Below are 287042 nucleotides of genomic sequence, written 5' to 3'. Positions count from 1 at the left end.
GCGGCTGGGAACGATGGCTTTAAGTAACCATTTGAACGCACGGCGGAACGACAGAAATACCCGATACTTAGTTACAGGTGTCGCAAGTTAACCTGGACGCTGCGCACTCAACGCCACAGCTAACAGCTAACAGCCAACAGCTAACAGCTATCAGCCAACAGCTTACAGCCAACATCTAACAGCCAACAGCGGTCTCCACGCTGCTCTTGAGCCGCTCAGCGTGAACAAATGCCTCAGACGTTCCACCCATGAGTTGTTTGTGAGTACAGACATTTACGATACATCCCATGTGTTTTTTGTTGTGTGCACGCCGTCAACTGTCCGGGCGCTGCACCTCCACACTTTTGAGTTCCGCCTCTTGCATTCCGTCAACATTACGTTGTCAATTAACATGTAGAAAATCGATTTTTGACATTTTTGAATCGATTCAGAATCATCCACGTCCGAATCGTTATTCATCTAAGAATCGATTATTTTTCCCACCCCTAATATTTTAGGTTAAACAACACAGTTGTTTCACCCAAACTTCTGCTGACAACAGCTAATGTACATTTAACCATGTCCTAGCTAAATTTAATGTTTTATAGTGTAACACAAAAGCATGAGAAAGTTGAAATTAAGTTCTAAATAACCTCCATCTTGGAAGCATTCATTTTTGATTACACCCACTGGATGTAATCAAACATTAACCTTAGCTAGGGATTGGTTGAATGCTAACGTTAGCTCATTGGTTGACTCTGCGGTTTCTCTGTAGTCTGTCGAAAACCAAACAGGTTCTTGGGAGCGCCAGCACCAGCCTAAAACTAGCATGAGTTCGAGAGTTTAATGAGTTTTGGATGAATCTGATACACAAAGTGCTTGAGAAGTTTTAATTTGGACCAGAGAAAAAGAACTGAAGGGCATGTTTGGATCACCAAAGTCAGAAGGGTTAACCCTCTGGGGACCATGAATGTCTGAACAAGATTTCAGAACCCATTTAACAGAGAGGTTTACATCTGGTACATCTGAGTAGAAACCGGCAAACAGACATCCATCCCATCTTAAAATACAGACGTGACCCTGGTGTTCCCACAGGTAGCTAGAGCGCTGCTAATACTGACTCTGCCTCCATTTTGGGGCTAAATTACAAAATTGTAGGCTCAAAATTACACTGTGCAGCCCCGTCGGCGATGAAACACACCTTGATACCTCAAAAACTAATACCCTGCCACCTTTTCCATTATCCATTGCGCTCTTACAGAAGCTATCATCAAAAACGAATAGATAGCTACATTTGGTGCGTCTGTCCAATGCGAGTAACTCATTCCTGACCAAACTGGCACGAGAAGCAGGATCGTTGCAAGGTCGGGATGTGCGATGTGTTTTTTAACGTCCCGTTTTCACAATCCACCGTCTGCTGAGCACCCTCGGGGGATGGGGGAACACTTCTCCTGACGTGGCTCTGTGTGTGTTTCATCGCTGGGCGTTTGCCATGTTAGGATAGTTCCCTCGCTCCAGCATCTTTCACATGCCAGATCACTGAGGGGCCGGTCCGCCCGTCCGCTGAGTGGAAAAACCACTAGTGTGGCAGTCTGCAGCCACTCGGAAACCAACAGCGCCGGGCTAATGCTAATTAATTGGAATGCGTGCAGGCACATGGGTTATCTCTTTCATTTTTGCCCTCTTGCTCTCTCTCCACTCACACACGCGCACACACACCCTCTTGCCGCCCACAGCCCTTCGGAGTGTGAACCAAAATGGAAGTGATGTATTGTGGTCTCAACGCTGTGCAAAGCATCTCTGACTCACAGGGACAGAAATGAGCAGAGACACGGCCACTGCTCATGTAAGACACTGTCAGAGTGCGCGCGTGTGTGTGTGTGTGTCAGATACTGTGTGTAGGCTCATATCATATGCTCTGTGGAGGTCATGGAGACAGGCGGTGTGTTGCTGTTCAGACCTCTGCGTGTCAACTCGAGAGCTCTCCAGGGGCGGTAAGATGACGGACAGGAAACAGATTGCTGCATTACAATAGGTGTCAGCGTGCTCAGCTCAGAGAGTGTATTTTGTGATGATTTTGTAACTCACACCTTCACTGCAGTACAGGTTAGAGTCCCTCGCGACTCAAAAATGTGTTTAGTTTATTATAACTTCAGCTGAATGTTTGACCTTCGCTCTGCAAAATGCCGCAGATGCAGATTTTGACGCGAGTAACTCACACAGATTAATGGCTCCGTCACAACTTCCTCGTTTGACCCGGAATTTTTTACTTTTCAGTTCGATCCAAAGCAAAATCACCAGAACAAGGTACACTTGAGCATCTGTGTGTGACGTGCAAAGCCTTTTTTGCCAAGTTTGGTTCGTTAATGTAACAAAATCAAATGGGTTAGGTTTAGGAAAATATCACTGATGATTGATTTCACAAAGGATGCAAACCCCAGTCTCCTGGGTGAAGGTCCTTTCGTGTGAAAATGCTTCATATTTTACTCCGTGTGGAGCTGTTGCGCTGACCATCTAATATTTCTGTGGATGGGTTTACATTGGAGTTTAGATTGGAGTAGGGGACTCAGGGTATACCAGTATTGATGATGAGGCCACAGAAAATAGACAAACCAACGTAGAGTACAGGAAAAACACAGATTTAAACACACAAGGGCTTGTGGATAAATGTGACACAGGTGTACACAGAAAAAGGGTGGGAAAACAGACAAAGACAGGAAGTAAAACATGGCACACAAGGATGCACTTTTCAACATAAAACTGGAAATCAACTGAACTGAAACCACCAAATCCAAAAAACAAAAAAGCAGGCAGAGGAGACCTCAAGGAAAAATTAAAAAGAAATACTAAACCGAGGACAAAACGGAAGCTACGGAGAAAACACGATACACATGAGATCTGGGGAACGGACACAGGAACACGTTACACTGAAGGCACCGGATGGAAACAGACAAATATTGAGATTCACAAGAGCTAATGAACAATTGAAAGAAAAGTGCACACAGAAAAAGGGGCGGGAAAACAGACAATGACAGGAGGTGGATAGTAAAACAGTTTGTACTCATGTGGAGTGTAAATTTTTTAACATGAAACAAGAAAAGCAGCTGAACTAAAACCCTGAACCACGACACAAACACTGTTTCAAGGGATCCATCCCAGCTTCAATGCTGTCGCGCATACAAAATAAACCACAGAGCTCTCTGCATGGTGTGATCATGTGTCTTCCAATCATTCCTGTGCAAATCTATATCGCCACAATTTATGCCACTGCAGTATGTTTGCTGCATGATCGGACTTTTAAACCCTGCGGACCCACCGATGAGTCAGTCAATGTGAGCACAAGCTGTTCAGCCGAACATTGTTCAGACCCACAGACGTTTAGTTCATATTCCAGCAGAGATCCTGAAGCCTCCAAAGAGACCAGTTTGTCTTTGAGAAATGTTCCGTTCCGTTCTGGAAAGAGATGAGTTTCCCGAACTTGAAGCAATCTGCGTGCCTGCTTAAAACCAAAGATTTGACACAAAACCATCTTCGACACACTTCAGACATTTTGAAGAATCCCTCAAACAATGGGAATAATAATCGCGTAATGAGACCGCGTCTACAAATGCACGTGCTGAGATTCTCACGTGCCGCATTTCCCATGATGCCCGAGGGCCGAGCGGCATATGACAACAGGCAGAAGAGCTGACTTGGCCGCTCACGTCGCCTGCACTCTGTTATTCCTCTGTCTGCTCGCCTCCCTCCATCACCAATCATTCCTCCAAAGTGGAGCTGACACCTTGTTTGCATCTCCTGGACTCCTGAAACTGACAGCTGAGTCACGGAGTCAGGACTCTGTGGCCGGATAATGACTGCAGAAGCCAAATCAAGCGGACGCAGGAAATACAGTAGTTTGCGCTGGACTCAAACAGCAGGCTCGGTTAATCCTCGGCCCGGTCCAAAAGCAGCATGCGACTGCAGCTCAGGAGGAAAAGCGAGGAAGGAATTTGACCTGCTTAATTGTTAGACTGTGAAAGACTAAAAAAAGTATCGTCCATCCGGGTAGAAAATGTCTGCAAAACGTGCTAGTTTTTGGTCCAGTCCTTCCTTAGTTCATGATAGCACGTCATTAGACCTAATTCACACGCCGCTAAATGTTGTACTGTTGTGTTCCAGGTTGCACGTCCTATAAACATAATCTGACACATTTGATCAGCAACTGTAACTACTTCAAGGTAAAACAACATATTTGATGACCTGTTAGCTTCCCTTTAATGGCAGCTAAAGTTAGCATTCATCCACCAGCGTCCTAGCTAACGTTTACTGTTTGAACGTTTTACACGGCACGACAGGAAAGGCGTAAATTATTTATAAAATATCAACACTCACCTTGACATTTTCATTCACATCTGGAAGTCAAACACACCGTAATGTTAGCTAGGTAGACGTTGAATGCTAATGTTAGCTAATGGAAATACGGCCCCCTGTCCCTCCAGATTTTCACTATTTGTCATCTTTTGGTTGCTAATCAATCGGTTAGTGGACAATTTGGTATATTTCCGACGTTAACACAACTTGCAACCAGAAACAGTTCAGCGTTACATTATCCCAACATTGGAACTTCCCACCCAGAGCGTGACGTCAGAGGAAATGGCCGCCGTGTGAATATGATGTATGCACCTGACTTTCAAAGCAAAACTGTATTTGTAGTTTTCTAGCTTTCTAACTTACTTGCCTAGAAATGTAGTGTAGTAGAAGTATACAGTGGCATCAAATGGAAATGGTTAATTAAAGCACTTGAGTTAATGTAGGCACTTGGTGCAAATTGCTGTACTTGAACGGACGGCAAGATGTGACCAACCTGACTAACGAGAGTGTTTCTTCTGTGTGTGTGTGTGTGTGTTCAATAAAAACAGAAGGAGGACAGGTAGAACAGCAACAGAGAGAACTCCCAGATCAGAGCCCATCCGCTGAAACAGACACTTCATAAAAAATGTTTTGACACTGACATCTGTTCCGAGACGCCGCGCGTCAGCTGACGTCTCCTGATCTCACGCAGCTGTCGCCTCGCTCGCTACGTCGGCAACTCAGGACTCGAAGCTGAGACTCTGAGACTGAGGTGACATCGCGCGATCCAAAGTGTCCTGTACCTGCGAATCTGATCAGGTGTCTGAGCTGCTGTCTCTCACCCCACAGAGAGTCAGAGTGCATACACAATGTCAAGAATGAAAGTGCCGATCTTCATAACCCATAAAAGACCCTTTTAGAGGCACTTTATATGAAAGGTTTCCTCGTTGATGCATTGCATTAATTAGTTACTTGTAAAGCGCCTGTTGGACGGTGGAAAAAGCAGAATAAAAATATCTCGCTTTCTGATGTTTTAGCCTTTTTTCCAGACTCATGTTGTTGTCCTAAGGTCATATTTCAGTCCTCAGCACAGACACGAGAAACAGTAACTGACATGAAAGTAATCCACAGCTGTTCCCTCTCACTCGGACACCCACAACACAGAGGAAAGACCCCCGTGTCTCCCATTCCTCTCTATACACATGCACATAAACACTCCACCTCCACTCCTTTCCTCTCTGTCTGCGTGTCACCAGGAGCTCTTATTGCATAAGCAGCATCAGGTCATCTCACTGCCAAACCTTCTAGACAGAGGCACAGAGCGAGGGAGGACACGAGTGAGGGTGTGAAAGTGAGGTGAGAATGTGAGGGAGAAGACAGTTAAGTGTCCTTTATTACTGAGCGGAGGGAGGGTGAAGCGAGGGAGACGGCCAGCGTGACGATAGCACCTAGGGCTGACTCATCCAGCCTCCGCCGTCCACAAATTAATCTGTTAAACGATGAGAGGCTCGGGGTTGATTGACAGGCGGACGGGCGCGTTCAGGAAACAGAGGGAACGATGGGCATACAAAGAAATGCAATTCATTCATCTTGAATACTGGGATCATGTTTCTGCTCTGCAAAAAGACATATGATGATATAGAAGGGTTACCAAAGGAGATTTAAAGACTTAAAAGAGATCAACACCAATTTAGCAAATCATTTAGACTCTTTATTCACTTGCATTCAGAAAACACTGGTGTCACAGTTACACAAAAAAGCAAGATTTATCAGAAGAAAGCTGAAATCCCTGCAAAAAAAGAATCCAAAGTACAAAATCTGAAGTCCAAAAACTACAAGTCAAAACCCAAAGTCAAAGCGACAGAAAGGCAGGAAAAGAAAGTCCCAAAAAACTAAAGAGAAAGACAAAAACTGAAGACAAACCAGAAAGGGGAAACACACCGGAACACAGGGAACACATGATACTAGACGAACCTACAACGAGAGAGCAGACTTTAATAAAAAAAAACTAAACTTACGAGGGGAATAAGAGCAGGCAGAGAGACACTGGGAACAGGCCGGTGCTAACGAAGCTGATGTGAGACAGAGCACAGGAACAAAGGTGAGGATATAACTTCAAAATAAAACAGGTACCTTAACCTAATCTAAATCCTTTTCCGTCTTACACCTACATTCATTTTTTGGCCACTTGGGGGCAGCAGAACAAGCTGCAAACACAACACTGACATATTATCACCATTAAAGTTGGCACGCTGAATGTGTTTGCAACATGTTATTGTGAAAGCTGCTGTAATCGTTGTCGTCATTTAAGCTAACTTCCTGTTCGCTTTGCTAGCAGCGGCCCCCTGCCCTCCTCTCTAGTCAACACATGAACGCGGAGCAGGACCGCCTTCGCCTTTGCACCGGGGCAGCCACGGCCATCGGCATTATGTTACGGGTCATCCATCTGTCCATTAGTGCGTCCTCGTCTCGTGAACGCGATATCTCAGGAGCACCTTGAAGGGAATTTTCCGAATTTTGGCGGAAAATGTCCACTTGGATTGAAGGAAGTGCAGCGTTTTAAAGTGGTATATTGCTGGATCCGTGGTCCCAGAGACATCCAGATCGTTTTGCATTAAATACCAACTACAAACAACACAGGAAAGGACTTGAGTTTATTCATTCATTTAGTCTATAATGGAGACATGAAACCAGATAGAAATGGTACTGGATTGCCAGTCAGTCTTCATTGTCCTGGGACAGCCATGGTACCATCACCTGAAGCCATAAGACGTTAAAGCAAACCTTATCCAAAAATGATCTATTGCCAGTTTAAAGCAGCAATATATCATAAATTGCAGTGAATCTACTGTAAATTCTTGAGATTTCGGTGTCTTTCCCACATAATTCAGGCAGAAACACAAAAGTTGGAGGATGTTGGTGATAAAGCAGAACTTTGCGTCCCACCTGTTTCGAACACCTCCCCTGCTTGATAGCCGGTGGGAATAAAAACAGCATTTTGATTGACGCACCGAGGCGGATGTGGAAATAAACAAAGCTGATCACGATCCTAAAAACGATCCTGTGTAAACTATAGTTTGGCATCGACTGTCGGCTTTACAGTGTTTGAAGACTTTATGCTTCTTGGCTTTACAAACTGAACGCCCGCCAAAACAAGAGGAAGCCACACACAAGAAAGCTGGCTCGGATAGCTTTCAGAATCTGAGGTTTGAGGTCTTCGTCCTGGAAGTGATTCAGCAGCAAGCAGCCGGTCTGGAATTCAGATGACAAAAGATAAGCTCAGGTAGTGTTTCGAGTCCCTTACTGCCGGCGTGTGAGTTTTGGATGGGGGATAATTGTGGTTTTTGCTGAAGAGCTCCCATTTTCCTCCCGTCTGCTTGAATATTTTATGGTAATTACTCTGAGGTATTCATCAGTGGGAAGCCGAGAGAGAGAGTGAGAGAGAGAGAGAGGGAGCAACAGCCTGCAGCAGATAACAACACACCAGATCTCTTCCACCAAGCTCACCTGCGTGTGTGTGTGTGTGTGTGTGCAGGTCGGTGTGTGAAAGAGCGCTCAGGGTGTCCCCATAGACAGTGTGAATCTTTGTCTCCGCAAACCCCCTGCACCCCGGAGAAGAATAGGGTCGGACTGAGATTCAAGTTCACTGCCATCAAGGACACATCCACAGCTGTGATCACCACACACACACACACACACACACACACAGGCACACGCACTCAGCATGTCACGCGCTTTCAGTCCGCATTAAAAGGGAGTGGTCTTCGGGGAGAGACAATAGCAGCACATGCATATATTTGGACATGTAATGAGGGCACAGCCCACCAATTACGGAGGAGTGGTGTGTGTGTGTGTGTGTGTGTGTGTGTGTGTGTGCATAAGTGTGTGTGTGTGGACCACTAGTCCCGGCAGGGGATGGAGACGAAACCCAGCGGAGGGGAACCGACCCCATTCAGAGCTGGTAATCCAATTCTGAAAGCTGTCTTTCAGAGGAGGAGGAGGAGGTGTGTGTGTGTGTGTGTGTGTGTGTGTGTGTGTGTGTGTGTGTGTGTGTGTGTGTTCAGACCAGTTGTGGGTGGGTGGGGTTGGGGGGGGGGGGGGGAGTCGAAGTAGCTTAGAGTAGTTCTTTAATGTGAATGCAAAGCAGGGGAGGGGTCAGGTTTCTCCCCTTCTTGTAACCGTTCATTTGTTTTTTAAATCCATGACTCCCGCTCTCTCAGGGGCCACGGCGGAGGACAGTTAAGACCACCGTCTCTCCCCCCTCCACCTCCACCACCAGCACCACCACCACCACCAGCAGCAGCAGCAGCAGCTCTGTGTCCTTCGGTTCGATAACCCAATAATGAGTGCTTTTATCCGAGGCTCAAGTTTCAGGCTTTCGCTTTTTTTCGGGACCCTGAACTTAACAGAAGAAAAAGACTCAAAAAAGAGAAACTGTGTGTGCTGAAAGTGGATCTCCAGTCGGGGAGCTTAAGGACGAGTTGGGCGAAAAACACTCGAATATGAACTTTCTTCAACTAAACTTTTCCAGAAGAGCCACCCATGACCACAGGATCTGTCACCGTCCTTCATACGAAGGCTTTATTTGTTTCGTTAGCATGACTCACCGAATAAAGTCTCGCTGAAGATGTTAAATTGCTCAACGCGCAGTGGTGGAGAGTAATCAAGTACATTTACTCAACAGCGTTTTGGTGCACTTCTACTTTATTTAAGTATTTCCAATCCATCTAACTTTATACTTGTACTCAACTACATTTTAGACAGAAAACATGGAAGAAGCGATAAATACCCAACAGTGGGAAAAGGCAATTTTCCAGCTTCCCCCCTGGTGGTATCACTGCCATCGCGATCACAGTATTAACAAAATGGCTACCGCTAGCAGCCTGGCGACTATCCAAAGCAAAAAACAAAACAAAAACAACAGTCAGTGCTTTGAGATGAAGGCAGGTTTTGTGACTTTCCGATCTAGCAGGAAGGACGCCAGGTTTGAACCACCTCTCATCTCTTTGACTTTGACACAACGGATCAATTCAGCAACTTTTGAGTTGCCAGGTTGGGGGAAAAAAACCTCTTGTATTTTCTGAGCTGGTCTTGTTACAGTGCAAGAGGAATAAATGCGACGCCCCCAAAGTGCAGATCAGACCATCCCTGGACCGTTCGCTTCGACTCTCCACTGCACGCTTATTTTCATTCCAGACAATCTTTCTCTGGGACTTCCTGCCCCAACTTCCTCACGCGTGCCTTCGTACTGTAAACTCCAGTGATTAGCAACTTCCTGCAGCAAGAAGCGAACCAACCCTGAGAGGCTCGGGGACGTAAAATGAAAGTGAAATAGGATTTAAAAGCTTTAAAAAAGAGTGATTTTTTTTGGGGGGGGGGAGCTCATCCAGCAGCAACGACAACAATCATTTCAAAGAAAATGCGGGAGTTGCGATGTATTACTTGTCTTGCGTTTTGTCAAAGTCGTGGTGGGGAAATCCTTGGAAGAAGAAGGGGAAGGTGTCGGGAGAGAGAAAAGAGGGGATTTATTTACACTTTGATCCTCGCTGCCGTCGTCCTCTGATGATTTTTCTTTTTGACAGCGTTATGTTTTATTAAAACGGGGGTTTCAAGAGGAGCTGGGAAATACAGCAGGTACGGCTGTGAGAAGAAGAAGAAGAAGAAGGGAGAGAGAGAGGGGTTGAAAAGAGAGAGACAAAACCGGGGCTTGGTGATGAGCGGGGCCGAGGGGTCCCCTGTCAGGCCCACCGGGTCTCCACAGGCCGCTGAAGAATGGAGCGCTGCAACAGAGCGCCCGTTATTTTCTTTGTGCGCCCGGGAAACCGGAGATGCTCCTCCGCTCGGCTACTGAGTGACATCAGCCGCTTGGGGAGAAGACAACACACACACACACACGGACACACATGCACAAAAACCAAGCACATTGTGTAGAAGACACACACACAGACGCAGCAGCCTCAACCACCCACCACTCCCACACACACACACACACACACACACACATCCCAGATTCCTCTAAATGGCTAAATATTTGCATATGCTGCTGTTCCAATTATCGGCCTGTCTCCCTCTCCTCGCTCTTTTATCAGGTCTGTGCGAGGGTTTAATGAGAGTGAGACAGGCGCTGTCATCTCCCTGACACCGCCCGCTGTCTCTCCCTCATTACGCTATTACAGCGGCGAGGAACAAAAACAAAGAGTTCTGCGAGCCTGTGGGCGTTTGTTGAATCTATCAAAGTGCAACACACACGCGCGCGCGCGCGCACACAGACTGTACATAACATATAAACAGGATATATTTAGTCGTCAGACATGATGCAGCTGCGTGCATGAAAAGGAGGCACATTTTCCCAAATCGTAATAATGACACGAGGGCAGAAGGACGGTCGGGCAACTGTTTGGTTATTCGGGCTTTTTATTTACTTCAGGTCCGGGATCAAAATAATACTTAAATCCTAACTGGATTTGTTGCCCAAACTGAATTGTCAGCTACACGTAACAGGTTGAAATGTCAAACTGTATAATCTAATTTCAGGGGAGAGGAAAGTAATGTGGACTTTGTGTCACGAGCATGAATGAGATAGAATTTTCCGTGACACGAGTGCTTGCTCACGGGAAGAACATTTTATTGAAATTAGGCAGACAAGAGGAGGGTGTTATGCTATTGGCTATGTCTAATTCTTATACAGAAAATTAAAGGGGCAATATGTATTATTACACAATATGTATGTGAATAAACAGCAGTTTGGACGTTATGATGCCTGTGTGGTTTGTTGCAGAGATATCTACTGAAGGAAGTATGCTAACCAGCTAACCACGGCTAATTTGTTAAGTTTCATTATGATTGCCTTTGTTAATGATTATATCAGGCAGCAGTTCTGCGTGTGGTATATCCCAGCTGTGTTGCCGTAGGCTACCAGCTAGCTGTCCAAAATGGCGGACGCACTCACGCTTGCGCTACTTATCTCTGGAAGCTACCCTTATTGGGTAGTGACGCCCTTTATAATGTTAAATATTGTAGGGAAACAGATATAGGCTTGTTTAGTCTTAGCATTCTCCTGTTAGTAGCATGCCACAGAAGGTGATGCGCTGTCTTCTAGCATTGTTGGCTAACAGCTATCTCTCAAAAAAAGCCCTCAGTGTTGAGAATTTACAATATACCATGTTTTTTATCTTAGAGGAAAAGATGAGGGGCAATAGGCTTCATCCTGCATAGACGTGAACAAATGTATAAATACATGCAATAAAGTAAATAGTTTAGTAATTTAAATCTGAAAACAATCCAAAATGGTGGCCCGAACAACTAACTGACCGTACATCCCTCGAGCCAAAAACTGCCTTAATGGAGAGAATTCAGACTTCAGTCAGACTTCCAGTTGGGTGGATTTCTGCTGAAACAGAATGATGTGGGCTCATTACACTGACAGCACTAATTAAGAAAGATGGATGTGTCATTTGTCGCACACCAACAAAGCTGACACAAGAGCAGAAGTCAATCAGCCGCAGTCTGTTCACCCTCACAGAGCAGGTGGGAGCACCTGCGTGGGTGTCCGGTGGGTGTTCAGGCACTTAAAAACCTGAAAACGTTCAGTGGCACCTGCAGAACAGCTGACTTAATGAGAGGAACACACCACTTTGGTTTTGTGGTGCGCAACTAACGTTGTTAAGCAAGTAAGTTGGTGGGGAGGGGAAAAAAGGTTTTGGACACAGCTGGAATCTCTTGGAAACATGTATTTTTTTATGCTGACGCTGCTTGACTCATTAAAGCATTTCACAGCTGAAAAGCAAAGAGCCGAGCTGCCTGAATCAGCTCAGCCATGCGTTACTTCCCGAAGACTAATTAACTAAGAATAAGGAGAGATTTGGTCCAATTTAAATGGAAAACAAGCCAGCTTTGTGGAACAGACAAACTAAGACATTCGGGTTTATTTGCGAGGTCTAAGCTGAATGAAACTTCAGCATTCTTGGAGCGACCAAGGGCTGCTTCGGTCACCAGAGACTGTTTCTTCCTGTTATCCTGCTGTGTTTTTTCCCATCTCTTCTCTCGCCAAATACAAATAAGTTACTGTATACTACAGAGGATCTTGGCGCCTCGGTGGCTTGTTATGGCAGGAGAGAGGGAAGATAAATCCACTTTGTAATCCCAAAAGTTTACACAAACAAACTCGGTACTCTTCAGATGTTTATTCCTCCAGAAGCTCTGGGCTCTGCCAACAGCTGTGTCCTCCAGAGCTCGCCGGTGTCTGCCGGCTAACGCTATTAGGGTTGCTCATGGGTCCAAAAACACCAGCGTCTGTCCCTCTTCTCTGGTTTTGTAGTCCAATTCCCTGCACAGAGAGCCAGATTATTTGTCCGATAGTTGCGTTAAAAGTCCTTCAAAAGGCAGCAACAGCACAAACACCGCCAAGAGTTTATTTTGTGCTGTTAAGTCGGATTATTTAAAATGGGCTCTTGTGGGGATCGACTTGCCTCAAATGGCCATTCGAGGAATGTTTATTTTCGCTTTCTCAGCCCCTGAGGTCGCCGCTTCATCTGAACGTGTTTTCTTTTTACCCCAAACAGGATTTTTAAAAAATTCTTTATTTCAAACCACGGAGGATCAGGAGCAGCTTCTTAATTGGACATAAATGTTTAAAATTTGCATTGAATTAGATCCAAATCACACGCTGCCAACGCTATGGAATCACGGCATCTTTCCGCTCGTGCCTTTCGGATGATCGAAAAAGAAAAGTTCTCTCCCAAACTCCGGTCTGAGGCATTCCCTATGCTCTTTGAAGCTCGGGCACACCTACACACATCTTGCTTTTCTTGCTTGATGTTCGGAGCTGATGAATGTTTAAGGAAGGTATTCTACAACGGGCTGGTGATAACGCCCCAAACCCGACAGCTCCCAGACAAAGTGCACGCCAACACCAAGGCACAGATTTCAATTCGAATGAGCGCATGTCGGAATTTACAGTATTCGCACGTATGCACAAGTTTTTGCTAATTTCAAGCATTTCTGTTATGCACGCTGCACGGCCTCCAGTCACACACTCCCATGCGCGCACACCCCCGCGCGTTTGTCCGACTCGTCCGCCTGTTGAAAAAAAAACGAAACACACATTACCCAGGGAGGTTTCCACTCCTTCCCCCCCTCGCTCTGCGATATCGAGCGGGCTTCACTCTGCAGAGAACAAAGTGTTTGTTTTATTTTAGATCACAGCTCCTGTGTGGGCACGGGGGTCAGCGAGTGGTGCACTGCAGAGGGAAGCATGAGGCGCGCTTTGAGCTCGTGGTCATGCAAGTCTCGGTAAACAGCGGGGCCGTAGGTGGAGGCTTTCGGGTCCACAGCTGCCGGAGCCACCGCAGGCTAATGAAGGCGGGGGCTGTGCATGTTTTCCTCTTTCTTTTTTTTTAAAAATGCGCGTCTATACACGTGTGCGTCCACGAATGTTTGAGCTTTGCGGCAAATGAGTGTGTGAGCGTGGGACTGCGATGGCTGAATCAGAGGGCGCATCCGTCTAAAAGGCTTGATTCTGTTGGGGAAGTGCACGGTAGCGGCGGGGTCGGGGAGGACGTGTGTGCCGTCGCATGATTGTGCGTTCGCAGCAGGGGCGTGGGATCAGCAATCAGCGCCGGCATCTGACTTGAAAGCACATGATTATTTAATGCGTTTCCTCTGGTTTTTTGCTCTTTTCCCCACGCAACTCATCGCATCACTCTCCTTCAGCATCAGCTTTTCTTTAACCTTTCAGCTTTGGTTCAACGTTGCCGTCTGCGTATCCATCAACAGCCCTCCAATGTGCCAGACTGCTGTGTTGTTTTGCTGTTTTTCGCTTTGCTGCTTGAGTTTGTGGTTCTTTTTTGAGAAATATTACCATTTTGTGAAACATAGTGGGAAACTCACTGGTAGCTTCCTGAGGTGAAATGGTTCCCTGTTAAACCACTAATAGTTTAACTTCAAATAACTTAATTAAAACAAGTAAATAACATCACCTTTAATGCTGATGTTGTATGTAAACTTTTACTCATCCAGCAGTTGTGTTTTTTGTCTCTTCATCAAGTCAAAATTTCTGTTTGTCCATTACCTAGAAGACTAATAACAAAAATGATGTTTAGCGCTAATTGTTAGCATGTTAACACGCCAAACTAATGTGGTTACCATTGCAAACGTTAAACCTGATTCAAGGCACAATATGTTACACCGTGAAATGTCTAAAACTGATGCTATGACTTACAGGGAAACATTGAAAAACTACATGATCCTGGAAGTAACGAACTAACTGGCTAGCCACTCTTATTGTTTACTTTAGTAGCCCTGCCCACTCTCACACAATGAGGACAACAACTCCCATGATCCCACGCTACTTCACAATGTCATCAAACTCAGCCTTGTGTGTTAATGTTTTCGACTGAGACACCATTAAAGGGCAGAAATTACATTCTGTGCGTTTGACATGTTAGCATCGTCATTGTGAGCATGTACAGTAAGCACTAGCATTCTTTAAGCCATGTTCTAGGTCTCTACCGACTTCTGAGGGGAATGTTTAGCTCATTAGCTGCCAAATATGTTCACCAACTAGTCGCTAACTGCCTCTGTCAAATATATTTTGTTGAGTCATGTACCGAGGTCTACATTATCCCAAATGCTTCCAACCATGTTCAAGCCCAAATCCATTACTCTGAGGAAAGGCGCAGGAAGTGAGAAAAAAGATCTTACTAGCTACTCTGTTATTTATAATTATTCACGTTGCCAACTTTTAGCAGTGGTGGTCGATTAACAATGTAAACTCCCATGATCCCTTTCTCCTTCGCAGCGTAAAGAGACTTCAAACTCTACCTCTTGTTATTGTGTTGACTAAAAGACCCTTAAAAACCCTCGTATTGTGCAATGTTAGCATGTCCTGATAGTATTCTTTTACCTCCGTTTTTGATCTCCACCAGCTCCTGAGGGATATATTTAGCTCCTTAGCCGCCAAATGTTCCACTATGCTCACCAGCTTGTCGCTAACCGCCTCTGTCAGCTGTCTGCTTTTGAGCATGCAGTGCACAGTGGGCTGTGGGAGTTGTTTTACAGGGTGCCTGGGCTGGTCTGGTCGTCTGTCGAGTGTCCTACTCATTGAAAAGCTGCCAGTTTGAGGTGGTTAGGGCACCGGATGCCCTCCGGTTGCCTCCGCTTGGAGAGACTACAACCACCTCCGACTGGTCTTTAAGAGAAGACCAAGAATTTGCCCACTGAGATTATATTTCCCATCTGGTCCGGGAACATGTCAAGATGGACCAGTGGGAGAAAGGTCGAAGTGTCGCCTGCTACCACCACAACATGAAGCGGCAGGATGGATGTTTTTTTGCGAATGCTAAATTCTTGTTCGGGCAGCTTTGTCCTTTAGCTCGGAGGAACAACTGAAATAAATGCCACAACCCCGGCAGCTGCGACACGTTATGTTTCTTTAGCGGAAGAGAAGCCCGCTCTGCCCTCAGCCTTTCATCCAGCTGCTGCCTTTCAGCGATTCTCCATATCATTTTGAGCCTTTTTCTCACTTCTGGCCTTGTCATTTGCATACACAGACAGCTTTGAAGGTAGCCATTCCCCACAGACCCCCCCCCCCTGTGCTGTTGTTTAATTAAGGCTTTTGTGAAGCTGCATGTCTCTGCGCGTTACTTTTGTCAGTCAAGGCACGCGTATGCGAGAAGCTGCGTCTTCCTGCGACGGCTCTACGAGCGCTCCTCTGTGCCGAGTATTTGTTTATTTCATGTTTATGCAGAGCTGATTTAGCTCCTCTCTTCCTCCCTCGGGCTTGCCTCCACATCCCAAACACACACACACACACACTCGCCACAGAGGGAGGGGATGGGGACTAATTAAGTCGGTCACAGATATGAGACCTAACCTCCATCCTCTCACTGGCTCATGTGAACAGAAACAACAACAAGAAATGGCTGATGGCCGTCCATCCGTCTGTTCCCCCGGCTAAAAACTTGATCACAGTCCCGGCCGTCTGCCGCGGGTGATCAGAGCTGACAGAACGACGCACAAGAGTCAGGCGTTCCTCTCATCGCCACATCGCTTCACTCCTTCATCCGTCCACCCCCTCTCCGGACGTGTGTGAAAGGCTGCATTTATGTCCAGAGAGGGAGACGAGGAACATGAGGGCATGGGTGTGAAATTATAATCATGACGAGGAAGAAAAAAATTACGAATGTGACAAGTGGCTCAGTAATTAGGTGGAAGTTTTAGTATTATAAGCATTTTTTTTTTTTCTGAGGGCGGGGCAACTGTGGAGACAGAAATAACCTATCAGGGTGTCAAGAAACTGTACACGAACTTTATGAGAAATATGTGAATTCATTTTTTTCTCCCCAAGGCAAAAAGGGGCTTCATGTTAGAGTTGATTTCTGCTTCCGAAGCATTCATAATAATGTTTTTAAAAAACATGGCAAGCCCTAATATCATCATGTTCCTTATTTATACCTTTACCTGATGGAGAGCCAATTTAGACTACAAATGTACTTTTTGAATTTAAAGACAGCATTCTGAAGTGTTACTCGTCTGTGGAAAGCTAAAAAAATAGTTGAATTATTGTGCTTGGATGTTAAAGATGCCAAAAAAAATGGCAGTACTGTTAATACTGGCCAAGAAAGCATTGTTAAATCAACACGGGATTGATATCTGTGGTCCTTATATCAGATGTAACAGCTCTGTCACCACCACAGGAGTTCAGGAAAAGCGGTAGCTTCAGTTCAACACTCTAGACTTTTGCATCCCCTGCATACTGTTAGTGAAACACTCATCCATGTGTCGCAGCCAAAGTAAACACAACCAAAGCACAGCCATAGCTGCTCAACAGCATGGACCGGAGCTATATCATCCCTCGGCAATAGACTATATATAGTCATATTTACAGCCACAATCTGTCTTCGTTAGTCTCGGCAGCAGCCAGTTCTAATAACACAGTGTCATCTATGTTACTGCAAAGAAACAAGTGGTCAAAACTTTGGTATATGGTTAGCGTCAGTCGCATAAGACACCTGGGTTTGTGTGGGAAGTTAAGTGACAGTTCGTTTAAGAGCAAATATTGGTTGCTCCTCTACGAAAGTCAGATACGTTATATGATCATCCCTGGCCTTATTACATAAGGGATACGGGACTTCCTGGAAAAACTGGGCTGATTATTTTCAGGCAAGGTAGCCGAACGACTTTGATGTCAAGGTAATGCTTGGTTAAGGTTATGCCAAATGTAGATCCATTGAGTTCTGATGACAGTGTGCATGTCATCTCCTTCTCTTCCTGCCCTTGTGCACTTCCAAACAGGTGTGTTAATGCCTCGCACCATCACCTGAGCATCACTAGCCACACCTGCCCCCAGTTCTCTCATCAGCTCCTCACCTTCGACTCAAGTCATTAAGAGAGCCAGAGAGAGTTTCCAAGCGTGTTATAATTTGAGCTATTCAGTTCAATAACATTTGGAAAGTCTAGAGTAACTGCAAGACTAAATCATTTTATTTCTACTCAAGTTAGACCGCTAAAGCTAGGGCGCCATGTCTAATGCTGTATCTTGACTGGAGGAACAGAGAAAGCTATGGAGGCTTAAAGTCCAAAACATGCCGATCTGAGAAAACGTTAAAAGAAAAGAAAGAGACAAAGCAAGCTGTTTTGAGAAAGTATAAGGAGACGCGGAAGTGCATCGACGTAGAGAGGAGGGAGGGGATTGCTAACTGAAAAACAGACAGGAAGTTAGCTAAACAAACAACAGCGCTTACAACATTTTTCATGGCTGAAAAAGAAAGAAGATGGACAAACTTGAAGTAAAAGCAACATGGTAAGGATTTCTTCTTCTTGTTCTTTTGTTATACCTTCAGCTGAATCAGAAAGCTGATGTAAATATTCAGCATTTATTAGCTAAAAAGAAGTTTAGCTAGCCCTCTGAACTTGAAAAACTGTGGTCCTTTGGCTTCACCAATTGTTAAATCCGTGCCAGAGAGGCAAAGGAGGAACAGGGGAAGCTACAGGGGAAGCCAGGGGAAGCTAGCTTATACCGCAAAACATGCCAAGCGAAGAAAAAAGAAAAGAAAGAAAAGAAAGAGATGAACAGAGCTGCCTTGAAACAAAGAAAGGAGTTGTGTGTTAACGTAGCGAGGGGGTTTGCTAACTGAAAAACAGACAGGAAGTTAGCTAAAACAACGACAGCGCTTTCAGCATCTTCATTGCTGAAATAGAAAGAAGATCGACAAAAATAAAGTAGAACAACATGGTTAGGATTTCTTTCTCTTGTTCTTTTGTGATAAACATCGAGCTTATTTAGAAAGCTAACCGAAACATTAAGCATGTATTAGCCAACCCTCTTCCCTGGCTTTTCCTCTGAACTCGAAAAACTTCCTCGCCTTCACCAGTGCAGGTGTAACTCACTCAATTATATAATTTCTGCCGGAGCGAAACACATGCAAAACTATAAATTCCCTCTCTGTACAGGAGAGAGCGAGAGCGAGAACAAAAGGTAGATTCGATGTCAGAGCCCGTGCAGCAGATCGGTTATTCAGAGACGGGATGAGCGCACATTATCGGGGATGAGCTGCTCTAACAGCCCACCCAGCCAGCCTCCTGCGCTCCTGCATTGTTCCAACACGCTCTGACTCACAAAAGGGAGGGGAAAAAAAAAAAAGAGTAGAGACATCGAAACCTCTGTGCTGCGGTGCCTCCTTGCTCTCTGTGACTCACAAAGCTGGACTACATTTAGCCCGCAACATCCGTCGCCAACACAGCCTGACGAAAAGAGGCTGGAGCGCTGAGTGCATCTCGCCGCTGGTTGTTAAAGCTGTCAGTTCAAGCGCGTCTTGTAGCGGTGGTATAAATGCATCATTATGAAAAGACACTTTAGGAATTTGACACTTCTAAAAGGATCAGTGGCAGGTTTGGTTTGATTACAGCTTAAGAGATTGATTTTCTGTAATTTAGGGGATGATTGTGAGGGAAGTGTGTTTTAAAAAAACATCGATTTCAATTTTAGCCTTTATATTACTTAAAATTGCTGGACTACCATTTCTGCAAACTGTCTGACACAGTACCTGAAAGAATGGTCATCATCAATATGTGATCAAAGTTACCAAACTTCCCAAGGGTTTTGTGCGAGTCTATCGAGTCTCGAATGTTTCTGCTCTCCAGTCAAATCATCTCTTCATTCAAAAATCACACTCAAGTCCGAGTTTCGAGTCTACAGCTCAGCTTGTTTGATGCCTTCAGTCCAAGTCTTGAGTCTGGAAATGGTGAATTGAGTGAGTTCTATTTAATGTTCTTGAATTCAAGTTGGCAAGTCAGTCTCGACTGTATCAGAGAAAGTCATTCTGGACAGGTACAAGTCAAACGATAAGTCCTTATAAGCGACGATTCAAGTTATTCTGGTGTCAGAAGAAGACAGAAGTCTTAAACAATCAAATCTTTCTGAGATGTAATCAGACTCAAGACAAAGTCTCACGTCTACAACTCTGTCTGCTTGATATAAGTAATTTGAGACAGGTCCATCTCAGGCCTATCATAGTCTCAAATCTAGTTGTTAAGTCAAAGTGCTTGTATTTTGATTTTGAACGAGTCTCAACTCTACACCTCTATGAGTTTCAAGTCTATAAATGCAAGTCCAGGTCATTGAGAGCAAGTCAAAGCCAAGTCCATAGTCTTCACCAGCAAAGTCAAGATGTCTTAGGTCTTTCAGTCTTTCAGTCTTCGGTTATTGAAGGCAAGTCTGAGAGAAGTTACTAGCATTTACTGGATGCAAGTCCATCTCAAGTCAAAATGTGAGGCTTTCAAGTGCTTGACTAAGACTCAATTGGGGTTCAAACCTCAAGTTCAAGTCTGCAGAGGTTCAAGTCTTAAGTCCTTCGAGACGAGTTAACCTCAAGCCCATCAGAGCAAGTCTCATGTCACTAAGGACAGATCAGTGTTGCTAGTCTTAGTTTAGTTTAGTTTAGTGTGTTTATTTCGGTCTTGTAAGAAAAAAACAAATACAATAGACAAATATAAAAGTATAAATACAAAACAAAACAAAACATAACAAAACAAAAACAAAATAAATCAAAAACAAAAACAAATCAAAACAAAAACACAACAAGCAATACAATACACTTTGACCGAAAAGGTGTAGGCTGAAGCATCAGCTTATTTTGCCTACCCTTCTTAGTCTTCAAAACCAAGGTCACGATTGAAGGTCTCTCAGGTCTCCAAGTCTTCAGGGGGTTGAGAAAGTTTGCAAGTCAGCTTTCTTGATATAGTTCTCAAGTCCTGTCCACCATGATGCTCAGATCAGTCACTATTCTTAAAAAGCAAAGTCAGGAAGCAAGTCTTTAATGTCTCTGATTGGGACTTGAAAGTCAAAGTCTCGAGCTCACAGCTCAAGTCTAAAGCTAAGTTGTTCAGGTGAGGTCCAAGACAAGTCTGCAAATGGTAAATGGACTGTAGGACTAGGACTATTTGTATAGGACTTTTAACTTAAGGATGTCCGATTGTTGTAGTTTAATTAAGCTTTGCTCTTTGTCTTCATAAGCAAAGACGCAAGTCCTGCAGGTCTCAGAATGACACATTAATGTTCTGGCTCTCAGTGTTGATTCTATATAGAGGGTCGGATTAACTGACCTGAATCTAACTCAAGTCCATGTCTGCAGCTCTGCTTGTTTGGTCTGAGTCAGAAGTCCTACATGACAAGTTCATCTCGAGGTAAGATGCCAGGCGTTTATGTCTCTGGATGGAAATCTGAAGCTTTTTCTTCTAAACATAAACCTAGTCAGGTCTCAAGTCCTCATTTTTGTGATATAAATCTTTCTGAAGTCCAGATTGTTCGATATATTTATCCTCAGAGTGAGCAGATGAAAAAGGAAATGTGTCACTCCGGTCGACGTCAAGATAGAAACACTGTCAGCCGGCGTGTGATGTCCCTGGCATAAAGTCGTCTTATACAAACAGGCAGCACGACATCAACGATCATCCGTTTCTTTGCGGATTTTGCCAAAACTTTCTTTAAATTCAGTCCATTCCCTTTTTTCCAACAGCGGCCACATTCGCCCTGTGGCCCTTTTTAGAAACGGCCCTCAAGTGCAAACATTAACCCCGGTGTCATGATTTTTTTTCCCTCTGTAATTACAGCAAAGTGAGTCACAGTGCTGCAATACCTAAAGGCTGGAAATGCACTTTTCTGCTCCATGATGGATAGGTGCCTGACATTTTAGACCCAATCATAGTGTAATCAAGGCTAAGGCACTTCAGCTAACCCATAACATTCCACCGCCTTCAATTTACCCACAGTTCCACTTGAGCATTTTCAACAAATGAATAATCCTATAAATTGCTGCACAAGAACAGCATGTGCGCGACACACTAACGCGTGGTTATGGAATTAATGAAAGCCGTTCCAGTGGGGTTTTTATTCTTTGTTGCCTTGTTGACGTTTGAGGTCCCATTTCGGTTTTGTGTTGCAAGGGGCATGTGTTTGTTTGTGTCTGAGAGGCTCTCGTGTGCATGTGTAAAAGCTTGTTTATACATTACCGAGGGGTCTAATGCATTCGAGTGCATGATCCACGGCACAAAGCTCTGTGTGTGTGTTATATCACGGAGTTATGTGATCTTGTCAGAGTGCGTAGCCTGATATCTCCAATATGTCCCCACGCTACGCCATGGCTTTCTTGTTAGCTGTTTTTCTGCGTCGGGAGGGTTCAGTTTCTCTCTCATGCTTCACTCTATCGGCAAGTGTCATCATGTGCATTTGTGTAATAGAGGTATTTGTTGTGTCAGGGTAGAAAAAGTGTGTGTTTGACTGGATTTAGTTATTTAAGGTACCTTGTTGGATGGTTTTGAGACACCTCTTGTATGTAGCAGTAAGTCAGATGTGTTAGAACAGCGAAACACAAGTTCCAGTTATAATTACTACAGTGTTCACACAAAATGTAATTTAATTAACTTCAATGTAATTTTAGACACGTCTTAAACTTCAGTCACAGATGTCTAATGAACTTGTTGCGGTTCAAAACGAAAGCTGACGTCTAAATTTTACTTCATGCAGCAAAAAGTGTTGGATTCAAACCCAGAGCCTCAACCATGGAAGCCTACATGAGGTATGTTCTTTACTGGGAGAACTATTCATGAGCTTTATTAATTCAGTCATCCAACCTTGGAATATTAGCCTACCTTGGCTGAACAAAACACGGTATTTAATAGAGCTAAAGAATAGCTCTCTTGGTAAAATGCATGCCGTAATATCTTCATCATCGTTAAATTTCTTTTGGATATGTTTTTGCTCAGTGGGCCTCCTTTATGAGAATTATGGGCTTCTAGCTCTGGAAACTCCTGGAAAAACTATAAAAATGAATCATCGTCAAGTTAAAATGAAGTCAGATTAAGCAGCTGGATAGCTTATTTCTGGTCTGAAATATCTTTAGAAACACATTTCGCTGAGCTTTTTTGGTAATATAAGAGAAATATTCCAAAGAGCCGCACACGAGCAACGAGTTCCCAATCAGATGGCTGTGTGGTCGTTGGAGGGTGAAACCTGTAGTAAGTCAACAAGTAAAAAGACGCGTTTTGTGGACACATATGATATGAAATACTAGTTTTGCAGTCTCTCCACGGACATGTAAGGCTGTAGAGTACTTAGGCACCAGTTCAATCTCGCGCCAAAGTGTGTTTTAGATCAAAAACTGTGTGTGAGCGCCATGGTTCGCTTCTTGAAATGTACACGCGAGCACGTAGGTCGAGAATGATGTAGTAGAAAGAGGCAGCGAGTCGTATCGGCAGAATAAGTCAGGAGAAGATGGTTGTTGAGGTTATTATCTAAAAGCCTGCAGGTGTCAACAGAAGAAAGGTTAAAGAATGGAAAAGTCGGTAGGATTCATCCTCCGGAGACCGCGAATGTCACGACGATCCATCCAATAGGTGTTCAATATTTCTGTGGTTTTAAAGACCGACAGACCTCCATTACAGATCCTTCCCATGGCTATAAAGTCAATAACTAATTAGATGCTTCATTAAATATTAAATTCTTGTAGATTATCAACAAGTACAGACGTATACATATGTTCTTAAGCGATCACGTAACAGATCCGACTCATTAAGATCACAGCGGGAGAAAAAGCAGCATGGTTAACATTGTTATCGTAAGTGTAATTGTGGTAACGATGCTTATGATTAGAGCCGTGATTATGTTAAAGGTAAGGGGAGGAAACAGAGAGCAGGCAGATACACGAGAGGAAGGAGAGAGCAGAGCAGCCACATCAGGTCAGGATGACAGACGGTCGGAGGGAGACGTCTTGATTGCTTCAATCACAGTCACATCAAACACACCGCTTTGCATTTTGTTTTCGTCCCTGCGAGAAGCGATTTGTTCGTTCGGCTTGAGTCCGGCGGTCTGGACGGAGGTAATTCAGACGACTGATTGCAGGCTGAAATGTCGGGTTTGGGTCTTCAGGGAAATAGAAACTATTCACAATCAGAATCTTAACTGAGCGACTGTCGCTGCGTGTTGTGCGTCGGCGCTGACGAAGACTGTGTCTGAGTGCCCATTGAGCTAATATCCAGATAATTCACATCGGTGCATCTGAATAAATCTGCTTTGAAAAAGGGGAAATGGCAGAGACAAAAAAAGAAGCGCTCACTCGAAAATGAATTGAAATCAATCAGACTTTATTCGTCACGTTCACCGCCCCTCATTACAAAGCTTTGGGGCCCCTAGCTCTGATTGTCATTAGCCATTTGTTCAGAGCCCCAACCTAAAACTCCTCTACTCACTCACCAAAATGAAAGAAAAGTCGTCTCAGTTCACAGATGAGTCCATAAACAGAGGATGGAGATAAAAGATGAGCACGATCAAAGAGGCAATGAGGGAAGATACAGTCAGAGAATTGTCAAAGAATGCCACTTTCACCCTATGTCGACTGCAACAGAAAAAGAGAGAAGCCCGGTTTCTACTAAAATGAAAAATAAAAAAACATCGGCTTTGACGCCACTCTTTAAAAAAACAAAAGGGCAGCTAATGTGAAGATGAGATTTTTTTTTTTTTTTAGCATACTGTTCACGCAGCCCCCCCCTCCAGCTTTTTTTTTTCCAGAGAAGAGCCGCGGACACTTCAGACACGACAGCATGACCATTACTGAAACTCTCCCACAAGAAGCAGAACAGCCGGGGCGACGACTCGTACAATCAAAAGAGCACTTAGAGAGACTCACAGCCAGCGAGGAATGGATCATAAATGAACCGTTGAGGGGAAATAAAAGCGTGTTCTTCAGCCGGATCTCAGTCAGACACAGACGTGGGAGGGAAAAACATTTTGAAATACCTGTTTCAATAGTAGTATATTTAGCTTGTTTACCTTTATTAGCCTTAAAATGATTGGCAGAAACTTTGATTTTACCACAGTTTGATTTCACGCGTTTGAGCATCAGGTTATTTAACCCTTCATCGAGTATTGACAGTACCGTAACTGGTTAAAAATCAAGTTTTGTGCCAATGCTTGTGGAAACCCAAAGTGTTTAAAATTAAATAAAGCGGTTACGGAATATGTTATCGTACACAATCTGTAATATAAGCCAACACAAAGGTTACAACTCAGCTTTTTGTTATAAAATGTAAATTTTTCGTTGCAGTAACTGGGTATTTATGTCCATTTCCTCTTTGTTTCAATAGATTTTATTAAAAAACATCCCTCTTCAGGTGAGTGTTTGTTTAATCATTCAGACAGCCAATTACACGGCTGCCTTTGTCCTATTTGTCTTGGTTAATAATAAATGTCTGTGATCAGTGAGGAAAAATGGAGCCAGTAAAAAACAACATTTTGATATAAAATAATTGGAAATTAATAAAAAAGTGCATTTCTGAGTTTAAAACCTAATTTCCCAAAATATATTTATGATTGTATTTTTCACAGTGTGATTGATAAATTCGATTTTGAACACTTTGGGTCTCCGTAAATGCTCGATGAGCGACAGACAAACACACAGATTCAGTGTTTCCTTGTTCATGTACAGCAGGTTGAAGCAACTCAGGAGGCTCATTCAAAACGTTTTCACTACGAATGAGACTCCGTCTTTTATATGTAGCAGCTGAATTCAAACTAATTAAAAAAATAATAATTGAGCATAATCAGCAAACACATTTAAAGGATAAGAGTGGTCTGTATTTACAATATCATCAGCAACTCCCATTAAAAGACCAAAACCCAGAGATGGCTTGATGGCGACTTGAATGACTTTTTGAAAAAAGTTGAGAAATAAATATGCTTTTTTAAGAATATTCGTTTTTGTTCAATTAAATTTATGTCACTGATTAATAGTGATCATAATATAAATGTGATTCAGTCATATCTTTTGAACAGGTAACATACATTTTTGGATTACAGATCGGTCAAAGTCATCTCATGAGACAGGGGCTAGCTGGTTAGCATGCTAACGTCAATAGATATCGCCACATCAAAGTACCTAGACAGCTCTGACGTAACATCCAAACTGTTGGGAAAAAAAATAAACCAGAGCACTTGAAGCCCCAGGGTTGGGGATTTTGGGATAAGTTGACTGTAAGAAAAATATTTTAAAAAATACCAGCCTCATCCTTTAAAGTGAATTGAGCCAAAGATTTTTTACAGTGTATGTACCTTGAATAAATATTACACGTCTGAACACATTTCAAATACCTGTAAATAAATGAAAAGCGCTGTGCACCCCGTGCTTTCAAAGCTGAGGTTCCCCGGTAAGTTCAGATAAGCACACTTTGAATTAAAATATTCACAGTCACTCGCTTCATAAAACTGTTTATCCTCTCCTCCGGTGTGTTTTCCACCCGCTCCACTTGTCGTTTTCTTCCTGTCGGAGCAGGAGCGGCGGTTTGTGTGTTTTTCATTATCGCCAGCTTCAGCGAGACAGACTCCGACCACAAAAACCATTGTGTGGTTGAGCACTTAAGCACTGCTGAATGAAAGATTAATTTTAAAGTGACTGCACTTGTTCTGATGTGCGGTTTTTAGAAGTGTTCTTAGTAGCGTTGCATTATGTAAAACATGTATAGAATGAATTTTTTACATCACTGCAACACGCCTCGCTCCGACTCTGTCGCCTGAAGTGGTATACTGAACATAAAGGTCCACTAAGAACAGGTTTCATCCAGTGATTCATGAAAAATAACAGTTAAAAATACAGTAATGGGACCCTTCAAGTCCCGATAATAAATAATACATATTTTTTGATAAATCTTACACACATTACTTCCTTTTGTTGCCATGCCAACTTGGCTGGCCATGGAAAAGAATACAACATGAAGCAGAGAGAGCCACTTCCAGGCACTCTCTCTCTCTCACACACACACACACACACACACACACACACACACACACACACACACACAGACATCCTTCCTCCGCCCCTCAGTTACTTAGCAGTACCCCTGCTGATCACTGGAGGAATAAAAGAACATAAATGACACATTAAATATGAGCAGAATGCATTAAAAATGGATCACAGCTGAGATAAGTGACAACATTTTAAGACCCACGCCAAACCCAGTGGGCCCTCCGGCCTAGAGCCGCGAGGTGTAGAGCGTTTTGTCCTCCTGCGCTCGGAGGCTCTCGACGGTCCTCATATCCTTAATGAAAATGTACGAGTGTAACCCAAGAAGTTGGGCCATAGGAGGGCCGTAAGAGGAGATGATTAAATATTCAAACACTGCGACCCCCAGGCTTCAAGTCTTTCTCTTGCCGAGTTGTTTTCTGTTTGTGCCCCCCTCGTGTGTGGTGTGGGGTTGCTGGTAGGTTATTAAATCCACGCCTTTCATATAGGCATGGAGATCTTATTGCAATCAGAATAAAAACAAAAGCCCACATCAGGATCCTTCAGCGTAAAGTCTCTAGATCACAACGGGTGGTCCAAGGGAGAGGTGAAAGAGAGGCTGAAGAAAGAGAGGCTGAAGGAAGAGAGTCGTCAGCGCTGCTCTCGGGATGGAGAGCCTGACCAGAGGGGAGCAGCAGGGATGGGAGGATGGAGGATGGAGGGATGGATGGGGTCGAAGGCTGAGGGGACTTTGAGTGTGTGTTCAGTTCGCTGCATGAGTCAGAGCGATAATGGGTGGCCAAATTGAGAATCCAGCAGTCTTCGGGCTTACCCTCTAGATCTTCTGTCTGTCTGGCTTCTTAACCCCCTACTCCCACCCCTCCCTTTCCCTCCATTGCTTTAGGCTCTTGGGTTTGTAAAAGAAGAAGAGAAGAGTTGTTGATTGTGCTGTTGTATTAATGGTTGGAGGTTATCTCTATGTCTGTCTGGCCTCTTAGGAGGCTCTTTGGAAGCCTGACAGCTGATCCCTTTATGTCATTATGTCCCTCTCAAGGACTTTAAATGGCATATATTAGGGAGAGAGAGCTCGAGAAACGGAGAATGAAAGCAAGTAACGTGATACTTCTACCAGTGTGATACACACAAAGCCCACTCTGTGCTTCACAATAGACCCGATATCGCCACTTCCCTATTGAGTCCTGGTCGCACATAACAGATTTGCCTTCAAAGAATCACTTTCACCAAAAACCCTCTCCCATCCGCTGTGGTCGGGCGTGCAGAGGTGTGCAATTTAGCCGGGTCCTAGTGTGGATTTCTCCCGCCCTTGTGTCTGCCAACCCGGATACGGTTTCACAGACCAGAGAGGGGAGAGATTCAAGTTCAAGTCCAGATATGTCGTACCCTCTGTTCTTCCTTTAACTAGACTTTTTCCCCAAAGACGCCCTTGTTTCCAACACCCCCGAACAAACCTTTCTCTCAAGGGTCAGGATGGGTACAACAATGCAGTCTGTTGGGCACCCCGATGATATTCAAGTCTCTATTTTCAGTCTATGAGGCCTGGGTCTGTGAGGATTTAGGCTCTAACTTTATGGTCCGACCTTGAGTTTCTGCAGCAGGCTTTGTGGTGGTGGGTGTTTTAGATGCCGGGCCAGGGCCTGCAGGGGGCGGCTGGCTGCGTTGCACTTGAGGATGCCGAGGCAGGACTGTGCGTATGGGCTGCTGTAGGTTGTGTGCCTGCTGCGGAGCCCGAAGTTGGTAGCCTCGACGATAGCGCAAGGATTGGGAGCGTAGCAGCACCCTCGTGTACTGGACCTCCGGCATGATGAGCTTGAGGCAGAGCTCCTGGGCATGGCTCAAGAACCCACGGCTGAGATTTACTGGGAGGTCGTAGCCCACAATGTCGACTTTAGCGCTAGGCTGCCATGGCCGGAGATCCTTGTTTTTGATCTGAGCGGCTGACCGGAGAAGCGGCATCCGCCCTTCAAAGCAGCTTCTCATTAGCCTCTCCTGGGCTCGCCGGAGGAGGCGCACCTCCCTCGCCACACAGGCTGGACCAAGAGCTGCAAGCTGGCGCCACAATGAGGCGTTGAAGTGGTCGTAGAGACGTGCATCTAAAGAATTCCAAGCACGGATCTTTGCAGGAAGGCCCGGCGTCAGGCTCCGCTTCGAGCTTTGGCTCCGCATGTTGAGCTTCACATACAGAATGTCATCCAGATCCCAGGAGAGGAGATGGCGAAGGAGAACCAGAGACTCATCAAAGTACTCAGCAATCATCACCAGGGAGAAAGCTTGCTCCACCTCTGCAAGAAAGGCCCGCGCATACTGCACATCAGTTGCTGGCCGATCCTTGTCTCCGCCCAAGTCGAAAGCCAAGGTGTTGCGTGCATACATGGAGTCCTTCTCGCTTGGTCGGTAATAGTGCCAGGGCTCGTCTAAGAAGGCCTCCAGGGAGCCGTTGGGGACCCTCCTGAAGCTCTGGCAGTTCTGGTTGTAGTAACTGAACAAGGATTCAAACATGGAGCCGGGCTCTCTCAGGATCGTGATGTATATTGTGTTGTTGGGCATCAGGCGCTGCAGCTCTGCCCTGTTGAACCTCATGTGGTTAGTGATGATGTTGGGCGGTAGTGTGTGCGGATGGACAAAGTGGGAGGTGAAGGAGTGCGGGTAGCAGAACTGGTGGCCACAGGCCTGCACTGGCAACGCCACCGTGAGGTTGTTGCGCTCTGCGAAGCGGAAAAGCAGGTTCTGCATGGTGCTGCTGGCCGTTTTGTGGGTCTTGAGGAAGGCCACATTGGTGTGCTTGGGTTTCAGGCTCTGCGCAGGGTGGGCACGGAGGGCAGGACAACCGAGGTAGAAGGCCTCCATGGTCCTGGAGAAAGAAAAATAAAGTGTATTTGAAGCTCCATTAGCTCGAGAAAAACAGTGCCTACTCCAAATAATATGGTGCATTAGAGACATAATTGCACAGACACTGAACAGATAATGGAAGAAAGCGAGCACAGGACAGAGATAGTACAACAATAAAGTAAAAATCAGTGTGCGAGTGGGGAACTGAAATGCGAAGAGAGGGAGAAAGAGGACAGTGAAGTCCCACTGGTGAATATCAGAACAGAGAGTGTAAGATGATATAAGGTGTGACTGAATTGCTTGTTCTGCTTACAATGAAGTGCGATGAATCAACATCATCACACACTGACTTTCAGTAGACTCACAGTGTGGTAATATGAACTCAGTGTCTCAAAATCTGGATATCCTGATGAATATTTCACAGCTAATTTTGATTAAACACATTAAAATCATTCCTCGTGTGATATGTGTCATTACTTCTGTCTGATGCACCTATAACAAATGTTTCATTCAGGCTGGGTACACGTTTTTCTTCATTTTAAATAACATGCAACAAGAAACTGCTTTAACCTCAATTGTTAAAAAGAAAAAACGCTATTTAAAATCACAGAAAACGCTCGGTATTAGGTGCATACATGCTGAATACTCGGCAGAATTAGAGCATTAGTATTCGCTGCAGACTGAACTCGAGGGTCAGATATTAAGAAAGGTGTGGAAGTGTGAAAAGTAGAGAGATGAGGAAGCAATAACGCTCAACGAATGGAGGCAGTTACAAGCAAAACGTTGAGTTGAAAAGGGTACAGAGCTGTCAGAGATCTACGATCCCTCTACTTTTATAATTGGTCCTTCGACCAACTTGGCAGCAAGTCTCCATATTATAATGACTCAGTCCCTCTATTCATTTGTCTTGAAATGGAAAAGACAAGAGCCGCGTGTCAGATATTTCCTACTTATCAGCACCATATGGACCTGTATAGAGGGTATATGATGTGACGGAGCGCATGTTTTCATATGTGTGGGTGTGTTTCAATCACTCACCAGCTCAAGTGGCCCCCGTGGTGCAGCAGAAGACTGACAGTACTGATGGCAACGACCACCAGGAATATCTTCTTCTGCGACATCTCTCTCTGCTTCACTGGGACTGCGTGAGGAAGAGACAGAAGAGCGAGGTGAGTGGAGAACGTAAGGGCAGGGAACGCACGAGAGCGAGGTGGAGGTGGAACGAGAAAAATGGGAATGAGGTGGAAGGAGGATGACGATTAGGCAGGGAAGGGGGGGGGGGACAAAAGAGGGGGAGAAGAGATGAAAGGAAGCAGAAATGAGGAGTGGAAGGACGGGAAGACAAGGGAAGAAGAGACGCGGGCGCGGTGAGGAGGATTCATCCAGCAAATAATGGCCAGGATCCATTAGCGGGAGATGTGTAGCGAGGCCTGGCTTTTGTCACTCTATAATAACACAGTGAATGATACCTTCATTACCCTCCACAGCTGTAATAGTCACACTCACTGTCACACCCTCTTGGCTCAAACCACTGCACAGGTGGCTCTGCACATTCGGTCCGATATGTAACGAGGGAACGCGTCGCATATGTGAAAAAAAACCCAAGAGCACTTCGCGGCGAAGGGCACAAACTCCTCGTGTCACTTGACCCCGCGCCGCCGGCAAAACGCTACGACAGCAACGGAACCTGGGAAGGAGTCCAAACCTCTCTCGTCGGCATCTCACTTGCATAACAATGCCCCGACGTCTCTCTCTTTGATTACACTGTCCCGTCACCGTCTCGACGCGTGCCAAAAGTCGCGAGAGCCAGCTCGGGTTACTCAAAGCGGCTGGTATTTTTACCCCGCGCACGCCATTTGGTGGATGCTCTTATCCGAATTATGGTGGAGGAGCACGAGTGCATCGATTTTGAGCGTGGATGGCCACAGCGGGAAGCTGATGACCATGGCCGTGTCACCGCCACCCACTCCACTAAACGGGATTATTAAGGGTTTGCTGCACAGACAGGGGTTTCTGTATGGGAGCGAAAATAAGCGGTAAATCTGTCCAAACACACTGGTGCTTTGATGTAGATTCATGTAATATGCTTTCAAAGAAAAGAGAACCGTATCACTGATTTTCCTTCATTTTCATCATCTATTAATCTGTCATTTTATTGACTTGTCATTTTTTACTTTTCTTACAAAGGTATTGAAAAGATCCCTTTCTCAGTTTACCAAGGCCTTTAAATTCACTTGTTTTCTTTGACCCGAACCAAAACATTCAAAGAATATGTAACTGAGAAAAAAACAGTATATCCTCACATTTCAGAGGCTGAACCAGCAAATGTTTGCCATTTTTTGCTCAACCTGTTACCTTTCCTTGAAATTTAAGCTAAATTATTATAAAACGCCTATCATATTCTGGCCCCAAAGTAAATTCAAAGCTGTAGTTGAACTATTTGGAGTACAGGCATGGTTTTGAACTCTTCTGAAAGGTTACAGAAGTTACAGTAAGCCCTTATGGCATTGTTTATGTCCCTGCTGTAATTTATTAATGCAAAAAAAAAGTCTGCAGATGACCTGTGAGTACCAATATTGTCTGTAAAACACAATGTATCCAAACCATACAGTCTCTGATGTTCCAAATTCAAATAAGACAACAATATCGCTCGCAATGAACACTAAACACATATATTTCTGAGGGAATTATCAGGCGCCTGGCAAAAAAACCAGTAACGGACTCATCATAGTTCTTTATTTCCTTATTTAAACTTACTTTGTGCATCTTAAATAGTCAAAAACAAGTGATTTGGTGGAAAAAGAGACTAAACTAAGAGCAAATGACATAACACTACATTACCTTGAATAATTTCCAAATTTAGGTCTTGGAAAACCCATCTTAACTGTGCATTGCCAGTTTTGAATGCTCATTGGCTGCACAATGCGTCAATCATCCACTGGCTGGTATGTAGGTGGCTCAGGAGAGAGGGGAGGGAACAGAGGATGGGTCTGTTTTCTATACAAACGCTCATTGGCTGTTGTAGGCTCCAGGGTGGGCATATGTGCTCAAATTTGGTCAAATGAGGGATCAGAGGTCATATTACTGAATAATGGTATTATCGAGTGTAATGGAAGGACTTTTGGACGGATACAAGTGATCGCTGTTTGTTGCTTTTTCGTTACTATCTAATAATAAACAATCCGTCAATCATCTCAATAGTTGGACAAAATGTTGGCTGAAGATTTCAGCATAATATTCTTAATCAATCTTCTGTCAAAGAATATTTTATGTTATTGATTAAAAAGACACAATAAAAACAACTCAAAGAGTTCACAACAAAGAGTTAAGCTCCTGCAGAGACTTTGGCAACTCTGTTTTATGTGGAAAAACAAATCAACATATTTTTCCCCAATTAGTAATTAAGCATTCAGGGAAGAACTGACAGCTGACCTCATTGCAGAAGATTAAGAGAGAAATGCTGACGTTCATTTATTTTTTTTTCTCAATTCCAGCACATTCGAACAGCTGGGACTGTGCTGCTCCAGTGGTCGGGCTCAGTGGGAATGCAGGCGTAAAAAAAACACACACATGTGCAGACACACACAAATGCAACAAAAACACTAAGCCGACGCTGATACGGAGCAGCCTGTAATGCTCTCACACTAATTGTTGAGCAGATTGTTGCGGACACAGTTCGTTTTTTTTTTTTTTTTTTGGGGGGGGGGGGCGAGTTAATCTTTGTGTCCCTGCTGATGGCCAAATAATCTGACCGCGACTGCATCCGATGTGCTAAAGTGACCGAAAGTTATCAAATAAATGAGGCGGAGTAATTTGCTTCTTGAAGCTGGTGGAGTGGAAGTAGCAGCAGCAGAAAAAATGTGAATACTCAAGTACCTAAAACTGGTATCTGAGTAGAGTACTGGAGTAATTGTTCTTATCAATCTCCATTATTATCTCACCCTGCAAGCCCTTGAAAAAGACATGGCTGGCTCTAAGTGCAGGGCTCAGTTCATCTGTGCGTCCTGTTATATATAGATTGCTTCCCGCTACAAGTGCACGTCAGCTTTTAGAGAAAGATTCTGGCGAGATTTAGCACAAATCGAAGAACTTTTAAGGGCACCGACGAGCTTCCTTCTTACTCTTCAATAATAAATAAAATGATCTTTTAAAAAAAAAAAAAAAAAGCTCTTCTTCACACTCTCCCTGATTTGTCTAAGCAGCTTGAGATATCCGTGTTCGTGCGCTTTGTGCTGCCAGTATATCTCGTACGGCGTGAAAAACAACCTTCACTGACTTGAAAATTGCCTCCACCGGATAATCCATCGCATTAAGCATGACACCTTAATGTGGTTCTGCCACGGTGTGTGTTTTATTTCTCTTCCACGAGGCCCGAGTGGAGCGTTTTTTCATATCTGCGCCCTCATCGCATCCTCCTCCTCTTACGGTTAATCACCTGACAGGAGGACGGGAGGAGATTGAAGTCTCTCCCAGGGACGTGCTCGCTGGAAAGCATTTTATCTCAGCAACTTTTGTCAGATATCTTCATATTTAGCGAGAGATGGAGCAAGAGTTTTTTTTTTTTTTTTTTTTTACAAAGCAACAAAGAGAAGCCCTGAAGGTGTTTTTCAGACAGAAGTGAATATTAGAGTTGGTGTGATTGGGAACAAACAAAAAGGGAAAAATCAGTCGAGTTGGGGCAAATCTGTGCGGAAAAAACGCGCTTCAGGAGCTCCGGGGCTCTAATTCAAGAATGTAGGGAGACGGGAGAAATGAAGGGAGGGATGAAAATAGCTCGTCTGTCTGTATATTGGCTTGTTTGAAGCAAATAAACATGGCCCGTAACAACAATCAAGTCAGATTCGCATGAACAAAGGGAGATGAAAACGAGAGTTTACAGCCGTGTTAGCAGCTCCGCGAGGCTCCTCCGAGCTAAGTGCTAACATCAGCACGCTAGAGCTGCTCACAAACATGATGCCGACATAATGCTGCTACGTGCGAATAAGGTTTACATGATTATCATCTTAATTGAGCACTACTGGCGACATAGACTGCCAGAAGTTACGCATTTGGTTATGGTTAAAGGTGCAGTATGTAAGATTTTAGTCGAAAAACATTTAAAAAAAACTAACTACAACCATCAACAGAGTGTGGATATAATAACAGTGTTGAGGTTTTGATGAGTATTTATTGTGTTACAGAGATTTTTCCTAGAGTTAGCATGCTAACCAGCTAGCCCTGGCCTGCCCTGGGCCAATGATACCGCACTAGCGGTGTGAACACAGAGACTTCTCCGGCGCTCCGAGCTCCCACTAACTGAGCTAACTAGCTAATAGCAGCTACAACGAGCAGCAGTTAGCTGTTACCGTAGCGATCTGCTTCCACCTGAGTAAGGTTTGGTTGGATTTGCAAAAACAAAAAGCAAATTGTTATTTTTAGGGAAAGATGTAAATTCGGGGTGAAATGACTTGACGCTAAGGTCAAGAGAGTTTTGACTTCATGGTTACGATTAAACACTTTGGGGGTTTCTGTAGCTACTGTGGTCACAATGATTTTAAAACAAACAGCCACTGTATCTCCCCTGTTAAGGTCTGAAGTTTTTTTGACACATCCATCCACCCGGACCGCCTCCCTACGCTGACTTTTCAGCTTTGTGTTATAAAGACGCCACCTCACTCCCTTCGTCGAGCGTGTTAAATCACAACCGCCTCTCGTGGACTTTAAACATGAACTTCGCTGCTGAAAGGACAAAAAATGTAATTTAAAATTTTCTTTAACCAGCACAGGTTCATTCCTCCCCCCCAACATCCTTATATCCTTTAAAACACTTTGAACTTTTCTTTTTCTGTCACCTTTTTCCAGCTCGGTCAATTACATTTAGTTACACCGGCCTCTCTGACTCAAGATTAGGTCCCATTTGCATAGTTAAATGTCACCTGTTTTGGCAAAGCACAGATGTGGGATGCGGTGAAAATGCAGCGCGGCCGCCGCTCAGTGACACAACGCTGCAGAGATGCAGTGGCTGCTTCTTGTGGTAAGAGAAGCTGGTTCATAGCCCTGAGTGTGTGTGTGTGTGAGTGAGAGTGTGTGAGTGCGTGAGGGGATGGAAGTAGATCATGTGTCACGGGGAGTTAATAAGAAAGGGATTTAAGTGGCTTTCAGCAGACAGGCCCGACCTGTCCCCTTCATCCACCCTCATCTGATGCCATCTCCTCCTTTCCTCCTCCTCCTCCTCCTCCTCCACCTCCTCATCATCTCTCCTCCTCCTGCACCTACACTCCGGCCTCTTTAATTATAATGGTCTGATTAGGTTTCGCTTACCATCGCCTCAGATATGAAAGCATAATGAGAGGACAGTCCGACGCCTCCGTCGCTAGATAATGATTTCGAGAAAGGAGCCCGACAGGAGAAGAGATACCTTATCTTAACTCGCGTATTGATTTAATGATTAAGTGAGGGATAATCCACCAGGAGGTGTGTGTTTTAAAGGATTTCATCGCGTGGCGTGAAGGTGAAGAACCACCTGATGCGAAGCGTCCTCAGCGGAAGATTTTCAGGCTAATCCTTTAATGCAAACCGTAAAGTGGATTTTACATCTTGGTCACCGGCCAAAGATTTTTGAATGAAAGCATCCGCTGGTTCCGTTCTTGTGTGTTTTTGGACTCGGAGGTAAAAGTTAGTGGACCCCATCTGGTACGTGCACCTTAGTCTTAAGTGTTGAGATAAAAGCCGAGTCAATATTGCATTTTTCGAGGCTGATGCTGATATTTGAGAACACTGAAGACCTAATAATGAAGTGTCAAGCTTATATTTGGTTTGTTTTACATTAAAAAAGTAACTTCAACAATTTTCGCATCATATTCATTTTGCGGATTAAAGCGAGACCTGTCGCAAAAACAGAACGTTTTTGTACCTTTTAACACGTATCGTATCAGCATTTCTGCAATACAAATCGTACCATGTTCACGTTATATGTTCGTTAGCTGACGTACAGAGTTTTTCCTTCAAAACATGCTGTTGTATCTGTGATAATGAGCCAATATCAGCTGGTAATATCTAAACTTCTGACTGGCAGATGATTCGACTTTGCATTCTTACACATGAAGTGATTTTTTGGGAGGTTATGAATATATATACTGACTGATAGGAATGGTCAATAGTCAACTCTACAGTGCAAAATTACGCGAGGGATTTCATCCTCAGCATCCCATATTACCATCCTGTGGACAGCAGCTGTTTCAGATCAGGCTGTCAAACATATGAAGTCAGGCGTGATGAACTCTCATCCCAGAGCCATTAACCTTTTGTTTGAATCGGAGCCACAAGCTAACCTGTACGGCGATATCCAACCCGGAAGCCTTTGAGATTGGCGTGGCTTTTAAAGGGGAACATGTCACAGATTAAAAAGACCGATTAAACGCGAGGTAAACAAAACATTATCACGTCACCAGCCGCAAACCAAACATATCTTTTTATCGTGTCATCACGACATTATACAATTTATGCATGCGTCTAGTTTGATTATTTCCTGTCTAGTCATCCGTTATCACATTTTGTTTCTGTCGCTCACCGCTTGACATTTTGGATGCGAGCTCGCTGATAAGCCCTTTCTTGCCGGTGGCTGCTCGCTAACACGCTGTGCCTTCAGTTTTTTAGACGTGTGAAGGAATTCTCCTCACACCTGCCTTAAATTCCCCCCCGCAGGCGATCCAAACTTTACTTCCACTCTTCTCCCTGCACTTATTTCCCCTCTGACTCTCTGAGTCTTTCTGTCAGTTTGCCTCCGTCGCTTCCCCCGAGGACTTTATTTTTTTTTTCTAACATCGCTGCCGCCGCCGTGTGAAAATGTGGTATTTTCAAAATGTCAGCTGTTGTGAATCAACAATGACAAAACGGATGGAGAAAGTTTGCGAGGGAGTTTCGTCTCCGTCAGTCGCTGCTCCTGTGCAGAAACGCTGCAGTGAGACGGACGAACAGAGGATTAAGATTCACGCGATGCAGCACGAAACACGCACGGGAGGCAAACCCAGGCGACATGATACAAGATCATCAAAACACAACTATAGTTCTTACACAGATGTTCGCCGCACACACACTTTTCCCCCCGGCACACACACACACACACACACACACAGAGAACTTAATGAGCGTTTGGAGGTAGCTCCATGCTCCGTCCTCCGGGGCGAAAGCAGCTGCTTCCTGCTATGATCTTGTCATCTGTACTGATCCTCATATGATGACCTTTGACCTCTCCTTTGACCTCAGATGATCTGTGAAAAATGTCGCATACATTTAAGACTTTAAGCCCCCTTTTCTTTTTTCTAATCAAAATGTGATTACCGCGCCTGTCCTTGCCATTATAAAACGTGCGTAGCGAACCAGGCAGCATACCAAGCCATGACGAATGACGGCGTATGCACATGTGTCAGCTTGTCTCCCCCTTTTTTTTCTCTCTCTCTCTCTCTCACTCACACACACACACACACACACACACACACACACACACACACACACACTCATACACACAGCTGTTCAGGGCCCAGCCACCAGGGAGATGACCCATAGTCGGACCATCAGTAACGGGGTGACTGTTGCTGCGGGAGACCAAGGGCAAAAGCCCGACGCACCATCTCACACTGTGAATATATACACACTAACACACACAGTCAGCCCTCAGACCCGAGGGGTACATTAACGTCACGGTGCTGCCCTTCAACGGCACTGTGGAGAAAGCTAGTTTCTGTTAAGCCAGCAAGTACTATGGTGGATAAGATAACATAAGACAAAAAAACATGTTCCAGCTGCGATAGAAGAAATGTGCCAGTGCCTCTATTGGTATTTTTGTTGTTATGTTACGTTTGGGGACACCTTGAAATGTGAGCTACAATATACATCAGAACTACACAATACACTTTGGTCAACACTATTTCTCTAAATCTCTTTCTTACAGCTATTAAACTTCCACTCAGTGGCGCCACCGCGTGTTCGCACCACGTTTTGCATTGTCGTCACGTCACGTGACATCATGCCGCCATCAAGCACGTACAACGTGTGGCCGAAAATCTTATACTCCTGTTGCAAATAGAATAAATATATTCTAATAATTGCTATAATGTTTTTTGTTTTTTTTTACTTTAGATCAATATGAACAGGATCATGTAAACACTGTAACCACCGGTTTTCTAACCATACGACATGCGACGCGATGATGTCATAACGCACGTATAGCAAAAATCAGGTGGTAGACCCCTGCTTCAAAATGAATGAATGCCCCAGGTTTAGGCTCTTAACCACTCGCTCAGGTTAAGAAAGTAAAACTGCGTAAAAGAAGCGTAAATAATTTGTAATAAGCTGCTTTAATCGCTCTTTGTCTGATGAGGACAGGCTTGTAAAACCAGAAGTGAGTTTCGAAGACGCGTCGGCAGCGATCCAGCACCCATCCTGCTGAAACGTCCTTGAGCAGCACACCGGATCCCTCCCGGTCTGATGGCTGTTGACCCTGAGGTCTGACCTCCCGGTGCAGCCCAGCAGTTCTCCTGCCCTGCGGGGATCAATAGGTATCTCATCTGGTTATAACTATTTCCAAGGTGCAGCGGGTTTTCGGAGCGTGACGGGTAGGATTTCACAAGGTGACCTTGTTGGAGAAAGGGGAAAAAAAAAAAAGAAACAACAACTGGATGGGCGGCTGAACGGAGGCTGTGCAGGCAACAGCTGTACACATTAACATCTGCAGCTGCCATGAGTTACAGCTCAAGGACAAAGCCTTTATTCTCCTGATGGCTTGAGGATTTACTCAAGAGTGGGAAAGTGAAATGCTAAGACCTTTTTTAAAAACTATGAAACACACTGTGGAGAGCTACTGTATTAACCATGAGGAGTGTGTCAGAGGGGGGGGAGGATGAAAAAAAAAATGCGGTTAAGTTCTGAGAAATCCTCAAAGGATGTACTGAGCGATCTAAGAAATCTGCTCGTTCTCCAAGAAGGCTGTTTGCTTACGTCTGAGGCTTTATCTCTTAAAATCCTCAAAATCAATCTGAGATATAAGGCTGGAAATTATTTTTTCTACGGTCGTACCTCCTTCGACTTTATGCCATTTGGTAAAGCCACAGATCCTCCAGATATTTTTAAACCCATTTCAAAATAGGGGGCCAGATGGGTACATGAAGGCAATATCAGGAAGACATGTCAGCCGCAGTCGACCCGATAGAGGCTTCTCTCCGCTGCAGCAACATGAAAAACAGTCTGGATAACCTCCAGTGATGAGTTCAAAGCCCTGAACATTTTTCTGACTCAATCCAGCTGAGCTCTACATGAACACACTTTTATATTACCTTTTGTCTGAGCTCTTAGCGGTTAAACAGGGTGGGGCTTTGCGGGAAAACATGGCTCCAAAGACAGGTCTTTAATTTCCTCATAGAAATAAGGACAGACGCTACCACTGTTATATCCAGAGGACGTGAGTTACGCAGTTCAGGAGGAAACTGCTGGCTTTATTTTGAAAAAAGAGAGACAAGGAAAGTCAGAAATTGAATAAAAGGTCAGCATTATGAAATGAAAAGTAAGGATTATGCAATAAATGTTGGCTTTTAATCTCATAAAGTCCACTTTATATTTAATGTTTTACTTTCTATCAAATTATTTACTTCTAGATAATAATTCTGACTTTTTATCTCACATGTATCACTTTTTATTTAATCATTTTGACTGTTTCATCTCATATTTATGACTTTTTGTTTAATAATTACGACTTTCTGTCCCATAATGTTAAGTTTTTAAGTCATAATTATGATTTACAATGGGAATTATCATCGAGCTTATTTGTCTTTTTCTTGTTTTAACTGGTGGAAATGGGCTTTCCATAAATTAAATAAATCAAGGCTACTAAATGGCTAAAGTGTAGTGATATCAGTGTGTACACAATGTCTTTTATCACAATTAACTGTATTTTAGCTACATACATTTTCCCATACCAGCATTTTGCATTTTATTGTGATAGATCTGAAAAGCAAGCATATGTAATTTGTAAAAAAGATGCTCCTCTGATGTATGTGTGCCCATCTCTGATACAGTTTTAATCACTTAAATCTTAAATCCATTAATAATTACCCTAATTGGGAGAGTGAACGGCAGAGTTGGCGCTGCCCGGTCGATGTGAATCAGGCGCTTTCTTATTTTGTAGGAGCCTCGAGCCCGGACAACATCACAGCCTCTGCCTGCGCTCCGACTCTTTCTCTTATCGCCTTCTCCCCACAGTCTCCCTCCAACCCTCATTACTTTAATCTAGACTGCACCTCACTGGCTTCCACTCCTCCTCCTCCTCCTCCTCCTCCTCCTCTTCCTCCTCCTCGTCTCCACTGGGCTTTTTCTCTCTCCATCACTCTACCCTCTAACCCTTTATCTTAGCAGTAAAGGCAGCTATAGGGCTCTCCGGCAAGTGTCCCTACGGTGCTTTTCAAGCATCAGCCCCGCCCTGTTCCTGGACCTGCTAGAGACATACAGGGGGAGGGAGTCGAACCGAGTGCGTGTCTGCACTCCAAACATGTATGTTAATGTCGGTGTGCGCAGCTGCGCTCGCTCGCATGTGTGCGCCCTGTGCATGAGTGCGCCCGGGAGTGAGTCCGGATCATTACTTGTCTGCAGGGTAGACTCCCCGCGGACCCGCAGATACAGGCTTTATCTCACCCTAAATGACCCCCCAGAGAGAGTGATGAGAGAGCGGTGGAGGGGGGAGGACAGGGGGGAGGGCAGCAGGGAGAGAAAGATGAGATTTGACGAAAGACAAGCAGAGAACACGGGAGGAGGAAAACGAAGGAGGCTCGAGACTGATTGAGCTGGCACAATCAACATCGGGGCCTTGTACTTATTGATGAAAGCCTTTTAGGTAATTTCTTTATGGCACGCGCCCTTAAGCCAAATCCAGAGAGAGGAACGAGAGGGAGAGGCAGAAAAACATCAGCGAGACAATGTTCCCCCTTTTGGCGAGTACGTCTTCTTTTTCTTTTGCATATAAACGCCACCCCACAACAGCTGAACAAACCTCACCGGGACGCGCCGTGCTTCACCTCGACAACCCTCGGGTGATAATGTCTGATTGCTAGCGGCGGCCGAGGTGGAAGGTGTTCAGTTTTTAATAACGAGACTAAAGCTGCTGGCCAGGGTGTGAACTCCTCTCTCTCGCTCTCTTTTCAATTCTGCTATTTCCATGGCTTTCCGTGTCTACCGTCTGTGTTTGCCACCTTCAGTGTGGATGACAAGAGACACCTCACCAGTGGCCCTCGTGCCCAGGGGACACAAATCAAGTGAGAGGTCCTCCACAATGAGCTTCTGTGTCTTCTTTGATTAGCAGAAATAGTGGCAACAAATATAGAAAGGCTCCACTATGTCCATTAATTCATATTCAACAAAGAAAACAAGGAGAAAATAACAGCAAAGGCGAACAATCTAAACCCTAAAACTCCAACAAAGCAGGCAATTTTACCGCAAGACTCCAATTTTCCCCTTTTAGTCATCGTAACCTGTCGCCGGCGCTGCACAGCATGCAGTCTGCTGTTCCGTTACGCCTCGTCCTCCTCAGTGAGTGAGAGACGTACGGAGAAATGGAGAGGAGAAGACATTTCAGACGCCCCAGAGGGAAGAATTTCTGTTTCTTACGGAAAGTTTGAAAGGAAAAGGAGTTGTACAAATCGACTTGTGTGTCGGTCCCCATCGAGAGGCTGACAAAACGCAGGGAAGCGGCGTGAACAGACTCTCTGCAGGTCAGCGGTGGAAGACAATTAAATGAATGAAAAGGGATAAATATTACTTTATGCGACAGTTTAACGCAGGTTTACACTTTCTTTGACATTAAAATGCGGATGCTTTTTTACTTATTTTGTTCTTTAAATGTCACCAGAATGCAGGAAAATGCAAAAGATCCTGCTGTGACAATTCGAACAAAAGCACCCAAATGCAAGTCCCACAGAGACAGGCAGGTCTAAAAACAAAAGTTTTAACGAGCTGAAAATCCAAAATCCATTCAAACGTCAGGTGACAAAGACTGGCAACGAAAGGAAGGCAAAGGGAAATACAAAAATTGAGGTCAAACCAGAAAACCACAGGGAACAAATCAGGAACAGACAAGGACCGGGGGAACAGGCACAGGAGCGCAGGAGACGCAGGACCGACGCGAGGACGGAAAACAGACGAACCAACGACGAGGGAGGGAACAACACAGGCTTAAATACAAACTAAACTAATGAGGAAATGAGGCGCAGCGGGAAAGAAACTGGGTACAAGGTTGATTAGACACAGGCGTGTGGGAGGAACTGAGGCTGGGGAGGAGCACAGGAACACAGGATGGATACAGAACACACAAGAGGATACAGCTACAAAATAAAACAGGAAATCAACAAACCAAAAAAACAAAACCTAAGCCTAAGGTAGGCAAATATCAGCGGGACAGAGGACCATCCTCCGGGGGCCATAAATATCAACTGCGGTCCATCCAAACAATCGTACCTTTAAATTAGCTGGGCCGAACTAATGTGAAAGATGAAGGCTTCATTTTCTGCACGAGAAAACCCATTCCAACACAGAGGGACCTTTTGAAAAGTTGGCACGTCATTTTTTTTTTTTGAACAGCAGAAGCGACCACTTCAATTTTCTCCAGGCCTCGGTTACAAGTGAACACTCGAGAGGTTTCTAATTATTCCGGTAGGCCTTTTTCACGCTTTTGTCACTCACGCCTCAGTCGCCACCGCAAAAACAAAAAAGCAATTCCGATCACAAGCGCTCCATAATGCTCCGAAGGTTGCCGCTCCGCTCCTTCAGTTAGGATCGAGCAGCGAGCGTGTGCGTTCGGGGGGGGTGCACTCTTTCAAAATATCACTCCCTCCTCTTTATTTATCTGCATTCATATTCTGCTCAGGGAACTCAATGTGCTTTTGAAACTCAGCTGTTCATTTACATAAGGCGTAGGCTTCCTCCTTGCCAAATTAATTTGATGTTCCGAGGCGAAGCCCCCGAAGCACCTCCACCAGACGAAGCAGCGGCTTCCTGCTGCTCCAACAGGCCCGACTTGCGGGGTTCACGTTGACTGAGCTAACCAACGGTGTCATACACTCTTTCGCTTTTGTTGCTCCTTTTTTTTTTTTTTTTAACAGAACTTCAATTGCACTTTCACAAAGCCCCCCTCCTGCCGCCGCTCTCTACTGAATCTCTGCGCCAATTACTAGCGTGGAGCATGAGGGAGCTGAGCCATCCGGCAGGTTCATTTGGACCACAGCCTACTTTTGTGTTCCTGCTTTTATTGGATGACAGTTTATTCTGCTGCAGTGTGCTGCTTATTTTTTTTATCCCCCCCCCCCTCCCTCACTAAAGATAAAAGCAAAAGGCTCCACTTTATCAGCATGACAAATGAGCAAGATTTATGAAGCCAAACACGCCAGCTTCTCTCAGAGTTACTGTATATTTTCACCCCTCCACCAAAACACCCCACCGGGAGCATCTTAACACAGAGGGCTTTGATTCTGCCAGCACCGGAGCAGAAATCCCCCCCAAAAAAGGAGCTGCCTGCAATTAAGCAAAGACGCTGTCACAGCTGGAGACGGCAGCAACATTAAAGGCTGCCCGGCACATCGGAGGAATATGTACGAGCTCGTATAAAAGGCTTGTCGGCTTTCATCAGCCAGTCATGAATGCTACTGAGGTGGACAGGCCGACAGGGTGGTCTGTGGTGATTAGTTTAAACAGGAAAAAATACCGGATACAGAGACGTGTAAGGCTGTGGATGAGGCGAGCGCTTAATCACAGAGAAGTTACGGATGCACTAATCCCCCCCAAAATCATCAGAATTTCTGCTCGGGACACGTCATCTTAAAATGCAAACCTAAACAGCAGAACTTCCCTCCTGCCTGTGTGTCTTTCATACGCTACACTGCACACTTCAGAGCATTCTTAGCTCCAGGTTAGGAAAGTTGGCACTGGCTCCATCCTGGCACCTTCCGTAGCGGGCTAACCCCCGACACTACCCTGATGTTTGCTGACGGCTTCGCCCCGACTTTGTGGGGTTATTCCTTAAAAACATCAACTATATACACGGAGCTAAATGCTGCCAGTTAACAGAGCAGACTTGTCGGCTGTAGTTGCGTGTTCCCACGGACATTTACGGCGCGTTCCATTTATGTCAGGAGTCAGAAATCAGAGCAGCACAACAAGTCGGTTGTTCTTGCCAGGTTTGACATCGTTACCCAGACCAGCACATTACGTGGTGTCACTGGATAAGTTGGACAGTAGCGTGTGCAAAACTGATTTCACGAGACACAAATGCGACAGAGGTGCCAATAAAGAATAACTTTGCAGCTGTCAGCTGGTTGGTGAGGTGCGTCCAACTTTCTGAGTCAGAAATTCTGACTTCCCCTGAAGGCACCATTGGCCCAGGGCTGGTAGGAATACAGCGGGAATTGTACAGCTTTAGGTAGGTCAAAAGGACTATATTGTCCAAGGGTCGGTATAGCCCTGAGTACTAGGTTTTCCATTTATTATCAGTTTTATAGTTTATATTTCTGTACCGGAGCGTCCCAGCCAAGAAATCTCACGCAACTGTATATGTAGCGTGTCAATAATTTAATCTTGGGCTAAACTGCACTGCATGAAAAATGACCTGGGAGCTAGACTGCATTGCTGGCTCAACTTTTGTCTGATGCAGCCGCTGAATTCATATGTTATACAGGATTATGTTGCACATGGTGTGAACGCTTTCGTCAGCGCAGCGGCAAAAAATCCCGAGCTACTATATATATACATTAAAGTGCTATTAGCAATTACATGCTCGTGTGTGACATTTATAGTTAGCCGCACTGTATTTTCAGCTCGTTGCAAGTCACTTAGCTGTTAGAGGTGCGTTCAGAGATGCTAAATGAATCTTATTATATAATGGTAATATCATGCACAGCTAAAAATGATCAGCTGTGAACAAGTGTTCTGGTTTTTTAGGATTCAGTAGGCACGCTTTTGGCAATTTCTGTGTTCTTGAACAATATTATTGGATTTATTATTTAGTGGTTTGCCCAAAACAAATCTCCGCCTCTCTTAGACCCATCCTGCCCCTGGCTATATAAATTATTCTGAAACACAACTCAAGCCCTCTCTCCCTTTGTTCCTTCTTCAAGAAATTTGTCGACGGATGATTTCCCTCTGATTTTCTTCCTCTCTTCTGTCTTTCTCTTTCCTGTTAAGGCCACCTGGTTTTACTTTGCTTGTTTTCAAATCACATGATTGCTCCACCTGGAGTCCTCAGCGCCAGATTTTTTTCAATCCCAGGCTTTTTGATGCTTCATTTAGACTTTTTAGCTGTCCTGATTGGGAGATCGTGCGCTGGTTTCTACTTAGAAAATAAATGTCTGCATTCATGGTGTGTTTAGTTGCTTTGTGTGGGGGGAAAAAGCATCGATCACATTGCAAAACAGTTCTCAAATCGGGGCAGTGGCACATTCAATAGTTCTGATTGTGAAAACGGATGCCATTACCCCCGAAGCAGGACCCTAACCTGTGCAGGCCTTGCATAAACATTGCTGCATTCACAAACACAATATAGGCAAATGAACCGATAAGCGTCTGTGCAAGCAGCAATAAGCACAATCGATACATACTGGATCAATACAACATCGCTCTGATAGTGGCAATCCCTACAAGCAATTAAACGCCGATTGAGAAGGCAGCGTCCTCGTTCAGACCCAATTATGACTGGGTCAAACTGGCTTAATTGGGTGTCTAGTTTGTTGATTAGCGCCGTAGCAGGCAAATCACCCCGTTTATCGCGCCGATAGAAGCGAAGGTCCCCGGTTAATTCTGGTCGGCGTCTGCGGTGATAATTGGGAAATTAAAAAGCAAACAAGCCGTGATATTGTGGTGGTTTCTGGAAAAAAAACTTTAGGAGTAATTAGCGAGCGGAGCGGGCTGGAGAGGATGTCCGGTTCTGATTAAGACCCGGCAAATGAAGGTGTTTCACTCCAGGAGTGGAAGTGAGTGTTTATCTAAGACGAGGAGAGAACATTTAAGGAGGGAATATGAGACCTGGAGGCAAAAAAAGCACACAAACATTAAGCTGCTGTTGTGTTAGTTTAAGCTGTTGCTGGTAGTAATAATGTGCATTCGGAGGTGTGACTGGCTGCGTGGCAAAGATGGCAAAATACTGTCATGTTAGCAGTTAATTTCATTCTATATAACTTCACTTTAAGATAAAATAATTGTTAAGCTTCCTGACTTTGAATTAAGCTGTGTGGTCAGTGCAGGCCGCGCGTGTGTCCTGTACTGGCCGGCTGCCACTGGTAAAGAGTCCCCCTGCTATGAATGTGACAGGCGACAAGGCTTGTTGTGAACATGTCACTCAGATCCATGTGGCTGAAATGGCTTCCAGGCTCGGCTCTGGCGCTCAGCGTAGCAGAGAGGTCAACGGAGAACTGCTGAGCCCCCAACGGGAGGGTCTCATTCTGGTTCTGTCGCTTCCGGACCCGCAGCAGAACGGAGTCGGAGCGACGGATTCCGAATTCCAGATTCTCCACAGAGTGTCAGTCCTGCTTCTCGCGCCGGACGATGCCTCCAGATAGCTGCCCGCTGAATAATGAACCACAATGGAACAATAAACACGCTGTTCTCACAAGTTCTCCTCATTCTAAAAATGTCAGAAGCAGATGGCACGCTGCCTGCGGCGAAACTTGGGTGTCGAGCTAAGAAAGAGGGCAAGAATGGAGTTTAAAAAAAAGGGAGGGAATAAAAAGGCGATGTCAGATAAAAAAAAAAAATAAGTCAGGGAGTATTTTTTTTTCCGGCAGGAGCGGGAAGAGGTGCACGAAAATAAAATATAAACCTGCACCGAAGATATGACTGTCTTTGCTTATATTTTCAGATTATGCTGAAGCGAATATTTTTTACTGTATCGCTGCATCGCTGAACACAGGAAACGGGGCGCACACACAGCGATGAAAGCAACGGAGAAGGTGGAGGAACTGATTCCAGCCGGCAGATGATCACACAGATGAGAGGAAAAGAGAAAACGTGTCGAACTGAGAGGAAATATGTGGACAGAAGGTCGTTCAGAAAACACCAGACAGAGAAATAGGGGCCACACTTAAAACATCGCACAAATGCGGCAAATAATCAAACGTAATGCTTTGCCGTCTTCTTCTACTTCAATGAATTGACCAGTCGATCGTAATCTAGCATCGCGGGCTTTGGTTTTAGCGTCACCTGGCTGTAGTAAAAGCAGTTCCCAGTAGCTACGTAGACTTTTCTAAGCTGCAAACGTTCAAATCAACAGGACCTGGCAACCAACTCCTACATTAGCTTGATTAACAAACACACGTTAGCTTAATCTGCCAACATTAAAATCAACTTATGTCTGTTACCAACAACAGAGCACCAGAATGCACAATAAGAAAGGAGACGTCACGTAGGCTACATTACGTGGGGCTGTATGAGATATGAGATTGATATAGTATGGATTGTGATTTCTTCTTTTTTTTACCTTCTTCAAAAAGGAAACAGCTAAAAAGTGTAAAGAATGAATCAAACACTGTGTTTATCTGCTGTAACATCAACTGCAAATGTTTGCATGACCGACTCGCTTGGCTACTAGCTTGAAAGATTCACAAGTCAGCTGGATGTGGCAACCAACTCCAACATTAGCTTGATTAGCTAATTAACTGCTGCCGAACACACGATAAAAAAAGAGCTCATGTAAGTGATGTTAAATACGTTACCTAGATATTGTTACCAAGTTTTGTTTAGGTCTAGGCACAAAAACTGCTACTTCCCAGCGTATATCATTGTGTATTCAATAGCAAATCATGTACGTAACGTACGTAGCATAGAAGTAACAGTTAACGAAGAATAGGAGAAAAGGTTGGAATATATTAATATATATTGCTTCCTGTGCCGAGCAAAAAGCCTATTTGGTCTCAAACTACGATGCCATTCTTAAATACCTCACAACTGTCGGAGGAAACGGGAACACAAAGCTGCATTGAACGTTGCGATCTTTTCTAATTAGGTAGAGTTAACGTCTTGTGGCCACAACCACAGTCGTTCAAACAGATTGCCCCGCGGTGGGATCAATAAAGTTGTCTGGATCCGACTCTGAATATCTCTTAAAATCAGTCATTTCAGCGGACAAATTCAACATTCACCAGCCAGTAATGAGATGCCTTTTTTTTTTTTTTCTACTTCTGCCTGTAATCCTCGACCCATTATTTTGAAGGAGAACATAAGAAGAAGCAGAATCGCGCATCAAAGGGCCACAACTCGAGAAAAGGCTGCACATCACTCTAAACCACTCGTCATGCGGCTGTCTGGCATGCCGGTCTTTTGTCTCTGCCTCTTATGTTAAAGATTTCTCTCTGTTTGACATCAATGTATAGTCGCGTCTTTGAAGGAAGCCACATTCTCAGCTACTGACTCTAAAACATGTCTTTTTTTTCTCTGTCTCCTGAAATTGAAGCCGCGGTGGAAAAAAAACAACTCTGTCCACGCGAACATGCCACAAGTGTGTTTTCCCTTTAAAATGTTAATCTTCCTCGAGACCACCGCAGCAGAACGCACATGCCGCCTGTCGCAGGGATCAAACATGTGACCTTTCGCGGACAAGAGAGTCTATCTAACCACTGACCCGGCTTGTAGCACCATTATAAAGAGCAGTGAAGCAGACAGAGGGACCCACAAACAGGAAAGGAAAAAAAAGGAATATTAAGTGGAGGGCAGCCAGACCGGGCAAGTGAGGCGGCAGTAACGGTGCTCGCCCTCCCGCCGCTGAGGGAAGCTGTTTAAGACTGTAATCAGATTTCACGCGCCGCTCGAGCATCTCGACCAAACACCCGGACTCCTTTGCGGTTAGCCGGCTGAACTGATAGTGATGTGTGTTACAGGAAAAGTAAAAAAGTGTTGTTGAGGGAAAGAGTGTGTGTATGTGTGTGATGTTTGAGCGTGATGCGGCCTGCTTTTATGTGCGTAATTTGTGTGGGTCCCGCGTACATGGTGTGTGTTTGTACACGCAGTGTGTGGGTATGCCAACTCGTATCTCCGGCTGCTTGCACACCTGTATTTACTGTTTCCGTGCCACGCTTCCTCTGGCGTCTGTCTTCTATCTTTGTGAGGACCGAGGTATTTAAGAGCTTGACAACGAGGATATTTTTGGACAAAGCGGACATTTTTTCGGCCGGTCCTCGTTAAAGGGCCGGATCGAGGCTTGATCTCGAACTTGGTTCTGAGATAACGCACATCCCGGTGAAGATGGAGACCAGAGCAGGCTGGCACAATCTGTGCAAATATTGGATTTTAAAGGCGGATTGCTCCGCGTCAACATTTATTATCCTGGGAAGAAAGGAAACATCCGTGAGCCTCGAGAAATACCTTTAAAGACAAAACGACAACTCAACTTTTCTCCTCGATTATTCATACTGTCACTGTCACTGTGTGACCACATCACAGACTAATGTATGGCGTGCTGACATTTATAAATCTTTGAGTCGTAGATCGGGGTTAGACATGCGCTGTATGTTTTCATCTGCTTCTGTTCGTTTGTTTGGTTGGGTTCTCAGCACGATTGCACAGAAACTACTTAAAAGATTTCCACGAAACTCGGATTGAAGGTGGGTCCCGGAACAGAATAGACCACGATAACTTTTGGTGCAGATCCGGATGGAGGGACGGATCATGGAATTTTCCACTCACTCTCTTAAAAATAGCAAAATAAGGTGGGTTTTTTTACATCACTTCCTGGTGTTGTAAAAAAAGCCTGTAGTCATACTTTTAGGGCTAGGGATTGCATTCGAATCAATGAGTGTCCCCACAAGTGCAGAAGTACAAACGCGTGTGCTTGTTCCTGTGTTGTGCTCTCTGGGGTCGTGCTTTTAGGACGCAGCCAGCTTCTCTGTAACAGACCGATAACAGAGACCCTCCGGCCAGAGAGCGGATTAATTAAGGGGCCAGACAAGGTCCCCCAGGCGAGGCCGCCCTCTGCACCCCCCTCCACCCAACACACACATACACACAGACACTTGTGTGAATAAATAAAGCCCATGTACAGCAACCAGACCTCATAAACTCGCAAACTTTGACGTATACACATAAGTAAAGGTAACACACACATGCACACACAGCAAAACCATCACTGCTTTGCATGTCGCAGGCATCGTACCGCCCTCAACTTGTATCATGGAAGATCAGCAATTCTCAGACTGAACGACACCACTAAATCGTCGGCAAAGCAGTGAGACGATCCAACGACAAGAAGACTATTAAAACATACCTGTACAATAAACAACAAAGCAGTAACACAACATCAAACGGGCAAAGTCGTGAGACCTTTGTCTTCATCGCCAGGTGACCGTTGCTTTTAACATCGGGTTTTGGGCAACAAAGCTACTTGGTTAGGTTGAGGAAAAGTTGGCGTTTTGGGTTTTAATAACCAAATATCTACTTCAGTTAAAGGTCCTATTTGTAAGAAAAGTGTCCTTCCCAGCTTTGGGATGGTGGACAAACCGGCCTATAATCCCAAAGCATCAGGACTTTGCAGGTTACGGAGGTTCATTGAAATAGGTCAACGCTTCCTTTTGGTTTCACACGTGGCACAAACACCAGACTTTCTCAGGTAACACTTCATTATACAGGTCCTGACATTACACGGTACGCAGTTCGTAATTAACCAGCATATATTCAAAAATGTCTTTAAAAAAACGACTGAATTGCCACGAATGATTCCCTCAAAAACCTCACTAACGTTCTCCAGCTAACATTAGGCAGTAGGAAACACAAACCCTCCCCACAAACTAGCAACTACCAAGACTCTTGATCGCTGATGATCACGAATACCACGTCATTCCAACATCGTTATACTACTGGCTGACAAATCTTGTCAGAAGCTGGAACCATCTGTCAGAATTCCCACTAAGAGACAAACAAAACAATCATACAAATAAAAAAAAATGTGTGGAAGACATGGGTCAGTCATGTGCCATATGGTGAGACTGGTGTAAAACAATCATGAGGTTTAAAGTCCTCCTTTAACCAACATCGGCAGGGTGTGTAAGGGCGTTTTCACACCTGCCTTGTTTAATTCGTTTGAATCGAACCCTGGAGCGTTTACCCCCTTGGTGCAGTCCGTTTTGGAAGGTGTGAACACATCAATCGCACTCGGGTGCGGACCAAAACAACCGGACCGAGACCTTGTGGAAGAGGTGGTCTCGGTCCGGTTCCAAACAAACTCTGGTACAGTTCGTTTGTGGTGAGAACATGATCCAACTCGATCCGACACAACTGCAGGAAGCATCAGTGCTTAACCCCAAATTTCCACTGGATACGTGTCCGCTGCGTTACGACCCGATCAGGTGTTTTGCTCCGCCGTCCGGTAACCCCCGGTTGAGTTTTGAGTCGGACACGGTGCAGTACAGTAGGCAGCTGGCGTCTCGAGGCCGAGGAGTTTCCGTGATAATCACATGATCACTTGCGACCGCAGTTATAGGTCTGTGTCATAAAAACATGAACACCGAAGGATCAGCAGAAGAGCTTGTGTTTGTCTCTTTTTTGAGATTTGTGTGTTGCTGTAAACACGGAGTGTTTTATTTTGAAAAGTAACCGGATGTCATATTGTTGTTGTTTCAGTGCTTGACTTCCTGTCTGCTTGGTGCTAAATTCAGCTGAATCGCTGCTTCGTTTTCAAAATTTAGACCAATTAGAGAGCAGTTTCCTCGCACATCACACATTTTGGTCCACTCGTAAATGCTGCTGTGTGAACACAAACCAAACTCGAGGTAATATGCAACATTGTAACAAGTTGGTCCCCGATTCGGACAGGAGAAAACAAACTATAGGTGTGAAAACGCCCTAAGACTCTGGAGGGAACATCTTTAGCACTTTAACGAGGCTTTTAATCGTTTGCCTTGGCGGGTCAACACCATCATTAAGTTGTGGCCATTTTGGGATGAAAAATGTGTGTGGAAACTGAGAGGAAATTAAAAGTAAAACAGAGCAACAATCTAATTCAGAGGCATGAATCAATTGTTTGTGCAGCCCTTAATCATAGTTGTAGCCCTTGAAAACAAACGACGCAGGTACCTTAAAATAAACTGCTCTGGTGCTCAAATTACACCTAAAAATCTTGTCTTCGGGCGAAATAGACACCGAAATGGATTCGAAATCTAATCCTCTGCTTGTATTTACAAATCTAAAGTATTAACTGTCATGTTTTTGCTGAAATCCTGAAGAAGGAAGTGTAAAAAATGTCAGTATTAATGCCAAATTCGTCTAAAGATTACAATGCCCGACAAAGAATAGCAACACACTTGTCAGCACCGTTCAGTCCTTGAAGATGTCCTGTGTTAATCCTTGTCCAAGTGCTTCAGCTTTCACCTTGCAGGCTATTGAATCAGAGGTAATATGATCCAGTGTAATAAAAAGATGCTCAGCTTGAGGACTTTCTGCAGAGGTATACAAGGTTTGCTCAGGAGAAGGCAAACAGAACCAGACAATAACAGAACTACTGCTGTACGGTACTCCTCTTAAAAGGCAGTGGTGTCGTGCAGAACTATCTTATCAAGCCCCTCATTGATGCAGGTGCTGAAAAGTGATATTCACTCCGGAGTATCTGGTTTCTAGAATATCTTGTGCGACGGATTCTATAGATAACGTATCGAATGGCTCGTTGTTCCGGACCCTGGAGTTGATAGCCGACACAGTGTGTCCTTACTGACCGCTCTCAGTTGTTCTCCCGGATGATAACGCTTTGTTTGATGTGGGTACCTTTCGCCGTATGAGCCTTGTCTTTTCCGAGGGGGTTTTGTGTTTCCTCAGGGTTCATGGGAACGGCAGCGCGAAGAGGGCGATGTTTTTTGGATGCAAATACAACGCCCCAATCTTTCTCAATCAACACCAGGAAGCCTTTTACCTCACTTCAGGTTTAAGGCGGGGAAACAGTTGAGGTAAAAAAAAAAAAAAAACCCAATCTGTGAAAGATTAGGAACCGCATTTTAAACGGTAAACACAACATTGGGTATGTCATGTCTCTAATCCTGTTTAAAGCAATAATCTGATTACGGGAACGGTTATATAAAACTGTAATCTAATTTTTTTCATCAGAATAAGAGGGAAAAGAATAAATTGATAGGCACCAACGGAAACAACAAGGTCCATTCTAACGCTTTTCCAGAGCTTTTCCAGCTCTCTCCAACAGACGTAGTTGCCTGGTTGATGTGATATTGTAAATGTGTAGATTTCAGTTTCCACAGAGCGATAGAACGCTCCATGCGCTACTAAATTGGCACTTGTGAAGAGGTTGTTCTCAGCTGGTGTTTCCAACATCGAGAATCAAGTTTAAGCCTCTTTCATTTTTAGATCCACTCGTGTCTAAATGGTCGTATGAGAGGTTGACCATCTAGGGGCTCCGTTTTCACTGATTTCTTGAATTGAACTTTGTCCGTTACGGTGGCCATAACTCCCATGAACGAAGATCTGCTGAAAACTCATCTGACTATCCTTCAGTTACTACCATGAACGTCTTATCCATGCCTTACTCTACCTAAAGAAATGAGCGAAAAATGTGGAAAAGCGCTGTATAACCCTAACCCCAACCCGTCTCTTTATCTGGATGCACACCAAAATTTAATGGGGTCTATTCTGGGATGAAACCGATCCTCCATCTAAGTTTTGTGGAAAGCTGTTAAGTCGTTTTTGTGTAATTCTGCTGACAAACCAACCAACAAAAAAACAGACACAGACACAAAACATTTACTCTTTAGTGGAGAGGCAATAAAGCGCACGACTTTATGTAGTATATCTATCTGTAACAGAAAGTACAAGTTACAACCTGTTACACTACTACTGTATTTTTATTCATGTATCAACCCATATTTTGATCATATTTAGCTTTGTTTTTTTTAGTTGCTTGTATCAAACACGCAGCTTTAACCCGTCATAAAACATCAAGTCTCTATAAAAGAAATTCATCAATTTTACATAGTTAGCAATTTAGAAATTTATTTTTACATTTATTCTTATGCTGCTGTCATTATTAAAAAAACAGATTCATCACAGTGTTTTAATTAGTGAGAATGTTGACTCAGCATTTAATCTTTAGTTATCCTGTTCTTCAATTTTTTGATTGATCAATTAAAATCAATACAGCTATAAATAATGCTATAAGTATATATATCAGCATCCATACAGTTTATCAAGACTGAAACCAAACCTCTAACAACATACCTAAACTGACTGTTGAAGCTGTTAAAGAACATTTATAGAAATGTTACTAGAGTAAAGATAATCACAGTTTTAATGATGAATCAGAGTCGAGCTTTGAACCTTGTCTGAGTGGAGAACCGGCCACAGGGAAGTTTTGCCCGACCGCAACAACAAACCAAACCGAGATGCTCTCAGTATTAATAATAAATAATGCATTTCGTGTTATGCGGAACAGCAGGGCCATCCAGATACAGGACTTTGGTCCCATAATCTTCCTGCCCAGACCATTTTAATCCAGGAGCTGCTGGAATCTGTCTGTCTGACATCTACAAGTAGATGAAAACATTCGCAGCAAGGGCAGCTCCTCTGGAGCCGGGCCCAGACCCCGGCAAAACCCTCATCCATCTGTCTTCATCTGGCACTGCCGGCCACAGTCAGAACCACGGCTAACACGCAATAGAAGCCTTTCTATTTTCATCTTGACGACTGATAGAGTGCTTCAGAATTCATTTGAAAAAATTGTTGAAGCCTTTGCCTCCTTGTGAGCAAGTCCTACTGACGAGAGAGGTCAGTTTGAACTTCACATGCTCCCTCCGTCACCTCTGACCTCGCCTCTCATCTGGAAATGCGGCTGACATCTTTGCGTGTGCGTGCATGAGCGCGCCTGCACATCGAAATCAATTTGGTCCCCCGCGGCACAGCGATGAGAAAATGCACCTTTGTGCTAATGCATCAAAGTGGTTGAAAGTTGGCAACTGTTCGCTGTTTGTTTGTGTGTGTGTGTGTGTGTGTGTGTGTGCGCGCTTACATGCCTCAGTAAGGAGGGCCACTCAAGGGCGGCATTAACCCAACAGGAGATCAAGTGGATGGTGTTTGTGATTGTGTGTGTGTGTTTGTGTGTGTGTGTGTGTGTTCTCTGCAGGCTCGCCAGGGTCAAACAGAGAGGTATGTTAACATGGAGCATTAATCTGGCCTGGGCTCGCATCCACATGTTGCAGTATAAATGCACGCATGCACACACACACACACACACACACACACACACACACACACACACATAAATTCCCCTCAGTTCTCTGCGGCGAGCCGAGATGCCCACAAGTAAATTTTTAATCACAAGCGCTCTAATCACTCAGGCCATCTTAAACACCAGTCACGACCTCTGCTAACACACATCGTGGCCGACCTCGCGTGTCCTCCTTCCAGCCTTCGCCACTGTCGCGACCGAGACTTTCGTCTTAGTTTGCTTTGCAGGTTAAATAATAGCTCAAGGTGAATTAATTGACTCTGCGTCCGTCATCCAGACATTTCAAACAATGCTTCCTCCAGGAGCGCAGGAAATGTATAATAGAGGTCCAGTGTGTAGGATTTAGAGAGGTTTAAGAATGAATAGAAATGGAATTTAATAATCAGAATTACGCTTTCATTAATGTATAATCATCTGAAACTGAACCTTTTTTGCAGCCACTGTAGACGAGGGGTATTCTGTTGGTAGCGACATTGGTATCAAGACCAGCTTTTAAAGATCTCGGTCTAACGTTTGTTTTCTCATACAAAGAAGACTCTGGACATTATTTCAAGACCAATCAGGACCTCAGCTGCAGAGATATCACCGTATTATATAACCGCTTGATACCTTCTGTACCCACGATAGTGATGAAAAGAGGAATTGCCCAGCTGACGCTCATAAAAAAACTGAAAAAAAGAGTATTGAATAAAGGCTGCAAAGTTGATTTCGGCTCCTTCGTGTTTGCGTCTCCCACACATAAAATCATCCCTGCGGTGCTTTTTGATTATTTCATCAAGACGTGAATAAAGGGGATTAAATATAAATTAGGATATAAATGTGTCTTCCGGGGGTGTTTTTCATGCGACTGTGGAGAGCCTGTCGTTTCGCAGGTTCCACATGTTTTCTGTAAATGAGTCATGGGGCGTGGGACTCAGACCGGTCATGATGGCCTGGGTTTAAGGTGGTCTAGATAACAACACTGTCGGTCGGTTACACTCTGTGACCTCACTGCTACGTGCCACTAAATCCTGTACACTGGATCTTAACTGTAAAATGCAATCGTAGCAAAACCAAAACCAGCTCCAAACATTGTCTAAATTTAGAGGATCAAATGAGCTGCTCTCTCTCTTTTGGACAGAACAAGACGTCTCTTCGGGCTCTGGAAAGTAATGGTCTAGCACAACTTTTTGCCGTTTAGTAAATTAAACAATTGGCAGGGCTATTTGAGTGGCACAGTTCAGACACAACGCAACTCAAAGTGCTTTACAGGGGCATAAAAATAACATTAAAATAAATTTCAAAATTGCATTTGAACTACATTAGTTAGTCATTTAATTAGTCAAATAATCACATCAAGAGTTGTCAGCTGCAGCCCAGCGACCCGCCAAAATAAGATTGGGACTAGCTTGGAACAAAGAAAATTAATATTTTTATTTAATAGATGATGAGAAATATTCATTATTTAATCATCTTTTGATCTAAGAAGTCACTTGTTTTGTTTTATCTGTCTTTTACATACTCTACGTGGAGTGATCTACTTCTGGATGAGATGTTGTTGCTCAAAGGCACTTGGGCATCACCCTTACTGGCTGTCCTAAATCCCAAACATTCAGCGTCATGGAAACATCTGCAAACTGCCTGACAGCTTTGGACAAATGGAGGTATTTATGTCACATACCAACGTTTCTGAGTCATTTTGCTTCCGGGGGAAAGAGCAGTTAACGGCTCTACTTTTTTTGGCCCGGGGCCTGAAAAACTACAGCATCTTCAGGGACAGTGTACGGCAAGCAGCCACGGAGCTGTATATCAAAGTCTAATATTGTATAAATAAACTACTTTCACAGAGCGGCGGCCTTTAAAGGGCGCCCTCCGTCTAAAAAGACTTGTGATGAGGTTTAACACAACGACGCAGTGAATCCTAGTCAGCACCACACACTTTATCATATTGACTGTTTTTAAGAGGCTTGTGTTGGTATGTGTGTGTGTGTGTGTGTGTGTGTGCGTGCCACTGTTCTCCCCTCCTCACCTCCATTGTTATTCCCTGCTTCGCTATTCTCCAAACAGAGCGCACATTCATCATTCGGTCTTGTGCCTTCTCTTGTGGACATGCCGGGGGAAAAAAAGGGAACCTTTTCAGGTCTGTGCTTGTAAATGACCTGCCGCAAAAGGGTTTATTAAGTCACCTCCCCTCCCTTCTTCTAACCTACTTCCTGAAGTCACGGAGGAGGAGAGAGACGGACACGGAGAGAGGAGACAGGACAGGAATGTACACATATATGGAGGGGAAAAAGCACCAGGTTCTCACATGGCACATGATCTTGCGTTTGTGAGGCCGGTCGGATGCACTGCCAACTACTCGAAAACTGAGGACGGCTAATGGTGGTGAAGCGGGCAACAGCTCAGGTGGACATTCCTGCAGCGAGCAATGCCAAGCACACGCCCCTCCGAACCTGCTACACATGAGGCATTTTGCTGCTCGACGAAAACTGCACGTTTCAGTAGCCTGTTACTGTGTACAGCTCCGGGTGCATCTGTGCCATAATCGTGCTGTTTAATCAGATACTTGTTATGCAACACCTGGCAGGTGGATGGAATATCTTGGCAAAAGGACTGGCGCTGCCAAACACAGATTTTTAATAAATTCTGAGAGGAAAATGTGAGAAAAAGAAGCCATTTGTGTGCACGGAAAAAGTCTCCATACTCTCAATTTAACTTGTGAAGGCTGGGAGCCGAAAGAAAAGTTTATAATTTTGTTCTGTGTAGCTACAAAGGTAGGAGGTAAAAGACTGACCTCTGGCTAGCTGAGTTGAGACAGAATGCTAGCTTTAGCTTAAGCTATTTTACCGACTTTTTCTGACCTGTTTCCTGTAACTGACAATCAATGTTTAAGCTTCAGCATCCTGTAATCAGCAACTGAGTTTATGAAACCACAACGTGTAAGGGAGTAGCTAAGTCAATCCAGAATGCTAGCTAGATAGCTTTAGTTTAAGCTAATTTACCTTTTTTTAATTTACCCTTTGTTTCCTGTAAATATAAATCAACTTTTATGCTCCAACGTCTTCATAATTGTACCACAAGTAGCTAAATCACGCTGTAAAAAAGGAACACCAGTTAAACTAGCCACCCTAAAAGTTAACTAGCGTAGCTCAGTCGCCATTTAAATTGTCCAAAGTTTGGAGAAGCCTACTGTCACCTGTCTGGTTTTATCTCTGCGGCATTAATTTGATACTATACAACTTTTATCGCAGTTGAAGTAAACAAACTTTGAGAGACTTTGGAGTCCAAGTCTTTCTACTTCAACTTACAAAACAAGTCTGTAAAATCAAAAGTGTCTAGTAGCTAGCTGACTTTAGCTAACCTTGTTTATCATTTTCTTCCCGACCGGTTTGATTTCTGTATAAATGAGAAACAGTTTTTATGCTCTAACGTCTTAGTAACTGACTTTGCTATACAATAAATGTAGAGTAGAAATCGAGCCGTAAATAGTGAATTAGTCCGGCTTAAAGCGAAGCTCAGATGCCATTCAAGATTGTCGAAAACATGTGGGTAGCTTATTTTGCAGCTATCTTTTAGGCATTCAATCGAAATTTTACAACTTTTATTGCTGTTATACCCATTTAAACTTAAAACCTTATTATCTCACCTTAACATTTCTGCAATAAAGCAATTGTCTGCCTTTGTCTGGAAGAATTTAGTACTAAATTTGTAACTGAGAATTAAAAAACGGTCACCAATCTGTAATCAAATCATAACCATAAAATGAAAGACTGGATGGGAACCAGATACATCTACGTGAAAGTTTCATTTCCCTAACTTTTATATGCGCGTGTGAGTGTGTGTGCCGACTGATTATTTTGCTGAAAGGCGAAAAGATGCAGTTTATGGCACCACGAAGCGAAGAAAGGGTCTTATTATTCCAACTTTGTTGGAATAACAGCTTCTATTTCTTTCTTCATCTCCTTGTGCTATTTTTTTTTGCATCTCTTCTTCTTCTTCATCATCATCATCCATCACTTCAGTGCTGTCAGACTCACAAACACAAACCTTGACCACATGTCATTGATCTCGAAACACCGAACTTCAGCCAACTTTGCAATCAACTAATGGCGAGGCAATCAAATCTGCCTTATGTTGAATATCGAGCAAGGGGGCTGTGCAGCTCCATCTGTTAATAATAATAATAATAATAATAATAATAATAATAATAATAATAATAATAATAATGATAAAGCTCCAGCTATAAATAGTGTGTCGTTAATTGTTGTTGCACAAAACGATCCTCACGCGGTGGTAAATCTGGTTTTAATTAATTTGCCGGCATGTGAGGTGTTCACATTCATAATCTGACCGAGCGAAGGCGGAATCAATCATTCAATCATCCCCGACGAGCCTGGGGGCGCTCAAGGAGACCATCACGATAAACACCCCCCCACCTCGCCACCTCTCTCCCCCCCTGCCCTCATCCTCCTCCGACGCTTCTCCCAGGACATAAACAACCACAAAAACCTCCTCAAGGGAAGAGATGGAGGGAGGGGAGGAGGAGGTGGAGGTCTCGTCTCGAAATGTGGGCCAGATCAGATTAGGATTTTTTTTTGGGGGGGGGGTGAAATCACTCCGCCAAGTGTCACCCCATTCATCCAGGAGAAATCCGCCGCTTTTTCTTCTTGCTGGGTGCGTAATTGAGCGGAGGCACAACAAACACGTTTTTCTTTTTCTTTTTTAGCATCACGGCACGCCAGACACGTCTACTACTACTCTACTATGGGGGATTAAAGGCGCCATGTAGGACAGGGATGCTGGGAATTACACAATGGGAACACACCGTCACCCACCTTTGTCATCGCGGAGCCGGGGATGTGATGTGACGGTCGCGGCGCTGATTTCTCTCCCCCCCCGCCGGTGGTCGTGGCTCCGTGTCCCGGCCAGCCGGCTGCGTGCCCCCGCTCTGCTCTGCTCTGCTCTGCTTTCCTCCTCCTCTCCTTCTTCTTCTTCTTCTTTTGCCTCTTTTCCTCTTTTTTTAAATGTTTTTTTTTTTTTTCAGGACAGCCTCCACTCCACCACCACCTCCGCCACCACCTCCACCTCCTCCTCCTTCCTCGCCTAACAGTTGGCTCTCCTTCGCCGGGTTCTGTGGTTGTTCAGGTGTCGCAGTCAGTGAGGCGGCGGAGCGGCTGTCTGTCTGTCATCACGGGCTCCTCGCGACTCATGTGCAACAAAACGGGAGACGGTCCTCTCTCTCTCTCTCTCTCTCTCCCTCTCTCTCTCTCTCCAGCCAATGCGCGCGCGTCTGTGCCTGTGATGCGTGCCGGCCCGGCTGCAGTACCGCTTCTGTCCCGCGTTCATCATCATCATCATCATCATCATCTGGCCGATTTCCGTAACGCTTCGCAACGAGGCGCGCGCAGAAAAATAACCGTTAGTAGTTACTGAGGAACGAATCAGGAACGACACCATTAGAGAAGATTAAATTGATTCCCAAACAAATGAGGATGACGTGCCTCGCGTAAAAAAGTCCAAGTGTGCACATGATGCAAAGGTGCCAAGAGGAAAGTTTATCGGCATGGCACAATTCAGGCAGAAGGTGACTCAAATTGCTTTGAGCATTAAAAACAAGTGGGAAGACGACAAGAAACGAAACATTAAAACAAGTTAAGAAAAAGGAAAATACCCCTAAACAGAAGAGGTTAAAGAATAAAAAGAAGTACCTGTGTACCTTATTGTGAAAATATTACCCTTATTTCCTCTTCACTGTGCTTGGAAATATAAAAGCATCTGTCATGCAAATAAAGTTCATTTGAATTTGAACTAGAGCGTGATACCTCTAAGTATGTAAATGCAGTCACCAGTCAGGGGTGCATTTAGTGATTAGTGTGCCCTACAGGCAAAAGCTATCGGCCCCCCTCATGCATTATTCTCACCCTTTTTCCTAACAGAGGATGTTATTGGTAGTAATGAGGACAGGGGCGTAGCAACACAAATCCGGGCCCTGTAGCCTTCTTATGCTGTCTTTCCATCAGCGTTTTGAACAAGTCGAGTCAAACTAAGACAGTTTCCTCTTCCATTACTAGTTCCCGCTCCTGCCACTTTAAGAACCCCTGACTACCCAGGCTGCTCTGATTGGCCAGCTCACACACGACTGAGCCAGCACTGCTCACCGTGTCTCAGATCAGCGTTGTTCTGTTTTCAGCTACAAGTTAGCTTCACATTTACTGCGAACATAGGCATACATGTAGGTATATGTGTGACATGGTGACGTGGCGTGATGTCACAAAGTCATGGAATCAAAGGTGGGGCTGCCGACGTGGCGTTTCAGGAGCAGTGTTTCTGTGGGAGAGAGGAGCTCCTGTGTTCTCCAGTCTTCAGTGTAAATTGGGAGGTTTGTCTCTGGGCCTCATTCATTCTAGTACCTTTGTTGGCCCTCCTCACATGAGGGCCCTGTGTACTCACCCCCTGCCGATTGTAAATGGATGCATGTGTTTCCTGCTGTTCCCCAGCTCAAGTGTTTATTTGCTTATCAATGGAGGTACTTGTCAAGCCTGTGAAAACCAATAAGTCCTCCAAAATAGACAATGAAAGAGACGGGAGCTAAAACAGGAATACGGTGCTTCTGCGTCGGACAGTATGAGAAAACTGGTCTCAGTTCAACATCTTTATAAATAAAACCCTGATTTTATCCTGGCAGCACTGCGGCCGTCCCCCCTGTGGATCCTTCAACGACGTCAGTCGACTTCCTGCTTTGCTCCCAAAGGACAAGAATCTGTTTTGGATATTATTTTTCTAAAATATCTTTCCGACTTAATGTGAGTGCACTTCAGATTTCGTTCCCCTACCTCTTTAATGTGTCCGGGGTGGGCTTAAAGGTTTAAGACACAAGCCCAGTATTTATCTCTTTCCCCTCGTTTCCAGTCATTTCTAAGCTACACGAGACGAACTTTCAAAGTGGCATATTTTTGTTTTGCCCTAGTTTCCCTATGCTCACATTTAAATGTATGTATATAGTAGAATCATTTTGCCTTTCTTGACATTATTCATGAGGTGAATCACGGTGAGTTGCTGCCACCCAACAGATTTAAATAAACTTGATTGAACTTCCCGGCCGTTGACGCTGACCTTATTGTGATCTCCCATTAAATCCCATTATATTTTGATGTCCTCTCTGTAATTGCTGGATGTTTTTTTTTTTTTCCCATCGGGGCCGAGGATGCTTGCTGGATCACGACGAACAGATTGTTTGAGTAATGATCCCGACTCCAGGGTGTGTAATGATTAAACGAGGTATTGTGTGTTTCGCTCGTCACACCGCGGCATATTCGCCTCCTCCATATGGGTCATTATTCCGGGGAGAAACAGCGGTGTTTGATTAGGCAACTTCTGTCTCTTCTTCCTATTGATCCTGGCTGTGATGATCTGTAGAGTCTGTCCATAGCTTGTTAAACACCCCAGCTGGCATTATAATTAATAGTTTTCCACAATAATGCACAACGCCACTGTGCAGAATGGCCGATATTTGTTTAGCTGGCTGTTTTCTGATTGATCGGACGCTTTCCTTTTGTTTTTCCTCTGCTGCTGCCCTTTTTTTTTGTGGCCTCTGATTGATTTAATTGGAAAACCAGGGAGATGTTTCTAAGAATGAAGTACATGATTTAATCTTCCTGTAAGGAGCAAGCGATCTTTTCTTTTTCACTTAAAAAATACATTACTAGACTCGTATTTATCTCAAAAGCAATCTGGGTTTGAAGACGGCTCTTAATCAGTCACTCCCTGCTCCTGAAAAATAGGAATAGTAATATGTTAAGATCCACAATCCCTCTCTGCCCATCCCGATAATTACTTTTATTGACATCATCCACACAGGAATCGGGCCAAAATGAAATGAGAGGATCCTTTTTGCTTCACTATACGCAGGAATTTGATTTGAAAAAGCTTTTTTTGTGCTCCGCGACCGGTTAATATAATAAAAGCCACGGCAAATCTTCATCACTTTCAGCGTGTCTGAATGCTGCTGACCTGTCTTCTGTACTTTATCTAAAGACGGAAAAGAAGTGAAACCAGGACAAAGTCACACACCGTGAATTTTTACAAACATGGCCCCTTGCTCCCTGTACAGCCTGCAGAGGCGGGGGGGCACCGCTGCTAGACGCCGTCCCCCTGACACGCTTGGCTTCATCTTCCATTTGAGCTGTCAGGGCGCAATCAGCAGACATGGAGAGCGCTCTGGCAGGGCTGTGACATTACTCTGACCTCTGCGGGGTCCCTCACACCACTAACAGGGCCCCGCCACTCCTCCTCTCGGGAGCTGAATAAAGCCAGCGTCACGAGGTTGTGGACGGTGTTGTCGGTTAAGAACAGCCAGGGTCAGCGGTGTGATTCCCTGCAGGGTTTGTGTGGCACAGTGAATATACACGCTATGTGCTTTCAACTCTCGCTATCATTGAATTGTTTTGCCCTCTGCAACCTGTCAGGTTCCTGCAAAGAAATGTTTGCTATGTACGACATGGACTTTTTTGATTCACTTGAAAAAAGACACATTAGCTATCAATGGCTTTTGTGTTTTCGGTGCAATATGTCAGCATTCACTCCCCAAATAAACTGAAACTGTCAAAAAATGTGAAGAGATAACAGTTTTTGCATCTTAGACATCTCATTTTGCAGAGATGTCTACTGACGTTAGCATACTGACCAGCTAGCCCTGGCCTGTCGCGGTCCAGTGTTCCTGTCCGAGCAGTGTTAACATTTCCTGTCCTGTGGTGCTCTGAGCCTTTAATCTGGACTTCTAGATGCAAGGCTAACTGAGCTAACGAGCTAACGACAGTGATACAGCTGGCCAACTCTTACACATTGCACTTTCAACATCATTCTTTAGAGAAGCAGACCTACAACTAGCGATTGAGACCATAAACTTACTAGGAAACTGTTCAACGAGGTCTTAATTCAAGTGCGTAGTAGGGTCATTTTCTCATAAGCTTACATACAGTCAGACCGGTAATCAGAATGAATGCACGTTGCCAATGTCAATATTTTACACAGTCAATGCTCTTGTCTGTGTTGGCTTTAAATGTGCAATATGTCAGAATTTTAGTTTAATATGTTAGCATGATGACCAGCTAGCCCCTAGCCAGTTTGTACCTCAAAAGATAATTGTTCCATAGTAAACAACAACAACAACAACAACAACAACAACACTCCCCTGGCGCTCCAAGCTCTCATTGCGTGCTGTGAGCGTGCTGTGATAGCTAATAGCAGCGACAGCTAGCAGTAGTTAGCAGCACTAAGCAGTTATTCTGGTGATATGCTGTTGTTTGGAGAATGAATTTGACACATTGCACTGGTAAAGCTGTGGGTCAAAGGTCATTCACGCCACTTAGTCGTCTTTGTTGCGTTTGCTGAAGCTGCCGGGAATCGGAAATTGAAATAAGTGCAACGATATGAGAGTAATAATCCAATCTTAACCTCTACATCTGGCTTAGATAGGATGTTGTTGAAGCTGGCTTTCACATGAACACTTTCTGACAGAGAACGAGCTACGTCTTGGTCTGGCTGCGTTTTCTATTCGCGCTCGATTGTTTTAGGTGTTTTTATTCCCAGCTCTGAACACGGCGCTCACTTTGCTTCCCCCCCCGAAACAAGAGCTGCTTCGCCTTCTTGAAGTTTTTTAATAAGAAAGTATAACAGACTCCAGGCTGGTACTAATGGGTTGGAGGATAGTGGCTCATTTAGTACAGATAAAACCTCTACTGTTCCACACAGGGCTGTCAACACTTCCTGTCAGCACCGCCGCACACTGCCCGCCACACACACACACGCACGCACGCACACACACACACACACACACACACACACACACACACACACTTCTCTTTGTCAAGTTTTTTCTTTTGCTGTCTTCTCTCATTTTCCTCCACCCTCCTCTTTCCCATTTTCTCCCTCCCTCCTTCTTCCTCCTCTTAAATCTGCTGTGGACAGTGTTCATGTACTACTGATTAGGTTTCACTCTGCGTTCTCGCCCTGTACTCTCTCTCTCTCTCGTGTGTGTGTGTGTGTTTCTGTACGTATATGTGTGTTAATGAAATCCCGCCCCCCCCGGGCTCAGGTGTCACAGCGGTCCTCCCTTCAGTCCTTTGAACGGAGAGCTCGGCGTCGAGGCTCAACACAGGGGCAAAGGTTTTTCGACAGTTTCCCATGTACCGAATAAAATTAACCGCTGCTGTGTGGGCAATGTCTGTGCGAGGAGGAAAAAAGGCTCGCACAAAAGGCTCTGCCGATGTGTGTTTGAGCCTGGCTCGCAGTGGCTCAGCCCTCGTAAAGCCCGTGGTCATATTACTGAGCACGGGGTCAGAGGTCAGAGCCAATGAGCCACCAGATACAGAAGGAGCTGTGTTCTAGCTGAGCTGCCACTCGGCTTTCTTCTGTGTAAAACATCGGCCTCTCTGTGTTGTTTTGACAAACCGACGGCCGTGTTTCTGGATCAGCACACACCGAAGACGGTGGCGAATATGTGTCAGTCTACGTACTTATCATCCCAAATTAAGTCGGTGGAGGTTTTCGATTTAGAAGCTTTTTATTTTAGACTTTGTGACCCAGATTTTACGCCACATCACGGTCATCCGCCATCTCCTGTGGCTTATCTCTGCAATCGGAAAAGATGCCAAGATGAGGTATGACAGGGATGTATAGAAAAAACACACAGACACAGACACACACACACAGACACACACACACAATTCTCCTCTGAGCCTCTAAAAACCTGAGATGCAGTCATCAGCTTAGTGGTGGTCTCTCCCGTAGCTTTAATCTCCAGATCGACTTTGTAACGATAATCTATAAACATTATGAAATTGAATTGGAGGCCACCACATACAGCGGGAAGCAATCATCATTACTGCCTACAACCTTTGTGGCGGTTTATCCATACGCTGCAATCTTATCGGGCCCAGATAACCCCCCCTCATCCTGCTGGCTGAATCTGAAAAAAACTATAGCCTACTATCTCTGCATTCCTATCATCATATTCACGTTTTGGCCCATTTCTAAACCTATTTTTACGTTATCGATCACCATTTTATGACTTGTTTTCCCAACCTGAAGGCAGCCACTTCACATCAGAGTCATGATGTTCGTGGTTTTTCAGGTATTTTATTTTATGGATTAGCCGCAAAAATACATTCTCATCTGGTTATTTGGAATCATTAACAGTTACTAAAATGCTTGTTTCGCACTATATCATAACATATAATGATAGGCAGTGTTGTAAAAAGTACCCAGAGGTCATACTTGGGTAAAAGTGAAAGTCACCCGTATGATTAATACTTGAGTAGAAGGCTTAAAGTATCTCATATTAAATGTATTTGAATATTTTCTGGCAATATGTGCACATTTATATTCCTAGCGAATAGTGAGCAGCATATCAACAGAGGAACCGCTAACAGCTGCTAACCAGTAGCAAAGAACTCAGTTGTATCCTGTCTTCCAACACTTCCAACTCCATCACGCTGAGCACTGGATCTCCTCAAGGCTGTGTACTCAGTCCATTGTTGTTTATACCGCTAACACACGACTGTGCATCGAGACACGAGGGGAACCAGATCATCAAGTTCGCGGATGACACCACGGTGGTGGGACTCATTCATAGAAATGATGAATCATGTACAGAGAAGAAGTTAAACACCTAGAGGGCTGGTGCAGAAAAAATAATCTGGTGCTCAGTGCGGACAAAACAAAGGAGATGGTTATCGACTTCCGGTGGTCACAGCCTGAGCACGCTCCTCTCAGCATCAGTGGCTGCACAGTGGAGAGAGTGGAGAACATCAAGTTCCTCAGAGTGCAGATCTCGCAGGACCTTAGCTGGAATAGAAACACCTCAGGGATCACGAAACGGGCCCAGCAGAGACTGTATTTCCTGAGGAAGCTGAAACGAGCCTCTCTCCTCATCAGCATCCTCAGGACTTCCTACAGTGATTTGATGGAGAGCGTTCTGACGTATTGTATCTCGACATGGTACTCCAGCTGCCGTATGTCAGACAAAAAAGCCCTGCAGAGAATAGTGAGAGGAGCTGAGAGGGTCATCGGAGTTTCCCTCCACTCTGTCCAAGAACTGTTCCAAAGCCGCTGCAGGAGCAGAGCACTGAACATCATCAGGGACGCCTCCCACCCTCTCCACACATTCTTTGAACTGCTGCCATCAGGAAAACAGTTCCGGAGTCAAAAAGGCCGAACTAACAGACATAACAACAGCTTCCTTCCACAAGCTGTTAAATTGATGAACTGCTGATCTGGAGCATGTGCACTGATGCACTTCACGAGCCCTTAGTCATAGTTTTAGTTTTAAATTATTATATTTATATATTGTGCGTTATTTATTGTGTCTTCTGTTATTGATCCTGGAGAAACGTAAACTCTTTTTTGTTGTGCTGCTTTGTTGGTACAACAAAATGACAATAAAGCTTTGATTGATCGATTGATTGACATCATTAAAACATGCAGTTTTCAATGGTCAGCATCACAAAAGTCACAATATCACAACATACACATCAAACTGCGTCACCACACACGTTTAACCTTCATCAACGCACAACAAGCTAAAACTTGGGAGAGCTTTGGTTTGCTTTTGGCCAGCACTTTACCTCATTAGGTGATTTTATATCTTAAGTTTGTTTGATTTCAGCTGATAATGTGTTCCAGAGTTGACGGCCTTTCCCGGAGAAAGCGTGATTGTCCGAATTTAGATCTACGATTGTGGTATTTTACAGTTGCCACTCACCAAACCCCTGGTTACCCTGTTACTGTCTTATCTTTGGCTGTATCTGGGGCTAGATTACTGATATCTCTGACATTGATTTGAGTAGATTGCATCTTTTTAGTATCTGACAGTTAAATGTACCAGTTATTTGCAGATGAGGATTGTATATACTCACAAAAAACATATGGTCATCTTATGAAATGTGGTGCATTGTTAAAAATGCAACACAGAAATTAGGCAAAATTGGTTCCATAACCATTGAAATCCCAAAAGTAGCCTACGTCACAGGAGGAGGCATCTGCTGCAGGCCTACATTTAAGCTATTTTCTTATGTTTTACGTGTTGATAATAATGCTTATGTATTTTCAAATGTGTGTTGCAGTATTCCATATTCATATTTGTCATTTTAAACTAATTTAAACCGATATAGGCGAGCAAAAAGACGAGAGAGAGCCGGTTATCTCCTCCATCAGTCTGAACAGAAGACTGCAGTGGCGGGGAGTCGGCACGCGGCGGCGGCAACGTGCGTTGTGCGTCACCGTGACGTCACAAACATGGCGGCGCCCTTTAGCACGTACAGTCGCTTTGCTTCCGTTTCTCGAAAAGTGGGAAGTTGCTTATTTAGCTCAGTTTTGGTCGCACAGGCGGCGACGTGCGGCGACAAAATGGACTCGGAGAGGCCGACGAAGGTTTGACGACGACTTTTATCCCGTTTTGGGCTCGTGTTTCGCTGCGTCACCGCTTCTTTTTAGCCGTGTCAAAACAAAAACATGCCTTATTCTGGTGTAACGTTACCTGCTGCGGTGCGTGACAGCTAACTAAAATGCAGCGCAGTTCCATAAGGAGTAAAGCTAACATGCTGCAGTTGTAAACAGGTTAGCGGCCATACATGTTATATTATCTGACAGCTACAGGTGTTTTATGTCCGTGTTCTTCCTCCACAGCTGGAGTTTGCGGTGCAGATGACATGTGAGAGCTGCGCGGATAAAGTCAGAGCTGCTCTGGAGGGTAAACCAGGTATTAAACGCATGTAACAGCAAGTTAACAGCCTCTGAGGCTGTTCCTTGTGCACTAACAGTGATGTGATGACTGTCACCTGCAACTGACAGCTCTGTGTAACGGTCTGGAGTTGTAGTTGACACAGCTGAGGACCGTGACTCAGCAGATTAAGCTCTTATCTGACCTTTCTACATGCATTCCAGTGCTCAGTACACATGTTAGTATATAATGTTTCAGTATAGGGGCATGTTTTGGCTATTTATACAACACATTACAGCACTAGTAAATTGTATATAGCAACATATAACATGTACAGACTTTACTGGGTCTGTCAATTCTATCAGTTTTTTCAGACACCAGTTGAATGCTAAGCAAGTGTAAACTCCAGGTTTCAAGTTAGTACACAGCCGGATGAACATAAGGAAATGTGGAGTATGTCTAAGAGGAGATCATACAATGCAACATGTCGAATTGAATTGATAAATGATGAATCCGTTTTGGGGGATTTAAACGGAACAACTCCTTTTTAAAGGGCCACTATGAAGTCAGAATTGTAATATTCACAGTATTAATGAGGTAATAATACAAACTCAGAAAAGACTGAATGAACAACCCATCCTCAGGATCCGCCATATATAAACAAAGTAAACCAGTCTGAAAATGTGATGTCCTTTAAAGGTCAGTTTGTTTTTTTCAGTCATGAAAACAAAGAGAGACTTGTTTAAGCTTGAAAAACAGTCAATAACTCACTCAGCCTTTCCTTTCACTGAAATGCACTTCTTTCTTTTGAAATACTATTCTTTTTTATTATTATTTTCACCGGACGTGCCTGTTCTTACATGTTTTTTTATATATTGTTTTTTTTATGTGTTGTTCTACTTTTTAAAAAAACTATTTATCAAGCTCTATTTGCACTGAAATGACTGCGCTTAATTTCGTTGTACTTGTTACAATGACAATAAAGAATTCAATTCAATTCAGTGAAGATCTTTCTACTCTGATTAAATTTCATCCCCCAAAGTGCTACAAGATCAACATAGTGCACCTTTAAAGATGCAATGTATAGTTTTTCTTGTATTGGAAATATGTCAAATGTGTCGACAGGCCTCACTATAAATAAAGATATTCATATGCATTGATAACAAACATCTTTACTAGCAATCAGTTTTCCCTGCCTTTTTAAAGGAGAAATGAGAAGCTGGTAGCAGGAGTGTGTATAATGTAGCTCATGTGCTCGCATGTGCGTCCTCATGCGCATACTCAAAACAAACCAGACAGGGACCCACTCTACTGGTGTTCACAAACTCATTTATAGGGTTTCTATAAGTAAACACGGTTAAATAAAATAACTTTCTTAGAAAGTTGTTTCTCTCTCTAGTACCATATTTCTTTCCAGGAAAATGAAATTATTAAGAGAAGTGACTTGTAAAATTGACAGACAGGCACAGAAACGACTTACAAGTGTGAGGAAATAAACGTGTTCAGTTTTGAAAGTGGACACGGGGGTAAGACGGATAAAGTTTGTAATTTCACTTGATGGAAAAGATCAGACCAGACCTGTTGAAACAGCAGCCCATGGGTCTACTGTGGCCCTTTAACGACCTCATTAAGGCCCTTTCATCATTTTGTAAGCGGGCAAATCAGCTCATTCATTAGTTATGTCTATTGCTGAGCACAAGAGTATTATTATTTCATCAAGGTTTTGATCCAGACTTTTTAAGCAAAGGGAATTTGCAAGATTCAAACTGCCTACTGCTAAGATTAGAAAGGTGCAATATATTTTGTATACTTTTGTATATATGTTGTCCAGTGATTCCGTTTCAATTTTGAAAACTAATAACCAAGCAGAGAAAAAATAAATAACACATTCTGAGCTTTACAGGTCAGACACAGGGAATGTAAAAGTCCGACAGCTTGACACTTTTTTCAGTTTTATTCCAGTCTCTTTTCCGTCACGTGTCTCTGTGTCTTTATGTATCCATCTGATGATCATTTCCATCGTTGTTAATGTGTCTGCAGGAGTCAAGTCTGTCAGTATTGACGTTGGTAAGGAGGAGGTGTTGGTGGAATCTGCTCTGACCAGCGCAGAGGTGCAGGCTCTGATAGAGAGCACGGGACGCAGGGCCGTGCTGAAAGGCATCGGAGGATCGGAGCAAGGTGAGTTCATGTTTACATCTTGTGTGTTAGTTCGGGATATGCAATAATTTAACAGATAATTCCACATTCGTGTGTCTTTTAATAAAAGTTCCTAACCACAAATTCATTCCCACCTGAGGGTTAGGAAGGCTCAGATGTAGTGAGTAAAATGCGATTATTTAATACAATTTGGCTCTTTAGTCTACACGCCGTGGTCCACACAACAACAACGTGCAGCACTTCCTCTTCTTTTCTTTGTTTATGTAAAAATGGAAGCCAATTTTGAAGGAGCATGCTGGCACCCACTGTGCCTAAATGGTGCACTTGTTAAGCTGTTGAAAGCAATTTGGCTTCCTATCATCTGCTCAAGTCATCGGCTATAATTCTAACCAATACTGATATTCAACCGCTAATTGAATTTCCCAATATTGGGCTGATAATAAACCATCCTGATGTTTATCAAGCACCACTACTGTTAGTGTTCAGCTTTGATACATCCATGTTTGCTTGCCGGCCCTTGTCTTCACTGCCTTCACAAACAAGATTCAGAAGACTTAAGAAAACACCCATGGAGTGGCTTTGCATGCACAGGTTGCTTATGCAGGTTGTTATGTGACTGTTCGCCTTGCACCTAAAAAAACTGTTAATATCTAAACCTTTATTTGCATCTAAAAACTGTAAGCAAAACGCACACCATGAGCATCATGCCTTAAGAATGCAATGGTTCAGAGTGTCTAGTGATGCGTCCTGGTGTGATCAGCTTCAATCTGGGCGTATTACTGCCACCTGCAGATCAGGGGATTAGTGTGAAACCATTTTACAGGAATGTGTATGTCACTCATATAAAAACAGATCCACAGTGTTACTAGAGGTCAAAAACTCCACAGGGAACATTTAAGCGCAATACATTATGATAATTTAGCCTTTAGCAGTTGGATACATTGGCTGGCTAAACCTGTTAATGGTGCTGTCATTGATCTCCCTGCAGAGCAGAGATTAATATATGAGACTTAAATGCAGCTTCAATTGTTGAGGCTTTGCTGCTGCTCACACGCATCATTAAAACACATCCTGGACAAACATATCACAGATCAAACGCTGTAAATAGAAGCGCGATTGCACCTTTTTTGCACCCCGATCACGTTGCAGCAGCATGTTTTTTTGCACAGCCAACCTCTGTGGTTATGGCTGATTATACCCCTCCACAACGTATCAGACGAGGATTTTAAGCCTGTGTTCTCGCTGATATAAAAATAGCTGCATGTGTGTGTTTCTGTGCAGTTTCCCTCAGATAGAATCCCACACGAGCTGAGAGGTATAATCTGATCACCTGAGACAAATCTGTAATGCATGTATGATGTGTGAAGAATCTCACTTGTGGTGTTTTTTTGTGACAGATCTGGGTTCAGCAGTGGCCATGATGGCCGGTGTGGGAAAGATCCAGGGGGTGGTGCGTTTCCTGCAGCTGTCCGAAGGCCGCTGCTTGATTGATGGGACCGTAGATGGGTTGGAGCCTGGAAAGCATGGCCTCCATGTCCACACACTGGGCGACCTGACACTGGACTGCCTCAGGTAGGGCTTTCGTCTCAGTGCGTCGGCCTTTTCGAAGGTTTGCACAATTTATGACAGGGATTTATTTTGTTTGAGCTCCAGGTGCGGTGATGTTTACAGCATTTCAAATTGAACTACCCGTGCGCTGATACGAGATCCAAAATGATATATTATATAAAGCGGGCGAAGCCTCTGGTGGGAAAGTATTTTTCCTCGCTGTCCAGTTCTCATCGATCCCCAACACGACACTCCAAAGCCATATTTCAATAACAAGTGTCCGGAACTTTTAGTCCAAGGTTTGTGGCTGCAGATTAAAATTTGTGACAGAGAACTTCCCCAGTAGGAGGGAAAATAATTTCAGGAAAACTTAATTTAGATGCTGGTCCCTGGGCTAGACGTTACTGTAGAGGCTCCTAGTCCCTGTGGAAAGTTAAAGTGTCTCTTATGAATAAATCAATTAAACAATAAATTAATAATTATTCAAATATTTTCTTGTATATTCTTAAATTACTGATATTAACTCCAGCCAGAAGCACTCCCATGCGGACGTAGTAACCAGTGGTGGATAAATCACAGACATCACTGAGGAAAAATCATAAAATAAAGCAGGAAAGATGGTAAACTCATACAAAAGGTTCTGGTTGAGTTGAGAGGAGTATGCTTTGAGTAGTTTGAGTTGAATGTGTGCTGTTACAGCCTCCAGCCCGTGTGTTTCGAGATGGTGATGTAGGCTTTTTATTTGAGGAGAATGAGTTTCAGTGTAGAGGCTGCGGATGACACTCAACATTGTTTTCCAGAGGAATCATGTATAATGCGGTACCCGTGAGCCTCGGTTTCTATTGTTGCGGAGACAGAGTCAGTCAGAGGGTTCAGTCGTAGAGCTGCAATTATTATTTCAACTGGAAACAAAAACTCCTGACTCCCTAGAATCTAAAACTTTTTGAACCTGATGAGCTTCTGCTTTCCGTCAGCGGCTCTCGTAACCGAAGTCTGTTCAGTCCAACAACTGTTTGTCACGACGGAGACAGGTCCTCAGAGTCGAATGATATTGCGAAATATAAAGAAATAGGAAATTTAGAAGCAATGTAACATGTGTCAACCCATCATCTTTTGTATTGTTGAGCTTTAAATTAAATTTCTTCTCTCTGACAGTTGTGGCGAGCACTTTAACCCCTTCGGAAGACAACACGGTGGACCAGGGGACTCTGAAAGGGTACAGTCATATCCTTTCTGTAAAACCTTATAAAACTATATTAGGGGCTCAAGGAGCAAAACATAAAGTAAATAGTGGATCCTCTGATCATAAATCCCGTAAGTCCCTCCTGAGATTTAATAAAACTTCAACACAAGCCAAATAAAAGATGTGACACCCCTCTCAGACGGCCAAATCGGTCCCACAGGAGCCATCCTGGGCTGTTCCATTCAAGGTGCTACATTTTCAGTCGAGTGTGTGAAAGAGCTTCAGGTTAAGCTTCTGTGTTACATCCTCCTTGTGTATTTACTTCTAAGGTGTCAGTGTTATTTACTCACTGTGTGTCATGTGGAGATTATGTGTTATTCTTCTCACGTGCAGTAATGTCGTCGTTGCAGCACGTAGGTGATCTGGGGAATATTGTTGCCGGACCAGACGGCAGAGCCTCATTTCGACTAGAGGACAGTCAGCTAAAGGTAACACACACACAGAGACACACGAACACACATACACAGCCTTAGTTTGCATTGAAAGTAAGGCTGGTAGATACAGTGTATTAAGCTTCAATGTTTTGGGAAGCAAAAATGTCAAACCTTGACATCCAAGCTTTTGATTTCCTGTTTATTGACACCTTGACGCCCACGCTGCAGGTATGGGATGTGATTGGCCGATCGCTGGTGGTGGATTCAGGGGAGGACGACCTGGGTCGAGGCGGTCACCCTCTCTCCAAACAGACTGGAAACTCTGGGGAAAGGTGGGTCAACAGCACTGGTAACACACAACAATTATTAATTAACGGTAAATTAGTAGTCAACTGTTATTATTTTAGTGTTACAATGAAATGGTTTAGAAACCATTTATTAGACTAGTATGAAGGTTTCTAAACATCAGTTGCAACTTCTTTTCTTTCTCTCGTCAGGATGTGCTTGTATAAAAGTTGAAATATTCGATTTTGATTTCCTTCACTGTTACAAACACTCCATCATTTTTGCTTCCTCTACAGACTGGCATGTGGGATCATCGCCCGATCTGCAGGTCTTTTCAAGAACCCCAAACAGATTTGTGCCTGCGACGGGGTGACGATCTGGGAGGAGAGGGACAGGCCGATAGCGGGGAAAGGTCGGAGCAAGGCCAGCACAGAGACACCGACAGCAAACCTCTGAACTTCAGTCCCAAACACTGACCGCATCTGTCACCTGTGTTTGAGAGTTCGAACAGAAAGAACACCTTGAAGAGAAACGCACTGGCATTTGTTGACAGAGGGTGAAGCGAGGAAGACAAAGCACTGAGGAAGATGATTCCAGACAGCTGGAGAGACGACCAAAGAAGAGTGGCCTTATTTTCTCGAAAATACTCCTGTGTGATTAAAATCAAATTCTCTTACAGCCACGGTTGGCGTCCTCTGAGGATCTTAAAAGCACTAAAGCAGATTAAAATGGCCTGGGAGTTTGTAAAGGTCACCGCCGATTAGCTAGATGTCCGTTAATGCTGTTATATGTTTGTATAACGTATAACCGCCTCTGACAAGACTGTCTCATCGCTGTCTCAATGGATGTGCTTTAAGATTTGAAGTTTCCATTTTGGCTGTATACTGGCTGGCATAAATAAGCTTCAAATTGCTATTAAAGCATCTAGATAAATTGCACAAGCCTTGATAAACAGTAGTAGTGAAAACATCCTGCTACTTGAAATTAGAGATTATGATCTGCTAAAAAAAAAACCATAAAAATAAATACAAAAATAAATCCTATATTTTTCAGTTTTTGAGGAAGATCAATGAACATATAGGATTTAAACATGCTGTGATGCTAAGGCCCACTCCACGGGATGTGTTTCTTTTAGGTCTGGGCAAGACGTCGATATTCGATTATGATATGATATTATGACTATAATTTGTTTTCGATTTTGGATATGAATATATTGTGAAAAGGCAGTAGTGTTGTCTCTTCCTGGTTTTAAAGGCTGCATTACAGTAAAGTCGTGAACATTTCGGAACTTACCAAACTGTTCGAGGTGTTGTAATGCTTTCCTTTACCCACTTATTCACTATATGACCACCACTGATGATTAACAGTAATCTCACTGTGTCAATATCGAGGCATTTGGTATAAAATATCATGATGTTCCTAGCATTTATGCAGAGCTTTTGAAAAAATGTCAAAATATCGAGATATGTATCGTATCTCACGATAAAGCCTAAAAACATTGCAATATTATTTCAAGACAATATCACCCAGCCTTAGTCTCAATTTAAGTCAGTTGTAACACCAAGTGTTTCGACACCAAAAAGAGTTAAAGAGGCAGCAGAAAAGTCAAAATGGAAAGCTAAAAGCAAAGGATAAATGGCTTCCAGGAGGAATTCCATTACTTAAAGGGGCACAATGTACTTGTTCTTGACTAAATAGTCTGGGATAACTGGACTATGGTTGTCAAAAGAATTTAGATTTTTTTCCACACCATGTGTTAAAAATGTCTAGTATCTGCAGTCAGAAGTGCTGAAAGACTAAGATACATCTATATAAAGAAATTACCTTCACCAAGGTCCAACAGTCCCTTTTTGTACTCATAGATACCAGGAACCTAAATACTTGATACACCCAACTCTGTCCCTTTATCCAAATCTGCACCAAAATATAATCTGGTCTATTTTGGGCAGAGACTCATCCTCCATCCAAACTTTGTTGAAATCCGTTCAGTAGTTTTTGTATAATCCTGCTGACAAACCTAACCAACAGACGCAGGTGGAAAAATTACCTCCTAGGAGGAGGTAACTGTCGGCTTCAGTCAGACTGAACAAAACCTGCATCAGCTTGTTCATTTGAAATCCATAAGGTGGTGTGAGTGACTTGGGTAAGAGAGATTCGAAGGAGCCTGGGAGGGAGAGTCAAATTCCATCCAGAATGAAAGGGCAACAGGGGGTAAATGTTTGAGGGTGGGGGGTGTCTTGGAGGATTGTGTGCTCAGCTGTTTTTCAACATGGAGTTTAAGTGTACAGTTCCTTTATAGTTGCTGCAACCAATTTTAGAGCCATATATTACAGGAAACTGACAGTTCTGTGCCTGCTTCACGTCCTCCGTTGTCTTCTTTAGATATAGAACATGATGACTGAAGTCTTGTATGATGATGTACAAATGCTGACACTTGTTAATTTTTCTTAATGTATCATTTAATTGTTGATGGGGAAATGATCAGTATTGGGATATTTGTGTGTTTTGCTTTGATAATCAAAACTGAGCATCCGTCTTGTTCCTGTGGTGCCTGAATAAGATTATTGAAATTGTCCCCAAGTGTTCAGTCGCTGTCCTTTTTCCCTTCATGTCTTTGGGCTGCAACTAATGATTGTTATCGATTGATACGTGAGAATTTTTGGATAAAAACTTGAGTCTTGAAAATGTCTTTATTTCCCATACACTAAAGTAACGTTTTAAAAGGCGCAGTATGTATTAATGGGCCACTTGTTGAATTCATACTCCAAACAAATAGGGTGCAGCATATGACCAGAGTAACTGTTAACTGTTGCTAGCTGTAGGTGCTGTAGCTAGTTAGTGAGTTTAATTAGTCGTGCAGTTAGTGGTCCTATCATAGATACTAGAACAAAAGATTTGGAGTAATAAGTGGCAAACTTTAAGGCCGACTGGACTGGAGACGTCTTCGATGTAATGTCAGAACTGTTATTTCTTCAACTTTGGTTGTTGACTTTAACGCATTACACTAAAAATCTTGCATATTGCACCTTTTAAACAGCCTTATTTTGTCTGAAGTTACCTTCAAATGTATTTAATTTATAGTGATGCAAATCAAAGAAAAAGCAGCAAATCTCGCCCACTCTTGGGCTGCAATTTATGATTGTCATTGATTGATATGTGGGATATTTTGGATAAAAACTTGAGTCTTGAAAATATCTTTATTTTCCATACACTAAAGAAACATTTTCAAAGGTGCAGTATGTAATAATTGGCCACTGGTTGAATTCATACTCCAACAAATAAAAGGTAGCATATTTTCCAGAGTTAGTGCCAACTGTAGCTTCCGTTAGCTAGTTAGCTTTGTTAGCTTTGTTAGCCATGCAGTTAATGGTCCTATCGTAGATACTAGCATGGATTCTTTGGACCACTTTAAGGCCTGGGTGCCTTTGACATAACTTTATTCACATTCTGTTGTTTATTCTTCTATTGATTTAAATTTTACTTTTTTCAAAATGATACTTTTTGAAAAAAGTATCTTACTTACGTATAATACTTTAATCAAAATGTATTTAGTTTGTAGAAATACAAATCTAAAAATGTCTGAAAATGATTTAAAATTGATTTTAGTTAATTCTTTTTACGTTTTGAGCTAATATTCAATGTGATAGCCGGCCACTTGTTGAATTCAAATGGGAAACAAATAGGGGCCACTAAATTACAAGAGACAATGCTACCTGCTGCTGATTGTAGCTGCTGTACGCTAATTAGCTTAGTTAGCCATGCAGTTAGTGGTCCTATCATCCAAACACAAAATGGGCCGCGTATTAACACAGTAACTGCTAACTGGAGCTACCTTAAGCTAGTAAGCTCATTTAGCAGTGCAGGCAGTGGTCCTATCATCCAAGCACAAAGGGGGCAGCCTTTTCATAGAGTACCTGCGAACTGTAGCTACCTTAAGCTAGTTAGCTGTGCAGTTAGTGGTCCTATCATCGAAACCCATAAGGGGCAGCATGTTAACGGTAACCGCTATTTGTAACTACCTTAAGCTAGTTAGCTCAGTTAGTCATGCAGTTAGTGGTCTATTTTAGATCGAACATTATCAGGCCCATGTGGGAATATTTTAAATAAAATTCCTACATGCTGCATCTTCAGAGACTTCCCTTTGTTCAGTCGGATCTTTAGTCCAAAATATATTTAGTTTATGTTGAAATAAATGAGTAAAAATCAGGAAATCCTCACATGAAAATACGTTTTTCATGTTTTTCTTCCCCCAACACTGTTTGAATGTATGCACTGTGTGAACATTCATTAGCAGTCACTTTGCACTTGATCCGTCCTCTGTGGTTCAGTCATATTTTCTTCATAGCAACACATAATGAGCTCTTTATCCGAGCTCGCATCCTTGTCCCCTTGGAGACAGTCCTCGTTCCCTGTGTGCTGGTCTCTGGCTCCAATAAACGAAACAGGCTTTTATGTATAGATTTATATATTTTATTAGCCTGGCTTTGTGTGCTTGAGTCATTTGATTGTGAGGACTCAGCATCATCCTGTGGGTGCAGCAGCAGCAGCAGCAGCAGCCCTCCCCCTCTGCAGCCTCTCCAGCAGTATGCCCGACATGCAAACGGAAGCAGGCGCTACCATTTTGAAACACAGCACCGCCTAGGTAAGATGGTAGATCCTTTTATTTAATCGACTTTTTATCTTTTCCCCGCAGTGTTACCCGCATCCGAGCCGCACGGGAGGTAATTAAATCGTCTCTTAAGCTGTGGTGTTTGTGACGGGTGTGTGTGTGTGTGTGTGTGTGTGGCGGCGACGGACTCTTGTTTTTTTTTTTTTAATACCGCCGCGTTGTTGCACAGGAATCACTCGGTGTTACACTGTATTCAGTCCTGTGCTTGTTGCATTGTATCGATCTGCTATCGGGAGCCAGTCGTTGTGTTTATAATCCGTGTTGCGTGTTACAGAGCACAATACGTGTTTTTTACGTGCTCCTCCGTGTCTTGTTTTATTTGCTTTGGACACCAGAAGCGACAAAAAAACCCACCAAAGCATCCCGCCTCGCCGTTCATGTCCTTTGAAACAATGCGCTGTTTTCCTTAACAACTTCACTTGTATCTTTTTTATTTTTTTTTAATCGTCTTGTTTCTTTCGCCTTTAAAATGACCCGAGCTGTTAAAAAATGTGTTGACTCAGCGTCGTGCTGCGTCATCAGAAAAAACCCACCAGCCCCCCCCCCCCTTCCTCTCCTCCTCCTGGTTATAAGCCTCACATGAACCCAGTGTCCATGCAGCAGCTGTATGTAACAGAGGAGGGGGGCATACAGTCACCACTGGACCTGCATCTCTGTTCAAGGTGTTGTCTGTGAGCAGCAGCAGCAGTTGTTGTAAGAGGTGATGATCAAGTCAGTGTTAGCAGCTGGGCTGGAGCCCGAAACCAAAAAAATAGAAATGTCCTCCTCTGGTGTCTTGTTCCTCTTTGCCCTTTGATTTACAGCCAGCTGTAAATGGTTGTTCAGTAGGAGGGGAAAAAGGTGTTGGCCGACCTGTAGGGACACACCGCAGTTTGATCTCTACATTTGGGAGCTTGTGAGGAAGGAGGATTGGAGTGTGAAAGTTTGTATTGTCATCAGTTACTTTGGGTGCGAAGCGCTTCCTTATTTGAGTTATCGATAAATCCGCTGATTCCCAATTAATCGTTCGGTCGAAGGAAATGTGGAAAGCGCTCATCAAAATGTACCAGAAGTGAAGGGAACGTTTTCAAAACGCTGCTTTTGTCCAACAGAAATGCAGAGACTCTTAATTTACCATCAGTAGGCAAGGAAAAGCGGCAAATCCTTTCAACATTCAGGTTGAATTCAAAGCTCTTATTGTCATATGCAGTTAGAGAAATACGTTTCCCTGTACAGTAGAAATGTTTCCATTGCCGTCCACTCTGAATGCCATTTTACAAATAAAAAAATAAAAAAATAAAAAAAGCTTCTAGCAATAAAAGTTACAAACATCAAGTACAAAAATCTAAACGGTAAGAATAATAAAATAAGAATATATACATTAGGTGTACAATGGTAATCGATAGATAGATAGAATTACTTTAATGATCCCAGAGAGGGAAATTATTTTGTTACAGCAGTAGTGGGTCCGCAAATAAAACACTTTGTTTTACACTTTCAGCCATGTAAAACACTTTAATATGCAAGTAAACACGACTGAAATCGTTAAGCACTTATCAAAACTGTCAACAATTGGGCTGCCACAACATCACTGAGATCGCAGTGTGGCCAAGTGTGTTATCCAAATCGCAGCAGTCGCGCTGCAGAGATGTCCTGCCTGTCAAATTTTGTTCTCAAGGTGTAAGAAAACATGTTTTTAAGTGAAAATGAAAGTTGTGATGCTAGAACTGTAATTCCCATCACAACACGTCAAAAATAATCATAAAATGATTTTTCTTTTTCACCATCTTGCGCAGCCTAGTTGTAAATGAATGTTCTCTCCATTAACTAATCGATAAATCGACACAGCTCTGCATACATCTATGTATGAGTGTGACTCATCGGTGCATGTGTAATCGCACGCTCTGCGAATGAGAATGAGATCCTTTAAACTGCCTTCGCACCACAAAATACATTGAAGATACGCACAGTGGCTGTCCTTCGTGGACATGATGTGTTTCACCTAATCTGTTTATCAGACCTGAGTGGTAAGCTCACAGGCAAATGTGAGGTCTGTGTGGTATTTGAATATTAATCTGGCTCCTCACTCATGTGCTGACTGAGGGTTTTTTTTTTTTTTTTTGTGACCAAGAGTGAATGTATGACAGTACAGGGAGTCGGCTTCAATTAAATAGTCCACAAAACATTTATGCAGCTTTACTGCGAAGCAGCGTTGCAGCCTTCTCCTAAAAAACTAAATTAGATGGGCAGTTCTGAAAACACCAAAAAACACAAACATTAAATGGCTCCTTACAGCTTGTCTGGCTTAATCCAAGTCCCTCTGTAATCCACAAGAACCTGAATTGATTTGGAAAGACACTCTTTAAACCCTTTTTTCTAAGATGAAATCTTTACTGAAGCTGCTAAATTAAAAGCGTTAGTGTACGTCTGAAGTGGGCGTCTGAGTTTAAGGACACAGATTTTGGGAGATTTACGGAGACTTGGATTGAGTTAGGATTTGTTGTTGTTTTCTACGATTTAAAACAAGTCCCCAGCTACGTCAGTTGATCAGGAGAATGCTGGACGAGGAACCACAACCTGACCTTCCATAGACGTGTGTGCGAGAAGTTTATGACTTCTGAACTGCCCCTTTTAATCTTTTATCTGCCTTGTCTCTGGATAATTAACGGATGTTTCACATTGAAGAAATGCCTTTTAAGTGTTGTTTTTTCATGTCAGCAGCTGCCCCTCCCTCACAGCTCTGAACAGACACTAAATAGCTGGGTCAGCTATGTCCCTGTCTACTGCAGTCCACCCCTGTACTCAGACAGTTACACTCCAGTGCTTCCTTCTCTTCATCTGAACTAGGATAGAGCCAGACATGTGGTTTATGCTCACTCAGTAGTTGTTATATCCGTGGCAGCCAGTAGTTGTAGGTGTGTAGTTAATCCCCTCTCTTCTCTCTAACTATAGTACATCACTTCTCTGTTTCTCTGCAGCGCCATGGACAAGAGCCACACAGTGAAGCTCTTTGTGGGCAACCTGGCTTTGGACACCACCCAGGAAGAGCTGTCAGCCATCTTTGAACCTTACGGCCAGGTGGTCAGCTGCAGCGTGCTGCGACAGTTTGCCTTTGTCCACCTGCAGGGCGAGGGTGCCGCCGAGCGCGCCATCCGGGAGCTCAATGGACGGGAGTTTCGTGGACGGAATTTGGTGGTGGAGGAGTCGAGGGGAAGGCCGCTGCACTCCACGAAAGTGTTTGTGGGTAATCTAAGCGGGATGTGCACCACTGAAGACCTACAGCAGCTGTTCCAGACGTTTGGAAAAGTTCTTGAGTGTGACAAAGTCAAAGGTGAGTGAAGTCCCTTCTAATATTTTAATTATTTTAAAATGTTCCCAGTCACATCTCTCTCAAGTTGTGCTTGAACTGTGGCACTAGCAATGAGGGAAGTCATGTCGTAGTGCTGGTTAGAGATTCATCTTTGTTTTAAAGATTGACAAGGTTGTTTTCTTTGTCGCAACATTCACATTTTCGTAGAAGCAATAAGTAAGTGCCTGTGGCAAAGCCACTGTGATCCTAACTGTTGTTCCTGCGCTCAATGACAGCCAGGCATTCCTCTTCCGCAGGCTATGCCTTCGTCCACATGGAAAACAAGGAAGATGCTCTCCAGGCTATTGAGGCCCTACATGGCACCTCATTTAAGGGCCGCCCCCTGTCAGTAGAGCTGTCCAAGGTCCAGCCCAGCAAGCAGGCACCTACAGGAAAAATCCCCTGTGTTAACTGTGGAAAGCAGGGCCACTATGCTGGAGAATGCCCTGTGGGGAAACCTTCTCTGGAGCAGTACCAGAGTCAGGCAGCGGTCCTGGCAGCAGCTGCTGCTGCAGCAGCCGGCCTGCCACTACAAGTCCAACAAAGTGTGCACAATTCAGTCTACAACACCTCCACCTTTGATCCCACATATGCAGCTCTCACTGGGATTACCACAGGCACACGCACTGATGGAAACCCGGTGAATCCAGCTGTTTACGGTGCCCTTGCCAGCCAGGTGTATGGTGCCAATGTTGCCAATCAGCTTTATGGAACGATGGCCAATCAGGCAGCTCTAACATCAGGCGCCACCCAAATGTACAGCTCGATGACCCCCAACATCTACGGCCAGATGGCTGCAACCCCAGCGGCTGCTGCTGCGGCCGCTGCTGCTGCTGCCTACGGTACCCAAGTTTACACCCCAACTGTGGGCAACCCCCAAGTCTATCTGGCTGCTGCTCCAGGATTAGATATGTCATCAGCTGCCGTCAACCCCGCCTACACTGTATCTCCAGCAATTTATGGTGCTGCCACACCAGCCTACGCACATATAAGCGCCATGGGAGCAGCGGACCCTACTACAGCCATCTTTGAGGCAGCAAGACAGGCTCATTACTTTGCCCAAGGCCAGCAGGTTGTGGCCGAGCAGCAGTCAGTTGCTGCTGCTGCAGTAGCAGCAGCTGCTGCGGCCAAGTCTGGTGAGAGGGACCGTAGTCCCCTACGGAGGTCGGTACCTCTGCTACCAGACCCAGTGATGAAGCCTTTCATGTACCAGAGAGCCAAACCGCGCCGACCCCTGCTCCCCACACCAGCTGGTCGAGCGGCAGAAGAGGCAGTGGAGGCTGCAGAGGACCCCATGGCCAGGTAGGACCACTGAAACATTCCCATGAGTCATGCAGCAAGTCATGCTTTTACAACCTTAGAGGCATATTTCTCATGGCTGATTAATGCTTTCTTGCTTCTTTCACACCTATTGTTGGCTTTATTCCTGTTTTGTTTCTCCCACTGTGTTGTCAAGTGCCACAATAAACACCTATACTGTCCCTCTTCCTACCAAAACCTTCCTCTCCCCGCCTAAACCCATCCCTCTCTATTCCTCTTCCTCACTTCCCTTAGGTACTATGCGGAGTACTACCAGCAGCTGCAGCAGTACCCCCAGTTCCAGTATGCCTACCCACCACCGAACACAATGACAGCCATCCCTGGCATGCCGGGAGTGTCGGCAGTCCCTGCTGTACCCACGATGTCCGCACAGCCAGTTGCCACGCTGGATGCCCTCAGGCCAGTGGTCCCCACAGCTGCGGCAGTGGCAGCCGCCATAGCTGCGCCCAGGGTGTATGAGCCGCCGTTGCCGCCGCCCACGCGCAAGGAGGCCATCCTCCGCCGCCCCGAACTCTCCCTTCACACGCCTGAGCCCCCCTTCCGATAGTCGCACACAATTCTCTGTCCCCCACCCCACCCTTCCCTCTTTGCCCCTCAACCCCCACCCCACCATCTCCTCTTTCACCCCAAACTTGAACACCTTACAGCAGCTGTACGTGTGTGTATGTGAGTTTGCGTGTGGCTGGGGGCTCAAATGTGTGTGGCGGAGTTTGAAACTGGGGTTTCCTCGGTTTATTAACCTTTCTTTATGAGGGACTTGATCAGCGAACCTTGGTCCTGTTTGCACACACGCAGTGCAGCCACGAAAGGGAGTCTCCCATCTGTTGTACGGGCATTCTTTGTGCTTCTCAGTTTTACTTTTTTATTGTGCCAGTCTCACACTTGTGCCAGTATTAGACTGATCCAGTCAGTCGTTTCATATGCCTTTATTTCCGCAACCCAGTTATGATTTTCTATGGCCAAATTGACGATAAAAGACATTGGTTTTTCAACGACCATCCTCCTTAGGCCTAGATGATCAGTTAGGGCAGCTAATTTGAAACCTTTTTTGCCTTATGTTGATGATTTCTAACCAGATGGGAAGTCAGTGAAACACATATTGTGTACTGGCTGCATTGCATCGTGCCCAACAGAACCAAGGTTGACGTGTTTTGGAGGGGGGTGGCTGTTTGTCTTGAATGCGATGTGGATGTAGTGTGTGTGAACGAGTGCAAGAGAGCGATATGTGCGGGCTCCTGACCTTGCAGCACACAAAACGCAGCCGCTAAGACTGCGCCTTGCAGAAAAAAAAAAAAGTAAAGCACACATAATACGTACTGTATTGTATGTTTGGATCTCTCCTCGACCCTTTTCCTCTGAACTTAATTACTGGAAGACACTGCCTTCACCCCTCTTTCGCTTTCTAAATACAGCTGCCTACCTCTAACAACAGTTAATTTCAGTGTAGAGTCTATTCTATTCCACACCTTTCACTCAGTTATTTTCCTGCTTCTCATGAGAGTACAGCAGTTTAGGAATGGAGAGGGTGGATTTCAGTGACAATGACTTTTGTAGATATTCTGAATTAAGTTCTGCTATGTGTTCAGAGGCCTTTTAAAAAAAAAAAAAAAAAATGGTTTGTGTTCTGTTTGTTTTACTGTAGTTTACATGTAATAAGAGTCAACCTGGGGTGTAATGAATTGTAAATGGTTAAAACAAACCCATGTGTGACTACTGAATGAGCTGTTTACAAAGGATCTTTACACTGCATCCTAATAGGAATCATGATATGTGATAAAGCTCAATTATGTGCCTATAAGCTTTGAGTGAAGTGCATTAAGTGGAGGGATCTCCCATTTTTTTAAGTGCTTTTGACTTTTTAATCATTTCAAGGGGAACTTGGTATCCGGAACGAGCATTGGAGCTTTCTTGCGGACTCTCTTGTGTTAGATTTGTTTCATATGGTAAGGTTTTCAAAAAGCCACAAACTGAACCTCAAGGGTTCGCGACTATCCGCAGGTTTTTAAGTAGGAACGACGGCGATAGCACCAATGAAATGAGAGATGGGGCAGTGTCTTTCAGTTGCCCCGACTATCTTACTTTTTTCCGAATTCCAGACCTGCTTCAGATTGTGATTGCAAAGAAGTTTTAGCGTTTGTTGCAATCTTGTTGTTGGATCTGGTAGGTGGAGTTTGCTGCATCAAGATAACAAAGGCGGGTGCTTTTTGGACATTCATGAGCTTATCCTGTGTGGCAAATTCCACCGTTCAGCTCTATAGTCGCTTCAAACAAGTTTTTTTGCAACTACTATTTGACAGCGGTCTGATGCACACACACGGACATACCCTCTGAAATCACCTTACTGCCTCGCTGTCCCCCCTCCTCCCCCTCCCTTGTGTGGTTTTTAGTGGTTAAGTGACTTTTGCATCTCACGGTGTAATCTTTCTGTGTTGTGTATATACAAACACATACCAGTTGCATCCTTTGTAGAATTATGTGGTTTGCGAAATGTCTTGTTTGCCATGTTGAGACCGTATTTTTTAGAGAGGTATTTTAATTTTGCCCTTTTTTTTTTTTTTTATAGGAAAAGACAAAAGAGGAAAAAAACAAAACAAAACATCAGCATGCTTTTTATTGAGAATATGTATACTATAATCATTATTATAATAAAGAATGTTTGGCTGACTACTGTGGTAAAAGAAAGCAAAGGGTTTGGACATTTCCCCTTCTTGTTTATGTTGTTCTTCTCCACTATCTGTTTCTCTTGTGTAAAATGACCACCAGACCCATTTGACTGGGGACCCAGGGGGAGACAGGTGTAGATGCTGGCCCAGCTTTGCTCTCTTTGGTCAGGGTAAGTGCGGGTTGGTGCTCCTTTCTCTCTCCAGTCTCTCAAACTGGGTGCAAACCAAAAAGTCTTTTGAAGGGGTTTGCACTTGACCAAAAGCACCTTAGTATTTCATTCTGGCAAGAAAGGCTCAGTCCTTTTTTATTAAAAAAAAAAAAAAAAAAAATTGATTCTCATGCGGAAAATAACTCTCACTGTGAAATCATGTTGAGAGCTGGGGAGAGGCACACAGATAGAATGGCCTGGGTGCATTTTGATCTGTGGAGCAGTCCTGTTCCTGGGGTTGATGGGTGTGCGTCTGGTCTGGTCTGGTCTCCTCCCTGCTGCACCAAATTCTCCACCCCTCCGTGTGTCTCTGTGTCCACTCTACTCTCAGACCTGCATGTGTGATAATCTGTAACTCTGCCGCATTCAAAAAAAAAAAAAAAAAAAAAGCCCCGCGACAGTCCAGCTCTGAACTAACTATCTCAACTGAATTAGGTCACTGTGCCAACCTGGAACGGCCAGCGTGCAGCCGTGCGTGAGCGTGGCAACGTGAGCCCATGGGGAGGACTTTTAGCGCGACGCCACCGCAGTGGGAACTTGTTCTCTCTCTCTTCACCACCAAGGTAAATCAAAAAACGAAACAAAAAAACAAAAAGCACTGACCTCCCTTCTCCTCCCACCTGCCGCCCCTCCTTTGACTGTGCCTTGTCCAAACACTACCCCACCCTTCCTCCTTTCCTCCGCCATCACCACCTCCCCTCCCTCTCCCCGCTCCGTAACTCCCCCTCCTCTGCTGCAATGGCAGTGCCATCGGTGGGGGTGGCGTACGGGGTGGGGGGTGGCTAGTACCCCCCTTCCAGAAGGGGTGGGGTGGGCTAAGACCCCCTTTCGCAAGACTGAGTCCTGTCTCGCATCAGCACACAAGGCGACTGACTGTGCCCTCTCTGTCCGCTGTTGTCTAGTGTATAAAAAGAAGTATGATAGAGCGTGTGCGTGTTTTTGTATGTTAAACAGAGAGAGCATGGATGTATAAAGAACTTTATGGGTGGTGTTTGGTGAGGCTTGGCACATGCGGACACGCCCTCCCCCCTCCCCTGCCCGCTAGTCAACTCCTCTCCACCGCCGTATTCGCCGCCCTAACCCACCTTCCTTCCACCCCTCCCTCCCTTCCTTCCACCCCTCCCTCTTCCCCCCTCCTCCTCCTTCTCCTCCTCAACCCCACCTGACTGTCCCTGTGCGCCTCTCCTCTCCGCCGTCCACACACACACAGCGCTTTTTCCGCCGCCACCGCCGTCGCCACTTTGGATCTGGGTTCGTGGCTCTGGCTCGGACTCAACTTCCCAGAACCACCCACCTGACCCAACCTCCCCACCCTCCTTTGTTACCATAGAGGCCTGGGCGTGCCAATGGACAGTGTATGTGTGGTGGCCTGCCGCCGGACTCAATAACATGACACAGAGAGACTTCAATGTTGGACAAGTCGCTTTGCTAAACCTGTTGAATGCTGCGTTTGCTCCACAAGGCTGTGGGAAGGATCTTTATTCCTGTTTCCCAAAAGAACTTAGCTCCATTACATCTTAAGCGATCAATCCAACAATTTTCTTACCTCTGGGTCCCTCACAGCCTGTGTGCCAATCAGAAACATCCTATAAGATAGGCCTAGGTATGAGGCCAGTCTGACCTGTAGATTCTCACCAATCTCAGGGTTCCTATAGGACTTTTCTGGTACGGCAGCTCTTTTTTTTTTCTCCTCTAATACTGGGATCAGCTGGACTGGCTGGATATGTGCTCTGAGTGACTTGTATGTGTTCTTACCTGTCAAGATTGCGCTGAGATAGAGAGCCTCTCTCACACACACACAGACACACACGATCCCACACGTTCAGTATGTCAAAAACGTGTTGTCTCCGGCGTTTGCTCTGACAGCTGCCAGACGGAGTCGAGACAAAGAGGGCGTTGCCTAACAAAGGACAGGAAGGAAGGAAAGGGAGGAAGAAGAAGGAGAGGAGTGAATAGATGAGTTGATTATAAGGTGAGTTGGTAGTGGCAGGATCCTCTTTGTTCAAAGCTGCTCCCTAACCTCACCTTCCTGATCTTGGAGGACCCTTTTGTTAATTGCCATAATAGATAGCCAGAATCTTATTTAAAAAAAAAAAAAAAAGTATTTTAACACTGGACATTTTATTGTCTATCGTATATCCCGATAGTGCAGCTTTACCTCTTAAGTATCACTTTCTTGGATACACTTGAGTCTTTGCAAAAATGTAGAATTCACCGAAAACAGTGTATGCTCCCTTTTAAATTACTGAAAATGTACGCAGGAAAAATAATGCAGTTTCAAGACATTTTTTAAGTCATAATTTCCCTAAAAACAAAGCAGCTTTTGGGTTAGTAGACGGCACAGAATCCTTCCCGGCCTCCATGATCAGGGTGCCTGGTGCTCCAATTTTACTTTCCTCCAGCCACCGCATACCCCCCCCCCTCCCACTCTCCCAACTCCTCACTAAAGGCTTCTTCGGGGTGCTTGCGAGTCTCTGGGCTTCCCGTGCTTGGGTGAATGCAACCACGCATCTTTTTTTTTTTTTTTCTTGTAAAACAAAGACAAAAACTTGCTCTGAATTCACAGTCGCACCGTACTGACAAAGCCAAAAGCTCGCTGCAGCCTCCTCCCCTATTACTTCCACTTCCTCACCCACTCTCCCCCCCTCCCTCCCCTGCCTTCTGTGGTTTTGGACAGCTGAAGAACTGTAATCCAGATGCTTTTTTTTTTTTTTTTTGTGCGCGCATCCCTGTATTGTGTTGTCTTGACGGGATTCCCCACAGGTTACATCTGTTCTCCCGTCAGCTGAGAAGTGTGTGTGTGTGCACCTGGAGCACACTCTGGTTTGGTGGTTTGAGCACAACCCATAGACCATATTGCCTTTTGAGTTTTTGCAGTAATAAGATTCAGTAACCGACGACGACTATTCTAGCGCAGACGTAAATTACATGAATTGGACTCTTCTGCCGCTCATCCTTTCATCAGATTAGCGGTAGAGTCGTACCTCAGCCATTACCTCATCCACAGGGGGTGAAGACGGCATGGACACAAGCGAGTTTAATGCAGTTCAATACACAACTTTATCACTGAAGAAGTTTGAGTATTGATTCAAAAATGTGCATTTTTTTTTATGCTTCAAAGTACAGTGGTGGTGTGTTGGCTCGCATTACATTGTCAGGTGTTCATATTATTTTGTCCACCCCTAGTCAGTCGATGTGTAAAAACCACCAGAGGGCCAAATCTGTCTTTTTTTCTTTTTTTTTTTTTTTTTACATGGTCCATTTTATTATCAAATATCTACAATGTCGCATTATGTTTACAGTGATCAAGCACGTCCAATTCCCTCAGCTCAGACGTAGCACAGTCATGTACCCAATGGTAACCACAAATAGTCCCACAGTAGCTAAGCGTCTACAAGTAGGTTAATGGACCAAGCAGAGAGTAGTTACATGTAAATGCCTGATTAATTATAATATAAATCATTCTAGTTTCCAAAGACCCATCAAGGGTGACTGAAAGAAGTGTCACCTCGAGAGGATAGTAATCCCCGATCTGCTGATTTCCAGGAAATTTGTTCTAGCACAAAGCTGAATAGGATTGAGGGAAAGTTGGGGGGGGGGGGTTAGTTGATGAATGTTAGATGAAATCTTTGCATCGACATGTTTACTGTGAATGACAAATCCTGATATATAATCATGAACTATACTGTAAGGTTGTGTATGCATATATATATATATGCCTTCTGATCTGTATTTCTAGACGTTCCGAGGCATTTTTCAGTCTGCATGCAAATCATGAATAAATTAATTTTCTTTCTCATTAAAAGTGCCTGAATCTCTTTTATTCTAATTGAAATGATGTACTTAGGCGACCAATACTGAATGCTATGAATATTTATTGAGAAACTTTTTAATATCTTGTGGTTTATGATAGAAAATAGTAGATTCTGTGTGTATGTGCAATGCGGAATAAGGTGGCCTGAGTTGCTGTCAGTCTTGGCAGCCCAGAGGAACTTTGCCTGGAGAGCCGTTCAGATTGTCGGCTCTCTAAAATCACTTACTTGACCGCTTTTTAATGTTATTTGTTGACAAACAGATTCAGTTGTTTGATACTGTTTCATGGCAGAGGTAGGCCGGGTCTGCCATTGAGAGTCACTAACAGCAACAGGTGCACTGCACAGGCCATAAAAACCTCTCTGGTGCGAGGGGGCGTAATTGACGTCCCTCCTCGCCACTCACAAGCCCCGTTAACCCTGCGAGCGGGGCACTACCCCGCCCTTTACACCTTTTTAGGGTCAGAACCCGATACCCAAGCTGTCAGTTCCCATACTTATTGGGGTGCGGTCACGTGTGCCACTTTTGACCAGGAAAGGAGCACCGGCCAGCAGGGTCTTCTGGTAGTGGGAGCACCACCTCCGCACAGGCACCTCGCACCAGTGGAGTCTGGTCTCAGCAGCCCCTAACTCTCTCTCCCCCCCCGAAAGCGAGGAGGCTCTTGCCCTCACGGCGTCTTCGTCGTTTGTGTTGCTGATTATTTTTTTCTTACTATAAGCTGAGGGGGACTTGAGAAGTCCTGAAAGAGGCGGCACGATGACAGCTGTCGAAACCCAAATGACATACAGCAACTCCTACACGATCAGCCATGAACAAGCGTATATGATCCAGGAGGACGACTGGGACAGGGACCTGCTGCTGGACCCCGCCTGGGAGAAGCAGCAGAGGAAGGTAAGTTTTGGATGTAGGGACGCTTGTGCCGCCGTGCGTAATTACGCACAGATCTACCCATGCCCTCGCACTCTCAACGAGAGACTTTTCACGCTTTTTAACATGACACATTGTGTGCTTTCGAAATCGCTGACCTCCCCTTGGTGTAAAGTTTAAAACAGGCTAACAGTGTAACTGGGCATCTGCGCCTTAGCTGTCCTCGCACCTGGCACTTCAGTCCTGCTGGAAGCTGTGTGGGCAGATATTTTAGGCCGTGGAACTTTCTCAGTGTTGTCTTTCAGTTACCCCTGATTGCCTTGCGAAGGCTGTCTAAATATAATACCACCCTCCTCAGTCGTTTGCCAACATTTGAATAACGGAAATACACATTAGTTTAACACATTATTTAACAACAGTTTTAACAACATTAGGATCATTTATGTATTATCTATTTCTTTTTTTGAAGGATAAGGATAGAGGAACTAACCCGAGATACAGACTTTTTTTATTTAAATAAATTTATCAGCTATTTTCGGCCGAGAAATGTATGTCTATGTGTAATTTACGTTTGTATTTAAGCATCACGACGAATTACTAAAGAATTCAATAGTCTTAACATACTAGAAAAGCAAAAACGTACTCCTAAAATAAGACTATTTTAGCCGAGCTAACGTTATCAGCCTCGCTAAGCTAGCTAGGGGGCGGGGCGGGGCGGGGCGGGGCGCCAGCCGTTGCCTTGGTGACAAGCTGCGTGGACGACGAGCTCGACAGGTGCTGTTAATGAGCTGTCAACTGACGCAGATGACGTCTTCCATCGAAAAACTGCGACAGAAACAACTTTTACAAAGGTTAATATAGTTTTATCATTAGGCTAAATGTTTACCCTACAAACCATAAATGTTTTAGTGAAGTGGAAAGTTATTAATCATTTTTGCTAAGTTAGCTAAAAGATAGCTAGTCAAACAATTTGCTCCGTGGCCGCCATGTTGGATGACCGTTTTCAGAGAACACAGTTGCCGTCCTCCACTGCAAAAATCCTGAAGTTCAAGCTGAAAATGGCTCTCAGGTAGATAATGAAGTATTTCGTAGAAGTACCATTGAGTTATAACTTTTTCTGTTTATCAAACTTTCTGACATTAAGGTTAGAAAAGTTTGATTTTAAGCTTGGGCTAGGTTAGCTAACATGATATCCAAGTCACAGTACTAGCTAACTAGCTAGCAATGACAAATTCAAGCATCTTTTTCCAACTTTTCTATAAATTTGAAACAAAAAAGTATTCAGTTTGCTGCACAATAACAGTATGTAAGTGTTGTGCAAAAATATGAAAATTTGAATAGCGCAATAACATTTGTACAAGATCTCTTAAGGTACAATAATGTCAATTCAGATTTATATGGAATCTACCTTTTAACGTTACATCTACTCATAGAAACAACCTCAGTCACTTCCTGTTACCATCAATTGTTGGGCTAGAGTCACAACTAGGAAAAATCATTGTTCTCATGAAACCTGTCATATTTTTTTATCCAGTTGAAACCAGAAGAGTCTTTTCAGAAGTATGGAAATGTATTTGAGCAGCTGTAAGGGTTGTCACAAGACTCAAAATTGATGGCAAAATACATGCATTGCATGTCTTAAACAGAAGAAAGGTCAAATTTACCATTTAATTTGTTTCTTAGTGCAATTTAACAGTTAATTGCCGTGTGCCATTTTCTCCTGCTTTTCAAAACATCTTTAGTTATTGGTCAGGCGATGCAGACAGTACTGTATTGAGGCAAGTTTAGCAAAAAGTAAGATGTTATTCTTCATGTTAATTTATAGTAATTTACAAGTTCCCTAGCAAATACCGCAATCTCAATTTGTAAAATGTCATTAGTTAACATAATCAGATTCATATTATTGTATATTAAATTGATATACGTCCATGCCATACATGTCAAGATAAATGAATGCACCCAGACCCATTTATATCCTTTTTACTTCTTTGTGTTTGATTTTTGTGCTTGTGCCGTCACAAGACAATTCCACCACAGGGATAATCCTGTCTAATCCACTCTAATCTACTTTAACCTAATCTAATCTAACCTAGTAACGCCTAATCCGCACTGTTGTGGTGCATTACAGCATAGAGAAGCACAACAGCAGCATTTTTGACGGGCATGTTCAGATGGTACTTTGCTGTGAATCTGCAGAATTGTTCTGTCAGTGCAAAATGTTCCCCCGACCTATAGAGCCAGAGCACTGTGACAGGCTGAGAGACCTCAACAGATGGTAACAGAGAGAGAGAGAGAGGGAGATGGCAAGGCTGGTAGATATACACCCCGGGTTAGTTTCACAGACCTACAAATAAACATCTTCCTAAAAATACTTTTCAACTTGCTCGTCTTCGACTTCCCTCCCTCCCTGCCCCCTTGCCTCGTTTTCCTGTCTGTCTTTTCTCCAGTCATGTGGAGCACTTCCTCTTGCTACCATTCTTGAAAATATAATTTCTCTCGCTTTTTCTGTGGCATACTAAATCTTGCTTGTTTGTCTATTAGAGGAGTAACTTTTGTTTTTTTACCTAATGCCCCTGTCAATCTTTTGAATGTAAGATGATATAGTAGGCCTTGAAAAACCTCTCCCAGCAAAGTGAGCCCCTCTCTTTGGTCTTCATTTATCAACCCCCCTGGGGAGTAGGTCATGGTACTCCAATGCTCTCCTCGGCATGTAAAATCTAGCTTAAGGAGCTGATATCAGCCCATAAATATAGCCAGTGCATCATTTTGCAATGTAATGAATATGAAAGGAAATCCTCGCGCCACCTGTTCTGCCCTCTGTCCTTGAAATTTCAGTGGAAAAAGCTGCTCACCACTTGACGCAGTAGTAAAGTGTTTGTCAACACACAGTGATGCCGAATCTGATACTGGACATTAGAAATAGTGTGTGCCTGGGCCTGTGTGTGTGTGTGTGTGTGTGTGTCTGAATTGTACAGCACTGGTTTATATTTATCACGAAGCAGCTCTTGTAGATTGCTTGCTTAATGATTCACGACTTGGTTTGATGCAGGGATTTTATTTGATAGGAGTTGGCGAAAATAGTGTTAGATATTGCATCTAGCAAAGGGTGTCAGATGGAATGAGATCCGAATGGACAGAGTGATGAGATTTGGCTTCATCTTGTCTCTGGCGATATTCTTCCCTCAAAGCAGCTGTAATCCTTGAAATACAAAGGCATTCGTGGTCAGGCTGATAGAAGACATGAGGCAAACAGGCTGGTTAGGGGCAGAAGTAGATCTTTCCATAAACTCTCAAAAACTATTGATGTCTTCTTCACCCAGATGTGGTTCTGACAGCTTAGAGCATGTCTTCAAAAAGTAGTGAGCTTCAAGAGGGCGATCAATAGCTGTTTAAAGATTAACTCTCACTGCAGAGGACTGAAAAACACCATCTGTAAAAAGAAAAAAGGAGTGCTATGTTTATAGTTGAAATCATTGAATCTATGTTTTGCTGTTTGGCTAATACAGTGAAATATTAGAAATGATAAATACAAAATCTCCATACAAAGCACACCACATCTTCTGTTTCACATAGTTTAAGAGTTCAGCTGCCAACTGACTAAGTGAATGACTGGCTGACTGACGAGGCTTATGCGAGCAGTAACCTATAAATACCCATTACATAGGGTTATCAACAGCCTTATTGGCTAAGCTGACTTGTTAGCCACATGCTAATTGCTTAGTATCTACTTCATATCCCCCAACACGGGGCTTCTCCCGTGTTTAAACTGATGTTTGTCGAAGGAATTGTAAAGGTTGTGTCAAGTTTATCACATCAATTAAAAAGTTTTTTTGTGGGAAATTTAAGAAATGAAAAAAAAAAAAACACTGTCAATTCTTAAATTTAAATGAGAATGTTGTCCTGATACAATAGAAAGCAGATATAAAATAGTAAATTATCACCCAGTCTCATGTGTAAGTATCAAACAAATTGAATAATCATGACAACAAATGTGACTAATGCATCGGTCTTAGGGAAGATTAAGAGGTAATTTTTACACAAGGCCTGATGATGATAAACATGTATTTGCAGGGTTAACAGTAACTGTGCTTGAAAGGCTTTTGCTTTACTCTATTTTTTACACCTTCTAAATTAGATTTGCATCAAATCTTCGATATCTCCACCATTTTTTTTTCCCCTCTTTTCCTCAGGGTGCAAAATGAATGAAGTGTCAGAAAGACTGATTATCGTTGGAGTCAAGTGCTATAAAGTTATATGCAGTAATGGGATATTTATCCACTCACCCTAATGTAATGTCCCTATGTGTGGGCGATGAGAGATCGGGTGCCACGTAATCAAATCTATTCTTGTCTAATCTCATTTTGCAGTTTAACAAAGCCTGTCGTGCAGCAGCCAGACGGGGTCATTGATCTCACCTACTACCTGATGTTTTGTGAGGCAATGCTAAACCAAAACATGGCGAGTGTAGAACATTTTTATAAATGTCCAAATGTGAAGCTAAATGCTATTGTACGTGTTCTTGATGTCCTCACCTAAACATGTTAAAAATGTTCTTGAGCTAGACATCGAGCTAACAGTAAAACTGTAAATGCTGAAATCACCTCACCAGTGATGATGAATTTGCCATTTGTTTGCTTCACTGTTGCATAATAATGTAGCATATAAGTCGTACTCTTATCTGAGATGTGATGTATTCATCCAGGTCTCAGGTTTCTTTTTAGAGGTTGAAATAACATGATTTTACTGTAACATAATGAACTTTTCAATGAGTGCATGGGAAAGCTCAGAGGCACCGTGTTCTCTCAATTTGAATTTGCACCACTAGTAAAGAAATAGCAGGAACTGATTTGCATTTCATCGTATTAAACCCAGGCCACAGTGCAAAATCCCACGATGCACCTTGGAGAGGGAGGGGCGCATCTTAGATTCCCTCCCATGATTCACTCTGTCAGGGTCATGTGATCCCAGTGTAGGAACAGTCACCCAGTCGAGCTGATCTCTGGACCTCTCAGCATATTTTAACCAACGAGACCAGTGGAGCACACAGAGACTTCTCTGAGGGGCTAAAATGAGACCACCAAGCAAAGAAAAGTGTAAAATTATTATTCAGATAATATTAATATTTAATATGTAAGAGTATAGTGGCGCTGCAATGATATATAGATTAGTTGTCAGTATTTTTTATTAGCCAAACTATTTAGATAACTAATAAATCAAATTGAGTCATTTTATAAAGAAAAAAGTAAAGATTCTCTTTTTTCAGCTTTTTAAATGTAGATATTTTCTGGTGTCTTCACGCCTCTATGACAGTTACTTCAACAGGATGGAAAAGATAGAGATATATCCTTTCCTGACTTCTCATTTTTTAAATTGCCAATACTTGAGAGTTTTACAACTTCTTGCCTCTATAGAAATTCAAACTAAGCAATTCAAGAGAGGAAAATTAGTCTTTGAATTGAGTACTTGCAAGTACAACTGCAGGGGTTAATCGATTTGCATCAACTGTTAAATTAATGAACAATTATTTAAGTCCAAATTGTCTGATTTCAGTCTCTTGAATGTGAATATTCTCTGGTTTCTCTCTTTCTCTCTCTTTGACAGTTAACTGAACATTTTTGTGTTGGAGACAGAACAAGAAATTTTTAGGACATCATTGTTTCTGACCTTTTTTGTAGACAAAACAACTGCTCAGTTCATCAAGAGAATAAAGAAAATACCCATTAGTTCCAAATTTAATGCCAGGCATTTGTTTTTTAATATGTGCAGTTGCAAAAATTAAGAAGAAAGTGGAAAAATTGAAATTGGTTGCCATTTGACATGAACACTCAAACCCAAGACAAAAAGGGCAGGAATGGAGTCCTCCTTTGTTCCATTGTTTGAGAATATAGGTGACTCATCTTATACTTAATTCATGAGAAATTATTTAATTATGACACATTTTAGTGTCTATCATTAAATCACTCTGCAGTAAGTAGGACGTTAAAAACGAAACTGCTGAACTTTTAAAGTTTATTCCAGGTGAATTAAAATAATAGCATTTAGAACTGCAGTGTATCTGTGTTGTGCGATACATGTGAAGAGTAGGTGTACGAGGGTTACACGTAAGTGGAGAGGTGAGAGAACTTGCAGTCAGATCAAATAGCAGTTGCTATTCCAGAAGCTGTGTCCATGTAGGGAGGCTTCTATAAACTGCTTTAGTGCAGGCGCAGGAGCCCTGGGAGGCTGTAGGAAGGGCTGAGGAGTATATAAGTGCCTGCATATGTGTGACATATTCTTCATACGCTGTATTTTGTTAGCATCAAAGTGTGCAGAGTTGAGTTCCGTGGGCGAGTTGTTCTGAGGATTGGGACACAGTTTGGAGACGGGAAAGTTCTTGCAGAGTGTAGTAATGGCGAATGAAGACACATGATACAACCGCGGTGTCAGAATCCAGGGGGGAAAGTAGAAATGATGATTGATGGGCTGTGAGAGCAGCCATCTTGATCTGATCAGGGCAGCCCTGTGAGTCTGTAAATAGAATAAAAGGTTGGATTAGATAGAGAAAATTGCATGGTTGACAGTGGTGTTACTTCCATTACAGTTTTGTGTTAGTAAAAAGTAAAAAGTAAAAAAAAGTAAAAATGAAAACGTTGCCTACAAATAAATGTGCAAGTTTTAGCTGCTATCATTCATCAGGCTTGGTGCCAGTGTTGAAAATGGAGACTAGTGTTTATGAGGAAGCAGAAAGCCACAAGCTGTGACCTCAGTAGAAAATGACCCATGCAGGATACACGGCCAAACACCTACAGAATGTCCCCTCAGGTCCTAACGGTGTCTGACTCAATTGCTGAATTTATGTCGACCGTTCCTGTAGTAATGACACGAACTGTCTTTGGGAAACTAAACTCATAATGTTGGGTCTGAATGCTAGCTGTGTGCGGGGGATATTTATAGGCAGGTGGTAGCAGAAGTTACAGTCGTCAGTTGGAAGTCTGCTGAGATGATGGGTCTCTTATAATAGGACTGAGGTCACTGAGATATCATTATGTTCTTTATAATGGCTTAAAAAGATGCAGCTGCAGAGTATTCTCTCAAAGCATCGCTAGCATAAGTACAGAACGTTAGTAGAGTGGCACAGTGTTTGACTTTATCGAACCTTGAGATGTAACTTTATGCATTTTACATCTTGGTTAATAGGAGCACTTAAATGTTCTGCTATTCTGTGCGGATTTTTTTGCCATCATTAAACTGAAAATTTTGTTAAAGGTTGAGGCTTTACATCCAGAGTGAGAGATGATTGATAGCCGTCGCCTCAGACGTGCTATAGGTGAGGATAGCTTTCTGCTAGTGGATGCTAAATTAGGACTTCCTGAATGACGAGGCACACGGCCGCAATTACATGTGGTCAGTCTGATGTCACTTCAGTTTTAGTGCAAATATATAAATGAAATCGGAGGTGTTTGATCATCCGACTAGAGCAGCAGATAACCTTTTTGTGGTTCTCTAATGGTGGCAGAAGTAGAATCTCAAGGTCAACAGTGACTTGCTCTTTTGGTGAAATGAATACTGGGAAATGTAGCTGGGTTGTGTGTTACTAAAGACATCAGGTTCACACATTGGCCCTCATGGTCAAGGCTCCTGTTGGGATGGAATTAGCTGACTCCAGATCTGCCTGGACAATTTTGCCTCTTATTTCAGAGAAAGAACTTGCCTTCTGAAATTAGACACAACCCTCCTCCTCCTCCTCCTGCCCCCCAACCCGTCCTCCGTCTCAGGCCAGCCGCACGGCCATAAATCCTCCACAACCACTTACACCAATTTATGTCTGTCGTGTCAGTCTCCACAGCCCAGAGCCTCATTAAACGACAAAAGACTCTGCATTCTGCCGCCGCCGCCAACCGTGAACCTGTACGTTCACCTTTATTCGCCACCATCGATCACGCAGTCAGTCAATTCGTCTGTTCACTCGTCTAACAAGAGAGAAGGTGATAGCCGCAGTAGACTGAACAATGAAAGATAAGGATGCTGCTGTGTGTTTGTGTGTGATTGCGTGTGTGCAGTGCAAGTAGACATTCCGGTTATTGCATTCAACCTCGCTGACAATTTACAGTCACAGTGGCATGAAAAATAACTTTGCCTTGCCGACTAGCTTTCCCTGTCTTTAGACATTATATCAAAAATGTTGAGTTTTTTTAAATCATCAAAAACTCAACTACTTTTTTTTCCTTGATGAAGTTGGCATATTTTAGCCATGCGTGCATTGTGGCTCCAGAGATTGCATTGTCCCTTATTTTCAGATATTCATGATTCCAGATGACTTTGGTGATCCCCTGACTTTTTCTGTAGCACAACAAGTTCAGTTATTCTGAAAAATAAAAAACTTTGAAATGGATTGATGATGGGTCCCCTGACCTTTTCTCTTGCACCATCACGATTTTGACATTTGCCGTTTTGAGCGAAATGTCTGAGCCACTATTGGATGGCTTCTCATGAAATTAAGTCCAGACATATCCTGGCAAATTCTCAGGATGAATTGTAATAAATTCTGTTATCATCTGACATTTCTGTCAGTGCCATCAGGTCATAATTTGAATTAATCAAGTTCTTTGTTTTATGAACACACAGTACCTGCTAAAGTAATGGCATTCATATCAGCACGCTAAGCTAAGATGGAAAACAAGGCAAATATGATGCCTGCTAAACATGAGCATATTACCAACCTGACATTTTTAAGCACCACTGTGCCTCTGTATGATTTTTTTTTTCTAATTGATCCCCCCCCATCTAGTCTCTCCGTATTGTGCTGTGATTGGCTGTCACTCATCGTTATGCCAGAGGGCTTTCGTTCATGACTTCAAAGACAGGTCTAAAATACAACAGCTAGTGTCCTCTTAACACCACTTTTTGACTGTGATGTTTATTTCTATAGAAAGCCTTCTGGTACAAACTCCTTAGAAAGCCACGTGATGTATAAAGAATGTCAAAGCTGATGTGGGCAGTTGGTTGAGTTGCATTAATGAGCGGGGTTCTACCAAACAGAATGTTGGCTTATTATTTTTAGAAGTAGTTGACTTTTTACTTATTTTTCTAGTTTAGTTTAGTTTTTATAGTTCAGTTTGGTTAGGTTAAGAGTAACAAACTACTCAGTCATGTTTAGGAAAAGATAATGGTATGGGTTAAACGGAACCATTGAGCCGAGCTCAGGTGCAAATGGACCCTTTCACTCTTACAGAGCAGTACTAGCCAGTCGTAGCAAAAGTAGGGCAGGAGTAATCAAAACTGTCTTTGGGAAAACAAATAATGCCCAGTGTAGTCCCACGGAGCTGTCCTGTTAGCTATTCAGTGACCAAGCAAGTCCAACAACCGTATGAAGAATCATCCCTCCTGTCATGTGCAACTATAACCTCTCTAACACCACCAGACAATTTAAAATCATCTACCCCCCCACAACATCCTTTGTGAACTGAAATGACATCAAATGAAAGAAACAAAATGGCACTTAATTCCCAGTGACATTGACAAGTAGATCGTTGTTTTCTCTAAATAATTGCCTTCACTGCCCTGTCTTTCCTGTTCATTTTTCTTCTTGGCGTCGATAAATCCACAAATCTGACACCGCGTTCCTGCTCTGCGGTTCCTGTCAGCATTTCTGATGCTTCTGAACAGTGAACACCTGCGCGCACACACGCACAGACACACACACACGCACACACACACACACACACACACACACTGCTGGAGGAGCTTATTATGAAGTTTTGGCCGGTATTTCTGGCAGGCATCATCATTCTGGTAGCACACCAACCTGCAGCCGTGTGGCAGCGGAACACAATGTAAGGCAGCATAATGGAGCGGAGCAGGACACAATGTTTCCCCGCGCTGAGCCGAAGCAATTAATATGACGACGCAGACAGATGGTTGTGTCAAAACAAGTGATTGACTGAACCAGGTTAGCCATCCGTTCCCCGGTGTTGTTCAGCTGTGGACAGAAAATAAGTGGAGTATCTGGGTTGTAGATGATGTGCAGGCACAGGTCGTTTTGTTTCTGTGTAACCTTGTTTCTCGCAGCACATTGACTTCTTCGTGTGCCTGCCTGTGTGATGTGAATCGAAATCGGGTGTCTTCATAGAGCTGCTGGCATTGAAATGCTGCAGGCGTTTTTGTTTTAGCGCCGGGATATCTGATGTGTAAACACAGCGAGGCATACATTACAGACAGAAGCTTAATATTCTGTTCTGTTTGTACAAAACGTATCCTTAAATCTTTAAAACATTAGCTTTGTTCTCGCTTCGTTTGTGGGTTGAGGGCTGTTGTCTTTCATCACCTGCTCCACCTGTTCTCCCACCAGCTAAAATCCCCTGTGCCTACAGTATATCTCACTGGCATCTGGCACAGGGTGGATACACACTCACACACATACTTTGACTAGAAGAGGCGTCCTAGGCCTTTTATCCTCTAAACACAGACATAAATCCATGGGTTTGGACTCGGGCCTTGTGTTGGAGGCCAGCGTTGGCCCTGTTGTCAGCAGGGTCTCCGGGATATTAGCCTGTTAATCCTTCACAGAGACGAGGTGGAAGGCGAGGCTGATAAATTGATGTTGGGGAGTGATTCAGTTACAGTTCTATCTGCTGAAAATGTAACATAAAACTGCTGTTCACTTAATATTCAGTAAGCGTTTAATTTGGTACGAGAAAGCTTCCTTTTATATCATGTGAATATAGACAGCAATTTGGTTGACTTTCACTTTGCCAGATCTCCTGCAGCATAATTCCTTTGATGATGCCTCAGATTGGTGCAAACTGAGTCATCCGTGTAGATCAGTCAGGTTAGTTTGATGCAATGCTTGTGCAGTACTGTAGTTTTAATTTAGCTGATGACCTTTTGGATGAGCTTCTTCCTTTTAATAGGGAAGTGGATCTCTTTCTGTGTAGCGTCTCAAGTTTTTGCACCATTTTAAATGTGCACCTGTTTGCAGGGACTGTACTTCTGCAACTAAAGCTTGTTTCCATATTCTGTTAACCTGGATTACTTGTTTGGTGTATAACATGTCAGGAAACTGTGAACAAATGTTGATCAGTGTTTCCCCGAAGCCCAATCTTCAACATCTTGTTTTGTCCACAACCCAAAGATATTCCGTTTCCTGTCATAAAGTAAAGAAACCAGAGAAGATTGACTTTAGGAAGCTGGAAAATCATTCTTAAAAAATGCCCAAACCAACTGATTAATCCATTATCAAAGTACCTGGTGATTAATATAACAGTTGAAAACAAATTGATAAATTCATGCAGCTATCGTTGTGAGTACACCAACCAAAAACTAATTTTCCTCTTCTAGGTTGTTTTTAATTTGATTTTTCAGAGGCACAAAAAGGTAAAGCTACTAAATATTTCCAATATCCCCCTGAAATGTCAGGAAAGAAAAATAATGTCCAACACAGAAAGGTCTTTTCTCAATCTTCCTGTCTTTGTTATCATCTGGCAAACGACTTTTTGAAAACCACAGTGTCTTCATGTCAACAATCTCCTTGTAAGATAAAGGTTCAATTTTGACTGATACTGGCCTTAATGTGTAAAATTATAATAATTTGAGCTTGTAAGACCACAGATTTAGTCTGTTGTTCCATCTGAAAATAATGAAGACTAATAGAATTGGATGTGACGTCATTGAATCTATTTCCAGAGTATCACAGGAAGTTGGTCGGGAGTTACCCACACAGTTCTTTGCCATGTGTGTAATAGTTGTTTAGACGCTATGAGGGGATTAGAGGTGAGTCTGTGGGGCAGCAGAGTTCAGGTTGGCCCGTTAGAGGTGTGTGATGGGGTGGGCGGGGGTATACTCTTGGCTCTTATGTCATTTTCCCAAATCGTCCATGTGGCACCCAAGTTCAGGGTTCCAGGTCTGATTGAGGTGGGTATTTAAAGCCCACAAGGGGAAGAAGAGAAGGAGTTGGGAGGAGAGGGGAGGGGATCCTAAATGTCCACTCCACCTGTTGTGTGTTGTAACTCCTCTCCCCTGTCCCTCCATGATGGTCCTGTCACTTTATCGGCTGTTAAAACTCAGTGGAGGAACTCGGGGTGATTGTTGTTTACAAGAGACCCCTGACGCGAGAAAGTGAAGTCAGTACGAGAAACAAACATGATTTATGAGTGATACCAATGATGTTGTTGGGTTGGTTTGACTGCAGAAAACAGTTTGCAATTTTATACTTGAACATTTAAGAACATTTCTTTCATGTCACATCAGTACAGACAAAATGTACTGATGTACTAGACATGTTCCTTACAACTAATTTCCCAGGCATTTAAATTATTTTGAATTAGTGAGTGAGTTTAAAAGTAAAAAAACACTCAGTAAACAGTAGAGCTGATTTCACTGATATTGGCCTATCATAGATATATCATCATTGGTGTATATGTTGTCCAGTATGAGCCTATATGGAAACCTATCTTTGTCACATGTAATTGAAAACCACATTTGAGGGTTCACTGCACAAAATGAGAGTATTTCAGTCAATTTATGGATCATTTTCGAATGTTTAATTTCGTAATATCGCCATTGGTTGGGCTGGTAAATAGTCAAAATTCAGCACAATTGAATCTATATGGTTAAACTTTTTCCCCCAAACTATTGCCTATATTATAAGAGCAATTTTAAACTGTTAATTAATTCTTTAATAAGAAAACTATATTTGGAATGCTTACATTATACATTATCCAACCAAATATGACAACGGCTCATGAAATGAAAGTTTATAAATACTTAGAACTTAGAACAATATTAACGTTAAAAAAAGTGCATGATTATCACCACATTTCAGTACAAATTATTGGTATTTTGAATTTGTATAATTACAAAAGAATTATACGTTTAACCAACAAGTACTTGTAGTGTCTTCTAGCGAGGGTAGCCTAAACGTTGACTAAATGTGATCATCACTAAAATGTACCCATACCGAGTTGTGTTTTTTTGATATGTATATATTATATTATGAATGTGTTACTCTTGAACTCTCATGTATATCGCCTTTGTATGTTTATAGAAAAAAGTGACCAGGATGGGTCGAACAGTATGAAATTCAACACTACAAATTTCTACCCCTACCTACCTACTGCTTTTGTCATCTAAAAAGTCACACACACAGCCAACTTTTCAGTTGCCTGCTGTTTTTCTGTTTGTTGCCACTTGCTCTGACATGACAAGTGTTGATGGGAGTGTTGTTTGTCCACTCAGAGCTGATAGGGCGGCTGTTCGAATCTGTCACAAGTGTTATGGTTGAGGACTTGCGTAAGTGCTGCTGTCAAAGTGTTGGTTTTCCAAACAGTTCTGATGTGTGCAAATCTAGAAAAATGTTAACACGTCAGCGAAGCTCAAAAGTGTTTTTTTTTTCTCATATGGAACGGACTTGGCATCTGTGATTGAGTATTGTTGACACATCCATTTTGAAAAAAAGCCTTACATCTATCAATGTTAGATTTCTTGTAATATGTTTGATATGTTTTAAGTTTTTAATGATGTGAGGAGCACTGCAGTGGAGCAGTTTCCCGCCGTCAGCCCTGACGGATGAGCGAATTATGCTCTTTTCCTCCGCTCTGTTATCTGCTGACAGATGAACACAGCCTGCTACATTTCTTACGCTGCCTGTTAACTCTCACTTCATAGTGTCCTGCTGTGACTTTCAGAGGGGTTTCCTGTCAGCTGACATTGAAACGACGCTAAAAGAATGAGGTAATTTGCAGAATCATATATACAGTTTGAAAAGGAAAGTGTCTGTGGAGGATGGTTGTATTATTTACAGCATAACTACGTCCTGCTAGCTTTTAGAAACATGAAAAAGATGGATAATTGTGCATAAGAGAGCCATAGAAACGTCTGTTTTCATTTAGGATTTGGATATCTCATTTTGGAGCGAAATTGCTTAAAAATCCAATAACTGAGATGGGCAGGCATTGCAGTAAAGGGTAGCTGGAGCCCTTTGTGTTTTGTGTCTGTGTTTTTAATAACGACTGACCTGTGGTTTGTTGACAGTGGGAGCTGCAGTCTTGTTCAATGTGGGGGACGGGTGCACATTTCCATCTCTGTGCAAGCACTTATTACTTACTGACAGGTGGACTGAGGTGGCTGTGGTCCAAAATCATGCTGCTATTAATATAAGTGGCCTCAGGTTTTGGCTTTTTTAGCATAATTATTTGATTATTTAGAATCTTTGCATATACTGGGTTGAAAGTAGGTTTATATGCATTATATGCATTATTTATGCTTGTTGCAGTAATTGTAAAAAACATGCCTTGTTTTTCCACTATCATCCAATCTGCCTTTTGAAAGCATTCATCTTTGTAATTGGATTTGGTCTATGTTTAATTGCGTGTGTCCTCGCGCATCACAAACACAGTGACCTTATAGCAGCGGCACATAAAGACACTCTGCTCTTTTGTTTACGAGCGCACGTGAGCTGGCTGTGATTTGTTTATGTGGCATGTGTGTGCGAGACGGTTCAGGACGTGACTTGTGAACAGGTGTGTGACAAAGGTAGCTGTAGTAGACAGGTGTGAATGGAGTCAGTCATGTCAACCTTGCAGCCACTAGACTATTTTTACAGTGGCAGTGACACATAAATACCTGCGTTATATTGAGATGAGGCACACATACTGTATATATACTGGATGTTTGCAGGCTGCAGGCTATTTGAAGAACAGAGAAAACAAAACTGTAGATTTGTATCAGGTGATATTCTGTTTAAGGTCTAGAAAGTGCATAGATTTGATATTTGGAACCAGTATACATTTAGAGTAACACTCTCAGGTAATCTACTTGAGTATTTCCTTTTTTCTGCTACCATGTGCTTCCGCTCTATGACAGTCTGATATTCTTAGACCAATGCTGCATTTTTAGGGCCAATATTAGGGAGGGGCTATAAAAAATCTGATATCGATACGTTGGCTGAGAAACACTCATTTTTTGCAATAATCCCTCAAATGTTGTTACCAAAAATGATATTTTTGTTTTACAATGAACTTTACTGCTTAAACTACTTCAGTGCACTGAAACGGTAAACTCCGCCGGGAATTTAATGATTAATATCCCAAATCACCCCCCCAAAAAGTAATTATATATGCCCATACGAGACTATAGCGATTTATATTGTTCCTCTCTACCTAAAAGAATGAGTTTACTGGCTCCATCACAAAAAAACTGAAGAACAAGAAGAGGAGAATGCAATAGAACGCCTCTCTGTGTAACTTAAGTACCACGGCATGACTTTTATTAAAACGAACTGCACTGAAAAAAATGGGGTTATGGTCTTAATGTTTAAAGCTGCAATAAAAGTGTCCCGTCATAGTCTATCATGGGCTCACAAGATCCTCTGAGATACTTAATTCAGATGATATAGGCTTCATAAAACAAACGACTATAGATTTTTTTTAAAGTGAATTTGTGCCCTCTGTGCTTCAGAGATGGCCCTTTTTGTTTTTTATAAGCTTATTGTCTTCTGTATCATGGACCTCGTACAATAGCTTTGTGTCACCCGGTAATAAAAAGCACCAAATCTTGAAACACGAGTGCATAAAGCTTCTACAGAGATAACAAGGAGCTGTGGATGGATATGTGCAGGCAGTAAGCCAGATCAGTATGCAAGTTTTCATTCCAGACAAACACTTCACCAGCATATTTCCCTAATTAGATCATCCATCCCTGATTGAAGGTGCTAATTAGGCAAATCAGCTGCTGAAGACTCCTGCAATTAAATCAGCACACTCCTTTAAGACTGGTCACCAGTGAGAGGAAATTGCAAGAAAGAGGTTAGGTGTAAATTAAAACCGTCCTGCAGGTTTACGTAATTATCCAGAAGTGTAAGGCCTGATGTTTAATTTCTGGGTCAAAGGACGGTCTGAGAAACTGAGCCCTGTACGTGTAAAGAGCACCTTGACATAGCGCACACTCCGGGCTAATAATCAGGTCAGACACAGATGAACTGTGTGTGTGTGTAATGTGTTGGACCGGCACCACAGAGGGCGGCTGGTACATTACTTTTAACATAGCAGCATGACAGTGCCGGTCAACGGCAGGAGGCCATTTTGTATCCACACCCTGTGATGATACTTATGTTTCAGGTGAACGCAGTGTATTTCCAGCTCAGACAGAAGCAGTGTAGTCCTTAATTCATTGATAAAGAATGATTTATAATATAATTGACAAAAAAATTAGACGAATGTTTATGAAAGCTTTACCTCACATATTTCTATTAAGGATTGTAGTTTCTGTTTTATGACTTAATGTTCATCTTAAAGTTGTTTTTTGCTTTTTTTAAATTTTTTTTTTGGCTAAATGATCATCAGTGATTCCAAAGCAGCAACTTTTTAGTTCGTAGAAGATTAATTCATTGATTCAACCTTGATTTGATCATTGAGGGCAAGCCCTGATTTTCAGTGATGTGAGAGTATAGTTGAAAAGGAATCAAAAAAGCAGTTTTGTCAAATAATTATGCATTTATTTAACAATGATTTAATCAAGAAATGAAACTCTTACTGTTAGCCCTTATTTTGTGTTATTTCTGTTCCCCCTAATTTCATTTTGAAGACCACAGTGAATTGTATTTGACACATCTTGATCTTTCGGCTGTGCTCTAGAACTGCAACAATTACTGTAACTGATTCCTTTTCAACTATTGAATTAGTCACCGGCAACTTTAAGAAGTAAGGTCCAAATTCTCTGATTCAAGAAGTTAATATATTCAGGTTTCTTTCCTCCTCAGTATCATTCAACTAAATTTCTTTGGGTTGTAGACAATTGTAGACATTTGAGGATGTCATCGTAGGCCTTTGGAAACACTGATCAGCATTTTTCACCAGTTTCTGACATCTTATCGACCAAATAACGAATCGATTACTCGTTGATAATTGACAGATTAATGGACACTTGAAAGGGCTCGTTGCAGCCCTACTATATTCATTCTGACAGTGAATAACAATCAGGCCACAAGGCAACATCTGCGTCAGATTACTCTCATATTATCTTCCACTTTAAGATATTAGGTTCTGCTCTGACCAAACTACAGGAGGGCTCCGCTGAGATGAAATATGAGGTGCAGTTATTAAACGGGTCTGTTCAGAAATCGTTTCTTGCTCATGGCCTCCCCTCTGAGGCCAGCAGTGGGAACTCCAGGCTGAACTGTGGTTGCGTCAGCTCTCTGATGAACAGCCGAGCGAGCTGACATTATTAAGAGCTCCGAGCCTGTTTGACTGGGAAAGAGGGATGCGTGTGTCGGAACATGCCTGTATGTGCGTGTCAGCTGTATTGAGGGTCAGCAACCCTGATTCCACTTGTGGGGGGGGGGAGCGTAGTTAAGACAGGCATTCAGCTGGGCCGCCATGACCTCATTTTACAAGAAGGACCTGTAAAAAAAGGCCGAGCTGAGCCAGGCCAGACCAACAGGTGTGGACAGACAGAGGAGAGGGGGGAGGAGGGAGGAGGGAGGGGAACGCTGCCAGGTTGGAGGGTGACTTCATGCAGTTGAGCTCTGTAGACAACCATTAAAACAAACCCGAGGGATGAGATAATAGAGCATTACGCGCAGGGAAACAGAAATAATAGCTTAAGCCATCGCAGGTATGACGGATAATTGTTTTTTCATCCTGCGGTGCTCATTTAAGCTTTTCGGATTTAATGAATTCTGCTTCATGTCGGCTTTATTAGGTTAAGTGACTGCTTGATTTCAATTACCGCCCAGTTTAGTTTTCTAACAGCCCTCCTTTGATGTTGGCGACGTTTTCACCCCTCTCGTCTTTCCCACACTTTCTTCAGTTATTATGTTATATGCCGTCATATTCTTCAATCCATTCCTTCCTCCTCCTCTTCTGTCCGTCTTGGACTCTTACAGTTTACCTCAGGAATCCTGCCTTCTCAGCTGTTCCTTGGTGTCCCATAGCAACCCGATTTAGCCCTCCTCCAACCTCCCTCAACTTTTCAGTCCCCCCCCCCCCTCCCTTCTACCCAATTTAGCCCCCACCCACCCGCCCCCTCCTCCCAGCTCTATTCGGCTCCTCTGTCCTCCTTCCTATACCTTCCCCTCGTCTCCTCTCTGGCTTGGCCCGGTGGCCTGTGTGTGCTGGATTAGGAGCCTGTCTAAATTTGGTCATGCATGGCAAAGGAGACGAGCACCTGCTGGGACCCTGGCTGGTTGGACAGGCGGCCTCTTCTCCCCTCCAGACCCTTACATCAAATTACACCACAGCCTGGGCATTCCTGTCACTCCTCTCGCTTCTCCACTTGGCCGCCTGTCTTTTTCTCTTTCTTCACAAGTCTCTCTCTTTGGCATTTAAGTTCAGAAAATGTGTTTAAATCAAATTATGTACCACAATCGGGACAAGGTATTATGCTGTCCAAATTCTTTGCAAATGTTGTTTGCTTTCCATCCGCCACTGCCAGTTGTTAAAGTATTAGGATTCTGCTAAAGTCAAAGTACCAATATTACAATATAAGAATATTGTCACAAATAAAAGTTGGGCATTTTATTTAAGTGTCCGTAGCAAAATTAACTTGAGCAGTAAAAGTTCTATGTCTATAAAATACTTACTTACAGAAAGTAATTACATGCATCATAAGGTAGTGGAATATTAAATACAAAGTGTGTCCATAGGATGTAGTCAATAGAAAGAGAAAGTGTAAAATGGCAACGAACAAGCAAAGTAAAAATGATACTTATTGCACTCCTCTGTTCTCCAAGTGTTGGTATCAAAGGGTGAAACAAGGTTACATGATGAAAAACTCCCTGTAGCTCTTCAGTTATTGTAGATACATGGCAGCTTTTCTTTGCTTAATAGAAAGATAGATAGATAGATTAATGCAGCGTCTTGAATGTGAAATATATTCTGGTTTAATTAAGCCTGAATACAAACAAAAAAGAAGCCCAGAAGACTTAGCCCCAAAGTAACAATGCACCTTTAAATCTTTCAAGTAATACCCCTTGCTTAACCAGCCTGGGTTGAAACTTTCTGATGAAATCAAATTATTTCTGTGTTCGGCAGCTGAAATAAAGATTGAGTGGACCTATTAGCCTTTACAAACTGATAATAAAACCATCAAGGGCCAGAATGAGGTTGTTGAAGGCGAACACAGCTGCCTCTTGAATCGCTCTGGCCTTTTAATATGTCAAAGTTGTTGAAAAATGAGGCATCTTTAACTTCTTTGTGTTTTTTGTCCAACTAACGACTCAAAGCCGCAAAAATATTCCATTTTTCCCCACATGAAAGAGATACAAAATTGAGAAATGGAACATGGTTATATCTGGGGTCTGATCAGCTTTCTATGAATCTATGAATCAACTTGACAAATAATAATTCCCGGTTTGAGTGCGTGCGAAGATGTGTAGTGTTCCTTGAGAGTGTGCCCTCTGTTTCTGTGTTTTCTGTCTTCTCACACGCATCTGTGTGGTTTCTCTCTTCCTTCCTTCCTTCCTTTCCTTCCCTCCCTCCGTCACCATCTCCTCTCTGTCTCTGCCGCTTCGCCTCTCTGTCCACCCATGTAGAGCTCCAGTCATGCTTGAGTGCGAGGCGATAGACATGAATACAAGCTTACACCCACGTACTGTACAAGGACATGTACATTTTGATTTCTAGATTGTTTAATGCGCTCCGCTGAAATGGAAAATTTATGCTCTCACCCTCTGTTTCATTGCTAATTTATACATCTCCCCCTCTCTCTCTCTCTCTCTCTGCGTCTGTCTATCTCCTCACTCCGCCTACACCATCATCTGTAGTTAGTTATTCAGCTCATGTACTTATTCTGCTTCTACACCCACACATCCTCCAAACCCTGGCAAAGTTTTGGCTCTACAGTTGCAGCCTGAACAGACACTCGCACTCACGGATCTGAACGCGCACATTTGAAGCTAAACGCCATGAAAGCCTCTCAAAATGCCATTCAGCGATTGATTGAATGGCCTGATGGAGCCAATTGAGTTGTCCCCGACGTGCACGGCCGGTGCCATTAGGCAATTTTCCAGACAGACCGAAAGCAAGCACTCAACCGCTGAGAGCCATTTACATCACTGTCTGCTCTCAGCCCATTACGCACAGCAGCGTCACCAAATGAGCAGTTTGGTTTCATAAACCAGAGATCAGGCTTTTGAAAGACGCAGCAATGCTGCACTTGAATGACCAACTCTAGCTTAAAGCATGGGGAGTATATGCAATTCAGTGGTTTAAATTATGTTTTAATTCTACTGTCTAATGTCAACAATGTTCAAACCCAGAGAAATCCAAGTTTACTCAAGCTTCCAGGATAGGGAAGTTGGCCATCCAGATCAAACTTAAAGCAAATCAAGGTTTAAAACATTCCCTTATCTGTGAACATTGTGACTGAGTCACATCAGCAACCTAACTATAATGATCATCAGCTAACATTAGCTTTGTGGATTACTGCTACAGTCAGGTTCTTAAATAGGAGTCGAGATGAAATCCACTTTTCAATCCCAAAAGTATTCTCTGAGCTCTCCTCCCGTCAGTAAACTGCTTTGCACTCGGTGCTCTAGCCAAGTTTGAGTAGCTGAGCAGCGGCTCAAATGCCTCTAATCCCTTTCTTTTTTTGAGAGAGAGCCCCCTAGTGGAAGAAATTACGTACTGTTTGGATGGTGCAGATGTAAACGCACAGTACAAAACGTATTGTTTGTCTGTCAAATACCTAATTAGTACAATGGCAATAGAGAAAATGACAAAATAATTTGGGAGGAAGTCATGATTGACAGCATTAATGAGATCCAGTAATCTGATGTCTCCCAGGCAGAACACCAAGCGTAGAAGCATGTTTGGTCACATGCTTTTGATTTAATGAAGGTAAACACGGTGGATGGTCGAGTGAAGTGGCACTGCAGCTCTGAAATCAGAGGCTGCTGTTCTGTTAACAGATCTATCCCGCTGCCTGCGTATCGCTGCAGGGATTTAATGAACTGAAGCTGAAGCTTTTCATACAGAGTGAAGCAGCACTCTCTTTTTTTTATGAGATCAATCCAGACAGCTTCACTAGCATTCCTGCTTTAGACCACATTGAAATGTATTTTTAATGCTGCTACAAATCTTTCTGCTAGGTGATGAGGGTTTGATTAAAAGTGTTCTTTAACTCGTGATGTTTCATCACAAACTGGTGAACTGAGAGGCACGATTTCCACCAAAATACCAACAACTCTGTTCATTTGAATACACTTCCCACCTGTTTCTGCCTCTCCTTCCACCTGTGCACCCAAAAAACCCAAACAGACGGGTAAAATGAATTTCAAGGTCATGAGTGCTGCTGGTGTTTTTTTATTTCAACTCCAGAAGTAAGCTGATGACCTGAGGTGATACAGAGGTGTGTTGGAGTCAGAGTCAGTCTGAGGAGAAAGGGAGAGGGCTGACGAGAGGTCTATTATTAGCCCTTACTAATAGCCCATTGAGTAATTAAATGAGAAAACCAAACTCCCCCCATGAGAAATGTTTGAAATGCTTCTCTCTCACCAAAATAACCCGTGTTAGCTATTGCACACAAATGGCAACCAACGGGCCAAGTGACTTTCAGAGCGCTTCAACATAATTAATATCGCTGCCATTAACACAAATGATTTTCAAGTAAACACATTAGAGGAGCACTCAAAGTTAATTTCAGTTTATTACTGATAAATGTGTTTTGTTTTTTTGATTAATTAGTTGTCAAGGCTTCAAAATGATGAAACATGGTTAAAAATGTCGATCCAATGTTCCGATTGGCAAATTTTGAACGAGTGTAAGGATATGACATTTAAAGTGATATAAAACAGGGGAAAGTGCCAAATTGAGAAGCGAGAAATGTGTTTGTCACTCTGCAGGGCTCCAGACTAACTTTACACTGATGGCAAATACATTTTCTATCAATCAGCTATTCCATTTCTCAAGTTATTGTTTCTGAATTACATACAATGAATGTCAAACTCCGGACAGTATCCTATATCTGATGTGAATACCTGTTGTAAGGCTGTTACAGTATTATTGTATTGGTCCAGTAATTCCTACAAGCATTGAATAATTTATAAACTAAATAATAAAACGTATACAATACACATGAAATATACAAATAAACCAGATGACAGTTTCATTTTGTCTCAGGGTTGTTGAGTCAACAGTGGCCATCACATTGACATAAATGTGTCACTGTCTCACCGCCAGCAGCTGCAGCGATAGCAAGGTCACAGATTGGAGTGGACAGTTCAGGCCTTGCTAAGCAGTTTCGACCCCGCTCTGCAAAAGGAAACATCAAGCTGTGTTATAAGTCTGTGTGTGTCTGCGTGTGCGTGGCAGGTAAAGTGATGGTGCCTGCTGTCGGTGTGTGTGAATGTATTTGTCACCCAGTCAGATAGGTGACATACAGTGTAACCTCTCCTCTGTCCCATCTCCCTCAGACCTTCACAGCTTGGTGTAACTCCCACTTGAGGAAGGCCGGGACACAGATTGAGAACATTGAAGAGGATTTCAGAAATGGCCTCAAACTCATGCTGCTGCTGGAGGTCATATCAGGTGCATTTACACTGGAGGACACACACACAACCAGACAAACTGAGCGTGTATAGAATTATTCATTCACCACTTGTATTTGAGCCAATATTTTAACCAGAAGTCCTCTCGGATATTTTAACGATTAACTCATTGGCTTTACTTCAGAGATTCAGAGTCTCACCTTGAACCAGCTCCAGGTGATATACAGTCAATTTTGATCCTGTGATTGGGAAAGAAAAAACCGTTTTAAAGTAAAATTGAAGGTGAAAATAGAGTACAAAATACTACACAAAGGGATTAATATATTACTCAGAGGAAAGATAAGCAAACAACACAGATATGATCCAGGTTGTTGTAAAAGACATAAATGTTTTACCCACTGATTAAACTAGGTTAGGGTTAGATCATTTTCTTAGTTAACTAATTAGTTATTTGGCTTTTCAAAATGTCAGAATAATTGTAGATAAAGTCACTAACTTTCAGAGCTGAAGGTGACGTTTTAAAATGTTTTTGTCCGACCAACAGTACAAAGACGTGCAGATGCTGATGACAGACCTACACAATGTATTTATTTTGAACATAGTCAACTAATTTGATTTGCGTATCGCCTGTGGTAAACTTTATCCTTGTCTTTCAGGTGAGAGGCTGCCCAAACCCGACAAAGGCAAGATGCGTTTCCACAAGATTGCCAACGTGAACAAAGCTCTGGACTTCATCTGCAGCAAGGGCGTGAAACTGGTGTCTATTGGTGCTGAGGGTGAGAGTCCTGCTTTGACTTACAACTTCCTGCTCTGTTATTATCCTCCCTCTGCTACCTATTGTCGTCTTTTTTTTTAATTAATATTCCAAGGTCACATAGTATTTGCATTTCTTGGAACTATTTCTGGGCACCAGATGGCTGGTGAAGTTCACAGCGTCAGGAGAATTCAGATGAGTTGGCAGTGACAGGAAAGTACACTCCAGATCACCCAACTGGCAACAAATACGAGGAAATGGCTGCAATGTATTTGTTTTAATGTATGCTAAAACATTTTAATTTATATGCATGATTGAAGCTGTATTAAAAGCACTTTTTATGCTTTTTTTTGTTAATTTAAATTTACAATGGATACATAATTCAAATGATGCTCAACTGTAGGGTTAGACTGACTTGTTGGGATAAATAACTGAGTGGTTGCTTGTGCAACATTCACAGCACTTCAAAAGCAGTTACCATGTTTTGGTGTGACTTTAATTCTCCTCACCCTAATCGCTGTCAAGGATCCTCTACAGTGTTCAGGCCACGTGAAATTCAGTTTGTTCAAATCAAACTTGTTCCAGTAGCAGACACAGAGGTTGTAACCTTTAGAGCGTCACGATTGAGAGGCCTGCTTTGAGGCTGTTGTTATCATGTGTTAATGCATGTGTATTTGTGTTTACAGAAATTGTTGACGGTAATGTGAAAATGACTCTCGGTATGATCTGGACCATCATCCTGCGCTTCGCCATCCAGGACATCTCTGTGGAAGGTGTGTTTGTGTGTGTGTGTGTGTGTTTACATGAAATTAGTATATTAGTTTATCATTTGAATGTACGACAAGAAATATACACTGGTTATGAATCGGTCCAAATTTAATACTGATCCCAGTGTATCACGTATATAAGCAATGAGACCATCAGCAAGAAGATTGGCTGTTCCTACAGTTATTATAGTTATTGTTGATGCCTGTCACCAGGCCAAATCAGACTTATTTGGGTCGGATAAGTCAAGAAAGTCATACTAATCTTTATGGCTGAGTGCTGAGGATGAATTTAAGAGTCTCACAGACTGAGGAAACAAGCTGCTCTAGGAGAGGCGGCGGTGCCACCGAGTGACAAAATCAACACATAATCAAAGTTCAGTGTAGCAGCTTTAAAACCAACTTAAAGTGACATGTTTTTGTGTTAAATGGTCAAAGGAATAACCAATAGTTTTATTACTAGTCAGGCTAGTTTCCCCCGTTTTTCAGTCTTTATGCTAAGCTAAGCTAACAGGTAGCTATTTGTAGCTCCATGTTTTATAGACCGATGAGAGTGGCAACAATCTTCTCATTTAACTCTGGGCAGGAAAGAAACAGAAAGGTCGAAATATCCCTTTAAATGTTAGAATGACAATTAACAACATCATTTACAACAACATAAGACAATATTTGACAAACCGTATTGAAGCTGCCTGACTCCAGTCATCACTCCTGTCATATGAGCACAACAAACTGTTTCAAATCTGTCTTTGTTGTGTCAATCACAATCGTACACACACATAAAGCGAAACAGAATCAGTTTCCAACTTGATATTTGTGCGGAACTCACACTGAATACTTTGTCTGTCTTCAAGTGGCATAAAAGTCAAGAAATTTCTCACATCACAGAGTAGTCGTCACACAAAAACACATTCAATTATACATGCGCTGCACACTTCAGTCACATGTGTTAGCACCGTGTCAGTCACGTTTATTATAGTTCAATACAACTAAAACTATGTGAATCTTTTTCTGTTAACTGAAGAAAATCTTTGTCAGTCAACAAGCATGAGCAGGCCTTGGTGTTTAAGTTTAAGACTAGGATGTCCACATAAATAAACAATAACCAACAAACCGACTGGAAACGTACTGTAACTAAACTGAATTGAAGATGGAAAAACAAAACTATAACTCTGTTCTCCTGTCAGATTTCTCTGATGTATATTTGCTGCACTGTGTGATTAGTTGCAGTTAAACTTCCTCTAGGCTTCATCCAGTCGATCAAATCTCCCTGAACTTTATCTGCACCTCATGTCGTTTCATCAAACCTCCATCTCATCAGGCAGGTCGACTCCCAATAAATAGCTGTTTATAAAGACGCAGACCTTGTTCACCCAGTCCTTCCTCACACCTCTGACCCTCACCTCTCAAGTCATCTTCTTTTAACTCTCCTTTTATTGCTCCGGCTCTTCAATATCATCCGCTGTCATAGCTGAACTTCCTTTGCCCGTCGACCTCCTTCTAACCTCTTATAAAGTTTCACGGGAGCAGAACATTTTTTTCACCACCGGATGCACTTAAAAAGTCAAGTTTGTTTACTATAAACAGAGCTGTGAATCGGCTCCACACACACAATTATCTACTCGTTTTCCTACCATACCATCTCTTTTGGGGGTTTCTTTACATGATTTATCCACTTCGGTCCACGTGTCAGAATCGGTTATTCTGAAAGGACTTTTCCTTTTCATTCTAATAATGCATGAATAAAATGATGTGCTTTCTTTCATCTGTGCTACAATGCTGATCGTCTCCCTCCTTTACTTGTTTTCAGAGACCTCTGCTAAGGAAGGTCTGCTGCTGTGGTGCCAGAGGAAGACTGCCCCCTACAGGAATGTGAACGTGCAGAACTTCCACATCAGGTGGGTGTGGAAAAAAAAACAAAAAAAAAACACAGAAAACATTCAGTTGTTCACCAGGTTTTTTTCCCCATTCCTTTGCAAATCTTCGTGTTCCCCTTTAACATCCTCCTCATCCTGTTCGTTACTCACCTTTTTGCTTTTTTCTTGCCCTCATTTCCCCTCTTCTTCTTCTTCTTCCTCTTCTTCTTCTTCTTCCTCCTTTGTCTCATGAATCTTCACACCTCCCACTCTGGTTTCCCCCTCTTCTCGTGGCTCAGTTGGAAGGACGGCCTGGCTCTGTGTGCCCTCATCCACAGACACAGACCTGACCTCATTGACTACTCCAAACTGAGAAAGGTGCCCCGTCCCTCCGTCCTGTTATTTCCTTTCTTCCACCTCTGATGTTCTCTCTTTTTGTACTGAATTATGATCAGGCTTCTTGATCTGTCCAAGGAACTTATGTCTTTTATTTCAGTTTGAAGTTTTCAAGTGATAATCTGTGAAAATGCTCTATTATGCTCTGCTTTGAACAGTGTGCCTATCAACTCGCTTTACAACCCAGTGACAACTATAGTGTTTTACAACCATAGTGTAGCATTGTCAAATTCTTTCTGAGGAAAGCTCATATTTGCAGCACTATTAAGTAATATACCCGTGTGGGATTTGAAAAGTAGATGTCAGCACCAGTTCTTCTTCTGCTTAATTTACAAAAATAGAAGTCAAGTAAGTGTTCCCTTTCATAGTAGTCCAAAAAGGAGAGCTTACAAATCCTCCGTCCAAAAACTTTTTGACAGGTGTTTGATGAAGAACAACGTAGGAAGGAAACAAAAAATGAGATCCACGCACTTGTTTGCCTGCCAACGCCAACACTGCATTCTAAAACTGATTTAATACTGTATGAATCCCATCTCTGTTTCCTTCCTCTCTTCATCACACCGGCTGTTATTAAGAGTCTCGTTTTCTTCTCTTTGTGGTTTTACGGTCATACATGTACGTGTCTGACATTAACCGTGTCTCCCCCGCAGGACGACCCCATTGGTAACCTGAACACTGCCTTCGAGGTGGCTGAAAAGTTCCTGGACATCCCCAAGATGCTCGATGCTGAAGGTGAAACGAAACCCTGAAACAACAGAGTGTAAAAGCTCTGCAGGGAACACGGCGATTATTTCCACTGCAGCACAGAACAATACATGATGGCAGATGGTGCAAGGACAAGAGGTCCTTCTTACTTCAAATTCAACCATCTGCATTAAAAAATGAATGCATTTTAAATCACTTTAAAAGCGTCTGTTGAAGCACTGATGGTTCTGACCTCCAGGAATGTGTTTCTTTGTAGGCAGAATGGCTAAAATGACTCATAAACACAAAAGTATATCATCATGCTTTTAACTTTGTGCTGGCTAGTCATTTTCTTTTCCATTGAAGAACATTTTAAGTTGAAAGACATAGATATATTTTTAAAAAATCCAACTTGAAAAAGCTGCTGTACAAGATATGGAGCCTTGAATGATAAATCACAAGGGATGGTTGTTTATAATATTTAATCTTTTCCACCCACAGATATTGTGAACACACCCAAACCTGATGAGAAAGCCATCATGACCTACGTCTCCTGCTTCTACCACGCCTTTGCCGGTGCTGAACAGGTCCGATGCTGTCTTGTTTTAATGTCGTATTAATGTTTTAATAATTTGAACGAGCCTTTATGTGTAACAGTCAGCATGTTATCACCTTTTAGTTGTTTAGAGCAGCTTATACATGAAACACCATCAACATGATGTTACAGCAGCCCCTAATGAATAAATGTGAGATACCCAACAGATAATAAATGTTTATAAATTGTAATCCCCCCCTTCAGGCTGAGACAGCTGCCAACCGTATCTGCAAGGTGCTGGCCGTCAACCAGGAGAATGAGAAGCTGATGGAGGAGTACGAGAAGCTGGCCAGTGAGGTGAGAAACCGCTGCAACCAAATACTCCCACACTCAGTCTGTCCCGCATTGATCATCCTCCCCCGCAACAACACTTTAATGTTTAAACTCGCTGTTTTCGCTCTAAACTTTCTGATCCTCCGGCTGACTTCACATGACACAGCTCCAAAATCAATGCAGGGAAATCAATAGTATGATGATAAGAAAAGCGAAAGTGTTGCAGTCACTGAAAAATAGCTGAGAGCAATAAACATTTAGAGCGCACAGAACTGACGACAATACAGAGGACTAGTGCAAATGTATAGCAGAATAATGCATAAAAGCATGTTTAACTGTACAACACGTTTCCATTACAAGGCATGATAATGACCAATGGCCGTCACAAGTTTCCAGAGACTCCATATATTTCTTAAATATTAACTTAAAAACATACTAGAACAGTATTTGTAAAGCTGTTTTTTGGATCCACATATCACTAAGAGATATTGATAGAAGGTAAACTAAGATAGGAAATATTGAATAAAAAAGTCAAATAAAATTCAAGTGTAATGTTTTTTTGGTGGTGTAGAGAAATGGTGAGGAAGCAAAGAGACTAGGGAATAGGTGAACTTTATCAAATGGGAATTTCTTAAAAGCCTCATACAGATGAAACGAATATAATGTGATCTGTATTGTTTTGAGGCAACGCTGTGTGAAACCGTTTGCAGCAGTACTGATACTGTGTAAAGTGATTTTTCCAAATAAAAATGGGAGGAAAAAAAGATTTACACATGACAGAGCTTCTGCAAATTTGGGTTTAAGGAAACCAGATTCTATACAGGATATAATAGAAACACGGAGGACATTAAATCTTTCCGTTTCTCTTCCTTCTGTAGCTGCTGGAATGGATCCGTCGCACCATCCCCTGGCTGGAGAACCGCGCGGCCGAGCAGACCATGCGCGCCATGCAGCAGAAGCTGGAGGATTTCCGTGACTACCGCCGCATCCACAAGCCGCCTCGCGTGCAGGAGAAGTGCCAGCTGGAGATCAACTTCAACACCCTGCAGACCAAGCTGAGGCTCAGCAACAGGCCCGCCTTCATGCCCTCCGAGGGCAAGATGGTGTCGGTGAGCAGGACGGGTTTTTACCGTGGCTTATTATTCTTGCTGCACAGCATCACTGTAGATTTTCAGGCTTTGACATCAGCTGGAGGATTACTTCCCCCTACGGTTGTTTTTTCATCCCTTAAAGCTTGTCAAATCCTTTCAACCCACCTGCTTTGTGATCCAACGAAAAATAAGACAGTTCGCATAACTACAGAGCCAGTGTGCACAAAACAGCAGCAGTTTGTAATGAACAAAGGTGGAAAGGATTGAAAAGTATCAGCCGGAAGAAAGAAAAACTTGAAGAGCACAGAATATTTTACAGACTTTAAATGATGGGTTTGAAATGCAAATAGGAGCAGAACTTAATTTGCAAACAATGAAGACTAATTTCAAATTTCTCCAAAATTAACATGGTTATTGAAATGTTCTCAAGGCATACATTCATTATTCACATTCTGAACACTCAGTTCTCTCAAACAAGTGTCGATAAAAATGTGTGAGAGGTCTCGTTCTCTTGTCCTCCTCCAGGATATTGCCAACGCCTGGAAGGGTCTGGAGCAGGTGGAGAAGGGCTACGAGGAGTGGCTGCTGACCGAGATCCGCCGCCTGGAGAGACTTGACCACTTGGCTGAGAAGTTCAAGCAGAAGTGCGCCATGCACGAGTCCTGGACCGGAGGTAGGGACGACAGAAAGGTGTGAAGAACACCAGGATCACTCAGAGTTTGAGTGTTCCCTCTGGTTTCCCCTCAGACAGCCAGAAAAACACAAGCCAGAAGGACTGAGGTGTGATGGACAAACACAGAATCACTTCTGCTTTCCTTTGACAAAGGGTTGCTAAGAAATAACTCATAAGAGGGATAAATATACGATATTAAGATGACAAGAATAAGGACATAGATCTGTAAGGATTCTCTGGTGGCTCAGTTTAAGGTGCATGTATGTTTTTTTTGCAGTTCAAGGTTAAGGCTGCTGTAAACGTTGTCATTGTTTTAGCAGTAAACAGGAGGATCCTGCTGTTTGTGTGTTCACGAGCAGACTTTATGAAGTTCCCTGTCCTGATTGGATAAAGTGGGCAGGGATACAAGAACTGTTCAGGAGAAGGAGAGACATTACTTACTGACCAGACACTCTACAACAGTGATTCCTGTTGGAATATAGAGCTATTTAACACAAAAAATATCACACACAGCAGAAATGAATCCCCAATTTTAATGACACGTAGCCATAAACTATCTGTGGGGATGATAAAATCCTACAGTGAGTGAGAGAAAATGTCGAACTCTAGTGGAGGGAAGACAAAGAGATCAGAGGACAAACTGAAGTGAGAGCTGTTGGAAGTAAAAAAGGTTGTAGTCCGTGAAGATCAGGTAGTGAAACCATCGTTGTGTTTCAGGTAAGGAGGACCTGCTGTCCCAGAAGGACTACGAGTCGGCCTCCCTGATGGAGATCAGAGCCCTGATGAGGAAGCACGAGGCGTTCGAGAGCGACCTCGCCGCTCACCAGGACAGAGTTGAGCAGATCGCTGCCATCGCCCAGGAGCTGAAGTAAGACGCCATGACAGTACAAAGTACAAAGTGGTTTTATTTTGTGTGTGTGTGTGGGTGTGAGTGATGGGGAAACAAGGACAAAGCTGCAAGCAGGAGAAATGGGAGGAATGAAGAATACTATGATGTCAGATTGATCCTTACTTAGGAGGGACAGGAGAGGAGAAAGTGAGCGACAGAACGATGGTTGTGAGAGCACAGCGAACACAGTGAAGAACAAAAGAGGCAACAGATGAGTGGACCGCGTATTAATGAGAGGAATAAGATGAAAGGACCTCTGATCTCACCACTTCCTTATTCCTCACCACTCCTCAGGCTGCTGCTTTCCACGGATAGCTTAAAGATGATCCCTTTGATGCTATATACAGTATGATACCAGCTGAAAATGCATGCGTGCCGCCCATAATTTCAATCATTCATTACTTCAAACGCAGATATTACATACGCAAAAGCAAAATGTTCTCAGATGACCCTCAAAATGCAGAACAGAGTGAAAATCACGAGCGTGTGATGCCAACAAATATTCTAATGTAGATTCAGGATATTTTGGGGAAATGTGAGTATAAGTTTAGGAAAAGTTGGTCAGAGAGAGAGGAATTTAACTCTGGTATTTAGTTTTTATAGATGTGTAACTGTGCCGTCATCTCCTCCAGTGAGCTGGACTACCACGATGCTGCCACAGTCAACGCCCGCTGCCAGGGCATCTGTGACCAGTGGGACAACCTGGGCACCCTGACCCAGAAGAGGAGGGACTCACTGGAGGTGAAACACTTTTAAATCACGATGACAGTCACAGGTTGCAGTGGCAGTTATTGTTTAGGTAATATGAATCCTGAACCCTCTCTGTGTGTTCCAGCGTGTGGAGAAACTGTGGGAGACTATTGACCAGCTGTACCTGGAGTTTGCCAAGAGGGCGGCACCCTTCAACAACTGGATGGACGGAGCCATGGAGGACCTGCAGGACATGTTCATTGTCCACAGCATTGAGGAGATCCAGGTAAACACAGCTCTGTATAATGTTACGTGTATCACCTTGATAAAGCACGGAAGACTTGATCAGTCGTTTTTTTTTTAGTTTAAGATGTAATCTGCAGCTTTTAGAGACACAGCAACAAACAAAAGTGAGTTACATCATTCTTTTTTGTAATTGCTTTTGTGAATTATAAAGACAGGGTTGAGCCACAAGGTAAGTAGATCAATAACTAAATTGAACATTTAGATAAAAATCTAAAAACATCAAATAAGAGCACTGGAGTTCACAATGGAGATAGAAAAGACAAAACAGAAATTCATGACAGATTATCCGAGTTACCAGCATCTGTCAGAGCAAGATAATTAACCAATACTGTTATCGTATAATCACATTTACAGCAGCGGTTCTCGTGCAGCTCCTCTCTTGCATATCTCTGAAAAGGTCACCACATCTTGCAGCTTTTTCCAGACGAGCCTTGAAGTGTGTACTTGATATTTTCTGACCTCATCTAATATAAGACATCCCTGATCTCCTGGGCGTGAGATGGAGGAGTCGCATCTTTCAAGAGATCTTGTCGCATGAAGTCAATCCATAGAAAAGATTATCTAATTTATATTCCTACAAATTGTGTCTTGGCAGTTCTTCACTTAAACCTTAATGTCTGTACCGACCAAAATCTCTGAGCGTCAGTAATAAAGAGGAGAGATGTCAGTGTTTCCTCAGGCGCATACTGTACTTTATTAACCATGCCAGAGAATTTGTTTCCGACTTGGGAGGTGAATCAGCTGAACATAAATGCACTGTTTTGGCCGACCTTTTGGTCCTTTCAAATCCAGATATTGTGCGAAACACACAAACACATCTTTTAAACCCACCTGGAATACATTCTATAAATAGGAAACGCTGGTAAAAGGTCTGAAATGTTGCCCTGCATCCATGTTTAAATCAGTCAAACAGGCTTTTGTCACATTTGTAAAAACTCTTCGTCAAGCACTGCATCTCACCGTTCTGAGTGTCCGTTCTCCTTCAGAGTCTGATCACCGCTCACGACCAGTTCAAGGCCACTCTGCCCGAGGCCGACAAGGAGCGCATGGCCACCATGGGCATCCACAACGAGATCCTGAAGATCGCCCAGACCTACGGCATCAAGCTGTCCGGAATCAACCCTTACACCACCCTCTCCCCCCAGGACATCAGCACTAAGTGGGACACTGTGAGTCAAATCAAACGTACCCAAGAAGAGATACAAGATAAAGGTTTCCCCATTATTATAGATAATCTATCAGGAACTCGGCCTCAGCTGGGGTCTATTTCTGGTTCTGGTTTGTGTAAACAGGAAATGTCAGCCTAACTCAGAGTGTGTGCTGCTTTTGGTCATCTGGCTAATAATACGTACAGTACATACACAGCGACAGTTCAGAAATAGTTCAGTACATTTAGGTTAGAGTGACACTGAATACTGTCAGCTGTGAGCTCTCAGGTCAAATCAAAATAACTGCAGAACACCAATGTGTGTCATTCTGCAGGACTGCGCGGGGAAAAAAGATTTGTTACCATGGAAATCATTAAATAATAATAAAGCTGGACCGAAACAACTGCAAATGTCTCAAAACCTCTTCTGGCTTCCATGCTGGTTCACTGAATTCACTGAAGGAAACAGTGTGATGCTCATATTCAGCTGTAAATTGTGACTAAAATGTTGAATTTGTAAAAAGAGTTGAAAGGACAGATGCTTCAAGTAAACGAGGAGCACACAAATCATTCACATTAAAACATACTGACAGAAAAGGTCTAATTCCTTTTGTTGTTGAAAATACACTCCTGTTGACTTTGCGTTTGATTTCTCCACCTGCAGGTGAAGCACCTTGTTCCCCTCAGAGACCAAATGCTCCAGGAGGAGGTGGCCAGACAGCAGGCCAACGAGAGACTGAGGCGCCAGTTCGCTGCACAGGCCAACATCATCGGACCCTGGATTCAAACCAAGATGGAGGTAAAGTGTCGCCGCAACACTGCAGCAAACTGACGGAGCTAGAAGACTGCAGTTTTACTCGTCTCCCTCTCCCTGCAGCTGCCAAAATATAATTAAGCTGTTTATTTAAGAGCATGAAGAACGTTGACAACTTTTGACATTTCAGTGTCAACAGTTTTACGATGATGTAAAGGCAATTAAAAAGCTCTTTCAGCTTCTGCTCATACATGTCGGTCGCGATTGCTCATTTAAAACTGAAGGAACAGATGAGAAACTAACGAGCAGCACATTTAAAAATGGATTGATCTGTAGACACGCTCATCTATTATACAAGAGCAAATAAAAAAATAAAGTTTTGAATGACGCGTCCGGTCTCCCGCCCGCAGGAGATCAGCCACGTGTCCGTGGACATCGCCGGCTCCCTGGAGGAACAGATGAACAGCCTGAAGCAGTACGAGCAGAACATCATCAACTACAAATCCAACATCGACAAGCTGGAGGGAGACCACCAGCTCAGCCAGGAGTCCCTCATCTTCGACAACAAGCACACCAACTACACCATGGAGGTACGGTGCTCGACACTTCAGTGGACTCCCCCCCGCCACCTCTCGTCCTCTTTGCTGAACGTTTATTTTCTTCTCCGCCGCAGCACGTCCGCGTGGGCTGGGAGCAGCTGCTCACCACCATCGCCAGAACCATCAACGAGGTGGAGAACCAGATCCTGACCCGCGACGCCAAGGGCATCAGCCAGGAGCAGCTCAACGAGTTCAGAGCCTCCTTCAACCACTTCGACAGGGTGAGGCATTCGCTGACCCTGACTATAAATCTGTGTGTGGCACAGATCTGAACGTTAACGAGGATTACTTGTTAACTTTTGAATGTAGAGAATTTCGCTAATGTCTTAAAAGATACAGAAACTACAGGAGAGATCTCTATTTTTATCAGGATCAATGACATGTTTTCACACGACTTATTCTAGGACTGGTGAGAAATTAAACCGTGCTTTTTTTAATGATCTTTCAAGGAGCTTGTCTGTTTTGTTCCAATAATTAACACAAAAATTGTGTTTCCCTTTGCAGAAGAGAAACGGCATGATGGACCCAGACGACTTCCGTGCCTGCCTCATCTCCATGGGTTACGATCTGGTGCGTAAACATGCTCATTGTCAGGAGGAATTCACTCCCACGTTGTAACTGATAAAAAAAAAGATCAGAGTTTTACCTCCATTCTCTAATAACCGTGATGATTGTTCACTCACTGCTGCTGGACTGATTTAATCCTCCTCTGTCTGACAGGGTGAGGTGGAGTTTGCTCGCATCATGACCCTGGTCGACCCCAACAACACAGGCGTGGTGACCTTCCAGGCTTTCATCGACTTCATGACCCGCGAGACCGCCGAGACCGACACTGCAGAACAGGTCATGGCCTCCTTCAAGATTCTGGCCTCAGACAAGGTGAGCAGACGCGTGCAGCATCGAGGTTTGCTTGTTATCTGATGTCACCTTTAGACCTAACAGAAGTGGCGGTATGAAGGATCCCAGATCAGAGGTCTTACCTTTGTAACTTTGATCAATTTGTCTGTTATAACATTTTACCCGCACAAGTAACTGCAACGAAACCTGGATCTGTTTTAAGAACAGAGCAGAAATGGACATTTGGAACAGCAGAGCAATTCTACTGATCCATTAAAATATATATATGTACTGTCACGTCACGGTAAGACTTGGAGTCTGTGTCGGGTTCTGGTAGGCTTAATTTCCAAGCTAAATGACAAATCTCCTCTATAACTCTCACCCTGCCTCCATCTCTCTCCTCCAGAATTACATCACAGTGGACGAGCTGCGCAGGGAGCTGCCACCCGAGCAGGCCGAGTACTGCATCAGCCGCATGACCAGGTTCGTCGGATCCGACTGTCCCAGCGGCGCCCTGGACTACATCTCCTTCTCCAGCGCCCTCTACGGAGAGAGCGACTTATAAACCGCTTCTCCTCCACCCATCCCTTCTTCCCAGCTCCCGCTGTCTCTCCTGTGTGGAGAGGGCGACCTAAACCCCTTCCACTGTCCTTCTATATTCTTTGTTCTTATCATTTTTTCCTCTTTCAAATCTTAACTTTATTCCCCTTCTCCCCCTCCCATCCCCAAAAAACAAAAACACTGCCCCAGAGAGGCTGAGAGTGGACGGCTTTGTTCAAATCTTAGAGCTGTTTGGACGGGTCGGCTCGTCCCTCATTTCTGCCAGAGTGCCTTTTAAAAAAAATAAATAAATAAAACCAGGAATGTGCCGGGTATTGCACTGAAGTTATGTAAGCAGCATACATATTAACATACCTGCCTTAAGGAGACGGTAAACAGAAGGAGGTAATGAGGGCGAGAGGGAAAAAAAAAAATCTGGAGTTATTTTGAGCAAAGCCTCCTGCTCTCCGCCTCTCTCTCTCTCTCTCTCTCAGATGACATATTTTTTTTGTAGAAGGGTAATTAAAGAAGAGAACGTGATAAAATGCTGGTTGGTCAGTTGGCTTGGTTGGTTGAGTATTTGTGCAGATGCATGCTAATGTTGAAGTTTAGAAACGCTGTCTTTGTGAGTCCCCGACTCTCACTTAATCATAACAAAAAAAACACAAAAGCCAATCAGGTGCTATGATGTTCCGCAAAAAAGAAATGAATAAAAGAAACCACAACACTGTGAAGCTGATCAGATGTAACCTGAAGATCTTAAAGCCTTAAGCTCAGGAAGGAAACGGAGGGTGAACGACTGGAGCACCTAAACTATGAATACTAAGATGAAGACAGCAGAGGGCAGAGAGGGCGACTCAAAGCAAAGCACTGTGGGTAAATATAGACGAAGTGAGGGCCGTGGCTGGACTTAAAGAGCGAAGACGGAAAGACAAACTGCTCCGGCCAGAGAGAACGATAACCCACACGCCTCTCGCATAAATTCAACGTGGTGAATTTTCGAGAGGGGTGTCGAGCAGCAAGAGACAACAGGGCTTCAGGAAAGTCAAAGAAGAAGAAGCGATACTGAGCGTGGGACCGTAGCAGGCCTACGTCAGTCAGGAAGCAAATAGGGTGTTGGTCCCATTGACAGGTCGGCCGTGATTATCAGTGCGAGTGGACTCGATGTTTTCAGTTTCATCTGTGCTCCGTTCTCCTCCCATCATTCATTCTGTCCGTCATCACCAATCATGCCACAATAAACCCATCTCACACAGTTAAAGTTTAAAAACCACAACTTGGAATAAAAAAGGAAAACTATATTACTAAACAGAAGTTGTTTGTGTTTTTTTTATTATCTTACGAGACAAACATGATCTGCTTTAGTATACAAGTAGGAGTTATGTGCGATGGATTAATGGGTAAAAAAAAAAAGAATAAAAGCAAAGGTAACGTCTCAGCTGTACAGACTGCAAACTGTCCGACCTTTACGCCGCCGAGCTGAGGTCACATGTCGGGCTCGCTGTAGGGGTCCCAGCAGAGGTGGGACGGGAAGCTCAGCTCTCTCTCCTGGGCGTAGCGTATCCAGCGCTCCTCGTCGCCCTGGTGCGTCAGATACCTGCTGCCCATCCTCTGCTCAAACTCCCTAAGGTCACACCACAGCTGGAAGTCCTGCGGGAGGGAAAACGTGCAGTGACGGAAACTAGATCAGTTGTTTTCCAAGAAATTACTCAAATATGAAGCTTTGATGAGGGTTTGCAAGCTAAGAAGAAAGTTTGGGAACCACTGAACACCTATATCTTTCAGTTTGTTTTCAGTGTGATCAGTTGGTTCACTGATTTTTTTTTTTTGTTAATTATGATATAAAAGACAACATGCATTATTTTTGACTTCACGCCACCTTATAATGTCATATGAAGTTTTACCTTCAGAAAAATACATCAAAATATGCAGCGAAATTTGATAGAAAACATGTCATATGTTCGCAAAAGTGGCAATCCAATATTTTAGCTATAATCTGTGGGTTCAGATCCATTTTCCAGTATAATCCTGCTGGTGTCTGACCTGCAGCCAGGGGTGTCCTAATGCTTTGCCCACGCTGAACCTCCGTCTGACCGACACCTGCAGCAGGTTGTTGATGAGACTCACAGCTGGAGAGGAAAAGACAGATGAGGAAGAGAGGATTTAAAAGTGGTCCGATAGAGACACCCAGTGGCCAACGGGAGACGCCACAACAAACTGTACAGATGGTTTAATTTGATGTGAAGGATGGAACACGCTGAGAAAAATACATGTGTGATATAGGAAAATGGATGTTAGGTGTAAAAAATACATAAGTCATCATTCTTGAATGAAACTAGTTATTCATTAGTTGCCCTGAATAAATTTGAGGATGCATTTTTGTTATATTGTAATAAAGCTGGCAGCAGGAATCATCTTTAACTCTCCATGATGATGCGTTCAAGGACACTGACATCTGAATTCTCATTATGGACATGCATGACAAAATTCAGTCGGTTGGTACTGCTGGTGTATCTTTGCCGACCGTGCAACACTTCATTTCTCTCAACAACAACTCATGTTCCAAATCTTCGGTTGTAAATGCAACACGAATCCAGCTAATTTGGTCATTTAAAGGAAGAGTTCACCCAAAAATGTAAGGTGGGTAAAGTTTTGTAGTCCACAAAACATTTCTGGAGCTTCACAGCAGCTCATGCTTTTATTTTAGCAGCTATAGTGAAGATTTCAGTTTCAATCTGAGATCTCAGGGCTTCCAGAGACTGTAGGAGCCTAACGAGTCCCCATCTACTTCAATTGTTTAGGAAAATGCTGCAATAATGTTTTGTTGTAAAACTGCGAAAAACTTGCGAAACTTTCCCTGACTTTCCATCAGCATGAAGATGAGTAAATAATGCCTGGATTTTCATTTTTAGGTGAACTGTCCCTTTAAGTCATTTTGATCGTTATTTGTGGGCAACAGGAGAGCATTTTCTTAGTGTACGATTTGGTTGTCCCTGAATGCACCACCAGAAAAATAAAAGCTGGTACTCACCCTCCAGTGAGATGGAGGCCCAGGGTTGTCGCGGGTACATGAAGGCAGCGTTGGTGATCTGCTGCTTGATGTCCTCGTCCTCGTTGAAGGGGAACGTGCCGCTCAGGCTCACGTACATGATGACCCCGACCGACCACATGTCCAGAGAGCGGTTGTAGCCGCTGCTGCTGATCACCTCCGGCGCCAGGTAGGCCGGCGTGCCCACGACGGAGCGCCGGAAAGACTTCTCACCGATGATGCGGGCGAAGCCGAAGTCGCACAGCTTCACCTGCGACGCAACACAAAGAGCGGATTTAACGTGGCCGACGCCGGACATTAAACGCATCATGTAACACTTTCACAAGCCCCACCTGAGGGAAGGGGTCCGCTGAGGCCAGCAGCACGTTCTCAGGTTTCAGGTCACAGTGAGCGATGTGTTTGAAGTGCAGGTACCGCAGAGCCTCGAGGATCTGCAGAGGGCAAACACACAAGGACAACTGGTTAGAATTCAATATTTCTGAGCTTTATTTATGCAGGTAACAGTTTCACACAGTGGTCCACAGACGGCCAAGTATGACTTTTGTGATCCACCCGAGTGCTTAGAAGTTTCAGTTTTTCTAAGCTGTGATCAGTTTTACCAAAGATGATGTTCCTATGTCAGACTGTTTCATCTGAACAGGTTTAAGAGTGGAACATTTAAGTCGTGTTTTCACTTCACAAACCATCTCAGGACCCCTCAGATTTATCTTTTCACACCTTTGTGGAAAAATCTGCCTAATCAATGACGCCAAACGTGATCTTTACCTGCGTGACCAGGAAGCGGGTGGTGCGTTCAGGGAGTCGTCCGGTCTCGCTGGACAGAATCATCTCCAGCATGTCGCCGTGGAGCTTCTCCATGACGACGAAGACGTGCTCCACCGTCTCGAACATCCCCTCCAGCAGGACCACGCCGAGGTGGGACAGACTCTGGACCACACACACACACACACACACACACACACACACACACACACACACACACATAGATAGATAGATAGATTAGATAGATTAGATGTTGAAGAACATGAAAGTATAATGAACACCGTGCTGGTAACAAAAACAATCGGTACCTGCAGGATGGCCACCTCGTTCCTCAGCTGTCTCTCCTGTCTGGTGGGGAAACGCGTCTTGTCGATGACCTTGATGGCGACTGGCCGACCTGACTTCCTGTGAGTACCTGAAGAAGAAGAAATGACTTGCATAACTACATGCTGACGGTGAAAAAACTAAAAAAGACAGTTTCCACATGTTTCAGTCTTCAGTCAGACGTCTGCAGGTTACAGATGTTGTGTGGATGCTTCATTTCACAGTTGGGCTGCAGCTAATAATTATTTCATCATCGATCGATCTGCTGATTGTTTTTAGGATGAATCGATCAATTTTTTAGCTCAAGAAATATCAGCCAATAAACCAACAGTCAAACTCAAAGAAATGCAGCGAATCCTCACATTTAAGAAGCAATGTTGAACTTTTTGGATCAGATTCTAACAAAAATAACTCACTTCAGAACACTTTTCTCTGTTTTTTTTCTTTAAATTCGACTAAATATTCTTCGCTGGTGGTTCAATGTGGATAAACTGACCTTTGTACACGACTCCAAACTGTCCCGAGCCCAAAACCTCATCTGTGAAGATCTGATACACTGAGCTGATGTCCTGAAAACACACATCAACACACATTAACAGTGTACAACACACTATAGAGGCGTGATAATCATGTCTTCAGATTCAGCAGTATCTATATCTGATCCTTACCATGCTGTCTCTGTGTGAGTCTTTTCCTGTAATCAGAAGAATAAGCACTTATTGTCCAACAAATATTCCCTGCCTCATCCTGTCTGTCTCATCAAAAGTAAATAAAAAAACTGTTATATAACCCTGATTACAACATCTTTCACTCAATACATTTATAAAAATAAATCTAAATTAATTAGCTTCAGTTTGGATTCATGGCTCCACCGCCCACATCCATGTTTTGTGAGAAATAAGTTATTAATAGAAAAACAACTAATTATCTATCTGAGTTCCCAGCTCACCCTGCTTCTCCTCGCCTTGTCCTCCGCTGCCCTGGACGGGCATCAGAGCCTGGCGGACGGCGCTCTCCCAGGACGGCCCGTCCTCTCCGGCCACCACGCAGTACACCAGCGAGGCCGTCACCACCTCGAAAGAGTGGCTGCTGTTGCCCGGCGACAAGGGCACGGAGAGCTGGGCGGGGCCTCGGACCTGCAGCACCTCGGACAGAGCGATCTCCTGAGGGGAAGAGGCGGGGATACAGAGAGTTTCATCACTTTTATAGAAAGTCACAGAAAAGTGGACACGTCTGTGTTAGCCGGTGAGGAGCTCTACCCTGTAGTACTTGGTGCTGCTCTCGTTCTGGTACAGAGTGATGCTCTTCCAGTCCAGGATCCAGTAGTGACGCTTCCTCTGAGAACACACACATCAGTAACAATCAGGTGCTTAAAGGTGCAATATGTCAGACTTTCAGTTGAAACATCAGATTTTGTATCATGACGTCTACGTATCGTGCTGCAGAGATGTCTCTGGAAGTTAGCATGCTAACTGGCTAGCCATGGCCCAAAGTTCCTGTCTTTGCAGTGTCAACACTTCTCTGGTGCTTCAAGCTCCCAGTCCAGACCGCTACATGCACTGCTAACAGAGCTAACAGTGGCTACAGTTAGCAGCAGTTAGCTGATACTCTGGCGATATGCTACCCACTATTTTCCTTTTTTGATGCGACTTCCACAGCTGGTAATTCTTACATATTGCACCTTTATCATGTCTCTAAATGGCTTGTCTTGTCCAATTTTCTAAATATTAGACCTTATAAGTCATTAAATAGTGTAACATTTCTCTAGTTCTGATCGTTCACTGTTAATTTTATCATATAGACTGAACTTATGAAAGAAAGAACATTTTATTGACAGTTAATATTTTAAATTATACAGTAAAGAATAACCAATATAGGCTACTTCTTTGTCATTGGTGGAGAAAGCCACCAGACTCCCTTGAAAAATCACTCAATTTCAAGACTTGCTGCGTTTGAAGAACCTGTATAATCTTCGTGAAATGCTCTCTTCGACAAATTCTTAACTATTTGGTGCTACTTGTTAATTCGGCTAACGTTACACATGAACATATTTATTTCTTTGTATAAAAAGAATATTAGTTTGATGGATGAACGTCTATATCTGCACATAAAAGGGGAGAGTGAGGTTCGATCACGAGACACATGTTAATGCAGCAGTATTATTAATTAAAAAAAACAACAAATAGAATAACAAAACACTGTCAGGGATCATTTTACTGCACAGTGAAGACTTTGACTTTGAGAAAACTTAAATAAGATTTATAAAGCAGATTTATAAAAGTGCTTTTTAATGGATTTTTAGGGGCTCTGCAATGTGATTACAGAGCTGAGCTGCTTTTAGCCACATTTTAATCTGTGTGTGTGTGTGTGTGTGTGTGTGTGTGTGTGTGTGTGTGTGTCTCTCACCAGCGCGTCAGTGTTGGTGTGATGCAGCAGCCATCCCTCTCTCAGGACTCCACCGGCCCTCCTCTTAGTGTGATGCACCGTCTGGACGAGCCTCATCAGAGGGATGTAGCTGCTGAAACACGGACTGATGGAGGGACAGAGGACAAAAGGACGCGAGAAAGAAAGAAAATCGGTCTGATTCGGGGATAAAAACTGAATTAATCTTCTAAATGCCTCTAGGTGGCAGTGCGGCCCAAAGCTCACTGACTGCAAAACACGTCATGCAAATGAATTCATCGACGGGTGACAGGAAAGATGAGTGTGTGTAGATGAGTGCGTGTCAAACTTCTGACACATCAGGAAATTGTGGGTACCAGCTCTTAAGAAGGATGACATCACCCGCATAAATTACCAGGCCTCTGACCTCATCGGCTCTCGCTGCTGCTCTTCGTCTTTGGTCTCGGCCATCGAGTCTCCGTCAGTGGACATCTCATCGTCGGAGAGGTCTAGTGTTGTCATAATGGTGAGCACTGAATCATTGTCCCCGGGGTCCGGTGGGCAGCTGGGAGCCACCACTGGGGATTCTGGGAAAATGACATCATGTGCAATGACTATCACGACCTGCAACTATTAACTTTCAGTTAACTGATCAGCTGTTAAGTCTATAAGAGGGCCAAGAGGAAGAATAAGGCTCAATTTGTCCCACCAGACATTTCAAGCAATTTTTTAATTTAAATGTTTTCTTTATTTTTTCTTTAAATGTATTTTACTTTTATAGTTTTTATCCAAATTTTTATGATGTTTGATTCAGTTTGCCATTTTATTTTTTTATGTGAGGTTAAAAAAAAACAAAAAAAAACAAACGTTAAATGTTTATTTTGATCCACCAAGAGAATTTGAGTTTGGGGTTCCCCTCGTCAATAAACTGACAATGAATGAATCAATCAATCAATCTAAATTGAGGTCATGAAATTGCTCGATTTGTTGAAGTAATTATCTGTATTTATTCACTTTGTAATAATATAAAAACAGAAAAGTAGCAAATGTTCAGTGTTAATTTGATAAATTACTGAAGCTAAAAATGTAGCTAGCTGTTAAAATGTTGTTGTTTTAATACCTAAGAGGAACATTTTTACATTTTCTTTCACTCACTTGATAACAAATATGAATAACAATATGAGTTAAGAATATGTTGTTTGTGATTATTTAGTTATTATTTTTAAAGTGTTCTGTTTGTTTAGCTACATGCTAGCAGCTCTGGTACACTGTACTCAGGCGCAGAGCTGCTTTGTTTAAAATGCTAACGTCAGGATGCTAACATGCTCACAATGAAAATGCATACATGTTGATGTTTAGCAGGTATAATGTTTCTTATGTTTATGACTGTTGAAAAAAAATATTGCCGCAGTAACTGTTCCAAGTTTCACAACATTTCCTTTTGTTTTTTTCAACTTCAGGGCTTCTGTAGGTAGCATGATTCAAAGTTCATTTACTTGACTGACTTCCATGAACAACGTTTCATTCTGCCCACTGTTCTCAGATTATGAAAAATAATTAATTATAAGGAAACCACATATTCAAAGAGCAATTTTCCCCCACAAGAAAATATAACAAAACGGTACTTCACGGAGGCTCTGAGATGCTAGTGAGAAAAAATGTCCTAGTGATTGATTTTCTGATCTTTCTTTTAATCTCTTTTGTACTTATGACTTGTTGTTCTTGACTTATCATTATTTTTACTGCTTGTTTTATTTTATTTTTACATGTTCGCAATCAAAATGTATCAATCAATCAGTCTGGTAATATGGGACCTACATTAAATCATGACCCTGCAGCTAAAAATGCTATCTTGCAAAATCATTTCAAATATCCTCCTGCTTTCATCACATTTCGCTGAGTCATCACCCCGCTCGTATGAACGTGATGTCGAATCTAAAAGTAGTCCTGAGTCAATCAGATGCAGTTAACATGGAGGGTGAATCAGCTTTGACTCAGCACAGGGTTACAGGAAAATCAGAGCGGTGGGGCCTTTTTCAAAGAACTAACAGAGTCACAAGCCCAGAATACAAACGCAGACCTCCAGAGACCGATGCTCACCTTCCCCGTTGACGCCTCTCCTCTCTCCTGGACAGTCTCTGGGGACGAGCTGCTCACAGCGGCGGTGGCAGTTAAACCTGCAGTCTGACAAAGCCAGCAGAGGCGAGAGGCAGCGGATTGAAACACAGAGACAAAGGAAGGATTCAGATGTAAAGGGTGATTTAATACATAAAAAAAAGGAAACAATGGTGCCAGAATTGACTTTTAAATGCGATTTTGTTCTCTCTTTGGGCTCAGAATACGTTTCTGAACCTCTCATCGACAAGCGGCTCATCAAAGTCAAGGTGCTGCTGGAACAAAGCTTCTAAAAACGTCCGCAGCGGAGGAACGCGCTTTAATATATTACATGAGTCATCGCTGCAAAATAGTTTTGAGAAGAAGGTGCTTACAAAACGTTTACGCTTCAAAAAAGCTGAATTTGAGGCTGACATTTTTCCTCTTCACCATGGAAACAGTTTGACCAAAAGGATTTAACTCATCCCTTGGGTCGCTCAGTTGTCATCAAAATTGGATACCATCTTTATGACAAATGAGGAAGAATGTGCGATGTGGTTAAAAGCTCCAGAATAAGCCAGTTAGAGGACTATTCTCCCGGAAATCACGTCTTCATGAGCTGTTGTTGTAACACTGTATTCTATATGTTCAACTGATACTGGACTTTTTTCGGGCTGATAGCAATGTTTGAGAGTTTAAAAAAAGTTTATACTTATAAATAATTAATAATACACTGATTTGCTTTTAAGAGTGAGTCTTGTATGCAACACTCCAGATGTTATTAAATTCTGATTCAAGCAAAAAAGGAAAAAGATCCAGCAGTGCAGGGATTTCTTTAAAACATTCTTTAGAAGATTTCCACTTCAAATATCTAAAAATGACTTGACCTTTGTTATTGACTTTGCTGAGTTGTGCTGTTTTATTATCTTTAATGAGTCCAATATTGTTTAAACCAAGAGAAATCACGTTCAATTTCATTTGGTCGCCTGTTGCTGCAACTTCAGGGTAAAGCGAAGGAAGGTGACGAATGTGACAAAATGTAGCGGGAATAAAACTTTGATAAATCACCTCCTGCGTGAACCTTCTGCTCGCGTCACATGGCTACATTTCATCGGCGACTGTAGTTGTTTAACAATGAAGACGACAACTCCCATGATCCTTTGCTCCTGTATGCATCAGACTACTGAAGTTGTTTTGTTTTGGTTCCACTAGTGGAATAAATCACACGCTGTCCCTTGTACCCTTCTTTTCCAGTCTTTATGCTAAGCTAAGTGGCTAGTGGCTAACTGTCTGCTGTTGCTAGCTACATATTTATCATAGTCATGTGAGGTATCAATCTGCTCACCTAGCAATGGGTAATAAAGCAAACAGCATATAAGTGTTGAACTTTTCCTTTAAGGATACTGATAATATCTTTTATCTGATATGACATATAGGCGATCCTAATATCAGCAGTTATATTATTTAATCATTAGATCATACATTTCTGTTGGTGGAACTCAAATGCTTTAACACCCGACCAGCAGGCAGTTCTCCGGCCGTCTCACCTGAGCACTGCAGTCCCTGTCTGAAGATCCCTTTGAGCAGCCGGTGGCAGTACTGGCAGATGGTGGGTTTGGTGTAGGTGTGGATGTGGAAGGTGTGAGGCACCTGGACCATGCTTCTGTCGTCGCAACCGATCCCCAGCCAGACCGGGGGCTCTGCCCAGGAAGGAGGCCTGGAAGAGGGCTTGGTCATGCTGATCTAGAGGTGAGATGGGAAGTGTCAACATGTTATCAGTGGAGGAAAATGTAACCTGGCCTTCCTTTTTGTTGTGCAGACGACAATGTCACTCACCTCTTCCAGACTTCCTCCTCCGGCCTGATTGGACAGGGAGTGTGTGCGGGGTCGTCGGGGAGGAAACAGCGAGAAGCTGGTGCTGACCTGACGCCGCGCTCGACTGCAGTTGTTGGGCAACTGGAAAGCACAGCGTTTGTGAAAGTCTAATCCACAACCTGAGAGAGGAAGAGGAGGAGGAGGAGACGACGGCTGTCAACGGCTGCACATTTATAATTTGGCATCAGATGCTGGTTTATAAAACAACAAACACTTCACCTTCGCATTTTAACCCCTGGCGGACGAGGCCCCACAGCATTTCCCCACAGTGGTTGCAGAAAGTGGGGGTCCGGTACGACTGGACCACCAGGGAGTGTGGGCGGATCCTCATCTTAGTCACCGACGCTGATCCTGAGTCAGATAGAGACACGATAAAGAGATGACATACAGTCTGATAACACCACTTTGGCTTTTTGTAGTTGGAGTGAAAACCCTGATTGGAATATTTTTGATCGGGGGTGCAAACTCAAACTTGACAATATATTTTGCCATAAAAAATATCAACACAATGAGATTTTTTTAATATCAGTAATCGTGATGTAAAGAATAAGTGGGTAGAGACAGATCAGAGCAAATATTCTTAAGTAAATTTGTGATGTTTCCCTCCCTTTGCTTCCCCCTGCTCTGCGCTCCACTGACCTGAGATGATGACCTCGATGAGGTCGCCGTGCTGCAGCTCGTCGTGGTCTGCGAGGCGCAGCAGCAGCTGCTCCGAGGCGGGCTGGTGTCTGAACAGCAGAATCTTCTCGCCGATGCCGACCACACAGCAGTCCGGAGCCTGAACACACACACACACACACACACACACACACACACACACACACACACACAAGTCTTCATCCGTTCAGCGCAAATACAAAGATTGAACATGTGAATGCAGAGAATATTTACTTATTTAGATCTTTCAACACTTTGTCCATGTCAGTTTCTTTGCATAACACTGAGGAACTCTTTTCAGAAGTTAGAATCCCCATGCAGGCTTTATTGGAAATATGTGATGCTTCGTTATATCTTTATTTCAAGACTGTAAACAGAGTCTGATCCAACAGAGAAAATGTTCAACCTACAGACAGCAGGTGTTCAAAAACTAAAATGATCAGTCGTCGCTTCAACTTCAGGCGACATAAAGTTTGCTGCAGGGAACGAAACATGACAAACGTAAAAGGCCCCGAACCAAATCAAGGTTGGATGTTTTCACATTCAGCAGCGCTGGAAGAAAAGTTCAACCTCTACAGCGAACAGAGACGTTCGTACGAGTCAAACGCACCCCTCTCAACCATCAGAAGCCGCGACCTAGATACGCAGTCAAAATGGAAGCCTGTCTTTTTGTGCTCGGCTGATCGTGAGACCAAAGGCGATACGATCTGAAGTGCTGCAGATGTCGAAGATAACCAATCAGTCAGAATTCTTTCAATTTTTTTTTTTACCTTCGTTATGTTCACGTGTGAGGCGACGAAATACAAAAACTGCAGCGTGATGTGCAGCCAGCAGAGAGACGGTCCTGTAGATACAGATCTGTATCATGTCACAGCATAAACAAGTGTATTTTTAGAAATCTTTGATGTGGTAATGCAACACAATGTAATGTACTGTATATATATTTACAACAAGATACTTGAGAAGAATTTTTTTTTTATAACAAGAACAACGTTTTTCTTGTTATACTGGTGAAAGACCTTGCTCTAACTACAAACTTTCGGTTTTATAACATCATGTTGATATGTTTTTTCTATTTCCGGCAGCAACAATCCTCCATATGAAGTACTGCAGTTATGAAGTGCGTCAACACTCCTCTTGTTGAAGGTTAAAGACGCAGGAACAGCATAAGAATCTGCTCGACCAACAACACAAGGTTATTTTTACTTTTAACTCTGACAGAGACACGTTATACATAAAATTATACTACTTAAATTATACTAATTCTATAAAATGCTTTCATTTCCGTTTCAAGTTGTGAAGTTATAAGTTATTATCTGTGTCACACACACATATAAATACAGTGCATGTGACATATTTGCGAGGCAGGCTCATGCTGTCAGGTTGGTGTACAGGTGATTGAACTAAAATGAACGAGTGAAACACACACACACACACACACACACACACACACACACACACACAGAAACAGACACACACTCAGATGCAAAGACACACTCTTCAGACGCTGCTGACCTGCTGCCTGGAAACTCAACAGAAGATCAAAGTATAAAAGGAAGAGTGTGTGTGCGTGTGTCGCGTCGCAGGGAGGCTGTGGTCGGAAAGTTTGCTGTGCTCTTGTCGACCACACAGCCTCCGAGTGAGGTGGTGTGCAGAAGCTGAGGCCGACACCTGCGATTCATCTTTATTTAACCTCAACTACAGTTTCAGTGCAGCGTCAAACTACGACGAGTTGATTAAAGTCTGCTCTGATGAAAAACACTTTTATTAGCTCAGCCTCTCATCCACACCCTCAGAAATGAAGGTGAAGTTCAGCAATGGGAGATATGAGTTTGAAGATGCTTCTGTGGAGTCAGTGCAACATTTTAGATGTAGATCGTAGATTTTTTTAGAGTCTGGTTGTGACGCACAAACTAAAATAAAACAGCCACCCAACTGTCCCCCGGCTGGTTTAAAAGCTCACATTTGACCTGCTTTAACTGTTTAACTGGGTAAAACGCTAAACGGGATCCACTAGAGCCAGACACCGCTGCGACATCCTTCACACCCTGCGCCCGGCCAACAAATGCAGAAACACTGTGTGGTTTCTCAAAGGAGCCACACAGTAACCTACACGATCCTCCTCCACGAGCACGGTGACCTTTCAGAGTCCACTTCCTGAGAAACGCTGTCTCTGAGACGTCAACTGAACATTTTCCATGTGGGACTGTGTGAAGGGTTCGAGCTCACAGATCATCTCTCATTACTAATAATGCTCTCTTTGCTCAGTCTGGCTCTTTGTAGCTGCTGCAGACCTCCACAGCAGCAGCGTTGTGTTCGAGTGCAGTGACCAAGTACATCCTGATCAAGCCGTTACATTGTTTTACAAACAGGTATTACATGCAGGTGTTGGATGTCAACAGGCTTTGAGCAGTTTTTACCAGCGCTGAATGTTACTTTTTAAAAACTGTGTGGTTTATTTTAACCGTACTACCTGCCAGATGTAAAGAGTGTACAACAGCAGAAGAAGAAGCAGAAGCAGAAGAAGAGGGCCAAATAACAAAGACAAAGAAGAAGTACAGGAAAAAGAAAGGGATGCAGTAGAAGAAGAGGAAGAAGAATAGGAAGAAGGAGAAGAGGAGGAGGAAGTAGAACAAGATGAAGAGGAAGAAATACAACAAGTAGAAGTGAAGGAAGAAGAGAAGAAGAAGAAGGAAGATGGGGACTCAGGAGAGAGATTTGACCAAGATCGATACATCAGGGGCAGAATATTCTGAATATTTGTCAGACACCAAAAACACTACACATCCTACGATTCCCATAATGCAACTCAACAGCATCTTTAATCACACCTCCAGTGTGCAATATAAACCAAATATACACCGACTCATTGTATTAAAACCTCTGAAATGTCCCTTTAAGAGTCGTCTGCGCTCATGGCCCGTGTGACACCCTCCAGATGTTGAGGACAGCGGCGTGACTCGAGGCCGCCGCGGTCAGGTCACCTCATTACCTTGCGCTCTATGATGTCCACCGCCAGCCTCTTGGCATGGCGGTAGCTGAGGTTGCCGGCGGGGACTCGGACCTCCTCCCTGAACAGGCCGAGCTGGAACTGGACCAGCGCCGGCGCCGAGAGACTGGTGGGACTGGAGGGCGCCACTGCGGACATGGAGGATGGTCCTGGAGCGAGACGGGGTTAGCGTCATGGATTATTATCTAAAATATTATAATTATGAAGAACAGATTGTTTTTGTTTGTCTTAGTTTGACAGTTTAGGGTACATTTGTGATTCTTTCTAGCAAAATAAAACACATTAGCGTCAACTGCAGTTAGCTAACTAAAAATAAATACATCTAGAGAGCTAACGGCTGCTAGCTTGTGTTAGCAACATTAAGGTTAGCTAGCAAGTGTCCTCTTGGCGCGCCTGAACATGAATATAATCTAAATAACAGAAAACTTTGTTTTGCATGTTTTCATTGTGCAACTTTATCTATATGAAATTTATCGACAGGATTGTCTCTACAAATGAAAAAAACCCTGACATAGACTACATAATGGCAAAAATGAAGAAAATGGTGGTATCTCAGAAACTACAAGGAGCACAAATGTAAAAAAATAACTTTATATTTTAAACATTTAATAAACAAATTTTCAGTGTGTTAATTTTCAAGTTGTACCAAAAGTCTACATTTCAGACCGATCAGAACAAATGTTGTTGCCTTTTATCATAACATAATAAAGTCTCTAGGCACAAATGACTTCCTTCCTACCACCAAAATAAAAACGCTGAAACATCCTCTTGAGATGCTCAGTGGAAGTTATCTTACTTTCTAATCCCGAATCATTCAAGCTCCGATCTTCCTCTCCAGTCACAGTATCGTAATCTCATCGATGTGACAGCTGACTGCGTCTCTGTGTCTCAACATGAACTCTGGTGGGTCTGGTTTCCTTTTTTTGTCTGTTTTGCGGGGCGTTGTTGAGACAGGAAGTGACAGGAGAGAAAAAAAACACACACTTAACCTCTGTAAGAACGGTGACACGGCAGCACATGGTTAACACCTTCGGGCCCTGGCTGTGAACACACACACACACACACACACGCACGCACGCACACACACACACACACACACTTTGAAATGCTCAAAAGATGGAGGAAAACGTAGGAGACAGAATCAGGTTTGAAAAGTGGAATTTGTGTTTATTGAACGCTTTGATAAAATACACATCAGGTTGGCCCCTTCACAATAAGATCCATCAGCAGTACAGGAGCTGAAATCGTACATAAACAAGAACCCCGTCGTACCCACAACACTTAGAATCAATGCGCTGATCCCCGTGAATATTTGGATGTCAGAAACAAAGATCGGATTTCATCTTTCAAACTTTGGATCGACAACTTCAAGACGAACACCGAACAACCGGAGCCGTTTACAGTTTTTCTCTCAGCTGATTTATTGAGCGAAACAGCGCGTACACTTAGTCTGAGACGCTTCCCGGCGGTGTGCAGGTGCCTGATTAATACAGTAAATGATCGATTAGTATTGGTGATACAGTACGGTGTGTAGAGGAAGCCACCTTCAACTACAAATTAGTGTTTCACTAACGTCTGTACACTACGCGGTGTCGACTGAGAGTGTGTGATTAAAGGAGTTCCCCATCGTTATGTGTGTGTGAACAAGTGACATACAGTAAATACATAAAGGTCGTATACGGATAATTCTGTACATTATTTGCTGCGAACGACACTTAAAGCACTTTAAACGTCTCTCTGAACACTTACTTTACCCTTTCGTCCCATCATGCACGTGTTTCTTTGTCACCGTCCATCACTAACCTGCGCCGCCTTGCACACTCAGCACAATCACAAGCTGATAATAGTTAGCACTTTTTTTCAGACTCGGCAGTGTGACTTCAAGAAGGTGAAACCTCAGGTTATTTAGGGCACATGGCGACAGTGTGCACGCACCGTCGTTGACAAAATGCCTCCACGGCAAAAATAACCTGCGTTTTCTTGAAATCAAACTCAGATTGTCAGGAGTTCTTGTTTTTGGCCTTCTTGTGTTAGAAGATTTACGAGTAAGATTGAGGAACTTACCAAAAAAAAAAGCCAAAAAAAAAAAGAAAGGGGAACTTCTTGACAATCTGAACACATTTGAGCCCAGTTTCCACGTCACATGTACATTCTGTGGACTGTTCTCTTGGTATCGGTCGTATTTTGGTGGAGTTTAGCTCCCGGCTTGCAGACAGCACAGCAACAAAACAAAGAATCCAGCGCGAGTGCCACCGGACCGCACAATCGACATGAAATGTAACATTCAAAGAATCAGTTTTTCAGTACCTTCAACGTAAAAGCTCTGAGCCAAAACATGAAAGAAAGAAAGAAAGAAAGAAAAAAAAAGCATCAGCACAACAAACTTCATCGAGGACGGACGGTCGCCGACTGATGGCGTCCATCCGGATCAGCATTGATATCACTGAGAGTGTTTTGTACAAAATGATACATATTCAGCAAACGAGGGAAAAAACAACTCACAGCAGGAATTAATAAAAGTAAACATGTCGTAGCCGACGCACTGCGTCCGCTTTGAACCAACAAGAAAAGGTAGTTACCCATATATTTTTAATCGAGGGTTGATTATGCCTTTAACATCCTGGTTTGATGATTGTAAACAAATTAGATTTAAATATTTTTCACAGCATTTTCTTTCAATATTACTCGGACTTGTTTGGTCAAAAGTCTGGAAATTCAAAGTGTTTTTATGATAGAAGTGGGAAAAGTGACCTCACAGTATGATTACAGTGATCAATTAGGCGTCCTGTTGCAGCACGCAGGAGGTTTATCTGTTGATTGACTTTCAAATGAACTTCCCGGCCCTCTGTCATTTCCCCGCGAGGCCCCGACAAACTCATTTGAAAACTGGATGTCTCCTGTAATTGACCTGTTTGAGGACTTAGTGGAAACCTCAAGATCTGCTCTCAGAGTGCATTATTACAGCAGATTTAAGCGATTGAGGTTCTGAATTTATCAGCATTTTAACAACATGTCGATGTTTTCCTTCTCTTCCAGTCTTCACCCCTTCACATCAGCAGTGTTTCCTCCGACTGAAACCCTCTTTAACCCAATAAAGTGTAAACAAAGAGAAAAAAACAAACAGATCAATGTGCACTATATACAAAGAATGAAATATCAAATAATTTAAAACTCTATATACATAAAAAAAAAGAAAGAAAAAAAAACAAGAAGGCAAAAAGTGAGGTTTAAATGGTTAGTGCTAATGGTTTTTTGAGAATCCCCAAAGATTGCTTGTGTCATCTGTTCGTACCTCTGATAAAATCGAAGCGGATTGTACCATTTTTTTTTTTTACCGTCATGCTACTGGTGATATATACAGAGTGCAACGCTTCTCTTGGAAACTGAAACCGGAGTATTGAGCCTACCTAAGGTTGAGTGTCTGCACGTGAGGGTGTGGATCGAAGAGAACGGACTCACCACGATGTGGATACGACGCTTTGCTACGGTGCTATGAGTCAACAAACACGAGGCGTTCAGGTGCAGACATTCCACTTTCTAGTAAGCAGCATGCTGATTAATGAGTATCTAAATATTCTCTTTCTCTGATCGCGGGCGGCGGTTTGTACAGCGAAGCAGCAACGACTGTGTCGCACAGGGAGACTGACTTTTAGTGCGTTTCTTTTTTCTCTTCAGTTCTTTAAAAAATATGCTGCAGGTGCAAAGTGTTTGATCTGGCGTCGAGCTTTAGGTGTGTTTGTTGGATCAAACCGAGCTGCAAACAGCCTCTCCTCGTCGGGCCGCTCTGTCTCCGCTGAGTCCCGCCGCTCTGTCTCTGTCTAGCCAATCAGGGAGCTGCGTCTGGATAGGTCGACGTTACTGGCGCTCAGTCCCCTGCAGTCGGAGAATCCGGAGCTGGTGTCCTGAAAACAGAGCAGCTGATGTTAAAGCTACTTCTACTAACAGTTTCAGTTTAATCCTCGGTGTGTGTAAAACAGTCGTACCTGTGTGGTCTCCTCGGTGCTCTTGTTGAGGAAGTTGAGGGAACTCGCTCTCTTCATTCTGAGCAGAACAATCAAACAATGAGCATGAATCACTGAAAACTCATCACATTAATCAATCAGTATATTCACACAGGGCTCCGATCTACTGAGTGCGACTACACATTTTTTTTGGTCACACCGGTGTGAGACATTCAGCAGGTAGATTGAAAAAAAATGTAAAGAAATATTCATGTTATGGAAATTTCTTTTGCATGCGCTGTGATTTAAACCAAGATAAACATTTTTCTGCCGATGTATTCCTGTTATTAACAATCATTTACATACCATGTCAAGAAATTACTTACATTAGAAATTACCACCAGTGTATCCACTGTAAAAAGTTATTCTGGAGCCCTGTAGTATCAAAAAGTATTTTTCCTTTCCATAAAATACAAATTCAGGTAGAATAGAACCAGTGTTGTTAAATTGCCTAGAGCCTCCATAAGGACGCAGTAACTCCTAAGATGTTGCTTAATTGTTTATTGATCTCTTTGTTCATGGAAAGTTTTATTCTAATGATAGTTTCATGGCTAATCTTGAATAAAGTAGAATTTGGGTAATAAAGAAAAAAGTTAACTTGGCTTTTCCAGAGATTTCAGCCTCATTCACCAGCCTTTAAAAGCAGATGGAGAAGGTCCAAGCAGAACGAAAGAAAGTTCTGTCATACTACTTTTTTGCAGGGTCAGCGATGAACCTTAAAGCTCGTTATGAATTCAGTTAAATGTCTTTGGGTTCAGGACTGATGGTCGGACAAATAATGCAATCTGCAGATGTTGCCGTGAGCTTTGGGAACCTTTTCTACTCTGACCGATGACACATGACTGAGTCATCTCACCCTGGGTTGCGGGGCTCCTGTGGTCCGCTGCCCTGCAGCTTCTTCACCAGCATCTCGCTGCTCCTTCTCAGGGCGTCACGAATCTTCCCAAAGGAGCCGCTGCGGCGCAGAGAGCCGTTACCGTCCTGAGGAGAGGAAACAGAAAACTGAGTCAGCATTTAATGAAGACATTAACTATCTCTTGCTGAGGCTCTTCAGACTACAAAGGCTGTTCTCCCCGTTCATGCTGGTGCCCCACTGGAGGGCATTCACTATTACTCATTATTCATATCAATTTATCTGCCTTGTATGCAAGGTCGTGTTGACCTTCAAATAATGAACTTGTTATTATAGAATTGGTTTGAGGTACGAGTGAAAAGTGTCTGAACTGACCCCGTTCCACTCAGCAGAGTCGTCGCCCTCGCTCTCTCCCCGCTGTCCTCCCGGCCCGTTGACTCCCTCCCTGCTGTGTCGTCTGTCGCCCCCACCCGCTCCTCCGTCCTTCAGCAGCTCCACCACCTTACTCTGGTTAATGGCATCAATGCCCTGAGAGAGGACACAAAGAGAGGAAGAAAAACATGTTTGAGGACGAGTGATTTAAAGGTTTGTTTACTACGACGTACACACATTTAGCTCCATGATCTCAGTTTGCCATCGTTTATGGGCTCATCAATCACAGCTGTTGAACTAATCAGGCAGCTTAACTGACCGAGCTGCTGAAAAGGACTCGGTCGACTAATCTAACAGCCGTAACTCAACCGCTCCCGTCTGTGGAGTACCTGCTTCCGGGACTTGCTGGCGCACTCCTCCAGCGTTTCTGCTGCCTCCAGTTTGCCCTGGCGACGGTACAACGCTCCCAGACTTTTGAGGGTCGTGTTCACTGTGGGGCTGCAAACAAAACCCAGCAGAGACGGGAGTGTTATTTCGTTTTATTCTGCACGGCTTGGCCGAGTCACAGCCAGGGTTAAACAAATACATCAGTTTGCAGAGCCCGCTGCTTTTATTAGAATTGCACGTTTGCCAGTGTGTGTTTTCTAAAGTCAAACTGAGGTGAGAACAAACAGTGAACACACTCTGATGACACACTTGGCTTTTACTGACACTTGGTTTGAATATTTTTCTGACATATAGTCCTTCTTCTTCTTGGTACGGGTATTAGAGTGCAGCCATTGACTTGATTTGTTGACTCTTACATTCCAACTGTTCTTTCCTGTTATCTCCAGAGGCTGTGCTTCAACTTAAAGCTCTATTTTTACATGAAACAAATAAACAAATCTGCACTGAGCACTAATTTACACTAACAGCTAATAAAGCCACCTGAACAATGTAGATACAGATCTGTAACACTGTCTAAAAGTCCACATTTTCAGGATGTTCCTCTTAGACACTTTTGGATTTTATTAGCAAAAACGTTTATTTTAAAAATATCCTCAGACAGGAAACAGGATGCGAGGAGTGCTGCTCGGGTGTGGAAGTACATTTCCTTTTGGTGCTCTGCATTTTAGGGATTGTATTCATTAAGATTCTTAAAAAACATCCTTATCTGGTTCCTGAGTACTACATGTTTTCCAGTGTATTCACATTAGCGACTCACCTGTCCACCTTGCAGGCCTTGTACCAGCTCCCGTACTCGACATACGGGCCGGAGTCCTTGCGCTTACCCTGAGAGAGAGAGAGAGAGACGGCACAGAGAACAGAGAGAGGGAGATTAAGATGAAACGAGGCAGAGGGGCAGCAGGGGGCGAGTATGACATATTACTCTATTACAAACAGCCTATTAACAGAGTCCCGGTCCTCATTTGTATCGTCTGCTGCCCTCCATCATTCTTATTCTCGCCGTCCGGTCCATTTGCTTAATAAGCTGCCTGCCATACATGGACAGAACTGAAAGTTCAAACTGAATGACTGACCTTGCTCTCCTCTCTCTCCTCTGCGTGCATCCAGATCGGTTTGTTGTCGTCTGCGAAAGGAGGATGAAAAAAAACAACATATGAATGCTGTTTGATATTTACAAGAAGACTAAAAAGAATCTGCTGCAGAAACCAAAACTGGCCAGAGACATATTCCCTCCATCGTAAACACATGATTTTTATTAAAAAACACATGGCCGCCTTTAATTAAACTACCGCGGCGCCAAATTCCTGCCGAGGCCCTCTCTCTCTCTCTCTCCCCCTCTCCCTCGTGCTGGGCATGTGAGGGTTTGATGGGCTTAGCGGCGGCAGGAGAGAAACATCGACATTAAGCCGCTTCGCGCGCTTCAATAGCACAAAATAATCCTCTGACCTGCTGAGAGTAATGAGGGCCGACGGCAGGGATCAAAAAAATACCCAAAACGCTGAAACATGTCAGGGAGAAATGGGTCGGCTCCTGGACGGTTTCCGTTCTTGCCGCCAAGATTAAGGATCCTCGGCAATATTTAAAAGGTCAGTCGTACAGGCAGACAAAAAATGTTAGCTCCGCTTACTGTTGACGGATCCGAACTCCTTCTCGTGCGCCCTGGTCAGGATCTCTTTGTACAGAGCCTCGGCGTCTTTGAACTTCCCCTGCTTCAGGTAGCACGTCGCCTGTGGAGAAGTCGTGACGAGGTAAGAATACAGGAGAGCAGAAAACGAGTCGGACGCAGTTTTATTACTGTGCGTCAAAAGTTGGAGCCTCATAAATGCCCCCACCAGGTTATTTTTGGTCTTGGCCACGTTGGGGTCGTCGGCGCCCAGCTTGGACTCGTAGATCTCCAGAGCTCGTCTGTAGTAGTACTCCACCTCGTCGTACTTGCCCTGGTTCTGACACAGCAGGGCCAAGTTGTTCAGCTGCTTGGCCACGTCTGGGTGGTACTTCCCCAACACCTGGAGACAAAATGACGCACATGCGTTCGATCATAATCACTTGGAGGCAACAAAAAACTCAAACTAAACCACATTTTCCATTCAGAGTCGTTGGTTTTTACCTTCTCCCTGATCTCCAGCGCTCTCTTGCAGAGCGGTTCGGCCTCCTTGTATTTGCCCCTCTTCCCGTACAGAACGGCCAGGTTGTTGAGGGTGGCGGCCACAGCTGGGTGATCCTTCCCCAGAGTCTTCTCTCTGATGGCCAGCGCGTCATTCAGAAGGTGAGCTGCTTCTTTGTACTTGTTCTGGTCCCTGGCGGCCCAAACACAAAGACAACGCTTTGTTTAAGAGGTTTTTTTGTTTTTTTTTCCCAGCTTTAAATGTTTAAAACAGCCTCTTCTCCCTTCCCTACCTGTACACCAGGGCCAGGATGTTGAGCATGGTGGCTACGTCGGGGTGGTCGTGTCCGGACGTCTTCTCCAGGTCCTCCAGGGCTTGTTTGCACAGCGGCACGGCCACCTCGTACCTCCCCTGCGAGGCGTACTGGATCACCAGGTTGTGGAGCGTCCTGAGGCGGGCCGGGATCTCGTAGCCGCCCTGCTGGGCTGCCACCTCTCCGCTCGGCTGGGCTGTGGGACAGACGGGAGGAAATTAAAACGCCTAGCTGTCAGTCTGTGATGGGAACACTGATCATTCAGCAGATGGTGTTTTCGTCTCCGACTCCATGTCTCCGTAAGCCTCGCCGTCTTGGACAGCTAGCGTTTGCTGCCATTTTCGCAAACTATCCCACAACACAACCTACGTTATTGGCTCGTCAGAATCCAAGATGGCGAGTGTAGATGGCTGGACAGCCATAGAGAGCGAAAGACTTTCCTAGACTGTCAAACACAAGGTCGAACCAGATGTCAAGAGACTAATGAACGAGCTAAAAATGCTAATCAAAACAGAACGAGTGTTAATTTTACGCATTATGGCTCAATGTGCAGCTGAGAGTCCCAGCAGAGCATTTAACAGTATTCAGTTATTAATATTTAAAGAGACCAAGATGCAAAGGAGAGCTCTTTGCTAATGGGGAGGAGAGCTAACACGCAGCATGAGTGACCTTTTCTATCTGCGGTGTGATTTCACACGGATCCAAATCTTTTGTTTATACGGTGAATTAGCATCGGCCCGACCACAGCTCCTGCTTCAAAAACGTCCAGCGTCCTATATCAACTATATCAGGGCTGAGTTGGGGGTATTTTATACAAAGAGCTGTTTGTTTGAACACTGAGAACAACTCGTGCCTCAGTGTTTAAATTACTCTGAAGGGTTCAGGCTGAGGCCTCAACGCTGCTGCTCCTGAAAGACTGCTTTGAGCTCCGGGTGGTTTTATTTTGACACGTCGTAAATGTCATAAATACAGCATTCATTCTGCTGTACACACAGGCGCTGCAGGGGACACTCTGGAGTTTGCTTACTACTATAAAACTACAACTGCTATAAACAACAATACAGAATGATAAAACAGACTTGTTTACATGGAAACTATTTTAAAGTCAGTTACAGACGAGGGAGGAAAGAATCCTTTTTATCCCATCAAAATACATTTCATCTGAAGATATGTTAATAAATCGATCCATTGCTTGAGTCACTTTTCAGGCTAACTCCCACCCCCCAAAATACTATCTGGTTCTAGGCTTTGCTTCCTTTCTTTGTCTTTTAGGACAATAAACGTCTCAGGATTGTGGACTCTTGGTCAAACTAAACAATTGTGGTGAGTTTGTTTTTTTGTGACATTCTGTAAACCAAACTACAAAACTGAAAATAAGAATGACTGTTAATCGCAGCGTTACTTCAACTGCGTGTGTGTGTTTAGCATCATGCTATCATCTCCTGTCTGATGTCTAAGGGCTGCTGCTGATGTCATACCTGGTCCCTGGTCATCATCGTTGGGGAACAGGTCGTCCAGACTGTCCTTTGAAGTGTCTCCTCCGCTTCCCCCGCTGCCGCCACCCCCGGCGCTCTGGCTCTTCTCCTCCGAGGGCGACACGTCGTCGTCGAACTTCTTGATCTGGTTCATGAACTCCAGGTGCTTCTTCTCCTCCTCCAGCTGGGCGACGCTCTGCTCGCTGCGCTGCAGCTTGTGCTGCGTCCCCGCCAGCTCGTCCCGCAGCCACTGGTTCTCCTGGCAGAGGCGGCGCACCTGAGCGCGCAGCTTCTGCTTCTCCGACTCGACGGCGCTCAGGTGGCTCGACAGGGCGATGATCACCTGGGGGAGGAAAACTTTTTTTACAGCTGGAACCTGGAACATTTTCTGCATAGGTGCACCCAATGATACATTTTAATTCAACTTCTTAAAAAATGCAGCAAATCACTGGGATTCAACTGGGGGACATTTTTCTGTCTGACGCCCCAGAGCAACCAATAAAAATGTTTGGTCGTCTCACCTGTGCCTCTCCCAGGCCCAGCTCGATGGCCTCCAGGCTCTTGCGGAGCAGCCCCGACTTCTCCTGGGCGACGGGCGGCTGAGTGCAGTCCAGCAGCGAGTTGAGGAGCTGGGCGTGCTCGCCGCGCAGCGTCTCCAGGCCCTGCATGACGGCCTTGGTGTTGAGGACGATCTCATCCTGGCTCAGTCGCTCCAGGGTTTCATCGCGTGGGTACACCATGGTGGACATTGCCTGGTTTCATACACACTGCAGGGACAGGAAAAGAAACACAAAGATGGTACTTTTGGTGCGGGATGGGAGGCGTTTTCGCTGAGTGTGTGTGGACTTTGTCCTCGACATTCTACTCGATCACATCCTTTATCAGCTGGTCACTGAGGTCAAGCGGAGGGGGAGAGGACAAAGAGACAGAACAGATGAGATAAGAAAGGAAAGATGACAGGGAGGTGGAGCAGGACAGAAAGAGGAGAGAATGGAAATATGATACAATGCAGTTGAGAAGGGAAATAAAGATACTCGATGAGAAGAAGGTCAACAAACTGAGCTACAGGAGGAGAAAAGAACAGAAGGAACATAAAGATGAAATAAGAACCCTCCAGGGAAACATTCGTACCCAATTTCCCTGCTGAGTGTATAGAAAGTAAAGTAAAGTATGTGCTATAAACCTAAACGAAAGGCAAAAAATTGGAAACATCAGCAGGGGGGCGGTGTTAACGTTCCTGAGACACATTCACTGCATGGAAGCACATTCAAATTCAATAACAGGGTTTAAAAAGATGAACTGAGGACATGAAATATTCAGTGGAGTGTAGCTGGAGACTTTCTAAGTAAGTTGCTGCTGCACAAAGCTTTCCCCCGGAGCTCCCTTTGCTCCGTCTCTCTCCACAGCGAGACAATAGTTTCCCATTTCCTCATTGCATAACGCACTCCTTGAGCCGTTAGACGAGATGTAAAATGATAACGGGGTGTATGTGAGAGAGAGGGGGGGGAAGGTATATGTATAGTTAAAGCCCATTCAGATTACTCCGGGAGGATTACTCGGCGCTTGAAGGTGACGCAGCAGCTGGCAGTGAGCGGTAAAGCCAATTAAAGTGAGACACTGTTCCACGACAGATCCGGTGTTTTAAAGGAGAGACTGATTCAGAGCCGACGGAATCAAATATCACAGAGACCAGACGAACTTACACTCATTTAGAAAAAATACTTCATAACTGTAAAATGTCCTACTTACATATCTTGGTCACAATTCTCTAATGACAAGATATAAAGGATTTGAATCAAAACATCTTCATGATTCATGTTCAAGCTGAACAAATGACTGAAGACCAAATATTTCATTGTCCCTTTATATAACTCTAATTTCTAAGACTTTTTTTTCTTTACACCGGTGGGTGCATCAGTAACACATCTCAATTTCATTTCTGAACACATTATGTAACTGACTGCAAACGGGAAGAGTACACTACCTTCGTACTGATTGTTTGATCAGAGCCGAAACTGATGAACTGCAGATTTTTTTTTTTTATTTAACGAATCATCTTTCACCTTTTCGATTTATCATTTAGCCTTTTAAAAGTCCAAAAAGTGACGTCTACCACTGTCCTAACAGTCGAGAGGCAAAAACATCTTTAATTTACAAGAATCCTTGAGAGCAATTTCTGCCACCTTCTAGGAAAATCAACAACTTTTTAAAGTAAACTGAGTTCAGACTAGAGCTGTGTCATCTATTTAAATAAACAACAACTATGTTATTAAGATTAATCCACATTTAATCAATTTCTTTACATAATAAAATAATCTAAATTCTCTGATTTTAGCTTCTTAAATATGATTATTTACTGGTTTCTTTACCCTCTTTGACTGCACACTGAATATATTTGGGTTGTGGACAAAACATCATATCTGAGGTCATCATCCTGACCTCAGGGTGACATTTTCTAGACCAAATATCTAATCCAGAAGATAATCGACAATAAAAATCATTAGTTGCGGCCCTATTTGGATTATTGATGCCTGCAGAGGATGTTTATTCTAAGCAGCAGTCATTAGTCATGTGATTAGTCATCATGAGTAATGAGAGGTTCACTGGTCATTTCTTCAGCCGTACCACGCAGATGGATTTAGTATTTATTCCTTATGATCCTTTAGGAAAACACATAACAAAAAGGTATCTTTTTGTTAAGTAAACAATATAAAGAAAGTTCCATGTTAGTATAGAAACATGTGTGTCCCAGTTGCAGACAGATCCAGGACAAGGAAATCTAGTCTAAATATTGACCAGCTGTAAATGAGCCCTTTGCAGCAGCAGCAGCAGCAGCAGGACAGAGGAGCCGATTGTGCAACATCGTGACTTTCTCTCTGTCCCTGCTTTGATGCTGGAGGCGCACCTGTTCTCCTCTCCTCCCCCCTCTCCTCCCCTCCTCTCTCCCCTCTCGGTCTAGCTCCCCCCCGCCCTCCCATCCGCCTCATACGCTGACTGCAATGCACCAATATTCACATTTCCCTTCGTGTGCACCGTCCGCAAACGCAGCCAAGTGAAACCGCAAAACGCCAAAAAACACTGGCATCCCGAAAAAAATCACGTCATCGCTTCTTCCTCTTCTTCTTCGCGCATCTTAAATCGGGCTGTTTTTGTAAAGGCACAAATTGTGCCGGTAGGACGTTTCGAGGCCTGCGGGCCGGGAGGGGCGGCAGCGCTTAGTGCTTGGCAGGAGATCAATCAAGGTGACCCAGATGGAGAGCAGGGTTCGGAAAGGACAAACCGATGAAAGATAATTCGTTTAATGGCTGTCATTTACTGCGAATGTGTTCAAATGTCCGGATCTGACATGCAAAGTGTTTGTAAACAGAGCAGGCCCGAGCCCCACGGTGTTACACAATACACACAGATGCACGTTATTGTGATGAACAATATGAGGCGTTATTATTTACCAAATGCAGAGATAATAATATAAACAGGAGCATTTTTAATCTGTTTAATGGCTAAAAACGCCGGCGTGCGGTAACTGCAGATGACACATTTACGGACCTCGCCGAGGATGTAGCGTTTAATTTGACAGCTTGCTAATAATAACACATCTATTTTAACCATACAACTGCGACTTCATGCTTATTTTGATATTATTCATCTGCATTATTTACCTTCATCGAAGACAAGTGCGACGCTTTCTGTCCCTCGAACAAAGCAGCAGGACAATGTTGTGATGCTCCAGACTGACCAGTGTCAAACACGCGCGTGCACAACTAACTGCTTCCGGATGGGTTTTTCAAAATAAGACGCAAAGTGCGGCGATACAGACTGTAAAACACAACAATACAGGATAAAAATAAACTATTCAATGAAATAAGATCATACCACGTCTAAAAGGGTGATTTAACAAAGCAATTGATGCTCAACTCGGCTAGAAATTACTACTAACAGTTAAGTTAGCGTTAGCTCCAACCTTACTTTGAAGGACACGGGGCGCTGTGAAGTACCGTTAGCTGACCTAGCTCACCTGTCTCTCATTACACGCTTCTTCTCACGTTATTTGGCCAACACAGCGCACACAGAAATAGCTCCCACGCCACTCAGTTTAGTTTAACACGATTACAATCACAGCGCGAGTCTGTAAGTTAGCTAAAAGCCACTTTAGGTGAGCTCCCAACAGCATCTACATTCATCAGAACTTACCCAGACTGTCAGTTGACGATGGAGGACAGCAGGAAGTCTCTTAAACGTGTCCACGGTGTTTGGTCGTCACTGACCGCTCATGCTCACAACAAACTTCCGCTCAGTTAAAAATAATGTGGAGTAGTCGATGCGCTTCAAATGTGACAGCCGGGAGACGAAAGATGGCTGTCCTCCCAGAATCACCAACCAAAGATGAAGTAAAATATCGAGATGATTCACGTTTGACAGGAAGTTGTCTTGCGCATGCGCGGAGTCGAAGTGCCTATCCTAGCATTTTCTAACTACGTCTAGAATTTCTAAAATGAGACTTTTTAAATATTTGAAACCTTTCATCTTGAAGATTATTGTCTTTAGGCTATTCTAAGTTAAATTAACAGGAATACAATGATCTTTGCTATCATTAAATGCTATCACAGCCCCCTTGAGGCTTTAACAGCATGCTTGTGTGTGTAGGTAAATTTTTTTTTTTAAATATATGACAGGACAGTGGGACTCAGACTGAAAGTAAAGGAATGTAATAAGTTATTAATATGGGTGCCTCTCGAATTCATACTCCAAACAAACAGGGGGCTGCACATCACCAGAGCAACTGCTAACTGATGCTAACTATGGCAGCGGTTAGCTAATAAAATTGAGTTAACCGAGCAGCTAGCGGCCATTTTAACTGACTCTGCCCGGACTGGGAGCACTGGGGGAGTGCTGGTTTTGTTCACTATCAAACTTTCCCCTCTTGAGACACAAAATGGATGGGGGCTAGCTGGATAGAATGCTAACTTTACTAAACATCTGTGCGAGGCAGTACAAAAACGTCTTTGAGGTAATGTCAGCACTGTTATTTCTTCACTTTCTGTTGCTAATTTAACTTCATTTTTGAATGTTCTTTACTAAAACTTTTACATACTGCACCTTTAAAAGATAGGTGACATGATATTATCACTATTACAGACTATCTAACCTTGTTTTAAACGTACTGTAAGCATTTGAAATGGAGGGACCGCTAAAAAGTTAAACAGGTTTTTCCACAGATCAGGATGTATGTGGAAGTGAGTTCTCTTGCTTTGCTCATACTCTTTGTGCTTCGATCTCTGGTCAGCAGAGGCCCCATTCAAAGACTGTGAGGGGACCCACTGTGTGCCACTGACCTGCTTCATGTACATCATGTGCCCTATTTATTTACAGTCACAGACTTTCACTATTTTAACAGCTTATCCCCAATAAAAAGCACTTTAGGGTTTCTGATTCTCTTTAAAGTAAAACCAATGTATTATTGTTGTGCATGATAAGTCAAAGCTCTGTGGTTGTTTATTAACTTCTCCTGGCAACCCCATTTGTTTTGTGATTTTCTGAGGTTATATCTTTTGTTTATCCTACTATGAAAAAAGCTAGCTATAAAATTACTTTTATATATTGCAACCACCAGTTTTGGCCACATGTGAATTTTTTTTTTAGTTCTGACTTTAAAGTCAGAATTCTGAGAAAAAAGTCAGAATTCTGACTTTAATCTCAGAATTCTGACTTTAAAGTCAGAACTAAAAAAAAAATTCACATGTGGCCCTAATCCTCTTCCGTAGTATACAGAAGCTTTTCACACACACAGAACATACATAAATATCTATGAATAAACAAGAGACTGAGTTACAAATCAGGAATATTTTTATTTTAAAAAACAAATGAAACAATAAACACTTCCACTTTTCATCCCACATCTGCTTGATTTGACAAACGTAATCATGAAAAAGCAGTACTACAAAACATGTCAAATCAAGAAAAACAAAAAAACAAACTAGAATACAATATAACAAGTACTATCTGATATGTACAAGCATTGAAGTTTATTATAATTATTGTTATAGGCAAAAGGCAAAAAAGCTGAAGACTGCTGCTGAAGAAACGATGGCATGTGCAAAAATACTCTCCACGAGTCCACAAGCTTAGGGACGCTCTGCTCTGAGCAGGAGCTCGTCAGGCAGAAATCTACTGCTTTCGTAGGCAAATCTTGTTCCCGTGAGGACAGACAGCAAAAATGTACAAGCTGTGAGGCAATGGGGACAATATCATTGAAGCTAAGCTTGTGGAAGCCTGGTGAAGACTGTCATCATCAGAGGGACACACAGTATATCTGGACAGTGGAGAGAAAAGACACTGCTGATCACTGACGGAGATTATTGACGGACCAAACAGCTCCTAATCTCTAACCACGACTAGTCAAGGACAGAGGAACCATTGTTACACCGGCACGAACACACACACACACACACACACACACACACACACACACAGGTACAGATACAGGTAAAAACACAGGAAGAAGGTTCAAGACTTACAGAGAGACCAACCAGCGTTTTCAAAGAGACTCTAGAAAAACATGTAAACGGTAAGAATGAGCGGGAAAGATGTCTTAAAGACGAGAAAAAAGCTGCAGAACGTGGCTGTTCAATTAAAAAAAAAAAAAAAAAAAAAAAAAAAGCATTCATTTCCTCCGAACACTGAAATGATGACTACATGACAAGGATCACTTTGTTGTTAATGTGTTATCAGCAAATCCCCCCCCAAAAAACACCACAAATCTATCTGAATATAATCACAAGTTCTTCACATTGTAGTTTTGGCAGTGATTTTGTTTTTAATGCCTCTCTTTTCCGAGTATTTCCGAGTCAGCTGACCTTTCTTCACCTGCGAGCAAAAGAGGCGTCGATACACTACGACTCCGTACAAATTCAGGAAAAAGTAGTTTAGATTCACATCGTTGCAATAATTAGGCTAACAACACTACAAGGCAGAGAGCATTTTGAGTTAGTAGAGGTCGTCTCTAACAGCAGACACAAGATCACGGACCCTCCTTACTTAGTTCAATAAAAAGAAAAAAAAATAATCAGGCATTTCATTCCAAAATGTTACGTAACCGTCAGAGAAAATTCTTTTTGAAATCTAAATTTACTTATCTGATTTAAAAAGTGGTACCCATTCATAATAAAGCATACTTTACCTAAACATTTTCTCAGCTGTCACTAATGACGCCATTAAAGGTTAAAGGTGCAATGTGGAAGAATTTGAATGAAAAATATTATAAATATTTGTATGTTGTTGCCAAAGCACCCTCTGAAGTTATAGAATGCTACACAGCTAGCCGCTTTGTTATGATTGTAAACAACACCGATGCTCCCCTCGGTGCTCCGACACTCCCCGAGTCAGCCAATAGATGTGCTGGCTGCGCAGCTAACTGAGCTAACTAGCGCTAAAGTTAGCAGCACTTGTCGGTTTGTCTGACAGGTGGAAAATGTCAACATATTGAAGAGATCAGCAAGACGCTCTTCAGTTTTGGGTTGCCAGGTTCTGTTTAAGGATCCTTTTGGTTTATCTACAGTCTACAATCCTACTAAATTATACTACAGATCTTCTTTATAAGTTGTTTTACTTATAAACACAAACAAGTACAGGCCTAACAACTTAATGTAATGCAGAAAAACCCTTTTTATAATTACCTACCAACAGTATTTTTTTATGTTTTGGCCACATGGGGGCAGTAGAAACAAACTGTGAGGACAACACTCACATATGATAATTTTATAAAATTATTATTGTGTGCAATTTAGCAAAAACTTGCTGTTGTAAAGCTACATTATTGTTCATTTTGAGTCACGTTTGTGGCCACCTATGTCCAATATGCACCCTCTTTTTAGCTCAGGGAGGTAAACATCTGTCTCTTTAGCTGATAAAAGCTCCACAAAGTTCACCAGCTGGTTGCTAACTTTCTTTGTCTTCCATTTGGTGCAGGGAAGGTTGTGTACAGTTGGTATTGTGGAGCTCTTCTGGTTAAAATCGTCTGGAAAAGAGGCTGATGAAAGTCACAAGGTTGAAACAAAAGAGTTAAGTTGCACGCTCATTAACCAAAACAATGAGCTGAAAGAAACTAAAACGCTCAACGGCTTGAAAGATACTGAAGAGTTGAGTAATATCGCACTTCTTTGTGGTACATGAAGACACTGTGTAATAACAATGGGATTCTCCATTGAAACTTGGCCTTACAACCTGGCAACCCAAACATTTTTTAATATAGTCTTAAACAATATATTAATATTAAGGGTTTTACATTGTAGAAATTCAGATTTCCACGTATTCTTTTATTATAAACCAGTTCTATATGCTGTACAAATGTAAAAGTATCAAAACGCTGCTCCATAGAGAAATGTACACAGGCTGAATTCAGAAACAGTGAAATAGGCTGTTGGGTGGAGTCTGTTCAGGCTTGTGACAGCTGACCAATGGGATTTTCAGGATATGTGGTCTTAAAGAGACAGGAGCTAGAAAACAGAGGGTGAATAGTAGTGTTGCAGCAATAGACAGTATGAGGAAAATAATTGTTTTTTTCAGCATGTAAACATTTGTCCAGTAAACACCCAATCTGACAACGAGCACGATGAGGAACTTTTAATGAAGTCATTAGCGGCCAATTAAGAACATTCTCTAAGTATGAGTTAATCTGAAGCGGTACCAGGATTTTTCCTTGCAAAGGTCTTAAGATTCAGTTCTGTTTCAAAACAGCAAATTGTGCCAATAAAATACATTTTTAAGAGCGAGTGTAGGTATTTTGGAATGAAATGATGAAGCAACCTCAACGTGAAACTACAGTACATCAACGCTCACTGATATTCAGTGACCCGTCAGTCAGTCCGTCTGTCGAGCCCTTCGCCGTTCGTCAGCAACACAAGTGAGAAACTTCAGTTTTCGCGGTGATGAGCTTCCACCGGCTGTTTGTCTTGGTGTTGTGTGTCAGATATCTCAAATATGACGTCTGTTTTAGGCCAAATAACACCAATTTATTCAATTACAGTGACACATAACGTTTCATGTGCCTTAAGACTCAGTCGAGCCGGTGACATACGAGCTGTTAGCCGCCGCTCGCTGTGAAAACCTCGCGTCACGGGTGCTGTCCGACAGAAAGACGAGGCCGAGACGTGCTGCTGACACCACAACTGTAACACTGAAATATCGAAAAATTCCCTAATCTACTTTCAAAAAGAGACTTCAAATCAAGACGTTGGCATTAACACTATTAAAAAAAAAAAAGAAAAAATCTTGCTAATACTTGACTGGAGATGGAGAGCGTTACGATGTAGGCGACACAAGGCAGAGCTCCACGGCTTTTTAGAACCATTATCACGAAACCGCTGTTGCAGATACATTCCTGGATTTGCACAGAATCAAATCACTTGAATTTGAAAAAAAAGCAGATTTTGTTGAAGGTTTTGTTTGGTTTTCAAAGTGTAGTTTAGTGGTGGGGGGAAAAAAATAAAAAATAAAGCTGCGTTCGCCTTGTGCCGAGCTACAACGTAAACAAGACAACCACTGCAGCTTTTGCAGCCCTAATCTGATGATCGATGATAACGACCATATCATCAACACATAGTGCCAACACACACACACACCACACACACACACCACACACCACACACACACACACGCATGCCCTCTGTCACATAGTAGAAAAAGTATTCCTCCTATTTTTGTTTTTGACAACATTACAATTATTTCACCACACACACACACACGCGCACACACACGTGTTACCAGTTACTGTACACTCACTAATCACCTCACGACATCGTAGAGAAAGCGAGAAGCAGACCTGTGCCAAAGTAACGGCAATGACTCCTGCTCCTCCTGATAAAATGAAGGTTGTTCAGGAGAAGAGAAAAAAACAGAGGCGCTTTAAAAAGTTTGATTTTTAAACAGGTCCGCTGTTTTTCACCGAATAGGGGCAAACGGCATTGTGCTTTTATTGCAGGTGATTAAAGGAACAGTTCACCCTGAAAGTGAAAATTCAGGTAGTGTCGTCATCAGCTAAACATTTCTGTTTCAATTTTTTGGCTCCTCACGGGTCGTCTGGAAATGTCTCCTAAAGCCCAGAGATCCCAAACTGATCCCCACTTCCGGAGGGCTGTGCACAGGGGCTGTTAGCAGTAAAGGTTAGAGCCTTAAAAAAAAAAAGGGTCTGAATAATGTCTATTGAAATCAATTTGAATCTCATTTGTTCACTTGGATCACGCCAGACGAGCTGTATGAAGCCATGTTGTGTTTCTTTTCAGCAGCTTTTCTACGTTTTCAAACAAGTCCCCATCTACTGCTGTTGTTCAGGAGAACGCTGCAACGCCGTTTCTCCAGAAATGTTTTGTGGACTGCGAAACTTCACCTGACTTTCCATCAAAATGTTGTTAAGTGCATAATGACTTTAATTTCCATTTTTTGGACGAATTAATCCTTCAACTCCTGCTTTTTTGTATAGACAAAAAGCAGTGTTCACGTGGGGAAAGTTTTAGTCTGTTTTAAATATGCATTTTGTTGTTACATGTCGCACATTCGGTCGGCTCCGCTTTTTCATCTATTTTTCACCGGCCGCACTCTGCAAACGCACCGCTGTGTATTCATAAGTGCATAGCAAATGAGAAGAAAACTGCACGTTAACATCAGCTCCCGCCCTGAAATCCTGGAACTCTTCACAAAAAAGGTACACTACGCATCACATGACAGCTTTAAAGGGAAGGCTTTTTTTTTTTCTTCTTTTTTTAAACTATTTTTCACTAGAGCACAATTTTAAAAAAAAGACACTTCCCCTTTTTTAGATATCATTTTGTTTCTTGTTTTTTTTTTTTACTTTTCTGAAAGGAAACGTTTGGCATTGACATCCAAATGACTTTGTTTTGGTACAGACAAAATATTTTTAAAATCATATGGAAGCCCTTGAAAAATTAAAGTAAAGAAAGAATGAGTTTTTAGTGAAGGGGCTTCTGCGAACATGTGGAGGAAATTCGTCACATGCAGACCTTTTCTTTTTTTTTTTGTGAGCAGAGGAGACGTTTTCTTTGTGTTTTCACTGGCTCATGCAAAACACTGAAGCCCTGTCGCGTTGTTTTATTTTTGTTATTTCGAGTTTTTTTTTTTTTTTCCCTGGCACATGAGTGGTGTAATCTGTTAGTTCGGAGCATGCACGTGTGGATTGGGGGGGGGGGAGGATTGTGACATTGAGGGGGTTTTCGGGCTTGAAATTGGTGAGTCGTCGCATGCTGTTGCATTCCATAGAACGGAAACGTAAATGGCAGTTGGCTAATAAACTTGTGCTGTAAGCCCCTTGTGGACGCACACGCACTCACACATACTGTACATTCACGTGTGCATGCACACTCGCCACACAGACACACACAAACACACACACACCAAAAGGGGCGTTAAAGTGACGAGTAACGGCGCTGCACCCCAACACCTCCCTCCTCTTCATCTCCCTCCTGAAAGAGAAACAAACCGACTTTAGCCAAACTGAAGAAAGAAATGAGTCCAGCCCGTCTTCTCTCAGCCCTGCAGGTGCTGAGGGGCGGGGTCTTTGCGCAAACGCGTGACGGGATCGAGGAAAGACGAAGGTCAAGTCAGGGTCAGAGGAGTCGGCGGGTGCCCGGCCCTAGGAGGGAGGCTTGCTGTAGCCAAAAAGTCCGACAGGTAGGTATTTGACGTGAGTCGGCCACTGAGCGGCCAGCTGGAAGAACTTCACGTCGTTCCACTCCACGCCGTCTATGGACACTGGAGGGAGACACAAACACTCTGAATCACAGGGTGACGGTGGGAGATAAACACCTAAACCAACATGTGTAGGAAAATGGAGGCGAAGGAAAGTCCCGATCGCTGAAGGTTACCTTTCAGGATGGTCTGCTGCTGCTTGGCGGAGCAGATGAGTCGGCTGATGCCTTCGATGACCTGGCTCTTCGAGTCCACGTCCCTCTCCTTTGGCTTCTTTCCCAAGAAGATGGTGGGAACTGAATACAGGCAGAGAGGCACATTGTAAAAGCTGTGTGTGTGTGTGTGTGTGCGAAGAAAACAACCAGTTAGTTTTTCTCTCAGGGCGTCTGTATGATCTCTGTATTGATTGATTTAATTGTTTTCCTCCCTGACCGCCGCTGAATGCAGTCTGTAAAACTGCTTACAAACTCTTAACGCTGTTTATTTGCTGTAGTTTCTCTCCATGTATCCCAGAACGTGAAATGAAAGACTCTTCTCACGTGATAATCCTCTCTCACCTTTCTTGTTCTTCTCCTTGGTGACCACGGTCATGGCCATGGTGCTGACCTGGGCCTGCGGCTCGGTGCCGCCCCCGCCTGGTAGCCTGCTGACCTGCAGCGAGCGGAAGGCGCTCTTCAGCGTGTTCTTGCAGCCCGTGTCGCGCCGCTCGCCCTCCCGCCTCTTCTCGGCCAGCGAGGCCAGCCAGTAGTCCACCTGCAGGCCGATGGCGTCCACGCCGTGAGACATACTGGGGCTCCTGTGGGGCAGGAAGTGTTGGTGAACACCAAAACAAAAGCACGAGGATCGCTCTGAGCAGCCCTCCTTTTATTTATCCAGAGAAATGTTTTTAGCAGCCTTCCTTTTATTTATCCAGAGAAATGTTTTTAGTCAGCCTCTGCAGCACCTGATCTGAAACATTTGTAATTTGCACCGAATAAATTCTGCAGAGGCGGAAATGGACGGATCACAGCTGCAGTCTGTCTGGCTCTTCAGAGAGAGAACGCAGCAAAAGAAATCATCTGAATCAAAGACATGAAAACACGACTGAAGTATCAAAGACTCCCACGCTTCTTTAGAACTGGTTCCCAGTCAAGCTAAATTGGTGCAGGGAGCAAATATGCAGCGCAGTATTTAAAGTAACAGCCACATTTTGGTACTTTACAGAAACATGTATTGTGTTAAAGGGATAGTTTGGGTTTTATGAGGTACTAACATGACAGAACAGTGGAGCTGCTGCACTACAGAGGCCCTGATTGGTTAGTTTAATGGGATCATTTGCTGACCTTCATGTTAGTTTGGATTCGCTAAAGGCAAACAATTACAAACTAACCAATCGAGGCAACTCAGACCACCAACTCGTGTGTTTTGCCAGGTGAGAAGTCTGTGGCTTTGGAGGGAGCAATTTACTGGCTTCAGTTCCCCGCCTGACAGGAAAAAGCAATGAAAATATACTGACATTGATTTTCTTTTTTAAGAAGCTCTGTAAGTGCCTCCGACATTGATCTATAGAAGTTCATGTTTATTAATGAATCTCTAATTTTTTTTATGCAAAAAGCGAGCCTGCAGTCGACCTGGATCAGCCACAATACGCTGGAGAACACGGCAGGTCCACATCGTATGAGAAGAGAAGCAGGAAGAAGAGAAAGACAGGATGTCAGTCTTACCCTTGTACCGTCAGCACGCTGCCCATGGAGGGGGAGGAGGGGGGCGTGGCCGCTTCTTTAATCATCCCTGTGGGTGAGCCGTGGGAGGGGGGAGACGTGGAGGGGACGGCCAAGCTCACCGCCACGCCCTCGTCCATGTCGCCTTGACGACCGGAACAAAAAAAAAAAAAAACATGATCATGTCGTCAACAGCCAAATCAATTTAAATTCAGCGTAAGGTGTTCAAGCCATTTCCTCACCTGTTGGCGACTGACCAGACTCGATAAGACCGACCTTCACCACCTGGAGAATAAGAGGTGATGTGAGCTAAAATGATCAGCAGCAATCTATGTGTCAGACTTCTTTTGGCAGCTTACTGCGGGAGTAAAAATCTTACCCCTATGAAAGGAATAAACTTCTGGTAGGAGTCTTCATCTCGCCTGCAAACGGAGAGAAAAGAACAAGAGAACAGTTGAGGAAACATGAAACAGAGTGGATGAAGCCCGGCTCGTGTTTCGCTTCCGTACTCACGTCCTGTGTTTGCAGGTGAGCATGGCCTCGGCGATGGGCAGCTGGTGTGTGACCGTGGCGCCGCTGATGTACTGGGCGATCCTTGCCGCTACATCCAACTGGTCTGGAAGAGACAGAAATTACACAACATTCACTCACAAATTCTTACAAACGCCCCCCCCCCGCAGAGATTGTTTATCCTCGGCGTGACGTACCCGTCTGCGGCGGCTCGGAGCGGCTGAACACGTCCCGCCACGCTCCGTCGAGGAAAGAGGAGCTGTAGCGATTGTCGAGGGCGCCGAGGTGCTTGGCGACCGGGTGGGAGCCTGATGGAGGAGAAGAGGACGGGATTCTGATTAGAAGTGCAACAATAAAACCACAAATTCAAAACAGCACGTCACCCCTCGAAGATAAAAAATAGCTTTTTATGAGGTGTAACTGTATCTCATCTTATCGGAAAAAACATTCGATGCTCGCCAGCGTTCCCGGCTGTAAAACCATGCCGCAGCGTGACTCTGCAAGAAACAGGAGCTTTCACTGAAAACTTGAGCAGGGCTGTCTTTACCCAGAGGCACCACCAGGAAGCGCATGTGATTGAGCCAGTCGGACGTCTTGTTGGCGAGCTGGGTGACGAAGAACTGCAGGATGGCTCCCAGGTAGCTCTGGCTGCCCACCGCCGCCACCTTCACTGCTCTGGGCATGGACGAGTTACAGTTACAGCTGCAGGGACACAGAATTAGAGAGAGAGAGAGAGAGAGTCATGTTATCGAGTCTGGAACTTCATCACACTGTCTCATCCATCACAGCCATCGACGAACACCTACGGTAAACGGTGGACACGAGAAAACAAATGATACTGCGTACTGATCCGCCACCAGTCCCTCAACAAAGAAATTCAACTTTTAGGACGTTTAAAAGTGGGACATTTAAAGAGTTCGCTATATGAAATAATGGAAACTGTCGAGGTGATGTATCTGTAATCACTGACAGGGACAGAGATACATTTTTTTAGCCTTAGCCTCAAAAAAAGTACGTCAGAAAATGGTGAAAATGTCAAATGTGACGTCTTTAAATTCCTGGTTTTGTCTACGGAATTAATCAACTACGGAAGCCAAGAACAGGCAAACTTGCGATTATCTTTTTTTTTTAGATGCCGTTATCGAGATTACAAATGAATTATTTCATTATCTTGCTTTCACAATGGTAATGTCTTGAGATAATGAAATAATTAACTTCCGAGCTGGGATAACGGCATTAAATAAAAGATGATAGCGAGCACAGTCTCTTCTCGGCTTCCGTACTTGGTTTGACAAAACAAGGGATTTAGAGATGGAGAGAAAAGGGTGAAACAAAGGACAGAAAACAGACAAAGAGTCCTCCTGCAATCTCAAGGATGCTAACTCCTCTCTTGTGTGTGTGTGTCTCGGTGTGCGTTTGCTGTGTGATAAACGCTCACAATTTCTGGATGCGGGTGAGCACGGCCGACAGCACCGCCTGGATTTCGGCCGCCGAACACGTGCAGACCACCGGGTACCTCTGCACCTGGAGCTGCTCTGCAACGTACTGCAAACACACACAGAGTATAAACGTTTGAGGAAAAACACCAACACACATACTAACACACAAACAAACACACACACACACACACACACACACACACACACACACACACATACACACACACACACACTCAGTCTTACCTGCCCCTGCCAATCGGTGCCGTTGACCAAGATGAGGCTCTCTGGGAGCGCCGAGTCTGACAACAAGATCTGGTTCAGCTGGTCGTACACCACCTTCCTCAGCAGCTACACACACACAGACACACACACACACACACACACGCTGAGTACATAAACCCCCCTACAGTCATACATTTACTGTGCAGATGACTCATCAGCACATACATAATTCATCCCTGAGCTCGGGGCGAGTCATAGATTATCAGGATCCCTTCTTTACTTTGTGAAGAGACAAGGGGAGTGGGCGGAGGAGGACGGAGCACAAAGGCAGCGACAGTGTAAATCCCTCCGTGGGAACACTGACGCACGACGTGACGATTTTATTCTCGTGTGCCGGGTTAAAATGACGCTGGAGCCGAACGTACCGGCGTGCTGTGTCCCAGCTCCGGGGATCTCTCCGAGTCGGAGCTGTTGGTCCGCTCGCTCAGAGGTTTGGACAGCTGTCGCTCCTTCATGGGAGTGCTGACGCGCTTCTGTCTGGGTGTGTGGCCTCCGTCCAACCTGGGGGGGGAGAAAAAGCAGGCATCAAGTGACATCATGCATCTCCAAAATATTCAGTTTGAAAAGCAGACACTGGACCAGACGGCATTTCTGTCTTCTGGACGCACACGTGAACCTGTGATCATTCGTTCTTGCTGACAAAAAGCAGTGAACCCAAAAGTCACCTATACAAATAGTTCTTAAGTAAAAGTGTTAAAGAATCAGTATTTTTTAATCAATTGTGGATAAAATAAATACTTTTCTTTTTGAAAAGCCATGTTGCTAATGCCGTCTTTGCATCAGCAGCGCCAACAGTAATACCGCAGGGAAACTCTGTGTGGGAGGAAAGTCGAGAAGTCGTCCGTTTCCACTTGAATTTGTTTGTGTTTTTGTCTATTTGCATGTTTTTCCTGAAGCGGCAGCGCCTTGAGCTCTCAGGGCCACCGTAGTTGAGGCTTCCCAGCTGCTGGGTCGATTGTTTTTCATGAGGAAATGACACGACGTTCGAGGAGTGAAAGATAAAGTAAAGAGTGACGGTGATCTCTGGAAACGCGACTATATTAAAGGGGCACTACGTAGTTTTGGAGATAAATTCAAACTCTGAATTTTAATATTCAAAATATCAATGAGGTAATAATACAAAATCAGAGATATTTATTTAATAAACAAGGTCCCCAGAACACTGTTTGAGGCTAGAAAGGTGGCAGGGTCCGCCACAAATAAACAAAGTAAAACAGTATGAAACTGTGTTTGTTAATAAAGATCTTTCTCTTCTCATTAAAACTACAGACTGCTCCTTTAAAAGTGTTCCTTCATAATGGTTTCGGCTGATTGGTTACCTCGGCGATGGCATGGCCTGCGTTTCACTCTTGCTGCTCTTCAGGGGCGTCCGGGGTTTCTCTGCCACGGACACCATGATGCTGGGGCCCACCTCAGCAAACAGCTCCTGGTCTGTCAGCTCCTACACACACACACACACATACACACATTAAAACACATACAAAAAGACAGACTGTCGGCGTCAGACAAAGATACGGGCAATCTTAAAGGCATCATCTCCGACACTCCATCACTTCTTGTTTCTCCGTCTCTCTCAGTCCGTCTCACTTACGGCGCAGATGGCAGCGAATCCCCACTCGGAGGGAAATTAACGATGGATCCCAACGCACCATTAATACTCTCTCCATCACACCACACATTACAAGAGTCGTACCAGTGTGTCGGTCTCAGACAGCGCCTCCTCCAGGTTGCGGCTGCGGGAGATTTTCATCTTCTCTAGAGGAGGCTGCTCTCCCTGCTGGAAAGATGAGGGAGCGAGAGTGACTCTACAGGCTGATAACAAAAAACATCCTTATTAATCTAAAATAACAGCAGCTCTGTGTGCAAATTATATGCAAAATTTCCCAAATCTGAAATGAAAGCAGATTCGACTAAAACATCTTTTCAGGAAGTGTGCCGACACTCGTCTCGGGCGCTGAGAGGCTCACTTCAGTGTTACTACGAGAGGAGGAGACATCCAGTGAAATCCATTCAGCCCGACCGCATTAAACACACTTCTGACTGAGCAGATGGCGGCCGTCAAAGAGGAGCTATTAGATTTCCGCTCCATCGAGGAAACGTTTTGTCAAATCTTATATTCACACGCCGCTTCACCCCCCTGCTGGGCGATTTTCACGGCCGTCACATTCTGGATATTCAACACATCAGCGAGGAGTCGCATGTTGTTTTCGCAGACTCTCACACTATTTCATGTCACTGTGTGTGTTTTGTTCCAATGTGTGAGTATTATTTTATCCTGACACATGTAAACTGTGAGTGTGAAGCTCTGTGGGAAATGTTTTTTTTTAATAAGATTTAAAAAAAAAGCACAAAAAAAATGCTAAGTAAGCCAATAATATTTATTCTAACACATAAACATATGTGAACCAATCAAATAAATTAATAGTAAACATGTAAACAATACTGTTTTCTTGGGTTTTGTTATAGATTTATAGTTTTTTAATAAAAAATAATAAACATGTAAACAAACATATTTTTATTCATTTTTATGGGTTTGCTAAATATTCATTATAATTTTTTAAATTTAAAATATAATAATGAATGTTCAAATCTATTATAATATTATTAAAGGTTTGTCTACATATTCAATATAATTATACAAAAATATATTAAGTGTGAAAAACCCCATAAAATAATTATGTATGTATTTATTGTTATTTCTATTTAAAAAATAATAATATACCCATCAAACCCATAAAGACTAACACTAAAAATGTAAACGAAGCTATCTTTATGGTTTTGTTTACATATTTAATTAATTTCATATTGATCTTTACGATTTGTTTACATAAACAGATATTATAATTACATTTTTTTTGTTTTATTCGCATTATACTTGCCTATAATATGCACAAACATTATATACAGATGATAAAGGAGGAACAACGGAGGAAACTGTTTTGATTATACTGTTGTTGATGAAAAACTAAATAAAATTAAGTTTAAAAAAAACTGTCAGAGATTTGGTTGAGTTTAAGGGTTAAAATCAATAATTAATAATTCACCTTAATGGTTTATCACACTCATAAAATGCATATGATGAGCAGATTCCTTCTCAGACAGGGATGAAGAGGAATCATTATCCAGTAACTCACTGGAATCTTGTGTAACAGAAATATGTTTTCTCCTTTTCTTCACTGTTGGAACCCCTTAGGTTTATTATTCATGTGATCATAAACATAACATAAAGTAGAAATGATGGCCATAACACAGATTTAAATTCATTTATAGAGAATCTTTCTGCTTTTATGTAGTCGTGGGTGTGTTGGCCCTGTAACACCTGTTCATGTGAGGTCTTGTTGTAAAGTCAGACGCCCTTTGGGGACAATGAAGTTTTACTGCTCTCAGCTCCCGCTGAGATAGAAAAATGATCCGAAACAAAGCACCACAGTCGTTCAGGTTTCCTTGAGCACCCCGCAGCTCACATAAGTGAAATTTCTTTGAGTCACTTACCGGACTGAAAGGGTCTCGACCCAAACTGCCTTTGCTGTTCAGGCTGCCGATCTCCGTCTGCGAGCTGGACTGGGACATCCCCTCAAAGAACGGCCTGGAGACACGGACACAAAACCAGAAAACTTTACTGACGCAGCAGCCGTTAGAACTGAAGTTGTGGTTTGTAATTGATGGATTCCAGGTTAGCTGACCCGGTTCTGGCTAATGTAAACCTCAAATAATCCTCAGTATGTATATGTGAGAGCACTGAGCTGGTTTCACCAACAGAGGGGGCTCTGGAGTGTCAGTGGAGACCAGTGAGTCCTAACAGTGTGTACGCAGGTACTGCAGGTGTGAAGCAGGCAGCACCGACATGTTCAGATAGACGTGAGTATCTTTGAATTTTTCATGGAACATCATTAGCTTCCACAGTCTGGTATCTAGCTCCTGGGAGTCATCATGACATTTCACCCACAAAATGTACAGTACAAACTAGATATAATCTCAGCCTGCGCTGTTACCTCAGCTTAGGTTTGGGCGTGCTGAGGATGCTGTCGGTCTCCTCCATCTCCGGCCCGCTGTCGCTGGGGTTGTACATCTCCAGACTGTCGTACAGCTCGTCCAGGTCCTCCTCCACCTCCTGGATCTGCTCCCTGGACACGTGCTCCAGGCCGAACCCAACCTGGACGACACACACACACATACAGGCGAGACAAGTGACCAACAGACACGTGCACAGAGTGAAAACACACTTCGGTCACGCAGCCATCCTTATCTGATCTTCTCGTAACAGAGGAGAGATATGATGATGTCAGCAGCGGTAATAATAAACAGCAATCTGAGATTTCACTCGCAGTGAAAGTAAAAGTGAAAGAAGACGGATGTTTACGTCTCGCAGTGACCTGTTTAACAAGAGATCCTAATCATCAGAGTCCCTGTTCCAATATGATACTGTAGCCATGTCACACTTGTATCTTTGTCTGATAGCACTTTATATCAGGGAACACATATTAACCATTAACAAGTTGCTTATTAGCATGCATGTTTGTAGCTCATTCGCTCTATGAGTCATCTTTAAGCGTTTGTTCTTCACTGATTCAACTGTGGAAACTGTTTGGATTCAAATGAATGTGCACCTCCCTCCGGCAGCCCCCTAATGTCCGCAGAAGATTGCTGTTTACATGATCGTGCAAGAGCAGCCGGCAGCCAGTACATGGAACATGGCGGCAACACTGCTACTATGTCTGATCTGATTATCTAAACCTTTTAATTTAGACACGTTATGCTCATTTTCACTCTTTTAGACTCCTCCTCCTGAATACACAGTGTCCTCTGATTGGTCCGCTCACACACGCCCGAGCCAGCATTGCTCACAACAACAACAGCGCAGCCGTGCTGAATAAATTCGTACGTGCCAAACTAGCATTATGAAACTGTGTGACAAGGTGACGTAGTGTGATGTCACAAAGTCACAGGGTTAAAGGCGGGACTACTGACGAGGTGTTTCAGGAGCCGTGTTTTCTGTGGGAGAGAGGAGCTTCTGTTGGTATTACGTTGACCTTATTCACTTTCAAGATCCTTTGCATGCACAATAGCCTATACAAAACACTGTGAGACAGGAAAAGAAGAGAATTATGCATAATAGCTCTCCTTTTAGCTAAGCGGGAAAACAGTAAATCAGATCAAGGTTGACTGTGGAATCTTTCAAGCCACATTTCCAAAAGTGGGATTAGTTGGGTTTAAAGCATTTACCGTCATCTGCTCGCATTTCTTTCTTATTTTAAACAGCACCGGCTGATCTCAGGTACTAATCATTGTTGTAATAAACTGGAATTATCCGTCTAGTAGCGTCAGTAGTAGAAGAAGTTAAAAAAAGTTAGAAGTAAGCAAGTTTTTGATACTTCAGTGCTAAATCCTGAGGGCACAAACTCGTGTACATCGATAAACAGTTTGTTTTTTATGTTATAGCAGCATAAAACCGGATAATAGAAATAAAACGGATGCGAAAAGATAAAAAAATAGATATAACTAATAAACAAAACATGATGCAGCAAAAAGCAAAGGCTTTAGGAAACATGTAGTGCCTCAGGGCTGCAAAATAACAGATATGTAGGCACACATTTTGGTTGGTTGGTAAACCACACAAACATCTACACGTTCACACAAGAGAAACACACACCTAAACACACACCCAAACAGACTCAGAGCGAGATCAAAACACACACATTTAAGCACCGACACATTAAATACGGACACATTTCTGTTCTATTTTAATCGACAGTGTTGTTTTTGTTTGAGCCGCCATCTGAATCTCGGCTATTCTGACACATTTCTCCCACACACACGCACGCACACACACACACGCACGCACACACACACACGCACACACACACACACACACACACACACACACACACACCTCCATGTCTTCAAAGGCTAAACTGAAATACATGTTTACTTTCGCAAAAGCACTCTCAACCGAGCACAAGCAGAAGTGGGGATGTGGGATATAGAGTGATATCAGGAAGGCAAAAGGGCCAAAAATCAAGGGAACAGCACCCACCTCATCTGTGACTTTAAACCTTTTCAGCAAGGCGACAAACTTCTGCTTGATGTTGGGTTGCTGCGGGGAGAGAAAATGAGAAAAAGGGAATGAGGACAGCGCGAGATATTCAGAAGATGGATGTTTGGGGATGTATGGCGTAGAAAAGCGATGACAGGAGCGGGATAGAGCGGTAATTTCCGAGCCCACTTTTCACGCTCGGTGGTTCAAAACAGCAGCAGTTAATGGATACAGCGGCAGGACATATTTCTGCGTGTCACATCAAGAAAAAAAGTGTTATCTATGCAGATGTTCGTGTGCTGGCTGCGCCTTGTGTTATCAAGCTGGAATGTGCGAGAGCGCTATCGAGGTTATCAAGTCGACGTCTCGCGTGGCAGATGTTCAGTGCACAAAGGGATGTTTGTTTATTTAACAAGATGAATTATTTGGGAATAGAGACGAGGAGACGTTATTAAAAGTGACTCAGCAGCTCAGGGCTCGAAAATTACAATCTTTTTCTCAACGTGACATTTGAAAAAGACTTGAAATATGAGTGTTAGCTAGACTCTTTTATTATTATCATTAAAGCAGCGGCTCTTTCAGCTGCATAATAATAACAATTTTTTTCTCACACTTTTTAAGACAATAGCAAAACTTACTTTAAATCTGCATCAGCTTATTTTAATTTCATTTAGGGCTAGTGGAAACAGGCTGTGAACATTAACCGCAACATTAGCATTCACTAAGAGTGGTGTTTCTGGCCACCAAATGAGTGCATGTCCAATATTCACTCTCTTTTTGCTCCATTTTTGGTCTCCACCATCTCCTGAAGGAAAATATTTTTGGCTCCTTAGCATCTTAATGCAGCGCCGTGTCCACCAGCTGGTCGCCAGCCGTGTCGGTCTGTTGTTTGGTGTTGCGCAATAACGGGATTTAAGTAAAGTTGCAGTAACACAGCTAAAAAAAAAAGCAACAGCTGGATTCTAACGCTCAAACAAATGGCGCTAAAACTTCAGTCCTCTACACATCTTAAAGGAAATGTTCACCCAAAAATGAACATTTAGACATCAACTCCATCCAATGCTGACGGACGATGACGATTGAAAACATTAAACAGTTTTAAAACATGCGTGAGCTCTGTTTATTTTCATGCTTTTTTAAAGGGGACTCCGGTGTAGAGTTAGCATCCTGTTTTTTTACCTTGACTTCACATGAAGCACTTTTCTGTAAACTGTGATGAACAGCGTCCTCTTATCAAAAGGAAACCCAACAACCTTGTTCGGAAGAAAACGTTAGTATAATTTGATAAATCCGAGTGTTTGTGGTGACATTCAGCTTTAAGCAAAGCTTTCATCCGCAACAGAAGTGGACGTCTGAGTGGCTGCAGAGAGCTGGAGTGTTTTTGGAGGTTGTGTCCCAATTTGCTGCTCGACAGTGGAGAGGGTCGACTTCATGCTGGACTCTGGGGATGTAAATGTTTCTCAATGTGTATGTCTGCAGTACAGGATGGGCGTCTGACGTAATTGCTTTCGAGTACGAGTTCTTCAACTGCAGCAGTGAAGAAATTCTGGTTCCTGTGTGTGTGTGTGTGTGTGTGTGTGTGTGTGTGTGTGTGTGCGTGACAGAGAGACAGCATGTGTGTTGTCCACAGGTGGTGGTGTTAGGGAGCAGCAGTGACAGTCTCATGGAGACCTCCACAGGAGTGCTCAATTAATGACCTGCTGGGACAAACTCCTGCTGCTACAACACACACACACACACACACACACAGACACACACAAACAGACACATTGCTTCCCTTCTGTCAAATAGCAGGTCCATTGTAATTTTCAGGGCTGCCCACAATTTTGTGTTAATCTGTGTTCCTGCTGAGTGTTTATGTGTGTGTTTGTGTATAAATACATAATGTCCGTGTGTGCGTGTGTGAGGAAGTGGTTAGTGTCATTGGAAGCGATTACGGTGAATTGTCTCAATGTTTTCTCCCCGGTAAATTGGCCTGAATAACATGTATTGAGAATGAGAGCGAGAAAATGGATTTATAGAAAACCAACAACAGGCGAGGGAGGGAGGGGAGGGAGGGAGGGAGGAGCAAATGATGTGGAGAGAGGTGGACAGGTTGAATGAGGTGAGGCTAGAGGCAGATGAGGGGGAGTCGGGTCGAATCAAAATCTATTTGAAAGGACTTTTTCGCCAAACAGGTTTGCAGCAAATTGCTCTGCAGACAAATACGAGAGAGGTGCTTTTCTCACCCTGGTGATGGCGGCGTTGGAGGGGAGCTTACGCCTCGGCTTCTTCTTCCTCACCTCATCCTCTTCGTCAAAGAGATACTGAAAGAGCCGAAGAAGAGGTCTGTGAGTCATTTCTTAGGATGTACAGCTTTGGTAGAAAACAGGAGTCGCTGACAGAGAAACACTCAAATACAGAGCGAAGAACTGTTAGTTTTGATCTTTTCATGAGATACAACAATAAGAAGAACGGCAGCCTTATCTGTTGATGTCATGATTTTGGACATTGTCAGACATGTTGGACATCAGTTAAGTTCAAAACAAGCTGTTCAAAAGAGGGGTGTTGGCTGGTAAATAAAAGCTCAATCAAACAAAATTGCCGCCGGCACTGTGCTTTGTTAGGGCCGACAACTGGAAGAGAAACCTGGTCTGGCTCCATGATCAGATTCAATGCTTCAAATTATTTGATAACGTGAGGGGTTCAAAAATCCACTTTTAAGCCTCCTGAATTGAGGTTAACGTTAGCTAGTATGCCACTGTTGACAGAAACTTAAAATCCCACCACTGATTCTGTCCAGACTCGTTTTAACCTTCAGCTTCTACTCTTTTCTTCTCACTGCATGGCGTTACTACGGCAAGTTGTTGCGCCACGCTGATCTCAGTTTTGTTTATGTCTGCTTCCCCGTGAGATCAAGTGAGCGGGATCACGTGGGAGCCCAGCTCCAGTCCATAGAGCCATGAAGCCAGAGCGCTTTATTCAAAATGTATTAGTATTGGTGTCCAAATTTTAGTAAGCTTTTAGTTTCTGTCCTCTCCAATTGGGAACAAGCTCCTCGAATACCTGAACTCTGCTAAAACTGTCTGCTCATTTAAATCAGAGCATACAACATTTGAATAAATTAGATACAAAACCTCTTTATAATCTGCAAATATCTATGTGCTTGTTTTTGTTATTATCTTTAAAAAGGGAATTTCTTAGGTTTAAGCTATTCATCTGCCAACTTTGCTTTGTTTTACTGTCTTTTTAAATGCTTAACTAGGTGGAACAAACTTTAACACCACGACTGTCAGCTGAATATTAATGAAAAGAAACCTGGCCTTTTGCTTTAGGGATTTTTGTTCCTGTACTGAAAATCAAACCGAACTGCGACTTCTGTGTCTCAGCAACAACCCTGACAAGCAGCAGAGCAGATCGGATGAACGGTTCTTAAGATATGCGGAGATATACAGGCGGATAGTTTGGTCACATTGTTCTGCTGAGGTCTCGGATTATGGAGACATTTGATGCAACAAAGTCAAACGGGTCAAGAAGCATGAGCGGTCCTGCGTGTTGTAACAAGCTGATTGTTTACTCAGATTATATAAACCGCTCTGTTGAGAGGGGAAAGAAGAAAACTGCAGCCGATGCGGTAGTTTGATATTTACATCGGTGAGTTATAAAGCATCAAACGTCTCGTGTTCCTCATTCAGGAGAAGAAAATCAATTTCCTTTACATTAAACTGAACACCAGCTGTGTCAGATCGGCTCCCCATCCTCTTTATTCTGCCTCGTGTCGCTGCTCCAGTCGTGCCGTAGCTTCAGCCTCGCACCATCTCCCCCCCCACCCCACCGCTCAGCATCCCTCCATTCAGCCCTTTCAATCCGGCCTCCAAAGCCTTGTTGCTCCCGTCTTATCTCCCCCCGCTGTCTGTTTTGGTCCTTTTCACTCTCTCTTCCAATCTCTCGCACCGATGGGCGCCGATTCCCCTCACATCCCTCGCATCCCCCCCAAAACACCATCACCGTCGCTCTTTCCACAGTAAAACGCCCTCTGCCTGGTGTGTTTGGGAACTTCTTCCCTGTTCTATCAACTTCTGGAAAAGAAATGAATAGTAAGGCAACCAGGTGGCCATACAGAGACTCCATTAACTGTGAATCAGGTGGAAACTGATTTCTAAAGATGATTTTTCTGCACTTGAACAACTTGTTTTACAGCAATAAGGTAAATTATTTGCTCAGACCAACAGATTCTAGTAAAACAGACAGGATGTGATTCATTTTACTAGGACTGGACCAATTATCAGATTTCCATATTCAGAATCTGTGTTGGGGGGTTTTTGGTCTTATTTCTGGCTCCGCTGTGACATAAATATAACACAGAGGTCAGAAAGAAGTGAGATGGCTCACTCTTTGGCAACTTCATTTGTCAGCTTCAGAGAAAACAACGTGTCTAATTCAGGATATTATCAATAAAGACTCTTCTGGATTTACTCTGATGAGGTATACGATCTGCTGCTTTCTACTGTTCCCCGTTTTTGTGACACATTCTTGATGAAAAACTGGACATGCAAGGGAAGAAAAAAAACAGAAAGTCAAATGTGTCTCCCGGCAATGTGAAAAGAGTCAACTACTTGTTTTTAGAACCTGTGTACACGCTAACTTTGGTGTAAAAGTGATAGAACTTGTTTGTCTCTTTTATCCTACTGTTTAAAGAGTCCTTGGGTCTCCTGAAAAGCACTATATAAATTATGATGATGATGACTGTGATTATTATTATTGTGGTTATAACAACTTGTAACAGCAGTTCTCAAATAAATGGAGAAGAGAAAAACGTACAAAATTTGCAAAAAGTAGCAGAAAATAGAAACAAACATCAAGTATCTTAAAATTGTACTGAAGTACAATGCAATTTATTTCATTACTAGTTTTTCTAAATTTGGGCAAACATCAGCAATCAGTCTCTTTGGCTGCTATTAATCTGTACTAATCTGTATTAATCTAACAAAACAAAATATGTAAGTAGTGTGGGATCATGGGAGTTGCTGTCTTCATTGTTAAACAACCACTGTTGTCTACGTGACTGCTTACGAACGGGGTAATGTTTCCAAGTTTTAGTTCCGTTTGTCGACTTCCTTCCTCACTTTCTGACTCTTTCTGTGAAGTTACAGCGACGGGAGACAAAATTAAATGCCTCCTTTCCTTGAATGAAATTACATATTTCTCTGTATAGCAGATTAGTGTAACCCTAACCCTTGGGACAAATGTGACAGCATTGTTCATTTGTCTCCCAAAGTTGCCGTATTGTCTTACAAGCGGCGAGAGCAACCACGAGATTAATCAACAGCTAGAATTACTGTTTGTCCAAACCCACCTGTCCATGAATGGGGTCGTCGCTGCCTTCCTGTTCTGATGAGTAGCTCTCCTCCTCCTCTTCAGAGTAATTGTCGATGTCTGGGGAGCGATCTGGAAGCACAGAGGACGTATAAGGAATGAGGACATATTAAAAGAGAAGACGGACGGTCGCAGACAGGTGCGGTTGGACGACGGGCTCACCGGACATCTTTGCTTTGGGTCCCTCGTGGTCGATCGGCTGGCTGGACAGGGAGTAGACTCTGATCTCGGCGACGGGCACCGAGGCATCTTTCAGCTGGCTGTGGAGCCCCAGGACCTGAGCACCCTCACTGGGGTGCTGCATCACCTGGACGCAGACAAAAAAACAGACATGAGAGAGTGAGTGGCTTTAAATTTAAAAAAATGGGTTTGGATCAGAGAATTTCTGCCGCATTTTTGCCAAAATTATGCAAGTCTGGGGGCAGGACACGTCAAATATTATGCGTTTGTCCAAATGGTGCCTTCAGGAGATTTATCATTCAGGTAGGAATGTGTGTGTGATGATGGAATACGCAATACAAACAGTATTATGTGCATTTCATGATCTTTCTCTACTTATATATGTTCTTACTGAGGATACAAAGCAGCATTCTACATTATTGGCTGACTGATTTTTAAATAAGATGCAAATTTAAATCCATATTTTCACTTTTTTTTTTTATGTGAAAGTTTGAATGTTGTTTGTTGTAAGTTGGTGATTGTTCCTATATGTGTGAAACTTTCTATGCTGCCGTCTTGGAAAAGAGATTCTGAATCTCAACAGGAATGTTCCTGGTAAAATAAAGGTAAATAAAATAAATAAAACATATATTTAAATGTTCTATTCATGTTTCTTGACTATTGCATTTCTTGCTTTTGATTTCATTTTCATTTTCTCTCACTATGTTGATGTTGTGCACCAAAGACACCGAGACAAATGTGAAACTAGAATCACAGCATCGCCGTCGTTTGCCTCCGCGCACCAGTCAAGTTGCTGCTGCAGAGCTGTTACATTATGATGTCACAGTGCATTTCACATGTGACCTGATCATATGTGTTACGGCCTAGAAAAGTGTTTTGTGAGGTCACAGTGAGCTTTGACCACCATAATCCAAATCAGTTCACCCTCGAGTTATTGTGAACAATGAGCTGGACAGCCCGGAAAACATGTCTCGGGGTTTCATATCAAATCCTGACAGGCTCCAGAAAACAACCCTTTTCTTTACTGACACGCATCTGAACAATAAAATGGCAGCGCGCAAACGCAAACAAGACAATTATCGGAGGAAAGAAGAGTCAGATGCATCAACTTCCCACAGAAGCTGCAAACACTGGATATGATTTATAATAGAGGGAGAGAGACAGGTTCAACAGCAGCGAGAGGAGAAACGAGCACAAACGTGAAGCAGACGCTGGGAGGTGGATGATAATAGAACGATGGGGAATAAAAGGAGGATGAAGACGACAAACAAAAATAGCAGTCGAGGATTAAATAACCAGATGCTGTCACCACGACGACGACGACGGAGAAAACACGAACATGTGAGGCAGCAAATATAAATCCTTTGTGCAGCAAACAGCAGCACCACGTCTCCTGTGTGTGTGTGTGTGTGTTTGTCAGAGTGACATCCAGCCGCTCTCAGCAGTCTGGTCACACTCGCAGAGTTAATGAAGTCTGAGCAGCTTATTACGGAGACAGCCTCGGCCACACATTCGACGAGACACATCGCTGCTATACACCCGTCTCGCTCGGCATCGAGCTCGGCCGACCCGCCTCGGATTGCTGATTCAAACCGTTTTCCAGTCAGAAAGGCAATTATGCAAATGTGACGAGGCAAACATCACGAGGGTGCGACATTAACATTAATGAGGAAACACTGGCTGCTTATTTGACTTCAGTCTCCACTGAGTTACTGCGGGCTCCTCTCCTGACGCTGCTTTTTAAAATCCATTTAAAAAAAAAGAGCTCACGGACGTCAAACACGGCCTTGAGTGATGTCGTGCATCACTGCCGAGCAACGTGCAGGAAATGTGATCCAAGACATAATGTTATCTTTCAGGTAATTACAGTTTTTACATGTGTGTATTTTCACTTTCTGCACGTCGATAGCCGCTCTGAGGCGGCTGTGAGTGAGCAAGAGGGAAACTGAGGCAGAGGGAGGGTGAAGTTAAATTAAAGAGACTACATGACGTCTAATAAAAATACAATACATGAGGCACGTAACTCAGTAAATCACCGTGATGTAAATTCGGACAAAAGAACAGGTGCTCGGCCTCACAACCTTCTACTGTCGCACATCCAGTGGAGGCAGAGTGAAGGACAACGCCTCCCTGATGTGACGTAATCTGACATGATGCCAGGTGAAGAAAAAATAGAGGGTTTATAGGAAATGTTCTCCAAACTGCCAAGTTTACCCTCTAAATTTGTGCCCTTCTGACTTGTTAAACATATAAATCCTGCTTGAACATTTAAAAAAGGCCATTTTCAGACATGGTTTAACATAATCTGAATGACTCTTTTGGTAAAACCATTAATTGTGGAAGTCATTTCTAAGCAGGCATTTTGCTGGCTCCGGCTCTAATTTGAGGATTTGCTGCTTGTTTTTAATCACATGAGACAGCAGATTAATTATATTTTGGGTTTTGGACTGATTTTCAGGAAAAAAAGGGGGCCTCTGTGTTGTTTTGGAGTTTTGGATATTTAAATCTTTACAATATTATCAAGGTAAAATACTTAATTTTTCCATAAGTGAATAAATGAGATGTTCTCAGAGGAAAATAAGAACACTGTTTGAAGCTAGAAAGGTGGCAGGGTCCGCCACATATAAACAAAGTAATATAGTATAAACATTTGTTGTTCTTTAAGGTCAGTTTGTTTATTCAGTCAGGAAAACAAAGAGTCTGTATATTTAGTTTATTCAGGCAGAAAAACAGATCTTCCTTTTCTGATCTTCCAATTAATCGTTTTTCCACAAAAACTACATAGTGCACCTTTAAAGGACAGATGTTTGGGCTCTGGGAAGTTGTGATGGACATTGTTCACCGTTTGTTTCAAAGGTTCTCTGTGTTGCACTGGATTCGTTTATGTTAGCGGACTCCATTTCTAAACTAACGCTGGCTACTGTTGCTCCCCGTTAGCAGAGCAGAGAGAGGCACCGAGACGAGGCGTTCGTGAACGCGCATAAAGTCACGGAAAAGCCAACCTCAGTCGTCCACTGGCTTTGTAGAGGCAACCAAGAGAGATGGGAAGAGCACATTTTTCAAGTCGCGTTAAAATGTGGCCACTAAATAATAATAACTACACGTAAACATTGTTACATAGAGCCCATTTAAACAATTCATCCAGAAAATAACCATTAAAACTGATGATGAAAACACTCATGCCTTGAGCAACTGACTCAAGAACATTCTGGGAAATAAGGACGAGTTTAATGTAAAACTGTCGAGTAACAACTCTTGCGTCTCTGCTTTACGATGTTTTATATATTCAGAAGGATCGGAGCGCTTCAGAAGTTTTTTTTAAGGGTAAGGCATTTTGGAATTTTCAAACAGGTTCAAGAGTTCATCCTGACAATACCTGCTGGGTCAGTGCAAACTACCCGTCATATTAAACAAGCGCCGCGCCATCAAAATGACATTTCAGATAGGAACGTATGAGCTGGAAACCTGAGCGCTTCCCCTATAGGGTATTATTTTTCTGACACACACACACACGCACACGCGGAGCTGAGGGCAGAATAAACCGGCAGAGTTCAGATGGCGGAGACTTTCTCCCGTGTCTGTGAAGGAAATGAGTTTGAACCTTTCGTGCGTTTGAGTCTGTGTTTGTGTCCTTTGACCTCTGGAAAGCACTCTGCTGTCTGCTGGAAGAGCTTCATGAATAATATTTGACTTTATTTTACATGCAGAAGAGAGCCAGCGGGGATCACAGAGACCGGAGCAACGCGCTATTTTAGATGAAAAAATTGGCTGTTTGGCTGTCGTTTCCAATCTATTATCTTATTCTGCTGCTGCATTTGGTTTAATTTGCTCTTGACAAAGTGAGGAGAGCGTAAACATCCCGGAGAACGAACCTGCCTCTTGATTAAGTCTGTATTTATAGCGTTTTTCTCTCCATAAACTCTGCATAGTGTGCCGGTGTGGTCAAGTTCTCACAGACGCGGCCTGAAAACTCGCCGGGCGTTCGTAGGTAGAGGATGTCCACATGCGCACACGCGACGACAGACACGGCCATCGGTCACAGCCCTCGTATAAAGGTTTTTATATCGTGCAAGATGGAGAACGCGAGGAGCTTTTGGCAGGAGAGGCTAATGTTTAATTGGGAATTTGATTTATGGCGACATTTATGGCGGCGGGAGACGAGAACGCCGGGCCAAAGATCAAAATCCCGGTTTGATTTTAAAGTGCACTTCGCTCCAATTGAATTTAGATGAAGGTTAAATGAAGGTTAGCAAAGATTATGAACGATAAAGGAGGAACAGGGGAGCAGACCACCCGCTCTATTCTGGTTTATATTAGGTTAGAAATCACTTTGGGAGCGACGCGGCAGGCAGAGGCCGCCGTGTTTAGGGAAATGAGCCCCGTGGCCGGTCGTTTGTTGGGTCAACAGCTCAGATCAGCCGGGACGTTTGTCTGGCTGCGGAGGGGCGAGACTCAGCTGACTCGACATCTCAACAGCTGACGTGCTCGACCTCCATCTGCTGCTGTCGGAGGAGCTCTGTGCCGAAAATACACAAAAAAAGGGAACCAAGCGGGATTCAAGTGACGTGCGCATGCGTATATTCTTCCCCCGCCGGCCCTGCGACCACAAATCATCCACTCATTTGGAAAATAGTTGAGGTGCAACAGTGGGCAAGTGTTTTATGGTTGTTTTGTTGTTGTTACAGCAAAATTAAATACCAGGATGTTTACAGCATAACAGTGTTTGAACCCATTCTCAAATTTCACACGTCGAGAAAGGTACATTTGCAGCTTGGAGAGGACACCATAACACAATAACGATACACGATAAAAACCTTGATTATTATAACCGTGTAACTGCAAATATTATTTATTTTAAATGTCATACAGTATACACCTGTGTTTAATCATTCAAATAAACACCAATAAATTCACAGATTTGATGATTCTTGAAAAATATAAAATAATGACGTTAACTTTCTGTACAACTGTCTCTTTTTTTCCACCTCATCTGGGTTGTTTGGCTTCGCGCACCAGTCAAGCTGCCGTTCCTGACACAATATCATGATGTCACAGTGCGTTTAACCTCTGACCATATGTCCAAGCTTCACCATTTTATCCTGTGAGACATTTGTCAAAAATGCCAAAGTAATTACTGTATGACCTCATGAGTTCTAGCCGAAAATGTGTTTTGCGAGGTCACAGCAGCCTTGACCTCTGACCTCTGGCCACCAAAATCCAATCAGCTCAACCTCGAGTCGTAGCAGATATATGTACCAAATGTGACGATGTTCCCTCAAGGCGTTCCTGAGTAATGGCGTTCACGAGAATGGGACAGGCGGACAGACGGACAAACAACCTGATATCATAATGCCTCCTTGCACAGCTGGCGTGGAGGAACAAAAATAATGTTCCTGTCAAAATGATATTCATGCCTCTTTTGCTGCCTAAATGTGATAAAGGCAACGCTTTAAAAGGCATTCTGGGAAAAGACTAATACAAACTAAAGCAGAGGAGCACTTGACATCACACAATGACCTCTGTAAGACTCACCTCGGCCATGTTGATGAGGCCCAGGGCCAGGGTCTTGTAGCCCAGGATGGTCCGGTTCTTGTACCGCTTCCGTCGCTGCAGCATGATCTGAAGCTTGTTGGCGTCCCTTTTCAAGAAGTGCGGGTACTGCAGGTACACATAAACACACAAGTTAACTCACATGCACGTGCACATAAACACCTGACCCGCTGAACGGGTTCAGGTGACCGGTAAAGCGATGACGCGTTTTCTTTTCCCGGGTCATGATAATTGGGCTGATCTAACTGGCTCGTTGCATAAGGACTTCACACTCGCTGACCTGTCTCTGGTTTCCTGAGGTGTCCAACCTCTTAGTCAAATCCCAGCTATGACATAACCCGTCATTAAGGATCTGCACCGGTGGCACTATAAATGGAACAAAAGCGACTCCAGGAACAATGTTCAAAGCCACGATATCGCACCGCTGCTCCGTTTCTCTTCTGCAGTGCTGCAGTTGTAGAAAGTTTAATGTATAATGTATAATGTCTGGCTCGGTGCGCTCGCTAACATCCGGAGAGAGAAACTCCCTGACCTTTCAGCAGCATTTAGAAACATGGAAATTGGAAAAGGATAATTTAGAGCAGGAGAAGCCCCGCTGGGAATCACATTAACCGCGCTCCGCCCGAACGAATGCTGAGGGAGTGGATGTAACGCGCTGCACGTGTGATGATGCGTGCTGGAGGTCTGATGTTTATTACATGTAGCATCTCTGCGTCTCTTGAGCGACGAAGGACCATTTCTTCAGCAAACGAGTAGCCATTCTTTCATGCATGTTTTAAAGAAAAGGCGTTCTCCTAACCCTCAGTGTGAAGTGTGCTGATGAAAAACCTTCTTTGGAGAGTGATGTAGCCCAAACACTTCGCCCTACCACTCTATCCCAACAAGAACTGGGACACAAAGGAAGGGTAGAGCGCAAACAGTGTGCTGGGTTTGGGCCTTTGTTCGAGGAGCTAATTAGCCAATATTAGCATGCTAGCACGTCATGCAGATGCTATACATTGTGAACATTATACATGTTTAACATCATGTTAGCATTGTCATTGAGCGCATGTTAGCATGGTGATGTTAGCATTTGCCTCTAAACACTGCTCAAAGAGCGGCTAGCATGGCAGCAGACTCTTCCTTGAGTCTGAATTCGGTCTGTAAGGTAAAGTACATCAACAAAAACTAATTGTTACATTAAAGGCTTAGATTAAATACAATATTTGGTAAAAGAAATTCATTCGTGGCTGCCAAGAACTGCCTGAAAAGACAAGTGATCGCAAACGACGCCTGAAAATTTGTGGTTTGTTTTGAAATTGGATTATCTTGCAGGAAAACAGTGGAGATTACGCTTCTTTTCTGCAGATTTCTTCCAGTTTCAAGACAAACAAAACCATTTCAAATCACTCTGCCTGTTCACTCTCTTTACAAAGACTGAGGAAGGGACGCTGCACAAAAAAAGCAGGTACACGACAAACTGCACCAAACTCAAAATAGCTCAGCCGACATCAAAACTGTCTGCATCATTTATCTGCTGTGACATTCCTACTTTTAGAGCTTGAGAATACGTGTTTGTGTGATGCCAGTACAACTATGTACAAGGAAGATATTGCAGCAGAAACAAACCCAACAAAAAGTACAGGAGCAAAGCTTTTGGTTTGCTTTTTTGACGGACAGGCGCCTGACCTCGCCGACCCCTTGTCTTTACCTGCAGGGAGAAGGTGAGCTGCAGGTCGGTCTCCGTCAGCCCCGCCGAGGACAGCAGGATCTCGTTGGAGCGCAGGATCCGCTTGGAGCCCTGAGGAGGCGACGGAAGGAGAGACACAAAAGGAGAGAACGTCGTGAGTGAAAGATGGAAAGATTACCGTTAGCGTGCCCCGGCCGACTCCAGCGGGGACAAAACAATGAACTCTCATCTACCGCATGCAGCGAGGGAAGCGTGGGAGCGAAGGAGGTGGGGGGGAAGTTGACTGATAGGAGTGAGGACTGTGGAAGAGGCAGCAGCAGCTTGGAAGACGAACTGAAACGGCTCAAAGTGCGTTATGTGCCAGAAAAGGCGGAGAATTTATTGGTTTACTTAGATTGGAAAACAAGATGGAGATAGTGACGAGAGAAAACAAGCCAAGGAGCAGAAACTGGGAGCGGAGCCACGGCATTAAAGAGGAATTGAACCATCTTAAATTGTACTCTGTCAAAGATTTTGTTGGTTTCCCTCAATTAGGGACAAGATGGAGATGTCTGAGCGCGCAGAGCGCCGGCCTGCACGTGGCAAACACTGACGCACTCTTAAATTCACATCGATCTTTTTCATCCCGGTCACCAACTGGACTTTTCATACAGAGAAACTTTAAAAGAGGCTCCTGTGGAGGAGCTGCAGAAGGGGTTTTTAGGAGGAAGTGAGTCCCGATCCAATAACCTGACTCGACAAAACGATGAACAAAAACTTGGGGGGGGGGAAAAAGCTAAATATGTGGTTTATTCTGCAACATTTCAACATCTTCTGGTTTCGAGTCTTTAAGTGCCAAAATCCAATTTTGCTGATTTAAGCTGAAGAAATAATTGCTGCATTAAAGCCAAGCTTTACAAACTGTTCACTTAAAAAGACTTTCTGTGAATCAGACGCTGCAAACATTCATTCAGTAAAGATGAAAAAACGTATTTTCTGTCTTCATGCAGTCGAGACAAAAATCTACTCTCAACTGAATTTCTTTTTCTGGCTCGGGAGGATTTTTTTTTCAGCCAATGCAGATTATATATTGATAAATTATGACCCGTTTCTACCAATGATTCAACACCTGAGGGTAAGAAAGGCTAAGAAGTAGTGAGCAAAGATGGAGGATTTACTAGCTCTAACAAGAGTTTTGTCTTCCTCTGAAACTATATAAAAAACGTCCACACTGGCGGTTACATGTTTTGGTGTCGATGTTGTGCTTATTCAGTCCATGAACGCAATTTGGCTTTAAATCATTGGCTCGTTTTATGAGGTGGGCTGCTTATATAAATTTGCCGGTTACGATAATTTATCATGCATCCATAATTCTGGCCGGAGTTGTGATGATGAAAAACATGACGATTTCTGCTTTTATTGTGCTATTTCGTTTGTTTCGTAACTTCATTTCACTTCTTCACATGACTTTGGATTAAGGTTGATCTCCATGTGTATGTTTCGATGAATTACTGTAAAACAGAGTAAATTTTTTGGAACAATTCAGAACATTTTCTTCCCAACACGCTGCAGCTGTTGGTCAAGTTTTCCCTCTGTGTTGTCTGACGCGACTCGTACCTGCAGTTTGACGGCGATGACCACAGAGGTGAGGTCTTTATCTAGCTCCTTCAGCATGATCAGCTTCTTCAGAGTCAGGTTGAACAACCTGTAAGGAAGAACAAAGAGGACTTTGATTAGAAGTTATTGCACACAGACATAAAATACTACGAGATGCGATGTTTTATGATATAATGACTAAGTGTGTACAGGCTATAAAGTATCTGAACGAGTACAACAACTAATCTAAAGACGATATACGGCCTCATATCGAGATAATGATATAAAATGTCATCTTGTCATGGGCTCAAAACTCTCTCGTAACCCCGGGTGACGTGCCATCAACTCTCATCTCCACTTCCTGATTCTCCAGTGGACCAGCGAGCTAAAAGAAGCTAAACAAAATGAGTGACATCCGAAGAGGCTTTTAGCGCAGCTTTGTGTTTTATCTGATGACAAGCTGTTACAAAAAGATTCAACTTGGCCGATGACGGGACTGAAAATGGTTTGCTATTTTTGTCAAATGCGTCCAACAGAAGCCAACGCTTACGTCAGCGCGCACACACACACATCACACCGGATGCTGATTTGACAGCCGCATAACAAGCAAGAGCGATTCGAACCCCGGCGACACATTTCTCACAGCTCAGCACTCGAGTACAGCACCGTAAACACACGTAAAGAAAGGTTTGAATTGTTCCGAACCACGAAGAGGCATAAAAGGCGAGAAGAACTTAGAGAAACTGATATGGAAACAGAGAAAAGACACAGACACACACCCGAACAGCAGCTGTGCAGCCAGAGGTCAGTCTGTTCAATAATTCATCTTCAGGGCTTCAGAGACAGAAAGTAAAGCACTAAAATAGACCTGTTGGGGCTGCCGGGGGGCGAGTCATAAAGATAGAAAGGGAAACAAAGGAAAAGCACAAAGGCAGAATATAATGTCGAAGAATGAAACAGACAGACAGGCTGACGAAGCACCAGAGAGAGAGAGAGAGAGAAGGAGATGGAGGAGAAAAATGACAAATAAGGAACGGAGATGTAAAGACAGCCATGAACACAGAGAGGAGGAAACAATCGAGCAGTCAGACAATGAAGACGGAGAGATCTGAGGTCTGTGGATGACAGACGCTGACGAGATGTGCTGATAAAAAGATGAAAAAAGGAAAAACCGTCTGACATCGTGAAGATAAAAAAGAAAAAGTGCCTGTTTTCCATGAGGAGAGGAAAACGCAGGATGATGCTGTGATGCTTGCTCAACTATCTTTTAAATTGGGTTAATCATGTAGGATGTCTGTGTAGTAATTCTGGTATTTCGTGTACAAGATCTTAAAAAATGTAAAAAGCCTAAAGTCGGTACCAACAGAAGCTCCTCTCTTCCACAGAAACAACTGCGCCTGAAACGCCTCGTCGGTAGTCCCGCCTTTAATTCAGTGACTGTGTGACATCACACTGCGTCGCCATGTCACACAAGTGTACAATTATATACCGATATTCACGGTTGAACTGAAGATAACTGGAAGCTGAAAACACAGAGGCCCGGTTAGCTGGCTCGGGCGTGTGTGTTCTGACCAATCAGGGCAGAGTAGGTATTTAGGAGGCGGACCTTAAAGAGACAGGAGCTAAAACCGCTAAAGCATGTAAACCTAATCTAGTAATAATCCTGAAAATGAGCATTATGTGTCTCCTGTGATCAATTAGCAAGTTAGCTCAGTTAGCCATGCAGCTAGCGGTACTGACTGGGAGCTTGGGGACCAGGGGAGTGTTAGCACAGGACACTTGGAACAGGAAAGGTCAGGGCTAGCTGGTTAGCATGCTAACTTCATTAGATATGTCTGTAATGCAACACACACGACGTGTTTTTTGTTTTTTTTTGTTTTCTACTTATATTCTTACATGTTGCATCTAGAAACGATTTGCTGCCTTTCTTTATCGTTTATGACAGTAAATATAGATTTGTTGAGTTTTGAACTGTTGATTGCACCAAAAAAAGCAATCTGTAGATGTAAATTTGGGCTCTGAGTAACTTCTATGAGCATTTTTCCCCATTTTTTGATAATACGACACCAAGAAATTAATTGATTACCTGAGGAGGTAATCAGCAGGTTAAATCGACAGGGAAATAATCATTAGTCGCAGCTTTATATAACAAAAAGGACCCACTTCCACCAGTACACTGACTCTTGTGGAGGTAGGACCTCCAGTCACATAATAAAATCAATTCAACATGAGTCAGTGGAAAACAATAGCAGAAAAAAGCAACACAATCAATACCAATCACAATCACCGTGGCTCTACACAGATCAATAGTCCAGGCATCTAGAAACAAGTGCTGGAACAGGAGCGGTCGAAACTTCTAATGCAACCTTTAACGACAACTACAAAGATTAAAGGCAGACAGAGTGGACAGAGAAACTGCGTCCCCTCTCATCTCACCTGGGCCTTCCTCCAAATCCAGCCCACTTCCTGCCTTTCATCTCTTCCCCTCAGCGCTCACATCCCGACACTGAAAACCGCACAAGTGGCCCGGATGGGCTGACGCAACCGCCGTTAGCACACACGGCCTTTCTCCTCCTCGCTCCCGGCGGCTTTCCGCGCCAGATCAAAGTGTCCAGTAGTGGCTGAAGCTATGAATAAAAACAAATCAACGTGTTTTGTTTTTTTTCTCCCCCCTCTGATAGAAAAAAACAGCTCGAGTGCAGCTTCTGCTTCCACCTGCTGGATCTGGAGTGGAGCGAATCAGGGTGGAGAGGAGGCACAAGAGGGGCCGGGTGCCAGGGGTCGATTAGGGAGGAGGCTGAAGCACCTGAGGCAAAGCCATTAGGGAGGCAAAGAGGGGAAAATGGGTGAGGGGGGAAGGGACAATCTGTGTGCCCATCTATCTTTAAACGGTCGTAGATGAATGTCGTGGCTGGTAGAGACTGGTTGTTTTAAGAGAAATTGTTTTAACCGAGAGGCTGAAAGAGGAGAATGTTGAAAAACTAAACTTTTATTCAATGGTCAAAAAATGTTGCAGATCAATTCGTTTCCCGCCTTGAATCACACCAAAAATCGAAACACCCGATTGCCCGGATTGTTCTTGGTTCTGTTCTGTCCCTCTGGGTTACATGGATCCCTTTAAACTGTAACGCGGCGTTCAGGGGGGAGGAATCTAAAAAAGACAGATGTCAGTCATTGAACACCATCGTTCTGTACCTCCTCTGAAGCCCTTTCCCTTCCACAGCGCGATCAATCACGGAGCCGACGAGACGGTAAATGTTTATGACACCGCCGGGGCCTCCATCATCGGACATCAAAAGCTGGGTTATGGCTCGCGGAGGGTCCTAAAGCTCCTCGATCGAAAGATTAAGATGGATCACACTCAAATAAGACGTTGCACCGATGACGTTCGCGCTTCGGTTCTTCAAACCTGAAGAGGAGCGTCTTGGTTTATTGCAGTAATGAGCAGAACTTGAGTCTCTTAATCAATCGCTCGATCGCATGATGCAACATCTGGACAAAATCCAAATTTCCCTTGAGATAAAGTTTCAGTAAATGCCCAGGGCGGACTGCTTTGTTGCTCGGTAAATGGGTCTAACTACCAGAGGGATTTCTGCATTACAGCGTCTGTGCTCCACCGAAACACAAGCCTTCCGATAAGCATCGGGCTGAATTTAGGTTTTATTTGTCAATCAACTGATGAGTGTATCAGTAGAAAATTAGTTGCCAATAATCGAGTCATCATTTGAAGCAAGAATTTCAAACATTTGCCGTTTCCAGCTTCTTAAATGTGAGAATTTGCTGCTATGATGTTGAAGTCGAAGACGTCTTTTTTGGCCTCTGGGTACGAAATTAATCAATATATCACAAAACCATAGATAATGAAAATAAACAGCTTTTAAAACACAGGAAGCAGCTGATAACAGAAGAACAATTATCCACACAATGATTAATATGTGAAAATAAATGGGAAGAGGAATGCTTCTGTTTTTATTAATTTCCAACACTTCTCTCACAGGGAAATTGCCACTACACCTCGCTGGTGCCCCCTGCACTCTTTACTTAACTACTGTAAATCCCTCTGGACAAGACAATCATCCAAATGCTTTTAAAAACACACACACACACACACACACACACACACACACACACACACACACACACACAGCTCCTGCCTCGACTGCCACACAGCTACAGTTCTTCACTGTCACCATATCTGACGAAGGGGGAATCACATGGTAAAGGTCAAAACAGTCCGCCCGCCACGAACGCTTCCTCTCCGGTGCAGTTCTCACTTTTCCGCTCCGTCTCCTCGACGGCCTGTCACTACGATTTAACAGTCGCTGCACGTTATTAACAATCTGACAAAAGGACAGACAAGAGCGGAGGGAGACACACCAGCGTGTGATATGACGAGGAGCTTGTGCAGAGATCAGTAAGACAACACCTTCGGTTGCACAGTAAAAAGAAGGGGGAAGAAATGGGAGCGCAGCATCGTCTAATTCTCACTAAAACTAATTATAGGCTGCGCTTCACAAATGGAAAAATAACAACAAACCAATTTGTCTTTGAGGGAGTCGAGCTGAGCCAGGGGCTGGATTAATTCCCAATTGGATCCAAATCTCTTGGAGGCAAATCTGTTGATAATTGGCTTTCTGGCTCGACAAAATGACAAATGTCAAACAGGCGGCCATGTTTTTGTAAATATATTAACTTCAACAGTTCTATTAGAAGCAACGGTGTCTCGATTCTGTTTTCATCTTCCTCGACTTTTCTTTTCTCTCTTCACTGCAAAGCCAGAGGACAAACATTTAAAGCACTCTGCAAATAAAGGTGAGCTCTGAGTGTATATTCAAGAAGAGGAAGTGTATGTATAACTGGGTGAACAGGAAAACACGGATATAAGCCAACCTGCAACTAACTACTATTTCCAGAATCAAATCATTTTCCTACAGTCACGCCTTTCTAAAGAACAATCCAAAGCCTTAAAATACTCAGTTACCTCGTTTACCATCACATAACAGGAAGAAAAGCAGACAATCCTCACAGCTGAGGAGCACAAATTAAAAACCAGGCATCATTAAAGGATAAGACAGCTGTTCCTATTCTTTATATTTCATATTGTCAACAATGTCCCGTGAAAAGACCAAAATCAACCATGTTTTAATCCGTCTCCCTCAGGTTTCTGACGTACTTGGTGCTTCTCTGACTCTCTTTACAATTCAAGGCATAGATCTACACAAAAACCTTAAAAGTACTTCCCTAAACTGTACTGAGCCACTGTAGTTTTTCGCAAACATTCCTCCAGCAGAGGTAAAGAGTGCATCTGTTGGAGACTATCTTCAGTGGCAGATCAATACACATTTGGCAATCTAATGATTATCTCCAGCAGCAGGATGGTTTTAGATAATTAATCTGATTATTTTATCTCTCGTTCTGTAAAAAACATCAAAACATACTGAAAACGCCTGATCCTATTATCCAAGGCTATGCCATCAAATCTCAACAAAACAGTCCAAAAACCCCCAAAATATTCAATGTACTATAACGTGAGAAGAAGATAAGTGGCAACACCTCACTTTTTTTTATTTTTTTCTGGCATAGACACCTTTATTAAGCAGTAGACAGATAGGAAATATGGGAGAGAGAGGGGGGGATGTGACATGCAGCAAAGGACCTCCGGCCGGAATCGGCTGCGTATGTGGCATGCGCTCTAACCACTCGACCACCTGCGCGCCAACATCGCACATTTTTAAACCTAGAACGGACAAATACTGACTACAAAGTTGCATCACAACATGGCATCACAGTCACTGTGATGCTGCCCAGTGCAACTCAAGAATGAATCTTTAAGGCACAGAGCAGATCGGACTTTGACTACATAAACGTTTCTTGCTTGCAAGATCAATTTAGAGGTACTTTTGGACTTTAAATTGCATTTGTTGACAAAAAAAGGAAACTGAAGCAGACCTCAGCCTTTAAGACCTGGACTTAAAAGCAGCTCTAGGTAGAGCGGCTGTTCGATCGAGCAGGGTGGGGTGTTCACTTCAGGAACTTGTGTTCGGTTAAGGTGCAAAGTAGTAATTACTCAAAAGTGGATGTCTAAAACTTCCTGACAGTCATTTTGTGGCCGCCCCGCCCTTCTGACACATGCTGAGGTTTCAACAAACTGTAAGAAGTAACAGAAGATGCTGTTCAAGAGGGATCCTCCTTCCTTTTATTGGCTCAAACCACACAATGTCAGAGGGGCAGCTTTTCCAGCCACAGCTGCGCTCGACATCACATGATCAATAAAACACAGAAAGGCACGCACTGATTGTTCCCGCTGTTTTAAACTGCACTATCGACAGCGTCTGGACCGACCGGGGCTGCGGCCGCCACAAGTGAACGTTAAAGTCAAAAGTGGAAGTGCCTCCGGTTGCACTTCCTCTAATGGCTGCTGGCTCTAAAACACATTCCCCTACTGGGACAAACGCACAACTCGTCAACACATTGTCCCTTGCAACACACTAGTTTCAGTTCTTCAATGTGTTTCTTGGCAATTGTACAAACTCGCGTTCCAACGAAGAGCAGATTTGGGTTGTGCAGCGCTTGGGTTGGGTGTGTTTGATTGATACGCGTCTCAACCCAACCCAGTGGCTAAATTTTTCTTTTCTTCTTCTATGGCTTCAAATAGCTGGCAAGATGACTACAACGGGCAAACCAAGGTCCCAGTCCTGCGGTCATTGGATATTACGTTTTAAAAGACAAGAGAGACTTCTGTCTGCAGGGAGAGAGGCAGTGTGTTTGTGTTCTGAGTGCATCAATTTGTCATAGAAAGCCTTCGTGGTTCCACAAGACGAACTGTCAAACTTCCAGTCTGACTCACCACCACTAAACAAGTCTTTAATGCCGCTGGGTTGATAAGCGCCTTGTGTTTTCCAAGCAGTCGCTGCCATTTCTTTTGTTTATCCGTTAAAGGTAAAGAAGCATGGGTGGGTGAAAGGAGGGAACTGGCGGAGGCAGAGAGCGGTTCAATATTGTCTGTGGGAAGACTGACCTCTGGCATTCTGGAAAGGCCAGTCTCTGAATAAGCGCGTCTGTCAGAGTAGTCACACAAACACACAAATCAAGCCATGAAACGCAATCAAATATCAAACTTCTTGAAGGAAAAGTTGATGCTGAAGCAAAAAGGTAGCAGATAACATAACTGTTGTGATATATTTTGAATGATATTTGGTCTAAAAAGGAAAGAATATAGCTTTCGATTTCTAAGAGTCGTAAGTAACCTCTTCAGATTGCTTGCTTGGTCTGAACCCCACAACCTTCAGTTTACAGTAACGAGCAATGTGAAGAGATTTGCTCTCCTGAATTAAGGCTGCTCCAAAGGAAATGTTGGTGTGTTGAATGAAGGGTAAACAGAAAATATAAAAACTAAGGACACTAAGAAACTTGATATATGTCATTGGTTGCAGCTCTGTTCTCTGTTAATCAACAGATTCATCTGCAATGAAAATGATCAATAATCGCGGTCCTTCAAACATTCACGGTCTCCAGAGGATGAATCTTCCCAACTTTGGTTTACCTCTTGACTTTTATGTAAGTGCCAGTACCTCAAAGTTTTATAATTTGTAACTCATCAAAGCTCATCACCATTTCCCAGAACCCCAAATCACATCCTCAGATTGCTTCTATCGTCCAAACGAAGGCCCGAAACCCAAAGACTCTTCGGTTTATTGTCATGAATCACAAATAAAAGCAGCGTATCCTCAAAATGAAGTACGTGTTTGACAATTTTGCTCAAAAGGTATTCAAATGATTGATTGAATATCAAAATATCTGTCAATTGTCTTTGGACCAACAAATTGTTTTGGCTCCAATTCCCAGATGGAGCATCCTGATACCTCTGACGATCCCACAACTTTTCCTCGAGCACCGTGAGGTCAACATTTGTGCTTTTCAAAAGGAACATCTCAACAACTACAGGTTGGAATTTGTTCCATGTCGTTCATATTCCCCTCAGGATCAACTGTGAACACTTTGGTGACCCCGTTATCGGATCAAATTTTGAATTCTTCCAACACATGGAAAATGAATTACATCCCTATAATTTGTGCTGAGCGGCAGTTAACAATTACATGCTCTCACTTGGAGCTGAAAATGTGTTGCAAAGCAGAAAGAAAAGCAGCAAATCCTCCAGAAAACCAGAAAAATTCCTGGCATTTTTTGGCTCGGAGAATAACTCGAGTGATTACGATGATTATGCCGAGTGAGCTAATCCATTAACTGTCGAATCACTTCAGCGCCAGAGTAGTTCGAAACTACAGCGGGAGGCCTGCCAGCCGACACAAAGACTGTCGTGATTTCCACACGACGGGAATGAATATGGATGAGGAGTTTAAAGGCGGAAAAATGTCAGGATGTTCTCAAAAGGGATTTTAAACAAATGAGTGTGTGAGGCTGCGAGTGTGTGTGTGTGTGTCTACATGTTTGACCGCCTGTGGCTTTAAGAAGAAGCTGCCTATGGTTCCCTTGACGACGGGCCGTCATGGGAGGCGTGACCTTGCCGTGTCATACAAGCAAAAACAACATGTTAAGTACACAGTAGAGAGGGAAAACAGGCCTTGGTCGACCTTCACGCCGTGTTCTCATTTATTTTCTTCCCGAGGCCTCCTTACCTCCCTCCCTCCCCAACACCTCCCTTCAACACCTTCCTTTCTCTTACTCCTCTCTTGTCCTTTTCCCTCCTCTTCCTGTCATCAGTGCCTTGTCGCCTCCCTTATTTAAGGTTGTCTGTCGCCCCTCCCTTACGCAACGGTAACTTAACTCCTTCCCCCCGTGGCGCCCGCTGCGCCCCACCTCCTCCCTTAAGTAATGCGGCGTCCCATCCTCCCTTCGGTAATTGTGATCAATGGCAGCGCCGGTGCTGCCGCTGACAGAAAGAGTAAGAGCCTCACCCTCCTTCTTTATTAGCTTCTGCTTTCTCCGCTCTTCCAAACTCATTATCATTCCATAACATGGATTAGTCCGTCACTGTGACACACACACGCTCCTCATTTTTGAAACACACACACACCCTGTGAGATCCAATATCTTCAACAACAATCTGAATCCACACAGATGTCATAAATGCGTCTGGTACATTTAGGGCCAATGAACTTGAAATGATCAAAAAATCTAAATTAAAAAGGAAAGAAAAGAAATTCAAGCTGGGAATTTTAACATTTACAATATCAACAAACTCAGAATTTTATTTTTTTTTTTTCCATTAACTGAATAAACAAGCTGTAACCATCTCATTTCCATCTCGGTTTTACATTTTAAGACATTGTTTTTTGTCATTTTGGCACACTTGCTGTTCTCTACGGAAGAGGATTAGGGCCACATGTGAATTTTTTTTGTAGTTCTGACTTCAAAGTCAGAATTCTGACTTTAAAGTCAGAATTCTGAGATTAAAGTCAGAATTCTGACTTTTTTCTCAGAATTCTGAGATTAAAGTCAGAATTCTGAGAAAAAAGTCAGAATTCTGAGATTAAAGTCAGAATTCTGACTTTTTTCTCAGAATTCTGAGATTAAAGTCAGAATTCTGACTTTTTTCTCAGAATTCTGAGATTAAAGTCAGAATTCTGACTTTTTTCTCAGAATTCTGAGATTAAAGTCAGAACTCAAAATTTTTTTACATGTGCAGACTTCTGACTTTATTCTCAGAATTCTGAGAAAAAAGTCAGAATTCTGACTTTAAAGTCAGAATTCTGACTTTAATCTCAGAATTCTGACTTTTTTCTCAGAATTCTGACTTTAAAGTCAGAACTACAAAAAAAATTCATGTGTGGCCCTAATCCTCTTCCGTAGTCCTCTTACAATCCCTTTTTTTTTTTTTTTTTTTACCATTTTTGTCTTCTTTGCAAGGAGAGCCTGTATGTTTTTAACAGTCGGTTTGTTGGGTGGTTTGTCAGCAGGATTACACAAAAACTACTCAACAGATTCCAACAACTCTTGGATGGAGGATGGGTCACGGCCCAGAGAAGCCCCCATTAGCTTCTGGTGCGGGTGTGGATAAAGGGACGGATCAGGCATTATGTTCCATCTGGTGTTTTTAACTTGAATCTTTTGTCATTTCTCAGGAATGGCATAGATATCTATGAGTGAGTACAAAAGGGAACTTTAAGGCCTTGGCAGAGGTATGCGCTCTACTGACTGCCATTCTACACAATTATTTAAAAAAGGAGCAACATACTATTATTCTGTTTCTAAGGCTGCGAGGAAGCTCCAGCATTTACTATTTAATTCCTAAAGTTGTAAAAAAAAAATTGCTTTCACAGAAACTTTAAAAGGCAGCGCACACGCAGGCAAATTTACACAAAACACACAAACAGAAAGATGCATAACTGGCTCGGCAAACAATTGCACCTGCTGGCCCGGGCCGACAGTTACACAAACACACACGGGGATGTGTGTTTGTGTGTAAGCACTAAAGTCGGCCAGACCATTTTCACCCCCCCTTCATCCAATTACTTGCCACCCTTCAGGAGTCACTTTGATCCCGGTAGATTTTATTGGCGGGCTTAGCTGGCTTCACACGGACACACACTCGTACGCGCAAACACACACACACACACACAAATTCTCCACAACACGGACAAAAAGGACAAAGTTTTCACAGTATTCAAAACCCCTGAAATCCTGATGACCCAACACAAAATTTGGACTTTGATCGTTGTTTGTGTTTGAGTGTGTGTGTGTGTGTGTGTGTGTGTGTGTGTGTGTGTGTGTGTGTGTGTGTGTGTGTGTGTGTGTGTGTTTTCCAAGTGAAGAGGTGGGAGCCAATGGCTTAAAGCCTCACATGGGGGGGGGGGGGGGGGGTGTTGATCCCAAGGTCCTCAATAAGCTTATCATCAGTCACCAAGCACTCAAGTACACACACACACACAAATTAACTTGCGCACGAAATCCAGAGCACACATATGCAGGCGCGGGCAAACATTGTGTAGAGTCAGAGAGGGAGAAGGAGAAGAAAGAATGGAAGGAAGAGAGCGAGTCAATAATATCTCGTAGTGTGGATGCTCGGAGGAAGCAAAAATAACAAGCATTTGGTTCCTCACTAACAACATTCTTAAAATAGCTGCAGGCTGAGTGGAGACAGCCTGTAAAGATGTCAACACTTTGGCGCAGCAACAGCGGCGCCGAATCATTTTTTTTTTTTTCATCCTCTTGCTTTCATATTATAATGCAAACAGAAAAATCCATCTGAAGGAACACATCTCCGGCTCTCGTTGCTGCACGACGGGAGGAGCGACGGCGCAGCGCGAGAAACAAAAATCGGCGAGGTGAAGCACGAGCGATGCGGCTCGGTTGGAGAAACCTCGGAGTGCGTGGCTGCTATTTCTATATTCGCAATTGACCCGGGTAGTAAAGAGAGGAGGGCGAGTGTGTTGTACTTTAAAGCAACACTTTAGACTCATTAAAGCCTACAGATGTCAAAGTCATTAAAATGCTACAGATGGTTTAGAGCTGCGGTCGTCTTCTGCTGTGGCCAAACAGACGCCGACAGTGTCAGGGTTGATTTTACTCCACTGCGCACAGAAACTAAAGATGCTGGCTGAGAGAAACAGAGCAGAGTCGCAACTGATGATTATATTCATCATTAACGAGTGTTTTAATTACATAGCTTTAACTGTTGGACTAAGATCTAAGAGATAATTAGCATCAAAATGCAGCAAATGTTTGACATTTGTGCTACGCGAAATAACTTAAAACAGTTGATGGATCAAGATCCATCCATGCTCTGTACACATTTTAAAATGGGACTATACACTGTGACTAACGCTGGATGGAAACTGGAGCAGAAGGATGCAAGACAGCTACTGAGAAACATTCGGCCAATATGGAACAATAGAGCATGGCACCACACTGCAGACGCTGGGAAGATAATTGTACATATGACGCAATTCATTGGCTGAACACCATTTTCAAGGTCACATTACCTCCGACAACATTTTCACCACACTCCCCAGATTGTGCAGAGATGGAGACCTGCCTCCATGAGCCACCACAGAGCTGAACACCTGAGCTTGCCTTTTTTTTTTTTTTTTTTTTTTTAACCAAACCCCCCCCTCACCCTACCATCTATATAGGAGCACAACCTGCCCCGCAGAGCAGAATGAGTCATAAAAGCTCTGCAGTCTGCTCTGCTTCTCATCCATGACCCACTGACAGCTCCGTGACAGCCAATGAGCTGCTGGACGGCGCGGAGAGGGGCGGGACAAGGCGTGGCATGGAGGTTGGGTTGCCAAGGCATCAATCATCGAGGAGAGAAATTGTGTTAAGTCTAGGGATGGCTAGAGCACCGTGTATGTGTACGCGTAGGTGTGTATATATGGGCTATACCCCCTCTAGCCTGGCCTGATGCATGTTTAGCATGCCGGTCACATCGGCAGGCAGACTCCACCGAGGCGGAGGCTTCCTCCCTCCTCAGAGGTGCAGCAGACTACGGCTCCGGTAACATCAGAATGAATAGGCAATATGGCAAAGCAGTCTGGCAAACACCATTAGTGAGGGAAAACAAGACAGAGTGTGGCTGTGTTGATGCATGAAGGAGTATAAATGTGTGTGTGAAAGAGGGAGAGAGAGAGAGAATGGATGCACTGAAATGCAGTAATGTTGTATGTCCTTGTAGTGAGCGTGAGTTCAAAGTAGGGTTTTGAATTTTATTCGAAACATGATCGAAATGATACTTCTGATTTCGACAAGCGAACTCATATGCGGTATGGAATTCCGCTGAGCGTCTCTGCCGCGCTTTGGTGTCGTTTATCTCCGTAGATTTGTCTCAGTTTCCCTCCTCTGCTGTCCGTCTGTGTCCAAGTTTGACACACTCAGAGGGACTTCGTGGTGCATTCAGGTGCACGTCTTAAACTCTCTCAAGGATACGTATGCAACAGGGACGTCATGGTGCGCTCTCTTTCAAGTTGACGTAGCGGTATTAACTTTTGACTTTTACTGCGTCGACACAAACGAGAACATAAGATACAAAAAAAACACGATGTGATGAAACTTTGCAAACTGCCCACACAAGCTCTCTCAGTATTCAAAGATGAGTTACATGAAGCGACAGATAGAACCTGCTTTCAGCCGTCATCATTATCACCATCCAACTCAATCATACATCATTGCGCACCAAATGTTAAATACAAGATTTCTCATCAGCTGACTCATTTAACCTTGTAGCGTAACAATCCGGCTGATCCGTGGGATGGAATATCGAGATGAGTGTGGCGCTGTGACTTGGGTTCGCTGGTCAGATGACGGACTTGGTCTGCCGCTCTAAAAGAAATCTTGTTCATCTATAAGCCAAAGCAAATATGGGCTCCGAGTGGGAGGAATTGGGTTGAACGCGGTCTGACTCACAGAGTAAGAGATGATGTGGTTTCATTTGATGAGCAATTGGTTTGCAGAGGGAGCCACAGCTGCACCTGCATAGCAGTGCTTTGGATTTTTTCTTTTTATTTATTTATATAGTCATTTTAAGGAGGCATGCCAGCTAAAATCAACTGCTGAATTATGAAGCGCTCACTCTAAACCAAATCTGCAGTCTTAACAGTAAGCCACAGCTCCTCAATTTATCCCCAGCACATTGTTTTACCTTGAACCCATTTATCATTCACAGCTTTGTAAGGACATTTTGTAAAAGGGTCTGTGCTTTATTTCTATTAGACCTACACAGTCTAGGTCAGCATCTAACATCTGCATGTAACAGTTATTTCTATCATCTATTAATCGGTCAATTACATTCACCATTAATTGGCTGTTTAGTCTATAGGTTGTGAGAGAATTGTTAAAAGCGTCCAAAGTGACATCTTAAAGCTTCCTCATTCCTCCGACCGGCAGTCCAAAAGCTAAAGACTCTTCGTTTACGATCATAAATAACGAATAAGAGCAGCAAATCCTCAGATTTAAGAAACTGAAAGCAGCAAATGTTTCAGTTTATTGCTTGAAAAATGCCTGAGACCCTTCATCAATAATACTTTCAGTCATCCAGGTCGCGCTGAATCTAAGTGCTGCATCGTAAGCAACCGGACTTATTTCAGTTTTTCAAGAAACCGAAACAAGTCCAGTTGCCTATGATAGAGCACTTAGACTGAATATATTAACTACTAACAACAGCTGGTGACTAATCATTGCAGCTCAAGGTCAGGGAAGATTTGATGGTTTGATTTTTTTAAAGTGCATTTTATGTAAATACATTACCGTTAACCTTGATTTTGGTTCGTTCTTGACATTTGAAAAGGCAGTTTGGAAAACTTCACTGGTCGGATCTTTTACAGCTTTCAACCACATCGCCTGGGTCTTGTCTGCATTTTTCTTATTCAGACAAGTGAGCTCCAAAAAAGCTTGAAAAAACAAAAGGTGTAATATGTAAGAGTTGGCAGCCAAATTCAAGTGTGTCAAATTCATACTTTCAAGGAAATAGGGGGCAGCATATCACCAGAGTACCTGCTAACTGCTGGGGACTGTAGCTGCCGTTAGCGTGTTGGCTCTGTTAACCGTGCAGCTAGCGATCTGGACTGGGAGCTCAGGCTGGTGCTAGCTGTTTAGCATGCTAACTCCAGTAGTTATTTCTGCAGAATACATCAACGACTGAACCGCATAACATTAAAACTCTCACTTCACCATATTCTGTTGATAATTGTAGTTAATTTTTCAATGTTTTGACCAAAAAAACGTTACATACAGCAGCTTTAACTTTTGTCTCATAGCCAATTAGGAGCCTGCACACCACCGCCACATTTAGCTCAGCGAGGTACGAGCCTGCAGAAGTGTTTATTGGGATTTAATGTAAAATAATTAATTTCTTATGGAATAGTTAAGCAGAGTAATTCTGATTTGTGTGCACGACCGTGCAGCTTCTACATATAGTAAAGCACCAACTGTGCTGATATCAGTATTCTGATGCTGCCTCTCTCTCAGTGGCGGCACTTTCTCATCAGAGTCGTCGGGGGAAACCTCTGGATGATGTGCTGTGAGTCAATACATACACACACACACACACACACACACATAGCACGCTGCAACCTCCCGGCATATAATCATCCCCCCGGTTACAGTCGGTACAGGCTGGTTCCCCATTCGAATCTTATCACCGTTTGTCCAGACGGAGCGCAGCATCCGGCCCCTCGTGCCTGAACACAGGGCGGGGGGGCGAACAAACATGTAACACAGAGGAAGGTAATTGTGGGCTGATCAATATGCGTGAATGCTTCACTACTCGCTCCGACCGAGAAGGGACGGAGGGAGGCGGAAACACAGAGGGAGCGGATAAGAAAAGGGGGAAGGAAGAGCGGCGGGAGAGCGGGGCGACGGGACGCTAATCCAGTAGCTTTTAATATACTGCGTATTGATCCGCGCCGCATCAGTCCGGCAGGTTTAAGGAGCCAGAGACGCTCTGCCAGGTGGGTCGCGGAAAAATTGTAAATGCACGGTATTGATGTGCAATCACTCACTTTTAGCTGCTGTTAATACAGATATTTTACATTCACTGCAATAACATGCGCCGGTAGATTGGACATAAGGAACGCTTGGTGCTGACTCCATCTGCATCAGTCTGTAGCTCGATCACTCCCCTGTGAACTCGTACGGAAGCTTCTCTCAGAGGCGGTTTGACTGACGTGAACGCCTCAAAAGTCAAGAAATGAATCGTCCCCTTAAAACAAACAAGATTTCTGTTTCTGAATGTGCTCTTCAGGGCTTTCCTGTCCCTCTGATCGCCTGCCCTCCTTTCCTCGCGGCGCGGCGATAATAGCTCTACGCCTCACCTTGGCATACAAGGTGAGTCTGCCTTTCATCAGCTAATGGCTTCCAGAGACGTCTTCCTAATCTTTCTGTCCTCGTCTGCTTTTTTTTTTTTTTGGTCGTTTTAGGTTTTTTTTCCCCCCCCCCTCATACATGGGGAGCCTTTCATGGCAATCTAGGAGAAGCGCTTTGTAAGTTGGAGGCTATAATTAAATGAACTGCGAGACACGAGTGCAGCACGAGGGGCCGCCGGGGCCACGCTGGGCGATAAAAGAGACGTTTGAGTTTTTCTGCCCGAATATTCTGTCGAGGAAGATTAGATGTGAAATGAAGCCGAGCCGTCAATCCAGCCGGTCTCTATTCCTCGTCTGTGACATTTCCCTTTTCCACGGTGTGTGTGGTTGTGTATGTGTGTGTATGTGTGTGTGCCGGCATTTGCAAACGGAATCTATTGATAATTTCCCTGACACGAGCCCGACACTGTGCTGTAAACGTCTAAATAGACTTAGAAAATCAATTCTGAAGGTGCATCAGAGGCTCTTGCAACAGGGTCGCGTTCACCTCGACACTGCGTCAGGGCCCGCTGAAGTGTGTTTCTTCTGTGTATGTGTGTGTGTGAATATGCTTCAGGCTCATCGTCTCCCGCCTCGCCCCGTTTCTTATCTCCCCCAGTAACACAAGCTGTCGACCACTGTCGGCCAACAAAAAGCAGCGTCTCCCTCCTTCTGCCTCTCATCTCTTGCCCGCTCCCTTTCCCTTCTCTTGAGGTCTTTGTCCGCTTCTCCTCCGGGCGATGCGCGATTCTCCATCCTCTCCGTCTGCCACATCTGATAGCGCGTCCGTCCCATCGCGCTGCTGCTCCTCCTTACGCTCCCGTTCTCCCTCCAACGCAGCACCGAGCCGCAGGATTCGTCTAATTGGTGCGCTTGTCGCTAATTTTATTTCATTTCTTGAAACATTTTTTTCAGTTCGATCCCCATCCACTGCCTCCTTCTATCTTTCTCCGGCACAGGATTTGGATTGATTTTGTGTTATTCCAGTCCAGCCTGTCCTTTATGTGTCCCGTCTCTCTCCTTTCACATCCGTCTCCACTTAATGACGCTCGTCAGGGCCTCTCTGCGAACAGTCTTCCGGCTTCTTTATACACGATTCAATAATAACCGGCACCATTAATACGATAACAATATCTTCTTTGTTGCTAACTAATATAGAGATGGTTTGACCTGCGGCACAGTGAGTGAAAACAGCAGCAGCACGAGGAGAGTTAAAAGAACAACTGTGGCGTCTTCGTGGTCTGAAAAAGGCCGGACGTCCCCCGGTTTCAGTTCCAGCTCAGGACTTTTGTCGCACGTCGACCATCGTTTTGCTCTCTCCCCACACACACACACACACACTTCCTGTCCGTCTGTACAGTCAAGAAGAGAATAAAGCCACAAATCTGGAGAATTTGTCTAAAAAAAAAAAGAGAGACATAAATCGCTACGAAAGGGTTTTACAGGTGTTGCAGGACAACATTCCCCATAGCGTCACCCACCATCGTATTTCTAACGGCTGAGGCAACTTTTCAGACCGTCAATTAGCAACTTTATTGATCAAAATGCGTCGGGATCGGTCCGATTCCACTCAGGGTCGGGCGCCAACGATTACTGATCGAGATCTTCCCCGTCCGAGGTTCTAAACCTGCGAGCAAACCCCCTTAAAAAAAACAAAAACGCACCGAATCACGATGTAAAAGCTGCCGACTATAAGCGAGGCACATCTTATCTAAAAACCATAAAAAGAAACTCACATTGTTAAAAGTGCTGTGCCCCGTTTTTTGTTTTTATTTTCTTCATTAAGGACCCAGCGCTTTGCACGCCTCTGGCATCAAATGTGCGAAGAGGCTCGAGGCTGCCAAATATCAGCACAATCAGCTTACGAGATCGCCGAGACTTCTGACCTCTGTGCAGCTAAGCATGCTTTTTGGCTGGCACACACACACACACACACACACACACACACAAACAAAACACACACACTCTCTCTCTCACACATCCTTCTGCTCTTCCTCTTTGGCCCGCCTGCACCGATGTCGACTTCTGCTGCGATTCCTCTCCCACGCACGCTCGCATGTGTGTTTGCATTGATGAATAAGCACATGAGTCCGCCAGCACATGTGTGTGTGCGCGTGTGTGTACGTGTCACGCTGAGTGTGTGTGGGAGAAAGAGTTAGAGTGGGCGAGCGTAAATTGGCATAAGTAGGTTACAGGTAATGCATAACATGGCGTGTGTGTGTGTGTGTGTGACTCGTGGACAATATGTCCTATATGCATCAGTGAGCCTGCAGTATGTGGCTTTCCCGTACAGCTATAAAGGCGGTTAGTGTGTTTTATGTGCTGTGACTCATATTAAATGTGAAGGCCGAGCAGCAGTGATTCCTCCATAGCGGCAGAAGAAAATATATAAATGAATGTGTGTATGTGAGGACCTATTGCTCACCACAGTGCTCATCAGGACTGAATCCTGGCACGGCTCTTCGCTGTGTGCTCTTGCCCACAGCAGGGGAGCTATTTGAGCGTGTGACTGCACGTAGGTGGGTGGGCACTTCATTTTTTTTTTTTATTTTGATGTTGTTATACTGAGCTATCTAGTGAGCGTATTGGTACGTGGGCGGCGGCTGCCTCGTTTTAGAAGGCGATGAGAGTTAAAATGCAACGTGTGTGAGCGAGCGTGTTTGTGCGCTCGCGAGCCATTAATCAAATCCCTGGAGAAACTCAAAAAAAAAAAGAAATTGAGGGGAGGTAAACAACAATCGGGGGCGGGAAAAAAAAAGCGTTTTTCCCGGACAGATCGGTGGTTTCGGCGCCGAGGAACTGCAGCGGGAAAAAACCTCAAACGGCATTCTCAGGGCGCAACGACACAAGAGAGAGGGTGAGACGGGAAGGCAGCGGAGGGCAAACAGGTGAGAGAGAGAGAGAGTGAAAGGCGAACATTACAGAGGTGTGTTGGCAAGAAAAGGCAAGTCACTCGTGAGGCTGAATAAATAAAGAAATATATACGAGTGTGTGTGTGTGTTGCTGCGTGTTTCCCTCGGGCTAGTGTTGCCATCTGCACACTGACATGTAGCTCTGCTCTACATCTGGACTGGAGGAGAAATGCATTAAAAAAAAAAAAAAAAAAAAAAAAAAAACAGGCTCGGTGATCACACGCTACAAACGCACAACCACACAGTCACACACTTATCAGTCCGTTACGTAACCCTTTGAACAAACGGCTCGCGGGGGAAAAAAAAAAACACGAGGGTGAGAGTGTTTCACTCAGCAGTGGTGATAAGTAGCACCCTGTGGCAGGAAGTCGATCTGTGACACAAAGAGGGGGATCAAGACGCAGGTTGATGCAGATCATATGGTGCCTTCAAGACAAAAGCAAAACGCACAACAGAAACGTAACGATGCTCGATGGCACTACGTTTGATTTTTTTTTTACGAACTTGATGCCAAAGATCAAATCAGGGGAAAGCAGGGACTTCCAACACCATTGTTTCTGTATTTCCAGCCAAAAGTACCTACATCTCACACCACACTGTGATTTCCACTTCAAAAACAGCAACAGTGACACAACTGTAGGGCAGAAACAATCAACGGATATGTTCCATTTCAGACTTTCAGGGACTTTCGTGGGATGGCTGTGTAACGATCATGTTCTCATTTGTCTTTGGCGAGAAAATCCCCAGACTCCCTCATATGAAAATGCTAAACTTTGAGACGAACCTGTTCGATCGGCTAACCTCACACCTTTAACCTTCGCGTATGGGTTCGTTCCAGCGATGTAGGTGTGAAGTGGCATTTATAACAAGACGCCTGTTGAGATGCATTTAGCAGCAGGTGTGAATTGGTGGGTTTTGAAGCCGACCGCTTGCGATTACATCGCTCAGAACGGATGCTAAAAACAAATGTGAAAAGTCTCCATGGCACCTCGTGGTGTAACGTCGCTTTACTTACACTTTTATACATTTAACTCCAGTATCATCAGTCAGATTCCCACCCATAGAGTCTGCACAGGTTGACTAGAAAATGCTTTAGACATGTGGATCTTATAACATATTTGGTTACCACATCTAGAAAAGGTTTTGTTGGACGAATTTGAGCCATTATCTTATTGTTCCCAGAGACTGCTGTCCACCCAAGTCATTCGTTCCAGTGCTGTCCGCAGATACCCAAATATTGAATAGAGTTTTGACTAGACCTTGAACCAACTTTTATACATGTGTGCGAAGGCACTGAGTGTGGACAAAAAGCGCAATCAGCATGCGAAACACACTTTCCTTCAGGTCCTGAGTCCAAGAATATAAAGGGTGATTGCTGCCTCGAAGCTGACGAATACCCGCTTGAAATGAGAGTTTTATTAAATCAAGGAAAAGTAGAATGCGGCAAGCACAAAACCACAGAGTCAGAATGAGAAAACACGCCGATAAGGTCTTAGAGGAAGTTGGTTATCACATATCCTTTCAATTTACAAAAGTACGACACCGTCACAATGGCAGCAATGATATTATGTTCAGCCTGAACAAAAGCGACCTCGGACCATCCATACGCTTCTTTTGTGCCACTTTTATCGAGCGTGGGAGGGCACCACACCGAAAACAAGACACCGAAACAACGCGGCTCCCTTGTGTCTGTATGCAGAATTCCCCCCCCCCCCCCAAGAACGAGCATGCGTTGAAGGATTTTCTTTGTGTCGCTAACATGCGTCAACTCCTACACGCAGCAAATTAAGTAGTCATATTGTCCCTCGTGAAAGCAGGAATAGTACACATCGCACCTTTCAGACGACTTCCTGGAATGTATTTTGGGCAGCAGCGTGCGACGAAAATAACCACAACACCTCAAGGCTGAACACAAAGGAGACAAAATGACACTTTTTAAAACCCTTTTGTTCTCTATCTAGTTGCTAAATTTAAAAAAAGGCCAGTGTGAGCTTTAAATTTCAATAAAAATGGCACACCGACGTGCCAGTGCTCTGCTTACCTTTCATTCCCACCCCCCCCCTCTGCTCGGGCCTTTTCATCACATCTCTATTCGCGCCTGACGCGGTCAAGAACGCCGCTCTAATTGCAAAGACTTGGAGCCAAAACGGCGCTCACAATTAAGATACAACGGCATTCGCAATTTGCATTCACCGAAGCGTGGAGCTGCTGCAAAATGACGAAGCAGGGACTGAAAATAGAGTTCATCACAGTCGCGCTGGTACCAAAGTATTGACCGTGGGCGGATCTGCAGCCGCTCAGAGAGCCGTGATGGCACCTCGGCTAGCTCCAGGAAACAATGGCTGCAGAGGTGAGGGGGCGCTTGGTGGCGGATCCATCACAGCTGGTCATGAGGGGAGAGATGTGACTGTGGGGCAGAGGCGTAATGGTGGCAGTGGGAGGAACGGGGCCGGCGGGGGACGGTGGATCAGAGGGTTGAGTTATAGACGAGTCTGGGACAGAACCCGGGACAAAAGAGCTTAGAGCCAGCGTCAACTGTGCGGCGTGAGCTCAGTGGGGAGAGAGGGGGATAAAGGGGAGACAAATGGGGAAGGTGAAATGACAAGAAGAAGGGGGGAAAGAAGCAGGAGAGATGAATAAAGCGGAGGGGGGGGAGGTAGAAGGAAGCATGTGGCAGAGTCTAATTCCTCCATCGGATCACATCTCGCACTCGCATCGCCGCCTCGTGCCACAGCTGCTCCCCTACCCGTTCACCTGATCACTCCGGCTTTGATGTCCTCCCCTTTTTTTCCCTAACAAAGCCTCCCCCCCTTCCTCTCACCTTCATCCACCCATTTTCAATCCTTTCTTCCCCCTGCTCTCATCTCGCCCTCCCTTCTTCTCCTTGACTCCTCACAGCGGAGGGCCCCCTCGTCTCGTCACCCTCCGCCCGTCTCGTTTCATGATTCATGCACGATGTGCGCGTTTTTGTCTCCCGGTTTTTTACCTTCGCTTGACATTCCGTCTGAAGGGCCATTTTGTTATCGCTCCATTATTCAGCGCGACACGGCCTTTGATTCTGCCCTGAGAGACCGCTTTAGACGGATTTCCCATTTGCTCTCATGTCGTTTTACAGATACGTTAGCCGGCGTACGTTAAGCGTAATTGAGCAGGTTCACAGACAAAAGGCAGCGCATCGGCTGCTGTTTATGCAAAGATGCTGCGTAAATAATTAATAACGCGCAACTAGGTGTCCTGGTGAAGGGGTTCAGTATCTTGCCCAAGGACACTCTGACATGCAGACCAGGGGAATCGAACCAGCGACCTTCCGATAACAAGACGCTGACTCTACCCCTGAGCACAGGGGTCAAGATTACATTTGCTATCAACATTATATTGTCAAGTTTAGGCCTTCTACAGGTGGCTAATGTTTCCTTACAGGTGAAACATGGATAGCTAAGCTGGTTGGCTTAAGTTTGCAACCTAGCCAAGTTAGCGAAGTTGTTAGCTGCCTAATTTGAGACCTCCCACTTTATTTCTAATGTTTACAATATCTTCTTCCAAGGAACAGGCTTTTATCTGAAGATTAAAAGAGAGGAGAAATAGATGCTTTTAGACATAAACTGCTGTCGACAACCATGTTTAAGATGTCCCCATTTGTCCGACCGGCACAATTAGACAGATTAAACCTTTAACGCTCAACCAAAGGCTCAAATTGCGTTGACCGCTTCTCAAACCAAGACACTTTAAAATCGATGACAACCTCTGAGACGGTCTGGAACCAGGCTAGCGTCACCCTTCGCTCCCTCATTTTCTTTGCTCTGCTGCCCTGAAGACTTCTGAACCCTCGCTCTCCCTCCTTTCCCCATTTCGTTCCTCCTCTCGTCTTCCTCCTCCTCCTCCTTTCTCTGCTCGGCCTCTGCAGAGAGAGCAACAGTCACCCGGCTGTCATGAGCTGACACTTGGCCCCCTGAAGCAAGAGCACCCTGTCAGGACGCATACACACATACAGTATGCGCGTTAGTCGATGCGAGGCGCGAGGTGAGGCGAGACGGTTTTGCACTCGGCGCAGGGGGGGGGGGAGACAAGCACCATTTAAATGCAAGGTCAGCCAGGACGCCGATGTGAGGGCTGCCAAACACATAAAGAAAACGACTCCGCTTAAAAAAAAGAGAGAAAAAAAAAAGGCAGCAGTGAACAACGCAGCGAGGACAAACAACCGACGCGCACACAAACCAATGCACACACACACGCACACACACACACACACACACTCAACCGCTATTTGCCATAATGTGCAGGTGAGACGGGCCAGAATCGAGTGCCGCGGTGAGGACACTTAAAAGCAGCAATCAATGTGGGAACAGACACGGGGAAAAAATAACATTTACCGCAGGAGCAAGGTGAGGCAAGACACCGCTGCGGTGAAAATCACACCATGCACGCGTCGTGAACACACACAAATATATGTTCTTTTTTTTTCATGACATTAAGAGCACGAACACACGGGGTTAAAACACAAAAACACTCCTATGTGGCGGGAGATCTAGTCGAGGCCAGACGAGAGGATCAAGTACACATACCGGTGGCGGTACAAAATAACACGCCTGCCCCCGTTTGATGACAGGTCGCGGCCAAGCTGCAGATTCAAGAGCAGCGAAAGGTGATGAAAACACCGCTGCTTGAGATCTCTACTATTCTTTCCTTCGAGAAGGTGGCTGTGGACGGCAGAAGGACATAAAATGGACCTCTGTGGATGACTAAAATGTTACATACCTTGAGGAAATGTTAACGCACGGAGTAAGAAAAAGGTTGTGCAAACGCCGACTCGCCTTTGCCGCTCAGCAAGACGAACGTTATCTAACCACGACCCATTCCAGACGGGCGTCAGACGCCGCACACAACAGCAGTTTTCAGCGTGATGAGGAAGGATTTCACAAGTCTGGACGATTATCACAGCAACGTTCATTCTCATCACTCACCTCGACAGTGGAGAGATAAACTGCTGACCCTCTTTCATGTCAGAAAGGAACTTGTGGTCGCACATCTGTGATTTGCATTGCTTTTATAGATGATGCTGCGTTATTTGGTAGTAAAAGCGGGGCCAGAAATAACACAAAGCATTGATCATGTTCATTTCTTTTGCAGACCGGGTGGACAGAGTGAGCCTGTTCACCTGTCGGCGCTGCCTTTGTCAACATGTCTTGCTACTGATAACATGAGTTGTGTTACATTCCACCTGGTGACCAGATATTTGCATGTGTATTTGTGTTCTAAAACACAAAACCACAAAAATAAAGAAGTTAAAACCAAGAAAGCAGAGCCGGATTTAACTTTCTTTTGGCCACAGCCCACTGCATCAATGCAAATGTTACTGAAATGAATGGGACTGCTTCTTTTTTAGGCTAATGTTGAGCCTTAAACAAAACCTCTACATGCTTGAAATGTTTGGAACTAGAGCTGCGACGATTAGTCGATCAAAGGAAAGTGGCTATTTTGATGATCAGTGAATTGTTGATGTCATTTTTCAAGCAAAAAATGTCAAACTTTTGCTGGTTTCAGCTTTTTAAATGTGGGTATTTGCCGTTTTTCTTACTCTTTGCTATAATGAATGTAGAGTCTTTCGGTCTTTGTACGCTGGCTGGACATATGAAGCAGCTTGAAAGACGTTTGTTCGGGCCTTAGTTGGAACCTGCTTCTTCTGTTGAAACGAGTTGGACCGACCTACAAGCTTTCTTAATTCACACGTCGACATTTTGCCCAGCTTTGGGATCCGTCAGCCGCCGTGACCTACAGTTCAGAGGCCTATACGCTTGCTGGAAGTGCCTTTTCCGGTCGAACAGCTTCTAACCTTCACCTTTCTGACACCCATTTTGGCTCTGTAACTTTCCAAAACCAGCAATCTTACAATGACACCCACTTTTCTGATACCTTACATAACTATTGGCAGCACTTTCTGTGAGTAACCAAGTTCAACACTATAAATGCCTTCCAGAGGAGACAATCTGAAAATGTGCACCGTTACTCCCATATTTAAAATGATATTGGGTCTCTCTTCTCTTCATGATGGCATGTGTTTTAATCTGCCTTCCTGTGCAGCCGCCCAGAACAAACATGAGTACCTGAATATTACTTTTGTGGAGTCAGTTTAGGGACTCTCTTCCCATTCAGGTGCCAAAAAAATTGCAACAGTCCACTTAATGCAGCAGCGTGAACGTGTTCCGATTCCCCCGACCCACGTAAAACAAATTCACACCCTCCCAGGCAGAGACAGAGGTGTCTCGTGTGTGACCTCTTGTTCTTTTGGCTTTCTTTTTCTGCATGCTTTCCATCATCTCTCTCTCTCTCTCTCCCCTCCCTCTCTTTATCTCTTCCCGTCTTGCTCTACTTCCCACAGCCACAGGCAAGGACAAGCTGAGGCCTGCTACTTCCTAAGGAGGGCAGAATCAACCTTTACACATACACACACACACACACACACACACACACACACACACACACACATATATATCAGCAAACACTGTCAAAGTCTATCACATATGTTAACAAAAAAAAAAAGACGAGTGTGTGTGTGTGTGTGTGTGTGTGTGTGTATGTGTGTGTGTGTGTGTGTGTGTGTGTGTGTGTGTGCGTGACAAATTGGGGTGAGCACATGTTGCAACATTTGTCGAGTTGGCTTGTTCGGTGGCAAGTTTGCTAATCGTGTAAGTTGCTGGTTTGCACTTTGTTATCCAGAGCACAGGGCTGTTGTCCGGCCTGCGAGACTGAGCATGTGACCTACAGTCTGTGTGTGTGTGTGTGTGTGTGTGTGTGTGTGTGTGTGTGTGTGTGTGTGTGTGAGCGGGAGAGGAGATAAGATAAATGGAAAATGCTTGCTTACAGGCCTCCTCTCTGTGTCCAAGTTTCATCAAATATGTGCGAGAGTCCCTTCGATTAGGAGGACGTAAGAGGAATCTTCTTTTTGTCGTCACGCGCAGCACAAGTGCACACGTATAACATAATTGACCCTTCATTAAAGCGATTACAGATTAACGAGCCAAGCAGCCGCCTAATCCAGTTTGGCTCGAGGTGGGGAGACAATGCCATCGGAGCTCGCTGTCCACCACCGCAAGCGGACAGCCGCGGAGACCGCTCTCTGAATGGGCAATCGAATTAGGCTCCTGGTTATCGGCCAATCAGAGCGGCTCCTGCATTGATACGGCCATCATACTGGGCAAAGAGTATCAGAGTGACAGAATGAGTCTCTTACTTAATTGCAGACTTTGTTTCCCTTTGTTTTCTTTTGCTTTTTTTCTTTCTTTTGTGCAAGTCTCGCCACTCGGTAGCCATCTTGGCCACGCCCTTGGGCAGCTATTCCAGGCTAACGAGACCAGGCCCCTATCTGAATTAACTGGCAGGGAGCCAGAACTTTACTTTAAACAGTCACTTGGACATTAAACTGCATGTTTCCCCGCAGGTTACACTCCTACTACACGTGCGCATGGTTCCATGAGATCCGCTTGTCTCACCAGATCACTTGAACAAATCCGAGCTAAATGTCTAATCTTTCAATAACCTCCCATTGCCTGGTAATCCTGTGCACATCCTCAACTTTCATGCTTATTAGAAGTCAATCTGCAGCTGTTGTGAGTATCGCTTGTGTTGCTGCAACAACGCAATTGGCATCTCTCCCGGTATGAAGCTCACATAAATTGGCTTTCGGGGGAAAGGGTCGGAACGTGCGTCATACAACCGACATCTCTGGCGTCAAAGACTTTTCTATTCAAAACGCTTCAAGTGGTTTTTTCGAGCTTTGTTGTCAAGAGTAAGACGAGACGATCAATACAACTCATTGGACACACAAAATATGAGGGTGAAACTAGGAGGCAGTTAGCTTAGCTTAGCGTAAAGACTGGAAACAGGCAGAAAACAACTGACCTGGCTCTGCTAAGCTAAGCTAAGCTAATCGCGCGCTGCCTTTAGCTTCGTATTTCGCATACAAACATGGGAATAGTGCTGATCCACTCATCTGACTCTCTGCAAGAAAATGAATAAACACAAACATAAACATAAAACAGTATTCATTGTGTTTATGCTAAGCTAACCGTCTCGTGGAAAGCTGTACGTTTACTGTACACACATCAAAATGAGTAAATTCATTAGAATGTGGACTGTTTTTACAAAAAGCCTTTGCTTTCATTTATTGATTTAGAAACAGTGACAGTGTCCAGGTTCGACGTTACTGCATTAGCTTGTGTAACAGCTCAAAAATATAATTATGTATTGAAAGGTTTTAGCAGCTGTCAGTCTTTGAACACTATTATCTCATCACTGTCAAACAGAAGAACTCCGGCACGCTGTCTCGCTGACTTACTATCCAGTTGTAGAGACAAGAATAATGTACAGCTCCTTATTCAAAGATGGATGCTGTTTATATCTTCCAATCAGACGACCAAAGAAATTACATTCGTTGGTCAATGTTAAATGGTGAGAAGACACATGAATGCACCAAATACAGCAGCACGACATTCAAACGCCAACAATTAGAAAACAAATTAATAACTCATACTTCAACGTCAACAAAAAACAGTCTGAGCCAACTGATACAAAAATAAATAAATATCATTAAATCATTGTCGGTAATCCTTAAGCACAGGCGCCGTGTCAAGGTCAATCTGTGTTAAGTGCATTACAAGCTCTTGTTATCACCACACAGGTGAAACTGTGTAACCTGAGCCGGAGAGGATTACAGCGGTGCACACGCATTATTTGCATGGACATGAGGACATACAGTAGCAGCACGGAGGCACAAATGCTGCCGCTGTTGTGCTGTTCATGCCCCCGAGTGATATCCTCCCTGGGTGCTTTAGAAAATGTGCAAAATGCAAAACAAATCTCAGGTGCGCGTCGACTTCGACTTTAATTTTTCCATCGCGTGTTTCCCTCTGAGCACGTTTCAGACGAGATTATGTAGGAAACGCTAGTCACAGCACAACGTCCAGGGTGAGCGCGAATGTACCTGTTGTCAGCACGATTTCCCTCACAGCGTGTCCTTTTATGTAACTGAGCGCCACAGCGTCCTTGTTTATAACACATCAGATGTAAGCGAGGCATATGTCGGTGACATCGGCCGTGAAGAGGTGTCACTACACCTTAGAAATGAAAATCTGGGTGTGTGTGTGTGTGTGTGTGTGTGTGTGTGTGTGTGTGTGTGGTTGTGTGCTAGCTGCCAGATGGGAGTCTATGATTCCACAGCAGGGGCATCGCTGCCAGGAGACATAAGCTTTCCAAAACACACACAAACCTCACAAAGGCCTCCTCAGACCACAGCAGTGTTATAGCCCCAATCAGCCACAGAATCTAAACTACATCAGCAACAGTGGCAGAAGCAGGAGGAGGAGGAGGGGGAGGAGGAGGAGGAGGAGGACAGCTCAGCTTCACTACCTATATCCCTCTCTGAAACACTATGTGAGAGAAATGACAACCAGCCGCCCGCCGGATGATTTCTCTTTGTCTGTACTCACTTTGTCACATAGCCGCTCATCACTGTGAGGCTCCTTTCTCTTACAAAATCCAAACCGGCTTCTACAGTACAGTACAGACGGTGGCTGTCATTGGCCTGAATCCGAGGCGGTATTTTTTTCCTGGAAATTATGTCTGAAAGAGTGTTGTTTCTAATATATCAGTGAGGGCTAGTGCTGCATGAAAGGTTGTTTTTAGCCTTAATGTTGCTAGGCGGAACGTTTCTACAAGTAGCCCGAGGAAAAACTAAAAAAGGTCCACCGTTCTGTTGTCATAATAGCAGGTGAGCTGCATGTGATGCAAGTTGTCATCAATTATGCAGCTGATTTAAACCAAAGACTACGACAACCAGATGCACACACACGTTTGTAGGCCTACATTAAAGTAGGAGAGGTCGCATCGCAGTCAGTGCATTTACACGAGGGATGTAATACTAGAGAGCATCTCTCCGTCTGTCTGTTTGCCTGCAAAGTACAGATTCAAATAAATAAACGCATAAAACACTGTGCAAGTAAACTATATGTGTGGGAAACACTGGAACATATAACTCACCAGACTGCATCCACAGGTGTTAAAAGTTGTTTTACAAGCCCTAACATTCTGAATTAGACTTTTTTCCAGAGATAATAATGTAAGTAGCAAAGGAGTGAGTCCTCTCACTTCCTTATCGTCTATTTTGAGACTTGCACATACGCAGTCAGACAGCCGGCAAGCATATGATTCTGACATGAAGGCCACTGACAAGGTTACGGTGGTTTCATATCTTTTACTTCAGTGTCCCTTTCAAACTTAACGCCGACCAAATGATGTTCAAATGCTGCTTGAGGGGAGACCGATGGACCATTCACATGCCAATATCCTACGCTACGAATTTATAGCAGTTATACAACTGAAGATAAAAGACAGATGCAAATAGGTGTGTATGGGATTTAAGTCTCCGAGGTTCTGACACCTCAGGTAAAGTCTAATAACTACAAAATAGGTACATTTCGGACAAGTGAAAACAAATTGAAAGCATATCCAAGTGTCTTTACAACAGAAATGGACCAGGGAACAAAACATCAGCCAACACCTGTTTTAGTGCTGAAAAAGAAAAGACAAGTTAAACATGAGATTTGATTGGATGATGACTATACCGGAGCAGTATCATCTTCAGGAAACTTTCCCCAAGTGTTTTGCATCATCGCAAACGACTTATAAAAACAGGGTTGTGGTCTTGTATTCAGACCAGTACTGCCACAAACATTTACAATTTGTCTGAGCGGCAACCAAAGCAACCAGATGGGTCGAATTTGAATCAGCGCTCGACAAATAAAAGCTTCAAAGTCTGACACCAAAACTGATACTTTCCTCTCGACTTGTTTGCAAGCCTCCAAAACAGACAATGTTGTTGCGAATCCTATTCTTAGGGAGGTCTATTGAGGAGCATGTGTGCCACTGTTTCGGCAATACAGCACTGAAAGACACACCAGCGAAATCCTTTTTAGTGGGTTAGCAGCTTTGTGAAGCACGGTGAGAGGTTTCGCTGCACGCTTTTTTTTTTTTTTTTCCCTCTTTTTACAGCCTGCCAGCCTTCAAGCTGCTGAGAGAAACAAGACAACGATTGCTACCAGTTGGCCATTTCAACTGCAATATCATTTCTATGACTAACACTAATTAAAAAAACCTTAATCTTTCCAAAGCGAATGGATAAACAGATAGTTAAAAGGCAATGTCGGGCACGGGTGTCATCACCTCCCCTCTCTCTCTCCCGAGGCTTGTGGTTGGCCATCTTGTAGCAGAAATAGTAAATAATCATGGAAAGCAAGGGTGAGGTGGAGGAGGAGGTGGTTTGCACTTCACTGTCTATCTCCCTTCATCTCCAGCTCTCTGAGCCGCGGAGGAAACTTCAGACCTCTCGGCCACTCGGCTGTGCGGAAGAACGAGCAGCGCCAAGGCAAGTGGGGGAAGCCAAAGCCTTAAGTCTTAATGAACACCACAACTCCATCTGTGTGTGTGTGTGTGTGTGTGTGTGTGTGTGTGTGTGTGTGTGTGTGTGTGTGTGTGTGTGTGTGCATGTATGCGATAGCCTTTTGGCGCGCTCTCCGCTTCTTTCCATTTGCGTTGCGCTCAGCAGCCGAGGTTCAGGGGGCAGGGTGGATAAAGTAACGCTGACACAGTGCCGTACCACTATTGTGTAGCAGGGCAATTATGGCAAACGAGTCTAACAAATGCACAATGTATAATTTAGAACATCCTGCATTTCTGCACTGCGCCGCTTCATACCGACAGTATTCATTACCAGGCCAGTGGATAAGCATTTATTGTTAATGCAATGACCCTGCTGTTCTCATTTATTTAAACGTTTATTTTTAGCTGTGAATTGCTAGGCTTTGGGCTAATGCTCTTTTGTAGAACATACAAAGAAATGGCCGGATTATAAACACAAGTTGCAACTGCATTAACCCACTCAACCAAGAGAGGGGAGCTCTCTTGTCATGGCTGTTTCTTTGATTACATGTGAGGATCCAGTGGCTGAAAACCAGAATCGAAAAGAAGTTAGAGAACATTCAAAAACAGAAATGCTCTTCTAATCATCCTGTGCGGCGATTTATCCCACAACTTCCCCGGGGAGGGTCATGTCCTCTCTGATCTACAAGATCAGATACAGTCCAAAGTTGAAATCACAGTGAGCTGCGCTGGATAAGAGTATGAGGAATAGAAAATCTTCAAGAAATTCTTTCTGCTTCCAGTCTTTATGCTACGCTATGCTATGCCAATACTCAATCCACAGACTAGATCCTTTAAGTTACTGTGAACATATGATCCTGTCTGGAGCAGCTGAACACTTGTGGCATAGCAGGGATACTTTGAGAAGGGATCCCATTTTTAAAAACAAGTCCATTTTTAGATGTGACGACAGCAGGAAGCGACTGCTAGCTTGTAATAAATGGCGGCCCCTGAAGAGGTTAGCGCGGATGTTGCCATAGCAGCAGTTTAATCCGGACTGGACAACATTTCGTTCATTAAAAGAAGAGAGAAGACTATCACTGGAGGCTCTTATTAATAGAAAAGATGTTTTCGCTCTTCTCACCACCAGCTTAGGTAAGAGTTTGATGGAGCTGGTGGAGCTCTCCTACCGTTGATCTGATTGGTTGTTAGTGTGTGATAGACGATTACAGACAGAAGGTTCACATGCCATGCAACGAGTATTTGATGAACAATTTCAAGTAGCGCGCCCAACACTCGTTGAAGAAGTAGATGAAGCTTCATCTTAAGCGTCTCCCCCCCCCCCCCCACTCAAGGCTCGGAAGCTACACTGAAGCTTAGCATCCATCGATGGACCTGAGTCATGGGACTTTCCACTCAGCTCTTTAAGGAAACCTTTAATAATGCAAAGGGGGCGAGCTCTGCGACAGGGCCCATTCCTGGAATACCTAACGCAGGGCAACTGCAGAGGGAGGCCTCAGCTAAACTCGGCCTGATGCTGGAATCCAAACCATTTTCGGTGTGAGCGCCGTTGACATTCCACCCGACAGTAACACTAAATACACCTGAGAGCTGCTAATCTTTATTCACTACAGCCTCTATATATGAGCCGGGTGAGGATTTTCGGAGCCTGGCAGAACGGATACTGTACTCGACGGTGGGATTATTTGGCTGCCGGAAAATGAAGGTTTCATCCCCCGAGGTGAGGGAGGAGAGGCGATGAAGCGAGCGGAGGTGATAGTGCCAAGCACCCGTATATATGCGTGTTGATGACGTTTGGGAAACCAGGCGAGACGTTGGAGAGAGGAATCACCCTCTACAGCCGCTGCGAAAGGGCTGGTTTGGAGCCAGCGGAATGATTTATTCTGCTCTAGTAAAGAATAGAATAGAAGGTCAGGAAGGCTGAAAACAGGATTGACCCCAGAGGCGCTCACGCCGCGTTGACGGACACGGAGGAAAGGTGGAGCTGATTTCAGATGACTGTGCTTCAAAAACAAGTGTCTGCGGTACCCTGGTTACTTGAGGACACACGCAGTGAACTTGCAAAAGATTTGAGTCATGCCTGCTCAAAACGTGATATCATCTCTCACCCTTGAATATTTCCTGTCACTCCCCGCTGAATATGACCAAAAACGCCACAGACACAAACAGACTGGGGTTGATTTGTTCAGTCTTTTTCCACGTTTAGCTACAAATTGGGTCTCGGGACTGAGTGCATGTTTGTGCCTGCCGGGGGTAAATTCAATCCACAGCGCTGCGTAAACAGCATAACAAGTGGCATTTTTTTTTTTTTTGGGTAGGCAGGAAGAGGTTAGTGCAACAACACCTCGGCGAGAGGAGGGGAAGTTCAGAGCCGCTCTTGCAGCAACAAAGATTAAGCAACGTGAAGCAAACACTCGGCTGCCTGCAGAGCTTCATCAACACCGAATTTCTCCTCCAGCCGCGGAAGACGGTGCCACGGATTAGCTGTCACCCACGTTTCTGAAGACCTTCCTCCTGCCTCTGTCTGCGAGAAATCCTATTTAAATGTAGATGACAGAGCCACCGCTTCTTCTCCTGTCTCCCGGTCTCATCCTCTCTCCATCCCTCCCCCCCCCCGCCTCTTTTTCTGGCTCTGCGAGTGTGTCTCTGCTGCTGCAACTGCAGTGAAATCGAAGATATTTGACGGACCGTGACGGCTGCTGAAAAAAGGCCCGAAAATAAATAAATAAATTTTAAAAAAACATCCACAAATCACATTTTGGAGGCACGGAACGCCAAAAATACTCGAGAATGGGCCGCGGATATTAGCGCGCAAACACAAAGACGGTAATAATCCAGAAAGGAAAAAGGTCAGGGGGAAGCTATTTAGGCTAAACAATGGATGTTTTATTCATGCCAGCTCTTCCAAAATATAGATCCAGGACTGCATCACTTATTCACAAGCACCACGGCGTGCGCTCGGTTGCACACAAACGCAGCGGCAAAATGTTAAGAAGCAAAAAACGTACCCTTGAGGCTTTGCTCGGGAACCAGTAAAGCCCCCAAAGCGTTTGAGAAAGCAGCATTAAGATGTCAGCGTGTGAGCCTGGTATGACGCTTTCACCAGGAGGTTTTATTATTCCCACTAATTGCTTTCCGCAAACATGAACATCTGAGCTCATCTGGAGGGGGCTGCAGTTCAGTCTTTCGGACGAGAAAAGACGATACAATTTAAAGGGGGAGTTCACAAAAAATGGTGATGGACAGTCAGGTGAGGTTTTGTAGTCCGCAGAACATTTCTGCAGCTGTAAAGACGTTATTTACACCTTTTTTTTTAAGCTTGAATCTTTTTGTAGTCGCTAAGCTAAAAGCATAAGCACGTACCACGCCTGAACTGGGTGCACAAGCTTGAATGTGTACCGAGTTTGTGAAAACGTCTTTTCAAACTAATCTGGATCCTCTCCGGGCTTCAGGAGACTTGGATTACGCTGGACGAGCCGTATGGAGTCATTTTATGTTTTCCCAAGGTGTATTTTTACGCTTTAAAACGAGTCCCCATCTGCTTCAGTTGTTCCGAGTTTTGTTGTGAATCTCCAGAAAGATTTTGCGGACTCCAAAACTTCACCAGACAGTAAATTGCCCATTGGGTGAGGACACAATGACTGAATTATCATTTTTAGGGGGAACTTGTCCATTAAGGGCGAACTTTACATTAAATTGTATTGGTAAGTCACGGCTTCACCAGCTTGGTTTAACCGATCAACACTGAAACATGACGTGTTTCCTTCTAAAACAATAAAAAATGAATCAATTCTCCAAACAAAATGTCTTTTCTTCGCTACTTTTCCATCCATCAGCAGCTCTCGCTCTTGTATACTCAGCCGGGGTTGTGAATCACATGAGCGGCACATCAGTCACGGCGGTTAACCTTTGACCTTGACTCGCGCTCATGACCGCGGTTATTACTACGGCATCATAAACACAAGGGAGGGAGAGACAGACGCGCACCTACAGGCGAAACGCATCCAACGTGTGTCCTCTCAGGTCGCACCAGCAGCACACGCCAGCCGGCTGACTCGCCTTTTTACTGCCTCTCAGTCAAACAAAGACGCCTGCCTTGAGTGTCTTTGTTTGGGAAGTGAGCTGAGGTGGATAAGGTGTCTTCGCCTGGCGTGCCCTTGCTGCATTGTCCACACTGAACACACACACACACACACACAGCCAATGCAACAAGCAAGACATATGATGAAGAATGACTCATTTGTGCCTGTATATCACAGCGCCTTGATGTCACGGCGGTGCCACATATGGAGACAAAATGCCCTTCAGCCCAGCGGGTTCATCAATATGTGTTTCTGCATTGATCAGGTGCAACTGAGGCTATCTGGGAAAGGCTGCAGCTGCCCTGACACAAATCAGTACGCCAGATAACCAGAGGGCACGCTGGTCCTATCTATAACACCATCTACTGAGCGAGGATTATTATTAGATGGTCAAAAATGGGTCACAACAGGTAAATATCCCAATTAGAGGAGAGAAAATGTTAATGATTCTCTTAAACGTGACCTTCTCGTGTGTTAATATTACACCAACAGCTCCAAATCCTCTCACATGAGGTGATAAGACTCGCAAATAGGCACCCGTGGGTGTTAAATTCCCCAGTGTAAACACCCTGACCAGACTGGCTCGTTTCCCATCCAACAACAGAGCATTCAAAAAAATGAGAAGTCATGCACCCCCCCGGTTCTCCCCCTCACATACCTCGGCACGCAGCTGGGCGAGGAGCGGTCCACCTCCCAGGTGGCGTACAGGTTCATGTGGACCGGCCGGTTGGAGGTGATGCTGACCGGCTTGGAGGGCTGCATGTGCGGCGAGGGGACGCCCCCAGTCCGCGGGAGCCCTCCTCGCTCCGACATCCTGGAGGCTGCGAGGAGAAAACACGGGCTTTCACGCGGAGCTCGAGGGAGGAATACCCGTAGTAGCCTGTCTTCTCCGTGCGAATGTGTGTTGTCCCTTTCTCAGCGCCTCCTCCTCCTCCTCCGGCTTCCTTTAGCTTATTTTTTTTTCAGGCTCCTGCTGCTGCAAACGCGTAAAAACACTGCGGGCGGAAAGTTGATCCGTTCCGCTGCTACTCGCCGCCCGGTAGTGGACACATCGCAGTCACCGTAGACAGGCGGTGAGTCCCCCTCCCCGCGGCCGGTCCGTGTGTGTGTGTGTTTGTGTCCCCACACCTCTCTCCGCCTCAACTTCACGGCAGCTCGGCGTGTGTTGGTCGGTGTTTATCGGTGCAGGAAGCGGAAATTTCTCTCGCCGAAGTCGCACAATGAGCAGCGAGCAGCGAGCTACGCCTCTTCAGAGAGGAGACGTGCTGCGCGGAGAGGCAGGCTGGCCAATGGAGAGCCGAGCTGCTGCTGCTGCTGTGTGTGTGTGTGTGTTTGTGTGTTTCAAGCCTGGTTTCGTTGTATACTCAACATTAGATGGGAATATTATAGTTTCACTTGTATCACACATGTGAATTTGACGCATTTGATTAATAATTTAACATTTAATTTGACTTTAATTCAAGAACACACACACACACATATCATATCACACCATATCCCAACAGAGAGGTGTGGCCATGACGTATTTCTTTGTAGGCTAGTCACCCGGAAGTTAGCATCGCCCTAGCCCCCTCCACATAAAGCTAATGGGGTTTTTAAATTTAAATTTAAATTTCGCCCTAAATAATCTCTAGTAAAAATTGTGAAGCGTGAATTAAATTGCGAGACGTAAAAAGCTAACGTTCGGCTATGAGCAGATTACATTGCTGTTGTTTACTACACAAAAACTATACATGTTTTCTATAAACCGAACTATGTACAAGTTGTAAAATAAGAGTTATTTGGTTTGTAATCAAAGTCGTTGTCCTCGACAACGTCTGTGGTCTCATTTTGCCACCTGTTAGCAACCGCTAATCGAGTGCTTGATAATTCAGTTGGGGGGAAATTAATGATGTATTTTATGTCATAGAACAAAACGTGTAAATAGCGTAACCACAGACCTTATTTCAGGCATTTAACAAAAAATACATTGACTCCGAGATGACGGAACCAGAAGTGCAAATATGCTAACTGATTTCCGGGTCAGAGTAATCGCTAAAGGCTGTTAACTGGGTTTACCACAGTTAGCCATGCAGCTAGCAGTCCAGGACGGGAGCTTTTTTCAACTAAAATTCTTACCTATTGCGCCTTTAAGTACAATTTTGAGGTAGTTCACTTGAGTATTTCCATTTTCTTCCAATCCTTTACATTTATTTGATAACTTTAGTTACTTTGCTGATTCAGATTATTCAAGGTTACAACATTCTCCTTTTACATCCTGGATTATTATACTTACCTTGTAAACCTTGTTTACAGTACATGCATAGAACGCTATATCCCTTGTAGCCATGTAAATAAGCTAATTTGAATCTGCGAAGAACAAAGAAAGCAAGAGTTATCTTGTTAACTCTGAGCCCTGATTAACCACTTCCTCTGTGTGATCAAGTAAATATAGACTATTATTTTATCAATTTAAGTCTGGACACCATTACATAAACATAGCAAGTACATGATTAACACCACTTGAACACAATGAAACACACCTTTCCTCCTTACAGTGCAATTAATCAAACAAACCCATTGACCCATCAGTCGCTGCTCTACCCACACACCACCTGCAGAAGTACCCTTTATATGAGTCACAATGCATTTATATTAAACCATTTAAGAGCAAACTTTCTCATTCAGGAAAACAAAACGTATTCTGATCTTTTTTTTTTTTAGTGTGGGTGAATTCGTGGAAAGTCCATAGTTGAAATAATTCCCATTAGTGACACACACACGTGCAAGCTCACACTAACACACACAGAGACACACCTTCCTTCAGCTGCTGAGAGCAGGCAAATGTACGTAGGTGTAAAACCGGTTATAGTCTGTGAATTCAGCTTGCTGTCATTTCATACCATGAGCTTGTTGATCCGTTCCGGAACTATCATGCAATAGGAAACCCCATCTTTTTTATGCTCTGGCGAGACGTTCGCTTTCTTTCTTCCTTTTCTTTCTCTTTTTTGGGTAGATTATGAGGTAAAAATTGGAATATTCATGTTGTTTTGAACTGTAAATTGTGTGAAAACAGGCTTATACATAAAACCAGTGATAAATCTCTGTCTGATTTGTATTTTTCTGCTCCACTTCACCCTTTTCCCCCTGTGAAACAAACATCACGCCGCAGCCCTCCCTGTGTGTTTGACTGCCTAGTGCAGCACGAAACAGGTGCAGCGTTTGCACCCTCAGGTGACAAAGGCCCGGCTATGATTACAATCTCTGCATCTGATTATGAATCAGACGGCCACCTAATCACTCCACCGACGTCACGACGCGGCTGGCTGCCACCAGTTTGACGCCTCTCTATAGGCAGATTATCACAGCTCTGATCTGGGCCAGCGACAACATCATGCGCTCCAAATGTTGGCGTGCTGCTGCGGCAACCGATTGGCAGCGATGATGCAATGGAAGCAAACGGCTAACAGTGTCGCGCATGTCTGTTTGTATGAACTCTGTAGCCTGCTCCTCACCTCTGTTTGAGGTTAGCGGCCTGAGGCTACATAACTAGCCTACGACTAGCAAAACACACCAGAAACTCTACCCAAGTCGTCTGCCGTTGAGTTGCACTGTGGGTAAGGTGAGGACAAAGGATGCGGTTCTGTCGCATTGTTATGGATTTTTAAAAAAAATTATCTACTGTAAGAACGGCAGTAAATAGTTTGGGTCCGACGGCAAAGGCTCAGTTCTGTGTTTTTTTATTGGTATTTGACGATCTTGGCAGGAGAGTGGCGTACCCAGCCGCTGACCAATGTAAGCCTGGATCGACTCCAGCCCAAGACCCTGCTGCACCGGATGGTGACCCTACAGTGGTTACAGAGGATGGATGGATGGATGGATGGATGGAGGGAGGGCAACTCAACAGTGAACCATCTGCAGAAAGTTGCATAGCGATGCTTTAATAATCGTCTACACATGAAATGAATTAGTGAATGTGCGTCGGTGATAAACTGGCTCGTTAATCCAACTGAATCACAGTAGAGGGGCTCCATATTTGCGCTTGCCAGCAGTTCTGTGATTTTAATAGTGTGCAGCCAGTGTATTATTGCTTTCAGGCCCTGTAGGCTGCAGGTTCAAACCTCTCTAGGAAGTCTTAAAAAACCTCTTGTTGAGATTCTTGTCACAGAGAACAGTAGGCAGTTTAGTTTTCATCCCAGCCAAGCAAAACAGACGCGGACATCTCTGGCAAGCGATCACTCCGTGTTAGACTGAAGGTGTGACAATCAGAGAAATCAGCTGGCCCACTAATGAGCTGGAATTAAAACCATGCACACTCTCTCTTTTGGCTCTCCCCGTCCCTCGCTCCGGATAATCAGCCGGATGACAGAAGCGCAGTGCGAACACCCCCCCCCCACCCCCTGCTCTTTTTAACACGCTTCTCTCCTGCCATTGATAAAGAGATTAGAATCAAGCAGATTAAAAACGTGGTCACGGGATAATCCCGCGGGTTGCTTTTTACACAGCGCCCTAAATCTGCCAGGTCATCAAGTGACACTGCACAGGCTCCAAAGCCAATGTCAGAATCAATTACGTTCAGGCCGCCTCTTACGCAACACAATTAAACCCACAATATGGAGATCTGGTAGTGCTACATTCACACATTTATAAAGTATTATGTCGTCTTAACAGTATGCACAGGACCGGTTTGAATTCCCAGACATTATGGCTTTTATTTTCTTTTTACTGTGTTTATGTGTGGCGGACCCTGCCACCTTTCTAGCTTCAAACAGTGTTCTGGGGACCTGATTGTCCTCTGGGAACAGCTTGTTTATTCAGATATGGAAAAAATACTTATATCTTGCATTATTACCTAATTAATACTGTAAATATGAAAGATTCTCAGTTTGAATTTCTTTCTACATAGTAGCCCTTTAATTTTGAAGGGTTTTCAGCAATCATTTGTTGATATTGCACCTTTAAAACAAAGACTGGCATCAAATCCTCGCATGTGAGAAGCCTGGAAGTAGAGATTTTCATCGGTATTAAAAGGCTGGTCCAGTGAGTCATCGCTTAATCGATCATTCCAGCTCCAACGCGGTATGAATCACCTGCACATTGTGCTTTTAAAACACCGGCCTCTTTTGTGAATGTCATTTTTGCGTCCGCGCCATCTAAAAATCGGGAGAGAATGCGAGGAGATGTTTGAACGCTGATCGCAGGAATGAACAATAGAAAAAAAAAACAACACACTGGATGGAAAAAGGGATGATGGACTCTGTGGGCAGCATCATTATTACAGTCTGTTTCCCGTAGCTTTGCTGAAGCCAAGCCAGTGCTGGCAAACAGAGGTAAGACATGCTTTCTACTGCCAGGAGATGATGTCATACACTCCACAATGGCCACATGTCACACCCACACAAGGTGTCAGTGTGAGATAAATTTGACAGGCTGCTACAATCATCCCAACTCGTCCAACCAGCTCTATAATAATGCCAGTACTGGTGCTGTTATACTTTATAGACAGTAAAAGCTGTGATTCTGGACAGACTCTCTTTCCCTGTGTGTGTGTGTGTGTGTGTGTGTGTGTGTATGTGTGTACCAGTGACCGACAGTCCGAAGCAATACGCTGCAGCAGGCAGTATGTAGGTCACTGTGCTTCCCAGACGGTCAGGTGACTGTCACGTTCCGGGGTCCTCTTCCGCCCTCTAGCCGCAGAAACGTGCACCGCAGCCGGTCGACGCTGCAGCACGGCGCCGTGTCTCTGAAGGAGTCCGCGGGTTTTGCGAGAATTATGAGTCAACACTTGAAAGAAAATGAGGTGTTTGGCCCTTGAAGTCCCTCATGAATGTGGTGCTGCCCCCGACATCTTGGTTTCAGTGGTGGTGGTGACGTCGGTTACCTAGCAACCAAGTTCGTAGACAGGAAATGGCTTGCGCCTGTTTATGAAAATGAAAAACTTGCTCTGACAATAATTTTAACAAACTGTAGAGACTTAATTGCGATATATTTAAAATGTACTTATATATTTTGATGTAAATAACCTCATTTAGGGGGCGAAACGGACGACCGGAAGTTACTTAGGGTACCCCCGCCAAGAAATAGGCCACATAACAGTAAAACATTAAATTCACTTTTAGCTACAAATTAAATGAATAAAATTTAAGACGTTAATTTGTGAGCTTTGTAATTGTTGATGGGCAAATTTTATGACCTTTAGAGAGAGCCAGGCTTGCAGTTTCCCAGTCCTTATGCTAAGCTATGCTAAAGCTAAGCTGTAGCTTTATCTGAAGTGTGATGCAGATATTAACCAGACAATATCAAAAATACTGATAAGTAGGCTTAAAGAATGTCAGTAGGTGGATTTTGTTACCTTTGGAGAGAGCCAGCCTTGCTGTTTTCCAGTTAAATCTTTATGCTAAGCTAGGCTAAACTGCTGTTTGGCCAGATGTAGCTTTATATGAAGTATGCTAATAGACATTAAACAAACAAGATAAAACATAGTGAGCTTTAGTGTCAGTAGGCAGAATTAGTTACTTTGGACAGTCAGGCCTGCTGTGTCTAGTCTCTATGCTAAGCTAGGCTTGTTTGTAGCTTTATAATTAAGTCAAACAGCCATGAGAGGTGTAAATCTAGCTACTGCATCTCTTGGCAAGAGAGTGACTGGTGTATTTCCCCCCCCAAAACACTGGATAATTCCGAACAAGTTGTGGGCCACCAACAAAACTGTAAAATTATTCTGATTACAAGAAAAACAGAATGGTATACATTAATAGATTACTTGTACATATATCTCAGAACAGTATAACATATTTCAAAGGTTTATCGTTGTCTGTAGTTGATAATTCAACTAAGAGCTCCTTCTCCCGTCAGCCTATAGGCATCACTTGTTACTGGATCAGCTGACACACTACCTTGTTTTTGCCACCAGCACCTGATTCCCTAATGTAAGCGTATATACAGTAACTCCTCAAAAAGTGATGAAACTGAGTCAAATGAAAGGGAAACCACAGGGCAGCACAATTGTAAACTCTTGTCATCACTTCATTTATTTACAAAAAACAGACAAAAGGACATAGTTACGGTGAAAAAATGACCAAGACGGCAAAATGCAGATTCAAACAAAGGAAATGTCACTGTTATCATGTGACACAGATTACGTGAGATGCGTCACAAAAGCATCGTCTATTTTTATCGTTTTAAAAAAGGAACAAAAAAACGTGTTTACTGCTACTGGTCTGACAGATGATTGGTGCTGCAGTCTGCATCCTCCGGAGTTAAAATCTGAGTGGGGCTCTTCCCCTTTCATTTCCTGTTGTGGCTCACTCTCTAGCAGCGCTTCGTCTCGGTGGTTCTGCTCTAGAACTTGAACTCTTTGTATTTCTTGGCACCGCCTCGTGTGTCCTGTGGCTGGGCCTTCCTCTTCTTTTGCTGTATGGTGAAAAGCAAGCAGAGAGGGGGAGGAGGAGAGACTATTAATAATCAAATGTCACCACAAAAAGGAAAACAGAAATGGCTGTAAAACCACACTGCATTAACAGCCTACTGCTTTCCTTCAGTCTTTAAAAATACACTTGTAGAGTCGTGTTTTTCCTTCCTACATACTGTACATACTAACCCGGCATAGCTTTGCAAAACTGACTATATATCAAAACATGTGTGTTTTATTAATTAGGAATCAATAATAGAAAATACGTGAAATAATTTATGATTTGTAACCTATAGTATTGATTGTGTGTTCATGTACCTTCTGTTTGGCAGCGTGCTCGGCCACCATGTCACTGAAGTCCTCCTTCTCCACCTGGGCCTGCTGCTCCCTGACGTGCTCCTCGTACTTCTGCGTCATGGCCATGGGGTCCAGCTCCAGCTCCTCAGGAGCCAGCGCCACCTCGACGCCCTGCGACTCCTGGCCTCCACCCGCCTTACGACCGGCCATGGCCTGAAGACGGAAAACAAGAAAAAGGAAGAGATTTAAGGCAGGGCTACAGACAGAATATTACAACATTTTATTTTTTTATTATTTTATCTGGAGACACAAACATATCTCCTCTCCAGCTCACACGGTCCTCTTACCCCTGACACATCGTAGATGTGTGTTGAGGCCATCATGGCTGCTCCTACGGGGCCAGTTCTTCTCTCTGGGAGCACGGTGAACAGCTGAGGCGTCTCATTTCTAACACAACAAACGAGACACCAACAGAGCATTTTAGATCATATATAAGCTATCACTCATGATGTAAAATATCTCTAAAACGGGCAAATATCTCTGAATGTTTGGTTACAGACTAATGCGGCTGGGGATCACTTCCAGCATTGACTTTAGCTGTTAACTCATACCGACACTTGGAGGACTTCCACTGTTGTTTAATGTATTATTTTCTTAATAAGTTGTTTGGTCTATAAAATGTCAGAAAATTGTTAAAAATGTTGATCAGTGTTTCCCAAAACCAAAATCAAACGTCTTGTTTTGTCCACAACGTAAAGGTATGAGTGAAGAAACCAGAACATATTCTGATTTTAGAAACTGGAAATCAGAATTCAGCCCCTTTTCTTCTTAAAAAATACTCAGACCGATGAAATGATTATCAAAATTGCTGGAAATTCATTAAATGAATTAAACAAATTGATTAATCGTCGCAGCTCTACTCGAACAATGATAATATTTCATAAAACAACAGTTACTTTTCTGATTTCTGTAAATGTTGCATAAACGTTTTCCTTTTCATACTCTAAGCTCCGTCAACTGAAAATGAAATGTCAGATCCTCTCCGTTTCTAGCGTGCTGCTCACCAAAACAGCAGGCGCACTGCCGTGGGAGTTAATGGAAATTAAAACAGCAGCACTGCTGTGACAATGTGACAGAGCGACGCTCACCCGTCCATGGCCTCCTCGATCTTCTTCTTCCTCAGCTCGATCAGCTCGGGGGTCTCCATGCCGGCGGGTACTGATGAGAAGCCTCCGGGCGTGATCAGCCCACTGAAACACACAAAATGACATACAGTACATGATGAGTTCATCCATGTGTGTACCATCTCCATGAAGCCATCTTTGTGTGCTTCTCTGAATATTATGTAACTTCGAGTATAGAAGCACCGACAGCGAGCAAGTCACACAGATGAGACCTAGAGCTTTAATCTAAAAGTTCATTTTGTAATTAAATGATAATTTATGGTAATGTCATTAGTCCGTGCGTCTTTGCAGTGATGAGAACATAATGACAACATTTAATCTTCCAGCTCTGTGGAAAACATTTGATTTTAACGGTCGAATGGAAAACTTAAAAAAAAAAAATGAATCTCATTTTATTTTGGAATGGATTCTTGTTATTGCAACTTCCTGAATGAATTTGCATGTCAAATACCTGTCTGCTGGTGTGAAGAATCCGGTTTCGTCTGGTTTCTCCTCATCGCTCTCCTCCTCCTCCTCTTCCTCTGACGACTCCTCGTCTGAAGGCTCCAGCTCTCCCCATGGTGTGTGGTCCACCTCCTCCTCCTCCGCTTTGGCCTGATCGAGACAAAGACACATTCAACCGTCAGCCAAGCTATGAACAATCTGGGCGTCCTCATTAAGACACACTTTCCGTCGTTACAGGACTTCTGATGAATACCGTGTAATGTGTCTGGTACAAATGGAGACACTGGTATAGAATATATCAGAATGTTGGAAACATTTGGATCAGGATCAACAGTATACCAAGTAACTCATTTTTCACCCGCAGTTCTGTTGTCGTAACAGCAGGTGAGCCGCGTGGAGGGAGCTTGTTCATTATTTATGTAGCAGATCAAAACCAACGTGCACAGAATGATACCGCAAAAACCAAGTGCACTCACGAGTTTGTAGAAAAAAAACAGCTCAAGTAGGCCGAGATTAAATAAGAGGTTGCATCACAATCAGTGCATTTACAGGAGGAGTGTAGCACCAGACAGCCTCTCCATGTGACTGACAGCAGACAGGAGGGGAAGAGTGAGGGCAGATTGTCCAGGACGGATTGCGTCACTCTCAGATTAAAAAATGTAATAAAACACAGGTATAAAATGCTTAAACGGGTCACCAAATATACTTGTGCTCGTGGCATTGTTTTTTTTTTCTAATTCAGCTTGTTTTCTCATTTTATTGCATCATTTTTCATGATTACATTAAGAGACAATTTGGTATTTTGGTTTGTTTATTTTAGAGAGGGTGCAGCTTAAATAAGTTACTAATACAGTTAGAACAAGTAAGGGGAGAGAAGAAAGCTAAAAGTTGGGAGATACAATTTAAAACAGGAGGTCATGTATTGTATAAATTCCCAGACCAGGAGATTTTTCATACAACATAAGATTTTCAGTTTCTGCAAAGAGTTCACATTAACTCTGGGGTATGTAGTGTGTGTGTGTGTGTGTGTGTGTGTGTGTGTGGTCCTGACCTGGAAGTCCGCAGCGTTGGTCCCGAACACATCGCCGTAAAGAGGTTTGCCCATTTCATCTACTGGCGGCTTCCCCCAGCCTCCAGCGTGATAACCAAACGTACAGTTCTAACAGGGAGAGGAACAAGAAAAGTAATAAACACACCGGCACACCGATACATCATCTTTGTTGTTTTTGAAATTACATTGAAATTGGATTCTTGTTGTATAGATAGAAAACATGTTTTCTTACCTCGGGGATGGGGGAGTTGAGTCCAGGGATCTTGAGGTTGGGGTAGGAGGGAGGGGGGCCGTACCTCTGCATGGCAATCAGCCAGGGTGGAGGCACCTTGTGGGCGTTCTGGGGAGGAAGCGACACGAACACTGTGAGCTCGCTGACCCGCACTGTTTCCCTCGCAACACGCTTTAAAGCCGCCGAAAAAGAAGCTATTCTATTTGGATCCTTTCTGGAATTCTGGGTTAATTCTCTGGGGGATTATTTGAGCTAAAAATATGTTCCGACATCCATTTATCCATGTCAACTGTTGTTGCCTGCAGCTAGAGTTTAAAAAAACAACAAAAACAAAACAGGAATGAAAAGCTGCGGAGGTGAATCTCGTTACAGTTGTCATTATCTCAGCTGCTGGGTTCCTGTTTTGGTACAGTGTTGAGAGAATAAACAAGTCTCATCTTGTCTTACAGGGGAGCTGTTCTTATAGCCTGTGCAATCAGACATTTAACAGCAGTATCAAGGAGAGTGACACAACAGCAGGGATAACAACACAATTAAACTGCAGCAGACATGAAGAGAGCATATTTTTGGCATCTCATGCTACTCAAGACAAGTGCACTTCATTTCACTTATTTGCCAAATTAGCTTATTCTCCTGCCGACGTTGTGGTTTATTGTTTTTTTGCTCTGTAAATTGACAAAGAATGATAATGTAAGTGGATCTTACAGGTCCAACAGGCATGCCCAGAGCGATGCGCAGCTCATCAGACAGATCACCTGGCTTCTTCTCTTTCAGACGAGTTTCGAACTCTTTTCCCTGCAGAGACACAAACAGGTCAACTTTGGCTTAAAGCAACATGGTGTACTGAAATATAAAAAGGCAGTTTTGGTTAAAGACAGTATTAGGTTCAGTTATAGGTTTAAATGTTTGTAACATCAGAAATGTGCACTATTGTGCAAAGGAGCTTGACTTATTTCGAGAAGATTAGAAATCTAAAGATAGCGTTTTTAAGGACCTGCAGACACCCTGTTTTTATAAAGTAGGACTGAGCACCATGGATTATAAGAAACGCGTCTAATACAACTGTTAAATTACAACAGCTTCTCCCAGCAGGATATGAAGAAGATTTGACTGAACCAGATGTGCTCCGGTACCTCGTAGTAAAGGTCTCCGTGGATGGTGAGTTTGGGCTTGATCTGCCACTTGAAGAAGGCGTCGTGCAGCTTCTGGTAGTCGATGTCGATCTTGCCCATCTTGGGTCGAACCTTCTCCCTCATTTTGGTTTTCATGGTTTTGGCGTCCTCCTGTGAACGGAAAGAAGAAAAAAAAAAGAAATGAAAAAGATGGGTCTAAATTTCACAGCCCGTTTTGGATAATGAGCAAGTGTCAGTGAGGTAACCCACCTTCTCCTGCAGGGCCTCCCTCATCTCCTGGATCCCCGTCTTCTTGATGAACTCGGGCAGCTCAAACGGAGGCTTCTCTATACCTCTCTTGCCCTGCAGGTATTTCCTTTTGAAGCACCAGTGGCGGGGCACCGGCACCGTGTTCCTGGTGGCCTTCAGGTGGACCAGCAGCTTGGGCTCCTGGGCTGTCACGTCATGCATCTCCACCACATCTGGGCGAGCCACCAGCTGGAGCACAGAGACAGGAGATATTAGGTTACTGATAGTACTGAAAGTCTTTTTAAGTAATATTTTCCATCTGTCTTTAATTGACCTGTTTGAGTTCAGCCACAGTCAGCCTGTTCATCCTCCTCAGCTTCTTCTTTGAGAGTTTAGGTACATCTGGTCTGATTTCCTGTACAATAAAAAAAAAAGTTTTACATGTAAACAAAGAGGATTTAGCCCATTCTGTTTCGCTTTCCAAGCGGGGGGAAGGATTCAAACCTCATCGCTGTCGTCGCTGTCTTTCCTCTCATCCTCAAATCCCTTTTTCCGCGGCGCGGTCGTCTCCTGCTTCTCTGCCTTCTCGGGCTCCTTCTCCTTCTCTTTCTTCACATCGTCAGTCAGCTAGAAAAGTGACGGAAGGGCTTCATTATTGCAAAATAAAAGCAAACGCAATAATAGAACTGAGAGTGACAGAAATAAACATTACACTGAGTCAGCAGTGTTCTGCAGTCACCTTGAACGCCTCAAAGATCCTTTTGAAGAAGATGAAGTTGGGGTCGTAGATCTCCGGCTCCTCTGTGATGTACTCGATCTCCACCTCTGACTCCTTTTCCTTCTCTTTGTCTTTGTCCTTCTCTTTATCCTTCTCCTTCTCCTTCTCCTCTTTGTCACCACCCTCCTTCTTCTGCTGCTGCTGCTCCGCCTGCTCCTTCTTCTCCTGGGCTCGCTTCTGCTTGCTCTTCTTCTTGCGGTTTCTGCGTCTGCGGTTTTTCTGAATAAAAAAAATTAGAGATAAAAAAACATTAGAATATGCATTAAAAACACAGATATGTGAGAAAATGTCCCTTATGTATTACTTCATGCTAAGCACTTGTATATCCTGGGATTACATCACAGGTTGAACAATCGCATGGCCTTCCTTGGGCGATGACACGCAAAGAAGACTGTTAGTTTAAATATGACTTAAATATCCCAAATCATTTTTTTCTGGGTTTCTCATCCGCTCAGTGAACTTGCCTCTGGATTACCATAATACAACCAGTATGACACGTTGGAACACCAACTGAAATATCACAAGCACAGGCGTGTGATGCTGTGTCTTACAGCCGCTTAGTATTAACAGAGACATGGTGTGAGACAAGACTTACATCCTTCTTAGATATCTGGCTGTCATCATCCTCTGTCTCAGACATCACCGGTGCAGACGAGTTCATCTCTGCTCCCTCCTCCTCATCTTCCTCCTCTTCTCAAAAGAAAATAAACAGAAACACAACGAGTCAGATTAAAGATCTTAATGCTACAACGATTGTTATTGATCTTCTTCAACATTTAGAGCAGCTGTAACTGTCAAAGCTAGTGTTCCGTTTCAGAAAAGACGCAGCTGTACTGACCCGCGGGGTCGGTGAGCTGCTCCTGTCTGATCTCCTTCAGCTGGAGGATCTTCTCCAACGCTTGAGGGATCTTCGGCCCACTGACGCTCACCTCCTCGTTCTGCCAGGACTGCAGTGGAAACAAAGAAACACTTATGAATGATGAGCACATGTTATTTTGTTTTCATCAGTAAGAGATCTAAAGTCCCTGAGGACAAACAATCATGTCCCGACTGGATTTTTAAAGCTAAACTAACCCATCTCTTAGCTAACACTGGGAGTATAATGTACAGCTTCAGGGACACAGGACCAGCAATGAAGAGGAAAAGATTCTGTGGGCGTCTGTGTTTTCCCGAGCAGATGCACAGAGACGCATTTAGGTTGGAACGCCGACTTGGAAATACTGACTTTTGACTGTGATGGTTTGCAGAATTAATACCTTTTTTCCCAAAGAGGAAAAAGTTAGGTCTAAAATCAATCATTAGTTGGGCTTTCATTATAAAAAAACACACACTGTGCTTACTTCTGTGGTTGGGCAACAGGTGCGTCAAAGGAAAATAAGAAGGAACCCCTCCCCAAATTTCTGAAAGAACCTCAATTAATCAAGTTTTTGCCAAACAACTTACAACACATACAAGAAAAAAAGCGTGTCTACCTCTCTGATATCTTCTCCTGGAGGAGGTGGCACTCTCTGTTTCTGGGTCGGCATCATACTGACACCAGGAGGCAGCGGCGCACGAGAATCCATACCTGAAAGCAAAAACAGGATATAATATTATTTTTGGATGTGATCATTTAAATCTAAGATGCTGTATAAAAAGATCACCCCAAAACATCACTGGAGACTTGACACCCCCTCTTAAAGCAGAAATTAAACCACAAAAAGTACATTGCTAGCATACCTCTCATTACAGAGACGGTGGGCATGCCTCGGGGGCCCCCCATCTTAGCCATCTCCTGCTGACGCTCCTGTTCCAGCATAACTGCGGCCTGATGCACAAGAAGGAAGGAGGCGGGAGTTTAATACAAGGTTACAGAAAAGGGGTAGGATGGAGGATGTATGGGGAAAAAAAAGATACCCTAGTGAGGAGTACTAGGGAGACTGTGTACTAAAATCTTTGGTGTACTGATTAAGTGAAATAAAAGTGAGCTGTAAAAGCAAAATAAAAAAAAATCCTAGTATATTTTTTGTTAATAATTCATTTAACTGAACTATCTTTATGTTCTCACCCTCTTCTGTTGCTCCAGGAGATCATGTTCATCCATGACTCTTGAATCGCCCTGTGATACACACACATGCATGCACAGTTCATGACGAAAAGCAACTAATTTTATTTCAAAAACCACAACGTTTTTGTTGTATCTCTCTAAATTTTAATTTGCCAGTTATCTCCTATAAGGGTGGAAGTGATTTCTATTGATTTTTTATATTGAGATTGCAGATGCAGTGCAGATCTTTCAGGTCGTATGTATACTTTATGTTCTTTAATTTGAGGAAATTTGTCCAAAGACCTCTTGCGTTTTAATTAACTTACCCACTCATGTACTGATTACATCTAAGTGTTAAGAGTGTGTTTTAGAAGCTACGCTGAATGCAACAGGTGGACCTCACAGTTGTCCCCGCTGTCCTGACCTGCTGCTTGGCTCTCTCCTCCTGCTGTAACACCATGGCTGCTCTCTGCTGAACCATCTTCAGCTGATCATCCTGCGACATGCCGGGAGGGGGAAGACCTGGGGGCTCCATTCCCATGTGGATGCCGGGTGGCGGGGGCCCTCCGGGCATCATAGACATGGCCTGGAGCATGCCCATACCAGGAGGCATGGGCGGCATGGGCATCGGGGGCATGGGAGGCATACCCGGGACCTGAAGAGGAGAGTGAAGTGAAGTCATGTAGGAGCTGTGAGTGAGGCTGCACTCTTAACATTCCTTTGATAACAAAAACAAGAATTTAATGTATACAATAAAAATATGTGGTTCCTGACTAAATGTAGTTTTAAAGTGATTTCAGTATGTTTTAGTGCAATATTAAGAATAATCTGGCTTTTATTGTGCATTACAATTATGTTGGACATGGTCATTTTATCTTGCAGATCATATTATCTTATCAAGCAAAACCGGGACGATCTAACAGGGGAATGTGTAATTAACTGCACTCTAAAACTGCATTTCACATATACACAAATAGTTTTGCACAGTAAACCGATACTAGAAAGGTATTGCGATACCCAGCAGTTAAGAACAATACTTTTTCACATTTTATTAGTATCTGTACTTTATGAACTTTGTGTGACAACGGGGCAGCGTGTCTTGTGTGCAGCTTCTCTCTGCTTCCTCACTGTCTGCAGACAGAGTGGGCGTGGTGTCACAGTGACAGACAGTCACAGAGCAGAGCGAGACAGACGTGTTGGCGCGCTTGGTCATTAATTCAAAGCATTGTTTACAGACGGGCTTTGTGGTGTCCGTGGGCTTGCCCTTACTGTCGGCAACGTAAACGAAATATTTCCATATTTTCCTCCGTGCGTCTGCTTTTTTAACCAGCCTAGGACGGTTGGCAGGAGCACTCATGCCACTTTCAGCTGACAGACATGCAGACTTGTTCAAAGAGCTGCAGGTTAGCGATAGATAACATAACGTTAAATATCCCCGGATGGAAGTCAAGCGAGGTTTTTGTTGCGACAAGCGAACTATTTTCACCATAAAGCCAACTGTTTAACAGTCTGATATGGTTCCACACATCTCTGTATGCAAACACAACGTTCACACTGGTAACATGAACTTTACCAGAACATGCGCTGGTGTTCACAAGTATGCTGATCAACAACACCACTTACAAATTATCTTTTTTAAGTCAATCAGTACTAGTAATATAATCATAGCATGTACATTTTTGTCAATAATTTATCATATATATTGTAATTTATATTAGTAGAAAATTGCCTGATTAGAGCACAGACCTCCACCAGGTCTGGGTCATTTGTGTTGTACTTTAGTGCACTAATGTAGTTCGAGGCTAATAATCCAGGATTTGAACTTTATCAACATGAAATGCAAATTTCCCTTCTGTGGGATGAATAAAGAATTGTCTTATTTTTATGCTGAATAAAATTGTAGTTAATGTGCTGTTAATTTTTTTCTACTACTGGCACTGAGCTTTTAATGAAAAATCAGGTTACTGAATAATCTCTGAGAGGAAACAGGACAAATGAACAAAACAAGAAGACACTTGTTTTCTTGGATACAGATACAGAAGCTATAAAGCTCAGCAGCTTTTATGATAAATAGATATGATAAAAAGAAGTAAATCATTTTAAGTCCCACATTCTGTCATCTAAAATTTATGCCATTACTTTTGATGATGTTTTAGTTTTCCGCCGTGGTATCGTTTCAGTATCAGTATCGAGATATTTTAGGCAGGTATCGTACCGAAGTCATAATTTTGGTATTGTGACAACACTATACACGGGAGCGATACAGGATGCGCGAAAAATGGCATCTGTGACATTTACCTGCGAGCCCATTGGTTTGTCGTCATTAGGTTTGCTGAGGAGGATCCCAGTCTGCAGAGAGGAGAACACAAATGAGTGACAGGCTTTCTGAACAACAGGATCCAAGATGTTGATTGAGTGCTGTTCAGGGTCGACGCCAGCCTCTCTTCACACACATGAATCTACGTAGTGGTCAAACGGGAGTGCTGCGGAGTGTAAATAAATGCAGGATGGTACTTTCCTAACAGTTGCATGGACTGAACATCAACTGTTGCATGGTTAAAACTGAAAGACACATTTACCTGTATCATGTAGCCCTTCAGTCTGTCAATCAGCTCCTCTCTGGGACCTGAAGGAAGGTAAAAACGTAATTAAAACGAAGAAATGCTGACTTTAAACGTCACACTTACACTTAAGCACTTACACTTAAGGAAGTAAGCTGTTTTGTTCACAATAGTTACGCTACCGTTAACACTTAAAGGACAACCAGGAAAGTTAGCTAACGTAGACTCTGACAACTGCTTACATGAGCTATTACTGAAGTTAGCTTGCAAGCTAAATCAATGGAAGTATCCTTACTACGTAGCCTTCTTAATAGTTAACCCCACTATTGTTATGGAAACATTGTGCCGATTCATTTCTCACATAAATAGATACTTTAAATGTGTTTCCGATATTGTAAACACACAGCAGGCCTTGCGTTGGCTCACTGAAACGGAGGTGTTGCGTTTCGCTCGCTAGCCAAAATGCTAGCCGCTGTTAGCTAAACACAGCCCTTCTTCCAGGGCGCCCTCCTTCTTTCCCGGTCTTTTCTTACCCATCGTTGGCGCTCCCAGCTCCGCCAGCTTGGACTGGAGCTCCGGGTGGCTCCATGTGTTCAGCGCCGCAATAGCGCTCCCCAAATCGGACGGGAGGGAATCGGTGCCCGGTGGTCCGTCGGATGCCATGTTGTGCTTCTCTCAATGGAACAACGGCGGCGGCGGAAGACACGCGAGCAGCGTAGCATACGCGCAAAGCATGACGGGAAGGACCTATGCCGCACTTCCTGCTGGGACGTGAAGTCGGAAAGGAGGAACACTGCGTTTCCTCGTTACAGCCTCTAGATGTCAGTGTTTACTCCTTGTTTCTTGCTTGACATCCCTATAATCGTTATTTATCGGTTGGTATGATAAATAAAGTTTATGTATTGATTTAAGCATTAAAGGTTAGTAAGGCGAAGATTTGTTGTGCAAAAATGAACTTGATCAAAACTGAAAAATAGAGGAAACATTATGGAAACATATTCACTGTTACAACTCTATCTAATGCCAAAACAACTCCCTGCAATGTATTTAGAATGTATGGAAGCCCATTTCAGCCGGTTAAAAAGAAATATAGTGATAAGAATAATGATGTAACATGGTAATCATAAGATTAAAGGCTATATTATGAGATACAAAGTCACAAAATTGAGATGAACCATCAAGGAAAAATGAGTAATTATGAGATATAAAGTAATAGTTATGTGATGGAAATTCACGAAATTGGGAGATAAATAGTTGGAATTAGGGGATAGAAAGTTATAATTATGATATTAAAAATCGAAATTATGAATAAAAGCTCATATTCATGTGATTAAGAGCACAGTTATTTGATTAAAAATCATAATTATTGGACACAGAGTGGAAAGTATTAGATAATACATCCTGCTTAAGTCATAATTTCCACTTTTTCCACTATTGTTCATTACACTCTTGTTCATCTGCAAACAACTAGGCTACATTACAGCACAGTGTGTGTTTGTGTGTGTGTACAGTCCTCCCCCCGTGTGTGTGTGTGTGTGTGCAGTGTGGTTTATGACCAGCGGGCACTGCGCAGGCGCGCAGCGGAGGGGACGTTCCACAGCGGAGGCAGCAGGGCGTTTCTAAATCATAAGCGCTGCTAGGTAGCAGGGGAGGGGACGGAGCTGCAACTGAACATGGAAGGGAAACGAGAAACTCAAGCAGCACACTGAAAGTCTAAATAACTGCCTGCTAAAGGAAACACTCGGAAAGGTAAATATACAATTCCTTCATCAGCACTTTAAAGGAGAAGGTGTGGGCTATTTTTAAAATGCTTCTGACATCCTGCCAACTTTTTTCCCCTCCACATGAGTTCGTGAGCATGTAAAGCAAAGTCACTGCACAAGTCTCTCACAAGTTTCAGGACGGCACGAAAGCATGAAATCGGCCAGCGTTGCGCGGTTGTTTTGCCTGAAATCTTTGCGCGTCTGGCTGCTCTGCGCACACTGATTCTCTCTCCGATGAGACGACGCGGGTCGTCCAGCTGTTTGTGCTGCTCAAGTTGAGAGAAAAAAAGTTGCAGTCTGACAGCTGGACGTTGTTTTCTGCTCTCTGGGACCACACCTACCCCCGCTGCACGCTTTATCTGAGCGAGCCACATGTCACATCTGTGCGTAAACTCCAGGATATGCGTTAAAATCTACTTCATTCTCCCTTTAATGAAAGCAATCAGAACGCTATAAGTGATTTTTCTTTATCCCACATTTGGATTAAGGTCACTCCGAGACGCAGCACTGCTTTCAACCCTTTGGACACAGTGCGCGTCTGGTTTCCCTGTGGGTCTATTTCCTCCATTTAACGCACGGAAGTTTCACTTAACAGTGTTTGCAATATGAGCCCTATGTGCAGAAATACACCGGAGGAGGGAGGGGCGCTTACTCATATCGCAAAAAAACACTGGACATCACACACCAACAGGCATTACTTACAGTCAGGCATGTATGTATTTAAGCAAGTCTGTGTCCTGAGGAGGAAACCACCGCTGGTGTCAGAGAGACGCGTCAGCAAAAACCACAACTTTGATTCATCACACGGTGAAATCATTGCCTTTGGAGTCATTAATAGAGCAGTATGTAGTTTTGGACAAGACATTTGAAGGTTTTGCACTATTAATGAGGTAATGAAACAAACTCAGAAGTGTTTATTTGTGTTCATAACGGAATAAAGAAGCTGCTCTCAGAGGTGAAATAAGGTCCCCATTCACACTGCCCTCTTGAGTGTGGGAATCGCGTGGCAATCTTCAGCATCACTGTCCATGTGAGAGTTTCACATGCGGAGAATGGGGGCGTTTTTTTTTTGCAACGGATTCTGATGCACCGCCGGAGGTAGTATCACAGGCGCAGCAGAGGCAGGCCGACGTCTGTGTGAATGGATAAGCCAGCGGCGCTGAGGGGGGACAACTGTAGTAACTGGTGGTCTCTAAGGGAACTTATATGAGGAAAAAAAACGCAGTTATATGTGGAAAAGCCTCTGTCATCCTGTCTGTCATCCTGTCTGTCCTACCGACTCTTCGTCACATTTCTGTCTGGAAAACAGAGTCCGTCCCCAGCAAAAAACTTTAACTCACCAAGTGCTTGTCTCCTTCCACTGTGGTGGTGTTGTTACTGCCTTGAAAGGGATCATCACGACGGTCAGCCCTCCCCGCGAGTGAGAGAGTCAGACAGTGCCCAGTTTACTGATGGCGATTAAGTAATTATCTAATTTAGAGTGAAAAACCTAACTTTGTCACTTTCTAGGATGTATGGTGGGTCAGGATCTCAATCACAACAATTAATATAAAAAAAACACAGACGTCAACGACGTGATCTGTACCGTCATGCCTTTTTTGGGATCCGCGGCGCTGGTGTGCGGGATTCTCTGTGTGAAAAGGGCTACTGTATGATTCAGATTCAGATATGAAGCTAGAAAGGTGGTAGGGTCCGCCACATAAAGAAATGTCTACCCTGAAACCACATAGTGCACCTTTAATAACACATGAACTGTGTTATGGTTTGGATGCACATGTCATTTTCTCTTGCAGCAGAGTATTTGTCCGTGTTGTCGGGACATCTTGCTGCTGCTGTTGGTGAAAGAGCCTGCAGGCTTTTTCTCTTATGTGTCTGGACATGAAGTCCACTGCTTGTCACTTCTCATAGATGTCACCACCTGCACTGAGGTGGAGTGGGAGGATATATGTGTGTGTGTGTGTGTGTGTGTGTCCGTGTGTGTGATGGGGGTATGTAAGTGTGTTTCACATATGAGAGGAAATGAAATATTCATTATCGGCAGACTGAGCTCACACGGGGCAGATTGGGTACAGATAACACGCAGTGGAGATAAAAAAAAAAACACCAAATGGTTGGGATGTTAGAGGAACAGGCTATACTCGAGTAAAGGTGCATTATGTTTTATACTTTCAATTTCTAACCAAAACAAACAGGGCATTGTATCGCCAGAGTAACCGCTAGCTGCCGACAATTCTAGCCGCGGCTAGCTCGTTAGCTCGGTTAGCCGTACATCTAGTGGCTCACACCGGGAGCTTGAAGCACCAGGGCTACACAGCTAGCACAGGAGCTTTGAACAGGAAAAGGTCAGTCGTAGTAGTAGTAGTAGATATCTCTAACATAAGATTAACACTGTTAATTCTCTACTCTCTGTTTATAGTTTTAGTTTAGTTTAATTTCAGGGCAACAACAGTAATAACAGAGCAGGTGTAGTAAGCAGTGTTTGGACCAAAAGCGAAAATTGGAAAGTCAGTCCACAAAATGTTTTCGGACCTTCACAGCAAAAACAAGATTGAAGACGTACTCGGAAACAACTGAAGCAAATGGGGTTTGAATCGTAACAAAAAAGGTAGGAAAACAGGAGGCCTTCAGACCCCAAATTGATTTGAAAAGACATTATTTTTTAGCCATTTTGAAGCCAAAATCTTCTCTGTAGCTTCTGAGCTAAAAGCGTTGGGCGTGTGGGTGCCTAGCTTGACTGCACGTTGACATTATGAATATTGTCTATTCGTATTTCTAGGTTTCCGGAGACTTGTATTATGCCGGCTGGATGAGAAGTTTGGAGCCATTTATGTTCTTTTTTGTGTTTTTCTTCCGTTTTAAAACGAGGAGAATGGCTAGAGTCATAGCATTAGCAGTGGTAGTTCTTAGCTAGTACTGTTAGCCAGCAGAACCAGCTGCAGTTGTCAAGTAGCACTAATGATAACTGATGTAGTTTCTCACAGTAGTAGTAGTAGAAGCCAGAGTGAAAGTCTCATTGTGAAACAAGTCTGTACATTTCAGGAGGGGAAACCTGTTGTTGGAGCTGTGTGTGGTGCTCTCTGGCTCTGTTTGCAGCAACATATTTTCAGTCAGCTATGATGGGTGTGGTTCACAGTGAGCAGTGGAAACAGTAACGCTGCTGTGTGCTGCTTGGCCTTTCCTCGAGCCAACGTGGGCCAAATTCAGATACTGTTGCGACCGACCGACCGACTGACTGACAGACTGACAGACATCCGGGTCTCGAGACAGGAAGAGCGTCAAGTTGAGAGAGTGTAGAGTTGTAGAGTAAAAAAGGAAACAAGACGATGTTAAAAATAAACCTGCCTTCTCCGTGTTGTGAGGACTACAAAGACGGACGTCCTGAGACGAACCCCTCGCGAAGCTCCAGTTCTGTCAAGAGCTCCGTTGCGCTAATGACAGTTTACACTTCCTCTGCTTAATTAAAGAGTCGCAGAGAGCTTTTCCTTGTTTGTAGGGGCCTCGCGCTGCCTTCATTGTGCATCAAGATTCACAGAAAAACCTCAATCCGTGTCAGCCCTGTGCACCGTAAAACAGCAGCCAAACGCCGGTTTGTTAACGTTTGATTAAACATTTACCTTTTATAGGTTTCTGACTGACACTGTGCAAACATTCAGCTTCGCACAGTCGAGGTAGCGCCGATGCGTCCATTGTGACTAATCCCTGCTCTATGCATTTGCAAGCGTGTGTGCATATGGTCGACTGAAAAGAAAAAGGGAGCGCTCATTCGCCTGTTGAACCCTGAACGATGTATAGAGGGTGTATACAGCTGCTGCCTTTTGTCTGTCTTGCGTGCACAGGTCTAGAGCTATGTTCGGACTACTTGTTCTCAGTTTGTTTCTCATTTTTTTTATGTCTTTCAGCTGCTGGTGGGACGAGGAAGGACTGAAACCCTGCGCTCCAGTTGGCATCTGGACCAAAAAGAAACAGCGGCGAGCCTTTGACGGTAGCTCACTGGGACGAGATCTGCTTGCTCTTGTGAAGCTCGTCCTCAAGATCGCTGCATCGGAAACATCCATCTACAGCAGAACCACAAGTACCACAACCATCAGTGGCCTGGTCTCATCAATAGTTTAAAAGCTTCTTAACGGCTACTGATGTTTGGTCTGATTTATGATCCAGCCCTGAAGCCATAACCACCTTCTATCAGATTCAGATCAGGACTGTCGCAGTGCGTTACATCAACACTGCAGCTACAATAGGTCACAGCCGCCTCATTAATTATACACACGTCTTTGCATCGCGTTGTTGTTCCCCTCGCACAAACACCCAACGGAGAGCTACAGTTGACCCCGCACCGTTCACTCAGGATGGTGGAGCCCATTTGTGCCACCGGCATGGCCGCCAAGCTGAGGAGCCAGTGGGATCGCGACGACGGCCTGGGGCAGAACCACAACGCCGTGAAGTTTCTGGGGCAGGACTTCGAGAGTCTTAAAGCCCAGTGCCTCCGGAGCGGGAAGCTGTTCGAGGATAGCTTGTTCCCCTGCGCCGCGTCGTCGCTGGGGTTCAAAGAGCTCGGCCCGAGATCCGCCAAGACCTACGGAGTCCGCTGGATGAGGCCCACGGTGAGAGAGAATAGATCTGTGTAGGGATGGGATGTTGTGATTTCTGAGAGATACACAGGTTTGTTCAGACATGTCAGACAAACAGTCAGGGAGGTTCTGTGGTTGCGTGTTAGGCTTCTTCCAAACTACTTCTATGAAACTCCAACCCTTTAAATGCAAAAAGCAAATAATTGTGTGATTTATTTCGCAATGTCCTTGTTTCTTTTTGTTTTACTTACTAAATGTTTCAAAGGCTTGGTACTTAACGTTCAAACTAGTTTTCCGAAGAAGGAGTCATGCTGCCGACTGTGCCAAAAACTTGAGCTCTATGTAGTGTGGACAAAAAAAGCCGGTATGGTCCTTTAACTTGAAGGAAGGGAAGAGAAAGGATGGGAGTGTGAATACAAACTTTCTACATGTTTGATGATGCTATGAATTCAGTCAGACATTGACTGAAGACTTTTTTTTTTAATTACCTTCAAGCACCCGTTACCTCACAGATTTTCATCTGTTGCTTGGCAACTAAACTTCCTGTCAGGAACGATGGGTAGATTTAATTTTAATGTCCCTTCAAGTCAGGAGTTTGCAAGCGTCTCCGCGAGGAAGGGAGTGTGTAACATCTTTCTCTTCGCCTGCTTCTTATCCTTCCACGCGTCTCCCCAAACATCCAATCCTTTGCCGCCTGTCTGTCTCTGTTTCTGCATCTCTCATCACCGCTCTCTGCATTATAAATACACCCGAGTGCTCGCCGGAGCCGAATATAACACCAGAGAACAAAGTGGGACCGTCTTCATTAGGTGTTATCACGGCAGGCCCGGAGACAGCACGCTCTCGTCGCTGTTTTCGATTTGCACATGACGTGACAGGTCGCTGCTGTCGGTGCTGTAATGGAGCGAGCTGTGATCTTAAAAGCTCTCGGGGTCGTGGTCGTGACTGTAGCCTCTCAGCTTCTCTCGCAGCTTCCATTTGAGCGCGCAGACCACAAGTGTGTTAACATGCCCCTGTCCCGCGTGTGTCTTTTGCCTCTAATGCGTCCCAGGGTCACGTCCCTCTAAAAGAAGTCTGATGTTTCATAATGCATGCGCCTCTCCTGAACCGCAGGATCTTTAATTCATCTTTCTTCATACGGTTCACATCCCCCCCCCCCCAAAAAAAATCTGTGCTCTGCGTGAGCCTGAGAAAAAGAGGGTTTAAGCCTGTGTGTGTTTCTGTGAATTCACCCGTGTGGCCGATGGTTGGTGTGCAGCAGTGTGTGTGCCTGTGGGGCACGAGGATAAATGGGATATTTCTTTTTATAGCTTTGTAGCTTGGGGTTTCTCACGATCAACATGCCGAGCAGAAGATAGTTTCTGAAGCAGGGTTAAGACGAGAGCAAGAAACACTGGAATGCAACATTGTTTTCCTCATGTCTTCATTACGCTATCCCGGCAGGTCCTCGAAAAAGTCTGAGTGGGAGTAACTTTAGCTGTGCATTTTTAAAGGAGCAGATTCAGATACTGAAAAATAGACTTGAAATTCAGTTAGCTAAAATTAACATTGCTAAAGATTCCTAGCATGAAAATATGAATTCACGATCATGATAATGTTTTTAAGGAAAAGAGACACTTTTATTTAGCATTGTGTTTTTTACTAAACCGAATTAGCTTTGCAATGCTAGCTTCACACAAAGACAAGGAACAAGCCCCAAAAGGTAGCTTAGCTAAGTCAAAAGTTAAAGCAAAATACACCTTTTAACAAGCTAAAAACTTACATTTTCTCATAAAGAGTACTTAATGTGATGTATCTTGGTTGTCACTAAAGCAAAGTGAATTTAAAAATCAGACGTTGGGCTGTTAGGAAGTAATTCTTGATCAACGATGTTAGCATTCCAGAAAGATGCTAGTTGCTCGTTTCAACCCGAAGCAGAACCGATATGAGGAGCTTTTGCCAAGACATTGGCTTCTTTGTTCATAACCCTGTCAGAGATAAACTGAAGTTATGATGACGAAACTGTAGATTTTTATTTGAATGTGTTAAATTATGAAACACATAAAAAACAGAGTACAGGCCTTTGTTTTGGGACATACTTTTACCTAGCAATGTGCTAGCAAGACTAGAAACAAGCTACATTAGCTAGCATAGCTAAGTCGAAAGTATAAAATACATTACATTTGAATTTTAACAACTTAAAAACTTGAAAATTGACCACCTTCTGAGGATATGGATAGAATGCTTGCTTGTCTAGCTGCTTTAGCCTGGTTCAAGTCTTTGTACAAATAACCCTCATCTTGGATCAATCACTGTCTTGGATGCGCAGAGATAAACTGATGTTATGATGATGAAACTTTTCATTATTCTTTTCTTTTAAGTCACATAAAAGCAGACAAGAGACTGACTGAGTCCTACAGACATTTATTTGTGTCAGAAAACAATCATAAAGGACTCTCTACCTGGCCATGTGGTGGTTTTCCAGCATTTTCACTTGTTGAAACCTTTATATAAACCCTGTTTTGTGCCATATCTATGTACAACACCCGTTGCACCAGTCAAATGTGCGAAAGACAGCAAGTGCAACATTCAAAAGCCAGCGTGGTACTGATTTGTTTGTTTACTCTGTGTGTGCATTCGACAGGAGTTCTGCAAGCGCCCCGAGTTCATCGTGGACGGAGCTACTCGCACAGACATCTGTCAGGGAGCTCTAGGTAAGACCAAGAGACTACCCAACTGTTTTCACTGTTATTACAGCACCATTCAGCTGTTGGAGGACAGGAGGGGAGAGCTTGGATTGAATCTGGTAGATAGGCAAAGTGAGGAATGTGATCAGAGTCATCCGAGTGACGGATGGAAATGGCCAGCCTGAAGGAGAGTCAACAGTCAATACCAGTAACAGCTTATTGCCTGAGATGTTACCTGCTCGACACGGTGCCGCATTTATAATTTACACTTTGTTTCTCTGCCTCACATCTGTAAACAAGGAAACCCTCCCTCTGTTTTAGTAGCTCGCTCGGGGCAGAAAGCGACTTCCTCGACCACAAAATGAGGCACTTTAACCAACCCCCCCTCGCCTCCCCTTCACTCCCAGAGGAGCTGCTGGATTGCAAAACAATAAACCTCCAAAAAGGTTGAGCCAGTAAACACAATGCTCCACTTTGTTTTTATAGCCAAAATGCGCCGTGACTGAGTAGCTCTTATCAGCGCCATGGGGTTATCTGTTAGAAGACCCCACAGCTGCTATCAGGGGCTTTTTGTAGATTATATGCTAGATAAGGATACGAATATGTTACAGGTAGCGTCAGTATTTTTCAACCTTTGCCCTATTTTCCCACGTTTTGTGTCCAAGTATCTAATGTGAACAGCATTTTTCTCTTTAATTGGTCCAGTATTGAGCAAGATCCATCCAAGTACATCGAATAAAAGTGTTTGAATTTTGCAATCCAGACTCAGATTGTTATTTAAAGTGTCTGGCATCAATATAGAAATGATTCCTGTGAATAAAGACAATTTTTGCTTGAGAATCAGATCCTAATGTTTGACCAGAGACAGCTGGTTTCGCTCTCCTCAGGTCCACCAGACTCCATTTGCACAACACCACTTCATCGAAACTCAACATAAACAAGATAAAACTCGCCAGAACCGTCTTGGTTCGTCTTTCCACCGTTCTAACAAGCACCGACTCTGTCTTGGTTGAAATTAACCCTTAGTTCAGCGTGTTGGATGTGAAAATATCGCTGTCAGAGAGGCGAGACATCACAGAGGAGACTCTTGTGTTCTAAAAAAACAGATTTGGTGATTGTTGAAACAGTGGACAGATGAACACAAGATGGTTTTGATGAGTTTTTTGATGGAAGTATTTACTCTTATACATTTAAAAGTGGAACAGCCTGGCCTCTTGGTTTAGTTTGTGCAATGGCACTGTGTACCATCAACCAGTATTAAATAATAAACCACCGGCTAAACTTAAAGTGTTCAAGAAGAGCTAGGACTGATGGCATTAAGACATAAGAATAGACCAATCAGAAAGTATTGTGACCCTTTTTGAACTGATCACAGCAGGTCAGATAACACAACAAACACCACTGATTCTGTTTTTGGTGACATTATCTTGATGGCATACCACAGCCTGCATGTATGTTAGAACTGCAGAAAGCCAGTCAGGGAGTTCCTGTCCTCTAACTGAGACACTTACTTTGGCAATCAGATATTTCATCAGAGAAATGCATCTATTGGCTCAAGCCCACTGTGTGACTCCTACTTATTTCAATGACTTATTGTGGAGCTGTTAAGTCCAGTGGAACAACTGCCTCTCCCATTTCCCAGCAGGCTAATCTTGTTCAAACACAGTTCCAGACTCTCGTCTTTACTGAGCTGTTGAGGGGTGAATTCCAGGTTTATGAGTGTTTCCCAGTGAGTGCACTCGAGTTTGATCTCCAAGAATTTGACCTTCATGGAAAATAATCACTTTGTGTTGGGGTGAAGGAGAGGAAAATTGATTTTCTGTTTACCTCTGCTAATATGAGCATCGGCGTAGAGTGATGAGTATTGGCTAAGATCTGTTTTATTCCAAATAAGTGTCCAACATCTGTTTTAGATTATGTTATGATGGCATCGATCTTGTCCTGAATTCAAAACAACCAACACTGTGTTTGTTGGCCTGAATTGCAAGATGGGGAACAACGTGAACATTAAAATACTATGAATGAAAGGCTAGTCAAAATGGAACTTTTGGAGAAGCTAACACTAATGTCAACCTGTTGGAGAAGGCAACACCGATGTTGGCCTCTTTGAGAAGCTAACACTGATGTCAGCCTTTTAAAGATGCTAGTACACATGTTAGCCTATTGTAGAAGTTAACATTGGTGTTAGCCTGCTGCATTTGTTTGATGTTAGCCTAATGGAGGAGCTAATACCGATGGTGGCCTGTTGGAGGAGCTGGCAGTGAGGACTCATTTAGAGAAGCTAACACTGATGTTAGCCTGTTGGAGAAGCTAGCACTCATGTTAGCCTGTCGGAGAAGCCTAGACCTATGCTAGCCTGTTGGAAAAGGTAACATAGACATTAGCCTGTTAGAGAAGCTAGCACTCATGTTAGCCTTTCGGAGAAGCTTAGACCGATGCTAGTCTGTTGGATTAGTTAAATGTTAGCCTGTTGGAGAAGATAATAGATTTTAGAGACGCTACTGATGTTAGCTTGTTAGAGAAGCTAACACTGATGTTAGCCTGTTAGATGATTTTGATATTGGCCTGCTGGAGGAGTAAACATTGATGTTGATTTTTTTTTCTGACTAATAAAACTCATTTGTGTGTGTGTTTGTGTGTGTGTGTCCACAGGGGACTGCTGGCTGCTGGCGGCCATCGCCTCGCTCACCCTAAACGACAACCTGCTCCACAGAGTGGTTCCCCATGGACAGAGCTTCGGGCAGGGATATGCTGGCATCTTTCACTTCCAGGTAACAACAGCTCCACGTCCTCCACTTACATGTAACGCCTATGTCTGAGGTTAGGATGTCATGTCCATGTACAGTAAATTGTCATAATGTAGCAGCAGTAGACACCATTTATATGAAAAGTAGAGTACCCCTTTAAATGAGGGTCTAATATTGTATTCTTATCAAACCCTCTACTGTAGACTTTCACACTGTTGGTGGATGAAAACCAACATTTGCCTGTTATTGAGGGGAAATCCGGGCATTCGGATTCAGTCAGCCAGCAGTTCCGTGCCAGCTCTGTCATTTGCGGTTCTTCATCTACTCTTCCTGTTGTGTCATTTCCTCTTAGGTGCGCCATCGATTGTGCAAACTGTTAAGAGTGAAAACAAAGTTTGTTTCCTTTGGTTCTAACCAAACTGGAGAAGTTTATTTTGTCGCATTTTTGAGTACAAGGTGGTGTTTAACTCTTAACCGAACCCTTAAACTAATGTCACAAAATGTGGCAAAATGAATATAGTTTTCTTTTAAGCAGAAATGGAGCTGTTGTGAAAGCTTTTGTTTGTCTCTTGCTGCCGTGTGATGCATGAAGTCATTTCTGTTTTGAAACTGTCTCAGAGGACGATCCTAGCTTAACCCTGGATTATCAGTTATCTATTTCAGAATTTCACCTTACTTCCTCTTTTTCATACCTTCAGTTACTCTTGGCAAGAAACACTGAGCAGCTTTATTATATGTACTATATGTACTATGTCACAATTCAATAATAAACAGATAAACATAAAGGAAGTTAGTAAAGTAATTTAATAACATTATAAGTTATAAACCGACATGTTTATACCAGAAATATACATTTTATGCACATGTTTTGGTGTCATTGAGGATTTCAGGCTTTTCTTCATCTCATATAATTATAAAAATCCTGAATCTCCCCCCAAAATAAGCATTTAAAGGACGATACAAAAATATAACATGTAATGAACGGTTTAAAGTTGCAGTAGAAAACATTAATTTCCATCTCCCCTTTCCATTGCATTCACGGATGCCAATTTGGTGCACTAACTAGTGTTGCTAATGCTAGCTAGCAAATGGTAATGTTGCCAAGAATAGCTAATGTTAACATTGCTAATGCTAGCAAACTTAATTAATTACAATCATAATAATTTTATTTAAAAAAAAAAGAGATCTCAAGCTCTGTAGAAATCCTATTAAAATTACGTTCAACGGAAGGTTTCCTTCCAAAATGTGTGCCTGTCTGTTGCCTGTGAGCAACAACCAAACAACCAATCATCTAGCTAGCCCACATCTAACAAGCCAATTACAGAAACGGAATGATTTGCACTGCAATGTTCATGTTGCCTGTAGCCAATCACAGAGGAGAAAGCATGTACAGTGTAATGTTCATGTTGTTTCCTGCTGCTTAGTAGTTATAATACTTCAACGCTTAATATGTTGAACCAATGAGTCAGAGCTAATTATTTGTGGTTATTCAGAGTAAGTTAATCTTTCCCGCTCCAGATATTTCCCAGCAGGTCTGATGATTTGAAACAGTAGATTTCCTTTCCTAACCGGCTTCTTTCACTTGTCAAACCCCTCTGAGTCATCCCAGATAACTGGCCTCCCAGATCCACACCCAGTCACTCGGTCAATAAACTTTACCTAGGAGGATTTGAGTCACTGCCAAGCTGATTTAAACCCACTGTCTTAAACGAGCCAACACCCATTTCCTTATCAGAGAGAGTCTAGAGAAGATGGAATCTGTCAGTGAGGTATCTCAAGACAAAACTACTGGTGACGATCAAACACTTAGTCCCCGTCTGATGTCTCTAACTGTAGTTTGGTTTCCCTTGCGTGCCTGAAGGACCGGTCCTGCTGTTTTTTTTTTTTTTTTTTTTTACAAAATATGTGTCCTTTTTATTCTACGTCTACGAGTCTCTGGCAGACTGACGGGCCTTATCAGCTGAACTTTGCTTCGTATTCAAAACAAAACAGTGACACACAGAGAAAAGCAGGGGTGTGTCTGAGGCTGACGCACACTGGAGCAGCGACAAAGGTGTCGGCCAGGTCATACACGCTTTAATGCTGCAGTCGGTGAGCGAGTGAACAACAGATGCATTCAGCCCTGCAGGAGATAGGGAAATGTCGCAGCAGTGGTTTATGATTGTGTGGCTTCAATTTGGATATAGTGTATTTTACAGCCAAAATGAATACAATTTTCATAATAGGTCTGCATAAAGGCAAAATCTTGACCCGTGTGAGGTAAAAATATCAAGAACAAAAGCTCACGGGAGATATGACCGCAGTGTGTGGGTACAGTTGCCTTCAGGTTGATTTTATTCAAGGCCACTTAATGCTAACGTAGCCCACTTAGATGCTAAATTAACATGAACGTTAGCATATTACAGTCCAGATGAAGCCTTACAATTGTTTGAGGTGTCCTATAAACTCTTCTGTACGGTGGCTCTGAGAGGTCAACACACTGCAAAACAAGAAAGCACGTGATAATGGACACATTGAGACAATTTCATCCACCAATTTGACGACATGTGCACCACATTTAGACAACTTTAACCATGGCAACTGCAACAATGTTCATGACTTTTTAATGTCGCCTGGAAACAGTTTACCACGTTGATTGGTTTATTGTTCAGTTTGTTGGTTGGTTGTTTGATTTGTTGTTTGGTTCTTTGGTTTGTTGGTTAGTTGTTTGGTTTGTTGGTTTAGTTGATTCTTGGTTTGTTGGTTAGTTGTTTGGTTTGTTGGTTGGTTGGTTCTTGGTTTGTTGGTTGTTTGGTTTGTTGGTTAATTGTTTGGTTTGTTTGTTTGTTGGTTGGTTGGTTGTTGGTTTGTTGGTTAGTTGGTTCTTTGGTTGGTTGGTTGGTTCTTTGGTTTGTTGGTTGATTGTTTGGTCTGTTCGTTGTTTAGTTGTTTGGTTGTTTGTTTGTTGATTGTTTGGTCTGTTCGTTGGTTTGTCGGTTGGTTTGGATTGATACAAGACTGTCATGTATGATATTGGATTAGGCTTGATTGAATTAAAAGAGACACTAGGGCCACAAGGGCGGAGGTACAGTATGTGCTCTACCGAGTGCCTTTCTAGTTAAAACATGTACTTTGCACATGATTTTTAACTGGTATTGTCTTTAACTGATACAAACTCGCTAATTAAGGTCAATAACTGGCTTTCTCTGTGGCTCCTTTTTCCACCTCAAACATTGCATTTGCTTCTGCACTACACAAAAGCTGGGTCGTCATTTTTTATTCATGCAGCAGTTTGATTTTTCCGGTGTGCATAACAGTCTGACGGGGCTTTTATGACGCCGCAAATATCGACATTAAAACTCACGCTTACTTTATCACTTGTCATCCTCGAGTGACCTCATAAGATACAGTAGTAAAGAATGTCGGCAAAGGCCATATTCGACTGTAGTGAGTCTATTCCCGCTATTCTATTCAGTTTCTGTATTCGTCTGGAAGGGCTGTGGATGAGTGTGTGTGTGTGTGTCTCTCCTCTGATCCCGGCGGCCTCACAATCAGCCCAAACAGCCGGACACTCCTAGTTGTTATATTCTCTCGTGTGACCTTTATCAGTTAAAAGCAAACGTCGTGTTATTAATAATTTCCTCGCCGCCTCAACATGCTTTGTCACGGGGTTGGCTGATTTTTTTTTTTTTTGGAGCTGAGTCGGCTGCCCCCTTTGATGCAGGGAGCACCATGCCAACCCGGCCTGTCCGCCCACCAAGTGTTGACGGGGAGGGCAAGAGAGACGTGGAAAGGGGAGGAGAAAGAGGGAGAGAATGAGGAAGCGGAACGGCGAGCACAAGAGGGGGGGAAGCTCTCGCACTTCAAAGACGCAGAATGAATGCAGAAAGAACTGCAATGAAGACCACACACGCACGCTCAAGGGCTGAGTCAGTCACGTTCAAAGTGGCTGCTGACGGTTGCACATACTGTACACACACACACACACACACACAGATGTAGGTTAGGTGAAAGTGTAGCAGGGAAATCCTTCTGTCAAAACCCTGCAGGGGAAGATTCGAGGCGTTTGTGTCAGCGACGTCACTGAAGCAACCTTGAGAAGGGATGCTCCGGGGCCGCCGCGCTGACTCGCCATGACATCGAAGGGATCGATAAATCCCATCGGACACACACAGAGTCTGGCGTGTCTGCCGGGGCTGGTGACTCAATTACAGAGAAGTCAGCCAGGGGGAAAGCAGGATCTGGCCTCTTGGTCACTGAGTACTTCCAGGGATGCTGTGTTCGTTTTTTTTTTTACATTGTCGGATGAAGTTGTTCTCCACGTATCTACATATTTATGCACATACATTCGCTCTCTTTGATCGAATGAGTGGAAGTAACACTCTCATGTGCAGAGGTGTGTAAATGTGCATGCACCAAAGCTAAACGGCTCATAAACACGTGCAGCTGCTATGCCCTGGTTTCATCTTTTTTTTTTTTTCCTGTTCTGCCTGTCTGAGCTTTTGTTTTGCAGCCTCCTCAGTGAGTTTGCAACGCGGCCAAAGAAATGTTTCTCTGCCTGCTTGTTTCCATTACTTGCAGTTTTTTTCTTCCCTGCCCCGGCATGTTTCCACTCTTGTGTGAGTGTGTGTGTGTGTGCTGTCGAGTCTTCCCAGGGACTCCCCTCCATTGTATCGGTTTGGATCCTTTAAGCCCTCTGGATAAATCAGCCCGACCTGGATGAGTCATCCCGAAAAATTTAATTACGGGCGCTGGCGGTGGGAATCTTGATTAGTTTTAAGGAGTGGGAGAAGAGAAAAATGGGCGAGCGAGGCAGGCAAACAAAGGGACGGATGATGAATTATGAACGAGGCAATCTCAGCCATCTCAGTCGGAAACAAATGAAACCGCTAACTGGAGCAGAATCCCTCAGCTTCACACTCCTATGATAGCGCGTGTTTTCTCGCAGAGAGTCTGAACAGTCTGCTGGGCTGTGCCGGGGAGTTGTCGAGCTCCGGGGCTGGCCGACTGCCAGCCATGACACAGATGTGGTGAGAGTTCAGTTCCCTCAGCCAGGCCGGCTGTCTCTCCCACATTGCTGTGACATAGCATAGCATCGACGTGAGAGAGTGAAATGAGGAAGTTGTGTGAGCCGGGGGCGAGCCTTTGTGTGTGTGTGTGTGTGTTTTGTGTCGTCTTCAGTCAGCCGTGTTGTGACACAGCTCCTCCCAGAGGTGGATTCAGCTCTGCAGGGCACGCTCCATCCATCCATCCATCCATCCATCCATCCATCATTAAATCTTTCTGCTGTTCACACAGAGCTCGATAAATTAAAGGACAAGTTCGCCACAAAATGAATGTACTGTCATTATCCAATCACCCCCATGATGATGGGAAGCGATATTTTGAAGTTGACAAAACACTCCCGGAGCTTCACAGCGAACCAGTTTTGCAGCGCCTAAAAAAGTGTAACTCTTCGGTGAGTATTTTTGACTTAAAGAAAGGGTGTAAATAACATCTTTTAAAATCAGTTTGGGACCCTCTCTACTTCAGTCGTTTTAGGACAAGGCTGTGTCGCTGTTCAGCTGTTCTGCTGTTCTGCTCCGTCAATGTTTTGTGGACTCGAACCTTTTCGTGACTTTCCACTGGCATGAGGCTGAGTAGAAACAGACTGAATCTTCATTTTCTGGGTGAACTTGAAAGCGGAGCCGGCCGCTGACAATAAACACACTCCCGCTGTGGCCTTTCATTTGCCAGAAGACGATCCTGCGCCCTCCGTCTCTGTTCTACAAATCGAATTACCTCGACACAGATATATTTTTTCCCCTGCACTGTATTGCTGCCACGAGGATCATTTTATCACTGGCTTGAGGGGTCCGTACGAGTCTTATTACAGCCACTTTATTGGTTAGTTGTTTGTGTTTTCCTGCACAAACTCCCTGAGCGTCTCAGTGCGTGACGTCCTGAGCTTTTTGTTTTGTGTGAGCAAATTCCCATCAAGACTCTGTCAGGTAGAACTCTGATGGCAGATGCTTAGTGAAGTGTTTTCCGGAGTTCATGCATGCTTTTAGGTCGTGGTTTCTCTTTGACTTCGACCTGTTTCGACCCTTCTTGAACCACCTCTGGCATCTTTTCACTGGTTGTGTTGGTCTCTTCCGCCCCCTGGTGGTTAACAGGCGCAGAGCCACATGTGTGAAGGCCGAGTGTGAGGAAAAACATTTCCAGAGGGCATCCATCTTTTAATCTCATCTGCGGACATGTTTTCAAAACTCAGCCTGCCTTCATTTACCTCAGTTCACCTGCTGCTTTTGAAGAACACTTGCCCTGAAAATAGAATCTCAGAGAACCTCTCTTATATCACAGCTCCTGTGGATTATAAACCGATGATTTGCTGGCACGTCTGCTCTGGAAGCATTGAACATCATTAGTGAGGAGGCTGTAAAGACACTAAAGTAGAGTTTAATGTTTCCCATTTATTCTCTGTTGCTATTTTAAGATCAAAACGCTAAAAGTTTAAGCTAATGTTTTGCTAATGCAGGGCAAAGCTGTTTAGCAGAGACTGAAGGCTGTATGAATATATAGCTACACTACACTATAGCTAACACTGTAAAAAGTTTAAAAAGGAAAGTTTCCTCCAGTTTTCTTCACAAAAATGAAATACAAAAAAACCCCCAAAAAAACAGTTCAACTAAATCCGGTATACGTCTTGTAAGTTGACCAACCAGCTGCTTTCCAAGCCTCATGTATGGTAATAATCTGTCGTGTGAGTTGTAATATTGACGTTTCCTTTTTTCTGTCATGCAGTTCTGGCAGTTTGGTGAGTGGGTGGAGGTGGTGATCGACGACCGCCTGCCAGTGAAGGATGGGAAGCTGCTGTTCGTCCACTCGGCGGAGGGGACCGAGTTCTGGAGCGCGCTGCTGGAAAAGGCCTACGCCAAGTAAGTTGGACAGGACCTTTTTCAGATGGTCCAAATTTGAATTAGACCTATGATGCAGAAGCAGCAGAGGCTCCTCTTTCCCACAGAAAACCCTGAAACGTCTCATCAGCGGTCCCGCCTTTAATTCTGCGACTTTGTGACATCACACCACGTTACACATTTGCAATTTTTGTGCCTCGCAGCTACTACTTAAGAACCGATTTAGCGCAGCTGCTCTGTTGTTGTTAGCGGTGGTCGCTCAGGCATGTGCGAGCTGACCAATCAGAGCAGACTGGCTATTCAGGAGGGGGCGGGGCCTAAAAGAGACAGGAGCTTAAACAGAGGGGCGATGCAGAGCTGAAGAACTGGACAGAATACAGAAACTTGTTCTAGTAGTGACCCAAAATGTAACTATTAACCTGAAAATGAGCATAACAACAAAAGCAACAACTTAAAGTGATCACTGGCATCATTTGTGATTGTCGTCCAACATTGCTGATGTGTTTGCAGCCTGTGTCTGCGCCCTCTCAGTATGTGCAGCAATGTCAGGGTTTGACTAAACCGCGAGGCTCGAGTGATTTTTCTTTCCTGTTCCTTCCAGTTAGCCACTCATTTATACAAACATGACATAAGAATGCGTCCCCTTAAATTCCAGGCCTTTCAACTCTCAGTCTTGTGATTGGAGCTGGCAGCGGGATTATACACAAAGACGCATCTGGATGTGGAAAATTCCAGTAAACTGGAGGAAAACTCGCAGCCCTCGCTAGAGCTATTGAGCAGCTTCACACTCCTGCTGCTCCGCTGGACAGCTGTGGTCCCAGTGGTAGATCCGCTTGGCTGGAAAAGTGATGCAAAGCGTTGTCTGAGGAAGTCTTCTTACCACCGAATAGAGCAGTGAGTAAGCGGGAAGAGTGTGACGTAATAGTGAGATTTATGCGTACGTGGGTTCACGCCCGTATACGGCAGTGTCAGCAAAGGAACATACCGTACCCTCTCTTGAAACTTTCCCCCCCCTCCACGTCTGGTCTTGTAAAAGCATCATATATGTAAACACTGGTGTTAATGCTGCGTCGTGGCTCCATTTAAGGGCCTGTGCATCCACATAATGATTCTCTGCGTGTGAAAGATTTTAAAAATCCTCTTGAATTTCTCGTCCTGTCTCAGGTTGAACGGCTGCTACGAGGCCCTGTCAGGCGGCAGCACGTCGGAGGGCTTCGAGGACTTCACGGGCGGCGTGACGGAGATGTTTGAGCTGAGGAAAGCCCCGTCCGACCTCTTCAGCATCATCAGCCGGGCCATAGAGAGGGGGTCTCTGCTGGGCTGCTCCATCGACGTCAGTACATGCACTCTTTGACCAAAGCTCATGGGACAATTAACACAGACCCTTAAAGTGAATGCAGTCATTTTTTTCTTGGTTCCAGTGTCATTGTTCCTTTATACAATATCCTCAGTGCGGGCTCAAACAGAGCCACATGACTCTCTGATAACAAGACAATCATGATTGATATTAATTATTAAGAGCTTTAGCCGCTTTTGCAGTGGAGAAGAATTCAGTCGGGGGTTCGAATCAGAGTGCTGGTGGGTTCAACACACAGAGTTCTCTCAGTCGTTCAAGGGGCTCAGTGGAACTTCTGTGCTGTGCCGAAAGCACAGTCGCTATTTAGCATCAGCGGACTCCATTTTGAAGCTGCGGTTGCTTTCTGCGTTGGGACGAGGCACTCGAGTCACGTCAGTTCACGGCGCACATGTCGGAATAAAGCTCAGTGATCGTACCAACATCAGCAGCTAGCTCGCGCACAAAGTGGAGCATTTAGCAGCTGAAGAGGCCACGTATTTCCCACGGGAGGTGGTGGAGACCAAAAATGGAGCTAAAAAAGAGAGAATGCTGGACTTTTTGCCAGATAGCCAGATCACCTTGTTGTTTAGTAACTGCTAGAGTAGACAAAAAGATCTATTATTGCAGGTTTAATTAGATTTTTAAAAGAAAAGTTTGGTACTTATGAAATACCCTTACATGCTTTTCTTACTAAGAGCTACATGAGAGAAAATAAATATTCACCTATATATATTGGGTTCAGATATAAGAAAAGTTTTTTCTCTCCAACAGTAATGGACACTTCAGTCAATGTTTTTATGAACTGAACGATAAAATGATAAAGCACATTAATTATCCATTGATTTAATGGTAAACATCGTCAGTTGTATTCAGACGTATTCCAATTGCAGTCACCTCATAGATAAACTAGAGAAAATGTTGATGCGCTTCTTGAAAAGAGAATTTGTTGTTTCTAGACAGTCTCGTTGGGGCTACTGTGGACAGGGAGGGGAGGGCGAGGAGAGGCAGGGAGGTTTTGGTGGGTTGAGCCGGGTCAGAGCAGCTGGCACAGGGGGTCAGTGTAATCCTCAAGGACGTGTCGGCGAAGTGGATGTTTGCAGACGGAGGGCACTGAACTCTGTCTGTCCCGTTGAAGGACATCTCTCTGTAATCAGTGTGCCTCTCTGTGATCATCCGGTCGGTCTGAGAGCTCTCTGCACCAGACGTGATGAAAAGTAACTCATTGTGGTCAATAGCAACAAACGAGAGGTTTCTTTTGTCTTTTTTATTCTGACAGGATTTAAATGAACTAAAGTGCAGTCATAGTTTGGATTGTTTGATTTAGAAGTAAAAAAAAAAGTGCAGTTTTAAAGGAACATTTCTCCCTGCAATGACCTGTAGAGCTATTTATCCCTCTACTTGCGACACTATCTGCTTTCTTTTGAATAAAATGACTCAAAATGGCAGAAATGATACTTCTCTCTTTCCAGAAATCACAACTTAGTTACTCAAGATATTCCACAGACCTTGTTGCCAGCTGTTTCATGTAGGAACTACACCCGCTAACCGTCTAACCGCAGAGGAGGAAGCGTGCATTGACTCATGGATGAGAGGGTCGCGCTCTCAGTAGCGCGGGATGTAAAGCTTAACCACGTCCTCCTCAGCTGAGTTCCTACATGAAACTGCTCACAACCACGTCTGTGGGAATCGGGTCATGATGTCGGGGAAAGAGACGTTGCTGTTGAATTAATTGGCGTTTTGAGCACCACAAGCCGAGTACCATCTCGTTCCATGATATTTTAAGAGGAGCCAGACATCTCTATGGCTGACATCGCAAAAAAATTCGGCAACACAAACCAAAACAATAAAGATGGATAAACAGCTCGACAGGTATGAAGAAATGTACGAATATGACTTTTGATTTTGGGCTGAACTGCCCCTTTAATGTGCTAATGTAAGTCATGATTCAGATTGAGCTGGCTGACAAATGCCGAAACCCCTGTGACGACAATTTAGTTTCACTTTGGAGATGTCAGCCGCCTCTGTCTGACCTCCGCGCTCTCGTCCTCAGATCAGCAACACGTCGGACATGGAGGCCGTCACGTTCAAGAAGCTGGTGAAGGGACACGCCTACTCTGTGACCGGTGTGGAGGAGGTGAGGCGGAAATGCAGCTGTTTTGATTTGTCAACTAAACTGCAAATAATGATGCACAGATATATTATACATATATATATTATAATATATATTATACAATTATAGTACATTAAAGTGTTCTATGGTACTTTCTTATATCCTGTATTGAGTTATGTTAGCTATTTTTATTAATATGTTGCTCATGTTTTCTCGATATCTCAACAACGCCTTGAGGTAACGTGAACTGATTAGATTTCGGTGGCCAAAGGTCAGAGGTCAGCATCACAGAGACCTCCCAAAAACACATTTTCTAGCCATAAGTGGATGAAATGATGAAGTTATGACGCTTGATATCCAAAAAGTCTGAGGTTACATGCACCGTGACGTCATAATATTCTGAAAAAAATGACCCCAGCTCAGGAACAGTGACTTGACTTTTTAATTCTCTCTGCTAGTGAAGCACGAGAATTTCCCAGTCGATCTATTACCAAGCGCTTCAGTTTCGCTTAAAAAAAGATTACAGAGGCACAAAGTCTGCTGCGCTCTGCACAACGAACGGCAGAGGTCGGCGTTCTGTGACATTTCCTTCAGTAACAGTGCGTTCTCACTGACATTGTCACACGATGAATGGAGACCAGCTGACCACAGGACAGTGCTGTAATCTGAATTTCCTGTTTTACCTGATCCAAATGATGGAGCCTCCATTTGTTGTGCTACGTAGTTGTAGTGTCATAATTAATTTATTCATTCAAAGTTTAATTTAATCTGAGAACACAATGATGTTTACAACATAGAAGAGTATCAAGATAAGACGTGATGGATGTTGATAAGAAGTGAAAATTAATAAATAGCCAAATTAGTGAGATTGTAAACCTTTACAAATAGATGAAGCAGTTTAAATATAAAGCAGAGGAATAAACTCAGCATATTTGCATAATTAATTTCCAGCTAACTTTCAGATGCTACACCTGCAGAATCAGTCCAGCAAAGTGACAAAGAGTGACCTTCAGTGCTGTTTCTTTGTCTGTAGGTCGTGTACAGAGGGAATCTGACCAAGCTGGTTCGCATCAGGAACCCCTGGGGTGAAGTGGAGTGGACCGGAGCCTGGAGCGACAAGTATGGCTCAATGTTTACTGCACTGCAGTCGTAAACCAGGATAGAATAACCGAAACGCAGATAAAACGCGAATCTGTGCAGGATTTACAGGCTGAACTGATGTGGCATCGTCATTTTATCTCTTATCTCCATCGTATCTCGCGCACATGTTGGCAGGCAGTTTTGAAATCGCATTCATTGCCTGTGAAAGTGGACGAGATTACGTAACGTGACACGGCCGGTTATGAAAGTGAAGATACCAGACATTTTTTCCCACCCCCCCCACTGTCGGCGGCATGTCACAGCCCGGTTAAGCATTTTTTCACAGCTTCGCACTTTCAAACGGGGTGCGAGTATTCCTCTGTCGGATGTCAAAGAATGTGCAACCCCTTACGTAACTTCAGTCACTCTGTAGATGTATGTAAACCCTTTTTAGCACCGCAAAGATGTTTGCTTTAACTCTCAAACGGCACAAAAGGAAAGAAAAACCCTTCTCTTTAATGTTAAAACCGAATAAAAAGTAATGAATTTATAAATACAAAAGCACAGTCACAAGGAATCTGGCTGACAGACACATTAAATTAAAAAAAAAAGAAAAAACTTTTGTGATCAGGAGGGGAATAGTCACATAAAGAAGGTGTAAAAGAAACACTACAGCTGAGAAATCCTCAAGACAGACCGCATAGATCGGGTGACAACACTTTAAAACAATTTTGCAAGAGCTTCCTCAGTAAGTCGTCTGAATCATTTTTCTGTCTGTACTTTGTGGACTCCCCTCAGCTCCAGAGAGTGGGACAGTGTGGATCGCTCCGTCAAGAGCCGGCTCCAAAACCGCAGCGAGGACGGAGAATTCTGGTGAGTCGTCTCGTAAATAAAGGACCAAATAAGCAGATGAATGCAGAAATAAAGATGATACTTCATTATTCATACTGTTGTCATTTTGTGTCCCTTCATGTATCTGGCTGTTTACATGTGATTCAGTTATTTCTAACCCCCTCAAACACACGCGATCAAACTAAATAGGAGGGTTGAAACTAACAGTTCTTTTCAGTGTTGATTAATCTGTCCATTATTTTCTCGGTTGATTAAAAAAAATGAGTCTAACACTGTTTCCCAGAGCCTAACAGGAAGTCCCAAAATGTCTTGTTTTGTCCACAACTCAAAGATATTCAGTTCACTGTCACAGAGGAGGAAAGAAACTAGAAAGTTTTCACATTTAAAAAGCTGGAATCAGAGAATTTGGACCCTTTTTGCTAATAAAAATGACTGAAATAAATCAATAGATTATCAAAATGGCCAACAGAGGTGTAGATATGATTTGTTAACTCAAAGACAACATAGCACCAACGCTGTTTTTCATCCCCCAGGATGTCGTTCAGCGACTTCCTGCGCGAGTTCACCCGCCTGGAGCTCTGCAACCTGACGGCCGACGCGCTGCAGAACAGCCAGCTGAAGAAGTGGAGCTCCTCGCTGTATCAGGGGGAGTGGAGGAGAGGCAGCACAGCCGGAGGCTGCAGGAACTACCCAGGTATGAAGTGATGGAAGCAGGAAAACTGAGCGGCAGAAACTCCTTTTTCTTTGTACGTTTTGGAGACGGGGGAGTTTTTCTTTAAAATGTCTGATGGCGGTGTTGAATTCTGTTCCTGAGGCACAGATTTGGGTGAATTGTCTGAAGGAATGTGAGCCAGTGGCTCCCATTCAACCAATAGCTAACTGAACAATGGCCGAACGATTTTGGGAATTCCCCACATGCATGGAAGTCTGTTTCCTCGATCTGCTGCGAGCTAGAAAACATGAATTGTGTTCCAATTATACTGAATAAAACATAATTTAAAAAAACCCCCAGAATTCTAAGATACGCCAAATGAAACAATCTGACCTTTATCAACTCTTCTTCCCAGCAACCTTTTGGCTCAACCCTCAGTTCAAGCTCGTGCTGCAGCACCCGGACACTCCTGGCCAATCGGACTGCAGCTTCCTGGTCGGCCTCATGCAGAAGGACCGCAGGAAGAAACGGCGGGAGGGCGAAGACATGGAGACCATCGGGTTCGCCCTCTATGAGGTCAGCTGCACTCCAGTGAAGACAAGCTCTCGCCGTTCCCACCGCAGGAACCGAACGTCTTTCAACATTTAGTCGAAATAATCTTCAAATGCTGAACTTTACTTGTCAGTTGATGGTTTTTATAAAATAACACATTCAGACGGCGGCCATTTTTCTGATAATCTGCCTAATCTGCTCAGGACTGTGAGAGCTGACCAATCAGAGCCAGCTGAGCTTCGCAGTTAGAGGCGGGCCTTAAAGAGACAGGAGTGAAAACATCCCAAAATAAATACAAAAAGCTGAAAATTGGACCTGGGACTAAATGCTGTAGTTTAAGTAACTTTTTCCCCAAGCGAGCAGCACCTTCAACATTTGCCATTATCTTAAGTGAGATTCCTGCAGTGGAAAATAGCTTTTTTTATCTGTTTTATTGCACAATTTGATGCTTCAAGATTGATTGAAAAGATTCTTCCTTTCTCTTTATTAATATCCTGTTTTTTTTGTGTTCCTGATCACTTCCCTCGTGCTGACAACCCCTCTTTCTCTGTGTCCTTCGCAGGTTCCAAAGGAGGTATGTGTGTTGTCCTTTTCTTTCCTTTCTCATCTTGTGACTCAACTGAATGACCCAAAAGCTGTCAAAAGCGACCCAAACATTGTGAAAAACAAACATGAAGCGGACGAGTTCTGAAGCGATAACAAGTATCTGCCATTCCCGCAGTTTGTGGGCCGCTCAGGGGTCCACCTGAAGCGAGATTTTTTCCTCACCCACGCCTCCAGCGCTCGCTCCGAGCTCTTCATCAACCTGAGGGAGGTTAGCTCGCGGTTGCGGCTGCCGGCCGGGGAGTACGTCATCGTCCCCTCCACCTTCGAGCCGCACAAAGAGGCCGACTTCTGCCTCAGGGTCTTCTCGGAGAAGCCCGCCAACTCGGAGTGAGTTGCACGGAAAATACTGTCACACTAAAAGGAAAAGCCAATGCTATTGTACCCGTTGCAGGCCAGTATCAGCTGACTCAGTATAATAACATGTCATCTTACATTGATGCAATACATAGGATGACTTTGCAGTTGAGGTAGAGACAAATAAAAAGGGAAGAAATTCTAAATGAAAGTGCCAAAAAAGAAAGACATTTTTAAAATAAGCAACTGAGTAACTACAAGTCCTCCTTCTGTCCTTGTCCAGGGAGCTGGACGATGATGTCGTAGCGGATCTCCCAGCAGAGGTGAGCGGATGAAATACAACAACTGAACATCTGATCATTCATGACGAGCACAAAGGCGCCGAATCCGTACTGAAACCGTCACTGTTTGTGTTGCAGACCAAGCTGGACGAGAGCCAGATCGACTCCGGCTTCAAGAGTCTCTTCAGACAGCTGGCGGGGGCGGTAAGCAGCTGGTCGCTCGGCAGGAAGCGGAGCGGCGAAACGGTTCATTGGTTTTCGTACGGGACGCGGAGTTATAGTATTCGAAAACAGCTGACCTTTTTCTCTTGATTGTGCCGACAGGACATGGAGATCAGTATCACGGAGCTGCAAACCATATTGAACCGGATCATCAGCAAACGTCAGTGATCCACTGTGGATTTAGCTTTAAGGGAGCACTGTGAGGTTTTGGAGAAGAAGTGAATAAACAAGCTGTTCTCAGAGGACAATAATGTCCACAGAAAACTGTTTGAAGCTAGAGAGGTGGCAGGGTCCGCCAAATATAGAGTATTTAAGTAAAACAGTTTGAAACTGTGTCGTCCTTTAACGTCAGTTTGTTTAAGCACCAGTCAATGAAAACGTTCTGTTGTGGCAAAAACGTCTTCCCCAAAACTACGTAGTGCTCCTTTAATTTTGGCTCATGACGTGTTTGTGTGCATTTTCTCATGTTGTCCTCTCGTCATTGTCTTTCTGTCTCATGCTAACAGACAAAGACCTGAAGACGGACGGCTTCACGAAAGAAGCCTGTCGCAGCATGATAAACCTCATGGACGTATCCTCGAAACGCCATTTAAGATTTCATCTCAGCTTTTTCTTTCACCTTAAACATTTATAGAAAATGAATATTATCAGGGAAACTTTCCGCAGCAACTTTTTATGCCTCAGCGTTGACCAGACATGTAGAGTTGTCTGTTTGTGATACCGATAAGACTTAAGTCTGTTGTCCTGCCTGTTGATCGGATGAAAGCCGCTTTAGTTCCTCAACGTCTCGGCTCAGACGGACGGCAGCGGGAAGCTCGGCCTGACGGAGTTCCACGTGCTCTGGGAGAAGATCAAACGATACCTGGTGAGATGAACCGCTTGACCGGGTCAATCAGGCCGCATGAGATCGATTCTGCTTCGTGGTACCTGCGTCAGCCTGCTGTTTGTTCTGACATCTGGCCAGCGGGCTGCTTTTTCATTTTCTCCTGAGCGCACTCTTTAATTTCTCTCTCTATTTCCTCCGTCTGTCACCATGCCAGACCATATTCAGGGAGTTCGACCTGGACAAATCGGGCACCATGAGCTCCTACGAGATGAGGATGGCTCTCGATTCCGCAGGTGCTGTTTCCTTCCTACTTCAGCAAGAAAAACACACAAGGATCTGTTGCATTCATTTTTTTTCATGTCGTTCCTGATTTCCCTGTTCGTCTCTTTCCTCTCTCAGGTTTCAAGCTGACCAACAACCTGTTCCAGCTGATCATCCTGCGCTACACGGAGGCCGACATGACCGTCGACTTTGACAACTTTGTCACCTGCCTGGTCAGACTGGAGACCATGTACAGTGAGTCCTGTTGTTGCGCACCTCAAACGCCTTTAAAGGAATAGCTCACCTATTTTTTTTTTTTTTTTTCCCGGTGGGCCGCTGTGATGTGTTCGTGACGGAAAAAATAATCATTAAGCCAAAGCAGAAGTCACAATTCTTGCATTTCACCTGCCCAAATAAGTGATTCTCTTTGTTTTTTGTCGATGCAGAAACCTTTCAGACTCTGGACACAGATAAGGACAAAGTCATAGAGCTCAACTTCTTTCAGGTATGGCCACAAATGAACAACAACCAAAATGTAACTATACACCCAAACAAGGTCTTTGCTTTTTATACGTATTGCATCTGCTTATGTACTGAAAAACTGCTTTTTTTTGTTGCTTTTTACAGTGGATTACTCTGACCATGTTTGCCTAGAGACGAGTGGACACCTCTGTAACTGTTGCTGCAGCTCCAGGCCCAATGCATTGTCGTTTCAAAAGTGCCTTTTCCAGCTCCAGTTCTTCCTCTCCTGAGGCCCTCTGATGCTAAAAGACTGTAAATTCATCTTTTTACAGTGCCTACATTGGAAACATGCGCCAGTCATGTGTTTTTCCATCTGTTCTGCCAAGAGAAGGACGCTCACTGTAGCCTGGCAGTCAATCCAGCGGTAGCACCGACTGTGAGCTGGGCAGAGCATTTTTAGCTAGGCTATGTAGACATTTTAGAGCTACACTGGGGGCAGAAATAAACGTATTGGTTAAATTTCAGTGGGAAGAGACAACGTTTCCCACAATTCTGTAGCTATGGTAGCTTACATGGTTTAAGAAGAAAGCTAGTCGAAGCTTTTCCCTCCAAAAACTTGGCTCCCTTAACCTAGCTGTCGTCTGTGTTTAAAGCAATGCTAGCTTGAAAACTAAAACCGACTCAAAAGTTGGAATTAAAAAAGAAAAAGAAGTAATAAATTGACGAATTGACTAATAAATATTTCATTAATAAACAACTGAGGGAAAAATATGAATAAGTTTCACATAATTATTGTGTTAGCCGCCCGCCATGTTAGCAAAATTCCTGGACTTGGTTAACCTTACGAGCATGACCAGATTTATGTAATGAGTATGACAATTGTTCATTTATGTTTTTCGCTCTATAGTCTGGTTTTAGTCTTTATCTTGGCTAAAGAAGTCAGTTAAGATAACCTAAACTAAGCTAAACTAGGCCCATACCGGCTGAAGTAATAAAGCTAGCCCAGCTAAGCTAACCTAAACTGAGCTAAGCATAGCTAGTAGCTATCTAGCACATCAAAAGTGTGTTTGCTGTCCATATTGCACTGTAATTCAACCAATATGATTATTTATGCTCTGTTAAAATCCATGTAGACCAAAACCAAAACCCCTTTTAGGTGGCAAACTCTAACATTTTATCAGCTGTGCAATTTAAAATGATGTTTTTATCCGGAACGAGCCATCAATGATTCATCTTTATCATGAAAGACCATAAGGGATACTTCTGCTCGGCTAAGTTCATCAGAATTTTGATCAAATCAATTTATTGATACCTGGCTACTCCACCATGAGTTAATGTACTTGAAATCAACCAGACAATCTGCAAAACGCTCCTCTTGAGTGTATATTGTCACTTATCAGTGCCAGATGTGGTCAGAGTGGAGAGCCATTGAGTGTGCCAGCTTGTTCTTCGGCCTGCCGTTCATTGCCCCACATTGAATGTGCGCAACGTGTCTCCGTACTCGGCCTTTGTAGTGACGCTGCCGGCGTGGCGCCCAATGTTTACTGTACATCTTGTGCCAACTTTGATTTCGTGAGGCCTCTCTGGGCCCCTGCAGTGCAGCGACAATGCCGGTGCGCTCTCTTGTAGAGAATGTGTCGAGACATCTTTCTTTGAGACTAGTCCTCTTTAGCTTTAAAATATACCTGCTTATCTTTATGCATGGCACATGTGGAAAAAAAAAGTGTTTATGTAATGTCTGGAACTGGATGACCTTTTGGGTTTAAAGGGGGACATGTCATCCTTGTTTAATCTGGGGAGCAAGAGCAAGAACACGTCGGTACTTTTGGTGAGGGTAAACAATTATGCAAGACGGATGGATACGTCGTACGCATGCAGTGTGAAATGTGATACAACGTCTGCCTGCCTACTTTCTGTTCAACTAGGGGAGCAAGTGTTTTATTTGATAAAGTAACGTCACTTTTTTTGGGGGGGGGGGAATGAATGACTTGAAAGGCTTTTGAATACAGAGATCTACGTGTAAAGTCGACCTGCAAGTGTTTCAAATGCCAAAACTGTCTGTTCTGCCAATTACTTTGTGTCAAATGTTTGTGTTGCTGTAAATGGGAAAAAAAATTGGATTTGAAATGTTTAAATCAAATCAAAGCAACTGCCAGGCCTGTTAACTTGTATAGCGCTCCGACGATGCCAGCGTTCTTATCTTCAGTTTTTGCAGCGCAATGCTTATATAACATTATCTAATGTTTACACAAGTGACATTCTGGGTCTCTTTGGACCCATTAATCGTGCAGTACGTTGGTTTACTGTGCAGCGACCCTGTAAAACGACAGTACGCACTTTTAAAATAAACATGGGGATGTTTTCAAGATGTCTCTGAATTCATTGCCAATTGATGTTGGTGTTGCAGCCCGACATGATGGTTACTTTACGGGTGCGGTGAGTAAAGAACGACACAGACACTCACTGTAGTAATAAATAGTACCTTTAGTAACAACATTCATATTAAAAAAAGCACAATAAAATACCTTAAGTCCACTAATGTACACATTTCGACAACAAAATATTAAGATCTTTACATCGGATTTTTTTCGCTCATTGTTAAGTTAAATTGCAGACATTTACACAAGCTGATCACATGTTTTTTTAAGTTGGAACAAGTACGCCCATTTTTAAAATGATGAAAAAAAAAAAAAAAAGGGAAAAACAACTGAGAAGGGCCTATTTCATCTGGCGCCGCTCGGCAGGAGGAATGTAAGCACAGTGACATGAAAACAAAAGATTGTGTTCTGTATCAAAGTGAGATTCTTTAAAAAGGGACTACGATTGCGTTCATCATTTGACCTAAGACTAAAAACAGCCCAACTGCTCACCTAAACAATGAGAATAATTTGGATTTTTTGGCGTCGTAGCAGAAAAACCTGAGCCCCTTTGGGTCACCCGCCGCCTCGTCTCTGGCATCTGATAGCATGGTGTCCCTTAGGCGAAGTTGTTGTTGTGCTCGATCCGGGTCACCATGGTGGTAACCAGTCGCTCCAGCTGCTCCGCTCGCTGCTTGCCCGTCTGGAGGACCTCCTCGTGATTGGCCTTCTCCTGGCTGTCGTAGTCCGTCACCACCTGGTTGGTGATGAGCGAGAGGGCGAAGACGCGCATGCCGCAGTGGCGCGCGATGATTACCTCATGGACTGTGCTCATGCCTGAAGAGGAAAACGATGGCATTTAAAATAAGATGTCAACTTCTCAATGTGATGTCTTGCTGGCCGAGCTCTGATGTTTGTATCAACAAAAGAAGAGCCAGAGCTAATGTTGCTAACATTGCTAGCTTCATTCTAGACGTTTGTATTCTCAATATGTGACACAAAAATTAAATATGGGCAAAAATGAGTAAATATCACATACTACAGCTTTAAAAGCTTTGATGTTAGCATGCTAACAGCTAGCCCCAGGCCTAAAAACCTCTTTCTACCGCCGACCCAAACGCATGTGCTAGCAGTGCTAACACCAACACAACCCTGGCAGTCTGGCTGGCTGCACGGCTAACTGAGCTTACAAGCTTACAAGCTAACAATAGCTACAGGCAGATTATTTTCATTGTTTGTATGAATCAAGGAAGCTGATTCTCATATGATGCAACTTTTGAATGTGCAAAATTGTGAAATTCTGCGAAATTCATACTCCAAACAACTCCAAACATAGCCACTAACTGTTGCTAACTGCAGCTGCTGTCAGTGTTGTATGGTTGGACCATTATCTCTTGAGCAACAAAGTGGCTAGGGACTAGCTGGTTAGCATGCTAACCTCAAAACAGTATTTTGGTAGTTTATATTTAATATTTAATGTCAAATATTCTGTTTTGGTGGCAGATAATAATGTTTAAGTCCATAACAACTACTCACCAACGGCATCAGCGCCCAGTTTGTACAACATACGGCACTCCGCAATGGTCTCGAACGAGGGTCCGCCCAGCACGCAGTAGACGCCCTCCTTCAGGAAGTCCGCAAAGCCGAGCTCCTGCCCCACGTCCATGGCCAGCTGCTGCAGCTCTCTGTCGTAGGCGTCGGACATGCAGGGGAAACGCACGCCGAACCTGCCAGAGGAAGGAGGCGAGACACGGATGGAATGTTTAGTTTATTGTTTTAAAAGGGCTTCCCAGCATCCCCCCTCCCTCCCCCCGGTGCAAGGAAAAAGATCCCACCCACCTCTCGTCGTTGGGTCCGGAGAGCGGGTTGTTTCCAGCGAAGCCCGGCATGTTCAGGTGGTCCTTGATGATCATGATGTCCCCCACTTTAAAGTCCTGATTGAGGCCCCCGGCAGCGTTGGTCAGCATCACCGTCTCCACGCCGAGCAGCTTGAAGATGCGTATGGGCAGTGTGATCTGGAAACACACACACATTCACAGCACAAATGTTAACATTACATAACCAGTCAGAGGTCACTTTGGTTTAAAGGATCCTTCAGGCAGCGTGACTGGATATGGAGCAGAACAGAATTCACGGTAAAGATTGCAAACAGACAGATTTCAAACTCAAACACACACACACCTTCTGGATTGGGTAGCCCTCGTACAAGTGGAAACGCCCCTGCATGCACACACATGGCCTCCCCTTCAGGGTGCCGAACACCAGCCGTCCTGCATGCCCGTGCACTGCAGAACAAAAAAAAAACACAAACCAGTCAGTCAAAAACCAACAATGAAGGGAAAAACGGTCGACAAGTGAGAGGTGTGTGTGTGTTGTCGCCGAACTCACCGGTGCTCTGCGGAAAGTTGGGGATGTCCTTGTAGTTGAAGGCGACCTGGTCCTTTAATATGTCAGCCAGCCCTCCGAGGCCCGAGCCGCACACGATGCCCACTATGGGTCGGATGTCCGTCTGGGCCATCAGCCAATCGGAGGTGGCCTTGCAGTCCTCGTAGCTGAAGCTGGGTGACATGGAGAGAGGGCGGTGGGGGGGTTAGGACGACCGTTGAAACGGGAATCAATAAGTTTGAAACGATCTTTGGATCAGAGCAAGAAGACGATGCAAAGCAACCACAGGGAGCTCACTTAAAGACATCTTCCCTCGCCTCGCTTTGCCTTCATCATTTCCTCTGTGACATGTGATGTGACCATTATTATCAGATTACAGGATAAGAAGCCTAATCTGTTACTGATGAGGATCTTGATGAGGCACACACACACACACACACACATTCCTGCAGAGTCACAGCAGTATCATGCCCCTCATGTGCCTCAGTGTGGACACGAGCAAACTTTCTCTTTTCCTTTTTTCTAGTCTGAGGTGAAATATTACACTCGCTCACCCCCCCCACATGTGATTCATCTGCTAGTGTCACACTAGTTCACCAACTCAGGTCTGGATGAATGGATATGCCTGTGTCTGGGCCTTAAAGGCTGTGGGGACTATAAATACATGATGTCGAATGAAACTTCAAAATAAGAGCGGTAGTTTGATGATAAAGTCAGATATATAGAAAAAGAGTGTCAGCAAACTTGTAAATCCAAGAAAAATGTCAAAGAAAGACAAAAAATCCATGTAGGATCCCTTCTAGGAATAACACACTGCGCATGCGCACACTTCCGTGGCCACCTGCCAAACATTCCCAGTATATTTATGACCCGCTGTCCCGACCAGCCCATGACAGGGGGGCCCATGTGTTCATCAGCATGGCAGGAAGGAAAGGAGGAAGGAAGAAAATCTGAAAGTACAGCATGTTCAAAAAAGAAAAGTGCACTCACCCCTTGTTCGCGTCAGGATACATGGTGGAAAGTTGGATAAGTGTCTGAAAAAAGCGCTGAAAAGTCGAGATCCAAAAAGTGGAGAGACGTTCAAATCAGAGCAGAGTCTGTAAAAAAGGAAATCAAATACTGAGAGCAAGGAAAGAGTTTTTAAAAAAATGTCTTCTCTCGGGTTGGATTCCTGTGAATGTCTTCAGTTCCTCTCTTGTCTGCTGTGGTTAAGGCGCAGTCTCCGGCTTTATTATAGCAGACGCCCCCTCCTCCCACTCCTCCTCCCCCCTCAGAGTGATGCATGCGGCTGCCGTGGCCTCATTGGCTGCCCAGACACACCTTCAAAAACCAGGAGGGAACTGTCAGAAGTGGAACTGCCCTCTGGTGTCATCCCACCCTCCTCCCCTCTCTCTTCCCAGCAGCATCCTGCCTCACCAATCAACTTGTTATTGACGTGACATGATGTGCGCTCCTCTGCGTCACGCATTGTGTTTTGCAAAAATCACGTGTCGGAGCTCTCCCGTCGGTTTGTGTTGTGTTTTTGCTCCTGCAGATTAAAAACATGCTGACGTTTCAGGAAACTGCATCACAATGTCAGGAACCGGTTTCCTCGTAAGATAATAAAAAAATAAAAAAATAATCGTGCTCGTAAATAAGAGCGGATTTATTTACGAGCACGATTATTTCCGTTTAACGCAACCTCACGCCTCCTTTACAAGTCGCAGGCAGTAAAAAGTACAGAAAGCCACGCAAAAATAAAGATATTGTGTTTAAACATGCACAGATCTTGCGTAAAAGCCTTAAAGCTCTGATAATACCTGTAATTAAAGGTGCAATGTGTAGATTTAGGGACTTTTTCTTTATGTCTAAACAAACTAAATAAACAAACGCTCTTTGTTTTTATGACTGAATAAACTAAATAAACAAACTGACCTTAAAGGACAGCACAGTATATACTGTTTTACTCTGTTTACATGTGGCGGACCCTGCCACATTTCTAACTTCAAACAGTGTTCTTCTGGGGACCTTATTTTCTTGTTTATTCACTTACATTTGCAGTATTACCTCTTTGATATTGTAAATAGTAAAATTCTGAGTACTTCTACAAAACTACATGATGCCCCTTTAAGAGGTAAAAGTAAAACATGCATTTACATTCATGTACAGTTTACACACATACGAGATTATTGGATTCAATATTCAGCATTTTTCAGATTATGTATTTATCAGATACATGTAGTGGAGTACAAACTACAATACTTGCCACCAAAGCAAAGTAGAGTATAAGTATCAGAGAATGGAAATACTTTTTGATTACAGTACACAGGTGAATGTATCACCACTACCTGTTTAAGACTATAAAATGTGTTTTTTTTTAATCATTATGAAGCTTAGTTAAATATTCATGTTAATCAACACGCTCGTTTATTTTGGGGTTCGTTCCCTGAGGCACAACAGGGAAAAACTTTGCACCCTGGGCCGGAAAAATGTAGAAATTATAAACATTTCTCTACATTTTGAACGTGTTTAATCTACATTTTTATTGCAGATTGTACATTTCGCTCACAAACTCTGTCATTTTTAAATCGCTTCTTTAAATGACGTCTTTAAATCTTACTCAGTGATGTGAGTGTTTTTCACATGCAGCCTCTATTGACAGGACCTCGACTATTTGCAGGGTTGGCGGCTCAATACCTCCTGTGCATGTGTCAAAGTGTCCTTGAGCAACAGATTGAACCCCTGTTAGGATGAATGAGAAGGAGCGAGAGGCTGACTCTGAAGGGATTTGGACAAAATCAGCATATAAACGCAGCTATTTGACCTTTAATATCGCATTTGGTTGAAATAACAAGAAACGTTTTTCATCACTGCTAAAAGAATCCCATCTATGTGTTGATACGTCATTTAAAGAAAATTCAAAAATATGTACAATGTCAGGGAAATTGACAAAAAAAAAAGATATTTGCCAAAAAGACACACCACATCGACGCAGTTCGAACCACACTAACAATAATATGATGGACACACGCTGTTTAGAAGGGGCTGACAAAAACACCTCAGTGGAATAACCTTGATCCTTCTTATCTGTCGTTTCTTTTTATTTTTACAACAGGTGCGTTTTCCAGAAATCCTTCTTCACATCCCCGTAACCTTTATCGTCGAACAGTAACAGTAAATTCACCAACACATCCTGCTTACAGCACGTGGGCATTGTAAACCAGGGTGATTCACAGCCCGGCGTGTCATAAATACACACCGCATTCCTTTAATCGGCTCGTTTATGGCTCGTTGTCGCTCTTGTGGGACGTGTTCCAACCGAACGCAAACACAGAACATCATCCGGAGGGAACGTCCTGTCATCGATGCGCCACGATCAATACGGAACGGGACGTGAAGCAAAGTGTTGACACAGCAGAAAATACACATCAGCAGATCAATCAAAAGTATCAATGACAATACTCCACCGCAAGTTTAATGTCACACTGATGATATTTTTAGTCATGGGCCAATTCAGTGACAAGAAGAAGGTGCTACGTGGGCCTCTCTGGAAAGTCAGTGGATGAAAGTGCAGAAAAGAGAGCTGGAGCAGCCAGAGCTCACTCTACCTCACTCAGGTGTGATCCACAATATGACCGTGGCAGAGGTTGAGGCCTGATTTACGTGCCTCACCTTAAAAGAAAGCACCACGGCCTTATACCTCTCTACACACGTTCATGTGGATTGCAGGGCACGGCAGCTGGCAGAGTCGCAAAACCCTGAGAGTGCCAGAGACTTGTGCAAGAAGAACTATTGCTGCAAACTGCGCTGATCACTGACAAAGCTTACATAACACCACCCAACCCCACCTTTAAAAAAAAGAAAAAAAAAAAAAGATTAGCACAGGAATTGTAAAATATATGTTCGTTAAAAAATAGTGTGCAGCATATTCCCAAAGGAACGGTAAAAAAACACATCCAGCGATTGCGGCCTGTCATTGTTACGCGAGATAACGTAAGCCAACGACTGACCTTTGACTTGGTCCACTAATGTTGGATTACGGAGGTAAATAGAGACACAAGACCACCGAAGGCTTTGAGCGTTTAACGCCAGCCATAACACGGAGAGCCCACGCCACAACATTCAGTCGTTGGACCTTGAGTTGTTGTTTGGCACTGACACAGAAGAGGACAGTCGTCAGCCTCAGTGTGTATTATGATTTTCTGCCACCTCTCTGTTTGGGTTCTGTCTTCTTCATATCTCATGTTCTTTTCCAGGGCAGTTGATAACCTTGTCTGATAACGTGGGGCGAGTCGTTGACCTATTGACTTCTACTCTCCTCCCCACATTTATCGCTGACACGCCTTTGGCTCAGCCAATGATTTGAGGCCGTCTGACTGCAGCCCGACGGCCTACTGCAACCTGTTTACCTGGTCAACCCAAGGAAATGGCAATAAAAATGTTCCTGGAAGTTCTCATAACACTGGTAGTAGCAGAGGTCACATGGGCTGTCTGGTGTGTGGTGCTGAATTTTGTTTTTGTCTTTTGAGTTGGTTTTAAATTGATTTACATTCGTTGAGACCCTCTCATGCCTGAGCGGCGCTGGCTCAGGCATGTGTGAGCTGACCAATCAGAGCAGAGTGGGTATTCAGGAGTGGGGGTCTTAAAGGGACAGGAGCTAAAACAGAGTGTGAGGGGGAATATGTTGCTTCTGTAGAAACCCAAAAATATATAAAAAATATAAAGCTTTGTGATTAACAAACCACTGTGAGGACAACATTTTACCGAACCCCATTTTGTATGTTTTTATCGAAGTTTTATTTGTGTCAAACGCAAAAGTCATCCTCTAAAATGAGCCTGAAAACATCAGACAGGTCAGTCCAAGACAAACACGGATTAAGTCCCAAAGGAATTTGTCATCTCACTATCAGCTTTTCTGTATTTGCTGAATACAGGGATAAGACATGGGACACGATGTCAGCAGACCGCTGCAGAGCCGTACCAGTTTACAGTCAGTTACGCATCTTGATTTGCATTTCACACCAATCATCTGCTTTGTTTGAGGTAATTTGTTTGAAGCTTGCAGAGTTAACGCAAGCTGAGGTTCTTTTTCACATGGAGAAGACCTGGCTTCGAACACAAGACGAGCAATTCCTCTGGAAGCTGCTGTGACTTCATGAGACCGCTTTCAAGATGGACACGACATGGCTGCTGAAAGGCCTTCAACCCTCAGGTCAATCATAGCTGGATTGATTGGTTCTCCCTCCTGTCAAAATGGGAATTGATTTCCTTCAGCGGATAATCTTATCTTGTCAGTTGCAGAAGCCCACATGAGTAAAAAACCTCAAGGATCAATACCCAGTGGTTAAAATGGCCATATTCACAGAAGCCAAAGGCCTTTGATACACACAGCAATGTAGACTCTTTCACTTTAGAATTGCAAAGCTTGCCAAGATCCACTGATTGTAACCAGCAGTGTCAGCGTGTGTCATCATGGCAAAATGTTTGAGATGGCGTGCTGTGTTTATCTGTTGGTTGGGGATAGATTTTGTCAGCGCAATAAAGTCACAACTGTGCAAAATGCAGACACCAAACTTTGCAGGTGTGTTGGCTGACATCAAAATGAAGGGGGCTGAAGGAACTTCCACTTTACGCCTCTGGCCCTCATTCATGGTCCTAGAAACACCTACAGAGTGCAAGTCCCCAAGAAGAGCGCCAAGATTTGAAGCCACTTTTTAAATAAGCTCTGTGGCAACCATTTTATGACACAATAACTTCGTTTTGCGAGCTAATCCTCACAGATAAAGACCTCTTCAATGATTGTTGATAAGTAAATGCAATCACCGGAACTATGAATGTTAAGCTACATAATATGATATAAAACACACCACCAAAACTACACCACGGTCTCATGGCTTCTATGACACCACCACCAGGCTTCTTCATACATCACACTGCACACACTTCTCTATCATTGACCATTCTACAAGTTGTAAAGTTATAGTTATAATGATTTCTATCTTAAATCCTCCTGTAAAGACGGATTAGTGAGTAGATGAGTTGCGTTTTAGGACTCTATCGTAGCACAGAAGCCAACGTGATTCCTGTGCAAGATACTGTCCGAAACTTTAAAGGTGGTTAGTTGAGATCAAAATGAAGGCTGAGTTCGACATTGGCCGTTGTCCTACCCATAAGTACTGATGTAGTAAATGCACGGATTTTAAGATCATTTGAAGAAATCCCAGTTCAAACTCAGCGGATTGCATATTCGCTGCAGTATATATTCCCAATTTCTCCCTTTCTTCAGTTTTGCTGACTGTATTTTATACAGCTCCCTTTGGCCTCCTGCGGCAGCAGCCCTATAAAGATAACCTCTATTGTATTTCCGATAACACAATGTTAGATACAGTGATAGCTAAACTATTCCTGCTGCTTGTTCTCATAGTGACAAGAAGTGGCTTAAACCTGCCGACTCAACCCAAAAAAACAACTCTGATACTCTGTGTTCGTCATCGTCCTCCCTGCTCACCATGTTCTTGTTAATGTTTTCGAAGTGCTTATGAAATAACCTACATAAAGCAGCAGTGTACAGCACATCTGAGGTCGTGCAAATAGTTTGTGTTTGTGTCGCCCCAACCAAGACCTAAATCTGCCTTTCTGGCCTTGACACTTTTCTAGACCTATATTTGAATTGTCTGCTTGTCTGTTGATCTTATGGGACAAATTGTTTGCAAGAGGTTTGAGCACAGCGTTTCCCGATGCCCCACTTTGAAAATCATGAAAAACACTCTAGAAATGAATTGCCTTTGCAGCAGTTACAAAGGCATAACTCCGTTCCACAGTGTCAGCAAAAGACAATTTATCTAAATTCCTTGCTGATGTCCATCTGCCGTCGATACAACACAAAAAGAGCATGCCGTGTCATCTAAAGCATCGCTGTACAGAGCGGTTTGACGTCGACCTATAGTGTGAGACACTGTCATCAGTCACATGAGCTTCTTCATGATCTGATCCGTGAGGCCTACAATGACGCGGGCAACTGTAACAGCTTTGGAGAATGGAAGGCACATGCTCTGCCTTTTTTTCAGATTTAAAGTGAGCAAAGTAGACGTAAATTGATTGATGTTAAGCTTCGGTAAGCAAAGCCTCACAAGACACTCAAGTGACTGCTGGAATGTTGTATCTCAGCAGTCCTGACAGCGCGATCATTCGTCATTCCCTTTATTGATCTGTGGTGTCACTTGAGGATGCTGCAGTTTGCGCAGACAGACTTCAAACGGCTTCAACTGTAATGAGCACAGTGAAATCTGTGCTGTGCTTTGTGATGTCAACCACGATAGAAACCTTTAGATGGGCAAACGCTCTAAGTTGTAAAGTGCCACATGGAACAAGACTTTAAAACATCCATACACCTGCATGATTAATGGCATAACTTGTTGACTTATGGCAACCTGTTTTCAAACACTTAATCCTACTAACACATGCTGTTCAGCACAGATTATGTGGTAATGTGAGGGGATTAAAGAGCCAGTTCTTAGCCTCCTGCACAGTCTGCTCACAGACCCATCGGGCCCCAAAAGAATGTTTGACATTTACAATTTTAAATCTAGATGATTATATGACTACTTGCAGCTGAGATTGATAAGAACTTAAACTCACCCAGACTTCTTTAACCTTCTACCTTTGTTTTCTTTCTCACATGCTACGCGTTATTACCACAAGTTGTTGGTCCACGTTGATCTCATTCATTGTTCTTGCCCTTGAGGCTAATGTTAGCTAGCATACTACAGTTGACACCTCCACTTCTCCATGAATAAAAAAAACCTATTTACAGAACCTCCCCCACTGTTTTTTTCTCACCGCGACACGTTACACGGCAAGTTGTTGCTCTGCGCTAATCCTCCTTTTGTTTACGTCTGCCTCCCCATGAGATCACGTGAGAGGAATCCTGTCTGAGTCCAGCCTCAGTGGTTACCTTGTTTTATTCATTTGTTTATGTATTAATATTTAGCATGTTGCTTACGGGATTGCACCAAATTCAATACTGCACTGCAGAAATGGGATGAATAGAGCTTGAGATTTACTGGCCTTGGTCATAAACATCAAAGTTTTCAAATGTTCAACTCGTACAAAACACAAAAAAGCAAGCTAATCATCACTGTTTTAATATTTCTAATTGTATGATCAACTGATTATCAAACCTGATGCTGTTAAATTTTAACTCAATTGATCTGCATGCTTGGAAATGTTTGCATTTTTTGTCACTTGTTTTCACATGAACAAAATGTCACACTTTCACACAACAGAATTTAATGTTAAATATTTGAATTTTTAAATAATCAACCTTTTTGTTTTGTTTTTATTTAACCAAATTCAGTGTTTTTCAGTACATTTATGACACAGTTGCCTGTTATCCTTCCTTTTTTATGGTTTTATCCAAGATATGTAAACATTTCCTATATACATTAATGAGTCAAAGACATGAATGTCAGACTTTGCTTTGCAGCCTTGACACGGCGTCTAACCAATAAAACAGAAATGTCATGTTACATAAAACTACTTGGAAACGGCTAATGGTCATTGTCTCCTGCAGTAAAACATACGTTACGTAAATCTAGAGCACTCACTGTGAATCATTGTTGTTGTACATTTATGGTGAGTGCAAAATACTGTTGTTGTGTGTCCTTGTTAGGACACATTTCTGCTCACTGTTACATGAACAGCAATATGCAAAAGGTGCAAATAAGCGGCCATTCTACACAGACTCATGACTGTTCTCCAGGATTATGAGAAGAGATGAAAACTTTCTACTACAAAAAATGTCCTCACAATGTTTAGTTTCTTGTCATATATATTTTCACATCTAGTAAGAACTATAGGACAAAATTATTGAAATGAAAAGAAAATCTGCTTTGGAGTGAAATGACTCAGGAAACAAACACAAAAAACAAAAAAGCAATCAAGCAGATGGAATCAACATGAAACGAAATTGTGTTGGAAAAAAGTGTCCCTTTTTACTAAGACATTTCCAAAATGACACGAGTTTACGTAACCTGCAGATGGCTTATCTTACAGATAACACTGTGAAAACAACCATGTGACCGACGACTGGATAAAAGTCAAAGGTTGGGCTTTTACAGTGACACTGCCATGTAGGGTCAGATGATGCTCGGTAAAATATAGTGTTGAATTGTCGAGTTACTTATAAGAAGCTTAAATTCATTAATGCATAGAAGGATATTTGCTCACATTCATTTGAAAGATCATACACATCAATGTGGGTCAAACACGTGTTTGTTTTTCCCTGCTCTGAGTGCCTGGTAGAGTTTTTAGTGAAGCACTGACTCAGCAGTAAGTAATCTTTAGGTCACTGGTTCAGATCCTTGCAGATTTCCTAAAAGTACGAAGATATGGCAACCTGTCGAGGGTAGCGGCAAACAAATAGGTGGCAGTAGCAACATCACTAGTGTAAAGCCAACTGCTGCTCACTATGCTCTTTGCTTTAGCCATCTTAGGCCTAGCTTCTTGCTGCAGTTAGTTTGTTAGCTCAGATAGCAGTGCAGTTGGAGGCCTTAACATCTGAGCAGAGCACAACAAAGGATGCCAGTATGATGACGGGATGGAGGCGATTTACAATAGCTCCGATCAAGAGTACAACTCCGAGGACGAGACAGATGGCCATGTGTGAATCATAATAGAAGACAGAGATGTCACGTCTTACTTTCTGAATTGCTGACTTATTTCAACCAAAGATAAAGACAAGCAAAAACTTTCTGGGTAAGTTTTTTTTTTTAATGTCCAGTTTGAAAGAAGTGTGTTTGCAGTTAAGCTCATTTGAGAGTGGTGAAGGGAAAAACTTGAATTCAAATTTAATTTTGAGAGTTTATTTATTAGACTAAAAATGCAAAGAGAGCTTCTGAGTTTTTAGCAAACTCATCGCTTTCATACATCTCTTGGCTATAACTAAGCTAAGCTAAAACTATTGAACTATCTCCTCTTTCTGTAAAAAGTGGTATTACCGGATGGTACAGGCCACATATCTTTGCAACATACGACATTAGACATCTTTGACACAACATCAAAAGTGTTATTGTCTCTACATTTTGTTGATAGTGTTGTTGTAATCTTTACTTTGAACCTTGAATTATAATTTTGCTCACATGGTATGCAGCTCTAAAGGTGTTGATGGTGTAACAGGGTAATCCTTGCTTCATGGCCATATCGTACCACCAGAATACAAAGAAGAGAGACTTCTTGATAAATCCTAAGCAGTGTGAATTAAATAAACATTAGCATTTTATGAATTTTCCAATACGGGTGAGCTCGAATCCAACCTGGTGACAGGTATTAAGAATAACTATAATAACTTTACCGGAAAAAGCCAACCTTCTCAATGTATAGATGGGATTGATAACAAATCAAGACTGTTACATAACCGGTGAAAAGGTTCTGTGTGTATGTGACAGAGCCCAGGATGTAACACATTCCACATGAGTGCATGCAGCTGTAAAGGTTTACATCAGTGGAACATCGTGACCACATGTGAAAACACTATCATGTGGTCTCATTTTCAAGGACTCTTGAAAACGCTGCTCACTGACCTTATTCACACGGTGGAGGTTTGGTGGGTATAATACACCTGGCAAATTATTACCTGGAACTATATTCAGCAAAACTCAGTGCAACTGATTGAATTTAGCAAGGAAATTAGTTACTGTACCATTCCTTCCCAGCCTAAACTCTGATTGATACCAAATAAAGTCCATTATTATGAATCTACTGCACTCCTGAGATGCACCATGATTTAGTAAAGAAACCGGGCCTGTGAGTATTGTTCCATGATTCCCATGAGGTCAACACACATACAAGTGTCAACAGTGGGGTGAAAGGTGATGATGATTGAAGGGGCCCACATGTAGAGCAGGTCCACAAAGTTTCAAAATAAGCCCCATCATTTCTTGAAAATTGCGCAAAGATGAACCACAGTGTGCCAAACGACTGATGACACACTTTTAATGTGGGTGTGTAGCGACATATTTGGTCATTTGTTGATTCGCCGTTATGTAACAGATGACCCACATGACCTTTTTGTCTTCTCAGGTCCCTGTGCCAGGGCTCCGGTCCAGCTGTGTCGCTTCTAGAAATGATTAAACAATGTTGGTGTGAGAGGGAGCAAGAGATGGGAACAGATATTATAGACATAATAGTGTGACCCAGTTAGTAAATACCTGTCTTACTAGATAGTCACATCAAGTGCCCTCTAGAGTGTGTTTCCAGTGGACAAAACATGATAAAGTGTCCCCTAGGGTGTGTTCCCAGTGGTCAAAATGTGATAAAGTGTCCTCTAGGGTGCCCTTCCAGTGGTTTAATTATGATAACGTGCCCTCTGGGTTGTGTTTCTAGTGTACAAAACATAATAAAGTGTCCTCTAGGGTGCCCTTCCAGTGGTTGAATTATGATAAAGTGCCCTCTAGGGTGCCCTATCAGTGGGCAATACAAGTTAAAGTGCCCTCTAGAGTGTGTTTCCAGTGGTCAAAACATAATAAAGTGCCCTCTAGGGTGTGTTCAAGTGGTCAAAACGAGATAAAGTGTCCTCTAGGATGCCCTATCAGTGGGCAATAAATGTTAAAGTGCCCTCTAGGTTGTGTTTCCAGTGGTAAAATTATGATAAAGTGCCCTCTAGAGTGTGTTTTACGTGGTCAAATCATGGTAGAGTGCCCTCTAGGGTACCCTTCTAGTGGAGATAAAATGGTGAATTGCCCTCGGGTACCATTCTAGTTCACTTTAAATGTATCAAGAGGTGCTTTGCCCTGGTGCCCCCCATTTCTTTCTCAAATGTTTCAGCATATTTTCCCAGGGATGATGGGCTACTATTAATTTCAAGCCCTGAATATGATAATTGGATCGCTTACTTTAAGTATGACGTGCGTATCACCTAAACTACATGTCAGATTGAAAATATAAAGAGAGGCCTCGTTGATGAGGGAGCAGAGAGTTCAAGCTTGAATTTGTGTGAATGATTTTCTGCTCTAAAAGAAGGACAAGTTCAACCAGCAGGAACATCTGCACCTATTTCTGAAGATCTCTGACTGCATGCACTTCATTTGGCAAACCAGCTAAAATATAAACAAACACTTATGCACCCGAGGGACATCTAATGGAGTTAGAGCGGCTTTGAAAGGACGAGTGATTTGCTTAACGCGGCACCTACTGCTGAGAGTTATCTGCCACAGGTTTTAAAACACTGACGTTTTCAACTTGGTTTATCTTTAACACACAGTCTGCATAACAGCCGCAGTTTGACGCTAAGGTGGCCTTTTGTCACATCAGGCCTGAGCTGCAGCGAGAATGGTTTTCTGAACAGTTACACAACAGATAAGAAGCGAGGCAAATGATGACCAGAGTGGAGGAAGGGAGGGATATAACTGAAATGAGACGTAGATATGATCAGCTCGAGATGAACATGATGCAAATATCAATTTGAGGCCTTAAAGTTTTTGCTGACATGGGAAAGATCCGACCAGGTTGTCATCATTGTGAGAACTGGACTCCTCGTGAAGCCAAAAATTAGATGAGCTATTTGCAGACTGCCATGCTGCAGCGCATTAAACAAAACGAATGGAGAGGGAGAGATTGTGTGTGCACTTGTACGTGTCCTCACTTAAGACTGAGATAACTGTTTCCTCTTGTAGACTCTCCAGCACACGGGTTAATAGGATTAACCAGTTTGTTCTCTTGAACGCTGGAGTTTGCTGCCCATTTTGAGGAAAGCGCAACCTGAAATTTTAGGATTATCCATCTTTTTCTTCCCATACTTTGCCATAAACCTCTGTGAGCCAATTATCTCAAATTTAAAATGTTCATCTTGGTGACCTCCCGTCAGTCCTCATCACATCCACCGGGGGTTGTAGAGATGGCGGATTTTTGTAGGCCAACTGGTTCCCTCCACAAAAAGCCTATGGGGATTTTTGGATTTTGAGTAAATGCCGAAAATAATCAAGTTGATGATACTTAAATTTTTTGTTCAGCGAGTTAATCTCCGCGAATGAACACCAATTTTGTGATTTTTGAAGCGTAAATTCAATCGCTTAAAGTAAAAAGCTAATGTTAGGCTGTAAATGAACCACACTGCGATTGCATGACTTAAACATCACAATCCACCAAGCATCTCACTGCACAGTTACTACACAAGTTTACTATATCCGTGCAACGACGTTTAATGTCCGTGCCAACCTCTGTAGTCTCACTTAGCTACTTGTTAGCAACTGCACTTTATATTTACATTGTGTGACATTTAACGATAGCAAAACTTGTAAGCCTGTTGTAACCACGGACCTAATTTCAGGTATTAAACTGAAAACCAATACAAAAACCCATTGACTCTCTTCTGTGTATTGCAACCTCCTCAAGACATCACAATTGAACGCCAAAGGTTCTAACAAGGTTTGTGGACCAACAGAACAACGGCGTTGGTACCAGGTGGTATCTGTGTTCGTCAGCGATCGAGAGTCTTGGTAGTTGGGAGTTTGTGGAAGAAAATGTAAAGGTGAATGTTTGCTAGCTAGCATTACCAACATGAATGTCTGCTCGCACAACAAACTGGCAACAACTTAAGGGGGAAGATACTTCGAACAACGTGATGTGAATGCGAAATTAGAGGGGAGATAGAATGCCACATGTGGTGGCGCGGTCAACTGTACGCGTCTTTGACCCCTCAACATTGTTTATACGCCATCTAATGGGATCACGTTGGATTGAGAAGCTGCTTTCACTACAACTATTCGTCTTTGCATGCTTTTGTTCATATGTTCTTTTATATTATTATTCTTGTGAATATTACACATTTTCTTCATATATTCTTGCCATTATTCAAAGCTGTTTGGTTTCCCAGCGGTTTCTCAACAAAGGCTCATGAAGACGAAGTTTGTATAGTTGAAACGGTTCAGCCAGTCGACGTTTGAACTAATCGATCTTGGAAATGAAAAAGATAAAAGCGAGCATACATAAAGCTCAACATGTCGCTCCAAAAGGTCTCACTGGTATTCGGTTAGCTACAGATTTGGTAATTCTGAAGGCTACAACAGCGATTTTCATCACTTCAGATAGTCCTTGTACGATACAGTATTCAAGCAGACAGGTATTCGTGTCACATGAGTGGAAATTAGGTTTCCAGTCATAAGATGAAGGCTACGGGTTATCTTTTCCTTATTCAGCAAATTGCTGAAACTGCTTATAATTCAATTAGAAGAATCAAAAACACATGATCCAGCCTTAAGCAGTAGCAGCCTATTGTGATTAAAAGGGCAAATTTTTTTTCCCAGAAGATAAGGATGACTCGGAACTGAAGTCACTAAAAACTCCTTCCATTGTCAGAAGTCTTTGCAAGCCTTGCTGAAAAGGGCTTGCGAGCGATCAAGATGTGCAGAGGCCACCCAAGTGTAATTCAATCACAGTTCACTAACAAGACCCCGCCACAATTTAACGTTGCGGTTTATTTAAATTGGTAGAAGATTTTGGAGAGGATTGGAAAGAGCGGTCGGAGCCACTGGGTGAGGGAAAGGGGTCGAGGTTGGTTGAAGAAGGAAAAGGAGGGATTGAGGTTGGTCGATGAAGGAAAGGGGGTTCAAGGTTGGTGGATGAAGAGGTCTGAGTGGGTTGGCTGGACCGTCGAGGAACCAGGGAGGTTGAGACTCAGAATGGGGGTACGTCTCCATAAGCGTGTGTCTTGGTTGGCATGGCTGCATCATCCACCCCGTGGTTCCTGTTCTGGAGGATCTTCTTGCCATGGGATGTCGATGACAAAGGCTGGGCTGCCGGTGATCCTGTGAGAGGATAGTGGAGAAGGAGAGGGCCTGGGTGGCAGATCAGCACGGAGGAGTGGCGTGGTCAAGTTCCCGAACCTTAGCTATAGTGACTCCATAAAGAAATGTTTTACTTTAAATGTATCATTTAAAGCTTTGTCCTTTATTTGACAATCCTCTTTAATAACGATTTCTTCTACCAGCATTCACCTTTCACTCACCAGAGCACATCTGAGTCATCTGAATATATGAAAACGTGGTTCATGTGCACCACACATGGAGTGAACTCGACCCGGACTGTCATCGCTCCGCCGGGGAGCGACGATGACCTCTTGAGGCTGCTTTCATGGATTACAGCTCCGTCCTCACCAAGCGAACACATCATTTCTTGTGGAATAAGTTAGATGACTAAACTCACTTAAGCAGTTTAGGCTTTTGTGGTGGCTAAAGACATGAGGTCAAAACATAAATCAGACAATAGAAGACCTTTTTTAACAATGTCGTGGCTATAACTTTACTATTTATTTATTTTTTTAGTCCCTATTTTGGGAACAACTTCTGATTTTTGGGCCACAATGCATATACAATACACACCACGAAGCTTCTGGTGTTCATATACATTCCTTAATGTTAGAATTAAGTCAAAACACGTAAGAATCGAGCTGATAAAGGTGTAAAACGTTTTGTTCCTATTCTATTGTAAACACTGCTGATGCACTTTGTCCTGCACATTCTTCTGGCTCTCAGCTCTGATCAGTGTGTTTGAGACAGATGACCACCAGATGGAGCTAGAGATCAGTGTCGACTATGTATTAACTGTGTTTTTATTTTGGTTTTTAATGACAAATCTTCAGAGATCAGAGATCAGAGATTCCTTCTCCGGGAGCTTTTGACTCAACAGGTTGATGTTGTTGGTGATGTAAAAAAGGGGCTTGGTAAACTGTGCTGGCGCCTGCCTGGCTGCTTCTGCCGGGGATATTTTTCTTTGTCAATTTCCTGTTTACCTGCATTTCGGTGTGTGT

General features: G+C 43.6%; 10 protein-coding genes and 1 long non-coding RNA gene across 20 annotated transcripts; 5 read left to right on the top strand and 6 right to left on the bottom strand.

Annotated features, from left to right (window-relative positions):
- Positions 1 to 23925: 23925 nt before the first annotated feature.
- gal3st3 (galactose-3-O-sulfotransferase 3) lies at positions 23926 to 60953 on the bottom strand. Its single transcript, XM_030431480.1, has 3 exons — positions 60450 to 60953; positions 30462 to 30564; positions 23926 to 29445 (listed from the first exon to the last, which is right to left on the bottom strand). The coding sequence occupies exons 2-3, from the start codon at positions 30542 to 30544 to the stop codon at positions 28125 to 28127; spliced, it is 1404 nt and encodes a 467-aa protein (XP_030287340.1). The 5' UTR covers positions 30545 to 30564; positions 60450 to 60953; the 3' UTR covers positions 23926 to 28124.
- Positions 60954 to 68894: 7941 nt separating this feature from the next.
- ccs (copper chaperone for superoxide dismutase) lies at positions 68895 to 77623 on the top strand. Its single transcript, XM_030430154.1, has 8 exons — positions 68895 to 69042; positions 69298 to 69370; positions 71372 to 71509; positions 72886 to 73060; positions 74192 to 74252; positions 74630 to 74707; positions 74882 to 74985; positions 75235 to 77623. The coding sequence occupies exons 1-8, from the start codon at positions 68908 to 68910 to the stop codon at positions 75392 to 75394; spliced, it is 924 nt and encodes a 307-aa protein (XP_030286014.1). The 5' UTR covers positions 68895 to 68907; the 3' UTR covers positions 75395 to 77623.
- Positions 77624 to 79293: 1670 nt separating this feature from the next.
- Positions 79294 to 90932, top strand: rbm14b (RNA binding motif protein 14b). 3 transcript variants are annotated; one of them, XM_030430152.1, is made up of 4 exons: positions 79294 to 79580; positions 82565 to 82917; positions 83172 to 84237; positions 84490 to 90932. In XM_030430152.1, the coding sequence occupies exons 2-4, from the start codon at positions 82569 to 82571 to the stop codon at positions 84800 to 84802; spliced, it is 1728 nt and encodes a 575-aa protein (XP_030286012.1). In that variant the 5' UTR covers positions 79294 to 79580; positions 82565 to 82568; the 3' UTR covers positions 84803 to 90932. The 3 variants fall into 3 exon arrangements, with proteins under 3 accessions (XP_030286012.1, XP_030286011.1, XP_030286013.1); XM_030430151.1 differs by having other exon boundaries at positions 79295 to 79659; XM_030430153.1 differs by having other exon boundaries at positions 79298 to 79659; positions 83193 to 84237.
- Positions 90933 to 91447: 515 nt separating this feature from the next.
- actn3b (actinin alpha 3b) lies at positions 91448 to 128415 on the top strand. 2 transcript variants are annotated; one of them, XM_030430145.1, is made up of 21 exons: positions 91448 to 91831; positions 114192 to 114306; positions 114923 to 115042; positions 115707 to 115793; positions 117595 to 117682; positions 117940 to 118018; positions 118687 to 118768; positions 119222 to 119307; positions 119520 to 119612; positions 120467 to 120697; positions 121205 to 121352; positions 122070 to 122220; positions 122874 to 122982; positions 123077 to 123217; positions 124224 to 124406; positions 125049 to 125183; positions 125549 to 125728; positions 125812 to 125958; positions 126242 to 126307; positions 126458 to 126616; positions 126981 to 128415. In XM_030430145.1, the coding sequence occupies exons 1-21, from the start codon at positions 91697 to 91699 to the stop codon at positions 127137 to 127139; spliced, it is 2694 nt and encodes an 897-aa protein (XP_030286005.1). In that variant the 5' UTR covers positions 91448 to 91696; the 3' UTR covers positions 127140 to 128415. The 2 variants fall into 2 exon arrangements, with proteins under 2 accessions (XP_030286005.1, XP_030286006.1); XM_030430146.1 differs by lacking the exons at positions 91448 to 91831; positions 114192 to 114306; positions 114923 to 115042; positions 115707 to 115793; positions 117940 to 118018.
- prkd4 (protein kinase D4) lies at positions 127578 to 142289 on the bottom strand. Of its 2 annotated transcripts, none has more exons than XM_030430147.1 (19): positions 142064 to 142289; positions 141250 to 141416; positions 138240 to 138378; positions 137820 to 137951; positions 137562 to 137719; positions 137273 to 137468; positions 135732 to 135815; positions 134047 to 134218; positions 133656 to 133779; positions 132509 to 132586; positions 132199 to 132412; positions 131918 to 131943; positions 131746 to 131818; positions 131234 to 131340; positions 130929 to 131090; positions 130496 to 130594; positions 130146 to 130413; positions 129158 to 129243; positions 127578 to 128764 (listed from the first exon to the last, which is right to left on the bottom strand). In XM_030430147.1, exons 2-19 carry the CDS (start codon positions 141403 to 141405, stop codon positions 128600 to 128602), a joined length of 2439 nt encoding a protein of 812 aa, XP_030286007.1. In that variant the 5' UTR covers positions 141406 to 141416; positions 142064 to 142289; the 3' UTR covers positions 127578 to 128599. The 2 variants fall into 2 exon arrangements, with proteins under 2 accessions (XP_030286007.1, XP_030286008.1); XM_030430148.1 differs by having other exon boundaries at positions 134059 to 134218.
- Positions 142290 to 142408: 119 nt separating this feature from the next.
- klc2 (kinesin light chain 2) lies at positions 142409 to 155223 on the bottom strand. 2 transcript variants are annotated; one of them, XM_030430150.1, is made up of 14 exons: positions 155025 to 155223; positions 151355 to 151600; positions 150837 to 151176; positions 149338 to 149554; positions 149048 to 149237; positions 148773 to 148946; positions 148568 to 148667; positions 148014 to 148063; positions 147698 to 147765; positions 146883 to 146991; positions 146497 to 146649; positions 146125 to 146249; positions 145251 to 145308; positions 142409 to 145169 (listed from the first exon to the last, which is right to left on the bottom strand). In XM_030430150.1, exons 2-14 carry the CDS (start codon positions 151580 to 151582, stop codon positions 145086 to 145088), a joined length of 1896 nt encoding a protein of 631 aa, XP_030286010.1. In that variant the 5' UTR covers positions 151583 to 151600; positions 155025 to 155223; the 3' UTR covers positions 142409 to 145085. The 2 variants fall into 2 exon arrangements, with proteins under 2 accessions (XP_030286010.1, XP_030286009.1); XM_030430149.1 differs by lacking the exon at positions 155025 to 155223 and adding an exon at positions 154493 to 154623.
- Positions 155224 to 156659: 1436 nt separating this feature from the next.
- On the bottom strand, positions 156660 to 226896 carry pacs1 (phosphofurin acidic cluster sorting protein 1). 4 transcript variants are annotated; one of them, XM_030430698.1, is made up of 24 exons: positions 226606 to 226896; positions 186846 to 186933; positions 185271 to 185360; positions 183563 to 183688; positions 178013 to 178157; positions 177831 to 177922; positions 174724 to 174801; positions 172496 to 172555; positions 170454 to 170614; positions 169954 to 170047; positions 168155 to 168238; positions 167781 to 167902; positions 166827 to 166962; positions 166423 to 166527; positions 166179 to 166285; positions 165288 to 165442; positions 164938 to 165048; positions 164744 to 164846; positions 164610 to 164652; positions 164473 to 164515; positions 164234 to 164375; positions 163088 to 163326; positions 162707 to 162826; positions 156660 to 162593 (listed from the first exon to the last, which is right to left on the bottom strand). In XM_030430698.1, exons 2-24 carry the CDS (start codon positions 186900 to 186902, stop codon positions 162475 to 162477), a joined length of 2532 nt encoding a protein of 843 aa, XP_030286558.1. In that variant the 5' UTR covers positions 186903 to 186933; positions 226606 to 226896; the 3' UTR covers positions 156660 to 162474. The 4 variants fall into 4 exon arrangements, with proteins under 4 accessions (XP_030286558.1, XP_030286556.1, XP_030286557.1 ...); XM_030430696.1 differs by lacking the exon at positions 226606 to 226896 and adding an exon at positions 221704 to 222316; XM_030430697.1 differs by lacking the exon at positions 226606 to 226896 and adding an exon at positions 221704 to 222316 and having other exon boundaries at positions 168155 to 168235.
- LOC115589649 (uncharacterized) lies at positions 183637 to 189591 on the top strand. Its single transcript, XR_003985566.1, has 3 exons — positions 183637 to 183694; positions 185277 to 185403; positions 189506 to 189591. It is a non-coding gene; the product is annotated as an uncharacterized LOC115589649 (long non-coding RNA).
- A 1130-nt stretch (positions 226897 to 228026) lies between the features above and the next one.
- Positions 228027 to 239083, bottom strand: sf3b2 (splicing factor 3b, subunit 2). Of its 2 annotated transcripts, XM_030431768.1 has the most exons (22): positions 238900 to 239082; positions 238385 to 238431; positions 238104 to 238154; positions 236230 to 236460; positions 235827 to 235877; positions 235499 to 235586; positions 235252 to 235346; positions 234618 to 234726; positions 234375 to 234469; positions 233741 to 233998; positions 233506 to 233628; positions 233336 to 233416; positions 233023 to 233250; positions 232774 to 232923; positions 232346 to 232435; positions 231641 to 231748; positions 231409 to 231516; positions 230365 to 230507; positions 229878 to 229979; positions 229077 to 229176; positions 228751 to 228942; positions 228027 to 228434 (listed from the first exon to the last, which is right to left on the bottom strand). In XM_030431768.1, exons 1-22 carry the CDS (start codon positions 239027 to 239029, stop codon positions 228363 to 228365), a joined length of 2652 nt encoding a protein of 883 aa, XP_030287628.1. In that variant the 5' UTR covers positions 239030 to 239082; the 3' UTR covers positions 228027 to 228362. The 2 variants fall into 2 exon arrangements, with proteins under 2 accessions (XP_030287628.1, XP_030287629.1); XM_030431769.1 differs by lacking the exon at positions 235827 to 235877 and having other exon boundaries at positions 228363 to 228434; positions 238900 to 239083.
- An 885-nt stretch (positions 239084 to 239968) lies between these two features.
- On the top strand, positions 239969 to 268885 carry capn1 (calpain 1). The gene is made up of 22 exons (XM_030430630.1): positions 239969 to 240115; positions 244029 to 244730; positions 247321 to 247390; positions 250016 to 250134; positions 256873 to 257006; positions 258150 to 258318; positions 260372 to 260455; positions 261465 to 261550; positions 262310 to 262384; positions 262897 to 263057; positions 263431 to 263591; positions 264130 to 264141; positions 264289 to 264500; positions 264751 to 264790; positions 264887 to 264952; positions 265073 to 265130; positions 265477 to 265541; positions 265767 to 265835; positions 266011 to 266089; positions 266196 to 266312; positions 266504 to 266562; positions 266685 to 268885. The coding sequence occupies exons 2-22, from the start codon at positions 244476 to 244478 to the stop codon at positions 266709 to 266711; spliced, it is 2118 nt and encodes a 705-aa protein (XP_030286490.1). The 5' UTR covers positions 239969 to 240115; positions 244029 to 244475; the 3' UTR covers positions 266712 to 268885.
- A 100-nt stretch (positions 268886 to 268985) lies between these two features.
- pnp5a (purine nucleoside phosphorylase 5a) lies at positions 268986 to 272485 on the bottom strand. The gene is made up of 6 exons (XM_030430631.1): positions 272252 to 272485; positions 271265 to 271434; positions 271058 to 271161; positions 270716 to 270891; positions 270413 to 270603; positions 268986 to 269713 (listed from the first exon to the last, which is right to left on the bottom strand). Exons 1-6 carry the CDS (start codon positions 272272 to 272274, stop codon positions 269496 to 269498), a joined length of 882 nt encoding a protein of 293 aa, XP_030286491.1. The 5' UTR covers positions 272275 to 272485; the 3' UTR covers positions 268986 to 269495.
- Positions 272486 to 287042: the final 14557 nt, after the last annotated feature.

The sequence above is a fragment of the Sparus aurata genome, chromosome 10 (assembly GCF_900880675.1).
Source record: "Sparus aurata chromosome 10, fSpaAur1.1, whole genome shotgun sequence".
In the NCBI taxonomy this organism is placed as follows: Eukaryota; Metazoa; Chordata; class Actinopteri; order Spariformes; family Sparidae; genus Sparus; species Sparus aurata.
This window is presented reverse-complemented; position numbering and strand designations above follow the sequence as displayed.

Coding starts and splice junctions, on each gene's coding strand:
- gal3st3 (XM_030431480.1), bottom strand. CDS start 30,544: ATGTCGCAGAAGAAGATATTCCTGGTGGTCGTTGCCATCAGTACTGTC. Junction 29,446..30,461: donor CACGGGGGCCACTTGAGCTG/GTGAGTGATTGA, acceptor TTCTTTCTCCAG/GACCATGGAGGCCTTCTACC.
- ccs (XM_030430154.1), top strand. CDS start 68,908: ATGGCGGCGCCCTTTAGCACGTACAGTCGCTTTGCTTCCGTTTCTCGA. Junction 69,043..69,297: donor ACTCGGAGAGGCCGACGAAG/GTTTGACGACGA, acceptor CTTCCTCCACAG/CTGGAGTTTGCGGTGCAGAT. Junction 69,371..71,371: donor TGCTCTGGAGGGTAAACCAG/GTATTAAACGCA, acceptor ATGTGTCTGCAG/GAGTCAAGTCTGTCAGTATT.
- rbm14b (XM_030430152.1), top strand. CDS start 82,569: ATGGACAAGAGCCACACAGTGAAGCTCTTTGTGGGCAACCTGGCTTTG. Junction 82,918..83,171: donor TGAGTGTGACAAAGTCAAAG/GTGAGTGAAGTC, acceptor GCTCAATGACAG/CCAGGCATTCCTCTTCCGCA. Junction 84,238..84,489: donor GCAGAGGACCCCATGGCCAG/GTAGGACCACTG, acceptor CACTTCCCTTAG/GTACTATGCGGAGTACTACC.
- actn3b (XM_030430145.1), top strand. CDS start 91,697: ATGACAGCTGTCGAAACCCAAATGACATACAGCAACTCCTACACGATC. Junction 114,307..114,922: donor GCTGCTGGAGGTCATATCAG/GTGCATTTACAC, acceptor CTTGTCTTTCAG/GTGAGAGGCTGCCCAAACCC. Junction 122,221..122,873: donor GCCATCGCCCAGGAGCTGAA/GTAAGACGCCAT, acceptor CATCTCCTCCAG/TGAGCTGGACTACCACGATG.
- prkd4 (XM_030430147.1), bottom strand. CDS start 141,405: ATGTCCGCAGTGGCGCCCTCCAGTCCCACCAGTCTCTCGGCGCCGGCG. Junction 133,780..134,046: donor CCGATGAGGTCAGAGGCCTG/GTAATTTATGCG, acceptor TCCCTCCATCAG/TCCGTGTTTCAGCAGCTACA. Junction 129,244..130,145: donor GGCCTCCATCTCACTGGAGG/GTGAGTACCAGC, acceptor TTTCCTCTCCAG/CTGTGAGTCTCATCAACAAC.
- klc2 (XM_030430150.1), bottom strand. CDS start 151,582: ATGTCCACCATGGTGTACCCACGCGATGAAACCCTGGAGCGACTGAGC. Junction 151,177..151,354: donor TGGGCCTGGGAGAGGCACAG/GTGAGACGACCA, acceptor TTCCTCCCCCAG/GTGATCATCGCCCTGTCGAG. Junction 146,250..146,496: donor ACTCTGCTGAGTGGAACGGG/GTCAGTTCAGAC, acceptor TCCTCTCCTCAG/GACGGTAACGGCTCTCTGCG.
- pacs1 (XM_030430696.1), bottom strand. CDS start 221,858: ATGTCGGAGCGAGGAGGGCTCCCGCGGACTGGGGGCGTCCCCTCGCCG. Junction 165,443..166,178: donor CTCACCCGCATCCAGAAATT/GTGAGCGTTTAT, acceptor GTGTCCCTGCAG/CTGTAACTGTAACTCGTCCA. Junction 164,847..164,937: donor CTCCGAGCCGCCGCAGACGG/GTACGTCACGCC, acceptor TGTCTCTTCCAG/ACCAGTTGGATGTAGCGGCA.
- sf3b2 (XM_030431768.1), bottom strand. CDS start 239,029: ATGGCATCCGACGGACCACCGGGCACCGATTCCCTCCCGTCCGATTTG. Junction 235,878..236,229: donor AGGAGAGAGCCAAGCAGCAG/GTCAGGACAGCG, acceptor TGTGTATCACAG/GGCGATTCAAGAGTCATGGA. Junction 231,517..231,640: donor TCAACTCCCCCATCCCCGAG/GTAAGAAAACAT, acceptor TCTCCCTGTTAG/AACTGTACGTTTGGTTATCA.
- capn1 (XM_030430630.1), top strand. CDS start 244,476: ATGGTGGAGCCCATTTGTGCCACCGGCATGGCCGCCAAGCTGAGGAGC. Junction 264,953..265,072: donor TCAGACAGCTGGCGGGGGCG/GTAAGCAGCTGG, acceptor TTGTGCCGACAG/GACATGGAGATCAGTATCAC. Junction 265,131..265,476: donor GAACCGGATCATCAGCAAAC/GTCAGTGATCCA, acceptor TCATGCTAACAG/ACAAAGACCTGAAGACGGAC.
- pnp5a (XM_030430631.1), bottom strand. CDS start 272,274: ATGTATCCTGACGCGAACAAGGG. Junction 271,162..271,264: donor CAACTTTCCGCAGAGCACCG/GTGAGTTCGGCG, acceptor TTTGTTCTGCAG/TGCACGGGCATGCAGGACGG. Junction 270,604..270,715: donor TCCGGACCCAACGACGAGAG/GTGGGTGGGATC, acceptor TTCCTCTGGCAG/GTTCGGCGTGCGTTTCCCCT.